This window comes from Nomascus leucogenys, chromosome 5 (genome assembly GCF_006542625.1).
Source record: "Nomascus leucogenys isolate Asia chromosome 5, Asia_NLE_v1, whole genome shotgun sequence".
NCBI lineage: Eukaryota > Metazoa > Chordata > Mammalia > Primates > Hylobatidae > Nomascus > Nomascus leucogenys.
The window spans coordinates 77713611-77957403 of NC_044385.1; the positions used below are offsets into that span (position 1 = coordinate 77713611).

Below are 243793 nucleotides of genomic sequence, written 5' to 3' on the forward strand. Positions count from 1 at the left end.
CAAGAAAACCTAGGCAATACCATTCAGGACATAGGCGTGGGCAAGGACTTCATGTCTAAAACACCAAAAGCAATGGCAACAAAAGCCAAAATTGACAAATGGCATCTATTTTACTTCTTATAAAAATGTCTCGGAGGCCGAGGCAGGCGGATCACGAGGTCAGGAGATCAAGACCATCCTGGCTAACACAGTGAATCCCCATCTCTACTAAAAATACAAAAAAATTAGCCAGGCGTGGTGGCGGGCGCCTGTAGTCCCAGCTACTCGGGAGGCTGAGGCAGGAGAATGGTGTGAACCTGGGAGGCGGAGCTTGCGGTGAGCCAAGATTGAGCCACTGCATTCCAGCCTGGGTGACAGAGTGAGACTCCATCTCAAAAAAAAAAAAAAGTCTCAAGTTTTGTTTTACCTCAGCTTTTCAATTGAAGTAATATAACTACTTGCTATGGAGAATCAATTTAAACCATAAAAACATGTACACATAGGTCAAAAATAAAAGCTGGACTTTTACAGAATTGATCCATATGTGTTCTCTGTGCGTTTCCTCCTATAGCTAACTTTCTAGTGCCAACATTTTTACCAATGTCTTTAAACCTTGTGGAGATGCTTCCAAGATCATGCTGGGCTCCCATCAAACCTATGATACCAAAATCTCTGGGGATTGGTCCTGGGTATATGTATTTTAAATCCACCCTCCCATCCCCAGGTAATTCTAACATGCAGTTAGGTTCAGAATCAGTGGCCTTAAAGATGACCTTTCCAAATCGGAAATTTAAAAGCAAAACAAAATCTCATTTTAAAGAAATACTAAAGTTATAGTCAACATTCAGTTGACTACTTTCAATTTTGATTTCTTGGGATATAGAAGTGAGTGGCAGATGTGTTCACAGTACTACAATCCAGAGCATGATTTTGTGCTGTCCTTGGAAAGCACCAAACTGAAGAAGATCCTACAGAACATAGATGATCCCATCCCGGACCATATCCTCAAGTGACCAGTTCCTGTGTCCATGTGGCCTTGCCAAAAGGCAGCTAGAGGTTCTCAGGGATTTCCCAGAAGGCAAATATTCCTTTCCTCATTAAATCTGCATATGGTGCTCAAAATGCTCTAGTTATCCCAGAATTTCTATTATTTTGATTTCTAACCATTTTCAGATGCCCAGCTGATCCCCTTAGGCACATAAAACTCTGTAGCCACCAGGATCCACATAGCAGAGTGGAGGGATGCAGCAGAGCTTGGAGGAGGTGCAGGAGTAACGGAGCCCAACATAAATTGTTCTCTCAGTTCCAGCCTGATGCAACGGGGCCTGCCTCTCAATCTACCTTTTTCTCCAAAATGAGTACATTGTAATCCATCTTGGCCCTTCCCTTTTCTCTGCTTTGTGGGTTATATGTTATTTTTCCTCACTTCACAAAAACAGGTCATTGTCACAATTTAATATTAATTTAGAAGGAAGCTGGCCCAACAAATTTGAGAAAACCAAGTCCCAGAGAGGATAAATGACTTGCCCACAGTCACGTAACTTGATGAGGCCAAGCTGATTTCCTGCCTCAAAAGCCACTTTTCATTATCATGAGGAAATGCATCTGATTAACCCATAGTCTGGAGGGCATGTGTTTTAGTTTGTTCTCATAGCAGGGATGATTGGCAGTGACTTCATCCACACCCTCCTACCCAGCCGTCCTGAACGGGTGACACAGAGCTGAGACATCTGCTGTGGAGTAGGAAGGCTTCACACTGGGGCATGCTGGAGGGACACTTGAGAGATACAGAACCTGTGGTGCTGCCCTTGTTAACAGCACACATTCTTAAGATTAGAGCATCTTAGAGTGGAAAGGAGAAGGGAGATTCATTTGTGTCTCCAACCTACCCTAGGTCGCATGTTAAACCACTCACCACAACATGCAGAGTGGGAGGTAAATAATTCAGTGTATACAGGTTCTGCATATATGTCATCAATGATTGGTATGTTTCTATATTCAGGTGGTTGTCAATATATGAATGAGATATAGCCTATATTACTCCAAAGAATTTAGTATTTAAAATTCTATATTCATTTTTGTTAGAAAAGATATTACTGCACAAAGGCCTACTTAGCCCCATATTGCTGGATGTGACACTGATGGTTTCAGGAAACTTAACTGCTAAGGACTGAATTATGTCCCCCATCCCAAAATTCTACAGGTTGAAGCCCTAACCCCCTATGTGATGATATTTGGAGATGGAGCCTTTGGGAGGTAATTAGGGTTAGATGGTGTCATGAAGGTACGGTCCTCCTGATGGGCTTAATACCCTTCTAAGAAGAGACATCAGAGAATTTGCTCTCTCTCCCCCATGTGAGGACATAGGGGGAAAGTGGCCAACTGCAACTTGGAAGAGGGCCCTCCCTAGTACCCGCCCAGGCTGACACTGTGATCTCAGACTTCCAGCCTCCGGAACTGTGGGATAATACAGTTCTGCTGTTTAAGCCACCCAGTTTGTGGTGTTTTTTTTTTGTTTTGTTTTGTTTTTTGCCTAAGCAGACTAATACACCAACCTCTAAGAACCATACTGATTCTGTTGGCACACAGCATGGGTACTAGGAATACCAGATGCTCTTTGCTCTGGGCTGCCAAATGTCCAGCTTTGGAGCAAGGTCAAGGATCCGAAACAGTAGCGTAAGTTCTAATGCTAGCTCTGGAAGCTATTCCTGTGCAAGGTATCCAGAAATTAGGCATGTCATAGATAAACATAAAAGTACAATTGCACAACGATGTATGCATTCACTCATCCAACAAATATTTATTGAGCATCAGCTATGTGGCAGGGTGCTGGGGATATAGCAGTGAACAGAACAGACACAAAACCCTGTCTGCTGGGGAGGACAGACAATCCATGAAATAAAAAAGTAAAATATATAATCTACTAGACAGTGACAAGTGCTAAGGAGAAAAATTAAGCTGCAAGGGTCCTAAGGGATACTGGTGGTGATGTTAAATAGAGAGGTTAGGGAAATTCTTATTAAATAGGTGCTAGGGGCGGTGAGCTAGGGAGCTGTCTGTATATCACCAAAAGAACATTCCAGAATGGACACAAAAGCAAAGGGCATGAGGTGTGCTGGGAAAATATAAAAAAGGCATGTGTGGCAAAAAAGACACGAAAGGAAGTAAGAGAGGGCAGGGGGTGGCATAGATCATGCAGCATTCATACCATTCCATCGACTCCCCTTCTCCTCTGAGCAGAGCTGCAGCACGATGTGCTCCACATTTCAACACAGTCTCTCAGGCTGCTGGGTGTGCAGGGCTGCTCAAGTAAAGGCAGCTTTGAAATGCGTGCTGTGTGGGTGTCCTAGGGCTGCCAAAACAAACTGCCACAAGTTGGTGGCTTAAAACAACAGAAATGTATGAGCTCATATTTCTGGAGGCTGCAAGTCTGAAATCCAGGTGTCTGCAGGGCTGATTTCTTCTGGAGCCTCTGCCTGAGAATCTGCTCCATGCCTCTCTCCCAGGTTCTGGTGGTGACTGGCAATCCTTGGCTTGTGGCTACATCATTCCAAGCTTTGCCTCCATCTTCATACAGCCTTTTTTTTTTTTTCCCTGTGTGTGTTTCTGTATCTCTGGGTCTCAATCTCCCACTCATCTCTCTTATAAAGACATCGGTCATTGGATTTAAAGCTCATCCTAATCCAGTGTGACCTCATCTTAATTAATTATATCTGCAAAGATGCTATTTCCCAATAAGGTGACACTGAAAGTTCTGGATGAGCATGAATTTTGGGGGGAACACTACTCAATTCATTACTTACCACTAAAATATAGCCTTTAGGTTTATAAACTGAAAAAAATAGCCTTTAAAAATAATCAGTACTAAATTTTAGTCTGTTCCTGCAGTTTATAGGAAGGTAAATACCATATGAAATCAGGGTTGGCCTCTCAGTAAGTTAGAATTGGCTGAAAACAAAGTATAATAAAGAAGGCCAGAGTCCAGGGACTCTAAGGGACTAATCTGGCTTTTTTTTTTTTTTCAAAGTAATAGTGAACATATATGAATATTTGAAAAGAAAACAAAAATATATTTTCACAAAACTTTCAGTAATGATGACTTTGGTCCTGGCCTTGGTGAATGGCCTTGACTCTGGCCAGGTTGTTCAGTAGATCTGTGCCTGGGGTCTCCAGTATACAATCAGGGTAAATTGCTCCGATCCTTTACCAGTGACTTTTTAAATGGGAACATGTTTGTGCTCCACGAAACAAAAATGTGAAATAAATTCAACCTCTACAAATAATAATCATCAAACCTAAATTCTGACACTGGCACATCTCTTCCCCAAACTCACCCCTTGGGCATTTCTCTCTACAATGCCTTCCAAGGCCAGGTCACCAAACTCCAGGCAGAAGTCTCTGGAGAGAAGATCAACAAGGACAGCATGGGGTACTGCTTCTTTTTCCTGTCCAGTTTGCTGTGGACAGCCATGCTCCCCTAATGGCATTGTCTGAACATGTTTTTATACGGCTGTACGCCCCTCAGAGTAATGTCCTTCTGGGGAGGTTATTTCACCCCCAACACCTGACCTTGTCAAAGGCCTGCGCCTCAGCCCTTGTACGCTAATGCTGCCCACCTGATGATACCCAAGCATGCTCCTGCCTCCTTTCCATTTGCTGATGTGGCATATAGAGCTTTAGCTGGATCACACATGAAATCAAATTGCCTGCAGGACAGCTCCATGTACAATCCACAGTATGTTGAGAGAGAGGCATCCCACCAAAGCCTCCAGCACAGCACCCATGGAGACCAGCAGTACAGACATCCTTCATTGCCCTTCATCCCCTAGGCTACCACCCCCAGGACCTGTGCTCATATTTTGGCACGTGAATACTAAACCCAGAGATACTGAAAGCATGTATTTTTTTGCATACCTTTTCATTAAAGTTCAGTCTTTTTTGCCTTTCTTTTTGGTTTCCCACTTTTTCATTTAAATGGTAGCATATTAAATACACTATTGTACACCCTGCTTTTTATATTTGTATTGATGTATATTTTGCATATCATATAATTTACCCATCTCAAGTGTGTACAATTGAATGATTTTTATTTATTTATTTATTTAGAGATGGAGTCTTGCTCTGACGCCAGGCTGGAGTGCAGTGGCATAATCTCTGCTCACTGCAGCCTCCACCTCCCGGGTTCAAGTGATTCCCCTGCCTCAGCCTCCCAAGTAGCTGGGACTACAGGCACACACCACCACGCTCAGCTAATTTTTTGTATTTTAGTAGAGACGGGGTTTCACCATGTTGGCCAGGATGGTCTCAATCTCCTGACCTGGTGATCTGCCCACCTTGGCCTCCCAAAGTGCTGGGATTACAGACATGAGCCACCACGCCCGGCCTTCATTTATTATTATTATTATTATTATTATTTTGAAATAAGTCTTGCTCTGTCACCCAGGCTGGAGTGCAGTGACGTGATCTCGGCTCACTGCAACCTCTGCCTCCCAGGTTCAAGCAATTCTCATGCCTCAGCCTCCTGAGTAGCTGGGATTACAGGCACATGCCACCACACCTGGCTAATTTTTGTTTTGTGCTTTTTGTTTTTTGAGTTTTTTGTTTTTTTGGTAGAGATGGGATTTCACTATCTCTACCAAAAGATGATCTTGAACTCCTGACCTCAGGTGGATGGCCAGGCTGGTCTCGAACTCCTGACCTGGTGATCTGCCTGCCTTGACCTCCCAAAGTACTGGGATTACAGGTATGAGCCACCAAGCCCGGCCTGAATGATTTGTTTTTTGTTCTTAGTGAATTTACCAGGTTGTGCAACCACACACCATAAATCAGCTTTTGATCATTTTCATCCGTCAGTAAGATCCCTCGTGCCCATTTACAGTTACCAGCCCCCTCCTCGCCCAGCCCCAGGCAACCTCCTTTGCTCCTGATGAGCAACTGTGATAAAGTAGTTCTAGGTGTCATCACAGTCTAAATGGATTTGGCCAGTTTCCCACCCATCCTAGGAACCAGGCTTTTTCACCGTGGCTGTCTTTCTGGTCTGAGCCAGAGGGCAGTCTCAGTGGTGACGCCAAAGGCTGGGGGAGGAACGAAGGAAGCTGTGGCTGGCACACCTCCATGTGCTTGAATACACAGGCCCCTCTGCCCCAAACCAAACCACACTGTCTGCCTCCTATGCCGTCTCTGCTGAGAACAACTTTTTAAAAAACTTTAAAACAAAACTTTCAAGAAAAATGGCTAAATGCCTCAGTCTTAAATTTTCTCTAATTTAAAAAAAAATAATGTATTTTTTTTAAATCCTGGATTATAATGACCTAAAAGTTTTTCCTAAGTGAAAAACACCAAGTTGAGGTAAAATAACACATTACCATGCTCAGGTACACAAGGTTATGCCTGTCACTGACCGTTTGGAGTTTTGGTTTTGTTTATTAAGGAAAAGTCAAAGCAAACACAGGAATCAAGAACCACTGAACTCGAATGATGCCTCCATCAAGGCCTTTTTGAAGAGCAATGGTCAATCACAGAATTAAAAGAAAGGCAATCAGGTCAAGTTGTAATGCAGTTTGACTTAAAATGCATGTGCACAAAACAGCTATTTCTGCCTCCACTTTCCCCTTTGCTCTGTGAGAACAGGAACATATAAGGTCGTCTATTAATATTTTTTTAAAGAATGAATAAACAAATGAAGGCCTATTATGTCCTAAACATTATGTAGCCCTGATGTCAAGAAATCCAAGTATAATGGAGAAGTGGACTCATAAACAAGTAATTTCTATATGCAGTAGTCCTCCCTTATCCATGGGGAATACATTCCAAAACCCCCAGTGGATGCCTGAAAACACAGATACTACCAAACTCTGTCTATACGATGCACAAATTTATTTTTCCTTTTTCACAATATCACAGATAGAAGTTTCATTCTTACTGTAGATTTTAGCAACCTTAGCATATGAGTTTTTTCCCTTAGTAATCTGAGAACTTTTACCTTTTTACTTAACATAAGCACTTGACAGCATATCCAAATTGCCAGCATCACCACTCTTTTACTGTGGGACCATCATTAAGTAAATTAAGGGTGACGTGGACACAAACACTGTGATACTGTGACAGTCGATCTGATAACAGAGAGGGCAAATAAAGGGACTCAGGGGCAGGGAGTGTCAACAGTGTGGATCTGCTGGACAAAGTGAGGATTTCCATCCTGGGCAGGACGGAGAAGGATGGTGCAAGATTTCATCATGCAGCTCAGAGTGATGGAAAATGTAAGACTTACATTAATAAATTGTTTATTTCTAGAATTTCCCATATATTTTCCAACCACAGTTGACCACTTGTAACAAAATCACTGAAAGCAAAACTGTGGATAAGGGGAACTACTATAGTATGGCAATCAAAGAAGTAATGTCAAGGTATCATAATAGCTCACCATGAGCAGTGGTTAATTTGGGTTGAGGAAGGGGGCAATGATGAGGGAAACTTTGCATATGCAAAATTTCCCTTTTTTTTTTTTTTTGGGAGAAATAAGCATTCTCCAGGAAAGCAAAGACAAAGAAGGTCATTCCAGGCAGAGGAAATAGCCTATGCAGAGGGAAGAAATAGTTTAGTCTAGCCAGAGCATAAAATGTAGATAAGTTTCCCCCTGTAGCCATGAGGCACAGGGTAAGCCTGAAAGAATGAAGTCCTGGGTGAGGTTGGATGTGGGAAGCAAGAAACAGTTTGATGGCTGTAATAGTCAGGGCTCTTTAGAAAAGTAGAGCCAATAGTATATACCTATAGAATACTACATTGCTTAATGATGGGGATACATTCTAAGATGCTTCGTTAGGCACTTTTGTCATTGTGTGAACATCACAGAGTGTACCTATGGAAACCTGGATGGTATAGCCTACTACACACCCAAGCTGTCTGGTATAACCTATTGCTCCTAGGCTACAAACCTAACATGTTACTGTACTGAATACCATACACATTTGTAGCACAATAGTAAGTAATTGTGTATCTAAACATAGAAAAGTTACAGTGAAAATGCAGTATTATAATCTTATGGGACCATTGTTGAATATGCTGTTTGTTAACTGAAATGTATTATGTGGCACAGCAACTGCATATATATTCATATAGAGAGAGACAAAGAGATTGTATCAGGCTGTTCTTGAATTGCTACAAAGAAATACCTGAGGCTGGATAATTTGCAAAGAAAATAGATTTAATTTGTTCATGGCTCTGCAGGCTCCAATATCTGCTTCTGGTGAAGCCCCAGGAAGTTTCCAATCATGGCAGAAGGTAAACAGGGAGCCGGCATGTCACATGGTGTGAGCCGAAGCAAGATACAGAGGAAAGAGGTGTCACACATTTTTAAACAACCAGATTTTACATGAATCAGAGCAAGTACTTACTCATCACCAAGGGGCTGGTGCTAAATCTTTCATGAGGGATCCACCCTTATAATCTAATCGCCTCCCACCAAGCCCCACTCCAACACTGGGTATCACATTTCAGCATGAGATTTGGAGGGGACAAATATTCAAACAATAGCAGAGATTGATTATAGGAATTGGCTCATGTGATTATGAAGGCCAAGTCCCACAGTCTTCCATCTGCAAGCTGGAGAACCAAGAAAGCTGGTATAGTGATTCAACGTCAGTTCAAAGGCCTGAGAACCAGGGAAAGCTGATGATGTAAGCCTCAGTCTGAGGCTGAAGTTCCAAGAACCAGTAGCACCAATGTCCAAGGCAGGAAAAGATGGATGTCTCAGCTAAAAAAGGAAGAAAATTTGCCCTGCCTCTACTTTTTTGTTTTATTCAGACCCTCAACCAGTTGGATGATGCCTGCCCCTATTGGGGAGGATGGATCTTCTTTGTTCAGCTGCTGATTCAAATGCTAATCTCTTCCAGAAATACCCTCGCAGACACATCCAGAAATAAGGTTTTACCAGCTACCTGGGCATCCCTTAGCCCAGTCAAGTTGACACATAACACTGACTATCACAATGTTCAAGTTCAAGGGAGTTGGGAGAAGCAAGAACTGGGCATAAAGCAAAGGGTCTTCAACAGAGGACAGAATAGACAGTGTGAGCAATGGTGTAGAATAATGAAGCATTTTTTTTGTACTAATTCATCCACAGCTGAGAGCTGAGAATGTAGGGAAGTGGCAGTTGTAGAAGCCATTGTTTTGATGGACTAGGTGGCATATGGAATTGTTGTATGTGAATTTGGGGATAGGGAGGCAGGTGTACCAGATAAAAGTAAAGCAAGGCAAATACTCTTCAAATACTCAGTTTGTCAATATTTTGTGGATAGGGTTAGTGAATGGGTAAATGTGGACTTGAAGAAATTTTAACAATATCCCTAAAACCAGTAGAAAAACAAAATACTTGAATTATAAGTCAGGTATAAGGACAATTAGGGTGGGCTGAGTCAGGATAAATTAGCATCATGTGAGATCTGCAAACAGTTGCCTTTGTGGTTAAGACATACTCCCCTCCCTCGGCATCCACCATTGCTGAGGCTTGAGTAGCTCACAGTGTAAACAAAGAGGCAGGAAAGCACGAACTGGGCAGAGCCCACTGCAGCTCAGCAGGGCCTACCGCCTCTATATATTCCACCTCTGGGGGCAGGGCATAGTAGAATAAAAGGCAGCAGACAGCTTCTGCAGACTTAAATGTCCCTGTCTGACAGCTCTGAAGAGTGCAGTGGTTCTCTCAGCATGGCGTTCGAGCTCCAGGAACAGAGAGACTGCCTCCTCAAGCAGGTCTCTGACCCCCAAGTACCCTGACTGGGAAACACCGCCCAGTAGGGGCCTACAGACACCTCAAACAGGTGGGTGCCCCTCTGGGATGAAGCTTCCAGAGGAAGGATCAGGCAGCAATATTCGCTATTCTGCAGCCTCCACTGGTGATACCCAGGCAAACAGGGTCTGGAGTGGACCTCCAGCAAACTCAAACAGACCTGCAGCTGAGGGGTTCGGACTGTTAGAAGGAAAACTAACAAACAGAAAGGAGTAGCATCAACATCAACAAAAAGGTCATCTGCACCAAAAGCCCATCTGTAGGTCACCAACATCAAAGACCAAAGGTAGATAAAACCACAAAGATGGGAAGAAACGAGAGCAGAAAAGCTGAAAATTCCAAAAAACAGAGTGCCTCTTCTCCTCCAGAGGATCGCAGCTCCTCGCCAGCAAGGGAATAAAACTGGATGGAGAATGAGTTTGATGAGTTGACAGAAGTAGGCTTCAGAAGGTCGGTAATAACAAACTTCTCTGAGCTAAAGGAGCATGTTTTAACCCATTGCAAGGAAGCTAAAACCTTGAAAAAGGGTTAGACGAATGGTTAACTAGAATAAAGGGTGTAGAGAAGACCTTAAATGACCTGATGGAGCTGAAAACCATGGCACGAGAACTTCATGACACATGCACGAGCTTCAAAAGCTGATTCGATCAAGTGGAAGAAAGAGTATCAGTGATTGAAGATCAAATTAATAAAATGAAGCGAGGAGAAGTTTAGAGAAAAAAGAGTGAAAAGAAATGAACAAAGCGTCCAAGAAATATGGGCCTACTGAAAAGACCAAATATACATTTGATTGGTGTACCCGAAAGTGACGAGGAGAATGGAACCAAGGTAGAAAACGCTCTTCATGATATTATCCAGGAGAACTTCCCCAACCTAGCAAGGCAGGCAAGCATTCAAATTCAGGAAATACAGAGAACACTACAAAGATACACCTCGAGAAGAGCAACCCAAAGACACATAATTGTCAGATTCACCAAGGTTGAAATGAAGGAAAAAATGTTAAGGGCAGCCAGACAGAAACGTCGAGTTACCCACAAAGGGAAGCCCATCAGACTAACAGAGGATCTCTCGGCAGACCCTACAGCCAGAAGAGAGTGGGGGCCAATATTTAACATTCTTAAAGAAAAGAATTTTCAACCCAGAATCTCATATCCAGCCAAACTAAGCTTTATAAGTGAAGGAGAAATAAAATCCTTTACAGACAAGCAAATGCTGAGAGAGGCCTGCCTTACAAGAGCTCCTGGAGGAAGCACTAAACATGGAAAGGAACAACCGGTACCAGCCACTGCAAAAACATGCCAAATTGTAAAGACCATCGATGCTATGAAGAAACTGCATCAATTAATGGGCAAAATAACCAGCTAACACCATAATGACAGGATCAAATTCAAACATAACAATATTAACCTTAAATGTAAATGAGCTAAAATGCCCCATTTAAAAGACACAGACTGGCAAATTGGATAGAGTCAAGACCCATCAGTGTGTTGTGTTCAGGAGATCCATCTCATGTGCAAAGATGCACATAGGCTCAAAATAAAGGGATGAAAGAAGATCTACCAAGCAAATGGAAAGCAAAAAAAAGCAGGGGTTGCAATCCTAGTCTCTGATAAAACAGACTTTAAACCAATAAAGATCAAAAGAGACAAAGAAGGCCATTACATAATGGTAAAGGGATCAATTCAACAAGAAGAGCTAACTATCCTACATATATATGCACCCAATACAGGAGCACCCAGATTCATAAAGCAAGTCCTTAGAGACCTACAAAGAGACTTAGACTCCCACACAATAATAATGGAAGACTTTAACACCCCACTGTCAACATTAGACAAATCAACGTGACAGAAGGTTAACAAGGATATGCAGGAATTGAACTCAGCTCTGCACCAAGCAGACCTAATAGACATCTACAAAACTCTCCACCCCAAATCAACAGAATATACATTCTTCTCAGCAGCACATCACACTTATTCTAAAATTGACCACATAATTGGAAGTAAAGCACTCCTCAGCAAATGTAAAAGAACAGAAATCACAACAAACTGTCTTTCAGACCACTGTGCAAGCAAATTAGAACTCAAGATTAAGAAACTCACTCAGAACTGCTCAACTACATGGAAACTGAACAACCTGCTCCTGAATGACTACTGAGTAAATAATGAAATGAAGGCAGAAATAAAGATGTTCTTTGAAACCAATGAGAACAAAGACACAACGTACCAGAATCTCTGGGACACATTTAAAGCAGTGTGTAGTGGGAAATTTGTAGCACTAAATGCCACAAGAGAAAGAAGGAAAGATCTAAAATCAACACCCTAACATCACAATTAAAAGAACTAGAGAAGCAAGAACAAACAAATTCAAAAGCTGGCAGAAGGCAAAAAATAACTAAGATCAGAGCAAAACTGAAGGAGATAGAGGCACAAAAAACCCTTCAAAAAATCAGTGAATCCAGGAGCTGGTTTTTTTGAAAGGATCAACAAAATTGATAGACCACTAGCAAGACTAGTACAGAAGAAAAGAGAGAAGAATCAAATAGATGCAACAAAAAATGATAAAGGGGATCTCACCACCGATCCCACAGAAATACAAACTACCATCAGAGAATACCATCAACACTTCTATGCAAATATACTAGAAAATCTAGAAGAAATGGATAAATTCCTGGACACATACACTCTCCCAAGACTAAACCAGGAAGAAGTTGAATCTCTGTATAGACCAATAACAGGTTCTGAAATTGAGGCAATAATTAATGAGCTACCAACCAAAAAAAGTCCAGGACCAGGTGGATTCACAGCCAAATTCTACGAGACGTACAAAGAGGAGATGGTACCATTCCTTCTGAAACTATTTCAAACAACAGAAAAAGAGGGAATCCTCCCGAACTCATTTTATGAAGCCAGCATCATCCTGATACCAAAGACTGGTAGAGACACAACAAAAAAAAGAGAATTTTAGGCCAATATCCCTGATGAACATGGATGCGAAAATCCTCAATAAAATACTGGCAAACTGCATCTAGCAGCATATCAAAAGCTTATACACCACGGTCAAGTCAGCTTCATCCCTGGGATGCAAAGTTGGTTCAACATATGCAAATCAATAAATGTAGTCCATCACATAAACAGAACCAATGACAAAAACCACATGATTATCTCAATAAATGCAGAAAAGTCCTTCAACAATATTCAACACCCCTTCATGCTAAAAACTCTGAGTAAACTAGGTATTGATGGAACATATCTGAAAATAATAAGAGCTATTTATGACAAACCCACAGTCAATATCATAGTGAATGGGCAAAAACTGGAAGCATTCCTTTTGAAAACTGGCACAAGACAAGGATGCCCTCTCTCACCACTCCTATTCAACATAGTGTTGGAAGTTCTGGCTAGGGCAATCAGGCAAGAGAAAGAAATAAAGGGTATTCAGTTAGGAAAAGAGGAAGTCAAGTTGTCTCTGTGTGCAGATGACATGATTGTATATCTAGAAAACCCCATCATCTTAGCCCAAAATCTCCTTAAGCTGATAAGCAACTTCAGCAAAGTCTCAGGATACAAAATCAAAGTGCAAAAATCACAAGCATTCCTATACACCAATAACAGACAAACAGAGAGCCAAATCATGAGTGAACTCCCATTCCCAATTACTATAAAGAGAATAAAATACCTAGGAATACAACTTACAACTATAAAGAGAATAAAATACCTAGGAATACAACTTACAAGGGATGTGAAAGACCTCTTCAAGGAGAACTACAAACCACTGCTCAACTGAAATAAAAGAGGACACAAACAAATGGAAAAACATTCCATGCTCATGGATAGGAAGAATCAGTATCGTGAAAATGATCATACTGCCCAAGGTAATTTATAGATTTAATGCTATCCCCAACAAGCTACTACTGACTTTCTTCACAGAATTGGAAAAAACTACTTTAAAGTTCATATGGAACCAAAAAAGAGCCCAGATAGTCAAGACAATCCTAAGCAAAAACAACAAAGCTGGAGGCATCACACTACCTGACTTCAAACTATACTACAAGGCTACAGTAACCAAAACAGCATGGTACTGGTACCAAAACAGAGATATAGACCAATGGAACAGAACGGAGGCCTCAGAAATAACACTACACGTCTGCAACCATCTGATCTTTGACAAACCTGACAAAAACAGGCAATGGGGAAAGGATTCCCTATTTAATAAATGGTGCTGGGAAAACTGGCTAGCCATATGTAGAAAGCTGAAACTGGACCCCTTCCTTACACCTTATACAAAAATTAATGCAAGAAGGATTAAAGACTTAAACATAAGACCTAATACCATAAAAACCCTAGAAGAAAACCTAGGCAATACCATTCAGGACATAGGCATGGGCAAAGACTTCATGACTAAAACACCAAAAGCAATGGCAACAAAAGTCAAAATTGACAAATGGGATCTAATTAAACTAAAGAGCTTCTGCACAGCAAAAGAAACTATCATCAGAGTGAACAGGCAACCTACAGAATGGGAGAAAATCTTTGCAATCTACCCATCTGACAAAGGGCTAATATCCAGAATCTACAAAGAACTCAAACAAATTTACAAGAAAAAAAAACAAACAAGCCCATCAAAAAGTAGGCAAAGGATATGAACAGACACTTCTCAAAAGAAGACATTTATGCAGCCAACAGACATGAAAAAAATGGTCATTATCACTGGTCTTCAGAGAAATGCAAATCAAAACCACAATGAGATACCATCTCATGCCAGTTAGAATGGTGATCATTAAAAAGTCAGGAAACAACACATGCTGAGAGGATGTGGAGAAATAGGAATGCTTTTACACTGCTGGTGGGAGTGTAAATTTGTTCAACCATTGTGGAAGACGGTGTGGAGATTCCTCAAGGATCTAGAACCAGAAATACCATTTGACCCAGCAATCCCATTACTGGGTATATACCCAAACGATTATAAATCATGCTACTATAAAGACACATGCACATGTATATTTATTGCAGCACTATTCACGATAGCAAAGACTTGGAACCAACCCAAATGCCCATCAGTGATAGAGTCGATAAAGAAAATGTGGCACATATACATCATGGAATACGATGCAGCCATAAAAAGGATGAGTTCGTGTCCTTTGCAGGGACATGGATGAAGCTGGAAACCATCATTCTAAGCAAACTATCACAAGGACAGAAAACCAAACACCACATGTTCTCACTCATAGGTGGGAGTTGAACAATGAGAACACATGGACACAGGGTGGGTAACATCACACAGCAGGGCCTGTCGGTCGGGGGGGCACTGGGGGAGGGACAGCATTAAGAGAAATACCTAATGTAAATTATGAGTTGATGGGTGCAGCAAACCACCATGGCACATGTATACCTATGTAACAAACATGCACATTGTGCACATGTACCCTAGAACTTAAAGTATAATTTAAAAAATAAATTTAAATAAAAGACATACTCCCCTCCCTCTAGAAGAAGTCAACTGTAATAATTATAAGGGCAAAAAGAGTAGAAAGTCCTGCCTTCAATATCTGGTGCCTCTTGGGATGCACTGGAAAAATTCTAATTGACATTGAATAGGGAGAGAGCAGCTTCTACTCCCAAACTTGTGATGCTTTGTCCAGCACACACAGAATTCTTTTGGATAGATAGGATGTGGTAGATACACTCTTAAAGTGGGTTCTTGAAAACCCATTTCTCAGAATTTGCCAGGGTTCAATGCTATAGACAGTGGTTAAGAACTTTCCAGACCAGAGGACCATGAGATGTGTGAATCATCACTTTCCACTACCAAAGATCACACAAAATGTTGGGCATTAACCCTCAAGTTCAGAGAATGCCTTTGTTGCAAGTGGAGAATCCAGTTGACTTGAGTTAGGGTACAGAGACTCAGAACTGGGTGTGGGAGCATGGCCTTTAGCAGTGGGATACCAGAAAAAGGGAAACACAGTCTCTGTCTCAGGCAGTAGTGAACTTGGGGAGGAAGGTGCAGTCTGAGGTGTCAAATTGCAAGGGCACAAGAATTAGATTACAATGGAAGTGAAGATCAGAAAGATTCCTGAGACTGTGGTATGCAGAGAAGGGAACTTACTGTGGAGTCCTGTGGTCTGGTCCAAGGACAATTTGAGAGCTGTTTAAGATGTTACTGATTGAAATTCCTCTTCCCTCACCAACTAAAAAACCCTGCTAGAGGCTGGGCACGGTGGCTCACGCTTGTAATCCCAGCACTTTGGGAGGCCGAGGCGGGCGGATCACGAGGTCAGGAGATCGAGACCACGGTGAAACCCCGTCTCTACTAAAAATACAAAAAAAATTAGCCGGGCGTGGTGGCGGGCGCCTGTAGTCCCAGCTAGTTGGAGAGGCTGAGGCAGGAGAATGGCATGAACCCGGGAGGCGGAGCTTGCAGTGAGCCGAGATTGCGCCACTGCACTCCAGCCTGGGCGACAGAGCAAGACTCCGTCTCAAAAAAAAAAAAAAACCCTGCTAGAAGGTTTTCAGTTCTTTCAAAACTGTTCTGAGAGATCTCACTAGAAAGATATGGAGAATATCAGAAACCTTTAAATTTGTTTGGGGAAAGAATAATGCAAAGAAAATTGCATATTTCTATGAAATACAGTTCTAATTCTAGAGAGTAACTTCATTGTCAGCAAATGTTTTGTGGTTTTTATAAACTTCCAAGTAAATAAACTCTTCTGGTGTTATTTATTATTATTGTTATTTTAATTTTTGAGACAGAGTCTCTCTCTGTCACCCAGTCTGGAGTGCAGTGGTGCCATCTTGGCTCACTGCAACCTCTGCCTCCCACGTTCAAGTGATCCTCCCACATCAGCCTCCCAAGTAGCTGGGATTACAGATGCATGCTGCCACGCCCAGCTAATTTTTGTATCTTTTGTAGAGACAGGGTTTCACCATGTTGCCTGGGCTGATCTCAAACTCCTGGGCTCAAGCAATCCACCTCCCTCAGCCTCCCAAAGTGCTGGGATTATAGATATGAGCCACTGTGCCAAGCCTGTATTATTATTATATACACTTGGCTAAGGTGAGCAATATCTATTTGAGTCCAGGTCTACATTTCTGGAGTAGACAAACCCAAGTAAACAGTTCTGTTGCAGAATTCTTTTCTAAAAGTTTTTAAAGGGCTTTTTTGTTTTGTTTTGTTGGCCTAGATATGCACTTATTCATCTACATAATACCATAATAACTTGTAGACAAAATAATCACTTGGTGACTTTGTCTACAGGAAAACAAATCATGAATAGTTCTGTTTTCATGTTGACACACTCCTGATAAAGGAAAGATATTGGGGACTAGAGTGAAGGCAGCTCAGTTGATACACTAATGTCTCATTCAAAGAAAAGGGAAGCTGGAAAATGTGGACTGTGACTTCATTACATGAATGAAGTATGGTAGTTTAGGGAGATGAGGTGAGGATATTTGCCCTATTTCTCATTGCTATAACACACACTGGTTCTGGAATCCCAGCAAAGGTCCCTGTAGGTCACCATGCCCTCTCCCACCCACAGGAAGTCACCACCTTTTCTTTGCATCATAAATTATTTAGCAAACTATTGACAAAAGCAAAAAATTATAAACTTCCATGAAAATTATTTTGAGCTCTGAATGTCTATATCCAAATCAATATTACTTTATTGTACATGATATTCTTAAAAGGTAAAGCTCAGCTGAAGCTTCAACTAGTTGATTATTTGGCATTTTGAGAAGTCAGGGAATACAAGAGACAGCCTCTTGCTTTACACCACTAACCCTGAGACAGCTGTAGCCACTTCCTGGGTGAGGTTTCCTGAGGCCACTCCTTTAGGCCCATGACTGAAACATGATGTCCTGCACCCTGGAAAGGGCACATGGCTGCACTTTAGCACATCTGCCCAATTCGAATGCTCCTGAAATGTTAACAGCTGCAGCTGGGCCTGCCAAGGGGCTGCTTTAGTGACACAAAAAGCCATTCATTACAGTTCTCAATGCAATTTGTGATGTTTTAGTTCTTCTGTTGTTACCGTTATTCTTGAAGGTTGCTTCTTGTTTGGAGCACTGGTTAAAACGGGGATGTCTTTTCCTTAGACCAAAATTATTTTGTGCACACAGACAGTAGCATATAAGTACACTAAATATTCCTTTGGCACAAATGATCTTCCAGATGGAATGAAAACACCTGAGCTATTCAATACAAACCCACATTTTTCATGTGACATACCACCTCTTATATTTTAGTGTTGTATCCTTCAGACTTCCAGTCTTCATCCTGCTTTAAATGTGAAGATTTTTCTTTAATCCAATTTCTTAATGAAACAAGAAACTGTTAGGGAGATAAAAAGTTTAGCATTTTTAAATGTATGTTCCAGGGATATTGATTTATTCACCTTGTACCCCTTGGTGATACAAATGAAAAAAAAGGTATCAGGCTAACTTAGAAGTTAGCAGGGGTTTTCCCTCGTAGGATTCTGTGCAATTAATTAGGACAACAGGGAAGCCTTTCACGAAAGTTGTATCTTTGGGCTTACCCTCACGTTCTTTCATCTTAAAATAATATGTTGGTTTCTAATCTCCCTCACCCCACACACACAATGGTGTGGGTTAAAAGCCAATCAAAAAGCAAAGAGGCTTTCTAATATTCAGATTTTAATGTAACATGATAAATTACATTTCTAATTCAAATTATAGCTTTAATTAAGAGGGGAAATGTCTTTATAAAAGTAAGAGAGGAAATGTCTTTATAAAAATTACCATTTTCAGGCTGAGCACGGTGGCCCACGCCTGTAATCCCAGCACTTTGGGAGGCCGACCACGGGTGGATCACCAGAGGTCAGGAGTTCGAGACCAGCCTGGCCAACATGGCGAAACCCTGTCTCTACTAAAAATACAAAAAAAATAGCTGGGCATGGTGGCACATGCCTGTAGTCCTGGCTACTCAGGAGGCTGAGGCACGAGAATGAGGCACGAGAATCACTTGAACCCGGGCTCAGAGGTTGCAGTGAGCTGAGACCACGCCACTGCACTTCAGCCTGGGCAACAGAGTGACTCCATCTCAAAAAAAAGAAAAAAAAAAGTTACTGTCTTCAAACCACAGTTAATGTTTCGATTAATTTATTTTATCTGTCAAAAATATTATTGAGTTCCTAATAGCATCTTAGCAATATGATACATTTTATACTTCTTTTGAGCCTAGCATAAAATGGGGATCTGTTGATGAGGGTCTTGTTAACTAGTGGGAGAAATCATGTATGAAGACATCATTACCAAGCTCTTCTTTGGCATTATAGCAGAAGCTGTGGAGCCTTCTGAAGGACTTTGGTGCTCACTTCTCCAGCTACTGGGAGTGATGGTGACTGAGTACTTTCAGTGAAGTCCTTCTCCCAGAATTGCCCTCAGTGAAAGATTGCCACCTTGCCCAAGGTCATGCTGCCCCCATGAAAGCAGCCTATATCAATGACTGGTCGGTTAGGGACAGGGCATAGAGGCCCCAGGCCCTTGCCTTAAGGCAGAGTAACTCAGAGCGGTCATTCTAGCTCTGAGCACGTGGGGGATCACTTGACCAGCTCAACTCCTTCCTCCGCCCAACCCTAAGTCCTTCACTCCCCTATAGGTATTTACCCCAAGGGCACTCCCCATTGTGTTTCTTGCAAGCAAATCTCTGTCAGGGTCTGGTTTCTGGGAGGGACCCAGCCACAGTAGCCTTAAATACTTATATAATAGAATTTGGAGGCCCAGGTTTTGTCTTGCTCTGGCCACCATGTTAAGTTACCTCTCTCAGCTTCATTTAGAACTAAAGGTTGGACTTGATCCCCAAAGTAACTTACATCTCTAAAAGTCTATGATGTGTCACAACAAGCACTCGATCTTGATTGCTCTTCTAAAAATCATAACTATTATCAATGGAAAAGAATGTGTAATCAAAATTCAATGACTTGATGGCCGGGCATGGCAGCTCATGCCTGTAATCTCAATGCTTTGGGAGACCAAGGTGGGAGGATCACTTGAAGCCAGGAGTTCAAGACCAGCCTGGGCAACATAGTGAAACCCCCATCTATTAAAAAAAAAAAAAACAAAGGCCAAAAAATTCAGTAACTTGGATTCAGTTACTAGTGTGTCTGGCAATACAAAATAGATTTTCCCACAAAAATCCAAATATCCCTTTTACAAAACAAGGTACTACTGTAAGTCATCATATTCTGAGTTTAATTCCACAGCTTTCAGCTCCTTTCTTTTCTCTGAAAGGTTCGTAGGTGCAGAGGTAAAACCACTCAATATCTCATTTCCATTTGGAATATGGCCAATGGTCTCATAGATGGTTGGTTAAATCCATCTGGAATCAGATATTTCAGAATCAAATAATACTGTATCAGTATTCTTAAGTGGTGAATTTTAAAAGAAAGGAGGGACTCTTTTATAACAATTTAACAAAGATAATATGAAAAAAATTGTGACAAGTTAGGAAATGAAATACACATATATGAGCTACGATATCACTAATTATGATACATGACTCCACTACTTAAGGCTTCACATCCTTTGTGTCTTGTTTTATCCTCTTGCTTTTTCTGATGTAGATGTGTTAAAGCCATCTCAGTGCTTGCATCAGCCCTCTCCTTCTTGGTAGGTAGCTTAAGAGAACTTAAACTTCCTCTGAAAGAGGTGTATTGTCAGCTACCGCCACCAGCACCAGGTCATTCTTGCTAGGATAAAGTGGGGCTTTTCTTTGTTATCATTGTTGTGTTTTTGTTTTTACAGCGATGAGAAAGAATCTTGGTCCCTGTCCTACAGAGGCAAAGACAAACGGGAAAATATGTTCTCTCCTTTGTTTCTTTGCATATGCTTTTCCCTCTGCCTGGAATATTTCTCCACCGTTTTTTCATCTGGTTAATTCTTTTTTTTTTCTTTTTTTTTTTTTTGAGATGGAGTCTCGCTCTGTCATTCAGGCTGGAGTGCAATGGCACGATCTCAGCTCATTGCAACCTCCGCTTCCCGGGTTCAAGCAACTCTCCCTCCTCAGCCTCCCGAGTAGCTGGGATTACAGGTGCCCACCACCACACCCAGCTATTTTTGTATTTTTAGTAGAGATGCGGTTTCACCGGGTTGGCTGCTCTCGAACTCCTGACCTCAAGTGATCTGCTTGTTTCAGCCTCCCAAAGTTCTGGGATTATAGACTTGAGCCACTGTGCTTGGCCCTTCTGGTTAATTCTTACCATTTTTCACATCCTTAAAACCCTCAACTTTAACATGATATCCCCACAGAAAAGCTTTCTGATGCCCCAGCGTTGGTTAGGAGGCTTCCACAGTCTCCCACAGATTCCTGTCATGTTCTTAGCAGACAGTCATTTGTCTGTCTCCTTGCTCTGACTAAGCTAAGCAACTTAAGGCCAGGATGGCAGACTTCAGCTTTGTAGCCTTAGTACCTAGCACTTAGGTGTCTGCTACATAATCTGTGCTAAATATGGGGTAGTTAAATTAATGATGATGAAAAAACCTGGTAATCTTTCCAAGCCAAGAGGACTCTTTTCGAACAGCCACGCCATTGCTCTAACAAGCAAAGATGTGTACTGTACTGAAATCGTCATTTAAAAATGGCATAATAAGACAAATTTTATTAAATCCCTTTTTCCCTCTTCCTGGGTACTAAATTGTTGTGGAAATTACATAAAAGAACATAACTAAGTTAAATAGTGAGAAATTAAAATAAAATGTCATGTTATCTCAATGAGGTAACCATGGAGCTAGTAACACTAGTCCAAAAAGCCTAACAGACAACAGCCAGGCTGGAGTCATTTTTACACAGCAGCACTGATTTTACTCCTTTATAGAACTGTGGGGGAGAAAGATTAATTCCTCCACATTAGAAGTATTTTACAGAATACCTTTTAAAACGATAAAGACATTGTCTCTGGTTGTTATGGAGAAACAATAGATGTTAATCAAAGTTAAGTGAGCGGTTTTGGTTAATGCTGGGGGATTTACTGCTATGATAATCCAGGCTATGGTTTAGGGTTACCTGAGAGTCAGGTGTGTGGGCTTTCTTAGGATCACGTTACCATATCAACCTTCAGTAAGCAGGGAAGGAAGACTTTAGTAAGAATGTGTAAAAATGGTCCCTCCCCAGGAAAAGGGTTTCAGCTTTTCTTTCTGCTTTACCTCCCACTCTGATGATCTTTGGTATACTCACCACCCACGGGTGTCTGCAGCTCCCTCTCCCATCACACATACAGCCTCATCTCCACTCAGCCAGGGGCCTCGTGCTTTCTCCCGAGCCTGTTAGACCTGGAGCCAGTGAGGCCATAACCATGAGGGTAAAAATGGCCCAGAAAGTTGAACTTGTGATCGTAGGCAGGGCTATCAGTATTTTAATAGATAAAATCTTAATCCAAGAAAACAAATTCCTGATTTTCAAAGTTTCAAGCATCAACAAGCAAGCAGTGGAAGGGGTCTTGGGGCCTTGCCCATGGCAGCTGTCTGCCCCACCGATGTAGACGGCTGATGTTCCTTAGATTTTAGGTCCTTTTCTTTTTTTTTCTTTTTCCATTTTTTAAAAATGTCTCTTCCTTCCTCCGTAAAAATTTTCCTAGTGTTGTGGCCCCTTAAAAAATTACTATCAGCTGGTTGTGGTGGCTCACGCCTGTAATCTGGGAGGCCAAAGCTGGTGGATCACGAGGTCAGGAGTTCAAGACCAGCTTGGCCAAGATGGTAAAACCCCATCTCTACTAAAAATACAAAAATTAGCCAGGTGTGGGGGTGGATGCCTGTAATCCCAGCTACTCGGGAGGCTGAGGCAGAGAATTGCTTGAAACGGTGAGGCAGAGTTTGCAGTGAGCTAAGATCATGCCACTGAACTCCAGCCTGGGCGACACAGCGAGATTCTGTCTCAAAAATAAAAACAAAACAAAACAAACAAAAAAAAACTACAATCACGTGTACTGCTTTGAGGAAAATCCACGATTATGAAAACCTCAGGGTAATGTTTCATCCCAACGTTTCATATTATCTGAAATTATCAAAACTTAATATGGTTACAACCTCCCGCTCCCCAAGTCTGATCAGAGAGAAAAAAGTTTTGAAGTTAACAGTCTTTCCCCAGCTAATATCATTCTGGAAAAAAAAAAATCAGCATTCAATCAAGTTTAGACAAGATTTTTTTGGTTGTTGTTTAAGATTGCTGCGATGGTTTCATATTAGACTCCCTTGCCCCTTTCCAAATTGTTTACAATCACCCCTCCTTCCCCAGGGGTTTTAGAATGAATCATCAACTTTCCTTTTTCAACTACACTATTAAATTAGGATACAGCCTGGAACCTAACATTTGTTCTTACAAGCATTTCTTTCATGTCATCAGCTGTAATAGAAACCAGAAATTCAGTAGGCGGGCCTCATCTCCAACAATGCAGAAGCAGGACATCCAGGCCCGCACATCTGCCGTTGTACACCATTTAAATACACTTCAGAATCATTGTTAAGGGTTGGAGAATTAGTGCTAACATAGAAAAAGCTAAATTAAATGTATATGAAAATTCCTAATTTATTTTAATTCAGAAGCAACATATGTCATTTATACTGAGTAAAAAGTTCAAAACAACTTCCTCCTCTGAATGTCAATCTTATGTCCAATGCCTTTAAAAGACATCCACATGTTAAACAGTGATTTTCAAAATCCAGCTTCAAGAAATTAAAGATGCTTTTAATCCTTTTTTTTTTCTTTTTTTGAGACAGAGTTTCGCTCTTGCCACCCAGGCTGGAGTGCAGTGGCACAATCTTGGCTCACTGCACTGAACTTCTGCCTCTCAGTTTCAAGCGATTTTCCTGCCTTAGCCTCCCAAATAGCTGGGAATACAGGCACCCACCACCATGCCCAGCTAATTTTTTTGTATTTTTAGTAGAGATGGGGTTTCATCATATTGGCTAGACTGGTCTCCAACTCATGACCTCAGGTGATCTGCTCGCCTTGGCATCTGTAAAAATCCGTGGTTATAATAACAGCTGCCATTTAGTGGCATATTATGAAAACCAAACCTTTACCAAAAGATATAACTGAGAGGTAAAAGCACCTAGCATCATTTGTGAATTCATCCATTCCACAAATAATGCTCTCACTCTGCCACTATGCTAGGGACTAGGGATGTAGCAGTGGACACAGTACCAAAACCCTTGTCATGTGGAGCTTTTATTACAGGGAGGGTGAGGTGAGAGAGATTATAAATAAAATATATCAATAAATATACAGTAAGTTAGATGGTGAAATGCTATAGAGAAAATAGAGATGGGAAGAAAACTACTGAGTGATGGGGGTGGGGAGGAAGTTACAACTTTTAAGTAGAGTGGTCAGGGAAGGTGGTATTTGAGTAAGCCATGCAGGAGATGTGACTTTGAAGGAGAGGAGGATTCCAGGCAGAGGAGACCATAAGTACCAAGGTCCTAAGGCAGGAATGCCTGGCAAGTTAAATGACAGCAGAGTCCAGTGTGCAGAATGAGTAACGGGGAGGGAGTTAAGAGATAAAGTCATAGAAGGTGCCGAGGAGGGGGATGAGCAGGTTATATAAGCTTTGTAGAGCATTATCAAGACGTTGGTTTTTACTTTGAATGCGGTGGGAAGATTCTGAACAGAGAAGTGACATGATCGAACTTAATCCTCTAGAAGATTATTTTGGCTACTGTGTTGCAAATAGATTTCAGAAAGGCAAGAATGGAAGCAGGTAGATACTAGGTGCTCCAGAAACACTTGCTTATTGTAAATTGTATTTTTACATTAAGTTCTCTCTCCTTTTTTTTTTTTTTTTAACTTACTCTACCTTTAAACAAATTTATTTATTTTCTTATTCTCCACGTATTTGGGGTGCAATATATTCACATTTGGAAGCAATACAGTTGCATTTCTTTAAAACATGGAATAAGTTTCAGATTTTTCACCATCAGGTCAAACTGGTCTCTCATTTGACGTTTCATTTTCTTTTCCCTAATTTGGGCAAAAGGTTAAAAATAGTTTATTCTTCCTGAGCAGAGACAACTGCAAATCAACAGAAGTACATAGCAGTAGCCATAACACTAATGGCCAATAACTTTTGAGTGTTCTACATACACTAGGCACAGTGCTAGGTGTTCAGCAATGAATTAGCTCCTTTAATCTTCACAGTGACTTGCTGAGGCTGGTACTATTTATCATTCCCATTTTCACAGACAAGGAAGAGAAAAGTTAAAGAACTACTTGAGGTTACCTAGCTGGCACAGGGCCAGGCAAAGATTGGAACAAAGCCTGTGGAGCTCAGAACCTGTGCAGTTGACTGTCACATTATATTACTCTTACCTCCCAGCGATCTACAGTAAGGTCCCCACCAAGAGACTGAGGAGAGAGGGAAGACTTCAGGAAACTTGCACTGGAGAGTACGCTGAAAAATGAGTCTGGTCCACATGATATTATCGTGGTCCGTATCTGGAGGAATGATATGTTAACAGAAGAGACTGGAATGAAAAGACGAAAAGAGTCGAGACCACAGGATAACATATATCTGGGTTTTCCCAGCATTGCCCAGGGAATAGAGAGCTGCATTTATTGACCAGGAGTACCCCGATTATGCAGAGTAAGTATACTCTATTGCAGAATGGGATAGCACATTAGGTTTTTCTGCAGAGTGAATAAAATACGCCTCTAATCCCCCTGTGCGGGGTTAATGAACAAATGGCATTTCTGTTTATAAATCAGCCTTTTGTGAGTTTGGTTTGCTTGAATCAGCACCTCCCCCTTCCCTACAACCCCCTCTCCCCCTCAATCACCTACTATTCCTCTCCCATCTGCCTCCACTGCCCAGAGCTTCATCAGTCCCTCCATTTCCCCCGACCTCTGGGCTGAACTATAGTGACTACGAAAGCTGCCGGCTTGCACCAGCCAGCTAGCTTGCCAGCTTTACTCACCACCATTCTGAGCGGCTGTTCTGAGTTGTTTACAGCATAATACAAATTTATCTGGGAAACGGCTTTTAAGTTATTTTTGTGCCGTGGTTTTGATTTATTTAAGCTTCTCCCAACTAATTGAAGAAGCTTAGTACATTTTGGTACAGAAATTTGATTTGTCATTTTGCGCTCTTGATCTGTTGCCTCCCAGGAATGTGTGGTTCCTATCTTATTTGCCATCTGACGCAGGGGAAAGCTTAGGTGGTGGACATTTATATTTTGTGCAGTTAATGTGGCATGGATTCTAGATTTATCTTTTGCTGTAACTTGGTGAGAAAATGCATTTGGAGTTTAAATAAACTGGTAACTGACAATATTGGAAAAGTACCAGAGTTTTTTCATCTGCTTCTCTCTCTGTTTTTGAACAGACTCCCAGACTCCTTCTCAGGTCTTAGCCTTCCATTTGATTCCTTAAAAATACTTAGCACACTGTTTTGTTCACATAGATATATTTTTGTATATATTGCATCTATTTCGTATATCTATCTCCCCGTGTGTGTGTGTGTATATTATATAGGTATATACTTTTAAAATTTGTTTGTTTTTAAAACTCTGCTCTAACAGAATATAGCAGTTGCTTACAGGGAGAAGAACATGGTGGCCAGGGAGAAGGGTGAAAGGAGATTTTATTTCATTGTTTATACTATTAATATTTTGACTTTTTGAAATTTGCACGATATTTGTAAACTAGCTACTCAAGTTCACTAGTTGATTTACTTTCAAAATAAAACTACTTCAGATTGAAAGAAATTAATTTTCTCCTTATGCAGGATCAAAAGCACCATATCATTTATGAATAAGAACTTGTTTTTTTAAAAAAATAGAATGATAGGCTGAGCACAGTGGCTTATTCTGGAATCCCAACACTTTGGGAGGCTGAGGCAGGAGGATCACTTCAGCCCAGGAGTTCAAGGCCAGCCTGGTCAATATAACAAAACCTCATCTTCAAACAAAAAAAATTCTTAATTAGCTGGGAGGCTGAGGTGGGAGGATCACTTGAACCCAGACGTTTGAGGCTGCAGTGAGTTATGATTACGCCTCTGCACTCCAGCTTGGGGGACAGAGTAAGATTTTATCTCAAAAACATAAATAAAATAATGAACTGAACATGAAATGTGGTAGGCCTGTGCAAAGAATCTACAAATCCTGACCAAGAGTCATAAAGACATAAATAAATGAAAGGATAAACTCTGTTTCTGGATATTTTAATATTGTAAAAAGTAAGTTATTCCTAAATTCAAATATAAATTAAATGGTATCTCAGAGAAAATCCCCCCAAAAATCTGGGAGGTGGAGGAAAAGAGGAAATGTGCCAAAATTTCTATTTAAAAAATACGGAAAGATAAATATGTAAGAATAATGGACATTTTGACAAAGAAGAGTATAGCTAAACATAAAATATAATTTTAAAAAATATAAAGAAGAGATAAATCATATCAGATATCAAAATGCATTATAATTACTTTAATTAAAAGTATTATACAGATATAGGACTCACAGACAAAACAAGCATTAGAATAAAATGTCCAGAACTGGTTTTAACATATTGAAGAATTTTGATATATTAAAGACACCATTTCACTTGAGGAGATAAAGGAATGAATTATTTTGTAAATGTTGGAATTGCCAAATAATGGGAAAAAATAAAATTAGAGTCCCATCTCAGAGCTATAATCAAAAGTTTAGTAGGTTAAATGTTTAAATACAAATTTTTAAAAATGAATCCATAAATTACTGAGAGGAAGTATAATTTCCTCTTAGATCATTCATCTTAGATCTTGGGTACAGAATGTTTTTTTTTAAGCAATGCAACATAGGTAGAATTATAAATAAAAAATGTTATACATTTGACTACTTTAAAACTCTTTGTGCCATGAAAATGAAATTTAAAATTAAGAAAAATTGGAGAAAAACTCATTAGATCATATGTAATTTTACATATATGATAAATATGTCGACAGAGCTCTTAAAACTCAATAAGAGAAATATTAGAATTCAATATTTTATGTTCAGAGGACATGAATAGGCAGTTCACAAAAAAAGCAATATGCATAGCCAATAAGCATTTTATTAAAAAATTCAGGCTTATTAGAAATCAAAGAAATGCACCCAAAACCAAGATCTTGCTTTTCATCTATTTCATTAGCAAAGATGAAAAATAATTACATATTCAGGGTAACAAGGGTGTGGGGAAGGGGTATTCTCAACTACTGCTGGTGGGAATATAAATGAAAACAATTTAGCAATGAGTGTTTTTAAAAATCTTAAATATGTACATACTCTTGGATCTATAAATCCCACGTCTAAGAATTTGTTCTACGGAAATAACCAGCTAAGTGTACACAGATTTATTCACAGGGATGTCCACTGATACACTGTTTATATAAATAAAAAAAGCTAACATTAAAACATACAATATGTTTAAAAGCAAGTTATTGACAAAATAAGTTATGATGTATCCATACTATAAAATATCATGCTTTTTTTTTTTTCTTTTTTTTTTGAGACAGTGTCTTGCTCTGTCACCCAGGCTGGAGTGCAGTGGTGCAAACATGGCTCACTGTGGTCTCCACCTTTTTCTTTTTTTTCTTTTCTTTCTAATTTTTTAATATATTTTAAGTTCTAGGGTACCTGTGCAGAACGTGCAGGTTTGTTACATAGGTATGTATGTGTCATGGTAGTTTGCTGCACCCATCAACCCGTCATCTACATTAGGTATTTCTCCTAATGCTATCTGTCCCCCAACTCCCCACCACCCGACAGGCCCCAGTGTGTGATGTTCCCCACCCTGTGTCCATGTGTTCTCATTGTTCAACTCCCACTTATAAGTGAGAACATGCAGTGTTTGGTTTTCTGTTCTTGTATTAGTTTGCCAAGAATGATGATTTCCAGCTTCATCCATGTCCCTGCAAAGGACATGAACTCATCCTTTTTTATGGCTGCATAGTATTCCATAGTATATATGTGCCACGATTTCTTTAACCAGTCTATCATTGATGGACATTTGGGTTGGTTCCAAGTCTTTGCTATTGTGAACAGTGCCACAATAAACATACGTGTGCATGTGTCTTTATAGTAGAATGATTTATAATCGTTTGGGTATATACCCAGTAATGGGATCACTGGGTCAAATGGTATTTCTGGTTCTAGATCCTTGAGGAATCACCACACTGTCTTCCACAATGGTTGAACTAATTTACACTCCCACCAGCAGTGTAGAAGCGTTCCTATTTCTCCACATCCACTCCAGCATCTGTTGTTTCCTGACTTTTTAATGATCGCCATTCTAATTGGTGTGAGACGGTATCTCATTGTGGTTTTGATTTGCATTTCTCTGAATACCAGTGATGATGACCATTTTTTATATGTCTGTTGGCTGCATAAATGTTTTCTTTTGAGAAGTGTCTGTTCATATCCTTTGCCCACTTTTTGATGGAGTTGTTTTTTTCTTGTAAATTTGTTTGAGTTCTTTGTAGATTCTGGATATTAGCCCTTTGTCAGATGGATAGATTGCAAAAACTTTCTCCCATTCTGTAGGTCGCGTGTTCACTCTGATGATAGTTTCTTTTGCTGTGCAGAAGCTCTTTAGTTTAATTAGATCCCATTTGTCAATTGTGACTTTGGTTGCCATTGCTTTTGGTGTTTTAGTCATGAAGTCTTTGTCCATGCCTATGTCCTGAATGGTATTGCCTAGGTTTTCTTCTAGGGTTTTTGTGGAGTTAGGTCTCACGTTCAAGTCTTTAATCCATCGTGTGTTAATTTTTGTATAAGGTATAAGGAAGGGGTCCAGTTTCAGCTTTCTGCATATGGCTAGCCAGTTTTCTCAACATCATTTATTAAATAGAGAATCCTTTCCCCATTGCCTGTTTTTGTCAGGTTTGTCAAAGATCAGATGGTTGTAGATGCGTGGTGTTATTTCTGAGGCCTCTGTTCTGTTCCATTGGTCTATATCTCTGTTTTGGTACCAGTACCATGTTGTTTTGCTTACTGTAGCCTTGTAGTATAGTTTGAAGTCAGGTAGTGTGATGCCTCCAGCTTTGTTCTTTTTGCTTAGGATTGTCTTGACTATCTGGGCTCTTTTTTGGTTCCATATGAAATTTAAAGTAGTTTTTCCCAATTCTGTGAAGAAAGTCAATGGTAGTTTGATGGGGATAGCATTGAATCTGTAAATCACTTTGGGCAGTATGGCCATTTTCACAGTATTGATTCTTTGTGAAAGAAAAATCAATATCCATGACATTGCAGAGTCTTGCACTATCGCCCAGGCTGGAGTGCAGTGGCATGATTTTGGCTCACTGTAACCTCTGCCTCCTGGGTTCAAGTGATTCTCCTGCCTTAGCCTTCTGAGTAGCTGTGATTACAGCCGCCTGCCACTACACCCAGCTACTTTTTGTATTTTTAGTAGAGATGGGGTTTCACCATGTTGGTCAGGCTGTTCTTGAACTCCTGACCTCTTGATTTGCCCGCCTTGGCCTCCCAAAGTGCTGGGGTTTTAAGTGTGAGCCACCGTGCCTGGTCAAGTCTCCACCTTAATGCATCTATTAAATAATATTTTAATGGTGTGCTTGTGGCATGGACTATATTTATTATGTATTGGTAAGTTAAATTATAACATGGGAAATATAGCTAAAAAATTATAAATTCTATATGCATTATTTTGGCAAAAGTATGAAAACAAATAAATCACCATAATATGTGGCGTATGAATTATTAATAATTTTTCTTTTTCATTTATCTTATTTACATCTTTCTATAATTATGTAGTAAAAATGACTTTCGGCAGGGTGCAGAGGTTCATGTCTGTAATCCCAGCACTTTGAGAGGCCAAGGCAGACAGATTGCTTGAGCTCAGGAGTTCAAGGCCAGCCTGGGCCACATAATGAAACCTTGTCTTTACAAAAATACAAAAATAAAATTAGCCAGGAGTGGTGGCACACACCTGTAGTCCCAGCTATTCAGGAGGCTGCGGTGGGAGAATCGCCTGAACATGGGGAGATAGAGGCTGCAGTGAGCCATGATAGTGCCACTGCAACTCCAGCCTGAGCAACAGAATGAGAGCCTGTCTCAAAAAAAAAAAAAAAAAAAAAAAAAAACTTTCAACAGGAACGACAAAATTCAAAGACTGAAAAGGAAATAATGGAGAAGTAACCATCAAAAAATAAGAGAATCCTGAAGACCGATCCTCTTTGTAACTGAATCTCTGAATGTAAGTTAGGCTATGTTGGACTTTGCCAAACGCTGAGCTACAGCTACCCAAGCGGCATAAGGGAAAAGTCTGAATATTCTTTGCAAATTCCTACCTCCACAGCACTATTTAAAAATCTAACTAATTTTTATTACATAATTGTAGAAAGACGTAAATAAGATAAATTAAAATAAATCATTAACCACATATCGGTGATTTATTTACTTCTATACTTTTGCAAAAATAATGTTTTTAGAATTTATAAATTTTTAAATTATATTTTTCATTTTATAGTTTAACTTACCAATATATAATAAATATAGTCCATGTCAATAAGCACACCATTAAAATATTATTTAACAGATGCATGAAAGTGGAGACTGCAGTGAGCTGTGTTTACACCACTGCACTCCAGCCTGGGTGATAGAGCAAGGCCCTGTCTCAGAAAAAAAAAAAAAAAAAAAAGATGAGTGATATTTTATAGTATGGATACATCATAACTTATTTCATCAATAACTTGCTACTAAACATACTGTTAATATTTTAATGTTATCTTTTTTTAAGTTGTTGTAAAGAATCTCAAAAAGTGAAGCCTGAATAAGTTTTGATGATGGAAACAAATTAGTAGAAATGATCTATGATCTAGAAATTGTTATGTGTATAATAAATCAATTCAAAATCAAAAGCCTATATTTTAGATGCAGCCACAGAATCCATACTGAGGAATTCTTAAGGAGCTCTGCTGAAGTGGCAAACTCATTTTATTTACTCTTCATTTTTTCCAACTATACCCTGCCTGAAGCTGGGCTCCCTGTTGTTATACATCCTTAAGAAACAAAAATAAATTCTAGCATAATGGGATCAAAACTTGGTAGTCTCTTATGGTAATGAATTCAGAGATCAGTTATAATGAGCAAAGAGACTACTTCCTGTGACAGCCAAAATCATATGGTACCAAACAGACCTAAGATATTTCTCTTCCACGAATGTATGTGTGATATATGCGAAGTGCATACAGCAAGCCCTGGGAGTGTCTGATCATGTATTCTATATTTTGAGCATTATCCACCATGTTTGCTTTTTTTACACTGTGGCATAACCTACACAAAATGTAGAGAAATCTGTATCATTTGATTATTGATTACTTGAATATGCTGTTAATGAGGTCTTCTAGTGTCTTAGGTTGGGTTTCCCAAGAAGTAGATTCTGAGACAGAGAGTCGTGTGCAGGAGTCTATTGAGAAAACACTTGTGAGGGCATGAGGAAGTAGGACAGCGGCAGAGTTTGGCCTGAGGTGACCTCTTGGGGAGGGGCGCTCAGGAGGTGGGATAGCTCATTTAGGTTGTCTGGAACTGAGTCAAGAGGACTGGATCTTTGCATCTCCCACCCCTGTTGCAGCCACCTCCTCACCCTTGTGGATAGGAGACCTTGGGAGAGGCCACTTCCCTCACTGAAGGCAAGTCTTTGGGAGGCCTCAGTTGTAACCTGTCAGCAGCCAACACTCTCTGCACCAGAGAGTATGAGGGTCTCCAGCCTGAAGGGGGCTCTGGGCTGGGTGCTATGCAATGGACCAAATGTTTGTATTCTTCCAAAATGTATATGTTGAAACCCTAATCCTCAATGTGTTGGTATTTGGAAATGAGGCTTTGAAAGGTAATTAGGTTTAAATGAAATTATGAGGGTGAAGCCCATGTGACGAGATTAATGCCCTTATAAAAGGAGGAGGAGACAAGAGCACTCTCTCTCTCTCTCTCTGCACTCATGCACCAAGGAAAGGCCTTGTGAGGACATAACCAGGAAGAGAGTCCTCACCAGAACCTGACCATACCGGCACCCTGATCTCAAACTTCCAGCTTCCAGAACCATGAGAAATCAATGTTTGTTGTTTTAGCCACCCAGTCTATAGAAATTTGTTATAGCCACCCTAGCTGACTATCACATTGGACATCACAGCAAACACTACAACCAGTAAGTCTCTGCTTGTATTAACTGGAACATTTCCAAAGCCTGTCCTACTCAGGATAAATGCACAAAAGAAAAATTAGTAGTTGACGGCAGAATTCTTAAGACAGCGATTTTGCATTTTTTACCAAGTAATACTTATTTAACTTCTAGGGCAGTAAAGTAAGAAAAATTATTACTCTCCACCTCCTGCCATTACGAATTTAGGAAATGTAGAAAGGTATTCTGTTAATAAAGATGTGAACTTGCTGTTGAAGAGAAAATGTTTATGTTATATCTGTTTCCCTGTGTTTTTGCCACTGCAAGATTCTGTCCCGTAATTTATAAAGCACAGAAGTTTATTTTTCACAATTCCAGAGGCTGAGAAGTCCAAGATCAAGGCTCTGGTGGGTTTTGGTGTCTGGTAAGGGGCAGGTTCTCTGCTTCCAAGACTGTGCCCTATTGCTGCATCTTCTGAAGAGAAGGACAAGAGGGCCAAAGGCTACATGAAGCCTCTTTTATGAGTCCCTTAATTCCATTCTTGAGGGAGGAGCCTTTATAGACTAATCATCTTTTAAAGGCACCAACTCTTAATGCCATCACATGAGCCATTATGTTTCAACACCCGAATTTTGGAGGGGACAGAGTCAAACTATAGCAGTCCTTTTGCATTTCGTTCAGGATATCAAAAAGGCCACTTATATTTCATAGTAAATAGTGAAAAAGCTTGCATTCAAGCTTTATCTTGGAAAATGCAATACAAACTGTGAAATCATATGTATTATACTTCATATGTAACAAAACGTAAGCTATAATGGTATCTGTATACTTACTGTTAGAACTAAGAATAAATGGATTGGAATTTGGGGATGTAATTTTTCCAGCGAAATTTTATAATAGCCCAAATGACATTCTTCACTTTATATTTTATTTGTACAGCATGATAGTGAAGATGGACATTTTGACAAAAACGTTTGAGGATTTTATGAACTTTTCCCGGGGCCTCTCAATCCTTTAATTTTGAACTCATTATTTTTGGAAACATCTCTGCTGTCATTATCCTCCTTGATGTTTCTCTAGTTGTAGACATGTTCACTTCGACACCTAAGAGGCATGCCAGTATTAAAAATGTGTCCAAAACAGAACCCTCGATTCTGTTTTCCTTGCATTTTCTTCCCACCTTCACTCCATCTTCTCTTCTCCTCCAGTTGCTCAAGACAAATATCTAGGAATTATGATTTATTTCTTTTTTTCTCTCATACACTATATCCACGAGCAAGTCCAGTTGGCTCCACATGCTTGAGCTCACCACTTCTCACCAGCTCCACCGCTACCTCCAAGTAAGTGCCAGCCACCCTCAGCCATTGCCTGAACTACTTTAGAGGCTTCCTAAATCAGCTCCAGCTTCTACTCTATTTCCCTACAATCCACTCTCCATAGAGCTGCCAGAGTGATTTTTAAATGGATTTGTTTGTATTAAGTACTACATTGACAAGATTCAAAATTTAACACACTATAAAAAGAGATGTTCAGAGAAGTCTTGCATTCACTCCTGCACTTCTCATCCCAACCCTCCAATGATATCCCTTCCATCCATATATTTTTAAAATCCTCCTAGGGTTTTTAAGGCAAATACAAGCATATTCAAATATATTTTCTCCCACCTTATTGCACAAAAGATAGCCTACCATATACACTGTTCTATATCTTGCTTTCTTTCCCTTGCCATATGTCCTAAAGCTCTTTCCATATGTATCACTACATAGAGAGCTTCCTTATTTGTTTTGACAGCTGCATGTCATACCATTGTTTATTTAACCAGGCCCCTTTTGCTGAATATGGGAGTCAGATCCATTTTTTGCTCTTACAAATAATACAACAATAAATAACCTGATACATGTATTGTTTCTACAAGTGGATATGCATCTATGAGATAGGATCACAGAAATACGATTGCTAGATTATACATTTTAGTGTATTTGCCAATTTCAAAATGAAAATTTTAGAGGTGAATCTGATGATCAGTTCTCCTGCTTAAAAGACAATCAGAATGAAAACAATTAGTGAAACCCATAAGGCCCTCCCTAATTTGGCCCTTGTCTACCTCTTCAATACTGAAACTATGCCCAAAAGAGTTAAAGAAACCAATCAATGACTAACAAATTCTTGAGTTTGCAGAATGACAGATAAAAAAAAAAAAACCTGCTGAAAGGCTGAAACACCCTCTGCTTATCAGATAAAAGAAATGGCTGAAATCCTTTGGAACCAATATGACCAACTGGAGTCAGTGCAGAAGGAGCTTGCTAACAACACAGACTGAATTTCCACCGTATGTTTCATACCAGCTCCCCCTGAATTTGCACATGTGATACATGAGATAGCATGAAGAGATAACTGAGCATGCCCAAGGACTTTCCAGACTTCCACTTTCCTTCCACCAATCACCTGCTAATCTCAGAATTCACCCCCTGAAACTTTTCTAATAAGAATACTGTTTTGAAGCCAGCACGGGGAGACAGATTTGAGCTTGACTTCTGTCTCCTTGGGATTGACTTTCAATACAAAGTTTTTCTTTCCTCAAAAACATGGTGTCATAGTATGGGCTTCTAGTGCATTGGACAGTGAGCCCCTTTTACTCAATAACAATATCAGCTATATTTTTCTCCCCCTTTCACTGTGGACTAAGCATTCAACTTTCTTTTATTAATCCCATAAAATCCTATACCATTTGCGAGATTTGCTTTATGCATATTGGCAATACAGTACAAATATAGTGTGTTTGATTTGCACTGTAGTTGCATTGTATTGCCACTCTTATAAAAATCCAGTCATCAGCTAGATACCTACCTAACAAAAAAGTTGCTCCTAGAAGGAAGGAAGCAAAGCTAATGTTTAATGGATATGACTGAGTGGCTTTTATAAGCAGTCATTTGATAAATAAACATTTCTAGGTTATGATGACTTTTAGTCTCCTATACTGCTTCAGACTTCAGGGACTCAGATAATGAATGCTGAGATAATGTGGATGTTTTATCATCCTGTAGCATTGTGATCATGGATTCCAGACACATAAAGGTAAAGTTCTAACCTTATAAAGAAACGACATGGTCAGTGAAAGAGCACTGGGCTGGAAATTACAAGTCCCAGGTCCCGATGCAGAATTTGCCACTAAGTAAGCTGTGAGGGCTTAGGCAAGCCATTTCACTTTTCTCTGGCTCATTTTATTTGTATGAAAAGAAAGAAAAAGGAATTCACTGTGATTCTCAACCTTTTCAGTCCCCAAGGATTCCCTTTATTCCTCCCCCCATTTTCATATGTTGAGAAATTGTGTCTACTAAAATATATTCATCAGTAGTTTGTTCATGTTCTCATGTTCATTGTTTATTATTAATATAGTCATGTTCAAATATATATACATATATATAATTTCCAATTCAGCTTAGCATTACAAAATCAAATGACATTGGTTGAGGTGATGTAATACCCTCCAAAGCAAAGAAACCAGATTAATTTGTCTGGGTGGTTAATTTTAATTCCTAAGAATTAAGAGGCTGCAGGTTCGGACTCTCTGCATCCACTTGACTGTAAGTTTTTTATTTTGTTTTGTTTTTACAAGTCTGAGAGTCAATGCTATTTATATTTGTATTTCTATTTAGTCCAGTGCTTGCACAAATGGTACCTCAGAGGGTCCTGTGGATTCAGCAAAGCAGCTCAGGAGCAGAAATGGGGGTGGGAAAAGAGGAGTCTTAGGGCCCCAAAACCTATTTCATCTAGAGCAGCCTCACTTTTTTCTGCTTTAAATGCTAGATTCTGCTTAAGTTTTTCTTTTCCTTTTCCTTTGTTTTTTTTCGAGACAGAGTCTTGCTCCATTGCCTAGGCTGGTGTGCAGTGACGCGATCTTGGCCCACTACAACCTCCCCTTCCTGGGTTCAAGTGATTCTCCCGCCTCAGTCTCCTGAGTAGCTGGGATTACGGACGTGCGCCACCACGCCCAGCTGATTTTTGTATTTTTAATAGAGACAGGTTTTCACAATGTTAGCCAGGCTGATCTTGAACTCCTGGCCTCAAGTGATCTGCCCACCTCAGCCTCCCAAAGTGCTGGGATTACAGGGGTGAACCACCACTCCTGGCCTTAAGATTTGCTTTGAAGAAAGGGTTTAAACCATAAAAATAATTTGAAAAATATGACTTAATCAAACTCAGTTGTATAGATGAGAATAATGAGGCATAGAAAAATTAAATGAAACTGGCCCAAGGTTACAGAGCTAATTAATGGCAAAATACTCATTCAGTCAATCAACAAATACTTATTGAACACTGTAGAAATAAAAATTGTAAAGCTAAAGCTTTGATTTGGTCTTAGTTTAAAAACAATCTGTGAGTCACTGTATTGGATCAGAAGCATTAAGATGAAAGAATCTTGTTTTCATAAATTGATGAAGAATTGACATTATCGTGTATGTTACTATTGTTCAATAAGACAAGGAAGAGAGGGCAGGGGCATATTTGCATTCAGGTGACCTGGCTGGGGACAGGCCAGGTTTGGTAAAGGGCTTGTTTCAGTTTAAATCTATGGTGGCTCAGGCTCTGATTGTCATCCTATTGCTCTCATTAATGTGCACAGGGAAGGAGCCAAGAACTCCACTTGACCCAAGATTAACATTAAGGTTTTGTTTCATTTCCCAGATTAAATATGTAATTAGCACCAAACCTGGAAAAACCCGTGGCTATAGGATATGTGTAATTTAATCTATAAAATATATTTGTAAAAGCCAATTGGTTGTACGTGTTCAACTTAATAAGTTCACTGGCATTATGATAACTTATCCATGACCGGGTATTGCATATGCTCTCCTGTTAGTCCAAAAGTTATAGCCCTTCTGATTCTAACTTTCTCTTTACAAACTATTTTCCATAAAGCTCATCTTTAGCAGATTCGAATCCAAATATAACACAAAGCTTTGTTCTTGGCCAGCACCAGTCAAGAGCCAGCCCTTCTTCTAGGCATGGAGGATACAGCAATGAACATGTTGGGAGAGTTTCCTGTTTCTATGAACTAGCCCTGGGTCTTTTGCTGTCTGGTCCAATTCTGTTTCCAACACAGCATGAAGGTTGAAGACGCATTCTACTGTTCTGCAAATACTTGTCATTACAGCTTATGCTTATATCTCCACATTATTTATTCATTTATTCAACAAATATTTGTTGAATAGCTTCTATTACCAGACTATACTAAGTGCTGGGCATCTTGATATGAATTAGCTCTCAGGGTGCTCACAGACTTATGAGAATATAGACTCTTACACAAATTTTACACCAGCATAGTGAGTACAACAGTCAGAGGAGAACAAGGTTCAGTCATAATACACAGCAGCAACTGATTAACTCCCTCTGGCATGATATCCACACTTGAATTTGAAGGATTACTAGAGGTTTCCTGGGCAAATCAATGGTAGTGGGAGTGGGAATGGCATATGGAAAGCTACACAGGCAAGAGAGAACATGGCTCATTCTGAGAACCACACCCTGGTTTGAAGGAATATACAGTACAAGTTGGCAGGCAATTGATGGGAGGCAGGCAATTGATGGAATTTCAATCTAATGGCCTCTGTTTTCTCTGTGAGATGAGAGTGACAGGATGTTTTGAAATGTAGGCGAAAGCCGGGTAGGAAACTTGGAGGGAAGTTTAAAAGGACTGCTGAATTGTTTGTAAAACAGAAAGGACTGGGAAAAACCTAAAGGCCTATCAATAGGCAACTGGCTTAACAGATTACAGTCCACCCATGCAATGGAATACCACACAGCCAGGAAAAAAGATATGTATTGATATATATTGATATGAGAAGACCTGTAAGACATAAATTTTTTAGTGAAAGAAGAAGGTGCAGAACTATGTGTTCCTTTATGTTTTATGTAAAAGGCAGTAAAAGAAAAAAAATTTCCTAATATGCATAAAATGTCTCTGGAAGAATGCAGCAGTAAGTCACAGTGTTGGTTGCCCATGGGTAGAGAATCTGGATGGCTAGGAGAAAATGGTTGAGAGAGTTGACATTGTACACTTCTGAATTTTTGAATCATAGGACTGTATTATTTATTCAAAATGAATGACAAAATATCTAAAATCCATTTGGTAAAATAAAAAAGAATAATTTCTGAGGTCAATGGAAAACAGAATTACTAAATTTTGTCCTAATGGCTATGTTCCTCTGGAACCTTGTGCTTAAGCCTAACTTGGGAAAATATGAAGGAAATATTTCTTTTCATTAGGAGTTTCTGTTTGGGAAAGGTGACTTGGTTGAGTCATGGGGATCAGAGTTGGAGAGAGATTTACAGAGAAACCTAACCAAGGTTGCTGACTTGGCCCCTCATAGCAGGGTCCCCAGCCAGGGTCTCTTCAGCATCCTAGCAAAGCTGCTTTGGTTACATCAAAGTGGCACCTTAAAAAGGATTTAAAATACTTTACTGCACCTGTTGGTGCAAAATCCTGTTTGTACTAAGTGAGTTAAAACCAAACTCTGCCCTTTAGGAGCTAGGTAGTGGAATGGACACTAATTATTGCTTGACACGTTAACAAATAATAACCAAGACTGACTTTTGTGTGTGAATTGTTGAATCAGGTTCATTATCTTATAGTCATACCCTTTTATCTCTAACTAAATACAGAAATAAATATTCTGGGTGTTCAACAAGGAGCCTGTGAAGTATTGTCTCTGTGCCAGATAATGTTAGGCATTGGCAACACAAGCGCGACTAAACCATTGTCCTTAGTGTCTGGGACCGTATAGAGAAAGATACAAAGAGAAAATTAGAATAAAATGTGACCTATCGGAGAGGCATGAAGAGAATTCTGTGGGAACCCCGAAGAGGGAGGGAGTAACTCTACTTGGAAGGAATGAGGAAGGGCTTCATTGAGGAGAAAATATGTAAACTGAGTCTTAAATGGGGAGTTGAAGTTGAGGGAGGATGATTGGGACATTCCAAGCAAAGAGAATCCAGTGTGCTAAAACAACAACGCTCAAAATAACACAGTGTGTTCGCGGGACACCATGCAGTTGGCTCTGACTCCAGCATCAGGTGCCTTTCAGGGAGTGGTAAGAACTGAGGCTGGACAGGCAGGTTGGGACAGGGTTATGAAGTACCTCAAGGGCCTGGCTAACAAGTTTAGGCTTTGTCATGTCGGCAAAACACTATGTTCTCAATCAACACGCTGAGAGATGGATTCTTTTGCCATTGCTGTCTAGCCTCTTTTCAAGCAGGCGTCCTTCTGTCAGCTTCCATATTCTTGTTAAAGGCAGAACCATAATATGGAAGGCAGGTTTGCAGACTTGGTATTACCTTTTCCATTCTTCTTTTGTATTCTTCTTTCACATCTAATTAGTTCTCAGAGTCTGTGACTCTTCTGTCACAAGCTCTTTCTTTTTTCTTAGCTCCACCATTTAGTAACCATGGCAGGTACAGGGCTAAGTGCTTTATATGAGCCATCTTATTCAATCCCCAAAGCAACCCAGTGAGGTTATATTCCAGTCAAGGTTCTTGGTGGCAAGCAGCAGGTAACTCAAGCAGAAAAGGAACTTACTGGAAGTGTATCATGCAACCCCCAGCATACATAGGAAGGTGAAGCACTGGGAGCCAAGGGAAGAAGTGGAGCACAGAGTTAAGGTTCTACCTCTGCAACAATTTCCCAGGACATGTTCTGCCATGCCTCTGAACTCTCATGCCAACCACAGCAGCCTTGAAAATCTCAAACTGACCACAGTGCCTTTGCATCACTACCCCTAAGTACAGAGAGATGTGTGTGCACCAACTGGCCCTGCTCAGAGCATGTGTCTATGCCCTAGCTGCCAGATGGAGGCAGAGAAAGTTTCCCCTTTGTGACTTCCCACTTACATTGAAATTGACTCAAGTCGGGAAGAATTTTCAGATACCGGACAGCAAAAATGACAAACTTCTACTAGTGTACTATTATTTCCTGCATTTTGTGGATGATGGGATAGACTTAGAACAGGTAGGTTAGTTACCCAATTACCCAAGTAACACAGTTAGTCAGTAGTCGAGCCAGGATTGAAGCCCAAGTCAGTTTATCTGAAAAGCCCACGCTGTTATGCAATCAGCTGCATTGCCTGCTCTAAACCATTCCAACTTTATTTCACAGCCCACACACGAGTCCAGGTTCCCCGCACCTCGTTTGCATTACTGCCTCCTCCCTGATCTTCCTGCTTTGTGTTCCCCCATCTCAGTTCATCCTCTACTCAGTTGCTAAGATAATATTTTTCGAGTACTAACTACATTGTGTCAGCCTCTTGTTCAAAAAACCTGTGACTCACCCCTTCAAGAGCCTGCCCTGACTAATATCATTCCACACTGATCACTCCCTCCATAATCGGTCAAATAATGTTGCTGCTGTGCCATCACAAATGTATAATTCATACTGTACTATCTTGTACTTATTAATAGTCTCTAGTCATTATATTTATATGTGACTTCGCTGAGGTCATGGAGCCTGTCTTCTGCTGTCTTTGTGACTTTAATGACAGATACTAGCATCTAACACAGTGTGTGTCTTCTCATCTTGTAATCCCAGGACCCTCCAGAATATGTGCATTATGCTCATCAGTGTTATTCTTTGCTGAGCACTTCTCATTTGCTAATTCATTATTAGCTTCCCTGAAGTTGCCCAATTGCTTTCTATGTTTCTTTGCCACATGTACTGTGCCCTACCAAGAATAAGTGTATTTAAAAATTGCTGCTAATGATGATAGTTTTATTTTGTCTTTTGTAAATGTTTAACTGTTTGATAGTGTAAGTTGAGGAAAGGTTAAAGTGGTATGTTTTTCTCAGAATTGTGAGGGGAAAGGAAATAGTATTTGGGGCATCCTTGCTCCCTTCCTTCTGATTAGGAATGATAAAGGGATCCTAAGCACAGGGTGTAACATGCAATTAGGTCATCTGGCTGGCCAGGTTACCAGCTTGAGGTTCCTATTGAGAAGCTTCTTGCCTGGTTCCTACCTTCAAAGGGCAGAGGTCAGCTTTAGCAACTAATAATGCCCTGCACCCTCAAAGACTTTTAGATTCCTCCAAATCCAGACCAAGAGAGCCAAGACCAGAGACAGAGACATAAGCCACTTCACCTTCCATCTGCATGTGCCCCTGTCTCCAGATACTTCTTCTGAGGACCTGTCTCTTTTTCGAGTTTATGATGTCAGATAAGGTCACACCTACACACAAAGCACACAACTTGGTGATCAATATTTAAATTATGAATCAGAATTCAGAAAACCCAAATTTATCCAAAGGATATTCACATGTGCTCTGGGCATTTCATAGGTGCCAAGAGTAAAGAGAAATAAGAGTTTCTGCCCTCAAGGAATTAAGCTTCTATCTGGGAAGACAAATCCATTAAACAAATAATTGATGAACAATGGGAAAAAACAACAAATTAATTCTGTACTGGGTATAAGAATGGCACATGGAAGGGTGTGATCTATTATATTTGGATGAGAGATCCCAAAAGGCTTTACAGAGGATGAGATGCTTGAGCTGGGGTTGAGGGAAGAATAAGAGTTATCTAGACAGTGGGGAAGAGCATTCCAGGAAGAGGGCAGGAAGTACTGCAGAATAAAATAATTAGGCTGGGTGCAGTGGTTCACGCCTGTAATCCCAGCACTTTGGAAGGCAGAGGCGGGCGGATCATGAGGTCAGGAGATAGAGACCATTCTGGCCAACATGGTGAAACTCTGTCTCTACTAAAAATACAAAAATTAGCTGGGCATGGTGGCGCACACCTGTAGTCCCAGCTACTCGGGAGGCTGAGGCAGGAGAATTGCTTGAACCCAGGAGGCAGAGGTTGCAGAGAGCTGAGATTGTGCCACCGTCCTCCAGCCTGGCAACAGACTGTCTCAAAATAAATAAATAAATAAATAAATAAATAAAATAAAAATCATTCTAAGTAGTTTGGATTCTGAAGATGTTTATCCAGTATCCATTCTTTACTTCCCTCAAAATTTCCCAGCCATGGAATTGAGGCTGGAATTGTATAACTGATCTCATGCCCAGCTCCAGGGATGGGCCCTGATTGTTCTTAGCCAGTCCACATAATCCACTTCCTTGCCGCAGTTGGTTCTCAGACAGACATGTCCTCCAGGCCTAAGCAAATTCACCCTGGCATTGCTCAAGGATATTAGTGCAGGGCTGGGTATGTGTAACCAGAAAGAAGCCCAGAACTTTGGTTTGATATTTGGGGAAAGAGATGCCCCCACAGTTATTGGACATAGAAGAGGAAGAGGAAGCACATAAACGTGAGCTGTGGGTTTCCATTTTCTTATCCTATGAGAAGCCAACCAGAAGACAAGGGAATTGCAGAGAAATGGAGCCAATGACCTAATCAAACTCTGATTAATGGCTGCTGGTCTCCCCTTCATTGTTTAAAAGATCAGATGAATGACTTGCAACTAAAATCACTGAATTTAGGGCTTGGTGGGGTAGAAGGTAGGAAATGAGATTGTAGAAGGAAGCATGCATGGGCCAGATAATGACTGTAGGTTTCATTCTAGAGACATGGTAAGCTCTCAAAGCTTTTAGGCCGCGGTAGGCAGTAACAGGATTTGATGTCAGTTTTAGGAAGATTATTCCAGCAGCAATAAGAAGGATGGTTTGGAGGGAGCAAGTCTGGGGACAGCAAGACTACTGTGAAAACAAAGCCACATTTCCACTTCCTTCATCATGTCACCCAAGGTGCTAGTTATAGTTCCTTTTTACCAACCTCGAAAGGGAACCATCTTTTAAAAAAACTTAATTCATGGACATATGTTATAGGATATAAGTTCTTTAGAATCTTATGCCCTGGAAGGAAAGATGCATGTTTTAGAAGCCCATGGAATTTTTCCAGGATTTAATGTAGGAGATCAAAGTTTGGGTTATACTAATTGGGCTATCAATTATATCTTGGTCTCTTTCTGTTTCTGCTTAGGACTTTCAGTTTGTTCTATACTACGTCCTAGCTCCTTTTATTTATTTGTGGATGCCGTCTTTTTTTCTCATTGTTTTAGAGTTTTTTGTTTATTGGTTTTAGCCCTTTTTCCCTAGAGACAGAATGGCAGTTGAGGGGAAAGAATAACATTAAGTCCTTTGGCACAAAAGCCCTTTTCCCTAGGTGTGTGCTGCTCTTGATGGAAATTAATCTGATCCTAACCAATTTTACTCCAGGGAAGGCATCTTTGATAACAAACATTTGTCCTGATCTCTCTGGCTTCCAGTATTAACTGCTGAGTAAATTCTACTAGATAAGAGAAATGTGGGTATGTGACTCTTCTTTGCTCCATTTCACTGGAAACTGTTGTGCAAAGCTAGTAAGAGTCAATCAGTCTTTCTACTGACTTGTCATTACTGAGCCCTCTTTTCGTGCCTTGCACAATGCTTGATACTTGGGGTAGTACAACAGGAGAGGAAAGGTGAGTCTTTTCTTAGAAAGGGCTTATAAGATGGAGTGTGAGTTTGGGAAGTGCTTTTCCTAAAACCATGTCTGTGAGACCTAAGCATACACAACAACAGCTGGTTCATCTATAGAATGGTTATACTGTGTTAACCCTTGATGCTTATAAAAAGTTTTTTAAAGTGTCATCAGATATATCCAAGGAATTTCAGTTGTCATTCTGCCAGGACTCCAGTGACCACATTAGAATTTTGGTCATTAGCCATTGACCTTTAATCACAGTCCTTGAGGATAAAGATGGTCTCATTCTTTGTTAACAGAATCATTTATCTTCCCTATGTGTATAATTTTAGGTGGCACATTAAACCAAAAGCAGGCACTAGATGGAAACTATGTTATCCCCGAAAGTTCTAGAAAGATAGAAATTGTCCATTCCTTTGTAAAGCAACTTTAGTTATACATGAGAGTTTGGGACAGACTCTTCCAAATGAATAAATCATTTTGCCTAAATGGCAATATATCTCATATCTTATTCTGCCCCCTATTTTGCTATTTCATATGGCAATCTTCATTCTCCATAGGTCTCATTGAATTCCTTTACACATTCTATTAAACATTATTTGATGCAGAAGACTCATAGCAGATCCGACCACACAGTTATGCGCTAGAACTTTGACATAAACATGGCCTTTACTTTCAAAGCAAATGCTTGTCATGCTAACTCCTCTTTTCTACTTGCTCATTGTGCCCTAGAGCCAGTGGCCCTCTAATGATAAACTCAGCATGTGAGCCACGTTGAGCTCTGCCCTTGACTGTGCAAGAGAGTTAATTATATCGAGTACCCAGCTCACCCCCTGGCACGTAGCAGGCTCTGAACAAATATTTTCTGGAAGAATGAATGATTTCAGACCCTCGAATGACAAACTGAGGAAGAGCTGAGGTTTTCATTCATGATTTCAGTTAATATTTTTTAGAGAAACCTTGTTCTAAGAATAGCAGACCCAATTCCTCTTAACCAGATGCACTTGGGATTCCCCTGCTCTCGGTCTCCTAAGGAACAGACCTCACCAGCCACAGTCCCTGTCTCTGACTTTAGCCCAGTTCAGGACTAGTGTATGGGTGTGTCTGTGGTGGCACGGAAGTTATTAGTAAAGAGAAAGCAAAGATGGAACAGAAACATAAGCTCCCTTCCTTCCGTCTTTTTTGTCACTATTTTACTCTGTCACCACTTCCCTAGATTGGTTCCCACTCCCACTTCATCCTACCTTACTCTCCTCGTTCCTCCACAGAAAATTCCAGGAGAGCTGGTTTTCCTCTGAAATTTAGATAAACCTCTCATTCACTGCTGGTGGGAATGCACAGTGATACCGCCACTTTGGACGCAGTTTGGCAGTTTCTTACAAAACTAAACATACTCTTACCTATGGTCCGGCAATCACACTCCTTGGTATTTACTCAAATGAGTAGAAAACATATGTCCACCACACAAAGACCTGTATACAGATGTTTAGAGTGGCTTGACTCATAGATGCCAAAATATGGAAGCAACCAAGATGTCCTTCAATAGGCGAATGGATAAATAAACTATGGTACATCCAGGTGATGGAATATTATTCAGTGCTAAAAATAAATGAGCCATCAAGCCGTGAAAAACATGGAGGAAGGTTAAATCCATATTACTAAGTGAAAGAAGCAAATCTGAAAAGGCTCTATATGGTGTGATTTCAACTGTATGGAATTCTGGAAAAGGCAAAACTATGGAGACAATTAAAAAAAATTTGGCTGGGCATGGTGGCTCACACCTGTAATCCCAACACTTTGGGAGGCCAAGACAGGAGGTTTGCTTGAGCCCAAAACTTCGAAACCAACCTGGGCAATATAGCAAAACCTCGTTTCTATTAAAAAAAAAAAAAAAACAGAAAAAGATAAAAAGAAAAAAAAAATCAGTGGTTGCCAGAGGTTATGGAGAGAAAGGGGTCAATAGATGGAACACAAAGGATTTTTAGGACAGTGAAACTACTCTGTATGATACTACAGTGGTGAATACATGTCATTATACACTTGTCCAAACCCACAGAATGTACAACACCAAGAGTGGATCTTAACGTAAACTACAAACTTTGGATGATAATGATGTGTCAATGCAGGTTCATTGATTAACAAATGTACCACTGTGGTAGGGGGGTGTTGACAGTGTGCTTGGGGAGTGGGCAGGAGGTGGCACATGGCAACTCTGCACTTTCTGCTCAATAGTGCTGTGAACCTAAATCTGCTCTTAAAATATAAAGTCCATTAAAAAGGATAGATAAGCCTTAATTTAGCCCTTTATGTATATGAAAACCTATTGTTAGCACACACTTGCCTAGGTTAAAGAGGAATGGAGAAGACTGGAAAGGTGGAGAAAGTGTAGAGGGAAACCTTACAAAAACCTTAGGCGGCTTCCAACACAGGTGAGTAGGGGGAAAGCTGCAGCCTGTGTTGTGTTACACCATGGTCTATAGGAAAGAGAAACTTACTGCCAATAGTGGAAAAGCAAGTAGGCTGGCCAGTCCCTCACACTGGGAAATAAAAGGAAATAAGAGATGTATCCCGTGGTTGGAGGCCTTGCCCTCCATATTGCTGGTCACTCTTCCTGCACACTTCCATTGGATTCCCAGGTCCACAGTTTCCACATTAGACGAAGCATGGAGATGAAGCCATTTGCATTGTACTAATCTGGAAATACTTTATAAAAATTCAGGTTCTCAGGCCAAGCTCCTGCAAAACCAAATTTAGTCATTTGGGAGAGGGTCCAGGAGTCTGTATTTTCAAAAATTTCCCAGGCATTCTGGTGTGCAGCCAGGCATCAGAACCACAAAACCTTATTGCTGAAGGAGTTACATGCCTGCTGCCGGAGAACCAGGAAAGGAAGAGGAAGACAAACTGGAAGATGTTTATCTGATCTTCCTGGTTGTAACTAAAAGACATTCTTCTGGAGAAGCATTATTCATCATGATAGTTAAACGCCAAGCGACCGTTAGTTTTATACCGTAGGAATTTTACCAATGCATAATTAAGTCAGCAAGAATATTCACTTGAGTTCATTCTAAACACCTGACTTAAAAATGAAGGTGGAAGTTATCCATAACTCTCTAGTCTCAGAATTTTGATCTTTGGAAGGTTGGACCTTCCACAGCAAAATGGCCTGGACTTGACCTGTGACTCAGTTCTAATTATTATATTTCTTCCTTGTTTTGTGACATCATCTCTACTCCCTTTCTTCTGTCTGTCCTCCCTGTGGTTGCCTTCCAATTCTTTCTCATATTTCTCCTCTTCCCTTGGAGTAGCTATTTGTAGCTATTTGCCAACACTGTGTTTATTCCCTCAAATGATCATATTTATACTTCACAACTCTGTAAGATTGGTGCTGTGATTATCCACATGCTACAGATGAAGAAAGGGCGGGGTTCCAATTGATTAAGTGATTTGCTACAGGACACCCTATTAAGTGGTTCTACTCCTACTTTGTTCCTAATTCTGACACCTAAGATCATGCCTAGGCCTCCTGCTCAGAACACCAGTTCCTTGAGCCCCAGGACCCTGCATTGATTTCCTAAGCTATCATCACAGATTTGAATCTTGCCCTTGATGCTAGTCTGGATGTTGGTGTACAGTCTGCTGACTGACTGCCTAACTATGTCTCAGAACACTGTCTGCTCCTAGATTCCTCTTGCTTTGTGTGGTTTCATCTGATGAAGCCAGGAGCCCCAGATCCCAGCCCAGCCTTCTGTTGTCAATTCGGGTTGCTGAGGATGTACCAGAAAAATGCATGCTCTCTACTAGTAGCAAGGGCCTTTGACTCTGCTATGGGACTTCTTTTCTCCAGCCCCACACCATTTCCTAATTGGCCTTCCAAGGGTGAGTAGTTGATCCAAAAGAAATTACCTTAGTCCAGCTATTGAGAATAATCCCTTTAATCTTCCCCCTACCAAAAAGCTCCAACCACCACTAGAGCTGCGGCCTCACTTTCTGTTTCCTAGACTAGAGTTGTCCAAACTGTGGCCCATGTAATGTGACTCAGGACTGTGAAAACTCGTCAAGTGGTACACCGACAAGCCTCATTTTAAGAATATCCGTTTCCAGTGCTCGCTTTGGCAGCACATATTCTAAAATTGAGATGACAGAAAATTAGCATGGCCTCTGGGCAAAAAAATAAATACAAGTAAATATAACTCTGTTTCCAGATCTTTAATTTTTTTATTTTTATTTTTTTAGATGGAGTTTCTCTCTGTCGCCCAGGCTGGAATGAAGTGGCATGATCTTAGCTCACTGCAACCTCCACCCCCTGGGTTCAAGTGATTCTCCTGCCTCAGCCTCCCAAGTAGCTGGGATTACAGGCGCCCACCACTATGCCTGGCTGATTTTTGTATTTTTACTAAAGAGAGACAGGGTTTCACCATGTTGGCCAGGCTGGTCTCGAACTCCTGACCTCAGGTGATCCACCCACCTTGGCCTCCCAAAGTGCTGGGATTACAGGCATGAGCCACTGGGCCCCGCCAGATCTTTAATGTTTATAGGTACTTTTTCCTATAACCAGTTTGCCGAGGATGTGCTAACATTCACATCAGACATTCTCCCAATTTTATAGCCTTTATCCATCCTAGAATGTACTGTGATGCATTGCCCTGGGTAAGAGAAAAAAAACCTCTTGGGCAACAACAACAAATACCAAAATATTGATTTGCAGGAAACTGTGATGGTTAATAAGGCAATTGAACCTATAGGTCTTTCTGGTGTTCCCTGCCTTTTAAATATTTCTGTTAATATACATTCTTCTCAGCACCACACCACACCTATTCCAAAACTGGCCACATAGTTGGAAGTAAAGCACTCCTCAGCAAATGTAAAATAACAGAAATTGTAACAAACTGTCTCTCAGACCACGGTGCAATCAAACTAGAACTCAGGATTAAGAAACTCACTCAAAACTGCTCAACTACATGGAAACTGAACAACCTGCTCCTGAATGACTACTGGGTACATAACAAAATGAAGGCAGAAATAAAGATGTTCTTTGAAACCAATGAGAACAAACACACAACATACAAGAATCTCTGGGACACATTCAAAGCAGTGTGTAGAGGGAAATTTATAGCACTAAACGCCCACAAGAGAAAGCAGGAAAGATCTAAAATGGACACCCTAACATCACAATTAAAAGAACTAGAGAAGTAAGAGTAAACACATTCAAAAGCTAGCAGAAGGCAAGACATAACTAAAATCAGAGCAGAACTGAAGGAGATAGAGACACAAAAAACCCTGCAAAAAATTAATGAATCCAGGAGCTGGTTTTTTGAAAAGATCAACAAAATTGATAGACCTCTAGCCAGACTAATAAAGAAGAAAAGAGAGAAGAATCAAATAGATGCAATAAAATAAGATAAAGGGGATATCACCATCGATCCCACAGAAATACAAACTACCATCAGAGAATACTATAAACACCTCTATGCAAATAAACTAGAAAATCTAGAAGAAATGGATAAATTCCTTGACACGTACACCCTCGCAAGACTAAACCAGGAAGAAGTTGAATCTCTGAATAGACCAATAACAGGCTATGAAATTGAGGCAATAATTAATAGCTTATCAACCAAAAAAAGTCCAGGACCAGACGGATTCACAGCCGAATTCTACCAGAGGTACAAGGAGGAGCTGGTACCCTTCCTTCTGAAATGATTCCAATCAATAGAAAAAGAGGAAATCCTCCCTGACTCATTTTATGAGGCCAGCATCATCCTGATACCAAAGCCTGGCAGAGACACAACAAAAAAAGAGAATTTTAGACCAAGATCCCTGATGAACATCGATGCAAAAATCTTCAATAAAATACTGGCAAACCGAATCCAGCAGCACATCAAAAAGCTTATCCACCATGATCAAGTGGGCTTTATCCCTGGGATGCAAGGCTGGTTTAACATATGCAAATGAATAAACGTAATCCAGCATATAAACAGAAAGACAAAAACCACATGATTATCTCAGTAGATGCAGAAAAGGCCTTTGACAAAATTTTTGCAATCTACTTATCTGACAAAGGGCTAATATCCAGAATCTACAATGAACTCAAACAAATTTACAAGAAAAAAGCAAACGACCCCCATCAAAAAGTGGGCAAAGGATATGAACAGACACTTCTCAAAAGAAGACATTTATGCAGCCAAAAGACACATGAAAAAATGCTCTTCATCACTGGCCATCAGAGAAATGCAAATCAAAACCACAATAAGATACCATCTCACACCAGTTAGAATGGCGATCATTAAAAAGTCAGGAAACAACAGGTGCTGGAGAGGATGGGGAGAAATAGGAACACTTTTACACTGTTGGTGGGACTGTAAACTAGTTCAACCATTGTGGAAGACAGTGTGGCGATTCCTCAGGGATCTAGAACTAGAAATACCATTTGACCCAGCCATCCCATTACTGGGTATATACCCAAAGGAGTATAAATCATGCTGCTATAAAGACACATGCAGACGTATGTTTATTGTGGCACTATTCACAATAGCAAAGACTTGGAACCAACCCAAATGTCCAACAATGATAGACTGGATTAAGAAAATGTGGCACAACACACCATGGAATACTATGCAGCCACAAAAAATGATGAGTTCATGTCCTTTGTAGGGACATGGATGAAGCTGGTAACCATCATTCTCAGCAAACTATCACAAGGACAAAAAATCAAACACCGCATGTTCTCACTCATAGGTGGGAATTGAACAATGAGAACACTTGGACACAGGAAGGGGAACATCACACACTGGGGCCTGTTGTGGGGTGGGGAGAGGGGTGAGGGATAGCATTAGGAGATATACCTAATGTAAATGACAAGTTAATGGGTGCAGCACACCAACATGGCACATGTATACATATATAACAAACCTGCACGTTGTGTGCATGTACCCTAAAACTTAAAGTATAATAATAATAATAAAAAGAATATCATGTCAGGTCTTTTATTTTTCTTGTTTCCCAAAAATTTGTAACTTAAGCCACACATTAGATTATATTAAGTAATAAGAAAAGCATATTGGTTTACTATTTTAATAAATTAGTAAAAATTGATCATTATTGTATATATATCATTGAAATCTTGACTACATTTAATAGTCCATCTTAAAAGATACATTCTATGATATTTTTACAGTATTCTTCAAAATGATATTAATTTTTTTGGATGGAAAAAACGAGGTTGGATTTTTATAACAGAAAATAAGTCCGATTTACCTAATTGGTTTGACAATAGCATTTTGATAAGTAGGCTACACAGTGGACTTTTTCCATAAAAATCTGCAGCTCTAAAATTTGGTGGAAAATACATAAGAATGTGATGCCGCCAGGTGTGGTGGCTCACACCTGCAGTCCCAGCACTTTGAGAGACCAAGGCAGGAGTATCACTTGAGCCCCGGAGCTCAAGACTAACCTGGTAATGAGAACATGTCTCTACAAAAAATGTTTAAAAGTTGGTGGGGCATGATGGCGTGTGCCAGTAGGCCTAGCTACTTGGGAGGCTGAGGTAGGAAGATTGCTTTAACCAAGGAGTTTGAAGCTACAATAAGCTATGATTGTGCCACTGCACTTCAGTCTGGGTGACAGAGTGAGAATCTATCTCAAAAAAGAAAAAAAAATTATTTTTATTGCTGAATACTATCACACTGTATGGATATATCACTTTTTTTTACTTTTTTTCTTTTTTTTTTAGACAGAGTCTTGCTCTTGTCGCCCAGGCTGGAGTGCAATGACACAATCTCGGCTCACTGCAACCTCCACCTCCCGGGGTTCAAGCGATTCTCCTGCCTCAGGCTCCTGAGTAGTTGAGATTACAGGCGCCCACCATCACAGCCAGCTACTTTTTGTATTTTTAGTAGAGACGGGGTTTCGCCATGTTGGCCAGGCTGGTCTCGAACTCCTGACCTCATGATCCACCCGCCTCAGCCTCTCAAAGTGCTGGGATTACAGGTGTGAGCCACCATGCCTGGCCGGATATACCACATTTTATCTATGTATCAGTTGAAGGACATTTGGGTTATTTCCACTTCTTGGCTATTACGAATAATGCTGCTTTGGACATTTACGTTCAGGTTTTTATATGAACCTAAGTTTTTACTTCTCTTGGGTAGATAGCTAGAAGTGCAATTGCTGGGTCATATGGTAACACTATGTTTAACATTTTGAAGACTTGCCAGACTGTTTTCCAAAGAGGCAGTACCATTTTACATTCCCGCCAGCAGTGAAAGAAAGAAATTTCACCATATCCTTGCCAATATTTGTTGTCATGTATCGTTTTTATTATAGCCATTCTAGTAGTAGTAAAGTGCTATCTCATTGGTTTTGACTTGCATTTCCTTGATGGCTAATGATATTGAGCATCTTTTCATGTGTTTATTGGCCATTTGTATATCTCCTCTAGAGACATGTCTACTCAGATCCTTTGCCCATTTAAAAATGGGGTTGTCTTTTTATTATTGAATTGTAAGAGTTCTTTAGATATTCTAGATATAAGAACCTCACCAGATACATGATTTGCAAAAATTATCTCCCAACTGTGTGATTTTTCACATTTAACTCAAAAAGAGTTCAAAGAACTGAGTGGTGGCTGGGTGCGGTGGCTTACACCTGTAATCCTAGCACTTTGTGAGGCCAAGATGGGTGGATCACCTGAGGTCAGGAGTTCGAGACCAGCCTGGCCAACATGGTGACATCCCGTCTCTACTAAAAATGCAAAATTAGCCCGGGGGTGTGGCACATGCCTGTAATCCCATCTATTGGGAGGCTGAGGCAGGAGAATTGCTTGAATCTGGGAGGCAGAGGTTGCAGTGGGCCAAAATCGGGCCATTGCACTCCAGCCTGGGCAACAAGAGTGAAACATCATATAAAAAAAAAAAAAGAAAGAAAAACAGAACTGAGTGGCATTGTTACACCAAAACTCTCTCCATTCCCTCCATTTACGTAAATGAGGTTGCTCAGTCCTTACATTTACAAAATAAAATATAGAAATAGAATTGATCCTGCATCCTGCTTAATTCTAACAATAAATTATTTATTTTTGAATACAGGGAAATATAAAAACCCAGTCTTGTTCATCTCCAATAAAAATTTTTATTAAAAATTTACTTTTGGCCAGGCATGGTGGCTTATGCCTATAATTCCAGCACTTTGGGAGGCTGAGGCAGGTGGATCACCTGAAGTTAGGAGTTCAAGACTAGCCTGGCCAGCATGGTAAAACACTGTCTCTACTAAAAAAATATCAAAAAATTAGCCAGGCATGGTGGCAGGTGCCTGTAACTCCAGCTACTCAGGAGGCTGAGGCAGGAGAATCGATTGAACCAGGGAGGCAGAGGTTGCAATCAGCCGAGATCACACCACTGCACTCCAGCCAGACTCTATACCTGAAAAAAAAAAAAAAGAAAATTTACTTTTTTGTTTAATATTTTACATAAAACTGTAATATATTTTGGTTGTTTTAACTATTGTGAACTAACCATTGTAATCATCAGTTAATCTAGAAGAAACTTTGAAAAATTAGAGCTTATGGCCTTAGTATATTAAACAAATTATAGAATTTTAATTTATATATACATAGTCACACATAAATATTTTTTGTTTCAGATAGTATTACAAGGGGAATCAATAAGAGATTCTCAAATGTAAAAATCTTTATAATAAATGTTAATATTTACAAGGTGCTAGAATTCAGACTCAAACATTTAAAATTATACTTAATTTCTGCAAGGGGTTAGCAGTTTTTCAAAATTATTTAAAGTGGTATATGAACAAAGAAATTTGAAAATCATTTTTCTAGAAGTCTACTCCTTTCTGTCCTTGATCCCCATCAGAATGCCCTTTCTTGTGTGGTAGAGAGTGGGGCTAAGTAGTCTTACATTTTCCCAGAGCAGGCAGGAATTCTCAGGCTGGATTTCTGATGGTTGTGTGCCTTCTGAAATTGCATGTAAAATTTAGTTTGTACATGGGTACATGCCTCCTCCTCTAGCAGATGTATAATGTTGATCTGATTTTTAATAAGGTCTGAGACCTAAAAGGTTAAGAACTACTAGGGTAGTCTTCCTCTATCAGGAAGTCCAGAAGCTGTAATTTTTCAAAGTTTCTCCTACCTGTCTATTAGAACACCTCATTTATTTCATGCTATACTTTTCTCTTGGATACAAATTACTAACCTGTTGCCTTTACCATACTGATATTTTCCTATGCCTGTTGGACATACCTGCAGTTGTGTATTTTTTTCCCAAAGTCAGCCCCATCCCACAAATTAGGGCAAATTCCAGATTCCAGTGTTTCCATTATGCTTTAATGGAATAGAGTTAAACAAATCTGGACCTGCCTCCGGCTAGTCATTCATTCAACAAGTATTTAAAACATGCCTCCTAACATGCCAGGTGCTACTTTAGGGGCTAGGAATACAATGGTGCACAGACAGTCAAGATCCTTTCTCTCCCAGTGCTTCTCTTCTAGAGAAGGGAGACTAACGAATGCATAAGAAACAAACAAGATGATTTTGGGCAGAGGTAAGTACTGTGAAGAAAATAAAACAAAGTGATATGACAGTGAGTGTTATGAAGAGGTGGGGTACTTTAGAGGCGGTAGGTAAGACTCTTTTTTTTTTTTTTTTTTTTTGAGATGGTGTCTCACTTACTCTGTCACCCAGGCTAGAGTGCAGTGGTATAATCTTGGCTCACTGCAACCTCCATCTCCTGGGTTCAAGTGATTCTTGTGTCTCAGCCTCTCAATAGTTGGGACTACAGGCGCATGCCACCACGCCCAGTTAATTTTTGTATTTTTAGTAGAGACAGGGTTTCGCCATGTTGGCCAGGCTGGTCTTGATCTCCTGACCTCAAATGATCCGCCCGCCTCAGCCTCCCAAAGTGCTGGCATTACAGGAATGAGCCAATGCGCCCAGCTGGGTAAGACTCTTTTAGGAGCTAACATTGGAGCTGAAGCCTGAAAAGTGAGAAGAAAATAACTAGGAGATGCACATAGCTGGTGCAAAGACCACCAGTAGGAAGGAAGTTTGTGTTTCTGTGGACTTTCTAAGCCATTACTGAGCAGGAGGAGAGGTGAGATTGGTGAGGCGTTTTATCCCAAGTGTAATGATAAGCACTGATGAATTGAAAGCAGTGGAGGAATATAATATGGTTTATATTTTAAAACGAAAATCACTCTGGCTACTGTGATTAAAAATTGATTGTACAGGGTTGATGAGAAGAGTTCAAGAGAAGAAGCAGAGAAACCAGTTAGGCTGCTGTGCCAGGGGCCAGAGATTATGGCAACCTGGACCGAGGTAGAGACAGCATAAAGTGGGACAAGTCAAGATATACTTCGGAGGTGGAGCTGACAGGACTTGTTAATGGTTTGGATATGAGTAATAAGAAAAAGAGGAGAATCAAGGATGACTCCTAGGAACTTACTTTTGAACAATTGGGTGACAGATGCGGTAGATTTAAAGATACTGTTTGGGAACATTTAAAACATCTATTAAATAGTAAATGACAAAGTGGAGAAGTCATTAGATATATTAGTCTGGAATTCAGGAGTGAGGTCAGAGCTGGAGATGAGAATTTGGGAGTGAGGTACTTAAGACCACAGTTGGCTGAATAACAATTCCCCAAATATGTCTACGGCCCAATCCTTGGAACTGACAAATACGGCAAAAGGGACTTTGCAAATGTGATTAAGTTAAGGATCTTGAGATGAGGAGATTATCCTGGATAGCTGGGCAAGTCCCATGTAGTCACAACAGTCCTTATAAGAGGGAGGACTGGCCGGGTGAGGTGGCTCATGCCTATAATCCCAGCACTTTGAGAGGCAGGGGCAGGTGGATCATGAGGTCAGGAGTTAAAGACCAGCCTGGCCAACATGGTAAAACCCTGTCTCTACTAAAAATACAAAAATTAGCCAGGCATGGTGGCGTGGGCCTGTAGTCTCAGCTACTTGGGAGGCTGAGGCAGGAGAATCACTTGAACCCAGGAGGCAGAGGTTGCAGTGAGCCGAGATTGCGCCACTGCACTCCAGCTTGGGCAACAGAATGAGATTTCATCACAAAAACAAAAACAAACGAACAAAAAAAGAGGGAGGACAGAGAAGTTAGAATTGGAGAAGGTGATGTGGCAACAAAGGCAGAGACTGGAGTGACACAATTTAAAGAAGGGGGAAGGGGTTACAAACTCAAGAATACAGATGGCCACTAGAAGCTGAAAAAGGCAAGACAATGGGTTTTCCCCTCAGTGCCTCATAAGGAATCAACCCTGTTGAAACTCTTGACTTTGGCCCAGAAAGACCCCTTTTGGACTTTTGACCCCAAGAAACATGAGAGAATAAATTTGTGTTGTTTTAAGCTACTAAGTCTGTGGCAATTTGTTACAGCAGCAATAGGAAACAAATAGAGCCATTAAAATTAGGTAAGATCACCTAGAAAGAGTGTAGATAAAGAAGAGAAGAGGGCTGAAGACTGAATCCTAGAGCACTGCAGAATTGAAGAGTGAAGTCCAGGAGGATAAGCCAGTGAAGAGTACCAACGTCCTAGGAGGAAAACTAAGAAACCGTGAAGCCGTGAAAACCAAAGGAAGAGTGTCAAGGCAAGAAGAGTGGTCAATTGTGCTGAATGCTTCTGAGAAGCAAATTAAGATGAGGTGGAAGAAATTGCCATTGCATTTGGTGAGACAGAGGTTGTTTGATCTTGTCAAGAGAAGTTCTAATGATGTGTAGATTTAGGAAGATTCTTAAGATAGTTGAAGAGAGAAGGGGAAATAAGGATGTGGAAATTCGAAGTCCAAACAAACTGAGTAATTTTCTGAGAAGAAGAATGAAGAAATGGAGGAGAATGTGCAGCTAGAAGAGTTTTGTGGTTTATTTATTTATTTATTTATTTATTTTTTAGACCGGGGGGGTCTCACTCTGTTGCTCAGGCTGGAGTGCAGTGGCACGATATTGGCTCACTGCAACCTCTGACTCCAGGGTTCAAGCAATCTTCCCACCTCAGCCTCCTGAGTAGCTGGGCCCACAGGTGCATGCCACCACACCCTGCTAATTTTTGTATTTTTTGAAAAGACTGAGTTTCTTCATGTTGCCAGGCTGGTCTCGAACACCTGAGCTCAAGTGATCCACCTGCTTCAGCCTCCCAATATGCTGGGATTACAGGTGTGAGTTACCACGCCTGGCCTGTGTTTCTTTATTTAAAAAATAGGAGACAGAGTAGTGCACGTTTATACTCCACTGGGAAAGATCCAATAGAGAAGGAAAATGTGGCGCAACATAGAGAGTGAATAACTGCAGGAATCTTCAATGAGGAAAGAGAGGTTTACTCATGCTGGCCTTAAATGGGAGCAGAGTCTTTTTCCATTGTTACAGAAGAAAGGCAGAGAGTATGGAAGAATATGGGTACAGATACAGGCAGGTTGATAGATCCGATAACATAAAGATGAGACAGCTTCTGATTGCTTCCACTTTATTTTATTTTTTTCTGAGATGGAGTCTTGCTCTGTCACCCAGGCTGGAGTGCAGTGGTGCGATCTCGGCTCACTGCAACCTCTGCCTCTTGGGTTCAAGCGATTCTCCTGCCTCAGCCTCCCAAGTAGCTGGATTACAGGCATGCGCCACCACACCCAGCAAATTTTTGTATTTTTAGTAGAAATGGGGTTTCACCATGTTGGCCAGGCTGGTCTCGAACTTCTAACCTCAAGTGATATGCCCATCTCAGCCTCCCAAAGTGCTGTGATTACAGGCGTGAGTCACTGTGCCTGGCCAACTTTCTAATTAAAGAGAATTACCAGAGACCTACAGTTGTGAGTCTAGAGTGAGACCAATCAGAATGTTTGTGCAATTTTCTCCTGCCAAGTTCAAAGCAGATATGAAGTAAGTGAAAAGTTGGATTGGTCAGGATTAGGGTTTTGCCTGCCAAGAATGAGAGAGAGGCAAGGATGCTATGGGTGTTTGCAAGAGACTGTTAGGATAATGGACAATCGGAGTTAAGTAGTGAAAGGAGGGAAGTGAGAACATGAAGGGGATAATGGATAATAATAATATAATGGCAAACCCTACATGGTGGTTACTGGGTGGCAGGCACTGGTTTTAGCTCATTACATATAATAACATGTAATCTTATGACTACATTGGGCAGTGAAAAGTGCGATGGTCAGTGAATCAGAAGTCTCCCAGGAAGCCAAATAATCAATGGGGTGGGAATATTTGAATAAATGAACTTGGAAGTGAGGGAGACAGACAGACGTGGGTGTATGTAACCGCTGTCATCTGTTATAAGTGTGTGACTGCAAGAAAGGCACTTTGCCTCTCTGACTTTCTATGGCATAAGCCAATAATAACCTATGCCTTTCTTTTTTTAGCCAGTTGTGTTTTTGTTACCTGCAACCAAGGGTTCTGACGATTATAATACAATCATAATTACACAATTATGAGGATAGAGTGCTGGAGTATGTGGCTCACAGTGAATTTCTACAGTCACTAGCTCTCTTTTCCCATTCCAACGATGACCTCCAAGGGCAGTAGATGTCTCTTGTATCATTCCAGGAGCTTGAACTTGTGCTGGTCACAGCAGAGACTTGCTCTGAGGACACAACAGTTCTCCATCACATGAAGGTTGAAACCCAAGCTCCTAAACAAGGAGCTTGTCCACACCTGTCCATATTTCCAGCCCAATATCTTGACCTTCCTCCCTCCTCAAACTTTGCCCTCCAGCTACTAGAGGTTCCCAGAAGAGATGAGGCAATTCTCTCAACTTCTCACCTCTTGCACATGCTGTTTCCTCTGTCTGGATTTACTAGTTCCAAACTCCAGATGAGCTCTTTCTGTTCCAGAAAACTTTCCCTGATTTAACAGCCAGACACAGGTCAGGGTCTCCAGTTCTCACTGCACTTCACAGCACTTCCAATGTAGCAGCTGCCACATTGACAGTAATTGATAGTTTGAGTACCCATCCCACCTGAGGATGATGTGGCAGGTGCCCAGGGTGCATCCCTTCCAACCAAGAACAAGGTGCATCAGGCCATGGTCCAAACTCAGCTCCTGTAATGTCCTCACCTTCACCTCTCTCTCCGTAAGCCTTTCACTTCCCTAACAAGCATGCGAGGACTGCCTCCACTTTACTCACCCCTCTCCCGAATACTCTTTGAGCTCATGTAACCAGACTGCACCTGCCCACCCTTCAAGACTCTGTCTAGCCTCTACCTCCTCTGTGTAGGTTTTCCTGCCCAACCCTCTCCACTGCAGGTCCTGTTAGGCATTTCTCCTGTGTTACCTCAGCTTCCTGAGTCCCCTATTATAACTCTTGCCGTCATCCTTCCCTGTCATGACCCATTCTTTTATCTGTCTCTAGTGATCTGTGAGATTCTTGAGAATTGAGAGGTCTGCATTCAAATCTGTGTTCCCCCTGCCTATCACTAGTAGTTATTAAATATTTCTTGAATGATTGACAAGATAGAGATTCTGGCTCTTTGGAATTGAGGGTCAGACTCAGGGTTATGGTAATGCTATTCAGGTTCTAATTCCCATAAAGCCTGGGGTGGGAGCAGCCAGTGCTACCTCCTTTGTAACTTTAAGGGGATGGGGGAAGGTATCTGGGTCATAACTGTAACTGCCACCAGAACCACCTGATGTAGGTGTTATGCCCTATTTAAATAGATGTGGAACCTGAGACTCAGAGAAGTGAAATGCCTGCATTAGGTCCTGCAGTTGGAAAATACCTCAATCCTATTTCAAGGTGCTTACAGAATTTCTGCAAAATGGGAGGTGGTAAAGAGTTGCCCTGTGTACTTTGAGACAAGTTCTTTGCACCTGTTCTCTTATGTCTCTAGTGATCTGTGAGATCCTTGGCTACCAAACACCTACTTTAGAAATACATTTCCACAAGGCCTGTCCCTTTCTTTTCCCAGCTATGGCATTATTTTTCTCACTTCCAGAGCCCTGCAACAACTCAATCACACCACATAGACCATTACTACTCTTCAGCTAACTTAATTCTGGGATTGTTCAGTGGAGGTTATCACATCATGACTATTGATGAAAAGAATTAAACTTTGTAAAATATTTTAAGATATTTATTCTGAGCCAAATATGAGTGACCGTGGCCTGTGACACAGCCCTTAGGAGGGCCTGAGAACATGGCCCAAGGTGGTCGGGGTACAGCTTAGTTTTATATATTTTAAGAAGGCATGAGACATCAATCAAATACATTTAAGAAATACATTGGTTTGGTTCAGAAAAGCGGGACAACTTAAAGTGGGGGCTTCAAGGCTATAGGTAAATTTAAACATTTTTTGGTTGACAATTGGTTGAGTTTATCTGAAAACCTGGGATCAATGGAAAGGAATGTTCAGGTTAAGGTAAAGGATTGTGGAGACCAAGTTTTATTGTGCAGAGGAATCTTTCAGATAGCAGCCTTCAGAGAGAGCAGGTTGTAAAATGTTCCTTACCAGACCTAAAAGGGTGCCTGGCTCTTAGTTGGTTATCTCCTGGGTGTAGGAAGGAAGGAAGGAAAACAAAGGGGAAAGGGGATATAGAATGTGGATTTTTCCCACAAGAGACTTTGCAGGGCAATTTTAAGGCATGGCAAGGAAACATAATTTGGGGTAAAACATTTTTATTTTCTTCCTTGTTACGCCAGAGTCAGATTGGAAAGTAAGTCATGATATACACGGTCAAAACCCATCTGATGAGAATTTATGGTTTTTGTAGGCCACGACTCCCCAGACTCCTTAGGAATTTGGGCAAGATAAAAAATCGGAGCTTAGTCTTCACGATCAACCCCACATGTCAGGCCTTGTGGTAGGCACCTAACATTCAGTCAGTAACCACAGTAACTCTGTCCATTGTGTCTGGAGCAGGCTAAAAAGGCTGGATTGCTGGGGAAATGGAAAGAAGCCAGCACTAGGGGTCTGGGTTCAAGTCTGGAGGGAAGGAGGGGTTGTTTAGCCCTAACTTTGCACTAAAGTAACCTTGGCTGAGTAATTTAGCCATCTAAGAAAACGAGGGGATAGACACCACAGATGATCTCTGAGATCCCTTGAAGATGTCTGTATGAAAGATTCTCTCCCTTCCATGTCCCTTCCGTGCCACTATTCTGAGCATCAGCCTGACCCTACGAGTGGTGACGTTCTACTCAGCTGGGGGCTGCCCCTCAGTTCCCATAGAGGCAAGTCTGGGTCCTGACTTGGCCAATGGCCCTGGAGGCCGCTGAGCTCCTCAGGCCCACAGCGCAGCGAAGTGGGCGATAGGTCATTCCAGGACAAGGGGGTGGAGGCTCCAAGAAACTACGACTCCCAGGAGGCCACTGGGTGCCCTCCGGCAGCCTGGGCCTGGTGCATGTTGGGAGCAGTAAGCGGCCTCCCGCCGCGCTTCATTGTTAAGACCGCTAGGCCAGGTAGCCCGCGCGCATGCCCAGTCACGTCCCAACTAGTTGGGCTGCTTTCCTTCCTTTCTTTCCTTCTCTTTCCGGTCTTGCTGACGCACTCCTTTCCCCGTCCCACCTCCGCCCTCTTTTCAGGGAATTTCGAAGGGGCGTGGCCTCTGGCAAGCGCGTCCCCAGGGGTGTGTATACGCGCGTTCACGGGAGGTTAAAGAGGGAGGGGACTAAACCTTGGGTGTGGAAGGCAGAGAGAAGACCGCGGGGAAGGAAAAGCGCATGCGTCCTAGTGGTGCTGCAGCGCGCGGCGAGTCGCGGAGGGGACGGGGGAAAATGGGCTTGGGGGACTGACGCACGCGCATTGGGATACCAGATCCCCGCCTCCTGCTCCAGGTTTCCCCTCCTCCTTCACCACCCTCCCGGAAGTGGAGCCGCCCTCGCGCCCACCAGCGGCTACTACCCCCTGCGGCAGGCCCCGCCCACACGGGCTCCGCCCCCCCCGGCTCTCCGCCCCCTCCTCGGGTAGTGGCGCCGGCTTGCGTCCCAGGTCGTGGCGGTTTTGGTGCCTGAAGCAGGGAGCGCGGAGTCGTTCCCGAGAGAGGCGGCCAGGCTATGCTCGCCGGTTTCCGGCGTTCCGCTCCGGCCAGCCAGAGTCTCTGTCTCAACCTGTGTCCGTGCTCCAGCAGTCTCCTCAGTCCGGCCCCGCGGCGCGGTTGGCGGCGGCGCCCCAGGCGCGCCCCCTCCTCCGATGGCGGCGGAGATCCAGCCCAAGCCTCTGACCCGCAAGCCGATCCTGCTGCAGCGGATGGAGGGGTCCCAGGAGGTGGTGAATATGGCCGTGATTGTGCCCAAAGAGGAGGGCGTCATCAGCGTCTCCGAGGACAGGTATGGACTGCTGCCATTCGGCCGCAAGGAGGGCGGGACGGGCCGACGGCCCCCGAGCCCGCGTCAGGGGCTGTGCCTCCACGTCGGCGCGAGTGTGGACTTGCTCCCCCAAGTTTTATTGTAATGCGCATCCTGGTGGTGCCGGTGTCCAGCTGCGCGCCACCTCCGCTGTGTGGCTCCGGGAAGCGGAGCCGGGACGGCGGCGAGCGCTCCGGCTTCACCCCGGGCTGGGTAGTGCCTGCGTGAGCCGGGTGGCCCTCGGGCTAACGGTGCGCCGGAGGGACTTTGGTCCATCCCTGAGGACAGGAGGGAAAGAGGGGAGGAGCTGCCCGGCCCTGCAGGTGTGTGCTTGGGAAACGATGCCCTGAGCCGCCTCTGCAGGGTAACCAAGGGGTTTGGGGTACTGTCTAGTACAGCTCCCAGGGTTTCAAACGGAGAAAGCAAATGCCACTCCTTCCCAGACATTCCCACTGAATCCAGATAGCCCAGACATCTTAGGCTGAATTCAATGAATATTCTAAGTTGTACCAAGAGTAAGTTTAGGCTTCTGCGTGGTGCCTTCTTTCCTTTCCCCTCCTTATCTCTTGGAGCTCCAGGAGAAGCGCGTAGAACTTGTAACGGATCACTGCTGCAAATAGCTCTTGAGTTCCTTCCCTTTGCCTGTTTCCTTTATTTTTGCTTAATTTTGCTTAATTTGCAGAAGTGGAACTGGTTGTTCTGCCTTCAAATGTTCTCCCTGTTTTGCGTGTTCGCTTTAACTGAATTTCCTTTAATATGCAGAAATAAAGCTGATGAAGCTAATTTCTAGAGGAATGTTGCTTGAAGATAGTATTATGATAATTTATCTGGAATTGTTTCTTTGCTAAAATCTATATAAGCATTCTTACAAAAGAACACTATAGAGCGGTATATAACACGGGGAGTTTACAGTAAGTAGGTTTTCTTAATATAAGTTCAAATCATGCAGAGGTAAAGTATCCTTTCTTGGTGACTCTCAGAATTGAGAGGCTAAGAACAAAGTGCTCATTGCTGTCTTTATAGTCATTTCCGCACTTAGTATAGTGTGTGGCCTCAAAAACTGAGCTCGATAGGTTTGTTCATGTCTTAGGTTCTTCACTATAACTAGGATGAGTATATTAATGACATGTTTTTGTCTACATTATGCTCGATACAAATGGCGCCTGATTAATTTCCTATGCAGATCCAATGGAAAACATTGTAAACATACACCAGTGGCAAGCATTCTGCAATGAACAGAAGAAATTCATGGCTGAAATGGAGTACATGGATGTATAGGACCCTTTTGAAATTCACAGAGAAGCCTTATGAGAAAGTTTTATTTTTTCCATAAAGGCAAAATTTTATTAAAAAGACTGCTTCTGGACCTAGACATTCTTTGTCACAGTATTGTTTTTATTGGATATATTCCATAAAATATATTGAAGGAATATATTGGTAGATGTCACTTTCCCAGTCTGTAACTACTGGAGATGGAACTGATCAATTTCTAACTGCTGTGGAAAATTCATAAGCAAATTCATGGAATCAAGAAAAGGAGAAGGATAGTTAAACCTAAGCTGCTTTAATATTTTATTTATTTATTTTTTAAGACTAGTCAAGTACGGTAGTGAGAAGGGGAAAAGAGTAGAACAAGGAGTTCAATCTGTAACTGACTGTGAACAATTGAGATAATAAAACTACCTTCAGACCAGCCCAAGCTCCTTTAATATTAAGGTGTTATTATAGTATTGAAACTTCTGATTCCCATTTCACCACATTTACCTTGAAGGAAACAGCTTTGCTGGGGTATATTTTCAAGTGTTTGGAGACGCTGAAGTAGTGTATATTAATGAAACTGACGAATAAATTTCGTTGTGGCAGGCGCCTATAGTTCCAGATACTTGGGAGGCTGAGGCAGGAGAATGGCGTGAACCCAGGGGGCGGAGCTTGCAGTGAGCAGAGATCCCGCCATTGTACTCCAGCCTGGGGGACAGAGCGAGACTCTGTCTTAAAAAAAAAAAAAAAAGAATAAATTTCATTTGATTATAGGATGAAAGAAATGCAATGTTCAGCTATATCTTAGCCTAATTTTCACTTTCCTAGTGTACAATGTAAATAATAGAAATTATTTTGTCATGGAGTTACTGTTAAGGTTCACCCGTAAGTCTGGAATTACTATTAATATACTTTTTTTATTATTTAAGTTAACAAGTCTGTGCTTCTTTGGGTCACATACTCAAACATGAACATAACTTTGTTATTTAGAGCTCAGTTTTGGTTATGGTTTTCATTAAAAGAATTGATCTATATTCTTGCTTTCCAAAATTCAATGTTAATGTCACTTGATATAATGCTAAATATGTGAAAATGGAATATTGATTTTCATCACAACCTACAAAGCCATTATCATTCACTGCTTTAGCTAGAAACTAGTAATCTTCATTCCTGAACTCTAAGGTTAAAGCCGCAAGTAATGTCCCATACCTGAATGGCAGTGTTCCATAAATTCTTATGAAACCCTGGTTTATCTTTTTGACCTTTGACTTCTTCATTGCCTTTATGTGTGCCTTTAAAAACACTTAACATTTTCAATTTTAAACAGTGTTATACAGTATATACTTCATGTCCATTTTATTTTCTCTTCTGTGAGTTCCCTATGGAGCTTTGTGTGTCTTATTCATAGTATCATCATTAGGGCCTAACATGGTACCTGGCATGCAATAGGTCCTCCATACGCGTTTGTTGTATCAGTGACTGAACTGTTTTTTTGCTGTTCCTGAAAGCACAGCATCTTAACTACTGTAGGCTTTTAGTTGATATTTGCTGAATGAATTATATGATGATCTATGAAAGGCTTATGTGGACAAGTATACACTTGTAGGAAAAGTACTGGACTAGGTGGACTTTAAAGTGCTTCAAAACTCTGAAAGTCCATGAGTTGCTTCATTTATTCTGTCAACAAACATTTGAGTACTTACTGTGTTCCAGTCACATGCATACATGGTAATGATGAAAATGATAAGGTCCTTTCAAGATGCTCACAATTTAGTGGAGGAATTTTAGAAGAATATTGCTTATTAAAAACAAAACCACTACTTCCAAGATTTAGTATTGGAAAGAGAATTTGCAGATGGAGAAGAATGGCTGGATTCCACAATCCATATTGTCCCCTAAATTTTACCTCCCTTTGGAGGATTCTTTCACTCAAACTGCCCTCAATAGTGGCCTGATAATACTCAAATCTTCAAGGCCAAGAGTGTATAAAAATTCTTGCCTTCAAGTTCCTTTTAGCAGAGTTCAAACAGCCTTGAACTTTACTCAGTATCAATGGAGGAAATATAAAGGAATAGAAGAAATATAAAAACAATCTGATTTACAAATAAAGATTTCTGGTGCTACCATAATACAGAGCCTGTTTCAGGAACTCCCCACCCTTGTCTGAGTCTATCTTTGCTTTAGTTGTAGTTCGGTTATATACCCAAAGGACATACCCAACTTTAATACTTTGGATACCTCATTTCCCAGCTTCTTTTGGACTGTCTTTTCTGAGTGAATGCCATTTTAGCATTCCCTGCCTAGGAGCTTCTTTCCATCTCCGCTCTGTTTTGGTCAAGACTTACGTTTAGTCTGCGGCTTAGCAGGGGCTCCTTTGTTTAGTGGCAGCCTCTTCGAGTGGTGAAAGCCAGGAGGGACCTCTCTCCAGGTGGGACCCAGTCCCATGCAGACCTTTGTATCTTGATAAGTTCTTTATAAGCATATCAACACAAGTCAGTAATCTTAGCATTCATACAGGGACTTCCAGTAACTTCGTAGTTTCGTTTAGGCAATTATAGGAAATCATTCCCTCCCTAGGAGTTAACAACAGGTACAAACATTGTCCTCTGGGGTTGCCAATGAACTCCTGCTTGTGGTGGTTAGAGAAGACCAACAATCTCTTCTACAGATGGGTCTTGCAGGGTGAGTAGGAGTTCTTGTGAAAAAGCCTTTCCTGTAGAGGAAAGGGCATTTTAGATAGAGGAGGCAAGAAAACGCCCATATCATTAAGAAGCACTAGAATGTCCTGATTAAGGGTGGACAACGGAGCCAATTGGCTTGAGTTCAGAACTCAGCACTCAGTGTCCTCACATTTTGAGGAATCTAGAAATTAGTGTCTGCAGGAGGAGTGACTCTGACAGCAAAAATTACTGAACCCTTTGGGCGAAAGATTTCAGGGTTATTTTTCTGGATAAAAAGGCCTGTGTTGGTGGTAGGGTGTGGAGAAGGAGGCTGTGGGAGAGATAACTATAGAGAAGAAAGTTACTGGGGAGGGCGATACGGGGAACTGCCTTTCTGTATTATGACTTTATTCAGGACCAATTTATACAACATAGGCCCTGCTGTGTTCTAAGTCCTGAGGGCAGAGCACAAGCAATTGTTAAGAGGGGGGTGAGATTTTTAATCCCAAAATAAGGAGATCTGATCCCCAATGCCTAGCACAAAGGAGATGCCTGATATGTTCCTTGAATGAATTAAGCAATGACTGGTGATCACCTTTTTGAATTGAAATGGACCTGAGGATTTTGTGAGTTTCTGTCAGCAAAGGTATTTAAGTTGAGCCTGCGAGAAGTTTAGCAGCTTGCTTTAGGCCAGGGTAACCAACAATACAATATGGGATGGGAGTGGGAATGGGCTGGGATGAGGGGGTTGGATTTTTTTCTACTTCAAGGGCATTTTTTTTCCCAACTCTAAATTACTATGATTCGAAGTGGCCATGACTACTTGACTATTTCCTGAAAAAAATATGTTAAAATTTTATTTCATCTTATGAATCCTCATAGTATTGGTTCATTTACCATTAATTCTTTTTATTATGAAATTGCACTATCCCAGTTCTCTGCTTCAACCATTAGTTTGATAATTAGACCTTGGTGCAGTTCAGTTGAGCTCCTGATAGAGTTTTATGTACCATGTATTTTATAACATTTGCACAATTTTCTTAAGAAATGCAAATCAAAATTTTACAGTGTCAAGCACAGTTCTGAAAGTTGAGGACTTTTCAGAGTGAGGGTGTGAGTGCTCTGAAGTCAGCAAAATTAGAACACATCTAATCTAATTTTTGAGTGTGTGAGCGAAGTCTCTAAGAGCATAAAATTAATACACTTTCCACTGCGCACTTGAGACTCATCACTTGGTGGTAATAATTGTGGATTTCAAGGTCCCAAAGAGGGAACTTGTCCTGTATGATTGTGGAAAATTAGACCTTTACTCCGAATTCAAAACATGAAGCTCTCTTCATGCTAGCAAATCTTTCTGGAAACAGGCTGCCTCTGTGTCTCCAAAGGTCAGAAACAGACTGACGTTTTAAGGAAAGATCACTATGGGAAAGCTTATTTGAGGAGGCTTACTAGAGGAGGATTAGCTTCAAGTGATCCCAGAGCTCCTGACAGTTCTGAATTTCCTATTTTTATATTATTAAACCACAGTCTGTCCAGGACCTCACAGATCTTAATCAGTGTATATTCATCCAGATATTGCAACGCTATGGGAAAGTTAGGGTGGCAATTCTGACACTCTTAAAATGAGTAATTTTTAAATCATGAAATCCTGACCAGCTGTCTTACACCTCAAGTGCTACTAAACTTACTTTGAAAAAGAAATATAGGTAAAAATCATAGGATTTAAGTAGCTAGAAGAAACTCTAGAGAGATGGCCTTTTCCAAACAAAATCAAAACTTCAGAAAAGGAAATGTGAGTTTTTACTTGCACAGCATCTTTCTCTGGCTGTCTGTTTTCACTTTGCATTTGGCTTTGAGAAAGCATGGAGAATCATCTTGATGTCATTAAAAATAACAATTTGGGGGAAATTAAAACACTTTGTGGCATTTAGAAATCAATAAGTAGATTGTGATTTAAGACTACTGCAGGTGGTGATTTGTTGATATCTGTAACACTAAACTAAATTGTGTACAGTATATACTTAGAAGAGAATGACCACCATACCAAGCTTTTCTTCTCAACTATTATCAGAATAGAAAGAATTCAAAAAGAGATCACACTCCTTTATTTTTATATGAGTAGGTCTCCCAAGGAGAGTGTTACAAGTAACCTAGAAATTCCCTAACAGAGAAAAAAAAAAAAACAAAAAAAACTCCCCTTGTGCAACTTCAGCAAGCAGTCTTATTAACTCTTTAAAAAAAATTTTTTTATTTCAGGGCAGGGAGCCTCTTCATCCAAATAATTTATTTAGTCCTTAGTAAAAATTAATTCAGAAGTATAAGAAACTAACCACTAAGACCAAAAAAGAAAAGGTCATCTCCTTGTCTCTTGGCAGGGAGTGCTGCTTTATGCTCTCCTGTGCCTTTAATTTAAGGATTCTCGGAAAAGGACTGGGAGTCTGATCTCAGCTCTACTCTGCATTGACCTTGGCATTTCCTGGGGCATTTCATCACTCTAAGCTTTAGTTTGTCCATCTGGCAAAGGAGGGGGTTAGATTCCCTAGCTATGACTCTCTTACTGTGATGTGCTTCTGTAGTGACTAGATAAGTAGTCTCTGCAACCATATCATCCTAAAATCTCAAGTGGAGGAAAGCATGCATTAGGGAAAAAGCAGCATGCTTGTGTGAAACTGTCAGCACCTCATGGTGCAACTGTAAAACGATGCTTTCTGGAGCCTTTGGATGGCAGTGGTTATTTATTCCTGGATGAAATATTAAGAAGTATTTGTTTTGTGTTAGTGCCTAACACCCAGTTGAACTAGATTCACTACATTCCTACTTCTAGATGAGTCCTTTACTTTCAAACTCTGGGTGGTTTGCTAGCAACCAAGTCAGGGCCTAGGTTGTCTAGATTAATGCTTTGGAAACTTTTTAGATCACAAATCATAGTAAAAGATATAGTTAGCATTGCTACGCAAGACTGACATACTCTCTCACACATATACACACATATGACAGAAACAAAGGTTTTATGAAATGGTATCCTCTTAATGTGACATGCACACTATTTTCTGTTCCGTTGCAGCCCTTATAAGATCCTATTTGTGACCCTTTCAATTAATTTCATGACCCACTAAAGGATTGTGAACAACAGTTTCAAATACTACAGAGCTTTAGAAGAACTGGTAATGTTTTGTAACTTCTTTTTCTCCCGTTATGTAGTTTCAGTTTTCTAGAAGATGGAAATGTAATTCAACTTGGGGACCTAAACCCTACCAGCCTACTCCACCCCTGGCCTGGCCTGCTTTTCTGAAATTCCCATTGACATTATAGAATTGACCCAGTCTGACTGGAAGCCTTCAAGTCAAGAGATAACTGTTCTAAAGCCTTTCAGCCCAGAGCCAGAGAGGGTTCAGAAAAAAAGTAGGAATGTTGGGGGGAGGGGGGTGGGATAGCATTAGGAGATATACCTAATGTTAAATGAAGAGTTAATGGGTGCAGCACACCAACATGGCACATGTTACATATGTAACAAACCTGCACGTTGGGCACATGTACCCTAAAACTTAAAGTATAATAAAAATAAAAAAGAAAAAAAAAGAAAAAAATTAGGAATGTACCACATTGAGCATTTGCTATTGTTTGAGTGGCTGCATTTTAGCTTCCTGTCCTATGTTAATTTATTACTGAGTTAGGACTCAGAAATGATGCATCAGATCTAAATTATGAATGTCGTCAGGTGGGGTGGCTGACGCCTGTAATCCCAGCACTTTGGGGGATTGAGGCGGGTGGATCACCTGAGGTCAGGAGTTCGAGACCAGCCTGGCCAACATGGCGAAACCCCATCTCTACTAAAAATACAAAAATTAGCTGGGTGTGGTGGTGGGCACCTGTAATTCCAGCTATACCCGGGAGGCTAAGGCAGGAGAATCACTTGAACCAGGGAGGCTGAAGTTGCAGTAAGCTGAGATTGTACCACTGCACTCCAGCCTGGGCAACAGAGTGAGACTCCATCTCAAAAAAAAAAAAAAAAAAAGACAAAAATAAAATAAAATAAATAAATAATGAATGTCAGTTGTTGACCTCTCTGTGTGACTATGCTTTTCTTTTTAGCTGGACAGATTTACTTATAACACGGAGCTATTTAGAGATTTTATGTATTTTCCATTGGTTATTAAATTATTATCTCTTTTCTGGTTTCTAAGGATCAACTTAAATTTTAAATAATCATCATAATAATCGCTCTGGAGTATGTTTACATTTTAAATAAAGATAATATAGGCCAGGCATGGTGATTCACACCTATAATCTCAGCACTTTGGGAGTCTGAGGTGGGAGGACTGGCTTGAGGCAAGGAGTTCAAGACCAGCTGAGCAAGATAGCAAGATCCTGTCTCTACAACAAATAAATAAATAAAAGATAATAACCATAATAAAGAATTACTGCTCATAGATCCCTTAGCACAATGACTGTTAGTATTTCATATATTTCCTTCTAGCAGTTTTTCTAATGCAGTTTTCAAAAATATGATTGTAATCATACACTTTCATGTTCTTGCCCTCACTTAAACTTTTGCCAGTACCTGCCTAGATTTTAACCATCATTTTAAGTGGCCTTATATTTTTGCTTTCCTTCAGTATTCACTCATATTTATTTAATGATTATACTGTATATACTTGGCCTCTGATCTCCCATCATGAACAAGGCATATCCTGCTTTCAGGGTACTGGTGATCTAGTCAGTACATCATAATTTATCTTCTCCCTATTGTTTATTTACATTATTTTCAGTTTTATAAATGTTATGATGGACATTGTTATACATACACGTGTCCTCTTCTATCCCCCACCTTGAGTTTTTTGATTATTTCTTTAGGAAAGATTGTAAGAAAATTGCCGTATTATTTTCCAAAAGGTTTATGCCACTTTAAAATGCTTATAGTTATATATGCATATGAGAATATTAGTTTTGCCATACCTGACCAGCCATGGATATTATTATTTTAAAATTCTTTTCATAATTTGCTTGATAAATGGTGATACTTTATTGATGTTTAATTTGTATTTTTTTGGCTGACTGGTGAATATTTTTCTGTTCGTTTATTTCTAGTTATTTTTCGTTTTGTGAATTGTCTGTTTCTGTCCTTTGTCCATTTCTCCACTGAAGTCTCTTGGTTCTTCTTAACAATTTCTTTTACATGTATTCTACAGATATAGTAAGAATATTAACCCCAGGCCTGTTACATATCCAGATATATCTTACATTTTGTTGTTTGCCTTTTCATTTTTTATATAGAAGACATTTACTTTTAAGTTTAGCTATCAAAATTTATTTATTTAAAAAATTTTTAAATAAGAGACACGGTCTCACCACATTGTTCTGGCTGCCGTGCAGCGGCCATTCAGAGGCATGTTCCCACTACTGATCAGCAAGGGAGTTTTGACATGCTCTGTTTCCGACTTGGGCCAGTTTACCCCTTCTTAGGCAACCTGGTGGTCCCCAGCTCACATGAAGTCACTATATTTGTGTCTAACTTAGTGTGGACACCTAATTAGCATAGCACACTATAGCCCAGAACTTCTGGACTCAAGTGAACCTCCTGCCTCAGGTTGCTGAATAACTGGGACTACAGGTGTGTGCCACCACACACCTTTTTTTAATAATTGAAATTTCTTCCGTCACTCCTAATTTTTGAAAGTAACACTTTTCCCGGGGAGCCACTGATACTCATTTGTCTTTATCTTAGTTATATAATTTGATGAAAAAATAACTTTGATTTGTTTGAAGTGTATTTCATTAGGTGGCATAATTTGGGAAGTATAAATGGATTTTCCTAAAACTTGCCGTTAATTATTTCAACATTACTTATTGAGTGGTCCTTATGTTTTCTTTTGTATTTATTTGTGAAACGACTTTTATCACAAATTTCGGTTCTCATAATTAGCAGGGCCTGCTGTGGCCTCTGTTGTGTCTTAAGGAATCTCTTTGCCTCTTTTAGCACCAGTTCTACACTTTTAATTTTTGTAGCTAATGAGTTTTTCTTGACTGCTTGCCGTTATGTGCCTGCAATGATAGCCCTAATCTCTCTGGCCAGGTCGTCTGGCTAATGGGAAAGGAATCAGATATTGGCTCTTTCCAAAGCCTTAGGATTTTACAGTCTCAGTTTCCGTGTCTGCAAATTGGGAATAATGACTCGTCCTAGTGTTGTTGGGAGGTTTACATGATCTTCCTGCAGCACCTGCAGCACTTGGAGCATAGTTGGTGCTCAGTGAAAGTTTGTTTTATTTTTTGTTTATAACACCAGCACACGTCTAAGCAGGTAAGCTTTTTCTGTTGCCATGGTTCCATTAAGACTATTGTAAGACTCACTTTGGATATACAGAGTTTGGTCTGTTGAACTTTTTTTTGTTTTTGTAGAGTTCTTAGCCCCTTTTTTCTTCTCTAATATAGAAGGGCGAGGTTAACTCTGTCATCTTTATACCACCATTTTCCAAATTTGCATTGTGACAGCCAGTGGTAAGGAGAGGTGTGTAGTGGGTGGGTGCTGTGTTCTCCTTTGCAGGCTTCTCCTTCTCTCTTCATTTGCTGTCTTGCCCTGAAATGGTGTGTCCCTTGTCCCCACTGGTCTCCTGGACAGCAGGGGCTGTGTCTTCCATGGCTTCCATAAGGAATACATTTAGGGAAGGATAAAAGTTTAACTAAATTGTTTTTAACCGGAAGCTTAGGCATTATAAACTGGCAACTAGCAGACTGAAGTCCACCGTTGGACAGATTTTGAGTGGTCCACACACAGTGTTTTTAGAAGTTTTGAATTTGTCGGCAAGGTTTAAACATATGGACTTCACATAAACATCCAGATTGCCAGCTTCTCTTGACACATGGGAAGACAGAGCTGTGCCAAGCCATGAAATTATCGCCTGCAGACCCCTTGCTCCTGCTCTGCCTGCTGGGGCTAAGGTCTTCTGAGTTGGCCATGAGAGGTGAAGGTATGCTGCCATGGCTGCCTGCTGGTGGGAAAGCAGCACACGAGACTCAGAAAGCTTTCCTCTAAAATCTGAAATGCTTCCCCTTTTTTGGACTAAGTAGTTAGAGCTTTGATATTTAGAAGAAGAAAAAGAAAAAAGAAATCAAAAGATAGCCGGAAAGCTCATGTTTCTAAAAACGTAGGTGTGGGCCAAGGGAGGAAGCATATACGTAAAAAATCAAGACACCTTTTATAACAGATGCTAATGTACCCATTAAATATATAAATAAAGGTGGGTATTGGTAAATTAAGGATGGCATTTACCCTTCCTGATTCCCTCTCTGGAGGCATTTTTTTGGGGGCCAGGGACTGGAGTCAGAGAAGCCTGGGTTTGACTCTTTGCTCTGCCACTTTGTGTTTAAATACATTTAAATTCTAGTTTTAGAAAAGCTTAAATTACATTGTTGCTTTTTGTTTTGTGCATCTGGATTAATATTCCTGGAGTCAGTTTACATGCCTTGCTGTTAGAATCTCAGTAACCTGTTTTAGTGTTCGTTGGGGGAGAAGGAGTGTTGGAATGGCTAATTCATTTCATTATATTTTGATTTGGGGGATATTTTTGAATTTATATTTGAATGGTTTAATTCTCTTTACGTCAAAGCTTAGATTGTTAAACAGTTTTGAAGGATGAATAATTTTTATCTAGAAAATAAAATTAAGGAGGTTAATCTGCACGCATAGTTAGCTGAATTGGCATGCTGTTTGAATGGATTAAATTGGTTTGGAGTTTGGTTGCAGTGTGACTTTTCTGACTTATTTTTCTTATTGAGCTTCCATTTGGGAAATTTCTGTCACATCAGATTTGCAAAATATAAATCTTTGAGCTTGATGTGGATAGGACAGGGCAAAGTTTAAGAAAGTAAAGTTCACTCAATCCGAAAAGGTTCTGTCAACCTTAAATAATGAGATTCAGAAAATATGATTTAAATACAGTTTATTTGAGTGCAAAGCTTGAGGATGATCACCTGGAAACACTGACTCCAAGTGAATGGGGTCAGTGTTCCAAAGTGAAGTTAAGGTTTCACTTACATAGGTAGAGACAGAGAAGTTCCAGCAGGATTACATTGTTCATATAAGACCAGAACATACACCACCACAATTTGATTGGTTACAGATTTCTACATTCCAGGGAAGATTCCTTACTCCTTGAGAAGGGAGAAGGATCTGAGTGGGTCTTATCTCCGGTGCTGCTTGGCCTTTTAATTGTTTACAGGAAAAAAGGCAGAAGTTGCAGCTGTACACCACGTGACTCGGGCTGTGTAGCCATATTCCTCTCAAGGCTCAGAATAAGTTAAAATTCCAACAGCTTTAAGTTGGAATTATTTTAAGTTTGAACAATGTAATTTCACAGTTCAGTGTAGTATATGGAGAAGAAGCGGTCCAGAAAAGTTCTCTTGAGGCTCTGGGGGCATGTGTGGGCTTGTCTACAGGTAGATTATATTTCTCCAGTGTGTGGTCCTCCTCCCACCTCACTTTAATTTTTTGTTTTCGTTTTAAAAATGTCCTACTTTACTCTTTAATAATTTCTCATTATTGAATTAGTGGAAGTATAGATCATTGTCAGTATTGAACCCAGAAGAACTGTATACTATATACCAAGTTGTTGCTTTATTGATAAGTGAACAAAAGGTTGAATTCTTGAGATTACTGTGTTGAGATTTCCACTGCTCATAGGCACTTTTCTAAGGGTCTTTGGCTATAATTGAAGTTCTTATATTTTGGTCGTAAGAACTTCAGTGATGTCCTTACCATTATATAATTACTGGGAAACTACATTCTTAAGCTTGAAGGACTGAACTTGAAATTGAAAACTTTTGAAGCAATGAACTGTTTTCACATTGCACAAGTTTGTCCTTTGAGGGATGCTGCTATAGTCACTATTTTTAGGACCCGGCATTGCTTATTTCTGCTTTTGCAAAACTTTTGCTTAAAAAGTTGATCTGTCTGTTGCTTTTGTTGCCTAGTAGTTCATGCTTATGTATGTGGAAAAGTGAGGTTAATGATGGCAACAAATCCTGGATGGATTTGCAGAGAGAATGGGATCAAAATGGCAGAAACATTTAGTTCCTTGAAGTGGAGTTTAGCTAGGAGATTGCAACAATTTGAAATTAAATAATCATAATACAAAAGAAGTAAGGTTTTAAAAATATTACTTATTGGGTAGTTTGTTTCCCTTGAAGAAATTCTGAATATTTGAATGAAAAACAGCAGGTAGAAATAGATACTAGCATTTACATTTACAAAATAATCAACCTTGGTGGTTTTTAGTTGATGGTACATGTATATGCAAAATTCAGAAGGCTATGATGAGAAAAGTCTTCCTCCCACTCACGGGTTTTAAGATTTTGTGAAAGGAAAACTGATAGGATTTCCACAAGCTCTAATATATATGCCCTGATATGGATCTCAGTGGGCATTTCTGCTTCAGCTGTGTTAAACTTTTCACTTATAAAACTGCTTTGGTGGGAGCAGGTGTGGCGGCTCATGCCTGTATTCCCAGCACTTTGGGAGGCTGAGGTGGGCAGATCACCTGAGGTCAGGAGTTCGAGACCAGCCCGGCCAACATGGTGAAACCCTGTCTCTACTAAAAATACAAAAATTAGCTGGGCATAGTGGCGGGCACCTGTAATCCCAGCTACTCAGGGGGCTGGGGCAGGAGAGTTGCTTGAACCTGGGAGGTGGAGGTTGCAGTGAGCCGAGATCGCACCACTGCACTCAAGCCTGGACAACAGAGCGAGACTGTGTCTCAAAAAAAGATAAAAATACAAATAAATAAAACTGCTTTGGGAGGTCAGGGTCACAGGGATGCTAAGATTGCTGCCTTGGTACTTTTCTGCTGATGCCACAGTGGCCCCCTCTGAAAAACACAGCCCTCCTAGGTCCAGGGGGCATGCAACAAGGATCTTTCATACAGGGCAGCCAAGTCTTACCCCTCTACTATCTCTTCCTGAATATGGAGAAAAGTTCTTGGCCTGATCCCTAAAGAATTCCTCATTTCTTTATCCTAAAACCACTGTAATAGGACTATGTGTACTTGGAAATGGGTTTATCTTGTATTCTCTATCCAAAGAAACATATATGGTTATCCTGGAGAACTTTTCTACTATATCAATAGTAGGGTTACTTGTCTATGTAATTAAAAATATTCTCCTCTATTGGAGAATTTGCTGATGAACTCAATGAACAAAAAATTGCCCAATTAGAAGAGGTGAAGCAGGCTTTCCTCAGACAAATTCAGCACGAGATTGATTTGGAGAAGTCACAGCAGGCACTGGTCCAGAAGTGCCATTTACTTTTTTTTGTTTGTTTTGAGACCGAGTCTCGCTCTGTCACCAGGCTGGAGTGCAGTGGTGTGATCTAGTCTCACTGCAACCTCCACCTTCCAGGTTAAAGCGATTCTTCTGCCTCAGCCTCCCGAGTAGCTAGGACTACAGGCGTGCGCCACCATGCCCAGCTAATTTTTGTATTTTTAGTGGAGATGGGGTTTCACCACGTTGGCCAGGATGGTCTCGATTTCTTGACCTCATGATCCGCCCACCTCTGCCTCCCAAAGTGTTGGGATTATAGGCATGAGCCACTGCTCCTGGCCTTAGAAGCACCATTTACTTTTTTGACACCCAGAGGAATAACATTGCTTTGGCCTTGGAGGCTACTTACTGAGAATAGCTGCATAAAGTATAGAAGGCTATAGAGAATTGCCTGGACTATCATATCTCTGTGCAGAATATTACGGGAGAAGCACAAGGTGCAGAGCATCTCTGCACAGCAAGAAAAGGAGACATTTGTCAAGCGCATGGCACAGTAAAGCTGCTCACAAAGAAGGCTCAAGCACAGCCAGCTCTATTAATGTATCTATCCCAGTTGAGACAGCTGGAAACAGTTGACTGACTAAATGGAAACTAATCTATGTAACAACATGTTTTTGTATTGCTGTCTACTGAAGTTGTTGTATATGTTTCCTAAAAATGAAAAGTTTGAGTTTCATGTAGTGAGAGAACTAAGTCCATTGGCCAGTCATGTTTCTCACCCTTCTTACTCTGGACTTTGAGTTGTTCCAGGATCACTTTTGAATAAGGAGCTTACTTTTGTTAAAACTTGCTGCCTTACTAAAGATTCTAAGTTATCGTTTAAATTTGTAATTAATTCTGCCATCTTGCAATAAAGTGACAATTGAAACAAGGTTTTCCAAGTTGCGTAATTTTATGAAGCACTATTCAACTTTTGTCATGTGGGTGAAAGTTAAAGATGCCATTGAACTCAAAAAAAAAAAAAAAAAAAAAAAAAAAAAAAAAACCAAAACTGCTCTGGGGCTTGCAGTGCTTGCATGTGGCCACTGTGACACAAAAACCTTCTTCCTTTCTCCTTCTGCCCTACTTCTCCCTCCCTCATCTCCAGATAGCTGCATTCTCTTAGCACACTCTTCATATATTTATTAAAGCACTGCCTCACATTGAAATTATTTCTCTTCTGCCCTGTGGTCCTTATCATTGTATCTCTCAAGACCTCTAGATGAGGGCTGAGAACACAGTAGGTTAAACTGAAACAATATAGGTTTGCGTTATGTATTAGGTCACACTGAGGGAGAGAGTTACATTGAAAACTAGTTGTGTCCTAATAATATATAATGATGGAGTCCCTTAGCTTTCTTTGATACAGAAACCAGCTCTGGCATTTCCTGGTAGGAGACTCAAGTATCTTGCAGAAACCAAGGGATGCATTTGGGCCCTGGGGATAGAACTGAAGACTGGAGCACATGGACAACCAGGAAGTCTCTTCTCCCTACTGCTCATCGGTTTCTGTGTATCTGCCTCATTCTCTCTTGCTCACACTGGCTTCCTCTGTTTCTTTCTTAGTCCACATGGCATAACATGGCTGCCAGCTGCTCCTGAATTTTACATTACAGTCTAGATAAGCAGGGAGAGATTGGTCTCAGACTCCCAGAATTGCAGAATTCCTTGGGAAGGAACCTAGTGGTCTGGCTAGGGTCAGCTGTTCACTCTGGAATTATGGCCAGAAGTAGGGTCATGTTGCAGGGATATGGCAATCCCCGCTGCAGTCTGTGGATGGGGAGAGGAGGGAATTGAGGAGGGGCACATCTCAGAAAGACATGAAAGATAAACAATCCAGCAGGTGCCCACTACTGGACCCTATGGGCATGAGATGAGCCCATGCCCTTTATCGTTGGTCATTGCTTTAGTAGCAGCGGAATAATGAACACTCACAGATTCTTGTGTTTCTCCAGACCTTCATTACTATTTTCCTTGAAGTCTGCTCATATAGCAGGTGACATGTTCAGATGGCCATTTTCTCATTGCTCTATTTGCTGATTTGACATGGGGACTATTTTCCTGTAGTGAATATAAGATGAAGAATGGGTAGGTATTTCAATGTGAATGTTCTGAGCAAAGGCCATTGTTATGTGACAAATTTTAGCACTGGTGAGTAGACCCCATATGATAACCATATTTTCTAAACTCCAAGTAAAAACACATGGCTCAACAAAATATTTTTCTTCTGATGGATGAAATTATTAAATTGCATTTTGTGATATATTTAATCAACTGAAATCCAAAAAATAACATGAAACTAGACTGCCAAGCATACATGGGCACAGTATATATCCTATCTCAGGGAGGAAGTGGAAAAGCCTCAAGTATATTAATAGTAATTAATACTAGGTTACTCTTTCTGAATATGTACCATCGGCCAGACACTGGGTTAATCTGCTTATGTGCCTTTTCTTATTTAATTCTAAAAATGATTGTATGAAGTTAGTCGTTTCCTTTTTTTTTTTTTTTTTTGACATAGTTTTGCTTTTGTCGCCCAGGCTGGAGTGCAATGGCGCAATCTTGGCTCACTGCAACCTCTGCCTCCGGGGTTCAAGCGATTGTCCTGCCTCAGCCTCCCGAGTTGCTGGGATTACAGGCAGCCGCCACCAAGCCCGGCTAATTTTTGTATTTTTAGCAGAGACAGGGGTTTTACCACGTTGGCCAGGCTGGTCTCCAATACCTGACCTCAGGTGATCCACCCGCCTTGGCCTCCCAACAAGTTTACTGTCATTTTAAAGATGTAGAAACTGATGCAGCTAGAAGAGGCAGAGTGGGGAAGGGCACCCTGATTCATCGGACTCCACACCCGTTCTACTCCACCTCACGATACAATGCCACCTCTCCATGAGGCGCTCTGGAAGAAGATGCAGAGGCATGAGTACGGAGCCTCCATGGAAATCACAACAGGCTGAACTTGTTTTTCAGAGGAAAAGCTAGCAAGTCAGCTAGCCAATCAACAAATGACAATACAAATTAAATAGAAGAGGGCAGATACCCCTAAGACATTCCTTTTAAACTCTTGCAACTCCCTTCTTTACTTGCTGTGAGTATTGGCATTACACAATTGTAGATATGACTTTGAGTTATATTAGGAAAAGCTATGCATTTATTGTTGGAACAGGGTCTTTGGGAAAGTACTTAAGAGCTGAGTGGAGCTTTTATCAGTGTGGCCTAACCAAGTGTAATTAATGGGTCGCATAACAACATTTCTATCAACAACAGACTGCATGTATGACAGTGGTCCCATAGATTATAATGGAGCTGAAAAATTCCTATTGCCTAGTGACATTGTAGCCATCTTAACATTGTAGTGCAACTTTTTCTATGTTTAAATCCATTCAAATACACAAAAACTTTCCATTGTGTTACAGTTACCTATAGCATTCAGTACAGTAACATGTTGTACAGGTTTGTAGCCTAAAAGCAATAGGCCATACCCTATAGCCTAGATGTGTAGTAGGCTATGTACCATATGGGTTTGTATAGATACGCTCTGATGATTGCACATTGATGGAATAGCAACTGTACTGGTTTATTTTTCTCACATAACAAAACATCTGGAAATAGGTGCTCTTAATCTCTTTTCTTCTCCATTATCCCCAATATGTGGCTTTGATCCTTGTGGTTGCCCCATGGTTGAAGATGACTCTTTGACCTTCAGCTTCACATTTGCTTATAAATATGTCACAAGACCACCTAGCTGCAAGGAAGGATGAGGGCATTTATTCATTAATTATTTTTAAGCAATTGTTGTTTTTTAGCTGAGCACATTGATAATTGAACAAATTTGGATATTGGAGAGATAAATGACTAGCATGACTCCCATGAGGCCTTTGGTTAGGGGAAATCCTTTGTACTCATCTGACCAGTGTTCATGCTTTAAGCTTAGGAGTAGCTTTTTCTCCAAATGGGTTCTATTTGCATTTTGTATCCTATAAAACTGTTCATAACTCTTCCCCCTACTCCCAGCTCTGCCCCTTCGCTTATATTGCAGGATTTCCTTTGCTGCTTGGAACATGTTTCCAGATTGGACTGAATGCTGTGATCTAAATCCTTATACCTGAGGACTTGTGGTTTCTTGAGTTCAAGCATATAGGCCTGGGACTTTTATGACTGATACAAAGTGCTTTGACCATGGACCACCGTAAAGTTCATCAATTAATATGGCAAATGGAAATGCCAGAAAGATTGCCAATTTTTGACTGCCTTTAAGAACCACCAGGAGTCATTCCGTTGCTCTTCTTGTTTAGACACCACATGTTGAACTGCTGGAGGAATTCGTAAGAGCCCAACCACTGCATGTTTCCTACTAACGTTTTTATTCCAGAACATCTGTAGTAGAAGTTCCCTTGTGGGGGATTGGGTTACAGGTATAGTGAGGTAGTAATGCCTGGTGGGGCCTGGAGCAGCAGGAGCCTCAGGGTTGTGTGCTTCCAGCTGTTAGAAGCCCTGGTTAGTTCCTTGGGGTGCTGTAAAAGGGTGAGAGGCACCTCTCTGGGGATACTCATGACTTCTCATGTTCTGTATACATCAACCTGGCCATCCTTTCTCTGTGATATTTTCAGCAAAATATTGAAGGATGTTTTCTTTACATTCTAATGTAAGAAATTTGCCCACAATTTAAACCATAGACTTTTTCTTGGGCTGTTGTCAAGCATTGTCTTGTGGCAAAAACAGCATGGAAGAAGGAGTTGTAAGACCTGAGTTAAAACCATGCTTTTCCAGTGTATACTTAATTTTTCTGAGGGCCACTTTTCTAATTTACAAATGGGAAGAATAATGCTTCCTTCATGGGATTTTGGTAAGAATTAAGCAAAATAATGGATATGAAAAAAATCTTAAGCACAAGGCAGGTAACATAAATGAGTAAAGTGGCATGCTTTACCTGGGTATCAGAAATGTTATACAAGAGGGAGCAGTGGGGATTGTGGCAACTGGAGTGTTTGCCTAGTGAAAGAGGGCAGCAGCTTATTGGCACTAACTGATGTTTGCCATGTGGGAATGCGGACCCAGTGTCTCCAGATCACTGGATTTTTCCAGAAGTGCTAGAAATCAATTTTTGTGTGAAATATTTACATTTTCAAAGTTAATGCAAAAACATTTTTTTTTTTAACTCTACAGGACCAAGCACAGTATTAATGCGCGCTGGAGCCAGCCTTTTGTGCTGTAAAGAATAAGTTCTTTAGAAAATAATACATGCCAATTTATAATATTTATCGACAAGGTTTCCAACTAGAAAAGACATTTCTATCTGAGTGACCTCCCTCATCTTGCCACCTCAGAAATTTCTGCTTCAGATTAGCCACTGAATGAGTTGAGAGAAACATCTATGATTCTGCTTCTGCCAAACAGAAACTCAGAGAAGAGGACATTTTCATGGGAATCAGACTATGTCTTGATTTTTTAGTCAAGAAACAGGAATGTCCCCAAAAACCTAAGGAAAGGGAAGTTTATTATGAGCCTACAGGGTAACTCCTAGAAGCCAAGTTCAGAAGGAAGGTCATTAGACATTATGAATGTCAAGGTTTGGGACAGAGAGACTTGAGGACTATGTAGGACAATGCTGTCCAGTATGGTAGCCACTTGCTACATGTGGCTATTTGAGTTTAAATTTAAGTTAATTAAAATTAAATAAAAAATCCTTCAATGGCACTAGCTGCATTTCAGGTGCTCAGAAACCACATGTGGCTAATGGCTACCATACTGAACAGTGCAGATTGTATAAAATTTTCATCATCACAGGAAGTTCCATTGGACATTGTGGATAGAGGGTCGGGGGGCATAAAGTGGGAGGTCTAGTTAAAGGTTAAACTAAATGATGGTGGTGCCAGAACTGAAGCACTGTCAGGAGGGCACACTGAGAAGGATTTCAGAGTTACTGAGAGGTAGCATCGTTCAGGGATTAAGAGCAAGGATTGGGCCAGATGGTCCCTGCTTTACCTTTACTTAGCTGTATGCTCTCAGACAAGGTACTTAAGGCTCAGTTTCCTAGATGATAAGTGGGGATTATTGAAGCCTTGGGGATGGATGCAATATTGCAGGAAAATAGGTAGAATGAAAAGGGAGGAGGGTGAGAGAGCGATCAAAGAGAATGCTGCGGAAGCTGTCACTGAGGAATGGCCATCAGGGAAGGCCTTGGAAAGAGATGGATGCTCACTGTGTTTCAAAAGATGAGTGGATTCTGGATCTCTAAGTTGGTCATTGACCAAGAGCAGGCAATGGAGTCAGACCTGGGTTCAATGTCACCACTTTCTAGCTGTAACTAGATATGCAGCAGTTAGCACACAACACCCCATTACCTGGTCCTTTGTTTTCTTAGGTACAAAATGAGGATAGTAATAGTATTTATCTCAAAGGTTGTGAGGATTAAGGGATATAATTCATATGAAGTTGTAGTAAGGGGCCTGATAAGTGGTAAATACTCAATAGATGTTAGTGTTTGTCATTAGAATCCATCCTTGAAAGGTGAAAGTTCAATAGAGTATCATGGTAGACATGGGTTGTATAAATATGAAGAATTTTCACCAAATATATATTGTGAAAATACCCTGTCAGAAATTTAGAATGTGAAAGACATAATTTTGGTAAAAATGAAGTTTCACATTACATAATTATTACCTGTGAAACTTATTACCCAGAGCTTTGTAGAGAAATAAGTTTAAGTAAAGTTTAGAATTTTGAATTCATTGATGATAAATCCACACTGGGTGATGAAGGAGAATGCCAAGGGTATTTGGTGCATCTGAGAGAGCATAGTAAGATTCAAGAGCCATTGTAAATGTTCTCCTTGGGGACAAATGGTCACATGCCTTATAGGAAATGGGAAGAGGACTTTGCCAGCATTTTATCATGATGAGTTGCTTCCAGGACAATTCCTCTTTCATTGTCACTCTATGAGATTTTCCTTCTCTTTCATTCTACCATCAATCGCAGTTAGTCTCTACTCACTTTAAATAAAAAAGCACAATGCAGAGATGGCAAAAGGCAGTGTTGGATGGTGAAGAAAGCCAGTAAGATCGGCCGGGCACGGTGGCTCACGCCTGTAATCCCAGCACTTTGGGAGGCCTAGGCGGGCGGATCACGAGGTCAGGAGATGGAGACCATGGTGAAACCCCGTCTCTACTAAAAAAATACAAAAAATTAGCCGGGCGTGGTGGCGGGCGCCTGTAGTCCCAGCTACTCGGAGAGGCTGAGGCAGGAGAATGGCATGAACCCGGGAGGCGGAGCTTGCAGTGAGCCAAGATTGTGCCACTGCACTCCAGCCTGGGTGACAGAGCGAGACTCCGTCTCCAAAAAAAAAAAAAAAAAAAAAAAAAGAAAGCCAGTAAGATCAGTAAGATTTACTTGGACTATATCCCAGCTCCTCCACTTACTAGCTGTGGAACTTCTCTCAGAGAAATTAAGTCATTTTAGAAATGTGTCATGGTGTTGTGAGGATTAAAGGACAAGTTATACGTAAAGCTTCTAGCACATGATAGGATTTTTAGATATTACAGAAATGCTTTAATTCAGTTGGTATCTCTAATTCAAAAATTTCTATTTGATTTTTATTGAGGATTTTGTGTCCCTGGTCTCAGGTACAGCATCAGGCATGTTGTAAGCACCTCAGTAACTGTGCATTAGATTAATAATCCAAGAATTTATCTAACTCTTTGTATATTTGGAGAAGAAATTACCTATGCTGTTATTTCTATTGCTTTTTTATCTGAAGCGATATATCCAGGTTAAATGATTTTATAACTAGGTATTTGGGAAACAAATATTGTAAATGGGAGCTATTATAATAATCCAGAACTTGGATTTTAAAAGCAACAGTGTGGAAAATTTGCCTTTCACAATGAAACTGGTATTTGACCTTTTATTAACAAATATATTTTGTTCACATCAATGGAATATGAACAGGAATGTCACAACATGCCTATACGTGCAATATTGTAATAAGTAAATATTATTGTATTTAGAATTGTATTCGTTAAAAAATTGCAAATGTAATAAGTCCTGGAATGCCCAGTATGTCACTGTATTTTCTGCTTTATAATATAAATATATATTTTATATAGTAAAATGGAAAGACATTTTCCAGTGTTGTCACTCTTAATTTATGATTCATACTGCCTATCTAAATAACAAAATAATAATTTTTCACCATGTAGTTCTAGAGGTTGCTAGTTTCTTTCTCATTGAATGGACAAGATAATTTATCTTGCTGTAATATTCTGTGGCAGAAAGCAGTATCCCTTCAGTACCAGCCGTCATTTGTTCAGTGACTTAAGTGATATGAAATGTAACTGAAAACCGGAAAATAAACAAAAATAACCTCTAGCAGCCAAAATATGGCATTAAAAACTCTGTTCCCTAAAATTTGTATGCTTTTCTCCTCTTAGAAACACCCTTTAGATACTTATATACTGATACCATAACAGCATATTTCATTGATTCAAAAATTTACAGTTTTTCACCTTTAAGTATCTCTGAAATCAGGGTTAGTGACTTAAAACAGCAATCATAATTTGTGCAAGATCCAGTGAGTTGTCTAGGGGAGGCTGGGGTAGCTGGCATGGCCATAGTCTCCTTCCTTCAGTAGACTTGCTTGGATGTGTTCACGTGGTAGAAAGGCAGCAGCAAGAGGCCACTTTCAGTGCACCAGCACTTCTCCAGCCTCTGCTCAGATCGTGTTTGCTAATGTCTTGTTGTAGAAATAGACTGCCTCTTGATAAGAGGAGGACTCCAGTCATGTTGCCAAGGAGTGTTATCTTGGGATGGGAGAGATTTCTGAGAACATTTTTGCAAACAATCCACCATGATATTACAAGGAATATCAAAGTTAAGTGTTTTTTTTTTCTTTCTCAGTCATACATAAAATAATGTATCTTATAATTGAGGGCATCTTAGAGTTGATAAAAATATAGTCTGTTGGGTTTCTAATTAAAACAACAAAACATTCAATGTAAAAAATAAAAATAAAATAGAAGTATCAGAGTGAAAGTACTCCCCTACTCCCATATGCCATGTCTCAGAACTTAGCTGCACAACAGTTCAGCAAATACTGTTGTGATAGGCTGAATGATGAGGCCCCCCAACACGTCTGTGTCCTAGTCCCCAGATCCTGTGATTATGTTACATGTAAAAGAGATTTTGTAGGTATGATTAAGTTAAGGATCTTGAATGGGGAGATTTTCCTGGACTATCAGGATGGGCCCAGTGTAACCACAAAGGTCTTTGTAAGAGGGAGGCAGAAGGATTAGAATCAGAGAGGACAAGGCAACGTGTAGATTGAAGTGATGTGGCCACAAGCTAAGGAATGCTGGAAGTCTTTCGAAGCTGGAAAAGGTGAGGAACAGATTCTCCCTAGTGCCTCCAAAGGAACCAGCCCTGTTGACACCTTGATTTTAGCCCCTTAACACTCACTTTGGACTTCCGACCTTCAGAACTGTAAGATAATATATTTGTGTTGTTTTAAGCCACAAATTTGTAATAGTTTGTTACAGCAGCAAATGGAAAATAATATATTTGTTTATTTAATTTTTATTACTTTAAAAGAAATACATGGTTATTGGCCAGGAATTCAAATAGAATCAAATGGTAAAAAGTAAAATCCCCTATTTTTCCTCATGAACTATTCCTGCATCCTATAAGTTACCACTCTTAACATTTTCATATGCATTAATTTCTTCAGAAATAGTCACGTTTGGCCGGGTGTGGTGGCTCACGCCTGTAATCCCAACACTTTGGGAGGCCGAGGCAGGCAGATCACCTGACGTCAGGAATTTGAAACCAGCCTGGCCAATATGGTGAAACCCTGTCTCTACTAAAAATAACAAAAATTAGCCAGGTGTGGTGGCGCATGCCTGTAATCCAACTACTTGGGCGGCTGAGGCAGGAGAATCGCTTGCACCTGGGACATGGAGGTTGCAGTGAGACGAGCTCACACCACTGCACTCCAGCCTGGGTGACAGAGCGAGACTGTCTTAAAAAAAGAAAAAGAAAAAGAAACAATCACATTTTATTTTCTGATTTTTGGACAAGTAAGATTGTATCAGATATGCATATTTTGTTCTTCAACTTGCTTATTTAATTAAATATATTTTTGAACATATTTTCAATCAGAATAAATTGATCTGCCTCATTCAGTGCCATAATGTATTTTACTGTTTCTCTATTAGGGGGCATTTAGGTTGTTTCTAGGGCATTTTTTCTTTTCGCCTTTTTCTGTTATCAACAATGCTTAAATGAACTCTCCTACAAATATCATTGGCTGTCATCTACAGATATAATTGCAAGCAGTGGAATTGCTACTTGAATGTTGTTGTGTGTGTGTGTGTATGTGTGTGCATGCGCTGAAGTGAGGGTAGGGGAAGGTGTATCTTCCTATTCAACTCTTTGCCTATATGTTGTTTTTAACTTAAAAAAATTGTGAAATATACAGAAAAGCACATATGACATAAATGTATGGTTCAATGCACTATTGAAAAGTGAACACTCATATAATCAGCATTCACGTCAAGAAATTGAATATTGTTAGCACCTTGTATACCCTCTACTGATCACAACTCCCAAGAGGGAAGCAAGGTTCTGCCTTTTATTTCCTGCTGTTATTTTGAGTAGAACTCTAACAAACTTTGTCATGTGTCTTTTTAGTCCTCAAAAGATTAGACTTGTGAAAAGGGCTGATTAGGGTATTCATAATAATACAATCAAGCATTGATAGTTGACCTTGGAAAAAGTATAGAAAGTAGATACAAGAACTAAAAATAAAGATACAAGAACTAAAAATAAAATAAATTTGGGACATTTAGTGTTAGTATAAGCAACCCTCTCTGCAAGACTGTAGCTCCTGGGACATGATACCTCCTGTATTTAAGGCATCAAAAAACAAAACAAAACAAACAAACAAAAACCAAAACCCCAACCCCCCCCACCCCCCACCAAAAACCAGGTTAACATATGTTTAAGAACACAGGAGAATATTTTAGAAAGGAGACCATAAAAGTGATTAAAAGAAAAAAAAATAGTGTTTGAAAAGCTATCTGCTTGTTACCTTGAAAATTCAGTCTGAGAGATTGCCTTAATGTACTGAGATGTCAAATATATGTATCTATTATGTGGTGCATTAAGCAACCCCATCTTTATCTTTAAAAGCTAAGTTGATTCTAAGGGAAGTTCCTAGGAGATCTGATTTAGAGCAGCCTTGAAGTTCTAGTTCTTAAGTCTATTCTGCTTTGTAAACTCCCTGGAGGAGTTCTTTTTGATCAGTGCTGATTGGTCAAAGATGGAACTGAATCCTCGACACGTATGATTCTTGTCTTTCTTTTTTGTGATTTATACCCGAGTCCAGAGGGTAGCGCTAAAAAAGGCAAGAATGAGCTCCTTCTCTATGAAAGACTTGGCTAGGTTCTGGGGTTGGGGTGGTGAATGTGTGGAGAGGGGTGTGCATAGATGGAGAGTCTCATCCCTCATCTGAAATGGCTTAGAGCTGGGAATGCCTTTTGAGTTGGACTCAGAGTTATCTTTGCTAATTTTGCTCCCAAACTTATTTGGCTTTTTTTTTTTGGCCTAAAAGCCAACCATCTATCCCTTTTCATTGATGATTTTTATGAATATAAAGTTTCAGGGATTTGGGAAGCATGAAAATAATTAAAGTGGAAAGTTTAAAGGAATAGTAACGAGTATTATATATTTATAGTATGAAATTTCCTTTATTGTATGAATTTGTTGTATGAATTTTTTTTGTATGAAATTACTAGAGAAAATTCTTTTGACTAGTACCCAGGTGATGAATATTAGATTAAGCACATAAATTTCATTCCCATTTTTAAGTTGTATTACTCTAAGGTATCATTTAACTTCATTTGAAGAGTAAGGCAACCAAACCCTCTTTGCATCCAATAATGTTATCTTGTTTAGTAAGGATTGGTATGAATATAACATTTACTTGTAAGACTCCCAGGTAAAAGTATAATGCCAAATCTACTATCTATTAATGGACAACAGTCATGAAAAACATCCACTGTAGTTTGCTCTTATGATTGATTCTCTAGTTGTCTGTATTTTGTGTGTATTTGGTTGTTTTTATACTGTAGATATTGCCGCTATTTTAGTTCTGCTCTTTGCAAGTGTCATTTTCAGAAATGATAGCTGAAAGGTGGCCTTCCTCTTTGGCATTCATCTGGAATTGGGGGGAGAAACAGAGGAATTTGAATAACTCATCCTTTGTTCTGTTGGTGAGCACCTGTCAATTTATTTCCCCTAGATTCATGATTTTATTTTTGGGTGGTATGGGGAAGTAAGAGAAGTAAACAAAAACTAAAGTTATTGGAATTAATTAAAAATTACATGTGTTCTGCTAATTTGAGTTCAGCTTATGCTAGTAATTAAGAATGCTTGTCTCCAAAAGTATTTATGCAGTTAAGTGTACAGTGTAAGCACCAACAAGGCAGGGATTTTGCTCTGTTCACTGATGTATCCCCAGTGCTTACATACTGCCTGGTACATAGTAGGTGCTCAGAAAATATTTGTTGAATATAAAATGGAAGTATGTATTGGCTGTAAAACCTATTGCTGATGCTTCATTTGGTCAATCTGCATATACTTGAAGAATATGTATATTCACAGTTTTTCAAAACCTCACATTTTACTGTGTTAGAAATGGTGGTCATTATAGTTTGCTATTTTGTGATTTTTTTAAAAAAAGAATGTCCTTTGTTTTCAATGAATTTATTTTATCGTTGAGATTTTGCCTCAACATACAACAAATCTCCTTAAATGAATAATAATATATTGGATCTATAAAGCATTTTATACTTTGCAGTTTTTTCTTGCTTTATCATTTGATCGTCACTATGGTACTGTGAAGTAAGGGGTTCACAACACTGTTGGTTATCTGTTCAGTTGTCTGCTTCATTCTTTCTTGCTGGTTGAACCTCAATTTTGTTTAGGTATTTACTCCTACCTCACATGACTCAGGACTGAATCCTGATGACTCCAAGTCTGTTATGGTAAATTCATTCCCTTTGCCAGGGATTTGGTTTAGGATTAGGCATGAGACCCAGTTCTGGCCAGTGATAGGAGCAGGGAAGCCTGCTGGGCATAAGGAAGGAGATACCTCTGGGAAAGGAAAGTTCACTCCCTTCTGGGAAGAAATACACAGGAATGATCCCTGTTTTTCTGCTGCCTGTTGTCATGACTGGATGTGACTACTTGGAGCTACAGTCATGTGCCCATAAGGAGAGGTAGCCTGAAAATAAGTTGACTGGCTGAAAATGGCAGAAAAGAAATATGGAAAGAGCCAGCTGTCAAATGAACCAACCCTGGAGCTGCCCTACTGCTTGACTTCTTGTTACCAGACAATACATTTTCCTTATTCTAGTTGAGAGCATCCTAATTCATATTGGTATCATTATTACCTTTTACAGGCAAGGAAACTGAGAATTATAGAGGTTTACATGGAATGATCATCATTAGATGGTGAATTCACTAGTGAAGCTAGGAGAATTAAGACACATACTGATTTCTAGTCTATGGCCCTTTCCACTGTGTAGCTTCTCTATAAAGCAGCCCTGCCTCCCTGTTTAGGAGGGAACTGGATTACCAAATTCAGGTATTTATGTATGAAATCCATTTTAGACAGTTCCTAAGTATTTGGTGATTGATTACCTATGACAGATACTGCTTTGGAATTCTTACTGATATCTTGTTACCTACTTAACTTGGCTGACATAAATTAGAACTTTGAACACTTTCAAATCGTGTTTCAAATTAACACTTAGAAGTCTTTTTACAACTAAATTAATTTTTTTTTACTGTTTTTTAGGTACACGTTTCAAAAAGTTTGTTAAGCTCTGTCTATGCTTGTAGATACACATGCCAAAAAGTGTATTAAACTCTGAGAAGTGATATGGTCCATTTGTAAAAGGAAGTATTAAAATAATAACTAGCCAATGCATTGGACTGGATGGGAATAGGGGATTTATATCTGGCTTTGGCAGTTGTATAGTTCCTTGTTAATGTGGAACGTTTATGGTTGACCTTATACATTATGTTCTGTGCATTGTCCTTCTTTATTGACTTTCTTCTCTGTTTTCTACTCTATTCTTTCTCCACCTTCCTCCCCCTTACAGGTAGAGGGTACAGAGATTGTGATCAGTAGCATGTGGTACATTTCTTCTTATTATAAAGGCAAATCAGGACAGTGTTCAATGTGAGTAAGGGAGTTTATTCATAGATGAAAAATTCAATTTAAAAATATCTGATGCCATGTGAAAGACACTTTGATGGGGGAGGGTTAGGTGTTTTTGAAAAGAAAATTATTCTTGGTGGAGGCCGTGGTGGCTGATCATGAAGAAGCTGCAGCCATGTGTGGTGGTGCATGCCTGTAGTCCCAGCTACCCAGAAGGCTGAGGTGGGAGGATCACTTAAGCCCAGGAGTTTGAGGCTGTAGTGTGTTATCATCATGCTTGTGCATAGCCACTGCACTCCAGCCTGGGTGACATAATGAGACCCTGTCTCTAAAAAATAAAAAAACAAAGAAGAAGCTGCAAAGATGACAAAGCTCCAGTCTCCTGGAGCTTACGGCATATGCCCCCCATCTCCTCTTCTTTCCCAAGCTGAAATGACTGCCATCCTGGAGAGGACCTCTGTCGAGGGCTCAGTCTGCTCCCCTTGCGGGGCTTTTGCTCCTTCTTCAGTTCTGAGAGGCTGGCTAGCTGCAGTGAGGACTAAAACAGGACTACATTTTGAGAGTGTTCTCTCCAGTTGCAGAGTGGTTAAATAGTTCCGTCAGCTTGTGCGTTTTCCTTCCTTATCTAGTGAAATACTTTGAAGAATGTGATTTTGGACAGTGGTGGGACTTTCCCTGGGCACATTCTGTAATATTTTCTTAATTCTTCATTTCAAGCCACAAGTGAGCCCAAATTCTTGGGAATGGATTAATGACAAAAATACATACTCAGTCTTGTATAATTGTTAAGAATTCCTTCTTAGCTGTGATTTTTTTTTTCGTTGAAAGGTCTTAGATGCCTAAATTTTACGTCACAGCTAAAACAAGCCATGTGGTATGCTGATAAGGTTAATTTAACACCAGGTTAGCACAGGTGACACCATATGTTGCTGATTACTGACTTCTCCTTAAGGGTGTTCTTGAATTTTGTACTTGAAGTGCTTAATGATTTGATTTCTCCTTTTAAAATTAAGTATGTCTGTGAATAAGGCTGGGCATCCCATGTAATCATACCTGTAATCCCAGCACGTTGGGAGGCCGAGGCGAGTGGATCATGAGGTCAGGAGTTTGAGACCAGCCTAGCTAACACAGTGAAACCCCGTCTCTACTAAAAATACAAAAAATTAGCTGGGTGTGGTGGTGGGCGCCTGTAATCCCAGTTACTTGGGAGGCTGAGGCAGGAGAATTGCTTGAACCTGGGAGGCAGAGGTTGTAGTGAGCCGAGATCACGCCACTGCACTCCAGCCTGGGCGACAGTGCAAGACTCGGTCTCCAAAAAAAAAAAGTGTATCTGTGAATAGAGAACTTTCCTTTCAAACCAGCGTAGCTTTTCTTCAAGGGATTATCTCAAGCTATGAAAATGAAAGGGTTGTTTTAAAATTTATATGAAGATGTTGAGTGAACCCTGATATTATAGTTTAGATTCTAGATTTTGCTGCAATGAACAGAAAACCTGACTCATTCACAATGTCTTAAACAAGTAAATGGTTATTTTCCTTTTGTACCAAGAAGTCCAGAGGTGGGTGTTCTAGGGTTGGTCAGTGGCTCAGAGATGCTATCAGAGACCCATGGTGCTGCTGCCTTTCAATTCAGCCATCGTTAGTGATCTTGTCCCTTTGAAGCCTCACGATGGCGGCTTTCCAGTCAGCATTGCATCTGCTTTCCAGGCAGGAAGGAGGAGAAGGGCAGATGGCAAAAGGCACATACCAGCTGTGCCTGTTCTCTTTCAAAGAGCTTCCTGGAAGCTCAGTTCAGTGACTTCCGCTTACATGTCATTAACCAGAACTGTGTCACATTGCCACCCGTAGCTGCAGACGAGGCTGGGAAATGTAGTTTTGGCTGGGCATGTTGTCACCCTGAACACAATTGGAATTCTGTTGGAAAATATTTTAAAAAGAATTACGTGTCTGTTGTCTCTAAACTAATGGGACTCAGGAGGAATGAAATAAATGAACATTTATTGAAAATCTACACTGGGTGTTGTGCTGGGTTCTTTGAGTGCCTTAGCACTCTGAGAGATCATATACACATTGATGTAAAAGAGTTAAAGTCAGCTCAGAGTGCACATAAAGAGGTAGAAACATGGGGTTAATTGTGTCCTTTGTGGGTGTGTTCTCTCAATTGATTTATTAAGCTTGGAATTAGTTTAAAAACTGTATCTTGAAACCCAGAAATTATAATGGGAAATTGTGACTAATTTAACTATATTCATATGTTGAAAGCCAGCATTCATAAACGAAGAGTTAGAGAGAATATTTGCAACACAAGTTGAATAGTCTTAGTATTCATAATAGATTAAAAGCCTCAAATAATATAAAAAAGCTAACCCTGTTAAAAAATAAAAAATATGGACAAGTAGATATTTCTTCAAAGACAACATACAGATAGTAAAAAAAAAAAGTTGGAAACAAATAATTAAATCACTGCAAATTAAGAAAAAAAAACACTGAAACATCATTTTTTGATTCCCAGATTGGTAAATATTTTTTAAAATGGATAATAAGGATCTAAGGAGAAAAGGTACTTTCATATATTTTGATAGTACTGTTGATATCATCACTTCGAAGAACAGTTTGGCAGTACCTGTCGATGTGAAATATACACACCCTTTGATTGTTTAACAAAGGCCGTTTAAACAGGCCCACTTCTTGGGATAAATTTTACTTCTTGGGATAAATCATGCATTGCAATTAAATAAAAATGTGGAATAAGCTGAAATGTCCATCAGTAGGGACATGGTTAAATAAATCATGTTATAACCATACAATTATTAACTGGAAAGCTGTTAAGTAATGACTTTGCAAAGTAATATGTATACTCTTTTTGTGACACCATGTCTCTTTCTTTTTAAAAAAATCTATGTATGCATATAAAGGAATCAAGGTAAGAGATTTGGTTATTTTTTAGTTTTTATACTTAGGGGTTTGAATTTTTTTCTAGGTGAATTATTCTGTGTGTGTGTTTTGCAAGGATAGATTTCTATTTTTTAACCAGTAATGACTTTTTAAAAAGCAGAATATTTGAAAGTAAAAGAACAGGCCACATGTGGTGGTTTTTGCCTGTAATCCCAGCTCTTTGGGAGGCCCAGGCAGGAGGATCACTTGAGCCCAGAAGTTCGGGACCAGCCTAATCAACATAGTGAGACCTCGTCTTTATAAAGACATTAGTCGAGCTCAGTGGTGCACGTTCCTAGTCCCAGCTACTGGGCAGACTGAGGTGGGGGGATTGCTTGAACCCAGGAGGTCAAGGCTGCAGTGAATTGTGATTGTATCACTGCACTCCAGCCTGGGCAACAGAATAAGACCCTGTCTCAATGTGAATAAATAAGATACTATATAAATTCATGATTCTTATAATGCCAAAATTCAGATAGCGATTTTTATGACTTGTTTTCTGGGAGAGGTTGGGGAGCAAATGATATGGCGGGGAGAAAGTCTGGAATAATGAACAATCTGAATTCTAGAATATTGGAAAAGAAATGCTGTCTTCTTTTTTTCAATTACCTAGTACTCACCTGCATCAGTCAGGATAGGCTAGGCTAAATTGCAATAACAGGTAACTCTCAAATCTCAGAGGCTTTTAACCCAAAGATTTATTTCTCACTCATGGTCCCTGACTCTTGAGAGTTCTGTGTGTCTCTTCTAACAGAGCTGATAGGCTGAGGCTCTACCAACTTGAGCATTGCCACTCACCGTGATAGGGGAAAAGATTTGGCAGATCCTGCACTGGCTTTTAAAGACTTCTGTCACCCAGAAGTGACACACGTTTCTTCCACTTATTCTTCATCAAAGTAAGTCACATGGTCATGGCTAAATTTAAGGAGGCTGGAAAGTGCTATCCTATCATGTGCTTAGGAGGAGGAGAATCAGAATATTTGGTGACAATTCAACAGGGTACTATGAGATGAGTTACCATATGTAAAGCTTTTAGAATAGTGCCTGGCACATAGTTCTAAGTGTTTTTATTTTTAGAGATACAGTCACACCAAGCTAGAAGAATTTCTTAAGAAATACATAAGAAATGGTTTTCTATTTATTAAATCAAAAGATATTTGTTGAGTTCATGTCATTGTGACAAACCTGTGAAAGATGAAATGATTTCTATATATTTAGGTGAGATTTTGTGAAAACTTTTCTTAAATTTTTTGAAAATCTCCCCCACCTCTCAAACATGTTTATTCCAATTTTATAAAGGAAATTTCTGTGGAATTTTGGTGTGCTTATACAAAACTCTTAGTATTAACTCTAACAGAACTCTAATTTAATCTATTTAATAATGAATTCCTATTTCTGTTAGCTATCAGATGTGTTTAACAGCAGTAACTCCTTAGGTCTCCTTCTAGGTTTGGCTGAGTGGGAAGGTTCATTCCATTATGAGAAAGGAAATCTTTTTAGATCCTTTATATATGAAGTTCAAGTACAGAATTCTTTTTTTTTTTTTTTGAGATGGAATCTTGCTTTGTTGCCCAGGCTGGAGTGCAGTGGCGTGATCTCAGCTCACTGCAACCTCTGCCTCCTGGGTTCAAGCGAGAATTCTTTTCTTATTATGATGTTCATCATTCAGTGCAAAGTTGTCCTCATCTGGACATCATGAAGTTATTCCTCCCTCTCTGATCTTCTTTTCCTCCATAATCCTCTGTTTTTTTCATCCTTACTGTCCTCAAGGACTCAACTCTTGACTGTAAGTTTCGTTCTGTTTTCCCATAAGTGGGCAGATTTTTCAGGCCTTCATATTCCTTAGGGTGGAACATCTGTAAGACAAACAAACCTTTCATCTGCAATCCAGGAGGAGGTGGAAAATTCCTTCTGACACTTTAGTAAAATGGTGAGTTGAATCTCAAGAAATTTCAAGTCATATGTCCACAGCCTGCTTTATATGAGATGCAGATTAACATTCTAGGCCTTGAATTTTCCACACTTGTTTGATTTATTGGTTTTATTTTTCTTCTCTAGCCATTGACTGCAAAAAGCTAAGTCATTTTCATATTTAAAGAAATTCACTTACGAAAGATAAAGCTGCCCATTTGTTTCTATTTACTGTTAATTTCAGCCATCATTATTCAGCAGCTTTGGTCTAACTATAGATACTAACATCTAGTTAAGAGAGCCATCACACCTTTTTTGATGTAGGCGTACACATTAATGCCCAAATTTGAGATACCTGTTAAGTACAAGTGACAAGCACTCTATTTATTCAATACAATTTTATGTCATTATCTTCAGGACCCCTGTTGTTAGCGCTGTATTTTGGCAGCACTTCCTGAAGCATATTAGTATCAACACTTCTTTAAGAGAGTACAGGAGAGAGAATTAGTATTTTTTTGAGCACTGACTATGTGCCAGTGCCATGTTATTACGTACCTTGTTAGAAGTTTGCTTTAGGCTCACAGATGGCCTCATTTCTCCTACTGGTAGCAATGATATTGATAATAAATGGAGAATTGACAGTTTGGTGCTTTGTCTTTCTCTGCTAGCTTCTGAGCCTGTTGAGTGCAGGGATTGTATCTTGTTCTGTGTATCCACAGTGGTATGGCACAATGTGTTATTAATAAAATTAGTTAATGAATGCCTGTGTATGTGGATAAGTGGACAAATGAGTGGACATACCATCAGTTATACCACCTGGTCCCTTATCTGGATAACTTTATGATTAATGAATCTTGAAAATGATCAGTGAATGTTAAAGGGTTTCCTAATTTATAGAGTATAATGAAGCTTGCCTACCTTGTATAAGGTGAGCCTACCTCTTCCTGTCACTCATGACGCCGCTGCAAACCCTCATTGCTATTATGTTGCATCACGGCCTGTGGCTAATTAACCCATATTCTCACAGATTGTTGCTGGGAATTTCTCTGAACACAGAACATCTCAGCTCTAGAAGATGGGAGGTCTGCCAATGCAAAACAATAAAGGCTTAGAGTCCTTCTCCGTGCCTTTTGCCATTGTGAATAGTGGAGGAGGGTGTGTTGAAGAGAGAATGGGCAGTACCACATACCTTTCATCAAGCAGCAATCACGAGACTGCTGGAGCTCATCCACCCTTGGTAAGGCTAGGGAAGTGAACCAAATCTGTGATCCCCTTTGCTGCTCTAAAAATGCTATTACTCTAATGGTGAGCTACAGAGCTCCAAGTAGGAAAAGCAGATTGTGTGCCTCACTCTCTTTCTTTGATTTTCTCTCACATCTATGTCTTTTCTATTATTCTTCATAAGACCTACTTCCTCCATCTTCAAAAACAGGCAAATAAAGAACTCAAGGCTGCATGTGGTGGCTCACGCCTGTAATCCCAATACTTTGGGAGGCTGAGGTGGGCAGACTGCTTGAGCCCAAGAGTTTGAGACCAGCTTGGGCAACATGGTAAGACCCCGTCTGTAACAAAAAATACAACAACAAAAAATTAACCGGGCATGGTGGTGCACGCCTGTGGTCCCAGTGAAGCAAGGAGATTGAAGTTGCAGTGAGCTGTGATCACACCACTATACTCCAGCCTGGGCAACAGAGCCAGACACTATCTCCAAAAAAAACAAAAAACAAAAACAAAAAACAAAAAGCCTCCAGAAGGTATCAGAAGATATTTCCATCCCGTATTTAAGTTTAGATAATGAAAACTAGGACTTTCAAATACAATTGGGGACTGTTTTCCTCATTCTATCTCATATGTGAGCAATTAAAATAAGGGTCAGAACAAACAATGGTTATTTATGGAGCATGCAGGCAAAGAAAATAAGTCCTGTTAAAAGAAAAACTTTAGACAAATTAAACAGAGCTTGATTGAGCAAGGAATGATTCATGAATTGGGTAGTCCCCAGAACCAGAATAGGTTCAGAATGACTCTAGAGCTGCCACATGGTCAGATAACATTTATGGACAGAAAAAGGAAAGTGATAGATAGAAACAGAAGTGAGGTACAGAAACAGCTGGATTGGTTACAGTTGGGCGTTTGCCTTATTTGAACCTGCCTTGCATAGTTGGCTGCCTGTAGTTGGCTGAGACTCGCCTACTTGTTCATCAGGTTAGGTTATTCCCTGTGTATGGAGAAACCTTTAGGCCTAACTTAAAGTATGTATGGAGGCAGCTTTAGATCAAACTTAATTTAATAGTCCTTCTTTTCTAATAATCTGGGCTGATCCTCCTTACAAGCTCCTTGCTGGTACAGAAATACAGGAGAGGAGGCAGTGCCCAAATCTGGTTCCACCCAGTAAAATTAGTCTGATGCAATAATTTAATACCTTTTAGATAAATGTTCCTTTTAAAAAACATAAAATGCTGTGCTTCTCATATTTCCTCACTAAGATGGCATCTGGGTGTGGGGTGGGTGGGTTGGGAGACTATGTGGATGGATGGAATCCATAGACCCCCACGGAGTGACCTCAGGTCTTTTTTGGCTCTGCCATGGAACAGCTGCTCTGGCCTGTTGCCTGGACTGGAGATGGCGGAGGACGGCATCCCTCCCTGGTGTCCTCTGTTGAAGACTCTGGCGGGTCCTTGCCTGTCTTTGCTTGGCCATGCCTGGTGGTGCTCTGGAGGGCTCCACTTCACTTCATCTCTCATGGTATGATTCCTCTCTGGGTCTCTGTCTTATCCTTCATCCTGCTCTTGCCCTAGTGGTCCCCTGAAACCTTTGTAGTGGCATTATCTCTCCCGTACCACTGTGGGCTCTCAACCCATCCCAGCCCATCTGCACCTGCTCACTCCCATCCACCTCTATCCAGACAGGATTTTTCTGGGTCTGTGTAAACAAAAGTCAGGGCCACAGAGGAAGGATACACTCTAGCCATTGTTCTGTCTGACTTTGCTGTAGCACTGAGTTTTCTTTGATGTAGCTGAGCCAGGGATGGTGTGGTGTGGCCTGTGAGGCAGTCTTTCCCCAGAATCCTAAATGGGAAGTGTGGCAGAACCCCTCACATGTCGATATTTCTCTCACCCGATGAGCACTCCTTCCAAGAGGGAAGTCGGATGCACTCATCTCATCCACTTCCTCTCTTGCCTCTGGCTCTCCTCCCGTCTCCCATTTTCCTCTGTTCCAGGCTTTCCCTCTGTCCTCATCCTGTCAGAATAGTACTGCCTGCCCTTACACACAATATATAAAACTCTGCCATCAAGTCCTGTTGTTTTTAATATGTTTATTGATGTGAAAGGGATTTAGAAGAAATTTTCTCTGAATAAAGCCTGAGGTAAACTTCCTGTCCTCTCCTCTCTTCCCCCTTCCTGCATTTCTGCTGTAGTACAAGCCTTACCTACACAAACGCATACCTTTAATAGATTGGAAGTGGTTATGTGCAGAACAAGTATATTAATAGCTTTTGAAAATACTCTTGGCCGGGCGCGGTGGCTCACGCCTGTAATCCCAGCACTTTGGGAGGCCGAGGTGGGCAGATCACCTGAGGTTAGGAGTTTGAGACCAGCCTGGCCAACATGTTGAAACCCCGTCTCTACTGAAAATACAAAAATTAGCTGGGCGTGGTGGTGGGCACCTGTAATTCCAGCTACTTGGGAGGCTGAGGCAGGAGAATCGCTTGAACCCAGGAGGCGGAGGTTGCAGTGAGCCAAGATCGCGCCACTGCATTCCAGCCTGGGCGACAAGAGTGAAACTTCGTCTCAAAAAAAAAGAAAGAAAATACTCTCTTCATTAAATCTAGAGGAATTAAAGGGGTATCAGTTACCTGGGAAAGCAGACTTTGATGCAGTTGCGACTATTTTGAATTGAAGATTCTTATGGACTTCATGTCCTAAACAGAGTTGCAAATAATAAAGTAGCGACTGCCTCACCTCTCTGAAAGTTTTGAAGAATGCAATGTGATGCTGGCCAGGTTCGTCCTTTTGGGTTCCCTCAGGCCTAAATGGCAGTCAGCATCAGAAAAAATACAGTTAAGATTAGACTGGTTCTGGAACAGCCATGTGGTACTAATGACTCTAAAATTTGGGTGGAGGGTTGAAAAAAAGAACTGAAGTATTATGAGAAACAGTCCCTGTTTCTCCCATTATTGCAGTGGGACTTTCTGTCTTTAATTCAATTAAAAATCACACCTCCATCCTTTTTTCTTAATATTTTTAAGCTTTTTTTTGCTCAATTTAGCTTGATGTAGAAAGATGAGTGTGTGTGTGAGAGAGAAGGGAGGCAGGAAAGATGGATTGTTTAGCTTCATCTTCAACATTGTATTTTGGGTTTATAAAATTGCACTGAAATTGGAGGTCATTATTAGTTCTGTTTTCACTAAAGCACAGGATTAACCCGAAGCACAGTTGTGCTGTGATTGCTGCAGGAGGCCATGTGCCAACCGTGCTAAGCTTTGCAATATTTGTATTCCTGAAGATGATATTTGAATTTTAAAAGAATGTTTAAGTGGAGCAGTTGACATTCCTCTCTCTCTGCCCCCGCCACCTTTTTTTGAGTCCTTTCTCCTTTAATTTCTGTTTTTATTATTGTTTTTTATTTTAGCCTTGTGAATCTGTCCAAATATTTATAACCCTACATACATTTCTTTGTAGCCACTGTCTCCTGTGGTGACCCACAAGTGAGTAAATGACTGTTCTTTACTTGGGCAACAACCCACATTCACAGCATTTTCTAGACCATTGGCTCTTTCTCTAATTGCATTAACCATCTCAGATACAGCTGAAGCAGTTTATAAGTTTCAAATTCTGGGCCTGGTGGAGGGCAGATTCCCTCTGTAAAATGAAAATGAACCAGGAGGCAGTTTAGGATAACATTCATGCATTTGTTCATTTATTAAACATTTATTAACAGTATGCCTGGCACTGTGCTGGGTTGAGCATAAAAACACAGGATACACATAACTGTTCTCAAAAAGTTCACAATTGAGTCAGGGAGGCAGGTAAGTAAATAGTTACAGTAGAGTAGGGGAAAACAAGGATGATCATGTAATTATAGTTCGAACCAGAATACCTTTAAAAGTGAAGGTAGGTTTAACTGTACACTTTTATTTTATTTTATTTTTTTGAGATGGAGTCTAGCTCTGCCACCCCGGCTGGAGTGGGTGGTACGATCTCGGCTCACTGCAGCCTCCACCTCCCGGGTTCAAGCAATTCTCCTGCCTCAGCCTCCCGAGTAGCTGGGATTACAAGCGTGCACAACCATGCCTGGCTAATTTTTATATTTTTAGTGGAGACGGGGTTTTGCCATATTGGCCAGGCTGGTCTTGAACTGCTGACCTCAAGTGATCTACCCTCCTCAGCCTCCCAAAGTTCTGGGATTACAGGCAAGAGCCACCATGCATGGCCTTAACTGTACACCTTTAAAATGATACAATTTATGTTACATGTTTTTTTAAAGCGTAATTTTTCTAAAAAAAAAAAATGAAGGTAGGTGCTATTAATATTCAGGCCAGGCCAAAAGACATAAACCAGGACAGTCCTGGGCAAATGAGATGAATGGACAAGCTAAATAAGAGCAGTATGACTGGAAAGATGAAAAGGAGGCTGGAGGAGGAGTGGGGAGAACAACAGGGATGTGAAAGAACACTGTGCCTTACTTTCCTTGTGTATAAAATGGGCGTGAGTTTAGCACCTAATTCATAGCAGTTGTGAGGATTCAGTGAGTTAGTTCAGGGTCCTGGATTACTGCTTAAGGTAAGAGTTCCATTAAAAAAAAATCTCCATTTTTTTAATAACCACTTGTGACTATACTTGGTTATAATTGCTGATTTTTTGTGTTGTGTTTTTTACAAATAGCCTCTCAACAGATGTTTGTGGTTTAATCTTTCAGACCTCATCATTCTACCCGTCAATACCACCCATCTCTCCAGTGCACCACGTGTCAGAATGCACATCCTGTGAACATTGGGAAGCTACCTCGTTTCCAACTTTTTCTCATTCCCATAAGAAATTTTGGTTATTCTGTGGTTCCTGTCCTTCTAATTTTGTGGTCATTTCTGTCTTTCCACAACAGGCAGTTTTTACAGACAGTTTTTTTTTTTTAAAGGAATAGGCACTTTTTTTAATCTATAGAAGTTATTTCTTCTGTATCTCCACACCATCCCTGCCCTGCACACCAAGCTTTTAAAACAAAGAGGCAGAATAAAGAAACATAACTAGCCGTATTCCCACTTTTTCTCAGCATTCCTTTAAAGAGCTGTCTTGGAAGTGATTGACCTCTACTTTAAGATAATAAAGGGTGACGAATTAGAGAAAGGACCAGGTTGGGAGAAACCCATATACGGTGAAATTGATTCATTTAATCAGAGGCTACTCAAGGCATACACTTTTTCTTGGGGCAGTTTGGACAGATTACTGTTGGATTCTGATGGAGTCAGAACTTGCTGAAAGCGGGAGTTCAGATTTGATTCAATGTATTCTAACCCTATGTCTCAGGCCTTAACTGGTTATTTATAGTTCTGCCCCCAAGAACTGTGGTGCTAGCCATTGCTCCTGCATCTTTTCCACCCCTGATTTGCTTTTTCCTGTTCCATTCATTGCTGGAAGTGGCAAGAGTCTTGTGTGTTGAGTTCTTGGTATGACTGTATTATCAGACCACTTTCACTCTGCTAATTTTACTTTAATTCACCATGTGTTCAACAACTGTTAGTTGAGCCCCTGACTCTGCACCAGGCACTATTCTAGGCAGGGGCTAATATTAGTAAACAAACAAAGATCCCTGCCACCATGGAGCTTATGTTCTTGGGGGAAAAATACATAGTAAGCAATGATCATGATTGATAAGCCTATGTTAGAAAGTGATAAGCACTGTGGACACAAATACAGATCAGGGGTAAAGGACTGAGAATGTAGGTATGAGTGGGGGAGGAGGTGAAGTTTTTCCTTTTAAAAAAGGAATGGCTAGGGCACTTTTCACGGAGGCAACATCTGAGCAAAGATCTGAAGGAGGTGGGGGGGGGGGGTTGCTCTGGGGCTATCTGGACATGAGTCTTCTTGGCTGAGGGAACAGCCAGTGCAAAGGCAGGAACGTCCCTGGTTTTCAGCAGGCCAGTGTGTCTGGGAGGAAGTGAGAGAAAGGAGAGTATTAGGAGGCAAGATTAGGGGGATGTCACAAGACAAAAAGTGTTGTAGACCACGGTGAAGATTTAGTCTTTTGCTCTAGTAAAATGGGGAGCCACTGCAGAGTTTTGAGCAGATCAAGATTGGGATTTCACTCATTTTGATAGTATCAACTGACTGTTGTGTGACAGCCAACTAGGTGCAGGGTGGGGTGGGTGAGGCCAGAGGCTGGAGGACCAGTTAGGAGGACATTGCAGTAGGAGACGTAAAAGTGGCTGTGACCAAGGTGATGTGATGGTGGCCAGGGTGGTAAGAGGTGGTGAGGTCTGGATATACTTTAATAGTTCTTTCATAATTTAGACTTGGCTTGGTATTTCTGGTTAAGTATATCTGATTGGACAGCACTTAAGCCAGAGACATTTCTAGTATCTGCATGGTTTCCTCCTCACTTAAGAGTGCATGTGCCCAGCATTTGTGTGTGTAAATGTTTGTACTGTAACGCTCCTGTTCATCAGTTTTAGTTTGTTCTGTTTTAAGGTGGGAAGGAATGTAGCTATCCTTTAGCCTTAACTAGTAATAAAAGAGAAAGGTAAATCTGTTTATCTTTAAAGTGGTATATCCTTTAAAAACACAAATTGATATTTTGCTTTGTTTCCTCCCATCCCAAGGCAACCATCACTAAAATTCGGTACCCGTTCTTAATGAGAGTCCATTAAAAATCCTCCTCAGTTGAGAGGGTTTCAGAAATTCGATACAAAGGTGGCAGTCATGTATAGAGTAAGTATCTCTGAACTTGAGAGCTAAGCAAAAATATTACTGAGGCCAACTGAAATCCTATGGAATTCAGCCAAGATTTAGCCAGTCCAGAGCACTGCCAACACTGGCTGAGGGCGGAATGCTGACAGGGCAGGGATGAGGTGCAGCCAGGACTTCGAAAAGGAAACTGATATCAATGGAGGGAATTTTTCACCTGATGCAGCATTTCATATGCTTAACACTCCAGTGAGTTCCTCCTGTTTGACTGTTTTAATGTTTTCATGCATTGTTTATATATTTATAAATAAGCCCGGGTAACAATTTTTCACGCACCCTCTGGTCATAGTCGGGTGGCCCAGAGCACCCTGGCAGCCAAGCCTGGCCTGCTGGCTGGTACACCAGTGGCCTGACAGCACAGATCTGAAGGAGGACAGATGCAGAAGGGGAAAGAATATTTCACATTTCACTTGAAATCCTGAACTCTTAATTAAGTGAGGGAATGAGGCCCAAGCTTGTCTTTAGAACATACATTCTTCAACAATAAGACCTGGATCTCTTTCCATTTTCTATAAATACTTGAGGCAGCGTTTGTACAATACAAAGAAGATAGGGTTTGGAGTGAGACTGGGCTGGTTGAAATTCTAGTATCTCTTTCTGCTATCTGTGAGGCCTGAACAACTTAACCTCCTAAGCCTCCATTCCCTTCTCTGTAAAAGAAGGTTTTTAAATATCTGCTTACCAGAGGTGTGCAAGAATTATACCAACATACACAAGAATATAGGAACATACACAAAATACAGGAAGCACCTTCCATAGCACAAGGCTTAATAATAGCTCTTTTCTCTTTCTCCACCAGTGAGGTTCACTCCATAAATTTTGATGGATGATTAACAGGTATTTATAGTTTGTTCAATTTTGTATATCAAATATAATTAATAAGTTGTGTGATTAATGTGGCAGGGGCTAAAAAAAATGAAACACACCTAATATAAATTTTTATTTTAGCATACTTTTGTTTACTATTTGGTGTTTATAAATTCCTCGTTTCAGTGTTTCCTATCACGTTATTAGAGACAACCACAATAATAAAAAAAGGCAGAGATTAATTTCCATTTCTTGTAGAAGTCATGGGATCCTTGGGGTGTTGCTTTGCCAGCCAGGAACCTCTGTGGCCAGTGGTGCCTTCTGCCTGAGTATTGCTCATGCCTGCTGGGTTCATTCCACCCATTCAGCCCAGCAGGCTCTGCTTGGCTCATGCTGCCGGCCCAGATCCCACACCTACCAAGGGCAAGCCAGGTGCAGAGTGGTAATGGGGGTGTGAGCCAGCGATCATGGGATGTGGCCACTGCGCACAGCCAGGCATGCTGGCTGCTGTGAAGGGTGGGCAGCTTCAGGTGTTGGCATGGGTGCTGGCTCCATGCCAGCCTGCAGCTGGACCAGGTGTACTGCATGCAGGGGAACATGGTGGCACCTGGAAGCTTGGAGACACCAGGAACTGCAGAGCCCCAAAGAGGGTGTCACAGCCCTAGCTTGGGGAGCTCCTAGCTCTGGGATCCTAGAAAGGCTGCAGGTCTTCTCTCCTTGTCACCATCAGTGTGGTGAGCGGGAAGAGGCAGGGAGGGGGGACATGTTTCAGCTCTGTTTGTTTTGCAGCTTTTTCAGTGCCTCCATTCAATGGGTCCGTAATCCTTTTCTTTTTTTTTTTTAATGGAGTCTTGCTCTTGTCACCCAGGCTGGAGTGCAGTGGCATGATCTTGGCTCACTGCAATCTCCGCCTCCTGGGTTCAAGTGATTCTTCTGCCTTAGCCTCCCAAGTAGCTGGATTACGGACACCTGCCACCACACCTGGCTAATTTTTTTTTTTTGTATTTTTAGTAGAGATGTGGTTTCACCATGTTGGCCAGGCTGGTCTTGAACTCCTGACCTCAGGTGATCTGCCCGCTTTGGCCTCCCAAAGTGCTGGGATTACAGGTGTGAGCCACCACGTCCAGCTGGGTCCGTAGTTCTTGTCCCATGTCCAGGAAGAATGAGGCATGCAGACAAGTGGAGGGTGAGCAAGGCAAAGGGGTGCTTTATGCAACAGAACAGCTCAGAGGAGACTGCAGTAGGTGGCTCCTCTCCATTGGTGGGTCATCCCATTGTCTGCTTAGTTCCCAGCAGAGAGGAGACCCACATTGGGTAGCTCCTCTCTACAGGCAGGTGGTCCAGTTATCTGCTAGAGTCTGCCTGAGTCCAGGGGGTTTTTATGGTCTTCAGAGGGGAGGAAGTGCATGCTGATTGGTTCATGGGCAGCCATGGGCAGGCTCAGAAAAAGCACTGTAAGTTCTCGTTCTGGGCCCCAGACTCTACCTGGAACTGGCAGGCTTCAGGCCATCCCTGGCTTGAAGGTGGGGTTTCACTGGGAACCCACCCCTTTCTGCCCAGGAACCTGTCTGCATCCTGGCATCAACATGCCATCCACGGCACCCAGGGTGTTCGTGCCGAGAGGCACCTGCAGTCCTGCGCTGAGCCACCCCTCAGGCCCCACTGGGCTCCCTCCCTGAGCTCCTCAGTGCCCAAAGTTTCAGAGGGGACCAAGGCGGCATTGGGGGTGCTGGCGTGCAGTACTGCCCCATGAGCATGCACACCCAACCATGTCATGGCAGTGCCTGGGCTTTGCTTCAACTTTGTTCTGAAATCAGAGCGGACGCCGGGAGGTGGGAGAGGCCAGGGCATGGGAGCAGGTCTTTTTGAGCCTGTGGGGACAGGAGGGCTTCCCAGGCCCCTGAGAGTCCAGGGATGCTCAGATCTGGAGCTTCAGCTGGATGGCTGCAGCTACACCCAGGAGCACCGGGTTCCCACCCCACCAACTCGGTAGGGGACAGGGTTTCCGCCTGTTCCTTGCTCCCGCTGTCCTCACAGAGCGAGCATCCCTGGCGGCACCACCCCTGCTGCAGCCGGCCTCTTCCGAGTGTTCCCTCCAGATGGCCACGGCTGCCATCAGAAGAAGAAGAGAGGCAGGATGAGCTAATAGAGCCCTTGATGCATCACAGATGCCAGTTAGTTGCTTTACTCTGCAAGTCATGTTTAACTGAATGGAATTTTCTAACAGGTGGAATTGCAGTGTCTAAAAAGGGCCTTAGAAACCCATTGACCAGCATTTAAAAAATAGTGTCATAACTTTAAGATTGAGCCGCAGACTAAATTCTTCCAGAGTTTTGACCACTTCTGAAGACATATTTGTGCGCTCTGTGGGACTTTTCTGTTTCTGTGATCCATTTCGATGGTTTTAAACTATACATTGACAGATTCCTTGTGTGTGAAATGAAGAGTTTGAAAAGATTATTTCTCAGGTCCCCTTCAACTTTGAAATTGAAACTCTGAGACCCAAATTTTTAGTTTTAAGCTATGGAGAAGACAGTCTTGGAAAATGCCTATGAAACTAAGGGATAAGTGATACTCCTCACGTGGGAAATCTCTCAAGCTGTTCTCTCTCTTCCAGTGAGGAAGGCTAACAGAGGAAGACCATGAAGTACACCAAGTGGATAGTGTGGGTTTCTCCTAGCCTGCTTTGGTCTCTAGATGTTCACGTAGATAGATTACAGTAGATTTAGGAATGCAGATGGTTATTGGTATTAATTAGATACCTAAAAGAATTTTAAGTCTTTGGCCATTGATATAACCATGTATTTGTTTTAATATTATGTTTACAAAGCATGGTGTATGAAAAGAGGATGTTATTTGGGTTGATTTTAAATTTCTCAATTTAATATGACTTTGGAAGAGGTTCCTCACTACAAAATGGTCTATTTACCTATTTTTTAATTTTCTCTATTTATTTATAAGGGTTGTATTCAGTAATATAAATGAAATAAAGGTGTGTGAAATGCTCTGTGAACTGTTCTGTACAAGCATTGCACTCTACATAGAGGATAATCATTAATAACATCATGAGCTTCCTTTTTATACAAAACTACTGTGTGTGTCATGGAGAATTTAAAAACCTCATAAACAAATCAACTTGAAATAATTCTAATTGGAAAACAAGGAGAAAGTACCTATGTCACTGTGGCCAAGGGGTGATTGAGCCTTTTTGTTTTCTTCAGTAACATTTCTCTTTAGTTCTTTGATTTTTTTTTCTTTTCTTTCTTTCTTCTTTTTTTTTTTTTTTTGGTTTATACATGTATTACATCTGAAAAATATTGAAAGTACAAGAACAGTATGAAGCAGGAGGTATGAAACCACTCATGATCCCACAATCTTGGAGCAACCACTAACGTTAGCAAACATTCATATGTTTCCTAACTTTTTCTTCTTTGATCTTAGTATAGTTAAAATTATTTTATATACACAGTCTTATAAACCTTGTGTTCACTTAACGTAATATCTCCAGCACATTGACAGTGATAGAGCAGAAATATGGAGCCTTAGCCGTTAAAGACATTGAGTTACTGAATCAACCTGGAACTACCTTCTAGTCCTTTTGTTTAAGTCAGACCCTTTTTTCTTTAAATCACTGAGGTTAGGTATTGTTATTTGCAGCCCAAATCATCTTAAACTGAGAAAACTGTCCTAAATTTCTTATTTATTCCTATGTACGATTTCTTACTTTTATAGTATGTGAATGTAGAGTAAATTTCTGTAAGTGGAATTTCTGAGTCACAGATTATATACTTTGTTTTTGATTTCTGATGATTTGTTTTATTTTCCTGTCAGCTCATCATAAGACTTTAAAAAATTATTGTTTTAGTGAATTTTTTTGGTGTTTTAAATTGGTAGAGTTTCCTTTTTTTTTTTTTTTTTTTTTTTTTTTTTTTTTAATGTTTGGGTCACCACAGTGCCCGCAACATTATTTCTTTCTTTATGCATACTTTTTGAACAACTATACATGTGGCACTTTTGCACACATTGCCTCATTTAATAACCCAGTAAGATGGGTGATATTTTGTTCTTTCACCCAGTTGGTGAGCGGTTTCTCTTTTATAGGGGAATTTAACCCATTAGTGTTTACTGAATGTTTGGTTTTACCCTTGGCTTTTTGTGTTACGATTTCAAGTTATTATGCTTTCTGATTGTTTAGCTTTCACTGAAATTTTTTTTTAAGTTTTTCTTTTTTTTTAGTTTCTCTTTTTTGAGACGGAGTTTTTTGCTCTTGTCACCCAGGCTGGAGTGCGGTGGCACTATCTCGGGTCACTGCAACCTCCGCCTCCTGAGTTCAAGCGATTCTCCTGCTTCAGCCTCCCAAGTAGCTAGGATTACAGGTGTGTGCCACCATGCCCAGATAATTTTCTGTATTTTTAGTAGAGATGGGGTTTCACCATGTTGGCCAGGCTGGTCTCGAACTCCTGACCTCAGGTGATCCACCTGCCTCGGCCTCCCAAAGTGCTGGGATTACAGGCATGAACCACCATGCCCGGCAAGCTTTTCTGTTTTTTAAGGAAACAAAACAAGCTGGGCATGGTGGCTCACCCCTGTAATCCCAGCACTTTGGGAGGCCGAGGCGGGAGGATCACTTGAGCCCAGGAGTTCAAGACCAGCCTGGGCAAGATGGAGAAATCCGTCTCTACAAAAAATGTAAAAATTAGCTGGGTGTGGTGGCTTGTGCCTGTAGTCTCAGCTACTTGAGAGACTGAGGTGGGAGGATCACTTGAGATCAGGAATTTCAGTCAGCAGTGAGCCATGATGGTGTCACCGCACTGCAGCCTGGGAGATGAAGCAAGACCCTGTCTCTTAAAAAAAAAAAAAAAAATTGAAAAGCGGAAAACAATTCTTTTTGTGACTTTGAAGTTATATGTCCAATTTTTGTTCTTCTTGTGGGTAATTTAAAATTTGAACTTACTTGTTTATCATTAGAACAATATCTGTGGAGTTCCCCTAAGCCGTGTGATCACTTCAGCACATTTTCTTTTCTTCTCCTTACCGTCTACATTTTGTTGAAATAATGAGAAACATTTGTTCATTTTTTTTACATTTTTCTCCTTCAAGCATGCTTTCAACTTACAATGTTGAAATCATAATTTGCATTATGATTTCAATATTGACATGCATTATTTAGACGAGGATCTTGCCATGTTGCCCAGGCTGGTTTTGAACTGCAGGGCTCAAGCAGTCCTCCCATCTCAGCCTCCCAAAGTGCTGGGATTACAGGTGTGAGCCACTGTGGCCAGCCTAGACCTCTCTAGCTTTGTTAGCTTTATTGCTCACTGCTGTTTCTCTTATACTTCTATTTATCTTTTACTTTCTTGAGTTTTTTATTTTATTTTTTCAGTTGATTATATGTCCTCCCTTCCTTAAGAATATTTCTACAGATAAGGTATGTGGAAAGTATACTTTTGATTCCCCTGTTTATTATTTCTTCTATGTTATAATAATGATAATTATAGTATTGATAATTCATCTAAATTTAGAATTTGTGTGTCATAGACTTATCCTTTCAGAGTCCTATAAATCTTACTCCATTGTCTTTTAACACTTAGTATGGTAGATGAGAAACCCAGTGTTCATCTCATTCATGTTCCTTTTTATTTTTTTAATCCTGGTGGAGGAGCGGATGTCTGTTGGACTGTTTTTCTCTCTGACATTCCAAAGCTCTCCTGGGATGAGCATGGTTCTTTTGTGATTAATTTTGCCAAGCTCTGAATGAATAATTATATTCTAAAAAACTCATTTTGAGTTGTTTTTTCCCATTATTTACTTATTACTTTTTCTTTACTTAAATATTATTTCTTCTGTTTTCTCTTTCTGAAATACCTATTAGACACAGATTTGATCTTCTAGAGCTACCATCAGGTGCTGTATTTTTCAGTCATAATTTCCCATTTTTCCTTGTTTTCTTGTGCGTTCTGGGAGATTTCGTAGAGCAGGTCTTTCAGGTTCCCATTTGGTTTTATGCAGGAGCCAGTCTGCATTTCAGTGCATCTCTTCTTTAGGCTACCCACTTCGCTTTTTACTTTCATTTGCTATGTCCTATTGCTCCTTTTTCATCTCTCTTCATAATAATTTTTGTGTCAGTGATACAGATATAAAAGTTTAAATCTCACTGAGAAAATTTTAAAATGTGCAGTCTTAAAAATTTTTAAATGTACAAACTTGTCTTGTTTCTAGCAGTTACCCTAATTATTCAAACATTTTCACTTCACCTAAAATACTGAGTCTTTTCCCTGTCTAGTTTGCTAGCTTCTCTGTTCACTCATCTGCCAAGTAGGTCTAATTTGTTCATTATTGGTAACTGAAATATGCTTTGTCAGAGGTTGTGTAGGTCATTATTCAGTTCTTTTCATTCCAGGCAAAAATAGGGAAAAACGTTAGATTTACTGTGATTTTTTTTATCTGCAGCTTAGAGTTCTAATAGTTTGTGTGGGGCAGAGTTGAAGCTATAGGCAGTGGGAGACAACTGCAGGGCAGACTTTGTCTTTGTTCAGGAACAGTGTCCCTTTTGTGTCTGCCTTGGCAGCTTCTGGCCCACTGGGGTAGTTTCCCTTCCCCCTGAATAGCTGCCTGGCCTAGGCATCCAGGCAGAAACTCCAACCAGCATGGCTGCTGCTCCAGCACTGGCCTGGCCTCCAGCCTCTGCTCCAATCCTGGAGCTGTCAGTAGGCTCTGAAGTGGGGATCCTGGTGGACTTGGCCACCCCATGTGTAGTAGAGTGATTAAGAGTTTAATCTTGAGTCTGATCGCCTTTGTGTTCCAATCTTGGTTGTGCTACTTGAGAACTGTATAACATTGGTCATCTTGTTCAACTTCTGAGCCCCAGTTTACTCGTGTGTATAATAATATTGAAATTTGTTAACGGCTTAAGGCACTTAGTGGGTATCTGGATCTAAATAATTGGTGAATGGCAGCAGTTTTGTTGTGGGTGTTCTGGGAACTGACTGCTAATTGGCATCTCCACTCACTCTGTTTGCTAAATCATTCCTGTTAGCTCTTCTCAAGGGGTCACTTTTGTGGATGGGTCACTTATGAAGTAGCCAGTTAGTGGTGGAGACTTTTTTTTCTCTTGAATTGGATCATTTTAGCAAGAAGTGATGAGGGGAGGGAGTCACATGCATCATCTTGATTCTAGACCATCACAGGTAATTCTTTAAACCACCTGAAGTTTTTAGAACCAAATAAATAAATAGGGCAGCACCTTTTATTGTGTAATTCATTTGTCCCCCTATGATTTGTAATAAATTTTGAATATGCTAATTAGTATATATACTTTGGTCTGTTTCTGAGCTTTCAGTTCTTTCCCATTGGTCATTCTGTTTAATCTGGTGCAGTGCCACACTATTTTAGTCTTTCTTCAGTGACAGGAGAGAATCGTTGTTAAGAGCATGAGGTTTGGAGACAGGTTGCCTGGATTTGAATTCTGGCTCCTTTGATTAATTTCTAAGAGGTTAAATTAATTACTTACCTAAATTACTTAACTTCTTTTTGCCTCAGTTCATCAGCTCCAAAATGGACATGAGGATAATCTCAATTTAGAGGACCATTGTAATGATTAAATAATTCTCATAATGTCATTAAAACTGAGCTTGGCTTTATGAGAGTTATTTGAATTATTACAGGGCTTTAACAACCAAGAACTGATAGTGTAGTCTTGCAAAGCCCTAGAAGTGTTTTTTTTCAGAAGTAGTGGATGAAAATCTTACTCTGTGGGTTCTGTGAGGGCCAGGAACCCATTTTTACCCTCTTTGTATTCCTAGTACTAGACTTGATTCATGATAAATACTCAATATATATTTACCAAACCTAAGGAAAAGTAGTACTTCAGCCTTTTAATACACAAAGATTTAAAAATATATCATGAATCCAGGTAAGAGTCAATTAAGCTTTTGTAAATTTATAATACCTGTTAGCACTTTAAGATTGGAAAAGGCAGCCAGGTGCAATGGCTCACGCCTGTAATCCCAGCACCTTGGGAGGCCGGGCCGGGTGGATCACCTGAGGTCAGGAGTTTGAGACCAGCCTTACCAACATGGGGAAACCCTGTCTCTACTAAAAATAAAAAAAATTAGCCGGGTGTGGTGGTGCATGTCTATAAGATTGGAAAAGGCTGTTTTTTCCCCCCATATATTCAATACCAGGAAAGAACTATAGTAGACCAAGGAGGACTTTTTTGTGAAGACATTTGTTTATTGATCAAAACAGTAGGGTGCATCATGGTTGGATTAAGTGGATTTATCCATAGGTCAGAGTTGGAGTAGAGGGAAGGGAAGAATGCAGAGTCCCCCCATAAGGAAGCCCTAAACATTTCTTTACTTATTTTTTAATTTTTTAGTTTTATTTTTTTGAGATGGAGTCTTGCTCTGTTGCCCAGGCTGGAGTGCAGTGGCACCATCTTGGCTCACTGCAACCTCTGCCTCCCAGGTTCAAGCAATTCTCCTGCCTCAGCCTCCCGAGTAGCTGGGATTACAGGTGCCTGCCACCATGCCTGGCTAAATTTTTTTTTTTTTTTTTGTATTTTTAATAGAGACAGCATTTCACCATGTTGGCGAGGCTGGTCTTGAACTCACGACCTTCAGTGATCTGCCCATCTCGGCCTCTGAAAGTCCTGGGATTACAGGCTTGAGCTACTGCACCCCTGGCAGGAAGTCCTAAACCTTTTAAATGGCAAGAGTTGAGAGAGAAATTATGACGTGATCATCATTTTTCATGCCAGCCTGTGAAGAACACCAGCTTTGCGTAATTGAGAGAATTTCACAGAACAGCGTGTATTTTGTCTGTGTACCTTGAGGCATAAATTAGATGTGATCAAATCCAGATCTAGCTAATGCACTGTGCAAAGTGCTCTAAATGCCTATAAGCCAAGTTTTCAGCTTCCTGTCTTCTGTTTTCTAAATAGTGAAAACTTTTCACCAAACTTCCTCCATTTCACCTTTTGTCTTCCATGTCTGATTTCTTCCTCTCTCTGAGCATTCAGACAGCTTCAGAAATAGTCTCATGGTAAGGCTTAGGCTTTTGAGTCAGACTCCCGGGGGGAACTCCTGGTTCTTCTTCCCAATGGCTTGGGAAGTACAGACAGGTGAGGGTCTCCACACTACAGTTTCTCACTTCTAAAGGGGAAGTGAAAACAGGATCTGTCTTCCTCCTAGTACTTTTGTAAGGATTAAATGACATAAAGCAAATAAAACACAATGTGTCTGAAAATAATGAATGCTCAATATGTTATTAGTCCTTCTGCTACTATTATTTAATTTTTTCAACTAATGGAAGGAAAACTGGCAGCTTTACTATAACCATACCCTCATTCCCCATTTCTCTTCTGGTGTCCCTATATCTGGGCAGTGCCAAAGTGTAATTCCCTTCTCAGATATGGAAGCACCTACATACACTTTAACTTGGCTTGACTCTCTTAATGGAAGGAATGCCCACCGGAAGTTTCATCATCTTTTTTTTCAACATGCTGGGTGCACAATTTTGTCATCCCTTACATATATATCAGGAACCCCAACAATCGTCCGTTAGGTAATTGGTGATATTTCTTGAAAGATTTTGGTTTTTGCTGAGTTTTGTTCATTTTCAGTTCAATGAGTCTGTTAGCTTCAGCTATGTCTGTAACACATTTATACATGCATATTTGCAGTTCACATGCTGGCACACACTCTGATTTGTAAACACGCTTTAGACTAAAAAATTCCTCATTTTACAATGCGCTTGGTTACCTTGGTCATGGTTAACTGGTTATTATCAAAATAGGCCTGTAGGCCATGATCAGCCCTCAGTTAACCTGGGAAGTGCCAGTTCTAGCAGAGAGGCAAAGAGGGAATTGACCTTGACCCATTGAGGCGTGATGGAGAACAGCCAGTCCTTGAGCTTCGTGATAAGAAAGGTCTTTTTAATGACAGAAAGCAAAATACCACAGCAATTACCCAGAGTCAGTTATGGAAAGACTCATGAGACTCCACAAAGTATATTTACCTAAGGCTTTAATAAAGACAAAGGATACAGTACAGCAGGGGAAAGAAAACAAGGCAACTGTTCAGGAGGTCTGGGATATTCCAGGTCCTCTGTCATCTGACAGAATGCTCTTTGTCTTTGGATGATGATCCATCTAGATACATGTGAGTGAGATCACTTGGCCTAGACAGATAGGTCAGTGGAACAGGATAGAGTCCAGAAAGAGACCCACATGTATATGGTCACTTGATTTTTGACCAAAGAGCAACAGCAACTCAGTGGAGAAAGAATAGTCTTTTCAACAAATGGTGCTGAACAATTGGATACACACGTGAAAAAATGAACTTCGATCCATACCTCATACCACATGCAAAAATGAATACAAAGCAGATCATAGACTTAAATGTAAAACCTCAAATTATAAAACTTCTAGAAGAAACACCAGACAAAATATTTGTGACTAGAATCTGCATTTTAACAAGATCCCTAGGTTATTCTTATGCACATTAAAATTTGAAAAGGACTGCCTGGCACTATAAGGTGTGTTAGTTTTGCAGGTGAAAACTGGGGATGGAGGAGGAACAGTTGCTTCAGCAGGAGGCCAGCATGTGCAGGGACATAAAGGTGTGATGAGTTAGGGCAGGGGTTTCATTGAACAAGTTCATGCAAAAGTTTTTACTAGTGTGCAGTGAAATTTTTAAAAAAGGGGATGGGGCAATGCAATGAGCATTTTATTTCTAGAATTAAATTTCTTTGTGTTTTAAAATGATAAGATCATGTTTTTCTTAACTTCTTGTAAAATGAACGTGCTAGCAAATTGTAGATTTTGTTTTTGTTTGAAATAATTTTTTTTTTTTGGCAAATGAAAAGTTGGCAACCCTGTGTTTCACTCACTACCCTTTTAGTTGTTTTTGTTATTGTTTTTTTGACCTATGAAATCCAAATGTTTGTCAGCTACCATGTTAGAGAACTGAGTGTTACAGGAAAGAGGTCCCGATCCAGACCCCAAGAGAGGGTTCTTGGATCTCGTGCAAGAAAGAATTCAGGGTGAGTCCACAGTGCAAAGCAAAAGCAAGTTTATTAAGAAAGTAAAGTGGTGAAAGAATAACCACTCCATAGACAGAGTAGGGCATTCCTGAAAGTAAGAGGAGGATCGCGTCCACCCTACGTACAATGCTTCTACATATAGAATAAAAAAGATCATGGGGAGATGTGCTCTGCCTACAAGAGTTTGTGATAAAGGATTAATTGTCTTAATTACTATATTTTGCAAGAATTGATATTATTTAAAGCAAAATTAGGAATGCTTTTATTCTCAAGATATTGGGATATTAGGACACTCCCAAGTCTGGGTCTGTTTAGTAAACATTACCAGTTTGTTCTCTTAACCATAAACATCTAGAGGCTAGGAATACCTAACTTTCTGGGAATGCAGCCCAGCAAGTCCCAGCCTCATTTTCCTAGCCCTCACTCTAGATGGAGTCACTGTGGTTTGAATGCCTCTGACAAGAGTGGTTTACTAATGGGGCCAGCGTTGGGCAGCTAGGGTGGATAGGGCCAGAGAAACAGACAGAGGTCAGATCCTGGAGGGCCTGGTAAACTATAGAGCTGAACATGGTCCTCAAATCTTTGAAGGTTCTGACATAATTAGACTTGGATTTTAGAAAGATGACTTCCAGTGCCTGGGTGAAGAAGGGATCAGAGAAGGATGAAAAGGAGTAAGGAGACCAGCTAGGATGCTCCTGAGGGTGGGGTATTAATGAGAGTGTGAACTAAGGCAGTACAGATAGCACAGAAGACAGATTTTAGTCACATTAAGGAGGTAGAATTTGACAGGGCTGAGCAACCTATTGGATGGAAGAGATAACTTTATTCTCTGCGTTTAAATTTTGGTGAATTTAGTATTCCCAAATAAGTGCAAGTGAGTGCATTTCTTAAAACTCTTAAATGGATTGATTTAAATGACTATAGAATGATTGAGCTTCCGTGCAGTGTAGTCCCTCAAAGATAAAAAGAAACTCATTAAAATGAGATCAGAGGGTTGATCCATTTGCACACAAAAATCCCCATTCATGAAAAGCTATGCTGTGTGAGTCAGAAAATGCTGATTTCATTCATTTTATTACCTACATAACTCCTTGAGAGTATGCTGGCTAGTAAAAATATTGGGCACTGCTAAACTTTCTGGATTTTTATTTTTGCAGGGCTTAACTTGATACTGATGCATATTATGCAGAGCAGTGATTTACGTATTATGCTTCATTACAGAATGGCGTTTGGTGAAGGGACTAAGCCTTAGCTCAGGCTCAAGATTCTTTGGAATTTCAGGATCTTTTTGCAGTTTGATAAATTCTTGAAGAAAATTTTCGAAAATAATTTAGTTACAGCTATTGCTTTTACCCCACTTTCCCCACAAAAACAAAAATAAGGGCTAATAAACAGAAGGTTCTGTTTCTATGGCTTCTTTGTGCATTTAATGAGTTTACATGTATGCTTTTTTTATTGGCACAAAATCAAGGGAGGTCAAGAATATAATGAATTGTCTCTGGTAAGAGACTTTTCTCAACCAAAAATATAAAGAAATTTTGCTATCGTGGGTTCATCTCCATTTTTGTACACCATGTACTTTGATATATCAAGGAACATTGATGCACAATTCTATAGAAGCTTATGGGAAAGGCTCAATGTGGAAGAAAAGGTAATGTGATTTTGATTTATGGGATTTATTAACATTCATGAGTATACATTATGCATCACAAAAACCCACAGGAAGAAAGGTTGATTATAGGAGGAGGGGTTATCTGTATACTGTGGTTTTCCAAGATAACATGAGATTTTTTTCAGCCATTTATTCAAAATCATCACTTTATTCCAAGCAAAATTGTAGAGGGCAATAGTTACTGTCGTTTGTTTATTTGACTTGGCAGAGGAAAGATATCATTGTCTTTTAGATTTTTTTGTTTTATACCTCCTTTGTATTCCTACAAAGCATATCAGATGTATTTAAAGTTTGTGAGAAATGGTTAGTATTACTTTTTAATATAGGCTGGATTATGAGGGCTTTTATGATTCCATCCAGAAACTCAGTACTTGTCTCTTTGTCATAAAGGAAAGTAGATGGATATTTGAAATAATGTAGATTATGTAATGTGGAATCTGAATTATTTTATGCCATTTGGTGTTTTTCAGTAGTGAGGAGAATTTAATCTTCTAATGAAATACATTTAAGCACTGCAGAAGTAGGCATTTTCATCTACTCTGCTAACTTCAAAGATGCCCATATGCTATTGTCTCCTTTCTCATTGACACATACTACCATCATATATATTGAGAACATTTGACATGAGAGCTTTTAAAGAATTTCTAGCAGGATTATTCTGATACTGTGTATCAATTTTTTTTTTTTTTAACATTTGGGCAAATACGCTAGATAATTAGCCTCAGCTGTTCAGATCTTTAAAAGCACAATTTATTCAAGGTGGTTCATTCATTTTAGAAGCCCAGACTTTGTTTGTTATCTAGAAATAAAGTGTTTTATCTGTGAACTTTTTATTAATATCAATAAAGGATATTAAATCAATTCGGATTGCTAAGTAAATGACAAAAGTGTTCAGTACTGCTTGAATTAGTAATCACTACTATTTTTCTATTTGTAATTTCTTTGTGCTCCCTAAAGAGGTTGTTGTATATAATTTATACAATTGTTGATATGAGTCAAAAGCTGAAGATTTTTAAAAAGTTTCTTGTGGGCAATTTCAAATATATACAACACACAGAAATAGCAATATATCCATTATGCAGCTTTAGTTATCAACCTTTGTCAGTTGTATTTCATGCATCTATCTACTCCTTCCACCCTTTGTTGGGTATGGATGTTGGGATTTGCTGTGAACAAATTTTAGATTACTCTATCATTTTACCTGTTAATGCTACAGTACATATCTATAAAGGATAACTGGTTCCACATACCCTAGTGCCTCTTTATCACACAGAGATAAATGAATAGGCCGGGTGCGGTGGCTCACGCCTGTAATCTCAGCACTTTAGGAGGCTGAGGCGGGTAGATTACCTGAGGTCAGGAGTTTGAGACCAGCCTGGCCAATATGGTGAAACCCTGTCTCTACTAAAAGTACAAAAAATTAGCCAGGTGTGGTGGTGGGTGCCTGTAATCCCAGCTACTCCTGAGGCTGAGGCAGGAGAATTGCTTGAACCCGGGAGGCAGAGGTTGCAATGAGCTGAGATCACACCATTGCACTCCAGCCTGGGCAACAAGAAACTCCATCTCAAAAAAAAAAAAAGAAAGAAAGAAATGAATAATAATTTCTTCATATCATTTAACATTTTCAAATTTTCCTAATTTGAACATCTTTTTACTATTGATTTATTCAAACAAGTAGACAATCAAAGCTCATACACTTTATTTAAGACAATAAGATTTTGATATGGCTTTCCCCAACATTTTCCTATATAACATTTATCAAATCATTTAATTCCTCTAGAGTCCTAGCTAGTACCTTCACACACCTGCTGGGGACGATTATATCTTTGCTGTGCTCACTGGGATGATTTATAAAGGATAAATAGAGACAGCGCAGGCAGAAGAGTTGGACTTTCTGTTTCCTGCTCTGCTCTATTTAATTTTGTTAGTGGAAGTTATTTTCTAAAACCACGTTCTATCCAAGTTGGGTCCATCTTATTCATGGAGCATTTATTTATTTATTTATTTAGAGACGGAGTCTCACTCTGTTGCCCAGGCTGGAGTGCAGTGGCACAATCTCAGCTCACTGCAACCTCTGCCCTCTGAGTTCAAGCCATTCTCTTGCCCTAGCCTCCCGAGTAGCTGGGATTATAGGCGCCTGCCACGCCCGGCTAATTTTTTGTATTTTTAGTAGAGACGGAGTTTCCACCATCTTGGCCAGGCTCGTCTTGAACTCCTGACTTCATGATCACCCGCCTCGGCCTCCCAGAATGCTGGGATTACAGGCGTGAGCCACCACAGCCAGCCTGTTCATGGAGCATTTCTAGTCACCACTGAAATATAAGAGGTGGTATTGAAAAATGTGTTTGGCATGTTTCTTATGAGAGCATAGCAAAGAAAAGTGGTTATAATCTAATGATGCATGATTGGATTTCTCTTTTCTCTGAAGAGGTCTGCATGCATTCCTATAGAATATTTTGTCTAATGTTCCAGGATATCAGGAAAATGGGAGTGTAGTTGAGTTACAGTTATCGTAATTTATTTCATCTGGGAAAGGAAATAAATTTTGATCTGATCTTGAGCTAATTTCCTTGTCATTAGTTGTCTTCATTTTAGGATTGGCATTTTTCAAAATTTGTGTAAGAGTCTGAGATATTATCTCTCAATTACTGACCCTTTCCCCATTTTCTTATTAGTCTTTCCAGTTATGTATATCTTAGACCTTTTCATTCTAATCTTTTTTACCTTGTTTTTCATGTTCAACCTTTCACGTTTTCCATATCTTTGTCTCTGTGAAGACCATATTCTATTAAGAGATTGCTTTTCATTTATCTTACAGTTTATATATTCTTTCTTCACTTGTAGCTAATCTGATTTATTTGTCCATTGAGATTTTTATTTTATTTTATTTTGTTTTTTGAGACAGAGTCTTGCTCTGTTGCCCAGGCTGGAGTGCAGTGGCACAATCTCGGCTCACTGCAACCTCCATCTCCCAGGCTCAAGTAATCCTCCCACCCCAGCCTCCGCAGTAGCTGGGAATACAGGTGTGCTCCACCACTCCTGGCTAATTTTATTAAATTTTTTTGTATTTTTGTAGAGATGCGATTTCACCATGTTTCCCAGGCTGATCTGGAACTCTTGAGCTCAAGTGATCCACCGTGGCCTCCCAATGTGCTGTAGTTAGAAACGTGAGCCACCGTACCTAGCCAGAGGTTTTTATTTTAATAACATTCTCAACCAGAATAACTTTTACAAACCTGCTTCATGACCAGGCTGTGGGCATCTGTCCCTTTTTTTGTTTGTTTGTTTTTGAGACGGAGTCTCACTCTGTCGCCAGGCTGAAGTGCAGTGGTGCAATCTCAGCTCACTGCAACCTCCACCTCCCAGGTTCAAATGATTCTCCTGCCTCAGCCTACCGAGTAGCTGGGACTACAAGTGCGCACCACCATGCCCAGCTAATTTTTGTATTTTTAGAGATGGGGTTTCACCATGTTGGCCAGGATGGTCTCGATCTCTTGACCATCCGCTCACCTTGGCCTCCCAAAGTGCTGGGATTACAGGCGTGAGGCACTGCACCCAGCCATGCGGCCATCTGTCTTTAATTGCTGCACCTTTGGCAACTCTATGAAGACTACAGTTGGGGAGAGAGAGAGTCATTCTGCTATTTTCCTTTTTTTTTAATTGTAAAATATATATAACATAAAGTGTATCATTTTAACTATTTGTAAGTGTTCAATTCAGTGTCATTAGGTATATTCACAGTCTTGTGCAACCATCACCACTATCCATTTCCAGAATTTTTTCATCATCCCAAGCAGAAATTCTGTATCCGTTACACAATCACTCCTTGTTCCCCTTCCCCCAGGATTTGCTGCATTTTTAAGATGACTATCCTGGAAGACAGCAGTTAATCCATCTCAGATTCAGAACAGTAGCAGCCAGGGGCATCCTCTGAATCACTGCTCTTTCCATTTACTATTTCATTGTTTCTACTGAGCATTTTTCACATGCCTGCCACTGTAACTGGCTGGAGGAATATGGTGGTGAGTAGGATGACACAGACCATGCCCTCCCACTGTGTATGGAGCCAAGAACAATATTTAAATCTATATTATTCCTCTAATGATATCATCCCGATTTCTCCTACAGGGTGGTATTGATGAACACTCTCATATTGTTGAATAGCTTAGGCTGCCAGTTCAAGGGCAGTACTCATGTTTCTCTTGCCTGTGAAGGACTCTGGCTGCATTGCAGATGGCATGGCTGATGCTGATAACCAGGGCCCTGTCCAGCCTCCCTGATTTCTGGTGCATTGCTGTTCCTGCTACTTCCTTGTGGGTTCTTCCTCAGCGCTGCTTGGACAATGTTCATTTTCCTCTTTAATTTCCCTTTCTTTTTTCTTTTTTTCCCTGTATTTATATGACCCTTTAAAAGCACTTCCTGTACGCTAAATACTGCATGTGATAAAAATGAAAGTATTGTAGGTACTCTAAAAAAACAAAAATGTTTGAATCTTTATTCAAATAAGGAATCATTGATTATTCAGGGAATTTCTTGTGTCATGGGAAGAAGGACTTGCTAACTAACATTGATTAATGTGATGTGTCCTAACACAGGCCTGTGCAAGGTACAGTGGGATTCTGGAGCTTAGTTTTGCCTGAGGAATTGCAAAGGCTTCATAGGGAAAGTGGATATGTTTGTAACTCTGGGGAGAGACAGAGGGAGTCAGGGAAGTATAAAACCCACAACTATGCAAGGACAGGAAGCAGTGCTTAAGCATTAGTAAGAGTTAAATTACTAAAAAAACAAAAGCAAGTCTACAATGCAAGGGCACTATCTGCAGACACAAAATAGTGCTATTTGTAAGAAAACTGCTCCGAATTAAGACCTTGTGGCTCATCTTTTCCTTCCCTCTCTCAAGGGTCTTACTACTGACTGCTTAAGACAACCATTTCCAGGTATATGGTTTGTAATTTCTCACCTGGTATATGGGTCAAATTAACCTCATGTTGAGACTTCATTTTATAGATTTTAAAAACACTGAAAATGTTGTCACTTGACTGTGATTTTAAAAATTCTAAATTGTGAAGGCTTTCACAGCTTTGGATTAAGAGAAATGACCCAACTGATAAAAACTCCAAGGGGAGATGGCTGAAATAAATAATGCACCTTGCTGATGCGAATTACTGCAAATAACTGGAATGGCGGTGAGTGTTTTGAAAGCAAGAGTGCCATTAAAAGCCCGAGGTGTTGCAATATAAAATAGCCACACCTCTTCTCTAGCCACTGATTGCTGAGTTGCTACAGCTGTGAGGAAAAAAAATCCAGGTGTATGATTCAGCAAAGTTATTTGGGTCTGTTGTACCAAGGTTATTAATGTGAGAACTGAGCTCCTTGGCAAGAGGGGACCAGAGGCTGGACAATACTGGACAACACCCAGCTTGAGTCCCCGATTCTTGAAACCCCTGGCCACCTCAATTCACTTGCAGTTTCCACACAGTAGCATCTGTCTATTATGGAGAAACCCTGGAAACAAAAGATACACAGTGCATTGTAGAAGATTGGATTTAGGTTATTTACTATATGTGGTTAGATTGCATTTGCTGGGAACCTCTCTGTTTTTATTACAAGTAATTAAAGAAATCTGATAATCATAGAGAAATCAACTTTTAAAAAATCAGCTATGTTTTCTAAGAATCTCTGCAACATTTTCTGCATTTGAAGCGTTTCTTTTTTCTCTTTAAACAAATGTCTTTAAAAACTACATCCTGTTGCTCAAAGTTTTTCTATTAGTTTGCAGATCACTGGGGGCTGCCTTCCTTCTGTTTGTATTGCTGTTGCAGGGTGTGATCTGTAGAAAAGTATTCCCTGGAAATTCAGGGTCTTCAAAACCCAGTGGGCTTCACTTCTCCCAGCCCCTACCCCAAGTTACTTCAGTGGTGGCAAAAATAACAATTGTCCCCTGGGAAATGAAGCTCATTGCTATGGTAACTAATGAAGGTTGCATCATTCTAGGGCACATTTTTAAAAGCCTGATTTCAACATGGGTAGACGCCCCGTCTTATTTTATTCAGTAGCTTAGCAACCTGTGGTATACTGTTTGTTGCCACCCCCAGCCTTCCCTTTTCTCTCAGAAAGATGACCTATATAGATAGTATTTTATTGTAGGCACGTTTTCACTGTGAATATAGTTCAGCTCTTAGGTGTGCTTATGATGACCTTATTTTCTGGACCAAAATTCAGGACATATTTTGTGTCTGTAAAGTAAAGAAGGATTATTCTTCTGCCTCTCTGCTGGCTTGTGCTAAGGTCTTTGCAGATGTTTTTCTCTTGACCACCCCTTAACTCTTGGTGTTTGTCTTTGTTGTTGGCCTTCTTTTCTTATTCTCTGATAACTACTCCTTATATGCTGATGTCTCCCAATCTTAATTTTCAGCCCAGGTCTTACCCCTGAACTTCATGTAGACAGTTTTCTCTGCAACAGCCCTAACTGGATTTTCCCCGCACTCAGGGTGTTCAAGATGAACTCAACATTGCCTTCCACAAAAATCACTTACTGATGAATGACACCACCATTCATATGACACCCTGCATCCAGCCAGCCCCCAAGTCCTGATGCTTCTACTTCCTGACTGCTCTAAAATCTGTCCTCCTCTCTCTTTTCGGCCTTCATCCTTTTTTACTTGGTTTGCTGCCTACATCCTCCAAACTGGTTGCTTCAGGGTAACCCCACCTTTTCCAGGCTGCCCCCAGACAAACAAAAACAAGCGTGGTTTTGTGACCAGCTCCTCATCCTCAGTGTCGGTGGCCTTCTGCCTGTTCTTTGTCCAGGCTGGATTCTCACCACTCCTGCTCGCCTTGCCTCCCTGGGCGGCAGAGGCAATGCTCCTGCAGAATGTGCTCCTATGCCCTCTCCAGTTTCCTCTGCCAAATGCCTTTTCACCCTGCATTTCAGACACCATCATCTCTGAGAAGCTCTGTCTAACCCTGCCTGGGCCCGGGCTCTGTAGTCAGAGTTAGATGCCCCCACGTGCTCCTATCACAGCATGGGCATCTCCATACCTTAGCTCTTACCTTGCTGTGTTGTAATGTTCTATGACCTGTCTCCCACAGAGGTGGCACTTGTTTTTCTTTGTGGTTCCAGTGTGTTTCACATACCAGTACCTAGTAGGTGTTTGATAAATGTTTGTCGAGTAAATTAATGAATCAACAAGTCAATGAATGAATGTATATAAGCGCACTTGTGAGGCAGTGGGGGAGAATTCCTAACTTCTAGATTTTAGTAGTCTTGGAAAATCCAAGTTGTTCCAGAACCTGTTGTTCACTATCTGCATCACTATAAGCAGACTCCCAAAGATTGCTAGAATATAGCACAAAGGATATATCTTTGCAGGCTAGGATGGGTAGGGACATGAACCTGGTGTGGTGCTTCGCCATATCCAGTTGGCCCTTCTTATCTGTGAGTTCTGCATCCATGGATTCAACAAAACTTGGATGGAAAATATTTGGGGGAAGTGGGGAAGAAGGATGGTTTTATCTGCACTGAATACGTATAGACTTTTCTTCCTTGTCATTATTTCCTGAACAATACAGTATAACAACTGTTAACAGAGCATTTACATAGTGTTAGGTATTATAAGTAATTTAGAGATTAAAGCCTACGAGAGGATGTATGTAGGTCATATGCAAATACTGTACCATTTTATATTAGAGACTTGAGCATACAAAATCTGGGGGAGATCCTGGAACCAGTCCCCCATGGATACAGTCATGTGTCACTGAACAGTGGGGATACATTCTGAGACATACGTCATTAGGCAATTTAGTCATTGTGTGATTGCCATAGAATGTACTCACACAAAACTATATGGTCTAGCCACTATATACCTAGGCTGTATGATATATATAGCCTGTCACTCCTAGGCGACAAATTTTTGTATCATGTAACTATACTGAATAATGTAGGCAACTGTAACACAAATGGTAAGTATGTGTATATCTAAACATAAAAAGTGTAAGGTAAAAATATGGTATTAGAATCTTAGGGGGACCAGGTTCAGTGGCTCATGCCTGTAATCCCAGCGCTTTGGGAGGCCAAGGCAGGAGGATCACTTGAGGCTAGGAGTTCCATACCAGCCTGGGAAGCATAGTGAGACCTCCGTCTCTATAAAATTTTTTTAAAAATTAGCCAGGTATGGTGGTGAGCATCTAGTTTAGCTACTTGGGATGCTGAGGTGGGAAGATCACTATTTGAGTTCAGTAGTTCAAAGTGACAGTGAGCTATGATTGTGTCACTGCCTTCCTGCCTGGGCAACAAAGCGAGACCCTGACTCTGTTAAAAAAAAAAAAAAAAAAAAAACAACCTTATGGGACCACCATTATATATGTGGTCCAATATTGACTGAAACATTGTTATGCAGCCTGTGACTATGTATGTGTATGCATGTACACACACACACACACACACACACACACACACACACGAGTCAGTTTAGCAACTGTGTCTGATAAAACTACTGCCAGCTTATGTGTGTCGGCACAGTTTAAAACAAGAAAGTCAAATACAAACTAAAAAATTGGGATCTCAAAAAGGGAGTATATGATTCCCTGCTTAGTTGAACATGTGAGTCCCCCTCTGCCTGATCAAACTGGCTACTGTGCTGAGTGCTGTCCCTGAGGTCGCATTTGTTCAAGTTAAGGTTGTAACTAGGCAGGCACTGAATTTAGTCCTTTGGAGAGAGTTGGGGTGAGATGGGAGGCACATGGGAATTCCCTGCCCATCAGTATTTCTTTAGGAAATAAAGGCTGGAGCTGTGCAATTAAGGATTCATAGTTCCCTCCCATCATCTTATGCAGCACAGTGTATAGACTTCTCAGTATCAACCTAGCTTCTTTGCTGCCTTTTTGCACTAGTTGTCTGTCCAGGTGCAATCAGAGGACTTCCTGACAGTGGACAGGTAGGTTGGGGTGGCCATGGCCATAGGGAGAGTTTTTTGATTGATTCTTTTAATCTTTCACAAACAATGAGCACCAGTTTTGGGCCTGATACAGTGCTTGACCTTGGGGCAAATATCAAATATGGTAAAATGTGGTTCCTTGTCTGCTTGCATTTATAGCCTAGTCAAGGAGCAAACCAGCACTGATCCTAGTAGAGCTTTGATATAAACACCACAATTTATCTAACATCCATTTTAACCTTAAAGAAGCAATTTTGGGGCTAGGGGAGGGAACTTAGAGGATGGGTCAATAGGTACAGCAGACTGCCATGGCACACTTATACCTACGTAACAAACCTGCACGTTCTGCACATATATCCCGGAACTTAAAGTAAAATAAAAATAAAATAAAAATCAATTTTGTTTTAGGTCTAAGGAGTAGGGCTGATATTTAAAAGTAATTTTAACCTGTTGAAATGTGATCAGCTATATCCAACATAGAATGAAATTATGCTGTTTTTAAATAGCTCAGGCCAGGCGCAGTGGCTCACGCCTGTAATTTCAGCACTTTGGGAGGCCAAGGCAGGTGGATTGCTTGAGGTCAGAGGTTCGAGACCAGCCTAGCCAATATGGTGAAACCCCGTCTCTACTAAAAATACAAAAATTACCCTAGTGTGGTGGCATGCACCTGTAATCCCAGCTACTCAAGAGGCTGAGGCAGGACAATCACTTGATCCTGGGAGGTGGAGGTTGCAGTGAGCCAAGGTCGTGCCGTTGCACTCCAGCCTGGGCAACAGAGTGAGACTCAGTCTCAAAAAATAAAAAATAAAAATAAATAGCCCAGTTGCTGAACTACTTGAGACCCACTATGGGCTACCTCATCTTGGTGTTTTTAATGAGCATTGTCTTCTCCCAGTGTTGGTTTGTGCCTCGTGCTGGGAGCTTGGGAGAGAGGAAGAGGCAGGGAGAGAAGAAAACAGCATGTGCAAGATGGACTGTGCAATGCATTTGGCCCTGTCCTGTTACTGCGAACCCAGGGCTTTATGTGGGAGGTGAAAGGACACTTTCCCTGCTTTTCAGCGGTCAGACTTTTTTTTTTTAATACTTTAAGTTTTAGGGTACATGTGCACAACGTGCAGGTTTGTTACATATGTATACATGTGTCATGTTGGTGTGCTGCACTCATTAACTCGTCATTTAACATTAGGTGTATCTCCTAATGCTATCTATCCCCCCTCCCCCTACCCCACAAGGCCTGGCCCCGGTATGTGATGTTCCCCTTCCTGTGTCCAAGTGTTCTCATTTTCAGTTCCCACATATGAGTAAGAACATGCGGTGTTTGGTTTTTTGTCGTTGCGATAGTTTGCTGAGAATGATGGTTTCCAGCTTCATTCATGTCCCTACAAAGGACATGAACTCATCACTTTTTATGGCTGCATCATATTCCATGGTGTATTGTGCCACATTTTCATAATCCAGTCTATCATTGTTGGACATTTGGGTTGGTTCCAAGTCTTTGCTATTGTGAATAGTGCCGCAACATACATGCGTGTGCATATGTCTTTATAACAGCATGATTTATAATCTCTTGGGTATTGCCCAGTAATGGGATGGCTGGGTCAAATGGTATTTCTAGTTCTAGGTCCCTGAGGAATCGCCACACTGTCTTCCACAATGGTTGAACTAGTTTACAGTCCCACCAACAGTGTAAAAGTGTTCCTATTTCTCCACATCCTCTCCAGCACCCGTTGTTTCCTGACTTTTTAATGATTGCCATTCTAACTGGTGTGAGATGGTATGTCTTTGTGGTTTTGATTTGCATTTCTCTGATGGCCAGTGATGATGAGCATTTTTTCATGTGTCTTTTGGCTGCATAAATGTCTTCTTTTGAGAAGTGTCTGTTCATGTCCTTTGCCCACTTTTTGATGGGGTTGTTTGTTTTTTTCTTGTAAATTTGTTTGAGTTCATTGTAGATTCTGGATATTAGCCCTTTGTCAGATGAGTAGATTGCAAAAATTTTCTCCCATTCTGTAGGTTGCCTGTTCACTCTGATGGTAATTTCTTTTGCTGTGCAGAAGCTCTTTAGTTTAATTAGATCCCATTTGTCAATTTTGGCTTTTGTTGCCATTGCTTTTGGTGTTTTAGACATGAAGTCCTTGCCCATGCCTATGTCCTGAATGGTATTGCCTAGGTTTTGTTCTAGGGTTTTTATGGTTTTAGGTCTAACATTTAAGTCTTTAATCCATCTTGAATTAATTTTTGTATAAGGTGTAAGGAAGGGGTCCAGTTTCAGCTTTCTGCATATGGCTAGCCAGTTTTCCCAGCACCATTTATTAAATAGGGAATCCTTTCCCCATTTCTTATTTTTGTCAGGTTTGTCAAAGATCAGATAGTTGTAGATGTGTGGCATTATTTCTGAGGGCTCTGTTCTGTTCCATTAGTCTGTATCTCTGTTTTGGTACTAGTACCATGCTGTTTTGGGTACTGTGGCCTTGTAGTATAGTTTGAAGTCAGGTAGCATGATGCCTCCAGCTTTGTTCTTTTGGCTTAGGATTGACTTGGCAATGTAGGCTCTTTTTTGGTTCCATATGAACTTGAAAGTAGTTTTTTCCAATTCTGGGAAGAAAGTCATTGGTAGCTTGATGGGGATGGCATTGAATGTATAAATTATCTTGGGCAGTATGGCCATTTTCACGATATTGATTCTTCCTATCCATGAGCATGGAATGTTCTTCCATTTGTTTGTATCCTCTTTTATTTCGTTGAGCAGTGGTTTGTAGTCCTCCTTGAAGAGGTCCTTCACATCCCTTGTAAGTTGGATTCCTAGGTATTTTATTCTCTTTGAAGCAATTGTGAATGGGAGTTCACTCATGATTTGGCTCTCTGTTTGTCTGTTATTGGTGTATAAGAATGCCTGTGATTTTTGCACACTGATTTTATATCCTGAGACTTTGCTGAAGTTGCTTATCAGCTTAAGGAGATTTTGGGCTGAGACGATGGGGTTTTCTAGATATACAATCATGTCATCTGCAAACAGGGACAATTTGACTTCCTCTTTTCCTAATTGAATACCCTTTGTTTCCTTCTCCTGCCTGATTGCCCTGGCCAGAACTTCCAGCACTACGTTGAATAGGAGTGGTGAGAGAGGGCATCCCTGTCTTGTGCCCGTTTTCAAAGGGAATGCTTCCAGTTTTTGCCCATTCAGTATGATATTGGCTGTGGGTTTGTCACAGATAGCTCTTATTATTTTGAGATATATCCCATCAATACCTAATTTATTGAGAGTTTTTAGCATGAAGGTTGTTGAATTTTGTCAAAGGCCTTTTCTGCATCTATTGAGATAATCATGTGGTTTTTGTCGTTCTGTTTATATGCTGGATTATGTTTATTGATTTGCATATGTTGAACCAGACTTGCATCCCAGGGATGAAGCCACTTGATCATGGTGGATAAGCTTTTTGATGTTCTGCTGGATTCGGTTTGCCACTATTTTATTGAGGATTTTTGCACCGATGTTCATCAGGGATATTGGTCTAAAATTCTCTTTTTTTTGTGGTGTCTCTGCCAGGCTTTGGCATCAGGATGATGCTGGCCTCATAAAATGAGTTAGGGAGGATTCCCTCTTTTTCTGTTGATTGGAATCGTTTCAGAAGGAATGGTACCAGTTCCTCCTTGTACCTCTGGTAGAATTCGACTGTGAATCCATCTGGTCCTGGACTTTTTTTAATTAATAGCTATTGGTTGGTAAGCTATTAATTACTGCCTCAATTTCAGAGCCTGTTATTGGTCTATTCAGAGATTCAACTTCTTCCTGGTTTAGTCTTGGGAGGGTGCATGTGTCGAGGAATTTATCCGTTTCTTCCAGATTTTCTAGTTTATTTGCTTAGAGGTGTTTATAGTATTCTCTGATGGTAGTTTGTATTTCTGTGGGATTGGTGGTGATATCCCCTTTATCATTTTTTATTGTGTCTATTTGATTCTTCTCTCTTTTCTTATTAGTCTTGCTAGCAGTCTATCAGTTTTGTTGATCTTTTCAAAAAACCAGCTCCTGAATTCATTGATTTTTTGAAGGGTTTTTTGTGTCTCTATTTCCTTCAGTTCTGCTCTGATCTTAGTTATTTATTGCCTTCTGCTAGCTTTTGAATGTGTTCGCTCTTGCTTCTCTAGTTCTTTTAATTGTCATGTCAGGGTGTCCATTTTAGATCTTTCCTGCTTTCTCTTGTGGGCATTTAGTGCTAAAAATTTCCCTCTACACACTGCTTTGAACGTGTCCCAGAGATTCTGGTATGTTGTGTCTTTGTTCTTGTTGGTTTCGAAGAACATCTTTATTTCTGCCTTCATTTCGTTATGTACCCAGTAGTCATTTAGGGGCAGGTTGTTCATTTTCCATGTAGTTGAGCAGTTTTGAGTGAGTTTCTTAATGCTGAGTTCTAGTTTGATTGCACTGTGATCTGAGAGACAGTTTGTTATAATTTCTGTTCTTTTACATTTGCTGAGGAGTGCTTTACTTCCAACTGTGTGGTCAATTTTGGAATAGGTGTGGTGTGGTGCTGAGAAGAATGTATATTCTGTTGATTTGGGGGAGAGAGTTCTATAGATGTCTATTAGGTCCCCTTGGTGCAGAGCTGAGTTCAATTCCTGGATATCCTTGTTAACTTTCTGTCTCGTTGATCTGCCTGATGTTGACAGTGGGGTGTTAAACTCTCCCATTATTATTGTGTGGGAGTCTAAGTCTCTCTGTAGGTCTCTAAGGACTTCCTTTATGAATCTGGGTGCTCGTGTGGGTGCATATATATTTAGGATAGTTAGCTCTTCTTGTTGAATTGATCCCTTTACCATTATGTAATGGCCTTCTTTGTCTCTTTTGATCTTTGTTGGTTTAAAGTCTGTTTTATCAGACACTAGGATTGCAACCCCTGCCTTTTTTGTTTTCCATTTGCTTGGTAGATCTTCCTGCATCCCTTTATTTTGAGCTTATGTGTGTCTCTGCATGTGAGATGGGTTTCCTGAATACAGCACACTGATGGGTCTTGACTCTTTATCCAATTGGCCAGTCTGTGTCTTTCAACTGGAGCATGTTGCCCTTCTACATTTAAGATTAATATTGTTATGTGTGAATTTGATCCTGTCATTATGATGTTAGCTGGTTATGTTGCTCGTTAGTTGATGCAGTTTCTTCCTAGCCTCAATGGTCTTTACACTTTGGCATGTTTTTGCAGTGGCTGGTACCGGTTGTTCCTTTCCATGTTTAGTGCTGCCTTCAGGAGCTCTTGTAGGGCAGGCCTGGTGGTGACAAAATCTCTCAGCATTTGCTTGTCTGTAAAGGATTTTATTTCTCCTTCACTTATGAAGCTTATTTTGGCTGATATGAAATTCTGGGTTGAAAATTCTTTTCTTTAAGAATGTTGAATATTGGCCCCCACTCTCTTCTGTCTTATAGAGTTTCTGCTGAGAGATCAGCTGGTAGTCTGATGGGCTTCCCTTTGTGGGTAACGCGACCTTTCTCTCTGGCTGCCCTTAACATTTTTTCCTTCATTTCAACTTTGGTGAATCTGACAATTATGTGTCTTGGAGTTGCCCTTCTTGAGGAGTATCTTTGTGGCCTTTTCTGTATTTCCTGAATGTGAATGTTGGCCTGCCTTGCAAGATTGGGGAATTCTCCTGGATAATATCCTGCAGAGTGTTTTCCAGCTTGGTTCCATTCTCCCTGTCACTTTCAGGTACACCAATCAGACATAGATTTGGTCTTTTCACATAGTCCCATATTTCTTGGAGGCTTCATTCGTTTCTTTTTATTTTTTTTTCTCTAAACTTCTCTTCTCGCTTCATTTCATTCGATCTTCCATCACTGATACCCTTTCTTCCAGTTGATTGAATTGGCTCCTGAGGCTTGTGCATTTGTCACATAGTTCTCGTGCCGTGGTTTTCAGCTCCATCAGGTCCTTTAAGGACTTCTCTGCATTGGTTATTCTAGTTAGCCATTCGTCTAATCTTTTTTCAAGGTTTTTAACTTCTTTGCCATGGGTTTGAACTTCCTCCTTTAGCTCAGAGTAGTTTGATTATCTGAAGCCTTCTTCTCTCAACTTGTCAAAGTCATTCTCCGTCCAGCTTTGTTCCGTTGCTGGTGAGGAGGTGCATTCCTTTGGAGAAGGAGAGGCGCTCTGGTTTTTAGAATTTTCATTTTTTCTGCTATGTTTTTTCCCCATCTTTGTGGTTTTATCTACTTTTGGTATTTGATGATGATGATGTACAGATGGGGTTTTGGTGTGGATGTCCTTTCTGTTTGTTAGTTTTCCTTCTAACAGTCAGGACCTTCAGCTGTGGGTCTGTTGGAGTTTGCTGGAGGTCCACTCCAGACCCTGTTTGCCTGGGTATCAGCAGCAGAAGCTGCAGAACAGCGGATAGTGGTGAACAGCAAATGTTGCTGCCTGATCATTCCTCTGGAAGTTTTGTCTCAGAGGAGTACCCAGCCGTGTGAGGTGTCAGTCTGCCCCTACTTGGGGGGTGCCTCCCAGTTAGGCTACTTGGGGGTCAGGGACCCACTTGAGGAAGCAGTCTGTCCATTCTCAGATCTCAAGCTGTGTGCTGGGAGAACCACTACTCTCTTCAAAGCTGTCAGACAGGGACATTTAAGTCTGCAGAGGTTTCTGCTGCCTTTTGTTTGTCTATGCCCTGGCCCCAGAGGTGGAGTCTACAGAGGCAGGCAGGCCTCCTTGAGCTGTGGTGGGTTCCACCCAGTTTGAGCTTCCTGGCTGCTTTGTTTACCTACTCAAGCCTAGGCAATGGCAGGCGCCCCTCCCCCAGCCTCACTGCCACCTTGCAGTTTGATCTCAGACTGCTGTGCTAGCAATGAGGGACGCTCTGTGGGCGTAGGACCCTCTGAGCCAGGCGCAGGATACAATCTCCTGGTGTGCCATTTGCTAAGACCATCAAAAAAGCGCAGTATTATGGTGGGACCTGATTTTCCAGGTGCCGTCTGTCACCCCTTTCCTTGGCTAGGAAAGGGAACTCCCTGACCCCTTGCGCCTCCCACGAGGCGATGCCTCGCCCTGCTTCGGCTCACGCTCAGTGCGCTGCACCCACTGTCCTGCACCCACTGTCCAACAATCCCCAGTGCGATGAACCCAGTACCTCAGTTGGAAATGCAGAAATCATTCGTCTTCTGAGTGGCTCACGCTGGGAGCTGTAGACTGGAGCTGTTCCTATTCGGCCATCTTGGCTCCACCCAGACATTTTTTTTCCCCCAATACCCTAACCTCTGCTGGCTTAATATGGCTCTTAACCATAGTTGTCATTTTCTGAAAATTTTCTTCAGGGAAAAGTGTTTTTCGTGTTTCTTTTAAAATAACAATTTTCAGAAAAATTAAAACTTACTTCTAAGGCTTTGTATAGTAAAATTCACATTCATTTAGGAAATTCCTAACCATCCAAATGGCACTTTTGATCTCTAAGATGCAGAACCTTTTTTCTCTTTTTTAAACTGCTCTTGTACCTCAGGAGATAAGAGAACAGGTATTTTTATATACTGTACTTTTATTTTTAGGTGTAAAGATTTATCAATTGCCTTTAATACAAGTTGGCATAAGGAGGGTAGTACATTTAGTGAAGAGAGCTCTATTTAATAGGGTATTGTAAAGATTAAATATATATGTAAAGTGTTTTGGGGGCTGTAATTTCTTTAGAAATGTTTGTTATTAGAAACACAGATGGTTTCTGTTTGCTGATCTTGCACCTTGTAACTTTGCTTAATTTATTAACTTCAGTCGTTTTTTTCTTGAGTGGATTATTTAGGATTTTCTATAAGTAGAATTATGTCATCTTCCAATAGAAATAGTTTTACATCTCCCTTTCCAGTTCGGATGCCTTTTATTTCTTTTATTTGCCTAATTACTCTGGCTGGGACTTCCAGTAATTTTGAATAGCAGTGATGAAATTGAGCATCCTTATTACTGATTTTCAGGAGTATGTTTTCCCTTTTTATTGAGTAGGATGTTGTGTGGCTTTTTCATGATTATCTTTTATTCGGTTAAGGAAATTTTCTTCTACTCCTAGTATGCTATGTTTTTTTTCATGAAAGATTGTTGAATTTTGTCAAATGCATTTTCGGTGTCTATTGAGGGGTGTGTGTGTGTGTGTGTGTGTGTTCATTCTATTAGTGTGCCGTATCACATTGATTGATTTTCTTATATTGAACTACCCTTGCATTCCTGGGATAAATCACACTCAGTCATGGTATATAATAGTTTTAATGTGCTGTTGAACTTGGCTTACTAATATTTTGTTGTGGAGTTTTGAGTCTCTTTTCATGAATATTTAAGTCTGTAGTTTTCTTCTGCTATCTTTGTCCAGCTTTCATAGAATGTTTTATAAAGTATTTTCTCCTCTTCCATTTTTCTGAAGTTTGCATAGGATTGTCGTTCATTCTCCTTTAAGTGTTTGACCTCGCCAGTGAAGCCATCTTGCACTTTTCTTTGTTGAGAAATTTTAGATTATTGATTCAGTCTCTACTTGTAATAGGTTTGTTGAGATTATCCATTTCTTCTTGAGTCAGTATTGGTAGACTGTATGTTTCTAGGAATTTGTTTATTTAATCTAGATGATCTAATTGGCTGGCATATAAATTTTCTCCTATAATCCTTTAAATTTCTATTTAGCTAAAGGTTTGTTACTTTTGCTGATCTTTTCGAAGAACTGACCTTTTGTTTCATTGATTCTCTAACTTTCTCTGTCTTTTTTTTTTTTTTTTTTTTTTTTCCTGCTGTAACCTTTGTTATTTCCTTCCTTTGCTGGCTTTGGGTTTAGTTTGCTTTTCTTTAAGGTATAAAATTAGGTTATTGATTTGTGATCTTCTTTTTTAATATAGGCATTTATAGCTATACATTTCTTCCTGAGTACTGCTTTCACAGCCCCTAATACATTTTAATGTGTTGTGCTTTTGTTTTCATTCATCTGGAAGTATCTTCTAATTTTCTTAGTTACTTCTTCCCAAGTTCTTTTTGTTATTGATTTTAGCCTCATTCCCTTATAGTTGGAGAAGATACTTTGTATGATTTCAATCTTAAAATTTATTAAGAATTGTTTTACAGCCTAACAGCTGAGCAATCCTAGAGAATGTTCCATGTGTACTTCAGAAAAACATGTATGTTCTGTTGTTGTTGGTTGGAGTGTTGTTTATATATCATTATATCTAGTTGGTTTGTAGTGTCGTTCAAGTCTTCTGTTTCCTTATATGTATGGATGTTCTATCTTTTATTGCAAGTGAAAGTCTGCAATTATTGTAGAACTCTCTATTTCTCCCTTCAGTTCTGTCAGTGCTTACTTTTCATATATTAATATTTTAGGGGCTCTGTTCTTTGGAGTATATATATTTGCAATTATTGTTTTTTTGATGAATTGACCCTTTTGTCAATACATAGTGTCCTTGTCTCTTGTAATAAGTTTTGACTCAAAAACTATTTTATCTGTTATCTCTATACCCACCTAGCTCTCTTTTGGTTACTATTTGAATGGAATGTCTTTTTTATTGTTTAATTTTCAACCTATTTGTGTCTTTGGGTTTAAAGTGAGTTTCATTTAAGTAGCAAAAAGTTGGACCATATTTTTTTTAAAATTCATTCTACCAGTCTCTGTTTTTAATTTATGAATTTAATTCATTTATATTTAAAGTGATTACTGATAAGGAAAGACTTCTGCCATTTCGCTATTTATTTTTTGTGTCTTAAATCTCTTTGTTTTTTGTTTCTCAATTTCTCCACTATTGCCTTGTTTTACGTTTGATTTTTTCTCATGTACCATTTTGATTCCCTTGTTTTTCTCTTCTGTACACCTACATTTATATCATCTAGTTTGAATTGATATCAATTTATTTTTACTAGTGTACATTAACTCTGCTCCTAGTTAGCTCTGTTCCTACCCCTTTTGTTGCCCATTTACATAGATAGACTTAAAATTCTTGTTTTATGCATATGTCTGTTAATCCATTTAGGAAACAGAAAGAGGAGTTATAAACAAAATATACAGTGATACTTGCTTTTATATTTAGTCTTGTGGTGACCTTTACCAGTAATCTTTAATTCTTGTATGGCTTCAGGTTACCATCTAGTGTCCTTTTGTTTCAGCCTGAAAAACTCCATTTAACATTTCTTGTAAGGAAGATCTACCAGTAATGAATTTCATTAGCTTTTGTTTATCTGAGAATGTCTTAATTTCCCTTTCATTTGGAAGGATAGTGCAGCTAGATAGAGAATTCATCTATCTTACTATAGGAATTCCATATTGCATATGTTGGTACACTTGATGATGTCCCATAGGTCTCTTACGCTCTATTTGTTATTCTTTATTCTTTTTTCTTTCTTCTCCTCAGACTGGGAAATTTCAGTTGTCCCATCTTCAGGTTTGCTGTCTCTTCTGACTCAAACCTGCTGTTGAACCTCATTATGGAATTTTTCATTTCAGCTATTGTACTTTTCAGTTCCAGAATTTCTCTTTGATTCCTTTTTGAAATTTCTGTCTCTTTATTGATATTCCCCATTTGTTCATACAACCTTGTCCTGATTTCCTTTGTTCTTTGTCTGTTTAAAACTGTTAAAGTCTTGGTATAGTAAGCCTGTTTTAGCTTCTTCATGGATGGTTTCTGTCAATTTCTTTTTTTTTTTTCTGTGAATTTCTGTCAATTTTCTGTCAGTTTATTTGTTTTTCTTTTCCTTTTTCTTTGTATACTTTGCAATATTTGTTGAGAACTGGACATTTTGAATATTATAATGCAGTAATTCTGGAAGTCATATAATTCTCCCTCTCCAGAGGTTGCTGTTCTTACTTGTTGAGTGCTGTAGTTATCCATTTGTTTAGTGACTTTTCCAAATTATTTTTGCAAAGACTATATTCCTTGTTGTATGTGATCACTGAGGTCTCTGTTCTGTTATGTCTAAGGTCAGTCAGTGATTTCCTTAAATGCCTGCATCCGGTAAGGATAAAAAAGTTTCTGTCTCTAATTTCTTTTGAAAGACACTGCTTGGGAAGCCCTTCAGCCCTAGGGGTTTGAAACAATAGCCAGCCTTTGCTTAAATCTCTCAGTGAATTTCCAGGCAAATCAAAACACACCCCCTACAAACTGTGGAGGACAATGTTTGCTTCCTGGTACAAGCAGGCCACTCAAGGAATATGAGCCGCAGTCCCATGGCTGCCTGCCGTAGGGATGGGGCTGACAGTTCTTGCCAGCTTAGTAGTTGATTTTGTGGAGGGACTGATTTTGGAGTGTCTTACTCCACCATCTTCTGTGATGTTACTCTGGTATTGATTCTTATTGAGGTGATAATCTCAATATAACAATGTTGTATTAACATGTATTGTAAAAAGAACTTGTTTAAGAGAAGAGTGAATGCTGATATGCGTATCGCTATATTAGCAGTATGTGTGTGCATCGATTTAATTCTTACAAGTTATTTACCATTGTATCTGTTTACCTCACAAATTAATATAATTGACCAAAAAGACTGAATTTTGCATGTATATGTAGTGGTGTCACTACATATCACTACATCATAACTTAAATGTTCTTTCTTTATTATATCTGTAGTTGGTCTAGTCTTTTTCCTACTAATTATTTATTTATTTTTTAATTAATTTATTGTTTTTGAGACAGAGTCTTGCTCTGTCGCCCAGGCAGGAGTGTAATGGCGCCATCTTGGCTCAGTGCAACCTCTGCCTCCCAGGTTCAAGCGATTCTCCTGCCTTAACCTCCTGAGTAGCTGGGATTATAGGCGTCCACCACCACACCCTGCTAATTTTTGTATTTTTAGTAGAGACAGGGTTTTGTCATGTTGGCCAGGCTGGTTTCGAACTCCTGACCTCCGGTGATCTGCCCACCTTGGCCTCCCAATGTGCTGGGATTACAGGTGTGAGCCACCGCGCACAGCCTACTTATTTATAGAAGACCTCCTGATTAGCTGGAGTGGGGCAGGTGGCAGATATCCAATATAATTTAAAACAGTCCAGTGTGATGACTTAAATGGTATCTTTAGGAAGTATCCAACTCTCTCTGAGATAAAAGTGCTCAGTTTGTCACTCTGCTTTTAACCCTGGGATGGCTTAAGAGTGTGGGGTGAGTTGTGTGGCCTATGATCCCTGGCAGTGGGACACTGACTTTTTCCATGTGTTTGATGTTCACTGTTTCCTCTGGTCTCCAGGATAATACCTTTCAATCTCCTACTTGTGTTTGCCTTGCTGACATATGCTGATGATGTTATGGCTAGTATAATTCATGGTCGGGCCTTTCTGTTTGGTCAGAACATCATGATACTTCCCAGCTAGTTGAGTCTTTGGCGTCTGTTCTCTGACTTTTCCTAGGTGTCTGCCTTGTCTCTCTACAGCTGTTGGCCTGGAACTTCATGCACAGCCTTTGCTACAGCATCACCGTGTTCCATAGCAAGCCCCATGGACACCACTAGCTCAGAAAATCTGCCTCAGAGCTTATAATTACTTGTTTAGAAAAACTCCCTTGACACAATGGCTTGGCTTACAAGACCATGGACCACATAATCCTTCTGTTCATGTCAGATACTGCATATTTTTTCATTTGATCTCCTTGTAGTCCCTTCACTAATAAAACCAAATAGTTCCCCAGCAAGATGAATGCTTCCAGTCGTCAAGAGCAAAGGTCAGATGCTTGGAAAGGCAAAACAACAAGAATGAAAATAATAATTTTCAAACACTATCATGATTACACACGTGTGGCATGATATTTGAAGAGTTATATATAATTCTAAATATGTAGAAGCCGCAAGTTTAAGGAATATAGAATCTTTAGACAGGTATATATGGTGTTCATATATATGTATTTATGGTTAAGATACATAGGTATGTTAAGATATTCTCTCTCTTATTTTTTTTTTTCAAGACGGAGTTTCTCTCTGTTAACCCAGGCTGGAGTGCAGTGGCGTGATCTTGACTCACTGCAACCTCCGCCTCCCGGGTTCAGGTGATTCTCCTGCCTCAGCCTCCTGAGTAGATGGGATTACAGGCACACACCACTACTCTCAGCTAATTTTTTTATTTTCAGTAGAGACAGGGTTTCACCATGTTGGTCAGGCTGGTCTCGAACTCCTGAACTCAAGTGATCCGCCTACCTCAGCCTTTCAAAGTGCTGGGACAGGCGTGAGCCACTGCGCCTGGCCTCTCTCTATGTATAATATTAAGAGGTTTGTCTTCTATGTATCGGCATTTTCCCATGGCTAAGAATAATGTGATTTCATGTACATATTTTCTTCTGTTGTAGGACAGTTCGTGTTTGGTTAAAGAGAGACAGTGGACAGTATTGGCCAAGCATATACCATGCAATGCCTTGTAAGTATCCAAATCTCTGTCTTGAAAAACCAGACATGTCCTTCCCAGATTGCCTTCTCTGTATTTTCTTCTTAAGTAGAGAAGACTGAGGTTGGGATTCTCATTATAATGAAAAGTACCATATTAAATCATTTTAGATTTTCTAAGGCTTTCACTATGTAAAGTAAGCAGATTGTTCTGAAATTGACTCTATATTCATAGCTTCTGAATAAGATTAATGGAAGAAAGACTACAGCACGTAGGCTTTCTGATTACAGCAGTCTCCCTCTCTTTTCCAACTTTTTGTTCAGCTATTTTGTAAAGTATGTCCTTAGGCAATTCAGAATTTTGTCCAGTGATTACATTTGTGAAGTAAATTTGTCCTTGCCTTATTGTTACATAATTTATTCAAATTCAAGACATTCAGCATTGAGCATTCAGTTCTCAAAAGGATTTGCTTAGGATTGAAACATTCTAATTAGAAGTTGATTTCATTTCCCCAAGATCTTATCTGAGAATTACGTCCTTGCACTGATAAATAATGAATCTTCCAAGTACACTTTTAAAAGAAAAGATATGTGTGATTCTTAGATTATCCCACTGGCAGAAGCTTCCCCTCAGCTGAAGAAGACCTGGCCCCCCAAAATAGGAAATTTCTTTTTAGTCTAGTCTTTTATCTTTAAAATTAATGAAGTTTGGGCATCCTATCCCGTGTTTATTTTAGCGTAAAATAATTATTTAAATTTATTATTACTTGTATTAAACATTTCCCTTACTTCCCACCCTTCAAACCTTAATTAAAATTGACATTGTAGAAAAATCCCCCAGGTTTGTCATTTGGACTCCTATACCTTCTGGCTTGCTGCAGTGTACACCTCATCTCTTGATATAAGTATCCCAGTTTCAGAAGCATATGCCAAAATAAATTCATGCTAAAGTGTAGATTTGCTTAAAATTCTGCTTCTGGCGAAAGAATACTGTAATAACTCAAACAACAATTTTGCTTGTTTATAAACAAATGATTATTAATGATATAATAATTTTAAATGATTTTCAAATTATCTTTGAGGCTTTGCATGTCTTTAGAATTTTGTAGTAAATAGACAATGACAACCAAGCTGAACAAAGTATTCAACCCTTCTTTTGGGAAGAAGAAACTTCTTGTAATTCTGAATGCTATATCCTTCCTTTACCTGTTTTGCTTCTAGAAGATACTGTCGTACATTATAGGATCAAGCTGAACTTTCTTTTTAAGCCATGGCAGTGATGAGGGTTTAGATAAATGGAAAAGTAGAGAATTCTCTAGGGTTTTTTTTCCTGTTTTTTTGTTTGTTTATTTGTTTTTGAGATGGAGTCTCCCTCTGTTGCCTAGGCTGGAGTGCAGTATTGCGATCTTGGCTCACTGCAACCTCCACCTCCTGAGTTCAAACGATTCTCCTCCCTCAGCCTCCCAAGTAGCTGAGACTACAGGCACATGCCACCACACCCAGCTAATTTTTGTATTTTTAGTAGAGATGGGGTTTCACCATGTTGGCCAGGCTGGTTTCGAACTCCTGACCTCAGGTAACCCACCAGCCTCGGCCACCCGAAGTGCTGGGATTACAGGCATGAGCCACCACGCCTAGCCTTTTTTCCTGTTTTTTAAATGATATAACCAGTATTTTTTCTGGTCTTACTTCTTCATCAAACCTGCCACAGTATCTAACTGTAAGAGATGAGGGAGGGCTGTAATCCAGCAAGTTGAAGTTTGGCCTCAGAGATCAATAGCTCCCATGACTCTGCAAATAGAAGAGGCCGACCCGGGCAAAATAATGGTAATTTGGGGATGGCAAGCAAAGAATCTTCTTGAGATAAGATGAACGTTAATAGGAACCTCATGAAGGCACAGGATCCTAATTGCTAACTCATTCCCTTTCCCCTATACATATACATTTTGGTGTCATCCTGTAATGCTGTCTTTATTTGGATATCACTGAGATACAGAGAAGCTTTTAGTTGCGTTTTCATCATTTATTAAGCTATATGCAAGAATGACTTAAGTTCACTATAGCTCTTACACCTGGCATAGGTGCTCAGTAAATACTTATTGAAGGATTTGGTCTGATAATAAAGATGTGTTTCCCTGAGAGGATTACCATCCATTTTCCTTATGACTGAACATGAACTTTGAGAAAGAGGACCTTGTGATTATTTGTATACTTTGCCTTTGCTGTTCTACTAAATAGAGTTAAAAAAGGATTACTTTGCTATTCAAAATGTGGTCTGTGGGCCAGTAGCATCAGCATCACCTGAGAACTTATTAGAAATGTACTCTTGGGTTCTACCCCAGAGCTGCTCAATCAAAATCTGCATTTAACAAAATCCCTAGATAGGCTGGGCGGGTTAGATCATGTCTGTAATCCCAGTGTTGTGGGAGGCCAAGACGGGAGGATTTTTTGAGGCCAGGAGTTCAAGACCAGCCTGGACAATATAGCAAGATGCCACCTCTCTCTCCCTCTGTCTCCAAAAAAAAAAAACCAAACAAACCCAAACCATAGATAATTTGAATATACATTAAGGTTTGAAAACATTGTCTTGTGACATTATAGCAAACATGTTGATGATCTATGTACATGTTTATATGAACACATGTAAAGCCACGTGTATATAGTGTTGATTGGTAAATATATGGATATAAGTATACATGCTAGTCAATCAAATATTTACTGTGCATCTACTGTATACAGGCCACAGATCTAGATGCCAGGGATTTGCAGACAAACAAGATGTATATGGTCAAGATGATTTCTCTCGAAATCATTTTGAAATGATCTTTTGAATCCATTCAAAAGATTACTACTCTGTAGAGGTGAAAAAGAAAGTTATCTTCATCACAATTGGTTAGAAATTGGCTTTTGTGTTCCTAGGAATCTTTTTTTTTTTTTTTTTTTTTTGAGACGGAGTCTCGCTCTGTCACCCAGGCTGGAGTGCAGTGGCGCAATCTCGGCTCACTGCAAGCTCCGCCTCCCGGGTTCACGCCATTCTCCTGCCTCAGCCTCTCCGAGTAGCTGGGACTACAGGCGCCCGCCACCACGCCCGGCTAATTTTTTGTATTTTTTAGTAGAGACGGGGTTTCGCCGTGGTCTCGATCTCCTGACCTCGTGATCCACCCGCCTCGGCCTCCCAAAGTGCTGGGATTACAAGCATGAGCCACCGCGCCCGGCTCCTAGGAATCTTATGCATTCAGATGACATAGTAATTGACCTGGGCAGGAATTTAAGATTTGTTTAACTTGAGAGAGGCAGAATCTTATTGCATGAGGAAATAAGCTACATTTCAATCAGTTAGAGAACATGAAATAGATTTGAGTTTCCAAGGCATTGTTTTGTAGTCCTTCCTATTGAAAGGGGTTTTGTTAAGAGGTTACTCGGTATTAGTCTTAAATAATGGTTATGTGATATTGGTTTCAAAATAAGTAAAAATGCACAATGTATTCAGAGGCTATAAAATAAATACCACAAAGCAGATATGACCATATTTTATGTTTATTCTACTACATAATAAGTAGCATTCCAAGTACAGAAGAAAATAAAAAGAAAATATTCTGTGCATGTATTAAAATGACTTATTTGTTAATTTTATCCGTTAAAATACCTTTTAAATATAGTGTTTGTCATGTTCCAGGTAAGAGAGTAAATGCATTACAGCTTTGAGAATAATTTGAAGTTTAATGAAAGGAAGAAAGTGGAAGGCATTGAATGAGAAAGAATAAATAGTGAAGGCCAAGTTTGATGACAGGAAACCAGCTTAAAAGGCAGAGTGTGATGAGGCTGAGTGATCTTGGAGGAGTTGCAGACAAGAGAAAGAAGAGCAGACGCATCCTGGTCAAAAACTCAAGCACTGCTTTGGGGAGATGTCTTCATACCCTGTCTTTTCTGAGAAGCTCCTCCTCCATAGAAGGGAGCCGGGAAAAACCAAGCTTGCCTGGTTAAGGCTGTTTGTCCCTGGGCCAATCTGATTTTCCCAGGAATTTAGAATTTGGAGGCAGAAATGCTAGTCTCAGCCTGGGCAGGGCCATTTTACTGGGAAAATATAAACCCAAGAGCTGTGAGGCATTTGTGTGCATGGAGAAAGAGTAAAAAAGCTGATCTGCAGAAAAGGTAGGGTGAACCAGAGAAGGAAGAACATCTGGCTCCTGATAAAGAGAAAGCCCAAGCAAGTGATGCACAAGATTTTCCTCATCCTCCTAATCCCCTGAGAATCCTGGCTGTGTTCTGCCTTTGAGCTCAAAAGATACCACTCTTTCTTATTGGATATGTCCATTTGTGCCTAAGTTCACCTGAGCAGATTTCTGTTACTTGTAACTGCAAGTATTTGACTAAGCCCGGGCCTCGTTGTACACCTCCTAATTCCTACTCTTTCAGTTTTTCCTGGATCTCTGTGATCTTTAATGAGAAAGGACTGAGTCATGGCCCTATTGGTGACACAGTAGAGTTGAGCTTAACATACCCTAGGAAAGGTAAGGGCATGTAAAGAAGGAAAGCAAAAAGTAGTATTTGATCTTGTTTAATTTCTTTGGATAGTTCATTCAACAAATGTTAAGTGTTTCTTCCACCTCCAACATTGTACGATGTACTAAGGATGTAGTAGTTAAATATGGCAGATCGTTCCTGTCTTTGCGGTGTTTACAGTCTGGTGGGGAAGGCAGACATTACATGAATACCAACCATCATGTGTGGTGAGTGTTTTAATGTGGGAAGTAGGCATAATGGGGACATGGTCTGCCTAAGGAAAGTTCATTTTAAACCCCACTCTCTATAGAGAATTTGGGGATGACTCCTGGCTTGTTTTGTAGTTTGCTATGAGCTAGCTGATTTTTATGGATGAATGAGAAATCAGAGCCTTTCCTTATCAAATATTCTTTCAAAAAGAATATCCCCTTGGTGTATCTTATGTGGTAGCTGCACATTGCCTGTGACAGTATCAACTTACAGCACACTCATCTGGGACCCTGCATGAGCTTGTAAACCAGGCCCTCAGGGTAAGAGTGCAAGTTTCAGTTACAGCCATAAATGTGATTATTTGTTCCAGGCTTCTAATAGATATAATTTCAACCACCATAGTTGGATCACACTTAGAGAAAAATCATGTAAAAAGCACGAGCATTTCTGTTTCTGTGGTTGGTTTATTTCATATTTACTTTACCAACTAGCTTTGCCATTCATGGGGTCAGACCTTTGTCCTTTGAGAGATAGCGGAGGAACCTCTTGCAGGAGTTGGTGGAAAGAGTTGGAGATTTTTCTTACTCTATCAGAGGATTGGATGTCAAGCCTGGCATGTATTGCCAACTTCTCCCTGGGTATGGAGAATTGATCGATCAACTTGGCCACCAAAGATGTTGTGAATAAGAGGCTTGAGAGGGCTAGAGCCTCAGGCCGGGTGTGTTGGAGAATTGGAAACCCACTGTGGGTTCTGTTCCTGCCAGGGCAGGCAAATGGAATTTACTTTGGCTCCTAAGTATTTATAAATTTTTCCACAAAGCCAAGCAAGACATTTTTTTCATTTTTTCAAAGGTAGTTACAAATAAAGAGGCACACCTAACGTAGCAATAAAATGCCCTGTCTTGTCACCTTCCCAGTTCTCTGCCTTGGCCTGGTGGGATGACATTTACCCAGTCTGAAGTGTGGTTGCGCTGCTCAGTTTTCACACAAGTATGGATACCTGTTCAGTTAACGTTTTAAAGTATAGGAACTCAAGTCCTCTCTGAAACATGTGATTTTGAACTGCTTGCTTCCCAGTTTTTATCAAAAGCCTGTTTGAGAGAAAGGCTATTTGTGGTGAACAGCATGAACGATAGTCTGATTATTCCTTTAAATTTGGAGTTTTCCCACTTTGTGTTAGCCCTCTGCAGAAATGCCTTCATTCGTTGTGCCCTCAGCTTACACTGATGTGTACATTATATGAAGTGCTTTATGGCTGTTTTTGAAGTAATCATCTACCTTAATGTACAGTGCCCCTTTTATGAAGGAGCAAAAAGGTGGAATATTTTTCAGACATGAGGGCCAGGAGCTCTTTGCTCTCTCAAAGGCAGAACTTCCCAGCCTATGTGACACAGCCTGCTGGTGTGGTCTAAATGGATTATGTTAGAACATGAGAACTGATCCCCTTAGCTGAGCAGGGAGGTAGAGAAGAGGATGGAGGGAGGGCTAGTCTCTTCTGTTTATTCCAGTGGCTGTACAAATATAATTTTCCGTGTGTATTATGAGGCAGAAAAGATTGGTAGCAGTAGCCCTGGGACCTGGTACTTCGTCATTGTGGATAATGTGAAACATGAAACTTAACTGAATCTCCTAACAGATCTTTATTTTAATTTTCTTTCTGTTTACACACACACACTCTCTCTCTCTCTTTCTCTCTCTCTCTCTCTCTCTCTCTCTCAGTCATAACTTCTTTTTGCTTATTTGTATTGTTTGGTTTTATTGTGTCTGCTTTTAAAGCCATTTCAAATGGTAGGGAATACATTAAATATAATAAATAATCTTAGTTAAGATATCTATGGGAAGGATATTTGAACAGTCTATTGTTTACATTGAATTTAACCTCCAAAAATGTATTGTTTCCAATTGCAGTGTTCAAAATGGCTTGTAGGTTAGACCTTGTGCCTGGGTGGGAAACTGGAATTTGATTTTCATTTTTGCCACAATTTGCTGAATCACTTTGGGCAAGTCCTTCACATTTTCTCTGTTTTGAAGCCTAACAGATAAACTGTTATCTTTGTTCTCAAATTTGCAAAGATATTTTGGTTATTAGATATACCAAATAACTACTTGTAAAATGGCTTCAGGTTCTTGATGTTTAACAATATTACTGTCATTGCTGATATTAACCTGGAGTTACTAAGAAAAATTGGCTACTTTGTGAGGTTGTAGCTGGATTGGTTTCTTTTTGTCATTTATTGGGACTATAATTTTAAGGTAACAGATAAAATTGGGGATTTGGAAAATTAAGTTGATTAATGTGTGTATATGCTTTTATCTGGAATGGAAATGAGTTATTTTGTAAGTAAGTTGAAAGTTAGTTTTCCTATTGGTAAGGAGGACTTTCGGTAACTTCAGACTGTGGAGGTGGTGTGTGTGCTTATTCCACCTCCTCTGCTGGGTGTTTTGGAGTTGGGGGAAAAGTTCATGTGAGTATATTAGTGGTATTATAGAAAGATATTTAGAATTATGAACTTGGCAGTTCTGCTTTTATAAGGTGGTGATTGTTTTCCTGACTTTTAAACATCTTTAACTCAATTGAGAGAGTTTCTTGGCAGATTGGGAGAATGTGTATATACCTGAGGTATGCTCATTCTGTTGTTTTAATTTATACCTTACTTCAAAAAAACCTCTGGGTTCCTGGTTGTGAAATGTATTGATCCATTTATTGCTTTCTTTTTGGTATAGGTTATATTATGGAACCATGTGTAATTTGTTGTTTTTACTATTAATATTCTTATAAACCATAACGTAATGTGATCTTTTAATTCTATATTTACTAAGAAGAAAAAGGTACCTGAGGAACTTCTCATTTTTTTTTTTTGGGGGGGGATGGAGTCTCGCTCTGTTGCCCAGGCTGGAGTGCAGTGGCACAATCTCAGCTCATTGCAAGCTCTGCCTCCCGGGTTCACGCCATTCTCCTGCCTCAGCCTCCCGAGTAGCTGGGACTACAGGCGCCTGCCACCGCGCCCGGCTCATTTTTTGTATTTTTAGTGGAGACAGGGTTTCACCGTGGTCTTGATCTCCTGACATCGTGATCCGCCCGCCTCGGCCTCCCAAAGTGCTGGGATTACAGGCGTGAGTCACCGCACCCGGCCTGGAACTTCTCATTTTTAATGGAAATGAAGGAAAACACAGATTATCCAAACTAAACATGCTAGATATTATTTAATCTGATTAAGTACAGCATTTATTTAGCATACTATTCTTTGATTTTCACCTGACGGGGCATTTTAAAATTCAGTGTAGTTAGATCACTTTACTGTAACTTAAAACTTGTCTGGGAGTGACCACTTTCGCTTTGCTGATATTACTCAGCCTAGATGAAAAGAAAACTAAATAGTTAATGTTAGTAGAGTAAATAAAATGTTGGATTTAGATGTAAAATGCTTTTTAGTGCTGGAAAATTGAAGTCCTAAATATAGATATGCTTAATAAAATAAAACGTGTTGAGTACTGAAAATCTAATCAATATTATTCGATTATAAACAGGGCTGAATGAAATAGTGTCCATAAATTTTTGCTTTGTCAGGGTGTATTGCTCATTGGAGGCTCTATTGAAGACCCTCTTATTGTGAAATCTTGACATTCAACTTCACCAGGAAACCGTTAGCACCTGAAGTTTTTATTTGCAGAAGTCACCATTGTTTATTTAGTTTTAAAGTTTGAACCAGAATGTCTCATGAGGAAGATTAGTGTCTCCTGCCAAATAATGCCCTCATCATTGTAAAGCAGTGTGATTGAAATCCGCAGCTTAACCTTCAATGAAACTTGTGTTTATTTGAGCAAAGTTCAACTGGTCAGCAAAGGACAGAAAATACATTAGTCACAAAATGAAAGAATTATTGGTATATGTAACAAATTAGAAAACTTTCCTCCCAAATCGAAATATTTTGAGATTGCCTCCTCTTAAGTACATGATTTTTAAATAAACAAGGGCAATTTTAAAAATACCAATTTTGAGATAGAAGTATTATAAATGTAAATAGTCACTTTCCCTCTAATCCATTTAATTATTGACTCTGCTGAGATTTTATGCTGATCTCTTGGGTCCCCTTTGTCTAGGGCTATGTCTCCTGTGCTTTCCTCCCTTCAAATTATATGGCCATTAATTTAATCACCCATACTGGAGCTTCTCTTTGTTTTGATTTTCACTAAGTTTTAAGCTGAATATTTGTCTTAAGTTACAAAGACTTCATTTTACCAAACACTCAGTGTTATGAAAGTGTTTACTTTTATTTTCTTTCTTTATTATTTTACCAAATATCCAGAATTCAAGGAAATAAAGGGTCTAATTTTAAAGGTGAGACTCTGACAGACCAGTCAGATCTAAAGTCTTGATACTAATATGAGAGAATAAGAGGTCACATTGCTCATAGACCTTCACAGTTTCTTTTTTTATCTTATTTGTGCATTTCATTGCTTCCTAAATTTTTTCCAGTATATTTCTTTTGACTGTCATTAGTCTGAGACAGAAAAGGTAGATGAGAAATCTTATTCAGGTAACATGGAAAATGAGTCCTGTACTATTTACTGAAAAACTGTAATCACCTTTTTCCCTAAATTTTAATAAAAATGTTGGGGAAAATATAGGAAGCTAGAATATAACATCAACAAAACCAGTGGCAAGGCCTTGAATTTCAGTTATTGGGTTAGTAAAGAAGTCTTAGACGACCTACATATACCATGATACATGTGAGAAGTCTTGGCAAATGGCATCACCCTATGCATTTCATTCTGTATGGTTATTCTCATGGGGAAACAGTTAAAAGTGGGGGTCATAAATAGATCTTCACATTTTGTATCATGCTATATTTATTTCATCTAGAGTTCAGGGATGCAATTTTGATAGAGGAAGTCAATGGAGGGCAGCTGTATTATAATTTTATGGTTCTGGTCAGGCACTTCGCTCACCCTTTGGAGAAAGTAATTTTAAGGTGGGGGAATAGAACAGTCTCCAGTCAGTTTGTCTGTAATTTGCATGTTTGTCGCTTCCTCTTATTCTTCCTGCCAAAGGATTCCCTTTGCCATTGGGTCATAGTTACCTTTACTTTACTGTCTCATTATCCTTCCCCAGAGAGTTTTGCCCCTTTGATATTTGTCTTGCATGGATGGGAGCCCGTTTTGTATGGGCCACAGTACTAGTTTTTTAGTTGCTTTTTTGTTAATTTCTGGTGAGTTGAAGTTAGAAGGATCTCTGTGTCAATCTGTTTACTCCTCTGATCCATAAAAGAAAAGGAAGACTTTACTGTAACAACAAATGGGGGTGTCAGTATTCTTTCGAATCTGCTCTCTGCTTCTTTGGATCTACCAGGGGCCAATCCAAGGCCTGTTCCTGTGGGAGTGTCACAGTTGGAAAATGGTTTGAGGAGCATTGTACATCTCACTTACTGTGCGCACATGCGCACACACACACACACACACACACACACACACACACACACACAGAGGTTTGCCTGGTGTTTTCCCAAAATGCCTCTTTGAAGGGGTGGTTATGCCTTTGGATGTGCCTGGGAGCTAATGCTAACTCTGACACTCCCCTGTCTAGAACATCTTGGGTTCAGGCATATGGATTGTAGAACAGTAAGATTTCTGTTCAGATTTCTTTTGTTTATGCTGATTTATAGAAGCAGTCTTTTTTTTTTTTTATTTCAGTAGGTTTTTGGGGAACAGGTGGTGCTTGGTTACAAGAAAAAGTTCTTTACTGGTGATTTCTGAGATTTTGATGCCCCTATCACCCGACCAGTGTACACTGTACCCAATGTGTAGTCGTTTATCCCTCACCCCACTCCCACCCTTTCCTCGAATCCCCAGAGTCCATTGTATTATTCTTATGCCTTTGCATCCTCATAGCTTAGCTCCCACTTATAAGTGAGAACATACGATGTTTGCTTTTCCATTCCTGAGTTACTTCGCTTAGAATAATGGTCTCCAATTCCATCCAGGTTGCTGTGAATGGCATTATTTTGTTACTTTTTTATGGCTGAGTAATATTCCCTGGTTCACCACAATTTCTTTATCCATTTTTTGATTGGTGGGCATTTGGGCTGGTTCCATATTTTTACAATTGTGAATTGTGCTGTTGTGAATTGTGAACTGTGTGTGTGTGAGTATGTTTTTTGTATAATGACTTCTTTTTGTCTGGGTAGATATCCACTAGTGAGATCGCTGGATCAAATGGTAGTTCTACTTTTAGTTATTTAAGGAATCTCCACACTGTTTTCCATAGTGGTTGTACTAGTTTGCATTCCCACCAGCAGCGCAGAGGTGTTCTCTTTTCGCCACATCCATGCCAACATCCATTATATTTTGATTTTTTGATTATGGCCATTCTTGCAGGAGTAAGGTGATACCGCATTGCAGTTTTGATTTGCATTTCCCTGATCATTAGTGATGCTGAGCGTTTTTTCATGTTTGTTGGCCATTTGTATATCTTGAGAATTGTGTATTCATGTCCTTAGCCCACTTTTTGATGGGATTGTTTTTTTTTCTTGCTAATTTGTTTGAGTTCCTTGTAGATTCTGCATATTAGTCCTTCGTTGGATGTATTGTTTGTTGTGTGCATTAATTGCTAAGATTTTTTTCCCACTCTTTGGGTTGTCTGTTTACTCTGCTGATTGTTTCTTTTGAGGTAGAAGATTTTTAGTTTAATTAAGTCTCATCTATTTATCTTTGTTTTTGTTGCATTTGCTTTTTTTTTTTTTTTTTTGAGACAAGGTCTTGCTCTGTTGCCCAGGCTGGAGTACAGTGGTGCCATCTCAGCTTACTGCAATCTCTGCCTCACAGGTTCAAGTGATTCTCATGCCTTAGCCTCCCTAGTAGCTAGGACTACAGGTGTGCACCACCACACCCGCCTAATTTTTGTATTTTTAGTAGAGGTGGGGTTTCTCCATGATGGCCAGGCTGGTCTCAATCTCCTGACCTCAAGTGATCCGTCCATCTCAGCTTCCCAAAGTGCTGGGATTACAGGCGTGAGCCGCTGCCACCAGCCTGCATTTGCTTTTGGGTTCTTGGTCATAAAGTCTTTGCCTAAGCCACTGCCTAGAAAGGTTTTCCAATGTTATCTTCTAGAATTTTTATGGTTTCAGGTCTTAAATTTAAGTCTTTGGTTCATCTTGAGTTGATTTTTGTATAAGGCGAGAGATGGGGATCCAGTTTCATTCTTCTACATGTGGCTTGCCAATTACCCAGCACTGTTTGTTGAATAGGGTGTTGTTTTCCCACTTTATGTTTTTGTTTGCTTTGTCAAAGATCTGTTGGCGGTAAGTATTTGGGTTGATTTCTGGGTTCTCTTTCCTGTTCTATTGATCTGTGTGCCTGTTTTTATAACAGTACCATGCTGTTTTGGTGACTATGGCCTTATATATAGTTTGAAGTCAGGTAATGTGATTCCTCTGGATTTGTTCTTTTTGCTTAGTCTTGCTTTGGCTATGTGGGCTCTTTTTTGGTTCCATATAGGTTTTAGGATTGTTTTTTCTAGTTCTGTGAAGAATGATGGTGCTATTTTGATGGGAATTGCCTTGAATTTGTAGATTGCTTTTGGCAGTATGGTCATTTTCACAATATTGATTGTACCCATCCATGAGCATGGGGTATGTTTCCATTTGTTTGTGTCATCTGTGATTTCTTTCAGCAGTGTTTGTAGTTTTCTTTGTAGAGGTCTTTCACCTCCTGGGTTAGGTATCCCAAGTATGTTATTTTATTTTTCTGCACCTACTGTAAAAGGAGTTGAGTTCTTGATTTGATTCTCAGCTTGGTCACTGTTGGTATATAGCAGAGCTACTGATTTGTGTGCATTAATTTTGTATTCTGAAACTTTGCTGAATTCATTTATTATAGGAACGGTTCTTTACTTTGAAATATGGTGGTGTTTCTTACTATGCATAAAATGATTTGAACCAATAGGGTGAAATTGTCTTACAGTTCCTATATACCTTTGGTTTCACAATCTATAAATTCTTTTAATTCCTTGATGGTAGCAGTAATACCTTATGTGTCATTGTAGGACATGCCTTGAACATAGTAAGGATTCTAAATTTTTCTTGAAAGAATAACAAGAAATATAGGAAATTGGGGAAAAAACAAGGAATAAGGGAATGGCAATGAAGATTTAAGAGTAGCCTATGCAGTGTTGTAAAAAAGTATTTTAAATCACATTCAAATTTCAGTGGGTTTTCTAATTATAGCATAGCTGGATATGGACTTTGGAGGAAATCACACAGGAAATACTTTTAGATGGTCAAGTGGGCAGCTAAATGATAAGGTTGTTCCTGGCTAGTCACTAACCCCTTGAGGCTGCAATCGAGTTTTGCTTCATATGCTCATACTTACATCTTCATAAATTGTCAGATATTTAAAATTCATTTTAACAGGAATGGCAAAGTAAGAGTAAAGACAGTGTTAGAGAACTAATTTTGTCATTTGAACACAAGAGTAGTTTTTCCATGTATCCTGTACTTATGTGTGTATGTACTTTACTCAATTGTAATCACAGTGTATTTTTTCTGTAGTTTTTTTTCAGCTAACAATTTTCCATGAGATTATTAGATTTTAATTCTGCACACATGTTATGGGATTATGAGACCCGGCATCTTAGTATTGTATAGAAATTGTGCCAACATAGTTTACTGGTCAAGGGCAATAAAACTGACTTTTTTAGGGCAGTGCATTAAATATCATTTGATTGCTGTTTTCAGCAGTGTACTCTTGGGAATCTGGTTTAATTTTGTAGCTAAGTAGAAAGAAGATAGTCTGTTGTACTGGTGGAAGTTTTTGGGGGAAATTCTACTAGTTTTTATTTTCTGAATATATCATGATAGAAAATTAGAAAAAAGTAAATATGCAGTTTAGAAGATCTTTTTGTTGTTTTATTCAGGGCCCTTTTATAGAGAATGAAAAATATGTTACTAAGTGATATGTTTATGAAGTAGCTGTCAGTAGAACTTGAAGTTCTTTTTCAGTTTAAAAATAATCTAAGTTGGTTGTTTGAAAATGGGACTGTATATTTGAACGATGTCTTTGAACCTTCTCCAATGTTTCCTATGTGACCTTGGGTAAAACATCTAATCATAACTGAAAAGTAGGAATAAAAAATATTTGATGCTGATTGTGATTATGATAATATGTAGTTCATGATCTACATGGCTTCTGTGAATATGAAGGGAGACATAAAAACTATACTGGGCTCTTTAGAACAACTATTAAATATTTCAGTATTGGGTAAATTGTCAAAAGACCCCCTATTTAGTGGCAGCAATTAGGAGCAAGCATAGGTAGAGAAGGCAGGGGCCTGGGAGCTGACTGTTTAGTAAGCACTTGTTGACCACACGTGGCTTCCAAGCATACTTAATTTACTTAGGCTCAGGTGTACTCAGTGAGTCAGTCCTGCGGAACAGGGAGACCCAATCCAGGCCTGGGTGTACTGACTCACCTGGTTTCTTTCCTACAATGCCAAGCCCTATGATGAGTTGGTTCTTTTTTAGGTTGAGACAAATCCTCCTCAGTCATTTTCAATCAGCAGACTCCAGCACACCCCCAAAGGCCAAAAACAAAAAAGTCCTGTTAATTCACACGCCCCAAATCAATTCTGAATCAAAAAATAGACTTCTATACTCCTGTGTGTATGTGTCTGTATGTGGGTGGGGAGGGTGGAGGGATAATAAGATCTTTCTTTTGTTTGTCTAGTTCAGAAAGGATAGGGTATTTCTATTTAAGGTGGAATTGGAGTGGTACAGCGAGAGTGGTAACAGAAACGTTACACAGCACAAAGTATTGTTAATCTAGTGAAGCAAATTTAGAGTCCATACTGCCAGAACCAGCCAAGACCAAGCCCCTTGGAACTTGCCCAGTTTGAGAATATCTTATTTGTTATATTCATTAAAAGGATAACTGAACAACTATGGGGTGGCTGTAAAATTACTGTTTTTATTTTTTGGTGAGTGTTAAATGAAATGTTTTCCAGGAGATAGTGGGGAAAATACAGCCTCATACTGTTAGCTAGTTAGACACTCCTGAATCGATGAGAATCATGGTTTTGTTAATTTCATCAACATGTTCATTTCTTTCAGCTCCATGTTCATGCATGTCTTTTAACCCGGAAACAAGAAGACTGTCCATAGGTCTAGACAATGGTACAATCTCAGTAAGTACACCTAAATAAGAATTCCAGTTGAAATACTTCCCTTCCTATGGAGTATGTATATGTATTTATTAGTCTTTTCAAGTTAACAGAAGAATTTTCTTGCTAAGTAGAATGAAAACTGTAGCATAGCAAGTTATGGCGAGGTAAGAGATTCTAATGTAGGGAGAGCTATCATCAGTATCCACTTAAATGCTGACAAGGTTCAGCTTGACCTACCCTATACAGAGTGGCTAGGATGGGGGCAGTCAGAGGCCAATGAGTAAACTGCATGAATCTGCATTAGTGAGAGCAAGCTGTGATACTAGTGGCTTTAATCATGGTGCCTTAAGCTTTGCCACATAAGCAACAGAACAGGAGGAAAATGCTTTCCCTTATGTCTGCATGTCTGATCCTGTCTTTGATACTCCGTGTTCTTTCTTTGTTCCTTCTGCTTCTTGTTTTTTCCAGCTCCCTTTAGCATCTGAATAGAATTCTGTAAATTTGTATGAATTTGTGAAAAAAAAAAAAAGCACAGAATCTAGATTTGGTCTGTAGATAGATCCACATAAATATTAGACCCTTTGATTACAGATGTTGGGGGAACTGAAGTGATTAAAGATTGGAATTTTGGCTTTTATTTACCTACTTAATCTTTCTACATACTAAGTTTCAACTAGTATATTAACTAATAACAAGACTGATCTGGTAAATTCTCCATTTGGTAAATTATCCAGCGTTGCCTTTAGTCCTGGGCGAGAGAAGCCCTGCTTCAGAACCTATGAATTAGAAGGCCCTGCTCTGCTCACACTTCCCCATAGGGTGAAGGATCTGAGGGCTCAAGGGGATGTATGTGATCAGCCCAAGTCCTCCCTCTCTCCCACTCCATCCTCCCCCTCTCCCACTCCATCCTCCCCCTACCAAGACCCTGGAATTTCCTGCCCCAAACTGCTCAGAACCTGCTTCCAGAGTCTTCACTGACCTTTTTCCTAGATGTGTCCTTAGAAAGATAAAAGCAGTGAGTATGCTCTTAGGCCTGAGAGGTGGCAAAGAGGTAGCAGTTTGCGATAGACAGGATGTCCACCCTTGAGTGCAAGGCCCCTCAAGGTCTTGACAAAACTGGGAACAGAAAGACAAGGGGGGGTGGGCTGGCCCCCCGTGTCACCACAATATGGTGTGGAACTTAAAGGAGACTAAGAATTCTAAATTTGAACCTGTACCTCCAGCGGTGGAGGGTGTATTTGTCAAGACTGGAGGATGAGACCGTTTTTTATTCAATAGTTAACTGGACTTGTAACTTTTAAACATGTAAACATGGAATGTGAGCCTCTATTTGTAATCTTGCCCCAGCCCCTACAAATGTTAGTGGGCCTAAAGTTTTGTATTTGATCTTTAGTCAAAACATTTGCTTGGTGGCCTTTCTGGGACTATTAACAATATTGTTAAATATAAATCAGCCTAGTGACAAGTATTTATGAAATTTCTGTAATATCCAATATATTTGGTAGATCTGTCAACTCTGTTTCTTAGGTAGATAGTTTATGATACAAAGTTGTCTACTTTGAGGGGAGCCATTTTTAAAAGGAGGTGTGTGTATGAGATAAATTTATTTTTAAAAGATAAAGGGAGATCATTGGATTATTCAGTGGACTTCTGAAGTGTTCATTACAAAGGAGATGTGAAAAGATGAACTGAGATCCCTCCATTTCCCGTTATAGGATAGTTTGCGTAACGCTCACTGTCCGTGGAGAAACTTAGGTTTACATAACATAGGAGTGGTATGTTGCACTTTTGAAGTTAATGTACGTGGTTAATGGATACTGATAAATTTGGCTTTGAGGGCAAGAAAGATGAGCAAAGTAAGTTATGGAGAATTCTAGCTATTTATTGTATTTAAGAGGAGAAACCATCTTAGCCATTATTCTTTTAGTAAATGAAACTGCCAGGGAAGCAAAGCATCAGTCAGGATCCATCTTTCCAAGTATGTCAGTACAGGGTTGAGATATCAAACCTTAACTTACTCCAATCTTCTGAAAAAGATTCAGGATCCTGGCTTATATGAAATAATTTCGTTATAAGTACCTCCTTTGTATTGTTGAGGAAGATGAATTGCACACCCTACCTCTTCTCATCTACAGAATTAGAAAGAGTTCTACATTAGGGAAAGATACACTGAGAGAACAGCATGTTTAAGGTTCAGGATTCGCATTGATCACTACAGTAACAGGCTCTTTACTGAAAATACTTAGTCTCAGCTGTTTTAATAATTTGCTTTTTAGACATGAGAAATCCTAGTCAGAGACTATATATTCTGTTTCCTGATTACAGCAAATATATTTTAAGAAGAAACAGTGGTTAACTTATTTTAAAATTAAGAAAGTGTGAAATCAGAAAGTAACATCATTATTTCACTTTATTTTACTGAATAAAAAGAACACATTGTGTAAGATAGACAGTTAAACTTAGGCAGCTGAGTAGTGAATTAGAGATGAAGTAGAGATAAGACATAGAGACCATTCTTTCAAAAAATGTGGCCACAAAAAGCAGGAGAGAGAGCGTGAGTACTGGAGCAAGATCTGGTAGGAGACAAGCAGCAAGAGGGTCCTGAACAATTTGGAAAAGTTAGCTGTGGGAAAGAATGGGGACAGTTGAGAGAGCAGGAAAGGAGAGAGAAATGTCATTCAGTTTTGCCATACAGGAGAGGAATGCCTTTTATTTTTTCCTGTGAGGTAGCAGGCGAGGTCATCTACTGAGAGAAGGTAAAGATAATGAGGTGAGAGTAAATTTTCCTACCTATACCTTTTGCTCTTTCTAATCATATAGCTCAGAATCCTGCTCTGCCATCTTGGTCTACAAAGTTGTAATTATCTTCCCCACCTCACTCAAATGTTCTCTTTGTTTGTATTTTTATTTTTGGCAGATGATTCCTGAGCCCTACCAATTGAAATTAGTCACACACGATACTCAGTAGGTTAGCTATGTCATATTGCATATTTAACTTTTGCTTTGCACAATGTTTAAAAGTCTGTCTCTTCCATTAAACTGTTGGATGTTGAAGAGTTGGCCAGTCTTTTATTCATCTCTTCTCTGGTAGATCTTATTGTGGCTCCTTTTACAAATTGGGAACTCAATGAATAATTTGTTAAATAGTTTATTGACTAAAGTACAAACACTATTATTATTTAATATAGCTGATTGTAATAAACACTTGCTTAAATTCTGAGATAGTTTATTTGTGCAATTCTGTTACCATTCAAAATGTTTTTCAAAATACAATGACCTTCTGTAGGGGAAAAATTTATGCCGATAGTTTAATTTGTTTTGACCTTTTTCAGAAATGTCTTCTGTTTTAATATTGAGAGAAGTTAGTCAGATTGTGCTAACTGCTATTCATGCTGAAGTGGAACTTTAAACTTTGCATTTTTATGTCTCGTATTCTAGCCAACTAACAAATATTTAAATATCAACTCTGTACAAAAGATTATGCTCAATTCTAACATAGTGTGGCTTCTGGTCTCAAAGACTTTATAATTCAGTTAGGGAGACATTTTTCATTTTTATGAAATTATGAAATAAGTAACACAAAGTAAACAAATGATAGCAGAAGTACTGGTACACCAATGAGTGTGATGTTGGCAAAGCAGTGAGGTCAGAAGACAGTGAGAGACAGTGGTCTAGGACAGCTCCCTGGATATGAACTGGATTTAGAAGACTGGCCAGGATTGGATTAGCTAAAGATAGGAAAGTAAGGTATTTCAGACAAAATTAATGGAGTGGGGGAAAAAAACCCACCCAAACCATGGAGGTACCAAAGGACCATAGATGTCTGGAGAGATATAAACTAATTTGGTAAGAGGATTAATGGGATAATGTGAAAGCTTTGATTCAGGATGAGTAGTAAGCGTTATGTAATGTAAAGGTACTGGATCGTAACATGGAAGATTCTCCCCATCCCTCTCCAAGACTTCATACCATATTTAAAGGGGATAATGGACTAATGAGGAAATGTCAACACAGAAGTAAAGCATTTCCATTAAACTAATTTTCACAAACCCTACTGAATAATTGCTATAGGATAGTATAGGGTGGAGATATATATATATATCTTTATAAATACTTATTTTCTTCTCCATCAAAACTTATAGGGAGCCACAATTTTTATTAATATCTTGCTAAGATAAATGCATAGTCATTGAAGATTTTTTGAAAAAGGCCTTAAAATGGTAAAATCTCTGTTCTCTGAAGATTAATGTCATGTGTGTGTTATGGGAAGTTTGATTGGGATGAGAGTATTGATCTATAAATGGTTAGCACTCAGAATAATGATTACTGTCTAAAAATAACTGACATTGACTGTGTATGTATTTATTGTTGTTTTGGTAGTTCTTGCAATTGTGATTATTATACTCTTACAGTATACATTACTGTTAGTTCATGTGGGTTATGTGGTATGTTGGTTTCCTAGGGCTGCCGTAACAGTACCACAGATTGGGTGGCTTCAAACAGCAGTTTTTCTCTCATGGTTCTGGAGCCTGGAAGTCTGAAATCAGGGTGTCAGGAGGGCCATGCTCCTTCTGAAAGCTGTAGAGCATTCTTCCTTGCTTTTTCATAGCTTCTGGTGGTTGCTAGCAATCCTTGGCATTCCCTGGCTTGGGAATGTGTCTCTCCAGTCCTTGCCTGCATCTTCACATTGCCTTCCTTTCTGTGTCTCTATGTCTTCACATGGACTCCTTTAAGAAAAACAAAACAAAACATGGAGTCTCGCTCTGTTGCCCATGCCAAAGAGCAGTGGTGCTATCATAGCTCACTGCAACCTTGAGCTCCTGGACTCAAGTGATCTTCCCACCTCAGCCTCTGGAGTAGATGAGACTGTAAATGTGCACCACCATGCTTGGCTCATTTCATGGATGTTTGTTTGTTTTAGAAACAGGGTTTTGCTTTGTTTCCCAGGCTGGAGTGCAGCAGCGTGATCATAGCTCACTACAGCCTCAAAGACCTGGGCTCAAGTGATCCGCCTGCCTCTGACTTCCAAGTAGCTGGGACTACAGATGTGCACCACCATACCTGGCTAATGTTTTGGCTTTTTTCATAGATGTGGTCTCACTATGTTTCCTGGACTGGTCTTGAATTCCTAGGCTCATGGGATCCTCCCACCTCAGCCTCCCAAGTAGCTGGGTTTACAGGTGTGAGCCACTGTGCCTGGCTCCACGTGACCTTCTTATAAAGACACCAGTCATTGGATTTAGGTCTCCCCCTAATCTAGTATGATCCTGTCTTAGTTACATCTGCAAAGACCCTATTTCCCAAATAAGGTCACATTCTGAGGTTCTGAGTGGACATGAATTTTGAGAGGATACTGTTTAACTCAGTACATCTGGTAATATTGTATCTACTGTGTTTCCCTGACAGTGTTAGAGCAGTTGATTTGGAAACAGTTTTCTCAATGTGAGACGTGATGTCTTCAGGAAGAAGTATCCAAGGATATTAAAAGAAGATGATTCAAAATCCTCTTCTGGGAGCTAAGAAAATATAATTGAAAGGATCTTCTTCTGCAGCTAATGCCACTCTCCTCTAGACTAAGTGATATCTTGAATAGGCCCCATGTCAGGATAATGGTGGCAGAGCTAGGACTTTCCTGAGCCCTAGACAAATTTTCTTTGTATTATACCAGGCCAATTTCTTCATACAAATAGGACAGCCCAGCTGCAAGGAATTGCCCTAGGGTATTCACTAGTGAATTAGGAGGGAGCTTGTGTTATTCTGCGCATCCAGCCACTGTTAAAAACTATGTGTTGGGTTGGGGGCAGGAATTTCAGCATTTAATCTAACAAGGTGTTTTGGATGAGTTGTTTATTACCGTGGATTATAACGAGCCTATGGGGAACTGAACCCAAATGGTAAGGTCGTGTTCTACAGTGACGACAAATGGCCTCTGAATAAAGCACCTCAGCTGTACCCAAGCAAGCTGACTGTAGAGTTAGTTCACTCACTGGAGAGACAGTCTTGAAAATTTTTCCCTTAATCAGCTTCAAAACAGCAGTGTAATAGTAGACTCTCACTCATCAGTCATCATGATGCGTTCCAAGTTTTGTACTTACAGGAGAATTGATGTTGCTTCTGAAATTTTCTGTTTTCCAGGATTTCTAGTGTGATACCATTTATGAATAATATCCTAATCATGAGGGCATAGAAGGTGAATTTGAAGAAAATTTCAGGAAGCTCTCTGTGTTCAGAGAAATGTGTGCGTGGAATCTACGGGGCCTCCTCCTTCTAAACTGTTACATAACCCTGCCATTATTTACACTAGCTTATGATTTTGTCATTATACCATGGTTTCTACCATAGAAGACCAGCATAGTTCTGAGTCATTTTATCATTCTGAGTCACTGGACTTCCTAATGTGAGGAGTTCATTTTACACAGTGTTAAGTAGACATTTTCTTCTGAGCTTGTGCTAAGTTACAATGAATTTAAACTTATATATTACATATATAATATATGAAAATCTATGCATATTTTAATCCTATAGGTGTGGAGCTATGCTTAGCAGGAAAATAGTCTTAGAGTACTGACATTCCAGTTGCTTACTATTTATTCATTTAATATCATTTGCTGAAGATGGTTTTACCAAAGAAAACTCTTGCTGTATTGTGCCCTTGGTATTTGTGTGGATCAAAGACCTCTCAAAGACTAACCTTCTCCCTCAGTTATGTCATTGTACATGTAGCCCTGTCATCTTTTGCTCAGCACCTACATGTTGTCTTAAAACTTGGTCAAGCAGTCGTGAATGCAGATATCAAGAGCATTTTTTGACCTGAGATTAATTTGTTGCACTTCCATTGCAGTTGTGAATTTTCAAAGGCCTTCTTGAACCAACTTTTAGACCAATTCTGTAGTGTGAATACCCGTAGGAGCACCCAGATTGCTCTGTGTTTTGAATTAGGTACTAAAGAGATTGAGTAGAGTGAGTGGTGGATTGAAATCATTTATACACTGTCTACAGGAGTTACCTTGGCCACATCAACACAGCACATCTACACTTCAGAAAGGCAATGGCTGGGAACTGATCAGGGTATTATGTTCCAAGTTACTTTCCCTTTGTCCTAGGAACCTTATATCTAAATAATCTAGCTCCCCAATAATTACATCAGAATAACTGATGTAATTATTTTATTAATGGCATATATTCAGCATAAACTCTGCAAAGCAGGGACTGTGTGTACTTGACTCTGTTAGTCTGGCACCTAGTACAATGTCCATGAATTGTAAGTGCTCCGTAAATATTTATAGACTGAATTGATGAGCGAGTAAATGAATGAATATAGTTCATTGAGTTGATATTACATAGAGGTTCGGAGCACAAGCCCTGGTATCAGACTGCCTCTACCCCCCTCAAGTTGTGTCACATTGGGCAAGTTGCTTTACTCTCTGTGTCTCAGTTTCCTTATCTGTAAAATGGGAATAATAGTTGTACCAATTTTATAGGGTTGTTATTAGGACTATCTGATATATACATTGGAAGCTCTTAGAACAGTCCCTGTGTGTATCAAATGCTCCATAAATATTAGCTCCTGTCAGTGTCATTATCATCATCATCAGTAGCAGCATCCTCCATTTGCAGTAACCAGGAAGCCTTGGTTTAAGTCTATGTCATGAGCATTTAGTGGGCCAGTTCCAAGGGGAGGAAATATCTTAGTCATGGCATATTCCTTAGGACGATTCAACTTATTTCTGGTCCCATCTTTAGTCTTTGCTGTTGCATCAGAGGAATTTACCAGTGATTTGCAAAACATGGGCTGTCTTCTGACATGGACACTCTTTTTTCTGTAAAGGAGTTTCTTATCCAAGTTGTTGCCATTTTAATCTTCATCATCCTCAAGAAAAGGGGTTGGGCTTGGAGAGGTGTACAGAGTACTGAAGATGCTCTGAATGGATGACTAGAGAAGATGTAGCAAATTTGTCATCACAAGTGACTCCCTTATTTTCGTGGATTGAGATCATGGAAGAAGGAAAAATTGCAAGCCATTAAGGGTTAAATTGGTTTCTATTGTTTTAGGAATTTGGATTTTATAGACCAATGTCCAGAGAGCCATCTGTGGTCCTACAACTTTTAAAATCAACGATAGGAATCAGTCCTGTTGGTATCGAAATTCTTTTCTTAACCATTTCCATCTACACATTTGAAAATATTCTCTGTATACACAAATATTTTGCTGATTTTTACTTTGAGTTCATCTTTTATACAAACTAGAGGTGAACCATGGTTCCCATGTAACTGTCATTTGTATTGCAAGGTTTCAAGCCCAGATAGGCTGGTGCATGGCATTTTACTGTTAATCACCTTGGAAGGCATTCCTCTCAAGAGTACCTTGACAACAACAGAGTCATGAAATATATCCTCCAGGGAACCATCTGACATTTATTCTTTTGCTGTAAAGCTTGAGAACTCACAAGAGCCAAAATGCATGAAGGAAGCAGTCATTCTTTTATGGCCCCTGTGGTTGCGGAACTGCTGTCACCTGGTGTTGTTCCACCTACTGTGTGATCTGAGGCAGTCTTGGCAAAAGCCTCACCCCTTGCTGGCTAGATGCTTACGTTAGCAGAGAGGGGAGTGGTATTAGGTATGTCCTAGTCTCTGGGGTTTAGTGCTGGGGTTAAATGCTGGGCTTGTATGTCTTTGCTTGGCTGCAGTTGGATGCTACAGTTACCCAGGTTGGTAGAAACCTGAGTAGTTTTTCTTTCCAAGATGTGTGCCCTTCCCTGTTTATTTACTGCTCCTCCTACACTAAGCCTTGAATGCTGGCTCCACACCTCACTCTCTTGCAGCTTCACCTCATTATAGATGGAGGAATAGCTCTTCTCTCAGTTACCAGTGAATGTTTTACATTTTTATAAATACATACTCATTTAGCATAGGAAGACAACCATCAGTATTAGACCTTAAGCCATTGGAACAAATTTCGCGGTTGCAAAAGGACTTCTAACCATATTGGCACAAAGAACAGAAGAGCTTTTCCATCTGCAGCAATCATGCAAGTCCAGCTTGTTTCCTGGATTGGAGAGAAGTCAAAACATTAGGGCAGCTTCTTCAGCCCAGAGCTATTGTTATGGGTAGGAAAAGAAAGGAGCCAAAAAGATGCCTTCCAGTGGGTTGAGTTGTATCATGGTTGAGTATTTGGTGTTTTTTTTGTTTTGTTTTGTTTTGTTTTTTTAAGTTTGGTAAACCCTGAGTTACCTCCAGATTTTTCTGTTGGTTCTTCTTTCTCTGTCAGAGCCTTAGATGAGGCTCCCGAAGGTTCTGCCCTCCTGCTGCTTACTCTTTTTTTTGGTGATCTACATCTGTGGCTTAATTATCCTATACCTACAGTTCTCAAGACTGTGGCCCATTCTATTCTCCTGAGCCTGAGACTGCACTCCAGTTTAGCATATTCTAAATAGAAATAATTCTCTTTCCCTCCAAATATGCTCTTCTCTCTTCCTTCAGTAAATGGCATCAATGAGTAACTCCAACCAGAAATAAGACCTGCATTTTCCCTCTAACCTCACGGTATCAGTGCCCATGGCCTGCTGACTTAGCTCAGACCTGTCTCCAGACTCTGGCCTTCTTTGTCTATTCCCAAGAGTACTTTTGAAATTTCCATCTCTTACAGGTTTACTTGGATTGTTGCAATAAGCCCTAGATTGGTCGAACTGCCTGTTGCCTCTAGGTTCCTCCAGCTGCTCCACCATCAGATATCCAAAGTCCTATACACATTCCCCAGTGTATAGACTGTCAACCACTTTTAGAAAAATGAAGCTCCAAGCCCTTCATTCTCCCCACTTGGTCAGTCTCACCTGTCACAACTTTCCCACCAAACATCAAACTTTTTGATTCAGACATCCATGCCTGTGTACATGCAGTCCTCTGCCAAAAATAGATGTTCTCCTTCACTGACCTCTTGCCGCCTCTATGGAACTTCTACCTTCAAGAATTAGCTTTAAGCCCCAAACCCATTCTTATGAGAAGCCTGCCTTATTACAGAGCAGGGTTGAAAGACTCTTTGTAAGAATTCTCACAGCCCTTAGTTCAAATTTCTACTTTAGTATTTATGTATCATTAGATTACATGTACATTTCATTTATTTAATTTTGTATTAAGTAAGATATATATACAGTTGACCTTTGAACAATGTGGGGGTTGGGGCACTGACCCCACCTCCCCTTCCAGTTGAGAATTTGAGTATAACTTTTGATTGCCCAAAAACTTAACTGCTAATAGCCTACTGTTTACTGGAAGCCTTACTGATAGTGTAAACAGCTGAGTAACACATACTTTATATGTTATATTTATCATATACTGTAGTTTTACAATAAAGTAAGCTGAAGAAAAGAAAATGTGACTAAGAAAATCATAAGGAAGAAAAAGTATGTTTTCATTAGATGGAAGTGGATCATCGTAAAAGCCTTCATCCTCATCCTATTCACGTTGAGTAGGCTGCTGAGGAAGAAGAGGGGTTGGTCTCAGGGGTGGCAGAGGTGGAAGAAAATCCACGCATAAGTAGATCTTTGCAGTTCAAATCCATGGTTCAAGGGTCAGTGTAGTCCCTAAACATGTCTAGTAAATAACACTTAATTTCCTTGTTTTCTTTATCTCCATTGGCCAGAGCAACTTGGAGGCAGGAAACATATGCATTGGCATTTCCAATACCCAGTAGAGAGCCCTGTGCAAATTGGAATGGCAATATTTTTTGAATGAATAAAAGCCAAACCAGTTTCCTTTGTGTTTCCTTCCAGAAGTTTGTTCTCCTTTCACCTTCATTCTCATAATCTAGTCATCCTTACAGAAGCCCTTTCTTCCCAACACTCTGATAGGGAAGCAATTGTTTTACTCTTTTCCCTCCCTTTGTCAGGTAGAGCTTTGTCAGAGTTTGTGGGAGAAATCATTGTTAACATACCTTGCCTTCATGTAGCAAGGGCAGATGTGGTGGTGTTGGAGGTACGAACTTTGCTCCCATAAAGGTCTGTATCTGTATCCCAGGTCTTCCATCTTCGAGCTTGATCATCATGAACAAGTTGGTTAACTTCACATACTCCTCAGTTTACTCATTGTTGATTGAGGGTGATCTGTGCCTCATGGGGTTGCTGTGAGGATTACATGAGGTAATTTAAAGGTCTTGGCACTCAGTAAGCCCTCAGAAAGTGGTAATTACTGTTTTCATGGCAGAAATTATATTCATTTTAGCAGTAGGTGAACTTTAATTTACTTTTAGATAAGGTTAATTTTATCTGAAGTTAAAGAGTAGTGTATTTTACACAATTATTTGCCACCTCAGCTTTAACAATAGTGTTTAAAAACTCATCGTTTTTAAACTAGTTTCTTGTGTGTGCCATTTTTGACAAATAAGATTGGGTTTTACATGTAATATTGGCTTTCTCAGCTGAAACTGGATCCCTTCCCTACACCTTATACAAAAATCAATTCAAGATGGATTAAAGACTTACATGTTAGACCTAAAACCATAAAAACCCTAGAAGAAAACCTAGGCATTACCATTCAGGACATAGGCACGGGCAAGGACTTCATGTCTAAAACACCAAAAGCAATGGCAACAAAAGCCAAAATTGACAAATGGGATCTAATTAAACTAAAGAGCTTCTGCACAGCAAAAGAAACTACCATCAGAGTGAACATGCAACCTACAAAATGGGAGAAAATTTTCACAACCTACTCATCTGACAAAGGGCTAATATCCAGAATCTACAATGAACTCAAACAAATTTACAAGAAAAAAACAAACAACCCCATCAAAAAGTGGGCAAAGGACATGAACAGACACTTCTCAAAAGAAGACATTTATGCAGCCAAAAAACACGTGAAAAAATGCTCATCATCACTGGCCATCAGAGAAATGCAAATCAAAACCACAATGAGATACCATCTCACACCAGTTAGAATGGCAGTCATTAAAAAGTCAGGAAACAACAGGTGCTGGAGAGGATGTGGAGAAATAGGAACACTTTTACACTGTTGATGGGACTGTAAACTAGTTCAACCATTGTGGAAGTCAGTGTGGCGATTCCTCAGGGACCTAGAACTAGAAATACCATTTGACCCAGCCATCCCATTACTGGGTATATACCCAAAGGACTATAAATCATGCTGCTATAAAGACACATGTACACGTATGTTTATTGTGGCACTATTCACAATCGCAAAGACTTGGAACCAACCCAAATGTCCAACAACGATAGACTGGATTAAGAAAATGTGGCACATATACACCATGGAATACTATGCAGCCATAAAAAATGATGAGTTAATGTCCTTTGTAGGGACATGGATGAAACTGGAAATCATCATTCTCAGTAAACTATCACAAGGACAAAAAACCAAACACCACATGTTCTCACTCATAGGTGGGAATTGAACAATGAGAACACATGGACACAGGAAGGGGAACATCACACTCCGGGGACTGTTGTGGGGGTGGGGGGAGGGGGGAGGGATAGTATTAGGAGATATACCTAATGCTAAATGATGAGTTAATGGGTGCAGCACACCAACATGGCACATGTATACATATGTAACAAACCTGCACATTGTACACATGTACCCTAAAACTTAAGGTATAATAATAAAATAAAATAAAAAAAAGAAACATAAAAAAATATATTGGCTTTCTTTTGGTGTTCATTACTTGCCAAATATGTATTTTTGTTTGAATAATGTTCAGGACTGAAAATATATGAATTTAAACATAGAAAAACAGATAATTATAACATTTTAGTATGGAGACCATGGTTATAAACAGCTTGAAAAAGCAACACATTACTGTGTTTTCTATTAACCCAAGAAGTAAAGCATTGGTTATTACTGAGATTTGAGCCAAAAGTATGTACTGTTCTGTTTTTCAGTATTGATTAGGAAAAGTAATAGCTTAGCAACTAGGCTCTCTTTTTTTTTCTTTTATTATTTGAATGTCTGGTAATTGCACATATTTTCCTTCAACATTACTGTGGGTAACATTGACCCCCCAATTGAGAAATCTAGTTCCTACTTTCAAGCCTACTATTGATGAGCAAATTGTTGAATCTTTCTTTGATGGCCTATCTAAATGAGAACACTAATAATGTCATACTATATATATATATATATATATATATATATATATACCATCACTGAAAAAATTATAGTTAATATTTTTATAGTATATTATGTATTAATATTTTCATATTTTTAAAAGTATGTTAATAGAGAGCTACTATGTAAATTGATATAACACTTAAAATAACACTTTTATTCAATTTTTAAAATATATATTGAACACCTACTATGTGCCAGGCAGTGTTCTAGGTACTTGAGATACATCAAAATATACCCTCCCCTACTGAAAAACCCCTCCTCTTGTTTATGTTGCATTTACTAATCTCTTTATAAATAACATTATAATTTATATATGTTAGAAGGTCATAGAAGTGATACATGCTATGGGGAGAAATAGAACAGTGTAAGGGGGATTGGGAATGTGGTGAGGTAGAGGGAATGGATGCCAGTAGGTTAGGCTTCATTGAGAAGATACCATCTGAGCAGAAGCCTTGAAGGTTGGAGGAGTGAGTCCAGCATTTGTCTTGGGAAGAGTGTTTAAGGCAGAGTAACAGTTAATACACAAGCCCCACAGCAGGAGTGTTTATAATAGTAGTACAACGAAAATCCTGACTTGAGTTAAAAAAGAAGGAGTATTATTTCTTTATTTTTAATATTTATTGATTACCTCTCATATATTGTATATTAGGAACAATGCTGGACACGTTGGGGAGACATGTTAGGAAAACCAGAACTCCATTCCTTAAAATCTATAAAGAAAGATAAAGTGATCTGGTCATTGATAGCTTTCATTTAATGCAGACTATGATCAATAGCCTAAAAGAGCTACAGAGTCTCTTGAAATCCAGAGCAGAAATCTCCATCCTACCTGAGGTGATTATATGAAAGCAGACCATTCAGAAGGATAGGTTTGAAAAATGATGAAGATTGGGGAAATGAGACACTAGATCAAAGGCTAGGAAATGTGGATGCACAGGTCACTGTCAAAGATAAACGTAGTTTATTTGGAAATGCATTGGAAGGGGCTTGGATTCAAGAAGGATGTAAGGATCTGATGACTAAATGTGTAGGAGAAATTGAGTGGGGAGAAGGGGTAGTTGGCAAAAATAACTCCCAACCAAGCTTGTGTTCAGTCAGTACACAGTTGCTGCTGTCTGCAGCCAGCATCTGTTCTGATTAGCCGGTGTCCATGGCCAACCATTTGGTCCTGCTTCCAGGTGTCAGACTTGGGTAACAGGGATCATGATGGAGGCATTAGTGGTGTGTGGTGCTTTCTGCTTATTTTTCTTTTGTGTTTGTTATAATGCATTGTCACCTGGATTTTCTGAAGAGTATAGTGACTTCAGAATTTGTACTTTAGTTTTTTTCTTTGCTCATAGAGATTCAATGAAATACTCTCCTGAGTTTTAATGTCATTTTGAGGGGGCTCTTTGAGGTTTGTGTGAGTCAAAAGATCAGTGGATAAAAAATCGAGAGACAGACCCACATTTTAAGTGTGGGCTATGCAACATGCAACCAAGTAAGCCTCTGACCCTGAGACTTTTTCCTTAGTATCTTTAGACTTTCATTTCCCTATCTAAAAAATGAGTCATTGTGCTAGGTTATCTCTAAGACCCCTTACAAACTCTAAAACTCCACAAAATCCAAAACTTAACAACCAAAGATCCAAACTTCTTTCACCAGCAGCTTTCCTGAGTAGAGAAACAGTAATTGTCAGCCTCTTAACCATTAGGCTAAATATTATGATGTTAGGTGCAAGCAGTTTTCAATTTCAGCAGGCAACTTTTTTGTTCAGAATAATTTTCTCAAAAGTTTTGAGCTATTTTTTCTTTTTAAAAATAAATATCGGCAACTAAACTATCTAAACTGATCTCATATCATTTGCTGTTTAATATTACAGCAGAACTTTTATGTGTATAAATGTTATTTAAAATATACAACACCTTCTTTCACTGAAGGGTGGCAGGGGCACAGAATACTTTAGCTAGCAGCTTTCTTTATGTGATACATCAGTGTTCTGGCTTCAGAGTTTGGCCATGAGCAGGATATTCCCCATTCACTGAATAACTTCCAAGAGCATCTCTCCTTAAGATCCTGAAATTTGCCAGAGGTGGTCTTGAAAGTGGTTACATCCAAACCTGTGTGTCTTTTCTCTTTTACCTTCTCCCTTCCATCCTCTTGGGAGGGATATTATTGAGAAACCAACTGCATATGGTTACTTGCAGTCAGTGTTGGGCAACCGGGGGTGGGAGGGCACAAAAACCTGTTACCATTGATGAGAAAAGATGATGACAGGTAAACTGTGAAGCATCCAGGCAGACTAGAGGGGCAGCAGCCAGACAAACAGTTCATGTGTGGAGAAACCTTGAAATTGCTTTGTTTTGCGTGTTATATGTGTAAACCTGAATTTGAGGAAGAGTTTATAGGAAGAATTTGTAAACCTGAATTTGTCTCTTTGTAGGTGATATGTGGAATCTGGAGAGGCAAGCAGCTGCTGTGGTTGCACAAACCCCAGTTATCTTTAGTTTTCTTGTTTCCGACGCTTCCATGTAGTGTGGCATATGCCCATCTTAGAAACGTGACATGGGGTTTCCTATGGAGCTCAGAGCCTAGGTGGGGGATTTGCATTTGAGGCATCCCTTCCCCCCACTTTTTAAAATACATGTGGTCAGAAAAGATTAGGCTTATAAGCATTTGACCGGAGGGGAAAAAGGCACCTACCCTCTGGGTTCCTGGGTGAAACAATGTCCCATTGTTTGGTAGCCAGTGAAACCTCTTTTCATAATTATAAACAAACAAGAATAATCTTTGAACTCTGTAGGCACATTTGCAGAATCTGAAATGAAGATTAAGCAAAGCCTAACATCAAGTCAGTCACTGAAACCAGTAGTTTTCAAACTGTGATCTGTGAGATGAAAGCTATTTTCATAATAATACTAAGATGTTATTTGCCTTTTTCACTCTCATTTTCTAAGAAATGTGCAAATTGTATGCAGAAGCAGGATGGGGATCTGTCTTCTGTGAAGCTATGCATTAATGAGACTTGCTAAAATGGAAAACAGTGCCACTCTTTTCACTAAATTTTTTGTTTTGGAAAAAATCGTTATTTTTTATAGATTGTTATTTATATTAACGTAATACATTTGCTATTGTTATTTTAATGAATTAATGTTTAAAAATGTTTTCCATTTTAATTTAGAACATGATATATTTTAGTCAATGCCACCCACATAAATAAAAGCTCATCAGAGCCCTTAGGTTTTTTTTTAGGAGTAAAGGGAACCTAAGACCCAAAAGTTTGAGAACTGCTGACTTAAACAAAAAGACAACCAAAGGGTGCAAGTTCTAGGCCACTGGTTGTTTAAGTGTGGAGATAGCCATAAGTAAGAGGCATTAAGTCTCTTAGAGGGACTTTCTTAGAGCCATTCTTATGGGATTTGACAGTTTATGGGGGTTTTTTTAGAGCAGTTTTAGGTTCACAGCAAATTGAGAAGAAGGTACAGAGACTTCCCACACACCCCCTTCCACATACATGCATAGCCTTCCTCATCATCAACATCCCCTACCAGAGTGATATGTTTGTTAAAACTGATGAACCTACATCATTAATGCCTCATTACCACACACAGTCCATAGGTTACAAGTAGGATTCACTCTTGGTGATGTCCATCCTATGGGTTTGGACAACTGTGTAATGACTTGTGTTCACCATTGTAGTATCATACAGAGTAGTCTTAACTACCCTAAAAATCCTCTGTGCTTTGTGATGGCCATGTGCACACTCCAGTTATGAGAGAACAGAAACTGACTTATCAGAAGAGAACAGTTGGTTGAGAAAGGATAATATGAACAGATTATTGCACTTACAGAAAAAAGCAGAGACACTAAGGAAGAAGCCCTGATCAGCCTGCAAGACACAGAGGGTAACTAGTACAGCTTCATTGGCCAGTAACTTTCCCATTATACTTTCTCTTTACAGTAAATCCTCTCTTTTCTAGTCATCTGAGGTCCTTGCAACCAAAAGAGCCAAATAAAACCTAGAATAACACAAGTATGGGGATTATAAGGACCAGCACAGTTTTTATGATTAAGACTTGGTTTTGATTCTCAACTTCTTGGTAGTCAAGGCAAAAAGGAGACTGTTAATCTTGAAACTATATAATTTTTTAAAAGGCAGTTTTAAAGGTAGTAATACTTTTCTAATACTGAAGTTAAATCAATCACTGTCTTATGCATAGAGGTTTTTTGAAATGTTAAAAATAGAATTACTTAGCCAGGTGTGGTGGCGAATGCCTGTAATCCCAGCTACTCAGGTGGTTGAGGCAGGAGAGAATCGCTTGAACCTGGGAGGCAGAGGTTGCAGTGAGCCGAGATCGCGCCATTGCACTCCACCCTGGGCAACAAGAGTGAAACTCCATCTCAAAAAAAAAATAAATAAATAAATAAATAAAATAAATTACCATATTCTAGCAATCCCACTTTTCGGTATATACCCAAAAGAATTGAAAGCAAGATTTTGAAGAGATGATTGCACACTCATGTTTCTTGCAGTGTTATTCACAATAGCCAAGAGGTTAAAACAACCCAAGTGTCTATCAGCAGATGAATGAAGAAAAATGTGGTATATACATACGATGGGATATTATGCAGCCTTTAAAAAATAGGAAATCGTGTCACATACTATAACGTGATAAACCTCAAGGACGTTATACTAAGTGAAATAAGCCAGTCACAAAAGGACAAATACTGTCTAATTTCATGCATATGAAGTATCAAAAGTAGTTAAAATTATAGAAACAGAAAGAATAGAAAGGTGGTTGCCACAGTTTGGGGGTAGAGAGGAAGAAGAATTAGTGTTTAATGGATATAGAGTTTGTTCTGCAAAATGAAAAAGTGGCGGAGTTTGGTTGTACAACAATGTGAATATACTTAACATTGCTAAAGTATACACTTAAAAATGATTAAGATGGAAATTTAATGTTGTGTGTTTTTTACCACAGTAAAAAAAAACAGTCACCCTCATTTCAATTAATAATCGAGACACTAAATATATTTGACAATATCCTGGGCATTTCTTTTTTGTATCCTAGGCATTTCTAAAGCAGATATAGAAATAAATTTTATATGAAAATGTAAATGAGAAGTTTACTAATATCGGGCTCCCCAACTAGATTTTGCCTTTAAACCAACTTCTTTTTTATGGAGGCAGATGTAGAAAGAAAATACCTTTATCCTCAACCAGAAACATAGTACCTCTGTGTTCATGAAAATTTTTACGTATATATCTCTTCTCTTCAGTAATGGCTTCACATAGGCACACAAATAATAATACTTCAAAACCATGTAATTTCATAAGACACTTCTGCTGGGTAGTTAAACCAATGACATTATTCTTTCCTTCATTTTTTATCACATTTGGGCCAAGTTATGAATTCCTGTTTATTTTTTAGATGACCTTCCTGGATGGTTTGAGGTGTAATTTTCTGGGAGGAGAGAAAAATCTACATGGGAAAAGTAACTACCATTTAGTTTTCTTCAAAGAATTGGATCTATCAAGCATTACATCAGTTTTTATCTCTGATGTGCAACAAACGTGACAAGGAATCAGTAGCAAATAATTGAATTTTAGATGATATTTCTGTTCCTAAAGTAGTGTTATATTTTAAGAAATGAGAGATCATTGGCAAAGTTTCAAATAAGGAAACTCACAATTGAGTTTTTTTAGTGTGTAAGGTACTGTGGTTCTATTATTTTAATTCTTGAGGATTTATTTCACTGAAACTTACTTAATAGGTGAGCAGGTGGGCAGTGCTTAGAACTGTATAGTATTCCTTTACCAGTGAAGACCCAGCATGAAAAGTCAGGGTGACCATGGGAACAGCAAAAGAACCAAGCTTATTGCTTTCTAATTAAATTTTTTGCTGCTTAAGAGTTCTTTAAAAAAAAATTTTTTTTTAAAGAAACAGAGGTCTCACTGTGTTGCCTAAGCTGACCTTGAACTCAAGTGATCAAGCCTCAGCCTCCCAAAGTGCTGGATTACAGCCGTGAGCCACTGTGCCCACCTGTTTAAAAGTTTTTATATTTTGCAGTGGCTGAGCATTACTTTTAAAAAGAAAGAAAAAGAGACAAAGGGGTGGTGGTGGGGTGGGGAGTGGGAAACAAGAACTGACCAGTAAAAGTACTTGGGCCAGGGTAGGGGCTGCTGCCTTAACATGTACATGAAATTGAAAGTATCTTTGTGTGGGGTACAGATACTTTAAATTTCTTCCTGCATGTCTGTTCCTTCTGCTATAATAAAATAACTAAAGGTGAGTAATTTGTAGACAACATAAATTTATTTCTCGCTGTTCTGGAGGCTGGGAGTTCCAAGATCAAGGCACTGGCAACTTTATTGTTTGGTAAGGGTCCAGGCTCTGCTTCCAATCTAGCACTTGAAGGCTGTGTCCTCTGGAGGGGGCAAACACTGTGTCCTCACATGGTAGAATTGATGGAAGGGACAAAAGGGGTGAACGCTCCCTTGAACTTTTTAAATATGGTCCCTAATCCTGTTTAATAACCTCTTCAAAATTGCACCTCTCAATAATATCATATTGGCAATTAAGTTTCAACACATGAATTTTGGGAGGGACACAAACATTTAAACCATAGCACTGCACCTGGGCCTTACTGTGCCCTGCCATGCCCACTTCTGTGGATGGAACCAGAAGCCACAGCACTTATGGACCCCGTAGCCTTCCTTTCCATTTCTTCCTGCTTTTCACAAAAAGATTCCAGACGTCACTGAGAACTTGTGATGTGCAAGAAGAACCTAAGGCTGACCAGAAAACAAAATTGTACCTTTCATTTAAGGAAAAAAAGAAAGTCCTGCCTCTTGGCCTCTTACTTAGACTGACAGAAAGCTGAATAACAACTTGACTCAGATAAGATGACCTCTGTTACCAAACAAGAGACATGGTATCTGTTTGGCAGGTGTATTTTTATAACCCAATAGAAAATAAGGACCGTTCTTGAGAAAAATGCCCCAAGAGGGTTGTGAATGGCATCTGTGTACACAGGCATGGGCCTTGTACATTCTTTAACAACAGGGCATGCTGGAACCTTTTAAAAAAAAATAATGTTGCCTAAATACAGTAATACTACCACCTGACTGACTCATTCTGCAAGGCTTGGTTTTCATAGGAATTTAGAGAGACAAAGAGGAGTGGAAAAGGCATTGACAAATGTACAAACAAGCTTATATTATTAGTTTTCTCCATTTTTATTCTTTTTTCCACCCCCAGCTCAAAGCATTGGCTACTAATAACATTGCAGCTTAGTCTTCTTAAATAGTCTTTTTCTCTTTTCTTCTCTTTCCTTAATTTGTTCTGAAACATCAAAGAACCCTTCTTCCTTTCCTTCTAAATCTTGGCAGTTAGGAGTGTAAGTGTCCCACGTAGCCAAATACTCTATCCAAGATTGTTCAACTCACTCTGACTACCAGATATCAAGATTTTAAATGGATTGGTAGTGAGCTTACCGGGACCTATGAAATCACTGTTTTTTAGTTTTGGTCCAAACTTAGCAACTGTCAATCTACCTTTTTTTTTTTTTTTTAATTCAGAGTTTACCAAGTAATAGAAAAATGATCTCATTCACAGAAGTTACTATCACATAAATATAGAAATAATTTCAAAAAACATGTAAAACAGTTGAAGAAAATTATAAAAATTGATTAATATACATAAAAGAAGACCTTTAAATGTCAAATCTTCCTGAATTTAAAGGTTTAATTCAATTCCAATCAAAACTGTTAATGTGATTTTTTCTTTTTTGCTATTAAAAAGATTATTTATGTTCATCTAGCTACATTTTTCTGTAAGAAAAGAATTTAGGAGCACATAGCCTTTATATTAACATATAAGTTGTATCTACTGTAATTAAATCATTTTGGTTCCAGCAAAGGAATAAAACAGGGTTAGAGAACCCCCAAACAGACTCAATTCATTGAAAGCAAATAAAATATGGTAAAGATGGCCACAAGTCAGTGTGACTGGGAAAAGTTATTAAACAAATGGTGCTGGAGCAGTTGGTTTGCTTTTAAGAAAAAGATCGATTTTAATTCTCACCTCTTGCTTTATACCAAAATTAATTCCAGGAGCATGAAGCAGCATTACATGTAAGTAAAGCCTTAAAAAAGAAAAAGAAAAACTAGAAGTCAGTTGACTAGACATTTATAAACAATCTATCAAGAAGAATGTTGTAAGCTTAAAAGAATGGAAGTCCTAAACGAAAATATTATTATATTTAACTACATAAGATGCAGAACTTCCCAGCATTAAGAGAATCTACTTAAATGCAGTTTTTTAAAAGCAACAAATAGTTCCGTGAAATATGACAGAGAAAGGAAAATATCCTCAGTCCATGACAAGCGTATGCAAATAGATAAGAAAAACAATAAAATCCTGTAGATAGAAAAGTCATGAAAGAGGAAATACTAAGGGCCTGTAAACATTTTAAGGTGTTAAAATGTTTTAATTCTATTTTTATCTAAGTTGTAGTAATTTTAGAATATACGTATCAGCTAGAATTAAATAAAGTAGGCACTCCAGAACACTAAGGGAAAGGACATAAATTGGCACAAACTATTTAGAAAAAATATTGGTAATATTCAGAGCTTTAGAAATATTTTTCCTTTATGTCAATAATTTCATTTCTAGAAAACCATCCAAAGAAAATAATCATAAAAATACACAAAGATTATTCATAAGGATATTCCTGTTTTTATAATAATAAAACATTAGTGTCTTAGAAATGTAACAGACCAGATGCAGTGACTCACCCCTATAATCCCCGCACTTTGGGAAGGCTGAGGCAGGCAGATTGCTGGAGCTCAGGAGTTCAAGAGCAGCCTGGGTAACGTGGTAAAATGCTGTCTCTACAAAAAATACAAAAATTAGCCAGGTGTGGTGGCTCGTGCCTGTAGTCCCAGCTACTCAGGAGGCTGAGGTGGGATGATCATTTGAGCCTAGGAGGTTGAGGCTGCAGTGAGCTGTGTTCACGCCACTACACTCCAGCCTGGGTGACAAAGCAAGATCCTGCCTCAAAAAAAAAAGAAAAAGGAAATGTAACAGTTAAAGACTAATTAGGTAAAATCCTTTATTGCCTTCCAATGGGATATTATGTAGCCATTAAAATTCATTTTTTCAAAAAATAGGTAGTGACATGAGAAATGCCCGTGTAACAGTGTTAAGTTAAAAAGGAGAGCTACAAAACATCATCAGTAGTACTACTATTCCAATTGTATGTGTTTCTGTGTATACACGGGGAAAAGCTTAAGAAGCTGAATACTAATTCTTCAATTATAATTGTTCAATATCTTCCAAAAGATTTAAAGAAAAGCTTCTTAATCCATTTTTTTTAATTAGCTCTCATAGAGTACTTAGTATGTGACAGGCACTGCTTTAAAATGCTTTATAAATAATAACTCAGTCCTCATACAGTCTTATGAGGCTAGTACACAGAAGGAAAGTGAAGCACAGAGCTCTTGAGCAGCTTGTCAAGATCATTTAACAAGTATGTGTTTTAGCTCGGATTTAAACTGGACAATTTGGTTCCAGTGCCCAAGCTCTTAACCACTGTGCTTTGCTGTCTTTAAACCAGAACCCAATGAAGATAGCACCAAAATGGAAAACTATAGACCAATAATAATCTTAAATGTATATGTAAAAATTCTTACTGAATATTAGCATATCAAATCCAGTAGTGTATTAAAGGAAGAATACATCAGGGCAACTTTGGATTCTTTCAGGAAGTTAAGAATGGGTCAATATTAGAAAACTGTTAAACAATAATCAATTACTTTTATAAATTGAAGGATTTTAACAAATTTCGTTTAATAGATATCAAAAACAAATTCCATTCCATTTAATTAAATTTGGCAGCTACTCAATAAAAATTCCAGATAAAACTAAAATAGCAGTGATTACCTAAACTTGGTCAGGGTTTAGGTAAGTCAACAACAAATACCATGTTAAATGCTACAATAGCATACTAATGCTATTAATACATGTGTATCCCAAAACCAAGAGTTATTTTCATTATGTGTGAGAAGTAATTCATTGGAAATTGAAATGGGTTTGGGGGAAATGCCGTTTAAACTAGTAAAGAAAAATTGTATTTAAGTACTTGAGTATATTACAGTTAAAATATTATCCCTTCCCAAATTAAAACTTAAAAGATATAATGCAGTTTTAACTCATAATGCCATGGTTGTTTGTTAAGCAAAAAAAAATAAAACATTTCAGTACTACAAAAGATTTAATAAAATTCAAAGGCAGACTATTAGGAGAGAAAATACTGTCAATTCACATATTAAACAAAGGATAACTATCCCTAATAATAAGAGAATTTCTACAATTTAGTAAGACAATTACAAATGCAATAGACAAAAAGAACCACAGGATATGCCTGGACCACATCATATATACTGCCTCAGATTTTCTTGATTGTACTTGTTTCCTGGGCTCTCTTGGCACCTTGTTCCACCCTGAGGCCAAAGCCCAGAGGATCTGGTTCCCCTGCTGCTTCTGAATTACATGAAGCACAGCTCTGCAAGGCCACAGATCTGACTTCACCAGTGGCTGCAACAGGGCTAGGTGGTACAACTTTCTACAAGGAGGGAGAAATTAGATTCATGTAGAGCTATGATTAAAATGCAAAGGGATATGGGAGACAGCTGGCAGATAAATTCCCTCTCCATCCCTTCCTTCATGGATTTTTCCAAAACCTGGTGTTTCAGTTCTGTCTGTCCAGAGACTTCCTGAATGCTGGAGAAGAAGCTGGGCATCTTGTGAAACTCAGGCGAGCTTGGTAATGCATCACCATCTTTCTCCGCTTTGCTTTGCTTTACCCTCACTTACTGCTGCCGATATTGCACCTTCAAATAAAGCATTAGACTTAAGCTTTGCTTCACGCTGTTTTTCAGAGAACCAGGCTACAGCAGAATTTGAACAGAAAATTCATAAAACAAGAAATGAATGAAAATAGCAAATAACCAAAAAGTTATCCAGCTCATAGTGTAATGAACATAAACCACAATGAGATACCCTCTTGTTTCATACATCAGTTTGGCAAAAATTGAAAAGGTGAATAGCATCCAATGCTGATAAGATGTGGGAAAATATGCTGTCAAATGAAGATGGGGGTAGGTGAGAGAGTGCATGGCTGCATGCTTCCTGGAAAGTAATCTGGCAGTGTTTATTAAGACATTAAATGTACATAATATTTGAGCCAGCATCTCTTCTATGTAGACATTAGTTCATATGGATATACTTGCAAAGACCTTTCTCAAATTATTGCTATAATTGTAAATTATAGCAGAGAAATGGAATGCCCACTTAAAATGTGAAGTACTTGAATAAAGTTTGTCATATCCATTTTATGGAATATTATACAGCCATCAGAAGAAATAAGTTAGAACTACGTGCTTCTGGAAAATAGTGCTATGCTGTATTTTAGGTGAAAACAGAAAGTTACAGAATAATATCTATAATGTGATCCTGTTTTTATACAACAAAAAATGTATATATGTTCATATATGTTTGTATAAGGGTTTAAAAAAAGACATGGAGGGATACGCCAGACTGTTAACATTGGTTGCCTCAAAAGGGTGAGACTGAAGGTGAAGACAATTGTTAGCTTTTTGCTTGTATATCCTATATTGTTTGATGTATTACAGTGAGCATTAAAAACAACTAAGTGAGAGATGGGTGGACAGCTGAATGGAAAGAAGGAAGGATAGAAATAATAAAAAAAGAAGGAATAGAAACTATTTTATCCAAAATATTTCAAATGTGTGTATCTTTGATCTAATTTCTTTTGAACTTTGGTTGGTCAATCCTAACAAAGTAATTGCAGCCAAACCTTTACATTTAATTGTTCGTGAGTATTAACAGATAAAATCTTTTAAAAATTCAATTTGGCCATGTCTATCAAAATTTCAATGGTCATACTCTCTGCTCCAGCAATTCTACTTCTCAGACTTTTATTTTATAGCAATACTGCTGGAGACATATAAAGATATAATACATTTAATGTAATATTTTCAATAAGGAAAACTAGAAACAAAGATTCATCAATAAAGGAATATTAAAGGAATATTATGGTCAGGCATGGTGGCTCATGCCTGTAATCCCAGCACTTTGGGAGACCGAGACAGGCAGATCACCTGAGGTCGGGGGTTCAAGACCAGCCTGACCAACATGGGGAAACCCTGTCTCTACTAAAAATACAATAAATTAGCCAAGCGTGGTGGCGCATGCCTGTAATCCCAACTACTCAGGACGCTGAGGTAGGAGAATCACTTGAACCCAGGAGGCGGAGGTTGCAGTGGGCCGAGATCGCACCATTGCACTCCAGCCTGGGCAACAAGAGCGAAGCTCTGTCTCAAAAAAAAAAGAATGTTATACTACATCCTATGCAGTCATCAAAAAGAATGAAGTTGATGAGTATGTACTCATGTGGAATTGTATGCATGAACTGTGAAAAGAAAACAGCATTGCCAAGTAGTTTTAATGTTTTGTTTTATTATACATTATTACAACTGTACTTTCCATAGTACTTATCTTTGAGAAATGGTATCACAAGGGCTTTTTAGTGTTTATTTTTCTTACATTTCTTAGAGTAGTATATTGTGTTTCTGTGATCAAAAAAGTAATAACAAGGCCGGGCGTGGTGGCTCACGCCTGTAATACCAGCACTTTGGGAACCCGAGGCAGGCGGATCACAAGGTCAGGAGTTCGAGACCAGCCTGACCAACATGGTGAAACCTTGTCTCCACTAAAAATACAAAAATTAGCCAGGCATGGTGTCACATACCTGTAGTCTCAGCTACTCAGGAGGCTGAGGCAGGAGAATCACTTCAACTCAGGAGGTGGAGGTTGCAGTGAACCGAGATCGCGCCACTGCACTCCAGCCTGGGCGACAGAGCAAGATTCCATCTCAAAAAAAAAATAATAACAAAAGCTGACAAAATCTAAATTTTCTCCATAATTATATGTTTTTATTATCATAGGAAAAATAAATGACCATGAAATTAGGTTTACCAATACAGTGAACTGGTAATTTTATTTTTAATGTATATATTAAATCCTAAATGTAAACCTCTATTACGCTGTGTTATTTCATACCTTACATTGTTTTGAAAGGAATTGAGGTATCTTTTGACCAGGTCAGAGAACCATTTCACTATATTCAAAATAACATGAACAATATGAACTCAGAAAACACTTGGCCAGATAACAGTTGTCTTTAATAAATTTATTTGTGTATGTGTCATGATATTTGGGACCCTGTAAAGTTGGGGGTCAGGGTCAAGGTCCTGTTGCCTGTGATTAAAAGTTGCTAGTGAATTGTTGCTTAGGCACCTCCTAGGTTTCCTTACCCACACTATAAGCACTTTATGGGCCAGCTACTTTATTTCTTTAAAAATTAGTCTGCTCTGACCAGGTGCGGTGGTGCACACCTGTAATCCCAGCACTTTGGGAGGCTGAGGCGGGTGGATCACCTGAGGTCAGGAGTTCAAGACCAGCCTGGCCAACATGGTGAAACCCCGTGTCTACTAAAAATACCAAAATTAGCTGGGCATGGTGGCACGCACCTATAATCCCAGCTACTAGGGAGGCTGAGGCAGAAGAATTACTTGAACCTGGGAGGCAGAGGTTGCAGTGAGCCAGGATCGCACCACTGCACTCCAACCGGTCAAGAGAGCGAGACTCTGTAAAAAAAAAAAAAGAAAAAAAATTAGTCTGCTGTGTCCAATTGTAGGGTCTAACTCTTCCAAAACAAGAAGTGGATGTAGTGCCACTCCTTGAAGAAATAATGATATGGATTTTTAAAGTGACAAGTTGAATAATGTTATTACTGAGAAAATCATGGTGAAGAAAATTCATTTGTAGATAAGCTTCTTAAAGGGGGCTGGAATAGAAAAATGAATAAGCAAAGGAACTTTATTGCTTTGTATATTCTTTCACATCATCTCCTACTTTACCTTTGTGACATTTATCACAAAAACAATAAAATAATTATTTCCTTCTAAAAAATTACACAAACTACTAAACTCAGGAAGACCCAGATAGCAAGTAAGGCATGTAGGTGTCTGTCTTCCCATCCCCCCCTTTTTAAGTTATCAAAGAAAAATCCTGGATGCTTCCAAATATTTTGAAAAGATTAATTGCCCTGTTTCTAAACTCAGATGAAGGCATCAATTTATTATACTTTGCAGCTTTCCTTATGTTTCATAATGTACTCTTTAAGAATACCTGGATATTTTGCATTTGAATGAAGCCTAAGGACTCAAAACCTGGCTGGATCTCATAAACACTCAATCAGCTTCTACACACAGGTCACTGTATGTGCAGATGCATGGGTGAAACAACACACACTTATGTGTCCCCACAAAGGGTATATATAATGCACGATACAGAAATTGATTTTTTCAGTAAATTTGACATTCAGACTAATCTCATTACATTGAGAAGTGCCTTTGTGTGACCATTATTAATTACCTACTGTGCCAAGGTACTGTGCCCGGTGTCCTGGGGATACAGGGATAAGTAAGATGCAACCTTCCGATGCTTGTAGTAAGTAAGAGGAAATAAATTACTAATCTCAGAAAAACAATCTTTAACATATCTAATTTATTTCCTTAGCAGAAATGCCATCCATTTCCTTACTGGTTAGAGCCTTGCAAATTTTTAGCTGTGGCACCCTTGAAAGAAAAGTATTTTGAATTAGGTTTATCTTCAAAATTGACCAGTATCAAGATGCTGAACTGATATGGTTTTCTTCTTGTGCATAAACAAAAAGCCAGCACTTACAAGGTAAAATTATGATAACTGCATTGGATCATAATTTTGATTGTTACTTTTAAAAGGGTACAAAAATTCTGAGTTGATGGGCAAAATACTAATGTTAGATGTAATCGTCATGATAATTTGCTTTATTCAATCTGGTTTTACCAAATATAGTCATTCACTTAAATAATTTATTTTTATTTAATATTTTTCTTTCCTTTTACAGGAGTTTGTATTGTCAGAAGATTATAACAAGATGACTCCTGTGAAAAACTATCAAGGTAGGGAGTGAGAGGAGTACCTTCATTACCCAGATTGTAAAATACTTCTTGGTGGTTTTCACTGCCACAAGAGAATACGTACTGTATAATCATCAGGGAAACAAAACAGAGCAACCTTTTGAGTGAATGTTATCCCTGTTTTTTGAATTAAGAAACTGAGGCCCAGTGAGGTTGGGTGGCTTGCCTGGGGTTCTAGTTAAATGCAAAGCCAGATCAGGTCAGCGTGACTCCCAAACCCACAGCCTTTGTCTTCCGACTATACCGTGCTGCTTTTCAACAGTACAGCAGGTTTAGAAAGTGGGTCCAGTAAAAAGCTGCCTTAATAGGACTCATCTTGTATTTGGTTAAATGTTTTAAAATGCTCAGAGTGTGTTGTCCAAGGGGAAGAATTGTGGTTTTATCATGTCTTCAACATTGACAGGCCATCTGCCAACAATTTTTGGAAGGGATTTCTTTATTCAAACTAACAATGTTGTGGAACCAGAAAGTTTGAGGTAGATCTTTTAACACTTAGAGGTCATTTCATCCAATTCTCTTGACTCGCCTTTAATGAGAGAATGATCATCCAGCCTCTACTTTAGTACTTCCGGAAACATAGGAACCATTATGATTTTGGAAAATTCTAAGCATTAAGTTCTTTATTTTAAAATGTGGAGCTAAAATTTATTTCTCTTTCTTCTTTAATTTTCTCACATATCATTCATCAAATATTTATTGAGTGTCTATTGTGTTCTGGTAACAGAATTGTAATAGTGAACCAGACATGTATAGTATCTATGCATAAGCAGTTTATAATCATGGAGATGATACAGATGGTAAGCAGGCCATTAAAACATTGTGTGATAAGTGATAAATGTTCCCCTATTGGTGTTTGCTTAGCCTGTTGGACCTACAGAAACAGTACAATCTCTCTTACACATGACAACCTTTCAATTATTTTAAAATAGCAGTGAAAGTTTCTGCCCCTTCCCTTCTGTCTGCTGTTTCAATCTTCAGTGTTCTGTTCTCACTTCTTTTCCAGCCTATATATTTTACATCTCTAATTTTTATTTTATGTTACCTGAGCCTTTATTCTTTAAAACAGTTTTTACATGTATCCTGTAAATATATACGATTATTATTTGTCAAGTTTTAAAAATACATTACTGAAAAAATTTTTTTAATTGGCTTGGTCACATATTTGGGATATCATGTGGTACCTTTAAGACCATTTGAAAATATGATACCTTGTGGTAGGTAACCTTTAAGATGGTTCCTAATGATCATTGCCTCCTGGAATTTACCCTGTACCTCCTGTGTAGGCTAGACCTAGAATATGGCAAGTGATGGATATCACTTCTGAGATTAGGTTACAAAGATACCAAAACTTCCACCTTGCTTGCCCACTCTGTGCTTTTGTGTGCTTGCTCTGATGGAAAGCCAGCTGCCATGTTGTGAGCTGCCCTGTGGAGAAGCCCATATGCTGAGGAACTGAGGGAGGCCTTGTCAACAGCCAGTAAGGAAATGACACCCTAGTTTAATAGCCCACAAGGAACTGAATCCAGCCAGTACTATGTGAGAGAGTTTGGAAGCAGATTCTCCCCCTGTCAAGATTTCAGATGAGACCACAGTTCCATTCCACACCTTGATTCCATCCTGTGAGAGACTTTTTGACAGAGGCATGCAGCTAAACTGCACCAATATTTCAGACTCTGAGATAATTAACATTTACTGTTTTAAGGTGCTAAGTTTTGGGGTAATCTGTTACACAGCAATAGGTAACTAATACGTGCATGTAATCTGATAAGTACAAAATTATATTTCCTTTCTCTCTTTTCCTCAGCACTGTACTTATATAGGGTGAATTTCTGGCAGCCATTTTACACTGTGGGCTCATGTGGAGCAATCAACTCAAGCTCCTCCACAGTTCTCACTTGAACTGTTTGTTTTTTTCTTTGTTTTTTTTTTTAAATTTTTAATTTTTATGGGTAGATAGTAGGGTATATATATTTATGGGGTAGATAGTAGGTATATGGGTAGATAGTAGGTATATATATTTATGGGGTACATGTGACATTTTGATAGAGGCATGAAATGCATAATAATCACGTAAGGGTAGATGGGGTATCTGTCGCCTCAAGTATTTATCCTTCATGTCACCAACAATCCAGTTATACTCTTTTAGTTATTTTAAAATGTACTGAGTTATTTCAAAGCTATATCTTCAGTACTTTTGAAGCTGTTTCTTGTTTTTATTTTTGGTTTTAGCCTAAATGCTGGACTTTACATCCTGTTATTCACAATCTCATTTTATTTAGCCCATCACCTCAGCTTATCAAGATATTTAGAAATCCCAGTTGTCATTAAATATATTAATTTCTGCCTAATTTTGTGTTTTTCTTAAATGTATAAGCATAAAATGCCATTTCCTATGTCTTTGTTAAAATAATGGTTGGCCTCACAGGTATACGTATATTGAGCATATCACTAGAAACTTCTCTTCATATGCCATTATTCTTTGAGTCTCTTAATATTTCGTATAAGTTCATTTTATCTACAGAGGATCACAAAAAATTGATAATAGAGTACTATGGAAACCTATTCTCCACAAATTCCTGGAGATAATGATAAAATGACACTTCTTGTTGTTTTTGTCATTCTTCTTAATACAATACTAGGCTCATGGGAGATACAAATAAAAAAATTTCTATGAGCCAAAACCAAAGAGAGAACTAAAACTCAGAGTGATATACATATAACCTGTCATTGCAGCTGTCTTGGGGAGATGGAGAACCAGTAAGAGATAGATACTTGTGTATGAACATGCACTTGGGGAGAAGAAATAAGGCCCAGAGCCTGAGTGAGATGAAAAATTGGAACTGAGATTTCCATAAAAAGCTGAATCTCATAAAGGACTGTACCCTTATAAAAAGAGGAACAAGACTTTCCACTAATTGGCCCTGAAGACTACAAGGAAATTTATTCCTGACCCCAACTCTGGATAGAGGATGGAATTTTACCTTGATAAATCAAAACCTGAACTGAAAACTTTTGAGTTTGGAATATAAATTTTAACCAATTATAACATGCTGGAACTCCATGTTAAGAAATTAACATAAAGTTGGTCCTTGGCCCATAAGACCCCACGGTTACTTGCTAGAAATGAATGCAAGCTCTTTTCAGTTAGACGAATTTCACAAAGGCCCTATAACAAAAACAAGCACTGCTTAAGATTAATTCTTCATTTTTTTTAAATTGTAAAACAAGTAATCAATCCACCATGAGTAAATATTCGCAGATACCACAAACGGGATGATTAGAGTACCAAGAATCTTAGATAATGATCAACAAAGCAAAAGAAGCCATAACATAATATGTTAAATGATTGAAGAAAAAAGTTTCAGGAACAACAAGGAAATAAAATGATTATGGAAAAAACAGGGAGATTTTTAAGAGAACCAAATAGAACTTTTAGATAGGAAAATATTGAAATAAAAAATCAGTGGGTAAAATAGATATTTTAGACACAGACAAATTAGTGGAGTGGCAGATGGATTTGATGTCTATGGAACATTTTTAAAGTTCTTTTTTTTTTTTTTTTTGGCGGGGGCAGGGGGAGACAGGGTCTCAGTTGCCCCGGCTAGAGTGCAGTGGTGTGATCTCAACTCACTGCAACCTCTGCCTGCTGGGCTCAAGCAGTCCTCCTACCTCACCTCCCAAATAGCTGGGACTACAGGCGTATGCCACCACACCTGGCTAAGTTTTATATTTTTTGTAGAGATGAGGTTTTGCCATGTTGCCCAGGCTAGTCTTGAACTCCTAAGCTCAAGCAATCCATCAACCTTGGCCTCCCAAAGTGCTGTGATTACAGGCAAGAACCACTGTGCCCAGCCCATTTTTAAAGTTCTAAAAGAAGAAAAAACTTCCAACATAGAATTATATACCCAGAGGAAGTATCTTTCAAAAACTTAAGTAAAATAAACATTTTTTGGACACAAAAAAAACAGAAAGAATTCATCATTCATAGACCTTCACTAAATGAAATGTTAAAGGAAGTCCTTCAGGGAAAAAGAAATGAAAAGAAATGGTTTAAAAAGAGAAGGTCCCTTTCAGGGGAAAATAAGAACAGTGGATTGGCCAAAAAGAAACTATGTGTGTTATTCACTGAAAAAAGTCCAGTTCATCCATGTTGTCACAAATGACAGGACTTCCTTCTTTTTAATTACGGAATAGAATTTCTTTGTGTATATACCATGTTTTTTAAATCTATTGATCCGTCGATGAACATAGGTTGTTTCCATATCTTGGCTATTGTGAATAACACTGCAATACATAGTTAGAGAGACCCATTGTGCAAAACACTGACTATAGTCAACAACATATTGTATTCTTTTCTTTTTTTTTTTTTTTTTTTTTTTTTTTGAGACAGAGTCTCACTCTGTTGCCCAGGCTGGAGTGCTGGAGTGCAATGGCATGATCTTGGCTCATTGCAACCTCCACCTCCCAGGTTCAAGTGATTCTCCTTCCTAAGCCTCCCAAGTAGCTGGAATTACAGTCACCCGCCACCACACCCAGCTAATTTTTGTATTTTTAGTAGAGACGGGGTTTCACCAGGTCAGCCAGGATGGTCTCCAACTCCTAACTTCACCCATCTTGGCCTCCCAAAGTGCTGGGATTACAGGTGAACAAAGAACATTGTATTTAAAAAATGGGTAATCTTGAAAGGTTTTTTTATTTCATATGTTATATGAATCTCTTTAAAAGACAATTGACTTTTTAATGTAAAAGACAATGAAGTAAGACAAGGGGGTTAATAATATATGTAAATTAAAATGTGCAACAATAACACAAAGACCAGGAGAAATGGAAGTATACTATTGTAGGTTCTAGAACGCTATATACAAAGAGGTATAATAGCAGTTGGAGAAAGACTGTGGTAAGTTAAAGATGTATACTATTAACCCTAAAACAACTTTTGTTTTGTTTTGTTTTTTGGTATTTTTTTTGGAGACAGAGTCTTGCTCTGTCACCCAGACTGGAGTGAAGTGGCACAAACAATTGTGGGCACACCCCAGGTTCAAGCGGTTCTCCTGCCTCAGCCTCCCAACTAGCTGGGATTATAGGCACCCGCCACCACACCCAGCTAATATTTGCAATGCATCTGCCTTGGCCTCCCAAAGTGCTGGGATTACAGGCATGAGCCACCACTTCTGGCCCAAAACAACTATTAAAATAACAAATTGAGGACCAGGGACAGCAGCTGACACCTGTGATCCCAGCACTTTGGGAAGCTGAGGTGGAGGATCCTTTGAGCCCAGGAGTTTGAGACCAGCCTGGGCAACACAGGAAGACCCCATCTCTAAAAAAAAAAAAAAATAACAATTAGCCTGTAGTCTTAGCTACCAGGGAGGCTGAGGTGGGAGGGTTGCTTCAATCCAGGGGTTTGAAGTTACAGTTAGCTGTGCCTGCACCATTGTACTCTACCCTGGGTAACAGAGCAAGACCCTGTCTCTAAATAATAAAATAAAATAAAAATAAACAGCAAATCAAAACATGACAGCTAATAGGCAAACCAAGGAGATAAACTAGAATCATATAGTAATTCCCAATTAATAAAAAAAGAAAAGCAGACTAAGAGGAAAAAAGGGGTAAAGAACAGGTGGAAAAATATAAGACAGATAACACAATAATAGATTTAAACCTAACAATGTCAGTAATCACATTAAAAATAAATGATCTAAAGGCAATTAAAAGGCAGTTAATGTCAGATTGAGTGAAAGGTGAGACCCAAATATAAACTATAATAGGTGTGTTTTACATATAAAGACACAAATAGGTTAAAAGTAAAAGGATGGGAGATGATATACAATGAGAATACTAGTCAAAAGAAAACTGGAGTGACTTTTTAAATATATCAAAGTAGATTTCAGAGCAAAGAACATTACTAGGGATAAAGAAGGTATCATGAGGGCCAGTCCACCAGAAGACCATAACACTCTTAAATGTTTATGCATCTAATAACATAGTTTTGAAATATGTGACCCAAAAACTGATGAAACTTTAGGGAGAAATAGATACAAGTTATAGTTAGAAATTTTAATATTTTCAATAATTTATTGAAGATATTAATTGATAGAATAACTAGGCAGAGAATCAGTAAAGTACAGCAGACTGGAACAAAACAGTCAACAAACTTGCGCTCATTGACATCTGTAGAACATTCTATCCAACTAAAGTCTTTTATTTATACATTATTTTCAAGTACGTGGAGAATATTTATCAAGACAGACAATATTCTAGGCCATGAAATAAATCTCAATAAATTTGGAAGGATTTAAGTCATGCAAAGTATGTTCTCTGATCAAAATGGAATTGAAGTAAGAATTAATAACAGAAAAATCTCTGGGACAGGTGCAGTGGTTCACACCCATTAACCCAGTGCTTCCGGGGGTGGGAGGATCACTTGGGGCCAGGAGTTGAAGCCTGGGCAACATAGCAAGATGCTGTTTCTATAAAAAAAATTGAAAAATTGATCTTTTTTGAAAAGATCAACAAAATTGATAGACCACTAGCAAGACTAATAAAGAAGAAAAGAGAGAAGAATCAAATAGATGCAACAAAAAATGATAAAGGGGATATCACCACCAATCCCACAGAGATACAAACTACCATCAGAGAATACTATCAACACCTCTATGCAAATAAACTAGAAAATCTGGAAGAAATGGATAAATTCCTGGACACATACACCCTCCCAAGACGAAACCAGGAAGAAGTTGAATCCCTGAATACACCAATAACAGGTTCTGAAATTGAGGCAATAATTAATAGGCTACCAACCAAAAAAAGTCCAGGACCAGACGGATTTACAGCCGAATTCTACCAGAGGTACAAAGAGGAGCTGTTACCATTACTTCTGAAACGATTCCAATCAATAGAAAAAGAGGGAATCCTCCCTAATTCATTTTATGAGGCCAACATCATCCTGATACCAAAGCCTGGCAGAGACACAACAACAAAAAGAATTTTAGACCAATATCCCTGATGAACATCAGTGCAAAAATCCTCAATAAAATACTGGCAAACCAAATCCAGCAGCACATCAAAAAGCTTATCCACCATGATCAAGTAGGCTTCATCCCTGGGATGCAAGTCTGGTTCAACATATGCAAATCAATAAATGTAATCATTCATATAAACAGAACCAAAGACAAAACCCACATGATTCTCAATAGATGCAGAAAAGGCCTTTGACAAAATTCAACAGCCGTTCATGCTAAAAACTCTCAATAAACTAGGTATTGATAGGATGTATCTCAAAAAAATAAGAGCTATTTATGACAAACCCACAGCCAATATCATACTGAATGGGCAAAAACTGGAAGCATTCCCTTTGAAAATGGGCACAAGACAGGGATGCCCTCTTTCACCACTCCTATTCAACATAGTGTTGGAAGTTCTGGCCAGGGCAATCAAGCAAGAGAAAGAAATAAAGTGTATTCAATTAGGAAAAGAGGAAGTCAAATTGTCCCTGTTTGCAGATGACATGATTGTATATCTAGAAAACCCCATCATCTCAGCCCAAAATCTCCTTAAGCTGATAAGCAACTTCAACAAAGTCTCAGGATACAAAATCAATGTGCAAAAATCACAAGCATTCCTATACACCAATAACAGACAAGCAGAGAGCCAAATCATGAGTGAACTCCCATTCACAATTGCTTCAAAGAGAATAAAATACCTAGGAATCCAACTTACAAGGGATGTGAAGGACCTTTTCAAGGAGGACTACAAACCACTGCTCAATCGAAATAAAAGAGGACACAAGCAAATGGAAAAACATTCCATGCTCATGGATAGGAAGAATCAATATCGTGAAAATGGCCATACTGCCCAAGGTAATTTATAGATTCAGTGCCATCTCCATCAAGCTACCCATGACTTTCTTCACAGAATTGGAAAAAACTACTTTAAAGTTCATATGGAACCAAAAAAGAGCCCACATTGCCAAGACAATCCTAAGCCAAAAGAACAAAGCTGGAGGCATCACGCTGCCTGACTTCAAACTATACTACAAGGCTACAGTACCCAAAACAGCATGGTACTGGTACCAAAACAGAGATGTAGACCAATGGAATAGAATAGAGCCCTCAGAAATAATACCACACATCTACAACCATCTGATCTTTGACAAACCTGACAAAAACAAGAAATGGGGAAAGGATTCCCTATTTATGGTGCTGGGAAAACTGGCTAGCCATATGTAGAAAACTGAAACTGGATCCGTTCCTTACGCCTTATACAAAAATTAATTCAAGATGGATTAAAGACTTAAATGTTAGACCTAAAACCATAAAAACCCTAGAAGAAAACCTAGGCAATACCATTCAGGACATAGGCATGGACAAGGACTTCATGTCTAAAACACCAAAAGCAATGGCAACAAAAGCCAAAATTGACAAATGGGATCTAATTAAACTAAGGAGCTTCTGTACAGCAAAAGAAACTACCATCAGAGTGAACAGGCAACCTACAGAATGGGAGAAAATTTTTACAATCTACCCATTGACAAAGGGCTAATACCCAGAATCTACAAAGAACTTAAATTTACAAGAAAAAATCAAACAACCCCATGAAAAAGTGGGCAAAGGATATGAACAGACACTTTTCAAAAGAAGACATTTATGCAGCCAACAGACACATGAAAAAATGCTTATCATCACTGGTCATCAGAGAAATGCAAATCAAAACCACAATAAGATACCATCTCACACCAGTTAGAATGGCGATCATTAAAAAGTCAGGAAACAACAGGTGCTGGAGAGGATGGGGAGAAATAGGAACGCTTTTACACTGTTGGTGGGACTGTAAACTAGTTCAGCCATTGTGGAAGACAGTGTGGCGATTCCTCAAGGATCTAGAACTAGAAATACCATTTGACACAGCCATCCCATTACTGGTTATATAGCCAAAGGATTATAAATCATGCTGCTATAAAGACACATGTATATGTATGTTTATTGCGGCACTATTCACAATAGCAAATAGCAAAGATTTGGAACCAACCCAAATGTCCATCAGTGATAGACTGGATTAAGAAAATGTGGCACATATACACCATGGAATACTATGCAGCCGTAAAAAAGGATGAGTTCATGTCCTTTGTAGGGACATGGATGAAGCTGGAAACCATCATTCTGAGCAAACTATTGCAAGGACAGAAAACCAAGCACCGTATATTCTCACTCATAGGTGGGAATTGAACAATGAGAACACTTGGACACAGGTTGAGGAACATCACACACCAGGGCCTGTCGTGGTGTGGGGGGAGGGGGGAGGGATAACATTAGGAGAAATAATGTAAATGACGAGTTAATGGGTGCAGCACACCAACATGGCACAAGTATACATATGTAACAAACCTGCACATTGTGCACATGTATGCTAGAACTTAAAGTATAATAATAAAAAAATGAAAACACAATATACCAGAATTTATGGTATGATGCCATTGAAGTATTTAAGGAGAAATTTACAGAATGAAACATCTATATTAGAAAACAAGAAGGGACTCATAACAGTGACTTTGACTTCCACCTTAGAATACCAGAGAAAGAAGAGTCTCCTAAGCAGAAGAAAGGAGAGATCAGTAGAAGTTCATGAAATAGAAAACAGAAAATAGAGAAAAGTCAATGAAATCCAGAAGCTAGTTTTTTGATAAGCTCAATAAAATTGATAAATCTTTAGTCAGAGTTAACAGGGAAAAAAAAGAGAAAATGCAAATTATCAATATTAGGAATGAGTGAAGTGACATTACTACAGTCTAGGTATATTTAAAGGATAATATGTAATATTGTGAATAACTTTATACTAATAAATTTGAAAACTGAAATTTTAAAAATCTTTGAAAGATGCAAATTGTGAAAGATTACTAAAAAAGACATAGATAATCCTAATAGTTCTATACCTACTAATGAAATTGAATTTAGTGTATAGTTAAAACCTTCCCACAAAGAAAGCTCTAGGCCCACATGCCCTTATTGGTGAATTTTATGAAACATTCAAGGAAGAGGCAATGCAGGCTTTACACAGACTCTTTCAGAAGTTGCAGAAGTGAAAGACTTTCCAACCCATGCTATTAGATCAACATTACCTCTTGTTAAAACTAGACCAAAATGATACAAGTAAAGAAAACTAGAGGCCATCATTCTTTATGATAATGGGTACAAAAAATCTAAACAAAATTTCAGTGGATGAAATCCAGCAATATGTAAAAAAGATAATACATCATGATCAAGTGAAGTTTATCTCAGTAATAGTGTTGGATTAACATTCAAAATTTAATTAGCAGTATATGCCCAGAAGAAATGAAAGCAGAGGCTCAAGCAGATATATGTACACCCATGTTCATAGCAGCATTGTTTACAATAGCCCAAAGGTGGAGACAACCTAAATGCCCATCAACATGTGAATGAATAAATAAGTTTGGTGTATACATACAGTGGAATATTATTCAACCTTAAAAGGGAAGGAAGTTCTTACATATGGAAATGAACCTTGAAGACATATGCTAAGTGAAATAAGCCAATCAAAAAAAGGACAAGGCCGGGCGTAGTGGCTCACGCCTGTAATCCCGGCACTTTAGGAGGCCAAGGTGGGTGGATCACCTGAGGCCAGGAGTTCGAGACCAGCCTCTACTGAAATACAAAAATTAGCCTGGCGTGGTGGTGTGTGCCTATAATCCCAACTACTTGGGAGGCTGATGCAAGAGAATTGCTTGAACCTGGGAGGTGGAGGTTGCAGTGAACTGAGATTGCACCACTGCACTCCAGCCTGGGCAACAGAGCAAGATTCCATCTCAAAAAAAAAAAAGGAGAAATACTGAAGGATTCCCCTTATGTATGAGATACTTATTGTAATCAAATTCATAGAGACAGAAAGGAGAATGGTGATTGCCAAGGCCCAGGAGAGAGGGAAATGGCGAGTTAGTGGGTACAGAGTTTCAGTTTGGGAAGATGAGAAAGTTCTGGAGAGTGAAAGGTGGTGATGGTTATACAACAGCGTGAATGTACTTAATGCCACAGAACTGTATACTTAAAATGGTTTCAGTTGTAAGTGTTTTGTTATGTGTATATTTTAATACAATAAAAAATTAAAAGATTATATATGTGGATTACTTAGTGAAGTATCTGAAACATAGTTTAATGGTCCAATAAATATTAATTCCTTTCAAAAAAAAGAAAGCAGTGTTGACAAGGATGTGGAGAAATTGGAACCCTCTTTTTGTTTTTGTTTTTTTGTTTTGTTTTGTTTTGTTTGATACAGAGTTTCGTTCTTGTTGCCCAGGCTGGAGTGCAGTGGTGTGATCTCGGCTCACCGCAACCTCTGCCTCTTGGGTTGAAGTGATTCTCCTGCCTCAGCCTCCCAAGTAGCTGGAATTACAGGCGTGAGCCACCATGCCCGGCTAATTTTTGTATTTTTTAGTAGAGATGGGGTTTCACCATGTTGGCCAGGCTAGTCTTGAACTCCTGACCTCAGGTGATCCACCCGCCTCGGCCTCCCAAAGTGCTGGGATTACAGGTGTGAGCCACTGCACCCAGGCCTGGAACCCTCTTAACACTGTTGGTGGGAAGGTAAAATGGTATAGCCACTTTGAAAAACAGTTTGGCAGTTCCTCAAAGAGTTAAATATAAAGTTACCTTGTGACACAGCATTTTTACTCCTAGTTATGTACCCAAGAGAACTGAAAGCATATATAGTCATGTGTTGCTTAATGACAGTGCCACATTCTGAGAAATGCATTGCTAGGCGATTTCAGTGTTGTGTGAACATGAGAGAGTGTACTTACACACCTAGATGGGATTGCTTACTACATGCCTGGGCTAGAGGGTATAGCCTGTTGCTCCCTAGGCTTGCACACCTGTACAGTATGTTACTGTTACGAATACTGTAGGCAGTTGTAGCACAGTGGTATTTGTTACAATAATCATATCTAAAAATAGAAAAGGTACAGTAAAAATTTGCTGCAAAAGATTTAAAAAATGTTATGGTATGCCTGGATAGGGTACTTACCATGAATGGAGCTTGCAGAACTGGAAATTGCTCTGTGTGAGTCAGTGAGTGAGTAGTGAGTGAATGTGAAGGCCTTAGACATTACTGTACACTACTGTAGACTTCATAAACACTGTAGGCTATTAAAAATATTTTTTCAATAATAAACCTAGTGTACTCTATTTTTACTTTATAAACTTTTTAATTTTTTCAACTTTTCAGCTTTTTTGTAATAACAGCTTAAAACACAAACAACTGTACAAAATATTTTTTCTTCATACCTTTATTCTCTAGGTTTTTTGGTTTTTTAAGTTTTTAATATTTTTGTTTTACTTTTTAAACATTTTTGTTAAAAACTAAGACACAAACACATGCATTAGCCTAGGCCTACTTAGGGTCAGGATCATCAATATCACCGTCTTCCACCTCCACAGCTTGTCCCACTGGAAGGTCTTCAGGGGCCGTTAACCCATGGAGCTGTCACCTCCTATCATAACGATGCCTTCTTCTGGATACCTCCTGCAGGACCTGCATGAGGCTGTTTTACAGTTTACAGTTAACATTTTAAAATATATATATAAATAGAAGGAGTACACTCTAAAATATTGATTTTAAAAGTATAGTATAGTAAATACATAAACCAGTAACATGGTCATTTAGTATCATTATCAAGTAACATTATTGTAGGTGCTATAGTTTTATATGACTGGCAGCACAGTAGGTTTGTTTTCACCAGCATCACCACAGACAGGTGAGTAATGCATTGTGCTAGAACAGCCACGCCCTTTCAGCTCCATTATAATCCTATGGTGCCACAGTTTCCATCATTGACTGAAGCATCATTATGTGGAGCATGACAGTATTCACACAAAAACTCATGCATACCTCTTCATAACAACGTTATTCATAATGGCCAAAAAAATGGAAATAACTTCAATGTCCATCAGTGATGAATGGGTAAACAAAATGTGATATATATATATATAAGTGAGTTATTTAGCCATTTAGGAATGAAGTACATGCTACAAAATGGTTGAACCTTGGAAACTTATACTAAGAGAAAAAAGCCACACACAAAAGGCCACGTATTGTATGATTACATTTATATGAAGTGTCAGGAATAGGAGAGAATTCATAGAGAAAGATAATAGATTAGTGTTTTCCAAGGATGAGGGAAGTGGGAGTTGGGGATATAGAGTTTCATTTTGGGATGATGGAAATATTCTGGAAATAGATAATAGGGATGATGCACAACATTGTGAGTAACTAAAAAACAGTGAATTATACACTCTAAAATGTTTAAAGTAGTGAATTTTGAGTTATGTGAATTTTATCTCAATACAAAATTTTAAAAATCAACAAGTGATCCCAAAACCAAAGGCATTACAAGAAAGAAAACTGCAGACCAATATCTCTCATGAAAAAAAAAACAAACTAGCAAATTGACCCCAACCATATATTAAAAAGAATTACACAGCATGACCTAGTGGGATTTATTCCAGATAGGCAAAGCAGATTCAGCATTCAAAAATCAATGTAATCCATTACGTCAACAGATTAAAGAAGAGAAATCATATTATTATATTAATGTGGGAAAGCATTTGGTAAAATCCAGTTCATTACAAAATATTCCCAGCAAACTAAGACTAGAGGGGAGCTTCTTCAATAAAGAAATATCTACGGAAACCCTGCAGCTAACATCATCCTTAATGGTGAGAAAGGAGATGCTTTCCCTCTAAGATCAGGATCAAGGCAAGAAAGATGTCCCCCTCACCACTCCTGTTAAAGAAGTATAGCCAGACATCAAACCCACGTTTTTTCTTATGAATTTCTGAAGCTTAGTGATAAGTTATGTATCTTTGAAATTTTTTTTCAATAAAAGAATCTTTTTCACCTTAAACAAAAGTATGTGATCTGAGTTTTGGGGTTCTTTTGTTTTTGTTTTCTGGTAGTCATAGGTAGCCTGACACTGAGAGAGAGAACCAACTTTGACATCAGGGAGAATAGGGTTTTGATTCTTTGTCATTCATTGGTTTTGTAGCTTTGAGCAGGCCACATAACATTTCTAGCCTCTGCCTCCTCTGGCACAGGAAGGCTGCTCAGAGGGCTAAAGCCCCTTATCATCTAGGGCTGCTGTCATCCCCTTGGACTCAAATATGATAGATAGAAGTCTAAAGGCCCCCTCAGTAAAAGAGGGGTGAGGTGTTAGGGGCCACTTTCTGCTTGAAGTAGACTTGAGTATACTTGAACTCATTAGAGAGTTCACTTTTTATTCCATCACTGATAGAACTTGAATTGAGCATTTGATGATAGAGACATAAAAAGATCTTCACGAGTTTCTCCAAGAAGTCACATCTTTTAGTTAAAGCCTGTGTTTTGATCTTGATGGTGACTGGTACTCTGAAAGCAGATGTGTATTGTAGAGACACCACAGTGTCACTGCTTCCCTATTCCCTTAGATTCTCCAAGCTTCAAATACCAGCTCTTAAAGCGTCAGGCATTTGTTGAATGACTGCCCTGTGGCTGTTCACACTGGTTCTGACTGTATTGTATGGTAGCAATCCCAAAGGGCCATCTTGCTAAGGTTGTATTTGTTGTAAAATGATGAAATCATCCACTTTGCAGGGTCATTACAATGATTAAGCTAGAGAATGTATTTAAGTGCCTGGCACTTGTTAGACATTGAGAAATTGGCAGATGGTATTATTATTGTCAGCGGAGCTGCATTTGTCCATCCATACTGTCTAACTGTTTTCATGATCAAAATGTGAAACCAGTGTCTTCTCTGTGACCTCACCACAGTCATGATGAGTGTGTTCATGCCCCATCAGACTGCCAGCTCTTGGGAGCAGGGCCCGGTGAGATCCAGGTTGCAGGATGTCAGTCTTTGTTCATTCCAGTCAGCTGTGTTCAGTGACTGCAGATGCCCTCCACTTTACTGCCTAGAATATAAAATAAGAAGGCAAAAATCCTTCCACCTGATTTCATTTGGTAACTGAGAAGCTGTAAGACCTCAGCCAAACTACTTCACCTCATTGTGCCTCACTTTGTCCATATGTAAAATAGGGAGATGGGTTAACTGATATGAATAGCCTCTTCTAATTCTGGAATTGTGTGATGTGATAACTGTGATCATATTGCTCTTGTTTATTAACAACTCTAGGAAATTTGCTCTTATTATCATTCATACACACACACACACACTGTGACATAAGGGATACTTCACTTTCTTCTATATGGTTCTTAGGAATAATTCTGTCCTCCTTTCCATGCATTTAATTTCTGAAAGAAAGTGCTCATCTAGAACTTTCGTATGGCTTTATAAGACAGACTTCATTAAAAGATTAACAGTGTGCTCCAGTTTTTTTGTAAGTGCACATAAACTGACGGTAGTGATATTATATGAACATTGCTCCTAATGTGTTTTGTGGTCACACTGGATGTGGCTCTCTCCAGTGTGGCTCTCTCTCTCCCTAGCGTGTCTGAGGGAGGTGACCCAGGCCCTTTGGTAACAGGAGGTATGTGTGGCAGTAACCCTTGGGTTGGCACAAGTGGGGCAGGAGGGGGAACATTGGGAAGAGATGGATAGTTTTTTTTAATCACCAAAAACACTCAGACATGCCTGTCTAAAGGGGAATACCCCCACCCCTGACGAGAACCACTGTTCTACCTTGTCCTTAAAATGGTTCTGCTGTTCAGTTTATTCTGGGGTGGGGAGAAGAGAATGGTGCATCTCTGTGGGCCATGTTCTTCCAACCTCCTTAGGATGCTTTATAGGTTGTTTTCTTTTCTCTTGGTTTTCAGCGCATCAGAGCAGAGTGACGATGATCCTGTTTGTCCTGGAGCTGGAGTGGGTGCTGAGCACAGGACAGGACAAGCAATTTGCCTGGCACTGCTCTGAGAGTGGGCAGCGCCTGGGAGGTTATCGGACCAGTGCTGTGGCCTCAGGCCTGCAGTATCCTTTGCTGGACAAAAATGTCTTAGTGGGAACTTAACTGTTGACCTCTTTGATTCATGAAATTTTGGGTTATGTGCAGCTTGAAAGTTTTGCTAATGACAGTTGCCCAGTGTGGATTACAATGCTCATAGAATTTCCTAAGGCACAAATCATTGAGTTCCCATGTAAGTAGAGTGAAGTGCGGTCACTTGACCTGAAATAATAGACTGCTGAGCTATTTGTAAGCCTACTGTAACACGAGGTGTGACATCTAGACAGAACACAGTGCAGATTCATGAACCTCAGCTGTCAGAAATAATTATGGTACATGAAGATGAAATCATCACCAAAATGTAATCTTTGCTCTTTGTACAGAAGTAATTTACATGTAGATACCAAAGTTGTGAACTTTCCCATTGGTGCCTGGGAAAAGAACCATAGGAATCCTGTTCAGTTTTAAATAGTTATTGAGAGGCTACCATGCCAGGACCAGAGTGGGTGAGCTGGTATCTACATGGTAATGTTAAAAGCTTTGTTCCAGGAATGAGACACTTTCAGGATATATAGAGTGATATTTTTGTCTCCCTAATCGCCAGGGTCCTCATGCTCATGGTGAATCCTTGCTGATGCTGGGTAATGCTCACAGCTGCCGACTAGGCTCCGGCAAGCACAGTATTGACTAGTGTGTAGCATGTGTGGATGCAGGTACCATTGTAGGGAGTAAAGGACCCTGGGTTCTTAGTTTAAAAAGCATATGGTCTCTTTATCCTCTGACAAATTGAGAAGTAGGTAGAAACAGGTCACTTGTCAGCAAAAGCAGGAAGAAACAGTAAGTCCTGCTTTCTAATTTCATCTCCATATTTATAAAATGCCTATTCAGTGATTCTCAACATCTGACAAAGTACATTGCTGTTTCTTTGAAACTGTGCGGCATTCAAAGGTATATTTTTGTGTATATATATGCTAATATCACTCTCATTTTTCTCACTGGAAGAGCAAGGTGAAGAAACTAAGAATGACCCTTGTGGAAAGTTGTAAAAGTAGCAAGAAGACCAAAGGCAAAGATGATAAGGAATGGCAGGCGGGATCAGCTCATCTTTGAGAGGGTAGTATTACTTGTTAATAAAAGAAACTCCAAACTTTACTTTTTAAAAGCCAATTCAGATGAGCATAATACTTAAGTTGAAATACATGAACTCTCTTGCCAATCCATAAATGACTTCTTACAGTGTTACAGCTGGAAGCACTTAGTGTTAGCACTTAGAGATCACCTAGTCCAACCCTCTGTCTTCATCCATTCGGGCTGCTATAATAAATTACTGTAAAGTGGGTGTCCTTTAAACAACAGAAATTTATTGCTTACAATTCTGGAGGCTGGGAATTCTAAGATCAAGGCACCAGCAGATTCAGTGTCTGGTGAGGGCGCTTGCTTCCTGCTTCATAGACAACATCTCACTGTGTCCTCACATGGTGAAAGGGCAGAGGAGCTCTCTGTGGCCTTTTTTTTTATAAGGGCACTAATCCCATTCATGAGGATTCATCTACAAACAACATCACATTGGGAATTAGGTTTTAACATATGAATTTTGGGGAGACATAATCATTCTGTCTTCCCTATCTCTCTCTCTCTATTTCACAGACACACGCAAACACACACACTGTAACTATGGGTGGTGATGGATGTGTTAATTAATTTGACCATGATGATTATTACACAGTGTGTATGTATATCACATCATCACATTCAACATTTTGAATATATACAATCTTTGTCAATTAAATACTTTTTTAGAATTCAGTCTACACTACCCTCATTTTACAGATGAGCTGGCTGAAGCTCAGAAAGGGTCCTGTGTGTTATCCGAGGCCACCCAGCTAGTAAGTAGGAAAATCCTCACAAGAACCCAGGCCTTCTGCCTTGGACTCCTGTTTTTTTCCCATTGTACTGCATTGCTCCTTCAAGAAGGAACTAGTGGCATCAATATAATTTGGTCTTATGCTGGTTTCTGTATCACTTAGCCAAGCCCAAGGAGTATGGAAAAAAAAATACAGATCTTGCCCTCAGGAAGCTAACTTTTTAAACTATTTGAAAATAAAAAACAAATGGACAATGTCCAATTGCCCTGACTGTTGTCTTTGATGTAGGATTATAACCACCACAGCTCCTCCTTTCGGGCATCTCCAGGAGTCATCCTCATTTTGTGACTATTCCCTTTTGCCACACCATGTGATTTACCAAGCAGAAAGTCGTATGATTGGGTATCAGAAGCCTGTGTGTGTGAGAGCCTCTGGTTTCAGTTCCATCCAGCCAGCCTCACTGTTCAGGTGGTGGAGAGCTGCAATACTAGAGACAGGCCCTCCCAGAAGATTCCCTGACGTCTGCCAGCTCTGCCTTGCCAACAATGATTTTGGAGCCATAGTTCCAACCTTTACTCTTGAGTATTTTTCCGTTGCTAAACACTGATGGCATGACAGCTCTGTGCTTTTGCCAGAGGGTCTCAGCGAAGAACCACGTGACTTTTCTAAGGCTGGAAGTTTTTTCTGGGAGCTGGCTGATAGATTGTTAATAGGCAAGCCATACAGTATTAGGGTTCACATTTAAATTTAGCTTTTAAAAACATTTCCTTCTGAGACCCTCCCACCCCCACCCTTCTCTGTTCCTTCTTTTTGTCACCCTCCACACTTACAGGGGTTTTGGTTTCGTAGTTGTTTGTTGTTTGTTTGTTTTAGTGATGAAGGGAGGAGGAAGATTTTATGACTCAACATAAAATATTATGAATAATATCATTAACCCTATTTATCTTCATAGTAGACAGCTAATGGTTGATAAGAGACCTCCACAGATGAACTCATTCTCTTCTATCTCCACCTCAAACAGTCAGCCAAGGCAACAAGTGACAGACTAAATCAAATTGAATTCAGCCTTTATTCCTCTTCTTTCAGTCGTCTTAGTAGAGAAGTAAATATGCAATGAAAATAACCAAATTCAAGTAGAAAAGTAAAGGAAGACAAAGAGTCTGGTTCATAAATTGAATTATCAATTTATGAATAACTTCAAATTCCTTGATTGTTTTGACTGAAGATCTGAAGCTTCAAATATAAATGACCTGTAATAGGAACAACAAGAGTGACAATAATAAGAAGGAGAGAAAAGGAAAAGGAAAAAGAAAAAATATCTTAGATTTGCAGGCCCTGAAAATATCTTAGATTTTCAGGCTTCTACACATTACTTTGTTCACTGTCAAAACAATAATGTGAAGTAAAAACAAAAGACCTAATTCTCTGTTTTCGCAGTGTAGAAACCAAGGCTCAGGGAGTAGGTGACTTGCTCGAGGTCACGTGACTGTTAGCTGGCAGAACCAGGATTAGAATTGGGGGATTATAATTTTTCAGCCAGCCCTCTGCACAACTGGGTACAGCAGAATGGGATTATTTCCCAAAGGCCCCATGGCAGGTAGATGATAGTAAATAGAAATGTGTTCCTTCCCCACTTCACTTGTTAGTCTTTAAATCTGTGAATACTTTATCCAGCGTCATTTGTCAGTGTCTTGTTATTTGACCCATGTTTTGATCATATTTTTCCTGTTTTCACAAAAATAATTCAAATACTCTATTTTAGGATTTTGTTTATGTCGGAGATATTTCCACAATGTCACCCTGTGTAGTGGAATGTTTCCCACCTAATGTAATCTCTTAGATTTATTTCTGTTCTGGTAAAGAGTTCTGAAAAGCTGTTAAGATTATGTCAGTTTCTTCCTATCATACTTAATGCCAGTCATTCACATCCACTGTTGATTCTTCTATCCCTTTTTGCTTTCTCTCAATTTTTGCTGGAGTATTTTAAAGCAAATTCTAGACCTTATATAATTTTATCCTTATATACGTCATTGAAAATATATGGGTTACTTTTTCAGTAATCCCAATGCTATTGTTACATCTAAAAATTAACAATCACTCTTTGATCTCCTTGATATTGTTGAATTTCAGATTTCACTGCTTATTTTGAAAATGGCTTTTGTGCAGTGGGTTTGTTTGAAATTGGATCTAGACAAGATCCACACATTGCATGTGGTTGTCACATCTTCTAAATCTTTCTTCATCCAGAGCAGTGCCCCCTTCACTTTTTTTTTAATGCCGCTGCCTTGTTGAAGGTACTGAATCAGTTCTCCTGCACACAGTCCCACATTCTAAATTGATGTCATTTAACTTGCTCCTTTACCTACCCTCCTCACATATTTTCAGTAAACTGAAAAACTGCCCCTATAATCTTGATTTCATTCAGATTCAGCTTTTTAGTGAGAGCATTTGGTTCTCACCAAGTGTACTTCATAGAGCTTCCCATTATAAGGCACATGGCATTGGATTGTTGCCCTTTCAGTTATGCTGAGATTGATCGGCAGTTCGGGTGGTGACAGCCAGATCCCTTCAGCACCGTCCTCCATACCAGCCTTTTAATGGTTTCATCCATTGCTGAGCTTTGCCTGAACAATTTTTCGTTAAGGTTGCAAAATGGTGATTTTCTAATCCTATAATATTTTTCTCATGTATTTGTTGGAATCCTAAAGGATAACTTCCCCTGCCTCATTAACTAGGGCTATTTGGTTACCCTGAAATACAATTATTATAGGGAAAGCAAGATAAATTCTTATATCTGTCTCTTTAGTTCCTAATTTTCAGAGTACAGATTTGGTGCCCTGGTCACCTTTAATAGAAATCTTTTTTTTTTTTCTTTTTGAGCACTATTATGAAATCTTAGGTTGGTTGTTTGTTTTTAAATAATAATATGTTCAGTATATATCAATAAACTGCCATCTTTTTATTTTATGTTCAAATTATCCTATTTTTGGTCAGTAACAGCTCCATTAAATGGGCTCCAATGTCTTTTTTATTTATTTTTTTATTTTTATTTTTTCGAGATGGAGGTTCACTCTTGTCGTCCAGGCTGAAGTGCAATGGCACAATCTCAGCTCACTGCAACCTCTGCCTCCTGGATTCAAGTGATTCTCCTGCCTCAGCCTCCTGAGTAGCTGGAATTACAGGCACTGACCACCACACCCAGCTAATTTTTTGTACTTTTAGTACAGACGGGGTTTCACTATGTTGGCCAGGCTGGTCTCAAACTCCTGACCTCATGATCCGCCTGCCTCGGCCTCCCAAAGTGCTGGGATTACAATTGTGAGCCACCGCACCCAGCCCAATTTTTATTTTTTAAAGATTATTTTTTAGAGCAATTCTAGGTTCACAGCAAAATTGAGCAGAAAGTATAGAGATTGCCTGTGCACCTCATGACCTCCACATGCATGGCCTCCCCATTACCAGCATCCCCCACCAGAGTGTTACGCTTGTTACAATCAGTGAACCTACATTGGCACGTCACTATCACCTGAAGTCCATAGTTTAGGGTTCACTCTTGGTGTTGTACATTCTATGGATTTGGACAAGTATATAAAGACCTGTATCTACCATTGTAGTGTCATATAGAATAGTTTCAGTGCTCTAAATAGCCTCTGTGCTCTACCTGTTCATCCCTTATCACCGTGTCTGAAATAAGCCCACTTAGCCTTCGGTAGCTTCCTTGCCTTCTGACTCAACATGTCTCAAGTTCATCTTGTACTTTTCCTGTCCCAGTCCTGGAATCAGCCATTTTTTTAGTGAGGAACAATATTCAGAGATAGCTAAGAAGTATATATAAATGTGTTTGTATTTTTTAAAAGAGAATAAATCATAAGTTCATATAATATTTCTTATTCAATTTTAACTTTACGGGATTTTTACTTTTTGGTTTTTGTACTTGATTCTTTTATCTTAGGCTGAAAATCTTGGTTGTTAAAACATTGGCATAGTTCCTCATTTGCTTTATCCTATGGTTTATTTAAATGGTTCCAAAATAATGAGCAATACTAAATAACAATAAGACTACTGAATGAGATTTTAGATTTCTTTGCAACTCTCTTTGTCCTTAGAATATATTCTACCAGTGATGGGGGTGAGACTTCCCCCTTGTCATAGTTCCCATTTTGGAATCCTATAATATTTTTACATATTAAAAATACATAAAATTTTTGCTCAGGCATGGTGGCTCACACCTATAATCCCAGCATTTTGGGAGTTCAAGGTGGAAGGATCACTTGAGCCTAGGAGTTTGAGACCAGCCTGGGCAACAAAGTGAGACATTGAAACGTTGAAAATGTTGTGTTTTAAAGGCACTCGAAATCGTTCTAATTGTGTGATTATGTCACCAATTTGATAGTTAGGTTCATTCATTTTACTTTGTTTTCAATTTGGGGGATTTTTAAAAAAATTATTTGAGATATATATGTGTATGTATATGTATATATATTTTTAAGAGAGGGTCTCACTGTGTCACCCAGGCTGGAGTGCAGCGGCTTGAATGTGGCTCACTGCAGCTTCAATTTCCTGGACTCAAGCAATCCTCCTGTGTCAGCCTCCCATGTAGCTGGAACCACAGGCATGTGCCACCATGCCCAACTAATTATTTTAGTTTCTGTAGAGATGAGGTCTCACTTTGTTGCCCAGGCTCAAGTGATCCTCCCTCCTTGGCCTCCCAAAGTGCTGGAATTACAGGCATGAGCCACTGTGCCTGGCCACAAGTTTTTGTACCTTTTAATATGTAAAGATATTACAAAATTCTAAAATAGGAACTATGACAAGGGAGAAGTCTCACTGCCATCACTGTCCCCTCACCTTGCCACTTTGGTTAGATCTTAATCCTTCTAGTGCTTCCCTTTTTTAAATATGAGTGCATACATGCACATGCACACACATACATACACATTTGTATTTCTCTCTGTTTCTTACACAAAGGTAGTATAGCTTATAAACTCATATGCCTTGGCTGCCCCCTCCACATACACTGGATAATATATCCTGGTGTCTGTGTATAAAGATCTCCATTTTTACCCCAGCTGCATAATATTCTATTGTGTGGATGTAGCATAGTTAATTTAGTAAGTCCCCTATTGATAGACGTTTGGGTTATTTTCAAAATTTAGCTATTAAAATAACATGGAGTGACTAGCCTTGGGCATGTGTCATTTTGTATTTTTGCCTGTGTGTCTCTGGGTGGATCTTTAGAAATAGGGTTGCTAGGCTTTGTCAACCAGAGAAGCTTGTTAGAGACTCCATGCCTAGGGCTTTTACTGGTCATGTAGGCAGATCTACCTGGGACATTCCAAAATTCCAGACTCCCAGAAGGAAAGCAGGTATTCAGTGCAAGCCACATTGTTTGAACAGTTAAGGCACAGTGAGCCACTCTTATCAGTTAATGGTGGGAACCTTCCCAAAATCCAAATTCCCAGACACTATGCCAACTTTGTAAGCAGACTTTCAGAGGATCACAGTCAGAGCTGCTGTGTTAACTCTTTTTGCACAGCACCATTTTGATTTCTTCTTGAACTATCTATTAATAGTTCCATTCAAATTTTGCCTATTTTTCTATTAGGTTTGGGATCCTTTTCTTCTTGATTGCTCTTTTTATATTAGAGATTTGGGCCCTTTGTGACATAAGTTGCAGATATTTTTTTCCAGTTTATCTTTTGGCTTTGCTCATAATATTTGTTGTGTTTTTGAGTCATAGCTTTTCCCACTCCAAGGTTACAAAGAAACTTTCCTATCTAAAGCTTATGTTTTCATTTTCTACATTTAGATCCCTAATTCATTTGGAATCTGTCCCGGTATACATTGTGAAATACAGATTCTATTTTCTTTTTCCAAATGGCTATCCAGTTTGTGCCAACATCATTTTTTTAAATTCATCTTTTCCTTATTCATTGGAAAAGCTACCTTCATCAGACATTTACTAAATTTCAATGTGCTTTTGGGTCTATTTCTCGACTTTGTATTCTGTTCTGTTAGTCTATTTATGCACCAATACTACACTTTTAATTAAAGAAACTTTGTAACATTTTTAAATATCTGGTAGGGCTCACCTCCTTATCACATACCATATTGTTCTTATTTTCAGAGTATTCTTGGCTCTTTTTGCTTATTTATTTTTCCATATGAACACTTCTGGCTATAGAAAACAACATGTGTTGATATTTTTTAAATATATAGATTTATTTTATTAATTTAGGAGCAAGAAGTGACATATTTAAGTTTTAAGTCTTACTGTCCAATAATACAGTATGTCCTTCATTTGGTTAAGTTCACTTTTGTGTCTTTCAGCACTGTCTTCACATTTTCCTCAGATGGGACTTGCGTATTTCTTGTTATATTTATGCCCTGTTTTTTCATTGTAAATTCCCCATTTAATTTTGAGAAACAATCCTTAATGCTTACATGATAGATTTGATGTTGAAACCCGGCATGTGTTTATTGGTGACCACTCAGGCCAAGTAACAATCCTCAAACTGGAGCAAGAAAACTGCACCCTGGTCACAACATTCAGAGGACACACAGGTAGGATTAACAGTAAAATCGTCATGTGCTGATAGCACAGTGAGATATATCGCCTGCTGCATCTCCTGATGTTCAGATATGTTTTGAAAGTGGCAAAGTATAATCCATGCTTGTGCAAAGATACACATGATATGCATAACTGATTTCAAAATGGTTCAGTAAGATATAACGTCAAACATTTTTCTGTATAATCCAAACAAAAGAGAAACCAATCTATTTTGAAAATGTTGATAATTTGGTTCTCTGTCATATTGCACCAGAGAAAGCCAGTGTTGGCTACATTAATGAGGCATTGTTTGAGACCATGTGGCCTTGGACGGCTCAAACCCCAGAAGGGCAAAAAGACAGCTGCCTCGGTCTGACCTTGCCCTTCCTGGAGTTAGAAGATGGTGTACAAGAAAGATTCCCACTTCCAAGTCAAATGAAAAGACAGATATACTCTTCATGAATAGCTAGACTTTGTGAAAAAGGTCAAGTTCCACTCCAACTTTTCCTTCTTTCACATCCTTTTCAGATTAAAACCTAAGGTCCCCTTTATGTTATTGCTCTGCTCAGGGTCATTTAAGCAAGGTAAAATAAAATATTCATGCTTAGCCTTTGAAAGACTTGATAGATGATAATGATTAATTTTTTACTAGTAGTTTTAACATGTACTATTGACTCTAGAACATATCGATCCTAGAAAATGAATCATCGCCAGTTTTCATGGTTCTTAAAGGGCTTTTCCGTTTTCTACCCATGATTTTGTGTAAAACAGGAGAATACTGAGTTTAGATGTCGTATAAGAAAAAAAGTAGGGGAAAGAGGATGTAAAATTGGATAGTACCTGGATCATAAGGGGCTTCCTAAAGGGAAAAATTGGAATGCTAGAATAAGAAACATATAGTAAGGACAAAATTGAATCCAAGGAAGAAGATTCATAAAAGATCATCTTAATTATTTATGCCTTTGGGAGGAAGAACACATGGAAATATCCCCTATGGATAGGACCCTGGTCTTCCCTGACTGAATTTCTTTTTTAGCCACTTACACCCTCACCTACACTTTGGCCAAGACTGGGCCTGGGGTTCTTGGGGGGGACCCAGAACTGTCCCACCTCAGAAGTCTTAAACTTCTGTGCGTCACTGCAGACTTCAGCCTCCTCATCCTCCAATTCCCTATACCTTTCTTCATTCCACTTACTCTTTCCCCTTGTGGCAGCATTCCAGCCCGCGGTCCCTCCATTTTCCCAGCGTCTCATCCCCTGCATCACCTTTCCTCCTAGTGGTGCGTTGCTTCACCCACGCCTTCCCAGCGTTCTCAGTTCTGTGAATGTAAATATTCTGTCTTTTTGGCAAGCCTGTCTGATTCAGACTAACTCTCCACCTTTTCTTCTTGTGCAGCCAGCTGCTGGGTCTACAGTAGTCACGCTGCCTTGAGGCTTAGACCATTATTACCATTGCACACTCACGATTTCCTGTGCAGACTCATGAAGTTGCCTAATAATCCCTCTCCCTGTCCTCAGTTCACTCCTTCTCCCGGGCCCCTAAACAGAAACCTTCACCATCCTTCCCAAGCCCCCGTCGCCATCTCATTCCTTGCCTCTTCCTTCAAAAGCTATCAGATAGAAGCTTTAAAAAAAAACAAACAAACATATTTCTTGCCCACTGTATATCCCCCCCACCCCAACAAACAAACTTTTTCTCTCCCCACTTCTCTTCTCAGTGCAGGAGAGCTGCCTTCCTCCAGCCCATTCTTCTCAGTGCAGGAGAGCTACTTTCCTCTGGCCCCAGGCTATTCGCAGGGTCTCCACACCAAAATGGATTGCCTTGATCTCTCTTTTGACTAACTCATTCTTCTCAATTTATTAACATGCTTATGTTTTTTGCCTCTAGTAGAAAAACAAACCAACACCTTCTCAATCCCATGTCTTACAGCAAGTTCCTTCTTATTCTCAATAGCAATGCTTCTTTTTAAAAAATTGTGGTAAAATGTATAAAACATAAAATTTACCATTTTAACCATTTTTAAATGTGCTGTTCAATGACATTAACTACATTCACACTGTTGTGCAATCATCACCATCCATCACAGAACCTTTTCCATCTTGTGAAACTGAAACTCTGTTCCCTTGGACATTAACTCCCCATCCTCCCTCCCAACCCCCCAGTCCCTGGAAACTGTTACTCTGCTTTCTGTTTCTATGAATTTGACTAGTCTAGGTGACTCATAGGAGTGGAATCATGCAGTATTTGTCCTTTTGTGACTGGCTTATTTCACTCAGCATAATGTCCTCAAGGTTCATCCAAGTTGTAGCAAACAACTGTGTTTCTTAAAAGAATATAATTTTCCCAGCTGCTTCCTATTTTTCACTTCCAATTTGCCTTCCAACTCCCTGCAATCTGGTTTGTCGTTATTACGCCACTGAAACTGCTGTCCCCGAGGTGACCAGTGGCCTGCTGGGACACGTTGTAAACCTCATCGTACTTAACTTTTCAGGAGCATTTTACATTGTGGCCATTCCTTCTGGCTGTAACGGCCTTCCTTTGGCTTTTCTTCTATGACGCTGCTGGCTTTCTCAGGCTCCACTGTGGTCTGTGGTTTCCCAGGATCTTCCCTGGATCCCCTTCTCTTTATGCTCTGTGCAGTCCCTTGCCATCTCAGCCATTCCTCCCAGTCTCAGAGTAAAATTGTCATTGTCCTCAAATTCTTCACAACCCAGTGAGAGAGACAAAAGCTAAAGCACAGTTCTAGTGCATCGTGGCAAGGGCTGGTGGGGAGCAAGCACCTTGCGCTTCTGGGAACACAGAAGGGCAGCCCACTCCAAGGAATTGGAGGCAGTTAGTGACGGCCTCCTCGGGAGTCTGCCTGACCTCAGATCTTTGGGGATGTGTAAGTATTGAGTTCATGGAAAACAACTGAGAAGAGCATCTCAGGCAGAGAAAACCAGCGTGTTCAAGGCAAGGAGATGTGTGAGAGCATGGATCTTTTGAGAACTGCCAGTCACTCTTTTTCGGCGGGAACACTGGGTATGAGGGAGGGAGAGGGGAGGTCAGGGTGGAGGGGCAGCCAGAAAGCAAGAGTCACTTCCCATCACTGAGACCATGCTGGGCATTATCCCGATGTCGCTGAGAGACCATTAAAGAGTTTGAAGCAAAGAAGGTAACCTGATTGGATTTTAAAAGGTTGTCTGGCAGTAGAGAGTGGAATTGGAAAGCTTGTAGGGAACTGTCCCTTGAGATGGGACTGTGACAGTGGGAAAACAAGGAGTGGATGGATTCAAGGTAGGATTCAGAGGTGCATTCCGCATGCCTGGTGATGGACCTGATGGTTCCCAGGTTTGCTTTAGGCAGAGGTGGCTTTCAGCCTGACTTCTTGACTCTAAAGTAATCAGGCACTCACCCACTCACTGTATGGTGGCTGATAGGAGCCCTGTGAGTTTTGTATTGTTGACCCCAGGTCAGAAAAGGGACAGTAGCGGCTTCTAAGCACTCTTGTCAGCCACATGTGGTTCAAAGGTCCCATGTTTTGCAGGCTTGTTCTGATATGAAATATGACCTTGGCATTGTGTCTTATCTTTCCTAAAGAGTTTAAAGCATTTTCACTTTATTTTTATCAAGAAATGTATTTGAGAAAAACAGGAAATGGCCCAGGAAGGTCACTAACTAACAGGAAGGCAAATGTAGCAGGTCAGATGGTTACCTTATTATTGTTCCTAAACAGTAGTATCTGCCCATCACTAATGTGGCTACAACACAACTCATTCCTGTAAAGCTAGAGTGAGGACCTTTAAGAGAGTCCATGGTGATTTAGACATATTGTTGAGCTCTTCCTAAGTAGTAGGCTCGTTCTGGGCCATGGGAGGTCCCAAACACAGCAAGTCTCAGTTCTGCACAAGAGATTTTTGTAAGGACAAAATGAACACCCTAAAGTTAATCCAGTTCCATTAAAGGGCAGCTTTGGAGGTCCCATCACTCCAGATCCAAACTCAGAAGCAGACAGGTCTTCAGTATGTGTCCAGAGTCGTAGCCCTTCACCCCATCATTCTCTCTTACAGTACAGAAGGTCATACAAAAATGTGGGTTAATGAGGGAATCGACCTAGTAGTCATGCCCAGAGGCCAAAGCATAACATTTTTCTAATCCCTAGGGATTTAGGAAACCAGTTTTATGTTCTTATGCTCCCTCTACTGGTTTTCCTTCTGGAGCTAAATGCCAGATATCATAGTTCTTTGCTATTTCTGCAGAAAGTAGAATGTATTTCTATGAAAAAGTCAAAAAGTAACTTGAACAGAGGAGAATTTTTTTTTTTTTTTGAGACAGAATCTCGCTCTGTCGTCCAGGCCGGAGTGCAGTGGCATGATCTTGGCTCACTCCAACCTCCATCTCCCAGGTTCAAGCAATTCTCCTGCCTCAGCCTCCCGAGTAGCTGGGGCCACAGGTGCCCGCCACCATGGCTGGCTAATTTTTGTATTTTTAGTAGAGGCAGGGTTTTACCATGTTGGCCAGGCTGGTCTCAAACTCCTGACCTCAAGTGATCTACCTACCTCGGCCTCCCAAAGTGTTGGGATTACAGGCATGAGCCACCGCACCTGGCCAAAAATCATATTTTGACCATTGGAAATTAATAATGTTAGTACAGTCTTTTTTCTTTTATTTCTAATAAATTATTTTATTAGCATGAACATATTTGAAACAGGAGGGCTTGAATGTAAATCTGTCAAAGCATACTAATTACTGAATAATTAAATACAGACTTGTTCATGAGCTGTTAGGGGACTCACTGAAGGGAACAGTGTAACTATAACAAGAATAACTAAACAAACTAAGAAAGTCACAGTTCAGTGTAAAGATGCAAGTTCATATAATTTAGAACTTCAATTTTTGTTTACAGTGGAGACTCACACAGATCCAGTTTATATAAAGTGCAGGTCAAGAGATGTGAATTGTCATCCATAGTCAGTCATCTGCTCTCTCTATATATGATGGTGCCAGGAAATGTGGGTGAATAAAACAAGCATAATCTTTGCCCTTATCCATCTTCCAGCCAGCATGGAATGCATGCATTAGACCAGTAGTTACAGAGAATTCATCCAAACACTATGAGTAGCAGGTGCCGTGGAGCCCTGATGTGCACAGAGGCTTCTTTGGAAGCAAATAATAAAAGGTCCACTCCTTTTGCAGATAATCAAAGGGAGGCTTCCCAAATAAGTGTGTTTTTGTTTCTGTTTTGAGACAGAGTCTCACTCTGTCACCCAGGCTGGAGTGTAGTGGCACAATCTCAGCTCACTGCAACCTCCATCTCTTGGGCTCAAGCAATTCTCCTGCCTCAGCCTCCTGAGTAGCTGGGATTACAGGTGCCTGCCACCACACCCATCAAAGTTTTTTTATTTTTAGTAAAGATGGGGTTTCACTATGTTGGTCAGGCTGGTCTTAAACTCCTGACTTCAGGTGATCTGCCCACCTCAGCCTCCCAAAGTGCTGGGATTACAGGCGTGAGCCACTGTGCTCAGCCAGAAGTGGTGTTTAAATAGCACCTTAAGGAGAAAAAGGAGTTACGTAGGTGGTGGGAACATTCCAGACCTGCAGAACAGCAGCCTAGAGTGGGAAAATGTTAGCAACCACACAAAGGCAAGTGACCTTACAAGTAGTGGTAGGAGCTTCAGGCATTGTTCTCAGGTTGGTGGGAAACCAGTGATGAAGTTTAAACAGAGTAGTGACATGGTTTGCATTTTAATAAGCCACTGTGGCAGCAGTAGGTGGTAGATTGACTGGGAACAGAATGGATGGAGGGAAACTGTTTAGGAGGCTACTGCTGGAGTCCCTCGGAAAGCTGACTTTGTTTGGACTGGGGGACAGCAGTGTGTGTGGAGACAAGTGGAGGAGATTTAAGATCTGTTTGGAGAACAGGGGTCAGCAGCATTTGGTAACTGCCTGGGGTAGCAGTGACTCCCAAGGCTTCTGTCTGGAGCATGTATTGGCTGGGGATGGCATTTCCTGAAACCTGGAGTACTGCTGGGAGAGCAAGTCTGGGAGAGAATAGCACTGTGCTTGAACTGAACCCTTCCCTGGGGTGGCAGCAAAGAGACAGCTGGGTGAAGAGTTATGGATCTCAGGAAGAAGGTATAGTCTAGAGATGGAGGGCATTTAGCTTGACAAAAACCCTTGTCACTTCACTCTAGAGCAAAATGCAGCAATCAAAGGGTCAGATATTTTATTCAACAGGCTCTTAGTCTCCTTTAGCCTCATGTTGGCCTGCACATACTACCCTTGAGGGTGTGTTATGACACTCCCTCTGCGGAGTTACCAGATCACACTCTGGGAAAGACAGACCCAGCAGTTTCCAACCCTGATTTTGTAACACTCCACGTGGTCATTCACTTTTGCAAGGTATGTGGTAAAAGTGTCAAAAAAAATTAGTTCCCTAAGCATTTTGGTAATATATATTAAATTTCTAAAAATCTTTATACTCTCTGATTAATTTCTACGTTTGGGATTCTCTTCTAACTAATTGGAAACGTGAACAAAGTTGTATGTGTAAAAATGTTCATCTTAGAAAAATTTATACTTAAAAGTTGAGAAAAATCTAAAAATAGTTGAAATAAGATACATACGTGGGAGATATTAGCCAAGCACTAACAGTTATATTTATGAGTATATAATAGTATGCATTGTATAATTATGAAAACTTTTATTTTAAAAATATTTTGGCAATTTTTTTATTTTGATAAAATACGTGTAACCTGAACTTTACCGTTTCAACCATCTAAGTGTACAAGTAATGCACAAGTCAGTGACATAAAGTACATTCACAGTGTTGTACAGCCATCGCCACTGTCCATTTCCAGAACTTTTTCATCATCCTTAATAGAAGACCTGTGCCCACTAAAGAATAACTAGAAAACTTTATTTATTTTTTTAAATTTTATTATTATACTTTAGGTTTTAGGGTATATGTGCACAATGTGCAGGTTTGTTACATATGTATCCATGTGCCGTGTTGGTTTGCTGTATATCTCCTAATGCTGTACCTCCCCCCTCCCCCCACCCCACAACAGTCCCTGGAGTGTGATGTTCCCCTTCCTGTGTCCATGAGTTCTCATTGTTCAATTCCCATCTATGAGTGAGAACATGCAGTGTTTGGTTTTTTGTCCTTGCGATAGTTTACTGAGAATGATGTTTTCCAGTTTCATCCATGTCCCTACAAAGGACATGAACTCATCATTTTTTATGGCTGCATAGTATTCCATGGTGTATATGTGCCACATTTTCTTAATCCAGTCTATCGTTGTTGGAAAACTTTATTTTTAAGAATTAAACCATTTTTATTTAAAAATTATTCTGTAGGTCATATTAGGGAGGTCAAAGGAAGGGAGAAGCATAAAATGAAACACTGAAAGGGACCAGAAAGATGGATTAACTTGAAATGAAGTCAAATGAAATGGAAGAAATGTTTTTTGTCATTTAAAATAGAAACACTGGAAAACCACAAGCATTGAAACCACAAGCATTGAAGCTCTGCCCCCAGTGTGGGTTGGGGTATGAGATGTGTGTCTGCACTGCCTGGGATGCAGGGTAGCTGAAGGTGGTTGACTTCCTCTGCGGCCAGAAGTGTTAGGAGAAAGAACTATACAGTTCATCAGGAAGCCCTGTGTGCAGAGAGGTGCAGGAAAAATTCCCTTAGAATGGAGAGGCCGTTTCCATCAGCAGCTCTCCCCACTGCATCTCTGATCCTGGTGTCTTGCACAGCCTTCCCACCAGCCCCCTTCCCAGGCTGTCCTGGATGCCTCTTGCTTATTGTCCTCCTATTTCTCTCTGCCACTCAATGCAGCAGATCAGTTGAGTAAACATTTACTGAGCACCTGCTGCATACCAGTCACTGTGTGCTGTGCTGGAATAGAAAGATACATAACCCAAAGTCTGCTGTGGGGACAGACTTATAATCCAACCAAGTTCAATATAGTGGGGTCTGTGTAACAATAGAGATATGCACAGAGACTGGAACTTCACCTGGATTGAAGGTGTTGGGAAGGCTTCCTGGAGGGAGAAAAGTTACTTGGGTGATAAAAGGCAGGACAGGCATTCCAGACAGGGGAAGCAGTCACATATCCCGTAAGAGAATGGCTTGACCAAACATAACGTGCATGCTCTTCTTGTTCTCAAAAGTAATCCATCATCTTATCATTGTACATTTTTGGTAGGTAGAATCTAAGTCTTATTTCATTGTATCTGCTGAGCCTAGCACAGTTCCTCCACATAGAAGAGGCTCAATACATGCTTGTTGAACTGATTTGAAATGAATGCTGTGATTTATCATTTATAGGCCAACTTTCAAATGACCTCATTGTTAGGACATTTACATAGAGCAGGCATGGGACCCCAGAGTTATTTACTCCCTACACCATCCTAAACTTTTTCTTGTCTTGCAGCTTTTCCTTCTATCTCTTCCACTCTGGGCCCTGGGAAGGTCTTATGAATATACCCTGACTTGCTTTAACCAGATTATCTATTTCCCTTCCTAACTCTCTGTGTTACCAAGAACTCCCCTTCCTAGCCCTGACCCCTTCTGGCCTGATACAATGTGACAAAGCTAGAGATTGGTCTTGTTTTTAAGACCTTAATTGATCTCATGATGGCTGGGATAGCATAGAATAAGCTGGTCACTGCCTTAAGGCTAACTCAACAAAGGACACTGTCACAGAGATTGTATAGATGAGGTCTCCTGTACTGTAATCGTAGCTGACATTTGTTGAGTGGTGCTTCGCATGTGCTAGGCACTGTTCTGTGTGTTTATATATATTAACCCATTTAATCTCAACAATACTGTGGGTTAGGTACTATTATCATTCCTGTTTTACAGATGAGACTTCTGAGGCACAGAAGCATTAAGTAACTTGCCCAAGGTCCTATACCTAATAAAGATAGGGCTGGGATTTAAGACTAGATTCTGGTTCCAGAGCCTGTACACTTATAATACCATATCCAAACTTTCTCTTCTGTTCCCATAAACCATCCTCATCCCATAGTCACCAACAAAGAAGGCAGAGAGCTGGCTCCTCATGGTGCAGTGTGTTTTGTTTTGTTTTGTTTTGTTTTGTTTTGTTTTGTTTTGACACGGAGTCTCACTCTGTTGCCCAGGCTGGAGTGCAGTGGCGTGATCTCTGCTCACTGCAACCCCTGCCTCTTGGGTTCAAGCGATTCTTCTGCCTCAGCCTCCCAAGTAGCTGGAACTACAGGCGCGTGCCACCACACCCAGCTAATTTTTGTATTTTTAGTAGAGATGGGGTTTCACCATATTGACCAGGCTGGTCTCAAACTCCTGACCTCGTGTTCCGCCCGCCTTGGCCTCCCAAAGTGCTGGGATTACAGGCGTGAGCTACCGCACCCGGCCCCATGGTGCAGTGTTCTTAGATGTGTAGGTATATATTGGTCAGGGAAGTCTAAAGGTATCTTGTCACCTGGGTCATGGTAAGCCCTATTTCAATATTTCCATGTTGATTCTGACAGAATGAACAACCTTCCAATTAAGTCTTTTTAACTGAGTCAAGTAAGCCTTTCTAATCATTCTTTTTACCAGTGCCCACCATTATTAAATCTGATAACGACGCCTTAAAGAACCTAAGCTACCCATTTCACGTGTTATCTAGGGGAAATCAAACACTTGCCACTTTTCTCTTATCTAGCCCCCCCCCCGTTGGAGTGGCTTAGTCAGTCAAGCAAGACCATCTCAGAGATTGTCCTTGAGATGGGTATTCCATGACCTAAAGATATGAGCAGTCGAACAGATGCAGGCATCACATTAACAATAGTAGTCAGCCAGGCACATGCTTCCCATGCGCTAGGTACTGTTTTGTGTGCTTATATATATTAACCCATTTAATATTAACTCATTTAATTAACCCATTTAATCTAATATTAACCCATTAATAGATGTCATATGCCTGTTTAATCTGCCAAGAACAAAGCCAGCGTTTCTTTCATATTCTTACTCCTTCATTCAATCATTTGCCCATTTGTCCAGGCTTATTGAGTGTTCGCTGTAGGTAAGCCAGGCAGAATTCTAGGTTTTGGTGATCCTGTGGTGAAAAAGCCACAGTTCCAGCCCTCCTAGAGCTTCTATTCTACTGGGGCAGGAGACAATCAATTAAAAAAAAAAAATAAGCAGGAGAGTGATGAGTGTAGTCAAGGAAGGTGTTTCTGAGGAGGTGACCTTTAAGCAAGAACTTGTGTGAAGTGGAGAAAATGATCGTTATGTTTGCATTCATCTGCTCCTTCATTCATTCAGCAGACAATACAGTTTAACAGACAACACCGTGAGCGGCCTGTCTGCACCCATCACTGTGTTTGATTGCTGTTGTGGGGAATGTTGGTGGTTGGGGGTGAGGGCTGGGCTGCATGCAGTGGCTAACCACATATGCACTCGGGGAAGCCATGTTTATTCTTACATGAGCAGGAGTGTATACCAGCAGCATGGCGTGCAGGTTTAGGAAGATGCTAGGAAGCATAATCCAGAATAGTAGAGTTTGGGGTTCCCCCCACTTTTTGATCTTAAAAAAAATCTTACTAAGAAGAGTCATATGACAAATAAGAAAGTATTCTCCTGAAACAAATGTATGAGAGAAACTTCCCTGAAAGCTCTTAAGTATAGCACTTCATTAGAACAAACTGATAATCTCAATAAGAAAAATGTCAGATTCCAACAAATGAGAAGCTATTTTATGTTCTTTTCAGAATACAATATTTTTAATAATGTAAAAAATGAGTATTTCTGACATTCTTAAGTGTTTGCAGGCTTTGTGCACATCTTAAGTGGAAAAAATTATTATTGTTCTCAGTATATAAGGGTTTGATTTACAAAGGGACTACCATAGAAAATCTATTATAATATTTTATAGCCATACCACTACAGTAATCCTAATAACCCACAGCTATACTGCACAACAAGTTTAGAGTGGTAGAACAGTCCTGTGTAATTGATCTAATTCTCACCACAACCCTATGAAGTAGGTAATGGCTGGGTTGATGTTACCATTCTTAGTAATAGTCATAGTGGTCATGGTGTTACCATCATCTGCATTTTACGGTTGAGGAAACTGACATTTAAGAACATAAGAAGTTTGCCCGGAATCTGTAAATTAAAATTCCCAAAGAGCAAACATAATTTTAAATTCTGATATTGTGGCCTAATTAAATCTGATATTCAAGAATAAAAAATCTAATTGAGCATTTGTTAACCCATTTCCTTCTCATCTGTTATTGTCAGGGGTGGGAGGTAGGGAGCATTTAAGAAAATGTGGTTAATATTTCCAAACAGTGCAATATTTTCCATTCTTCTTAGAATTATGTCTCCCTTTTGAAGGTCAATTTATTGTCCTTTTTATTTCCTTTTGGTCTTTACAGTAATTGATTTTATGGTACATGAAATGTTGGTGAAAAATGCTTAAAGGGTGGGAATTTCCTTGGAGCCAACTTTTTTCTCTTTGGGGACTTATTTGATTGTTCTTTCAATAAGAATTTATTGTATGCCAGGAACTGCACTAGGTCCTGTCTCCGCTGCATTCACATTTCTTTGGTGGGTAAGAGTCTTACCTTGTGACTGATGTCTGGTTGTGTCTGTCCTCTCAGGTGGGGTGACCGCTCTCTGTTGGGACCCAGTCCAGCGGGTGTTGTTCTCAGGCAGTTCAGATCACTCTGTCATCATGTGGGACATCGGTGGGAGAAAAGGAACAGCCATCGAGCTCCAAGGACACAAGTAAGGTTGCTGGTGCTTTCATAAAGACTCTGAGAAAAGATTCTCAGCTGACAGCTAGAACAAAGGAGTGCAGCCCAGTCTCTATGGCAGGATCTTAGCATGGGAAAGAACATGGCGGGAACACAAATACTGGCCACTTTGATTTATAACTTGTGTAAAACTGTGTTTATATACTTATACCCCATTTTATTCTACAGAGCATCTGAGAGTGCTTACAAAAACTATAAAATAAAGTAATGGCAGTGAATAAATAAAAGGTAAAAATTAGAACTGGGAAGAATATAACGGTAAAAATTTGAGAGTGAGGAAAAAAAGAGCTTAAAAATACAAGCTGTGAAGGCTTACAAGATTTATATAATTGAGTTCAAATGTGGCTTCAAGCTCCTTGGCAGTATACGGAAAAGAGGAGAGGTAAGATCCTTCACAGTACATTTTGTACTTGACCAAATATTTATTGAGTACTTGCCTTGATTCATGTCAGGCTCTTCTTCCTTAAAGGATAGATTTTAGGGGGCTGAGAGGAAGTACAGAGAAAGGCTTGCATTTCCTTGGAGCAGTTCTCAAACTTTGCTGGGTACAGAGAATCTCTGAGGAATTTGTGAAAAGATGCCCGGTCCCTGTCTGCTAAGATTCTGGTTGCCATCAGGAGCGGTGTGGATCTGTGCTTTGACAAGCTTCCCAAGCAACTCCCCACTGGTGACCCTCAGCCCACACACTGAGATGCCTTGCTGTCCCTGGGGGCAAAGCCTAATCTTTTTGCATAAAAGAATGTTAGATCTGCTTTACAACTCTAGTGCTCATCTGAATTGTTTTTTACTTGTAAAGTTTTCAAAACGATATTGAGCAACCCTTGACAGCCATAAACAAATGTTTGTAATGCTTCTATGAACTAACTGGTTTTAAGCAACATTAGCTTTTCCTGTAAATCTGCTTGGAAACTCTAGTTTCAAAATATTCTCCTAAATAGTTAAATCTAGTTTGGAATTGTTGGACATAAACTAATTAAATTTTGGAGGGCCCATGTACACAAATACTTGTTTTAGTTTTAGAATTTAGTGTTAGAGAAGTAGCTACTAAGCCCTTCTTTCTCATGTTGGAGAACAGAACAGCTGTCTGGGGTCACTCCTGGCTTGTGGGGCCACTCAGCCCTTGTCATCAGTTCATTAGAGGAATCATTCCCTTATGTTCATCTTTATGACAAGGGAACACACATCCAGGTCCTGTAGAAGGAGTTCACATCATCCATGTAAGAGAAGAAAAAAGGAAGCCAGGGCTGGGTGCATTGGCTCACGCCTGTAATCCCAGCACTTTGGGAGGCCGAGGCGGGTGGATCACAAGATCAAGAGTTTGAGACCAGCCTGGCCAACATGGTGAAACCCCGTTTCTACTAAGAATACAAAAAGTAGCTGGGCCTAGTGGCGCGTGCCTGTAATCCCAGCTACTCGGGAGGCTGAGGCAGGACAATCACTTGAACCTCGGAGGTGGACGTTGTGGTGAGCCGAGATCACACCATTGCACTCCAGCCTGGGCAACAGAGCAAGACTCCGTCTCAAAAAAAAAAAAAGCCAAAGCACAGTTGTGTTTAATAACACTATTATCATCTAATCTGCCAGGTAATTCCTGCCAACTTGGACTCTCTCAGAGAAGTGAAATGCAGGTTTTGAATGAAGATGACTAATATTTACTGGACTCATTCAGTTTCACTCCTAACTAGTTTTATTTGTACACAGTGGTTAATAAAGACTGCAAGCACTCTTGCATGATTTCATGCACCAGATGCTGAACTGCAGCAGTGCTTAACACCAGCATCACTGTGTGCAAAGGGCCCTTGACCTGAATGGAAAATGTGGTTCTAGGAAACTTACGCCTACAGTTTGTTAAGAAAGGAAAAGCTATAAAGTTTAGATAAGTCTCTCAGTCCTAGAAAAATAAAACTTTAACAAATAGGTCTTCCAGTTTCTAAGTACAGACTTGTCCTTTTAGAAAATGGAATAGACCCTGCTTGGAGTCCATGCTGATAGAATCATGCCCTTAGAACTTGCACAGGTAAGCAGGCAGGCTGCTGAGATCAGGAGCCACCAGGCAGAAGTGGCTTTACACAGGATGAAGGGCAGAAGGCCTTTGCCTGGTGCTTTATTTAATTCAAGCTTAGTAATACATAAAGTGAGCTCTATGAGGGACTCCTTGTCATCAGGTTTTAACCCTGGGGAGGGGTTGCTGTGGTATCACAGAGCCAGGTCCTCCAAAATTTAATTTAAACTTCCTCAGCATCAGTCAGTGTCACTCTGTTAGAGTGAGTCTGAATGCCAGGGTGGGGATAGAGAAGCCCCTGGAGCCGCCAGAAGTAGGGAGATGGCATGGAAAGAAGGTTTCGGGATCATCTGGCAGAAAAGGAGACCACTTTCAGGCAGGCAGGGAACAACTTTCGCAGCCGCCATTCCTTTACCCTGAAGGTCAGCTGCTGGCATTCAGTGATTCTCATATTTGAGTACACCTAATATTTTGTAAAAAGAGCTTTCAAAACACACAGACTCCGTTTAATTTTGCAATAACACTATAAAAGAGAGAGCTCAGATATCATTTTTAGAAGAGAATATTGAGGTATTCAATATTAATATTCAATATTAAGACCCCAGCTGGTGGCTTAGGTCTCTGAACCTTAATTGAGTCCAGCAGGGAGCTGCTTAGCACCTTTCGTATACCCAGCCCTCAGTAAGGCACTGGGGATACTAAAGTGAACATTTATTGACTAACACATGGTCCCCGACATGCCTGGTGATGTGTGCTGATGCTTAGGCCTCAAGGTTGCCCTTTGCTTTCCTACAGTTCCTGGTTAAAGTGACTGATGGTGGCCTGAGTTCCAAATTAGGGGCATAATTGGTGAGCCTGGAAACCGGGGAGAGCAGATTGGCCTCCCCAGGATAGGGAGACTACCTTTCCTTGGTATGGAAATGTCCAGCCATTCTGTTGAGGGACAGTTGCATATGTCTTCTGTTCTGAGTTCCACAGCTTCTTACCATCCTTCAGCAACAGAAAATGTGACATTTTTATAACTAGCTTGATTTGGTGTGTAAAAATCCCATAAAGCAGAGAAAGCTTTAGCACCAAAGAAAGTGATTGATGACAGTGAAACTGTTTCCAAGTCCAAAGGAAAAAAAGCTAAGAAAGTATTCTTTTATACAATATTATCTGCATTGGAAGCATTCTGGTGTATTTATTCCCTGTAGCAAGTGGATCGTGATTGTGTGCTGTGCTAGCTCTGTGGGAGGAAGGGCAAAAAAAAAAAAGGTTCCAGATTCTGGGACCAGTTATGTTTGCAAGCGTCAGTTACTAGTTGGATGGTTATTACCGAAACATAAAGCTGGACACTTATTGTCCCATGCCTACCTTGTCATAGCTAATAACGGTACTTGGTCTTTTTAGAACCCTTTTAAATTCTTACATAATACTGTCATTTCATGACCAACTTCATGCACATAATTTTTCTTTCTAATAGTGTTTTCCTATCCTTCTAAGACTTGATGGTAATTTAATATAACCTGACTTAAAGCACCAGTAAAGATCTTTGCTATTCCTCATGTTGGAACCCTCCACCAAGACTGGATTCAGCAGCTTATGTGAGGCTAGGTCACAGCCATGACCCTTGGCACTTCCAGTCTGTGTATTTGCTTTCTCCTTCCAAAATCCAAGCTCTTGATTTCTCTCTTACTACTCTTACCACGCATGAGAATTTTGTTATAAGAGTCCTCAAAGCCTTTTGGTAAAGAAATAGGCCACTTGTAAATAAATATACATTGAGAGAATTTGTGCTTTTCCCCCTGTATCAAGTAAATTGCATTGAAAGTTATAAAAGGAGTAGAATTCTTGCATTCAGCTTCTGGGTTAGAGGACAGGAGGACAAGGATCAGTACAAATGACAGCTTTCTTTCTGCTCAAATCTGTGAGATTTAAGAGCATTTCCCACTGTGGTGCTAGGGAATTGTTAAGATAGAGGGGAACAGATGTCTTTTTTATTTCTAACTATTTAGCTAAACATATAATAGATCAAAATATCAGCTATGAGAGTTTTCATAGAAGGTAGACTCTTCTCAAAGACAGAAGGGCTGGAAAATGTGGTCATTAGTGTGCAGGCCTCTGAGTCAGGTCAAACTATATTTGAGCTGGCCCTTCTGCCAATGGCCTACAGCCTCCGGCGAGGCACTGCACCTTTCTTATCTTCAGTTTTCTCATCTCTAAAATAAGGACAAAATTGGAAGGAAAAACCCTCACAAGGTTGTCAAAAAATATAAATGATGTAATGCATATAAAATAATCAGCCCAGGACTACAGGCCTGTTAAATGACGGTTATTAAGATTACTCTTGTTAATAAAAAATTCCAAGTCAAAAATCCTGCCTTGGGATCTGACTACTATTTCTATCTGTAGAATTTCCTGTGGAAATATTAACATATATTCATAACTCAGTCAACACATGTTTACTGAGCTCCAGCTACATACCAGACTTTGTGTTAGGTACTCAGGACACAAAAGTGAGTTAGGAAATAGCCCTGCCTTTGTGGAGATGTGCTAGAAGTATGAAAATAGGCAAAGGTGGCACCGTTCGCCAGTTTTACTGGAAAGTGGGAGGCCTCAGTGCGGGGGTCACTCTTGGTTTGGATGTTAGATGAAGAGATTCTCATAGTTCTCAGGATTAGGAGGTTACCCAGAACAGAGAATGGCATGAACTAAAATACAGTGGGTTTAGGAAATACAAGTGGACAGAGGGCGAGAGCCTAATCTGAACCTCCATCCTGCCACCAAGCAGCAGAACATCGCTGGTGCTCAAACCAGTGCCCCCAGACGGGGGTCCCTGAGTTCAGGTTTAGCCTGGCAGTGGGCCAAGGATCCCCGAGGAAGCAGATCCCTTTTAGGGTGCTTTGGCTTGGGATGACCCTAGATATTATTGTCTGGGAGATCTCACTTGCGTGGATTGCTCATAGCCTTCTCTGGTCCTTGGAGCTTGGAAGACTTATGCATATAGGAGAGTGAGATCTCTGGTAGTAGAAGCATAATTAATTAGATGCCCACTAAATAACCTAAACTTTTCATCAAAGTAATGAACAATGCTATGCATTTGAGTTCCTCTTACTCTTGAGGGATGAAGAAAGGCTTAAGTTGACCGTTGGACAGATGTTAGCTTGTGTCTAAGATCTGTTTCTCTAAAAAGGATAAGGCCTTCTCTACCCTCTCCCTTAATCATCAGACACAGGACTGGCTTCATGGGCATGTGACGTGTGCAGTCACACAAGGCCCCATTCTTAGAAGGGCCTCACACTTGGTTTAATGAGCTGCTGCCACCATCTTGTAATTCTTAATCAAGTTTTTTAAAGGGACTCTGTATTTTCATTTTGCAGTAGTCCCTCCAATTATGTTTGGACCTGACAGACATATGTTGCTGCTAAGACTGGTGAGAAAGGAAATGAGGCCATCCCACTAACTGTAGTATTTATAGATGGCAGATCCTGGTGGTTGTGAAAAGTGGGGGCTTTGTGCACTTGTAAGAGCATTTGCAGTGCAGTACATGGTAACACTCATCCATGAAATAATGACCAGTTTGAAATGTTTTCTAGTATAAATGCTACAGTGATGTCAGCTGAAACATGAATGTTAGAAGGTATCTTTTCATTCTTTGTAACTCTTAACCTGTAAACCTGGGATGTTCCCTCACCTAGCTTTTAACTGAAAGGTGGTTATATTTTGAATCCCTAAATCAAGAAGTCCCAGAGCAGCTTTATTATCAAACTTGGAATCCAGCATTCATCACTGTGTTTCACTGTTCTATGTTAGAATATTAACAGCACTGGAGTCCCATAAATTATGTATTTGTTGCTGAATGTTGCTGCCAGCTATGAGTGGCAAAGCAGTTCCTTATGTAGCTTATTTTGGTTTTACAAGATCATTGATGTGTATCAAGATGCCTCAACAAATGAAATGTAGTTCAAATCATAGAGTTACGAGTCTGTGCAACTAGATAGATTTTTCTTGCCCTTGAGTGTCACAGTGGTGGCACTCTATACTTTAAAAAGTGTGAAATAACAACCAGGAGAGATAGGGAAAACCCAATTGGCTTTTAAAAAAATGAATACATGTCAAAGATTTTATATTAGGCATTAATTAATAATTAATTAACTAGCGAAGTAAGTGGTTACTACAGTCCAAAGGAAAATCCAAAGAGTAGACACATACATAGGCAATGGAGAATGTGAAAATGAATTTGTTAGCAGATGCACAGCTGGCTTCTCCCATGGGCAGGGTGGGGTGTGGGATTAGGTGTGTCTTCACTGGACAAGATTTGTTTGCAATAATATCAGTATTCTTTATAGAGTTGTAAATAGATTAGTAAAAATACTAAAAGGTGTAGTCCCCTGTAGAATCAGATAGCCCAGAAGAGTGTGCTAGACAACACCTGAAGTTCTGCTGAAAAGATACCCAGTGTGATCACTTTTTGCCCATTTCAAATCTTTCTCAGTTTACCTGACTGTGCTTCCCCCCTCCTCCCCTGTGATCATAATAATCTCAATGATTATCCTTCATCACAAAAAAAAACAAAAAAAAACCCAGGCTGGTCTCATGAGGTTAGTCCTGATTATTTATATTGGTACAGTAAAGTGTTAATTAACCATATAGGCCACTCGGATTTGTTTTGCATATCCAGAGCCACACAGTATTCAACAATTTTGTGTTAAGCCCACAAAATTTACTTCTACCTGGAAGTTTTTATAAAGAATCTTGCACTGGACTTTTCTTTTTCTTTTCTTTTCTTTTTTTTTTTTTTTTTCTTTGAGACAAAGTCTCATCACTCTGTCCCCCAGGCTGGAGTGCAATAGTGTGATCTTGGCTCACTGCAATCTCCACCTCCAGGTTCAAGCTATTCTCCTGCCTCAGCCTCCCAAGTAGCTGGGATTACAGGCATGCGCCACCAAGCCCAGCTAATTTTTGTATTTTTTGTACAGACGGGGTTTCTCCACATTAGCCAGGCTGGTCTTGAACTCCCAAAGTGCTGAGATTACAGGCGTGAGCCACCGCTGAACTGGACTTTTCAAAGCCTCTAAAATTTGCCATACCAAGGCTAGAAAACCAAGCCCAAGAAACTCTACTGTATTTCACCTACAGTATTTGCAACAACAGTTGAATTCCTCAAAGTTTCCACCATTTGCTAGGTTCTTGGCCTGGTACCTTCCTTACCAGCTGTAAGGCCAGGACCCTGTAAATCAGGTACCAGGCCAGTTTTCCTGGGAAGGCTTTGTAAGTTGGCTCTATGAGTTCTTAAAGTGGCTAGTCATATCTGATTCAGTGAGCATCATTCTCACACATGACACCCAGGTTATACAGTTGATTTGCCCAGTTATATCTTGCAGATAGATTCTCACTGAATCGATGCAAATAACTATGTTTCCATGAAAATTAAGGAATCTCTGTAACAGTTTTCTTAAATTCTGGGCAATCAGTGAGAATTGGGTATCATTTCTTAAATGTTTTGATTTAACTTATAATAACAGAGTTTACGAAATTGTGGGTTAGAGATAGCTTTAAAATAGAGAAAAGGCATCCTCATATATCCAGAAAATAGAACATTAAAACAACATCAACAGTATTCCAGACAAATAACCACAATAAAATTTCCCTCTTCTGTTCATTCAGTTCTATGAATGAACTGTAATTAATTCTTGTTCTGATGGTTCTTGGTTTAGCAGTTCACATTCAAGAAGCCATCTGCATCCACACTAAAAAGGGTCCAGAAATCCAAGGAAATCCTGACTCAATCCACTGGCACAGCTTAAAAATTATCTAAGCAATGTCAGCTCAGCGGCCTGTGCCAAAGAGTCTGTTCTTTGAAATATCAATATTTTAAAATACCTAGTACAAATAGTTCTTTTCCATGAAACTCTGAGGCTGTCCTTTATTGAAGTCACAAACTCTATAGCAGAGCCTTCAGGCAAGGATCAGAATAATACAGAAATTATCTACAGATTATAGAGATTTTGTAACTTAAGGGTTAATTTGTAATTGTGACCAATGATATGAGAATGAGGGAAAGTAAAATTCCCCGTTGGGATATGCTATATAACTCTTTCCTAAGAATTGTGATCAGTATTTCTCCAAGGGTAAAAACACATAGACAATAATGACATCAGGAAATCTCCACAGTCTTCCAATAAAACATGTAATTTCTGAAATACTAATAAAATTTTTTACCTACTGACTTAACCTAGAGCAGGCTGAGGATCTCTTTTGATCTGACAATTATTCCCATTTACTCTTAACCTAGTAACACATCAAACAAATGCAATTATTTATAGCATTTGTTTTTAAAAAATTTTTTCCTTTTTCAGACAAGGTCTTGCTCTGTCACCCAGGCTAGAGTGCAGTGGTATGATCACAGCTCACTGCAGCCTCAACCTTTCAGGCTCAAGTGATCCTCTGATCTCAGCCTCCCTAGTAGCTGGGACTACAGGCATGTACCACCACGTCTGACTGAGTTTTTAATTTTTGTAGAGGCAGGGTCTCACCATGCTGCCCAGGCTGGTCTCAAACTTCTTGGCTCAAGCAGTCCTTCTGCCTCAGCCTCCCAAAGTGCTGGAATTACAGGCATGAGCCACTGCGCCTCACCACATTTCTGTTTTTGTAAGATGAGGGAACAAGTCTTTATGATTTTCTAGGACCTCTCTGGGAAATCTTAGGCATAAAACACATCCTAAAAAATTTATTTTTTCAAAACAGAGGTTCAGTTTACAAAGGCAAAACCAGAGTTGTATACAGTAAGACCTTCTTCTTCAAAGGGTTCCCTTGTCCTTTGTTCCCTGCTTTCAAGGCCAGACTCCCTTACTCTCTGTGTTCCCTTGCCCTGGGAAACAACCTTCCTCTCAGTCTTTATCTATAGAGCCCACGTTCCACATCTGCTACTCACTCTGTAAATCACCCCTCCCATCACAACGCCCCCTCCCCCCACTGCCAAAACTGTTTTCCCACCAGTGTAACCACATCCCGGCACTTCTCAAGTTAGCCAACCATGTTCAGCTTAGATTGTGCAGTCCAACTCTAGCCAGTGGGGACTGGACACAGCAGTAGGAGCCAATGCGTTGGTGATAAAGCCGCTGCTTTCCTTTGTTTGGTGTGCTCTTGTGGTGACCAGACTAATGAGCAGCACCTTTCTGCAGAAGTAAACTTTGCCTTGCTGAGAAATCAAGTATTGGAGTGTTCATTTGTGACTTCGAGCTTTATTTCTAACAAGAGTTGTCAAGGGAATTTTAAGTAGGGTAAGATAGGAGCACAGGTGTTTAAGAAGCAATACCTGGTTATATAATCAAAGCAGTAAAACATTTAAAAATAAACATAGATGATAACACAATTTTAAATAATTTAAAATTCTTTTCACATGTGAGTACTCCTTGTTCTCTCTTTTTTTTTTTTCTTAAGAGCATTAATCAAGTCAACATAAAGTACTGAAAATAATTCTGGTGAGACATAGAATGTCTGCTAGCTAGGCAGATTCCACAGAAGGTAAAGAACATCCTTTCACATTGTAGGCATTAATCAGTAAACTAAGGAAGCAAGCCATCAAAACTGAGGGAACTTAGCCAAAATTGTAATGCATCTTATAGCTTTTTTTCAGACTAAAGTATTATAAGCCCAAGCAAGTAAAACTGACTTTCCAAGTTTTGTCCTTCATTTTTCTCTTTCATATTCCAGAACAAATAGACACTTTAGTATTGCCCTTTTCATCTTCATTTTCTCAAAAGTATACAATGGAGTTTTCCAGAAGCTACATGATAAGTGATATTATGATTATGATAAATGCAGAAAGATGATTATCCAGCTCTCCTATTAAGCCAGACATTAGAAAGACTTGCAAAAATATTAAATAATGTCATTTTTCTCATCAAAATTTTTTGTTTTGGAAAATATCTTTTTTTTATAGAATATGTGACTTATGTTAAAATGAAATGGATTCGTCATTGCTATTTTCAAATGAATTAATATTTTAAAAATTTCTCAGTTTTAATTCCAAATACAGTAAATATCGATCATTATCACTTACTAAACCAAAGCTCTTTGGTGTCGTCAAATAAGTTTTAAGAGTATAAAGGGATTGTGAGACCAAAAAGTTCAAGAACCACTGCTTTGATACAAAGCTACCCTGTTTTTATTTGAAAAACAAAAACCATTGTATTTCTTTTTCATTAATGCTCCTGGCATAATCTCAACCACCCATTTAAATTATAATAATTAACCAAAGAAACTAATTTATATTTCATAGAGAAAATTAGGAGGAGGGAGGATACGGACAATTGAAAATCGTCCCATATAATCGTTTTAGCAGACTAGCAAAACGCATGAACACACATTACTGAAATTTCCATAGTGACATAAGGCACTTTTACATTCCCTTAAAGTGGCAAAAAATGAACTCATGTACTGAGACAACTCAAAGGTATAGCCTCACTATAGCATAGAAAAATAAGAAGCAAACATATATAAACTTAATATTATACTTTATAATCAAAGTCACAGTATTCTAACTTACTTAGCAATTATCTGGGTATCCAATGATTATTGATTAGCTCAGGTTAACATTAGTCCATTTTGTTACCTAAAGATCTTGGAAATTATCTTTAAGTTGATATGCTACAAAACATAATTGCTATTCATATAAAAAGTTTTTCAGGATAGTTATTCAATTCAGCTGAACACAAATTTATGTTTTTAATAATCTTAAACATTATGTATGAGTTCATTTGACCAGCTATCCTGAATAAATTTAGGAGAAATAAAAACAAAATGCACACTTGTATTCTGTTCAACACTAATAAATCAGAGAAAGATTTAACATTTTAAAACCTATGTTACTAGTCTCATTTGCCAAATGAAACTTAATTTTATGAACTTGGATTCTTAAAATATTACTGAATTGGCTAGCAGTTTCTGTTAAAAGAATTTTTATGTTTAAGTCTAGCAGGTTCAAAATATTAGAGGTTTGATGTCCCGTGATTTTAGGAGGATTCAATTTATAAAAGCACTTGTTTATCAAACAATCAGAAGTTCTTTTAATTTAAAAGGTATTGTAATCCAATTTATTGACACCCTCTGGAAATAGGAAAGCATTCCACACACAGCAAGAAGTGAAGGCTTTTCTGGATTATAAACACATAGACACACGGAGCTTAATAGCTTTAGTTTTTCAACTTCAGCCACAGATCAAGAATAAATAGAAACACAAAAAAATCACCAGTCCAGATATCAAAGAGCTGTTCTCCTTCCCAGTAGAAACAAAATTCTTCATTGATTTGAGCTCAAAATAGACAAACATACAAAAAAAAAAAGACCAAGAAACTATGTACCCTATTCTCTCACCCAATAGAGAATAGACCTCTGTAATCCATTGCTAGCAATCACTCAGACCATAAAACTAAATAAATTCTCCATCATTTTTGCCGCCAAGAGGGAATAACTTGTCAGCCATGCACAAACTAGAAAGAAAAATAAAACAGAATCAGGAGAGAGTAAAAACTAGAGAAATGGAGAGCCTGTGGAATTCAAGTCTGTTACTGCTATGGATTCACTCTGGGAGCCAAGTAAAGGCATGCCTGGTCCCAAGCCACTTGTGAGGTGCACACCTCAGACAACACAGTTTACCTGGCTGTGTCAGGTAAATCCAGTGGGCATCTCAACGGATGACCTCCAAAACTCTTCAAGGATAATTTTTTAAAAGGGAAAATCATGACTCTTGAACAAATGTAAAATGAACATACGCTACAGATTTTGATTCCTTAAGGAAGGAGGGAACCCATAAGAAGTTACAGCCCATTCAACAATCAGCTTTTTTCCTTAAAGGAAAATGTCGTAACTGACAGATTACCTCTTCCTGGGGCCTGAACATGCAAAGAGCATTCAGACTTATTTTAAATCCTGGATACTCTTCTGACCTTTAGCCTGCTGAAAATTCCATCAGGTTTCTAAGATCTACACTTGGAGCTCAGAGTGAGTGAGCACATTGGCTGACTTTGCCGAGGTTTCTGCTGCGGGGCCTTGCATTTGTTCTCCTAAACTGTCACTAACCCTTGGTTTCTTTCACAGCGACAAAGTCCAGGCCCTCTCCTATGCACAGCACACGCGACAGCTGATCTCTTGTGGCGGTGATGGTGGGATTGTCGTCTGGAACATGGACGTGGAGAGGCAGGAGGTAGGTGGCACAGCAGGGTGGGGTGGGCCCTGTGGTTCTAGCCCTGCCCCCCTTCCTGCTTATTTCTTATTTCTTTTATGATTAAACCATGAAATAAGGCATGTAACGTCAAAGAATTATAGCATAAAAGGAGTTGTTTGGGTTGTTTTTTTTTTTCCCTCACAAGTTGGCATGTAACATTACTGTGATGGAGAGTTCATAAGAATTTTGACTGAGACTAAGCTGTTTAAATCTGTTACACCATTCACAGCAAAAGTACAGGTGAGGAAAAGAAACCATCTATTTCCTGGTGATTAGTCCTTTGGTATAAAATGCCCTACAAAAACAGAGGACTCACGTGATTTATGTCATGGAAGAAAATAGTGCCTAAGATGAAGCAAGAATTCTTAGTTTGGTATTAATAGAAATACTAGAAATAATTATTTTGTACCTTATAAGTCATGTTCTAAATAGTTCCCCAGATATCAATATATCCTTAGTTTTTTAGCACGTATTTACATGTTATCAGAACATTCTTTTTTATGAGCTTTCATTTTGATCTTTGAGCATCTTAACAACGAACATGTTTCCTGCATATCTCCTTTGACAAGTACTTTGAAGTTAACCATTTTCCGATTACGTTAGAATTATTCTGGGTAGACTTTCCCTTTGACAATGCACATTCTTATAATTAATTTCTTGCAGGATACAAAAATTACATAGAAAAGCAACACTTTAAAAAGACAAAAGCGGTCTCCCACCTTCTTTCCCTGCCCTCACCCCAGTCTCATTTCAAGAGAGTAGTCGCTATTACCCACAATGTCATGCCTTTTCAAACGCCAGTAATTATATGCTTAAGAAGATTAAAGCTTTATTTGCTCAGATCTTAAGTCCATAGGACTTCTGTTAGTAACTAATCAAAATGATCATTACTGTCAGAAGGTGGGGAATTGTAGAACATTGCTTTTGAAAACTACACTTGGCACCATTAATACAAAGGCTGGGATCGTTGCGATGAGTGCCGGTTATGCTAACCATGTTCCCGCATGGCTGGTGATTATGTCCTGGGTTGGGTTCTGCATGGTAGCCTGCTTTGGGTTAGGGACAGTCACACCTGGTCTGTCCTGACTTCTTTCTGGGCCCTTCTAACCAAACCAGGGGAGGGGAGAAGGACCCGATTCTTTTCCTTTGGTGCACATAGCCTGGACCCTTTATGGACAGAGGCCAAAGGAGGATAACAGTGTGGTGTCCAGAGATGAAACCAAGTGGTTGATGGGCAGTTCTTTGAGCAACCTTGTTTATGAGCCTATTGATACACAGATATAGAGGCACCCAATACTATTGACTAATTTAAAATCTTATTCAGTGAGTCAACACTCTAAATAAGCAATGGAGATGGTTCCATTCATTTTTTTTACAAGTATCATTTTTATAAACATAAATTTCCTGAGATTTTTGTTTTAATCTTAGCCTCTGTGGAGCTGCTTCGTGGTTATAAGTGCTGTGTGATGCTCACCTTGGGAGGTCTGTGACATATATTGAAGTCATCTCTAACCTGAAGTACTGACAGACTTTCTGGAAGAAAAGGCTTGTAGGAGGAAACTTCAGAATTCTATTAAATGGTGTAAATGATGAAATTATAGTTGATATATGCTAGAGCATCAGCGCTGGGTATTTTAGAAGGGATGGAGTCATCATTAGCTAATGTTCCCAGTGAAGGATTGAGGGAGGAACATTGTGCTGAAGGATCAACAGAGTCTGGATGTGCTCTGAGCAGGAGCACATGGGCTTTGCAGGCCAAGAAACAGCAAGAGTAAGGACAAGGTGAACACGATAGGTTGATGTGGTGCATTAACGCTCATGAGCGGTTTAGAGAAGCAGTCAGAGATGAGAGGATGGCAGCTACCTGAAAGATACGGGCAGACAATGGAAGACCTTGAGTGGCTGGATGTAGATCGAGTGACATCGCATAGGTTCAACAGGTGTTTTATACAGTTAATGAAATCCATTTTTGTTTTGTTAACTTTTAGCATTTTTTAAAAGTATAGTATATAACATTCTTGGTAGAAAAGTTACAAAATGCTCATTAGTAAATAGAAAAGATGTCAATTACTCATACTACCACCACCCAGAATATCACTCTGAACATGTTGGCATACATCCTTCCTAACATTTTTCTCTACACATAACACGTGTGTAAGACTTTTTTTTTTTTAACCAAAAATAGAAGCACAAATATGCTGATTTATTTTTTCCCCTTTATTGGTCCTTAACTCTCAAATGCCTCCTCACAGATACCCACTATGATGTGTTTGATGTGTGTCCTGAACACACATGCTTCCTTATAAAAGGTGTGTGTGTGTTTGTGTGTGTGTGTGTCTCTGTGTGTGTTTTAAAGTTTACATAACTCAGCCGGGCACAGTGGCTTACGCCTGTAATCCCAGCTGTTGGGAGGCCGAGGCACATGGATCACTTGAGGTCAGTAGTTCAAGACCAGCCTGGCCAACATGGCGAAACCTTGTCTGTACTAACAATACAAAAAAAAAAATTAGCCAGGCATGGTGGCAGACACCTGTAATCTCAGCTTCTCAGGAGGCTGAGGCAGGAGAATTGCATGAACCTAGGAGGCGGAGGTTGCAGTGAGCCAAGATTGCACCACTGCATTCCAGACTGGGCAACACAGCAAGGCTGTCTCAAAAAAAAAAAAAAAAAAAAAAGTTTACGTAGTTGATGTACTGTTAGTCTGGTTCTATTTCCAGCTTTTGCCATTGAACCCTTTTGAGCTCTCCCATCCTGCTGTTTCTTGTGGTGCTTCTGCATAGGACCCCATCGTGTGTACCATTCACATTTTACTTCTCTGTTTCCCAAGCAAAGGGCGTGTAGACTGGCACAAACTCCCTGGTACCACACACAGTGCCCAGATGACCTTCTTATATGTGTCCCCTCACAGACCTGCCCTGTGTGAGACTCTCAGGGCCATAAACCCAAGAGTGGGATCAATTGAAGGTATATTCTTGATTTTACTAAATAACCAAACAGCTGTACTCATTTATACTTCTAATGGAGAACAGGGAGTTTTCTGACATCCCACATCCCCACCAATAGTGATTTCCCTCCCTTTCTGGTTTTGCCCTTTTGGAGACAGAGGTAAAATAGTATCTCATTTTTATTTGCATTCTCTGCTTAACAGTAAATTTGAGCCTCTCTTCATATATGTTAGCCATTCAGACTTCCCTGACTGTGAACTGCATGCTCATATCTTTTGTATCTTCTGCCAGTTTCTCAACTGCTTCTTGTTATTTCCATATTGATTTTCCAGGGGTTGTTTTTATATAGTAATTTGCAGGAGTTGTTTGTTACAAACTTTATAAGTATCTTCTCCTAGTCTCCCTTAACTCTGTGCTATGATACTATTTAATAACCTGGGGGTTTTGTGTTAGTTTATTATATATTGAACATGTTCCATGTCTTTAAATATTTGTTTTTACTACATAATTTTAATGGCAATAAGCTGGTATTTGAGAAATTGTTTCATAAACAAACATATTAATACCGCCCCCTCCAGCCTCATCTCTCGTTTTCCCCATCTGTGCTCCAGCCATCCCCAGGTCTCAGTTGTCTTATTTGTCTGAGAACCTCAGCCTGGGTGGCTCCTGTGATCCCTCTGCCAAAGCACTCTGTGCTTCTCCCTCTTGGGCCTTCACACACTTATGCTTATGTAAATAATTATTAATCATATTTTCATGATGGTGGAGATTCTTATTCACCACTACATCCCATCCCCTGGGCCTGCCACAGAATAGACATTCAGTAAATATTTTTTGAATGATTGACTGAGAAATCACACCTGTGTTTCTTATAAACACATCCTGATTGCTCCGTAAGTTTCATCGGGGTCAGTGGTTTCCATTGTCCTGACTGCTGGCCACAGTGACCTGTCCTGTGCTTTATTTGGCAAGACCCCTGAATGGTTGGACAGTGATTCCTGCCAAAAGTGTGATCAGCCTTTCTTCTGGAACTTCAAGCAAATGTGGGACAGTAAGAAAATTGGTCTAAGACAGGTGAGTGATATGGATGCTTCATCAAAATGTAATTTTGTGGAAATAGCTCAACCATGTGATCTTAGAAGAAATAACACCCCTGGGTGGGAGTTGTGGTGAGGGTAAATTATGATCCTGGAGTCACCTTGTGATTACACAGTAATTTACTCTGTTTGTCTACCATAGCTCATTCCTACTGGATTCAGTTTCTGTAGTGGTTGGTTCCCAGTAAGCAGTTAGGGATGTGATTTTAGAATTCTAGTGGCCTCTATTGCAGTGCACCTTACAATTAGAGGTGTCATGCTTAGTTTGTATGGAAACCAGACCATGAAATTATATAAGTGGTGTTTCTCTCTTTATTTTACTTTCCCTCCTTCTGATTAATTTTAGTTATTTAGATCTACTTATAATACAGCATTTTCAATCTGATTCCATGGTTCTGTTTGGTTTTCCCCAAGGAAATCAAATGTTAGGTTACCTAGGCTTACCATGGCCAAAGTCAGCAGATTGAATCAGGTTTCTTGCATGTTCTCCTTCATCCAGCACCATAATCTCCTGAGACGGCAGTTTCTCAGACACCCCGCTTTAAGATCACCTGGCCCCTGGGTGGTTCCTCTGTAGTTCCTAGTATGATCATTGGAAAGGACCAAGAGTAGGGAAAGCAGGAGAGTGGGGTGGTGTCCCTGTCAAGTGTGTTACCCAACAGTCCTTGTTGAATAAACAGAGCCCCAAAAAAGAACACAACCAGTGTGTTCCCTTTAGTTCTGGGGCTCTCTTGTTCAGCATCCTCACCTGGATGCAGTTGATTACACCTCTCTTTGCCAGGAGGGGTGAGGTGCGGGGGCCTCAGGAGCTGAGGGAGCCATGATGAGCATCTATTTTATCTCCCTCCTCCAGCACCACTGCCGCAAGTGTGGGAAGGCCGTCTGCGGCAAGTGCAGCTCCAAGCGCTCCTCCATCCCCCTGATGGGCTTCGAGTTTGAAGTGAGGGTCTGTGACAGCTGCCACGAGGCCATCACAGACGAAGAGTAAGTTCCCGCAGCCTGCAGACCGCTTCAGGTTAAGGCGAGAATCTAATCTGAGCCCTGCGCTCAGCGCCGCAGCCATCCCTCGGGTTGCTTTAGTTTCTGCTGGTTTAGAATATAGTCCACGGCAAGTAGTAAAAGCTCTCCTTTGCCACCAAGAGATTTGTGGTATCCTGTGAGATGGGAGAAGAGAAAATACACTCAAAGAATTCATCTCTGTGTTCTAATTTCTAGGTTATGTGCCTTTAAAATAGGTGCTCTCAGAGCAAACCCTTCTGTCTGCTCATTTACCTGAGAATTACCCAGGAGTATAAGGGCTCAGGATTCACTTTCTGTCCCAAGCTGGTATCTTTATAGGAGCTGAGTGAGTCCATGGGTCCAGAAGGTTTCATTTTCCGGGAAGAGCTAAGTCGCTTTACCCAAGAGGCAAATATTCCCAGTTGCCCAGTTACTCAGCTGGCTGCTTGTCAGCCCTGCCCAGTAACCCAGGACATAGGTTACTACCCCTTGGTGTGCTGTGGAGGTGTAGGGGCAAATCTATATTATCTTTTTAGTGTTGGCTCATTGAAAGCTGCCCCCAGATGTAAACACAGGGCTCTGCAGCATTTCCCTAATTTTAGTGACTTACAGGAGGATCTGCAGGGTAGCTTGTCTTCCCAATCCTCCCAGCACCTTGTATTACAGTAAATCATAAGTAGTCTTATTTATCCATATCAAATATAAAATAAGATGCCTTTGCATCAGTATGCATTTATGTTCATTGATTATTTTCTACTCATCATACGTGATGAAATTAATGAGGGTTTTCTCATTGAATTAGAGCAAGAGACCTTAGAGATAGCCTACTTTAATTCTTCATTTTATAGATAAAGACATAGACTTTAAGAGTTTAAGGGACTTATAATTAAGCCTAAATCTTCTAAAAATTTAAAGTAACCATTTTAAGATACTGAAGATCTATCCTGCAGATTTAGCTATAGAAACAAAGAAGAAGAAGAAGAAAAAAATTGTCCTGAGAGAGCCCACTGCAGTGGAGTGGGCCCCTTGAAGCATGATAAGAGCACTGTCTCCTAGACCGTACCCTGCCCCTGTTCCCACCTCTGTTTCTTCTGCCTCTTCTCTGTGGAAGCACTTGCATTGCCTCTAGAGCACCTAGGCAGCTGACAAGCCTTCTTAAAAATAAAAAAAAAAAGTATATGTTAAAAATCCAAAACTAATGATGTTTGTTTTTTATTTTGTTTTGCTTGTTACAGCTTTAGAATACTATAGAAAAACCAAGTCTGCAGTCATACCAGTGAAAAAGGAAAAATGAATGGAGGAGGATAGTTCTCCTATTAGAATGACACTTAGTAATATCATGGGACACTTAGTACTATCTTGGTCCTTTTTTCTTTTTTAATTAAATAGACTATTTTACTGGCAAGTCCTTCGGAGCTCAAACTTAGCAAAAGCCGTGTGGTTTTAAAAGCTCGGGTGGAGATTATCACAGACACCATTGGAGCAACATTCTCCAGAAGGACTTTTAGAAATTTTCATCTCTTTCACATTTTAAAGACTATAAGATTTCTTTTATATTTTTTTTAATCATAACTGGTCACTAGGGAATAAAGGCAGATCTGAGGAGCATTCCTATCAGTGAAGCAGTTTTAGCCATGAGGCCAAAATTTAGAGCCTAATGTCATCCTAGATCTCTCTCATTCATATGTCCCCACCTTTTCCTCTCAGAAGCTTTCTTTGCTCCTTCTAGACGTGCACCCACAGCCACCTTCCATGACAGTAAACATAACATTGTGCATGTGCATTTTGATGCAACCAGAGGATGGTTACTGACTTCTGGAACTGACAAGGTTATTAAGGTAAGACGCCATCTTATTAAGAAGCTTTCCATCTTTGGCCTCATATAAATATACAGGAGCACCAAGAACATGGGAGGCACTGCTCTAAAGGTTATCCTTGGGTAGCCAGCCATGGTGGCATGTGTTTGTAGTCCCAGCTACTCAGGAGATTTAAGAGGGAGGATTGCTTGAGTCCAGGAGTTGAAAGCTACAGTGAGCTTTGATCACATCACTGCATTCTAGCCTGGGCAACAAAGCAAGACCTCATCTCTTAAAAAAAAAAAAAAAAGTTACCGTTGAAGGTTGAGTGTTTTTGAGAACCTATTACAAACCCGATACATGCACAGCCTCATCCCAGGCACTGGCTCTACACAAAGAAATAAGACAGAGCTCCAGCCTGCAAGGAATAGATAGTCTACTTGGGACAGACTAAAAAGACTGTAATAGGTCACATGTGTAGCAGTCAAAACAGTAATACATATGAGAATTTATAGCGCACTGAGCTCTACCTCCCTGACCCATTCTTGGAGGTCACAGCAGGATGAGATAGCTAAAATAACCCACTTTGGAAGCTACCAGATCTCCGTGACTTTGACAGGAAGTTTAAAATAAACTCTGGGGTTGGGTGTGATGACTCACGCCTATAATTCCAGCACTTTGGGAGGTGAGACTGAGGATCACTTGACCCCAGAAGTTCAAGACCAGCCTGGCCACCATAGTGTGACCCCGTCTTAACAAAAAAATTAAAAATTAGCCAGACGTGGTGGTTCCTGCCCTAGTCCAGCTACTTGGGAGGCTGAGGTGCAAGAATTACTTGAACCCAGTAAGTCGAGGCTGCAATGAGCCGTGATTGTGCCACTGCACTCTAGCCTGGGTGACAGAGCAAGACCCTGTCTCAAAATAATTAATTAATTAATTAATTAAAATAGGATAAACTCTGGCAGCCTCAGGTCCTTTATTTTTGAAAACGAGGTATCTTGTAAAATGGTTTGGAAGTTTAAATGGAAAGGACACAGCACGTGCTTGGTGTCCAGTTAATGGATTGAGTTATTTAATGGATTCGATCTGTTTGGAGGGTGGGACAAATCTATATTGTCTCTTTCATGTCGGCTCATCGAATGCTGCCTCAGATGTAAACACAGTGCTCTGCAGCATTTCCCTTTTAGTGACTCACAGGAGGATCTGCAGTGTAGCTTGTCTTCCTAGTCCTCCCAGCCATTAATAGATTGAATCTGCCATTATTCTTCATTAGCTGCATCAAAATTTCAAGCTGTCATTGTCTTGTTTTTTAGCTTTATTTGAACTTTTTTGATGAAAAAAATATTTTACAGATTTAGAAATCATGTTAGTATAGTATGTGGTTGTTTGTTAAATGAAAAAAAATTTCCTTGAAGAATTCAGTTCTAAGGACTGTTATCCTCAACACAATTTAATTTTAGTTCATTCTGTATCTTCTTTTTCTTTTTGCAGTTGTGGGATATGACCCCAGTCGTGTCTTGATGACTCTCCCAGGAATCAGAAAGATAGTATTTACTAAAGAAACGGTTGTTTTAATCCAAATCATTACCAGAGTGGTAAAGCAGACATGTGAGAAGTAAGAAAGAAACTAAAGACCCTGAATGAATTTGCAGATTACCCATGTGCACAGTGGGGACCTGGCGAGTGAGTACTCACAAGGGGACTCTTCCAACTTGTTCATACAATATAAAAGAAGCTATTTTTTTAACAAATGGTTTATACAGTCTGGCTGTGCTGCATTGTTTTGAGTATACCGAAAAATCTGTGTGGGGTGTTTAATTTTTATACTTTTCAACACCCCATTTTACTTGTTGCTTTGTCAGAGAAATAAGGGAAGTAGCTACTCAGAGTATTTTGGTCATTATAGTTTCTGTGTTTACTTCAACATGTGTCACGTGGCCAGCGGCTTTTTCTTCTCTTCCCTCTGCACCTACCTGCACCTTCTCTGCCTTTCCTGGAGGGGATGTATTTATGTTATTTATTCCCAGTGTTTCTGCTTTCATGTCCTCCTCAGTGGAGAGATTCGGAAACCCATCATGTGGATTCACCAGCCAGCTGCTGGAATCGCCTGAAGAGCGATTTGTTTGTAATGTCTGCCTCACTCACGTTCTTATGAAGTAGAAAAGACTGTGTTTCTGCCTCAGTTGCCTCTGTCTTTCCCACATTAAAAAAAAAAAATGCTGTGAGAAAGCTGCTCCCAGCCATGGTTATCACAGAAGTAGATTATTTTAACTCAGAGCTTCAACGATCAGTGCCTGGATCATTTAGAATTCAGTTGGAGCCTCCTGAGCCTCTTATGTTTTAGCTTTTTTGACACAGCTCTCCCTCACTCCTAACAATGAAAACAAACGACACACACACAAAATCCTACATCAGCGGCCCTCAACCTTGTTGGCAGCAGGGACCAGTTTCAAAATGAAACTGTTCCACCTCAGATCAGCAGTCATTAGCTTCTCATAAGGAGCATGCAACCTAGATCCCTCGCATGCGCAGTTCACAATAGGGTTTCTGCTCCTATGAGAATCTAACGCCACCACTGATCTGATGGGAGGTGGAGCCCAGGCAGTAATGCTTGCTTGCCCACTGCTCACTTTTGATGGGTGCCCCCATTCCTCACAGGCCATGGACTGGTACCCATCTGCAGCCCAGGGTTGGGGACCCCCACCATACATGCTCTGAAAATAAGTGTCTTTAAGTTGTGTTTTTCTGTGTGATATCATCTCTGAACTTGAACATGTTCATTATGGCAAGATCGTAATCCTGCTGTATTTCTCGCCCTCTGTATTCTATCCCTTTAAAAACTAGATATTTAAACATTTTATCCTAATGTGTTTCATCAGAACACTTTGCACACTTTCTTACTAAAACAGTATGTGGTTGGTCTGAGACAGAATGGTACCTACAGCGCAGGCTGTGTTCCTGTGGGAATGGAAAAGAGGACTTTAGAAAGTGAACCTGAAAAACTCTTATTTCTAAGGGAATCCAATCAAGCTTGAGAAAATGAAACATTCTTGTGTGTAGTGATTCAACTCAGGATATTGAAGTCCCTTTTAAAAATCTTATTTTCACCTGTAAAAATAGAATAAAAATTAATGGCAAGCCTGCGCCCGGTGCCTGCCCCTCCCAAGCACTTCACACGCACAGCTCATTCAACCTCACGTGTCGGGAGCATCAGGGAGCTCACCAGTCTCTTGAGGATCACAGGCCAATCGTTTGTCCTTCCCGACCCAAGCCCCACCCCACAGTGTCTTGCTCTCTTCTGATTTTACAGGTTTTTTTGGTGGTAATACACATGGGAGTGAAATTGAAATCCTCCCTATTATTTTCCCCCTTTTCCTGGAAAGCCGTTTTTTGCCCGCACAATCATTCATTACTTCTCTAACTAGGGGGAAGTACTACAAGCCATCCTCGGGTACTGCTCCTACATGTGCTTCCCAGGGATGGGGCCTTGCTAGAGGTGATTCTGCTGCCCCAGCATTGGGAAGCAGGACCAGTGCATGTGTCCCATGCAGCCGTGGTACATGGAAGCTGTCACCTGAGCCATCAGACCGGCTCAGCCCATGTGACCGGAGCTCTGAAGAGGCACACACGCATGCCCTGCACAGGCTGTTAGCACTTGTCACCTCGCTGACCTGGTCCACGCTACCCTTGCTTGTGTCAATCAAAACTGTTATAACTACTTTGAGTCTCTTCTGCATGATTGCCCTGTGAGAGAGCTTTAACAAGGGAATTAAATTTAAAATATTCAAATATCTATTTTGTAGTTTATTACTAGAAGCTGCAGCCACTTACTAAGTTGTATGTAATATAGGACTGTCTGTTGGAAATGAGTAATAGAGCTGAATCACTCCATTTTCCCTTCCTAAACTTTGAGCTTGGCCTGCCTACAGAGACAGGAACACAGTATTAAGGCAGCAAAGGCCCAGGCACCCAGCAAGCCTGTATGGGTTCTGAGATGATAGGTCTAGATGCATTCAGACCTCATTTGGGAAGCAGAGTGTCCCCATCAGATCACATATGTCCTCTACAGTCGCTCTGGCCTATGACCTTGCACGCCACTCTACCTTCTCCCTCCCAGCCCACAGAGCCACTCAGAGGCTGAAGCCACTTCACATCCCACTGGTGTTGAGAATCATGGTCAGAAAACCACAGATGTGTCAAGGTATCCATTGCTCTTCCCTTTTCTCTCGTCTGTGTGGGTGCTTGAATTTGGTGAAATGCATTTAGCAAACCAACTGTGTGTTTGTAATACTGTGAATTCTCGAGTTTTGCATTAAGTGTCTCCCCCATTTTTGTAATTTGTAGAGAAATACGTGCTGGTGTTGGGTGTCTTCCAAGTATTTTATGGAAATAGAGGCTCCATTCCTTAGGAGTGAAAGCTGGCGCCAGCACTTGGCTCTTATTCTGTCTAGGTGAACTCTTATAATTCTTGTTTTACCCTGTTGGATTTGCACTTTACGTATATTTTTGCTCTATTACTTAAACATACAGCAGCTCTTACAAATAATGCCTAGCATGCCTGTGCTGAGAAAGTGGCAGATCTACACATATTATACGCAGAGTTGTTCTCTACCTGATGGGCAAAACCAGCCACATGCTCTTGGTTCTTCCAAACGAATGACGTTACTTGACATTACTGCCTGAGTGTGTCTTCACAATAGCAAAATAGTTTGAGATTAAGCATTTGGAATCTTATGTCATTTTGTGTGAGGTCAGTCCACCATAACGTGTTTCTCAATTGGTTGTTTTAATTATTCCAGAAATCATAAAGTTACAAAACTGGAAGGGATCTTCAGAGATCTAGAGTGTTCCAAGCAGAAAACACATTAGTTATACAGGGCAGTTCGATACGGCTGAGATGTAAACAAGAGAATCTAGAAGAATGTTCAAGGAATAGCTGTTTTTGAACATTACTTATTAATGGCATGAGTGGGAGGAGAGACTTTCAGCACCTTGAGACAGGGCGCTGTCTGGAACCAGCTTTGTTCCTCTTATCGAAAGCATATGTGACACTTTTTTTGGCTCCAGCCCTGTGGTGGGGGAGGTAATTATTGCCTTCATCCACATAAATTCCTTCCTATACATTCCCCTCAGACCACCCCAGAGGCAAAACTGAAATGGAAATCCAGCAGCACTTAAAATTCACCCTACCCCATTTGGCTGCAATTCCCAGGCATACAGCACTGCCCTTATGGAATATCACATTTTCATTTTCTGAGATTCATTTTTTAAAAGTATAGGCCAGGTGCCATGGCTCACCTATAATCTGAACACTTTGGGAGGACAAGGTGGGAGGATTGCTGAGCCCAGGAGTTCAAGACCAGCCTGGGCAACACAGCAAGATCCTGTCACTACCAAAAATTCAAAACTTAGTTGGGTGTGGTGGCACACATCTGTATTCCCAGCTACTCAGGAAGCTGAGGCAGGAGGATCACTCGAGCCCAGGAATTCAAGGATGCAGTGAGCTATGATTGCACTACTGCAGTCTAGCCTGGGCAGCAGAGCAAGGCCCTGAATAAATAAAGTGTAATTTATTTTTGCCTGATATTAATCACTTCTTAGGGCCCAAATTTTTGTTTTTAAGCAAAAGGATAGCTCTAAGTGTGGGTTGCAGTTACTGGACTAACTATTCACTAAATGAGATTCGTTTGGTTATGGCTGTTCATAGAATTTTAATTCTATGTCAGTGTTCTTGTTCACTAAGGTATTTCGAAGTGACAGAAAGCATTTTACCAATACATTCTTATTTTTTCTCCTTTAAAATAATATTGAATTTTTCCTGGTACGAAGACAGATATTTATTAACTTGATTGGAAAACACAGAAATTAAGTTCATGTTGAACACTGAGTTATCTAGATGATCCCTGAGATTTGAATGTTCATGTCAACCGTGTTGAGTGCTCACCAGCCACCACGCTTTAGGCACTGGCA

General features: G+C 39.7%; 1 protein-coding gene across 2 annotated transcripts; it reads left to right on the forward strand.

Moving 5' to 3' along the window:
* The first annotated feature begins 62092 nt into the window (after positions 1-62092).
* Positions 62093-243165, forward strand: WDFY2 (WD repeat and FYVE domain containing 2). 2 transcript variants are annotated; one of them, XR_004030184.1, is made up of 13 exons: positions 62093-62574; positions 139533-139600; positions 154383-154456; positions 182573-182627; positions 198462-198612; positions 206903-207015; positions 218619-218745; positions 230860-230965; positions 234904-235005; positions 235882-236012; positions 237757-237865; positions 239315-239506; positions 241941-243165. XR_004030184.1 is itself a non-coding variant. In XM_030813433.1 (12 exons), exons 1-12 carry the CDS (start codon positions 62438-62440, stop codon positions 239342-239344), a joined length of 1203 nt encoding a protein of 400 aa, XP_030669293.1. In that variant the 5' UTR covers positions 62093-62437; the 3' UTR covers positions 239345-241612. The 2 variants fall into 2 exon arrangements, 1 of the variants encoding a protein (XP_030669293.1); XM_030813433.1 differs by lacking the exon at positions 241941-243165 and having other exon boundaries at positions 239315-241612.
* Positions 243166-243793: the final 628 nt, after the last annotated feature.

What these genes read in the sequence shown, in the direction of transcription:
- WDFY2 (XM_030813433.1), top strand. Translation starts at nt 62,438, where the DNA reads ATGGCGGCGGAGATCCAGCCCAAGCCTCTGACCCGCAAGCCGATCCTG. An exon ending in GAGGCCATCACAGACGAAGA is followed by an intron (nt 236,013 to 237,756) that starts GTAAGTTCCCGC and finishes TGCTCCTTCTAG; the next exon opens with ACGTGCACCCACAGCCACCT. An exon ending in GAACTGACAAGGTTATTAAG is followed by an intron (nt 237,866 to 239,314) that starts GTAAGACGCCAT and finishes TTCTTTTTGCAG; the next exon opens with TTGTGGGATATGACCCCAGT.